The sequence below is a fragment of the Balaenoptera musculus genome, chromosome 5, assembly GCF_009873245.2.
Source record: "Balaenoptera musculus isolate JJ_BM4_2016_0621 chromosome 5, mBalMus1.pri.v3, whole genome shotgun sequence".
Classification (NCBI taxonomy): domain Eukaryota; kingdom Metazoa; phylum Chordata; class Mammalia; order Artiodactyla; family Balaenopteridae; genus Balaenoptera; species Balaenoptera musculus.
In genome coordinates, this window is record NC_045789.1 from 34,734,190 (window position 1) to 34,957,181 (window position 222,992).

At 41.6% G+C, this 222,992-nt stretch overlaps 1 protein-coding gene and 1 pseudogene across 12 annotated transcripts; one reads left to right on the top strand and one right to left on the bottom strand.

The window, feature by feature from the left end:
* The first annotated feature begins 89,659 nt into the window (after positions 1 to 89,659).
* Positions 89,660 to 210,881, top strand: TRIM2 (tripartite motif containing 2). 12 transcript variants are annotated; one of them, XM_036852433.1, is made up of 12 exons: positions 89,660 to 89,751; positions 153,628 to 153,812; positions 158,314 to 158,551; positions 169,240 to 169,391; positions 170,801 to 170,981; positions 171,788 to 172,511; positions 187,304 to 187,407; positions 187,650 to 187,817; positions 195,003 to 195,183; positions 196,230 to 196,300; positions 200,741 to 200,881; positions 206,459 to 210,881. In XM_036852433.1, exons 2-12 carry the CDS (start codon positions 153,679 to 153,681, stop codon positions 206,609 to 206,611), a joined length of 2,247 nt encoding a protein of 748 aa, XP_036708328.1. In that variant the 5' UTR covers positions 89,660 to 89,751; positions 153,628 to 153,678; the 3' UTR covers positions 206,612 to 210,881. The 12 variants fall into 12 exon arrangements, with proteins under 12 accessions (XP_036708328.1, XP_036708329.1, XP_036708333.1 ...); XM_036852434.1 differs by having other exon boundaries at positions 153,631 to 153,812; XM_036852432.1 differs by lacking the exon at positions 89,660 to 89,751 and adding an exon at positions 106,299 to 107,971.
* LOC118896190 lies at positions 150,915 to 151,013 on the bottom strand (annotated as a pseudogene).
* Positions 210,882 to 222,992: the final 12,111 nt, after the last annotated feature.

Here is a 222,992-nt window from a genome sequence, read left to right on the forward strand (position 1 = left end):
GCTGGAGAGCCCCCAAGACCCAGAGTCAAGTGCTCAGAAGCACGGCCCCCGGCCCACAGCCTGGCACCCTCTCAAGGCCCAGGACTCCATGCTGCCGGCCTCCGGGCCGTGGTCCCTGACTTGCCCCTGTTCCCCCTCCATCTCCCCTCAATGGACCCATCGCCCCCTCACCTCACCCCTGCTCTGCTGTGATTGGCAGATCCCACACTTCCAGCCCCTCCTCTCAGTGTTCCCACCATCTGTGTTGACTGAAACCAGACTGTGTCCCCCCGGGCCCTGCTTCCCTTGGAGCCCTCCCCCATTGCCATTTCCAAGTTATTTCTCTCTCTCTTTTTTTTTTCCGTTAAGAACGCCAGCTTACTTGAAGCTGTGTCATGCAGCTGCATCACGGCCTGCCTCTCCTCACCGCTGTCTTTGCGACCTGTGGCTGTGCACCCATCCCTTCACCTTCCTCTTCTTCATGAATAACTCTAACTCCGACTCGCTAATTGCCCCTCAACTTCTACCCCATCATCAGCCTCAGTGGCTTTTATACCCACCTGGAGGAGCCAAGCAGCGCCATAGCTGCTAAGTCCTATGTCAGTTTCCTGGGGCTGTTGGAACCACAGACAGGACAGCTTAAAAGGACACAAACTGATTCTCTCACAGTTCTAAAGGCCAGAAGTCCCAAATCAAGGTATGGACAGGGCCAGAGTCCCCCCGAGGGCCCTAGGAGGGACCCTTCCTTGCCCCTTCCCACCTCCAGTGGCTTCTGCTGTTCCTTGACTGTGGCTGTGCACCCATCCCTTCATATGGCCTCCTCCTGTGGGTCTGTCTCCTCTTCTTCCTGGTGTCAGGACACATCTTGGATTTAGGGCCCACTCGGATAATCCAGGATCCTTAACTTAATTACATCTGCAAAGACTTTCAAAATTCGGTCACGGCCACAGTTTCCAAGGCATGAACATGTCTTTTGGGGGTTACCATTCAACCCTTCCTGCGTCACGGGCACACCGTAGACCTGGTGTAAGGAGCGTCCCCCCACCTCCAAGACATCAGTCTCAAACATCCTCCTCCCCAGCCGCTGTCTCCCATCTTCCTGGCTCTCCTCTAGGCCCTAGGACACTTTTTCAGTGAGGACCCCACCTTCCCTACCTGTGTCTTATCCGTCTCCCTCCCTCATCAGTGTCCTCCTTACCTGTTCAGATGACAAGATCCATCATTCCAGCCTCTCCCTGGGAGACCTCTTCCACTCCCACGCTCCTCTGTTCCCTCAGCCATACTCCTGTGGCAAAAGCCCAACCCTGAGTGGTTCAAGCATTGACCTTCTACCTGCCTGCCCTTGAGCAGCTGACCTTGACAGAAAAAAAATCACACAATCAACCAGGCTGACTGGTTTCACTGTAAATTCAGGACCACACACCTCCCATGGGTACTACTTGGCTGCCCCACTGGTTTTCATTGAGTTTACTTTCCCCAGGTGGTGGTGACACACTTTTCCTCGCTCCTCACAGCTCCCATATGACCTCCTCCCCCACCCTTAATGTCAGCTCATGACCTGCCTCAGCCTTGCTGTCAGACAGGAGCTCAATTCTCTTCCCATCCCTACCTTGCAAATGTACCCACATCTACACCTGTCTCACACCTGTCAAAAGCCATCCCTTCACCTGAACTCACCCCAGAATGGAAGCTCATGGGAGTGGAAGCCCTGTGTGGGTCATTCAGTGCTCTATAACCTGCACACAGAACAGCACCTGATGCGTGTGAACACTGAATGATTGTTGAATGAAGGGGACTTCCTTCCTCTGTTCTCTTTCTTTCTCTTGTACCATCAATCTCCAATGATCTACTAGATCATTCCCACTAACATACAAATATGGGCTGGAATCACCCATTATTCAAGAAAAGTGGTCTTTCCCTGACTCCACAGGCCCTCAGCTTTCCTTGCCTTTCTCTGTTCTGCTTCAGAGCAAACTTCTCCACCAAGTTGTCTACAACACACTGTTACCTCTACTTTGTCACCTGCAATTAACTCTACAATCCGTTCCAGTCTGGATTCTGGCTCCATCACTCCCCTGAAACTCCTCTCATTAAGGTCATCAATGACTTCCGTGTTGTCAGTTCCAACTTCCATGTAATATAACCATCCTGGAAGGTGCAATATACACAGCTGCCCACTTCCTTTCCTTGAATCACTCTCCTCTCTTGTTTTCCCTGATCCAATAGCCTTCAGCATTTGCTCCTATCCCACCAGACACTTCTTATCGGTCTCCTTAATCGGGTCACCCTCTCCCTGATCTCTGCATATGCCCTCTCATTCTTCTCTATCAATTTCTTTTTCCTAGGTGTTTTCATCCATGGCTTGGAACCTCATCTGTTTACTGATGACTTCCAAATTTATTCCTTCATTTGAATACCTCTAACGTCCAGACTCTTACACTCATCCAGGTACCAGCTTGGTACCTCCTTCAGATACTTCAGGGGCAACTCAAACTTGACATTTCCTAAATGGTACCCTCGATTGCCACCCCCTCCACCCGCCCTATTTCCTCCATCAGGCTCCAGAAAATGGTACCACCATCATGCTTGTGTAGGTCAAGCCCAAAAGCTAACACCATCTTTGTGGGAATGTTTCTGGAGATAAAGCCTTAGAACAGGAGTCAAAGGCTTTATGCCACTTCCTAAATGTGTAGAGATCTTTGACATGTATTCCAACAAACGAGGCTTTGAAACTCCTGACTTTATCATCTCTGGGGTGAGTTATGGCGATTGTTTTTTAAGTAGGTAGTTTCCTTTACTTGGAACTCTTCCCATCTCTGAAGCATTGGTTGAATTCACCAGGGTTCTTAGATGTGAGCAATGGACACCAACACTGGCTGATTCAAGTAGAAAAAAAAATGTACTGAAAGGACCGTGGGTAGCTCACGGAGAGCCACGTGGAGGAATGAAACCCATGGGAACATGGACAGCCCAAAGCAGAACTCAGCCAGAATCATGCCCTAGAAACTGGCTGTGAAGATTCTGCCCACACCACACTCTGGACATGGTCACAGCTCTGCCGCCATCATGGTCACTGCCTGAAAAATGGTCTCCTCATCCCTGACTCTTTGCTTCACTAACTCAAGTTTCAAGGCCCCAGGCAGATGGATCTGCCTGGCTGAGCCTGGGTTGGTGCCTGTGCCCTGGCTTCCCAGTTGCTGGGTTTCCCATGTGGGTCATTTCAACGGCCTCCCCCAAAGTTCATCTCCAAGGTGACGGATGCCACCGGCCATGGCAGCTAGTTACAGACCCTGTCTGAGACTTTGGAAAAGGAACGTGGCTTGGAGGGTGGAGGGTGTGTCACATAAGGCTTAGTTTATATCATTCTGGAGTTCTGGCCACCAGTGTGTCCTTCTGTCTGTCTATCCTGCTAGCGAGTTCTGCCTTTGGGGTGTCGCTGGCCATCTTCATCTTCATGCTGGGCCTCTCCTACAATGTAATAATAATGAACATGCTGCCGATATTTTGTCCCTTTTTTTAGCAGAGAGTCTGAGAGCAGTTTGCAAACATGAATTAGTGATAAGACAGCAGTACCCAGCTGTGAATAAATCAGCAGGAACTTTCTCAGCTGGGTTCTTCCTCATGTTCTCCCTCCGCCCATCGAGAAGGTGGGGGGGAGACCAGACTCCCCTTTCTTTCAAGCATTAACTTACCACCCTACCGCCACCCTGGCACCTACAATGGAAACTTGCCGCTTCCATTTCTAACTAGATATATAATCTACTTTCATTTTGGCGACGAGTCTGTATTTTTTTTTTTTTCCATGAGGTTGGGTGATGAGCCTTGCCCTGGTTTCTGAGGTCTCATGTTCACCAGCAGTAAGCCAGGCCTCCTTTTATCCTCTTTTTTTTTTGTTTTTCAAAGAAGAGGAAACCAAGGCAGGTACTTGGCAAATGTGGCCAAAAGGCTGAAGCTGTTTTTCTGCAGGCTGCCACCCCATCAACGTGGTGCACGTTAAAAATAACCCATCACCAGCCCCCACCAGCCCTGCCCCTCCACCACCCACCCCATCAGTGTCTTTGGCAGCAAAGCCAAGGACACTGCATTTTTAGTAATTTGCCAATGACAGTTGCACACTCTAATTTGAAAACCACGCCAGGACTAGCAGTGGGAAACAAGGCAGGGACAGGATTAGAAGTCTCAGGCCTCAGTCCATACACCTTCGGGGTAACTGATGATAAAACAATGGGCAGCAAAGGAACCTTCATTGAGGGCATTTCCCATTTATTTCACAGTATCTGGTAGTCATCCTTAATGGGCAAAATCCATGCCAGAAAATATTCAGATAGTTCTCAGTTTCAACACTGTTTTTTCTGTCTTCTAAAATAAGGGAGCCAAATAGATGGAGATGGAGGGTCTTCTATTCCAATTTCCTACAATTTATCAAGTGGTTGGATTTAGCCATGACTGCTTCCTAGACACTGTTCAAACAAGTTTTCAAACTCACACAAAAAAGACACAAAAAATAATTTAACAGATACCCACATGCCAAACATTAGTACTGAACACATTTTAACATTTTGCAATATTTCCTTCATACATTTTTGGAGAGAAAGAAATTTTTATAAATACAACTGGAGTCCTCACTGCCATCCCATTTATCTCCTTCCCTTCCTTCCTCCCCAGAAGTAATGACCCTGAAACTGGTATGTGTCCCTCACCCACGGTTTAATAACTTCAATATATATATTGTTGCTTAGTGTGTTTATTTATATACCATACTATATGGTATTTTGGTTCCTTTTTAGGTACAAAAAGCCTCTTGCACCTTCTTTTGTTTGTTTCACATTAAGTATTTCCAAATATATCTATATTAATACATCTATTTGGATCATCTTATCTGATACGTGGTATTTCAGTGTATGAATATTGCCACAATTTACTTAGCCACCCCCAAGGATTGACGTTTTCTGTTTTCCATTCCCACTGTTTGGATAACAAATTGCTCTCCCCTGTGGTGGTGACTTTTACATCCCCACCGGTGCTGGCTGAGGCTTCTGACCTTCCCACAACCCTGCCAATATTTGGTTTTAGCATCTTTAACATTTTGTCAATTTGATAGGTATGAAATGCTAGGCCCTTGTTATGTAAATTTGTATTTCTTTGATTACCAATGAGGTAGAGCTTTTTCCCCCATTATTTAATGGCCATACATACTTCCTCTTCCACAAATTGTTAATTCCATACTCTTTGCTCATTTTTCCATTGGATTGTTCGTCTTTTTCTTATTGAGTTGTAGGATTCTTTATTTTTCTGGGCATTCTCCCAATCTGTGACTTGGAACTTGGAACCTCTCTGTCAGAGAAAAAATGTTAGCCTCTGCCCTGGCCCTAGGACTTTACTGGTCCAGGAACAATTTTTTTTTTTTTTTTTTTTTAGGAACAATTTTTATAGTAATTTTTGACTTGTAATCCCCTCAACCTGCAGATAGTATGAATTTGGACCTCACATCCACACTGGACACAAGCTTGGGATTTTGATTTCTCATAAGAGACAAAAAAAATTCTGCCCATATCTCTGGAGAAAACCATAATCCAAAAAGATACATGCACGCCAATGTTCACTGCAACACTATTTATTATACAATACCCAGGAGATGCAAGCAACCTAAATGTCCATCAACAGAGGAACGGATAAAGAAGATGTGGTGTATATATACAATGGAATGTTACTCAGCCATAAAAAGGAATGAAATGATGCTATTTGCAGCAACATGTGTGGACCTAGAGAATACCATACTAAGTAAAGTCAGACAGAGAAAGACAAATATCATATGCTATCACTCACATGTGGAATCTAATTTTTAAAAATGATACAAGTGAACTTATTTACAAAACAGAAACAGACTTACAGACATAGAAAACAAACTTATGGTTACCAAAGGGGAAATGTGTCGGGGTGGGAGGGAGCAATAAATTAGGAGCTTGGGATGAACATACACACACTACTATATATAAGATAGATAACCAACAAGGATCTACTGTATATAGCACAGGGAACTCTACTCAGTATTCTCTGATAACCTATATGAGAAAAGAATCTGAAAAAGAATGAATACATGTATATGTATAATTGAATCACATTGCTGTCCATTGGAAACTAACACAACATTGTAAATCAACTCTACTCTAATAAAATTAAGATTAAAAAAAAATCTGCCCAGGCCGGAGACATGCTTCCTTGCCATTACTTGGGCTGCTGGGTCGTTTTCTAATCTCTTTACAGATAGGGGCTGCCCTCCATGGTCCCTGTTTAACACTGGGTCTCAGTTATCTTGCACACGCCCAGACATGGCTGCTGTCCCCGTTTGGGCATTAGGCCCTGCAACCCTGAGGGTTTGACATCCCCTGGCCCTTTGGCCCACTCTCCTATTTCTAGCTCACTCACCACTCCAGCTCCGGCTCCAAGTTCCCTTTTTGTTTCTAGCGCCTGTTATAGTTGATATGTTATAGTTTAACCAGCATTCCCATGAGTTTTAGTTTAGGGTGGTGGCAGTGGTGTACTGGAGTTGGTCTGTATCAGTTCATAAGAACCGATTATTAAATGTTTAGGAATTTTATGAGCCAGTTGCTAAACACAGCCATTATTAAAAATTAAATTATGGAAACTCACAATTAAATACATTATAATAAAAACACAGGTAATAAAACTCAACACTTGTCATTTGCAAGTTATTGGACATTTTACTGTTCTCTATGCTCTTGAGGTCATTTACATCTACTGTATCTGTGTGGTCAGATTTCTGTGTGATGGTTTCTACTCAGCAATTCTTCCCAACTCTGCATTCAGTGACGTCACGTTGGTAACTTGAAACTGACTGCGGTGGGAGTACCTACATCATGGAAGCCTGCTAATACCACAGATCAGGGCTTGATTTATCATTTGTTGATCATCTAGATCAAGGGTTGACAGACTTGTTCTCTAAAGGGCCAGAGAGTAAGTATTTTCAGCTTTGTGGTTCACACGGTTTCTGTTGTAACTACTCAACTCTGCCCCTGCAGTGCAAAAGCAGCTACAGATACTATGGAGACAAATGGGTGTGGCTATTTTTCAATAAAACTTTATTTACAAAACGGGCTTCGAGCCAGATTTGGCCCATTGGCCATAGTCTGTTAATCCCTGGTCTAGAATTAAGAAGGTGATGAGAAAATATTAATAATGCAGATTGAACTTAAGAGTATGTCATATCTAGTGCTGAGGCTGAAAAAGGTTTCAACTTAATGAATATAATCTGTTTAAGCATGAGAAATAGTTTAACTGTGAGTCACGTACCAGATTTTATAACAATAAATCTATTAGGAAATGAGTTAGCAGATTAAAATGCAACTCCATTTGTCAAATCATGATTGGACTGCAAACAGAGATTCACTACAGATATAAGTGGTCTGCAAAACTCAACAAACGCATTCTGTGAGAGTCAAGTGGTGATATGAAATCTACTGTAAAGAGTATATTTAATTATTATTTGTAAACTGTATGTTATACACATCCTTTAAATCAAGAAAATGTGTGATAAGCTTATATACACATACAGCATTTCGGAAGAGCTGGTTGTGAAACATTTACCAGCACGTCACTGGGGAGAGGTCATCTCAGCCCAGGCTGCCGTGTTGTCAAAACTGCTCTCCAGATTCTATTGACTTAAAATTCCACATCAGTCTAACTCCTACAGCTAAAATGCAAGTCTTTAGACGTGAAATAGCTGGATGTTTTAAATATTGTACTTTATTTGGAAAATATCTCAAATCTAGTTTCTTTCCTTTGTGATGCACACTGTAAGGACTTCATGAGCTGTGCTCTCCTGAGCCAGACGTGGGAATGAAACGCTCACCTCCCATGCTTCATCAGCACGCGGACGGCAAAAGAGAGAGTTCTCAGGGGTGACATTGTACAGGTGGACTTAGTAATACAAGATGCAACTGAAGGATATTTTGTACTTTGAGACATATTGGTTTTTGGTTTTTTTAAATAAATTTATCTATTTATTTATTTTTGGCTGCATTGGGTCTTCATTGCTGCGCTCGGGCTTTCTCTAGTTGCCTCGAGCAGGGGCTGCTCTTCGTTGCAGTGCGTGGGCTTCTCATTGCGCTGGCTTCTCTTGTTGTGGAGCATGGGCTCTAGGGCGCGCAGGCTTCAGTAGTTGTGGTTTGCAGGCTCTAGAGCGCAGGCTCAGTAGTTGTGGTACACGGGCTTAGTTGCTCCGCGGCACGTGGGATCTTCCCGGACAAGGTATTGAAACCGTGTTCCCTGCATTTGCAGGTGGATTCTTAACCACTGTGCCACCAGGAAAGTTCCCATATTGGGTTTTATAAAGCATCCCTCTGGACAAATTTCCTTTTCTAATTTGTAATCTAAAATTCCACAATATGCTCATCTTATGATAATTACAAAGGAAACTTTTCTCTCTTTCCCCCTGGTTTTCCAAGTTCAATTTGGAAGCACTGGCCAGAGAAAGGGGGAGAGCAGGGAGTTTTCCTCCCTGACTTTGGGTTTTTCCAAGTTTGCAGTGGTTAAAGTATCAGAAATTATAACCTGATATGGGACACTCATATCTCACATTTTGCTAGAGAAGAAATAGCACAAATTTGAAGTGGCCCAGTGCCTCACCACGCCCAAAGCACTGATTTCGCGTCAAGTTTAACGGTGAAGTCATTGAAAAAGCATACATTTTGACCCAAGATTCACTATATTTCCTTATGGCAAAATATCAAGTGAATCTGGCATTTCTTTATGAAGATATAAGGGAAGTCTTGAGCCCTAGGCCATGCATTCCTTGAGCACTGGGATTATGTTCCTGGGCCAGTCAGCATCCAAGAAATGCTTTTAGGGTACAGGAAGGAATGAACAAGAGACAAGACCAGAGAACTGGGTCTGGAAACTTCCATATCAGGATCCTTAGTTTGAACTCCCACTCCTGAGGAAGGGACTCATAGCTGCTATCTGATGGTGAATAAGACAAATATGCATTTCTGTTAGCACGTTACATAGAAGAGTCGTGTTCATCATCGTGCCATGACGTGGACTTGGGTAAGTTCAAGGTCTAACATGAATACACAGGCTCCTGCCTCCGCAGGTGCTGGGCTCTCTGGGCGTCAAGGTCTGACAGGGAACTTGAATTCCTCTCTTCCCCAGTCTTGTAGGCTCAGGCAGAATTCCAGAAGCAGAAACTTGATCACTGAACAAACATTTGTTGAGCACTTGCTGTGCGCGGTAGGTGCAGTGAAAGCTAAGCCCTTGGGGATCCAAGGATAAAATACAGGGTTGGGAGAATAAACATGGTTACAACCCAGAACTGACAGGGTCATGGGGCAGGCAGAGGACACTTGCTCCACAGGGAACACTGGCTCCACAGGGGACATTGGCTCCACAGAGGGCACTAGCTCCACAGGGGACATTGGCTCCACAGGGGATGGGGACATACTCTTGGCACAGAACCAGGAGCACCTTTGCAGAGGAGGCGACAAGGTCACCGAGAGTTGGGAGAAAAGGTTCAGATTTGCTAGGATTTTAAACTTAAAAGACTCTCCTTCCCTCTGCCTTCACGTGGGCTTACAGCCTTTGGTGAGTGTTGGTGTCAGAGGGTGTGATGGTTCACTTTGTGTCAACTCGGCGAGGCTGTGGGACCAACGGCGCCCAGTTGTGTGGTCAAACTCCACTTCGGATGCTGCTGTGAAGATATTTTCTAGATGTGATAAACATTGAAATCAGTCGACCTGGGGAAAAGCAGATTATCTTCCACAACGTGGGTGGGCCTCGTCTAATCAGTCGAAGGCCTTAAGAAAAAAAACAAAAACAAAAACTGAGGTCTCCTGAAGAGAGACCAGGTGGCAGCAAAGAAACTCTGCCTGAGTTTCCAGCCCTCGGACTCACGACTGCATCCTCAACTCCCATCTGAGTGTCCAGCCTGCTGGCCTGCTCTGCAAATTTCAGACTTGCCAGCATCCACAGTGGGATGGCCAATTTCTTAAAATAAATCTCTTTCTGTATATACACGTCCTGTTGGTTCTATTTCTCAGGAGAACCCCAACTAATACAAAGGGCTTTATACTTAACCCAGAGGGTTGGTAGGCTTGGGGTCCTGGCCACATGCCTTCAAAAAGGATCACAGAATACACAGCCACAACAGAGGAAGTCAGCCCAGCTCTGCTTCTCTTTGTCTTTGCACCTGTTGGCCATCAGCTCTGGGGTGTAAGCAGATCCCAGGATGTTCTGGCAGCTGGTACAGCATCTGGTCCTCACGCCTGGGCTCTCCCCAGCCCATGGCCCTCACCCCCAAATTTGCTCCTTCATCCAATCCCAAACTGCCACGCGGAGCTCCTGTCAGCCCTTCCCCTAATGTTTGCATTGGCATATGGTGTTCCCTCATCACTCCAGGGTCCCTTGGTAGGTAGATCCACAGAGTAGACTGTGGTTTACCTGTGTAGGTTTGCATTTTGAGTCTCATGAAAAATGTAAGACATTAGGTGTTGGTGCCTCTCCCAGTTACCAAGGGCATTGGGCCAACCACTATCGAGGAGGCTCTTGTCACAGTACATTTTAATTAACCGCGGTTCCCCCACAATCCATCCGACTAAAGGGAATAAATTGTGTCTTTGTCTTGATTAGTATCCTTAGTATCTCTTATGATGCTTCAAATATAATAGGTGCTCAATAAACGCTTGTAAAATATCAATAATAGATGAGGATGAGACCAAGTGCTTAATACGTGTCAGATCCTTTTCTATATACATGGGATATATGCTCATTTAATCCTCACAACAAAATCTTATATGGTGCGTGCTACTATTATTCCCACTTCACAGGTACATCGAGTGAGATAATTTTCCTAAAGTCACATAGAAGAGGCAGAGTTAAGACTCACACCCATACTCCAGAGGCCATGCTCCCAAACAATATGCTGCTTATGTAAACCCTGTAAAGTCTGAACGGACCTTGATGATGTTGGAGGTCATCTTTCTCCTGCCACGTCTCCCCACAACTTCCAGGATCAGAACTAGAAGAACTTGATCATCCTGAGTGGTATTATGGAAGGAGCTCCCAGGTGAGAGTTAGGGACACAGGTGTTGGCCTATGCCCACCCTGGGTGACTTTGAGACTCAGTTTCCTTATTTATAAAATCAACGACTGGGATGGGATGACCTCTGAGGTCCCTTGGTCTCCTAGACATCGTGGGATGGGAGGCTCTGTCAGCTCTTTGGGGCTCTTCTACCTGTCAAGTCCCTGAGTCAATGCGGCTTCTCCAACCTCAGTTCCCCCACAGTCCCTCTGGGGCGATTTCCACAGCCCTTCAGGAGCTATAAATCCCTTTGAGAAGCCAATGAAAGTTTAAGCTCATCCTCTAAGGAAAACAACGCACATTTTTATTTTTTTATTTTTTTATTTATTTTATTTAAGTATAGGTGATTTACAATGTTGTGTTAATTTCTGCTGTACAGCAAAGTGATTCAGTTATACATATGTATACTCTTTATCATATTCTTTTCCATTATGGTTTATCACAGGATATTGACTATAGTTCCCTGTGCTATACAGTAGGACCTTGTTGTTTATCCATCCTATATACAATAGTCTGCATCTGCTAACCCCAAACTCCCAATCCATCCCTCCCAACCCCCTCCCCCTTGGCAACCACAAGTCTGATCTCTATGTCTGTGAGTCTGTTTCCGCTTTGTAGACAGGTTCATTTGTGTCATAGTTTAGATTCTACGTGTAAGTGATATCATATGGTATTTGTCTTTCTCTGTCTGACTTCATTTAGTATGATAATCTCTAGGTCTATCCATGTTGCTGTGAATGGCATTGTCTCGTTCTTTTTATGGCTGAGTGGTATTTCCATTGTTTATATGTATACCACACCTTCTTTACCCATTAATCTGTCAATGGACATGTCCATGTCTTGGCTATTATGAATAGACAATGCACATTTTTATAACCACACCTCTCACATATGACTTCAAGGCATTCCAGACCATGAAATCGTCCATCCTTAAGGCCCCAGGATAAAACCTCCTGCACTAGAAAACGAGCGGGAAGTCACAGAAGTTGAAAACATCACTGATGGAGGATGTGACCTGAGGGAAGGGCGAGCTCTGGCTGAACGGGCTTCGGGTCTGCAGGTGGTCGTAGCAGGGGTGACTGGGCTCATCTAGAGAGGAAATCAAGAAGCACAGGGAAAGGAAGGCTGCAGAGGGCTCTCCTATGTGCCATCTAGTCCTTTTCCTAGAGACCATCCTGGAAGGGAATGAGCCCTTTATCAAGTCTGCACATAATCAACAAGGACCTACTGGATAGCACGTGGAACTCTACTCAATACTCTGTAATAACCTATATGGGAAAAGAATCTGAAAAAGAATGGATTATATACATATACATCCATTTATCCCTTGAGGGAAAATGACTGCTGACAGCAAGCACTCTCACCTCCTCCCCAGAGCACCTGGCCTTCTTCAGATGTGTTCCAGCTTGTGTGCTGCAAGTGTAGCTGCTGTCTTTCTATAGAGAAGCTCTTGCTTTTTAAGAGGAAACTCACTTAATTCAATACCTTAAGGTCCCTTAGGCCAAGAGATAGCCGTATAGATAAAACTCCAAGGAGCTCAAAGCTTTTAACATAATTGCTTCTAAAAATACCTTTTAGAGAGGCATGCTGAAGTTCAAGGTAATACTTTAACACAGACCCTAAGAAAAAGCTGTAGCTGAATCCTTCTCAGACACTGTAATCTTCCGATTGTCCGTCTCTTGTTCTGGGTCATTATCCTGGATTCTGTAATGCATCGCTATAGCTTATGCAAAGGAGCTTATTTTGCTAACCGAGACTTCTTGCCCTTTGCTCCCAATAACTCAGCCTGTCAGCTCTTCCGAACCGTTTACTTGTCTTTTGTCCTTGGGGGGACAAATAACGCATCTTTCTGGAGCAGCAAAACCTGCCTCTTTATAGATTCAAGCACTCTTGTTTGCTATAGAAAAGAACATGCACAGGAGACCTCAGGAGCTAATGTCAATATTAGGAGCTTAAAGACCTGTAAGTAAACAAGGGGCTGGGTTTCCATTTGTTTGCTTTGAGTTGATTACTCTGAAATATTCCTCTCTTTGTGTTTGCTGAGGAATGGTTACTGTTTTCTTAAAAACGGACCATGAAATTTGCTCTAAGTTTTTAAAAGCATAATTATTTGAGGAAAGCTCTTCATGTGGCTGGGATGTGTTTTCAGTAGTAAACCAGAACAAAGCCAGGGACAACACGGGGCCTGATTCAGGGGAGGCTGAGTGTCTGACCACTATCTTACCAAACAGAGCACTTATATTTTGTCCCACCAAATGCATGATTCATGTTTAAATCTATTGGTTTTGGATTCAGCAATGTCTGAGTGCATCTCATTCTGGGAAAACACAAGTCAGGCAAAACTGGCTGTTGAATAAATAGGTATTACTAGGATGGAATTTATTACACTAAGCAAACAATATCATTAAAAAAAGAACAGGTCTTTTCTAGTTTATTTTTATAACTCAGAATTCAGCCTGTCTGTGACAAGCTGTGGCCTAGTTCTAGGCTGTTTGTGGAGATTACAGGAGGCAGCATTAAATACTGAGTTTCTTTTGCTTTTTAAAAATTTTCCCTTTTGTTCTTGGTCCTCTGGGTGGGTTGTGTCTGTTTTGTTCTTAGCTGCTCTGCTTCACCCCGTCAAGCGTCCTTTGAGTAGCCTGGGGAACGAGTGCCCCCTTCTGGACAATCCACTAATTGCAAATTCAGGAAGCAGTGGCCTGGTTATCAAACAGGCCCTGCATCTGAATTTTCTTGGTAGAGAACACAAAAGAAATTTAATAAGTCCTGTGCATTTAAAGGGTCTGCTTTTATCTTAGAAGATAAAATATTTTGCTTTGTAATTTTCAAAGTGATTTGGAGAGACAAGAAGACACCTTATTTTAATAGTTTTTCTTTAAAAGGTATGGCCTCAACAGGCACGTGAAAAGATGCTCAACATCACTAATTATTAGAGAAATGCAAATCAAAACTGCAATGAGGTATCACCTCACACCGGTCAGAATGGCCATCATTAAAAGTCTACAAATAATAAATGCTGGAGAGGGTGTGGAGAAGAGAGAACCCTCCTACACTGTTGGTGAGAATGTAAATTGGTGCAACAACTATGGGGAACAGTATGGAGGTTCCTAAAAAAACTAAAAATAGAGTTACCATAGGATCCTGCAATCCCACTCCAGGGTATATATCCGGGAAAGACAACAACTCCAATTGGAAAAGATACATGCACCCCAATATTCATAGCAGCACTATTTACAATAGCCAAGACGTGGAAGACGTGCAACTTAAGTGTCCATCAACAGGTGAATGGATAAAGACGTGGTACATATATACAATGAAATATTACTCAGCCATAAAAAAGAATGAAATAATGCCATTTGCAACAACATGTATGGACCTAGAGAATATCATGCTAAGTGAAGTAAGACAGAGAAAGACATCATATATCACTTATATATGGAATCTAAAAAAAAAAAATGATACAAATGAACTTATTTACAAAACAGAAACAGACTCACAGACATAGAAAACAAACTTATGGTTACCAAAGGGGAAAGGGGGATAAAGTAGGAATTTGGGATTAACTGATACACACCACTATATATAAAATAGATAAACAACAAGGACCTACTGTATAGCACAGGGAACTGTATTTGTAATAACCTATAATGGAAAAGAATCTGAAAAAGTATATATATGTATTACTGAATCGCTTTGCTATACACTAGAAACTAATACAACATTGTAAATCGATTATACTTCAATAAATAAAAATTTACATTTAAATTTAAAAAATAAAACAAAATTTAAAAAAAACCTGATGTCCAAGCCACACCCTAGAATAATTACATCAGCACGTCCGGGGAGGTATCCAGGCATTTGTAATCACTTGGAGTCCCCAGTGATTGCAATGTGCAGCCAACTTTTATTCATTCACTTAATAAATATTCATTTTATTTTTTAAAAAAGTTTATTATTATACATCAATATGGATCACTGATTTAAAATTAAGTTGCTTGGGAAAATGGATACTGTATAATTTTCAAAGCTGGCTTTCACTGTTTTGATTCAGATACTGTCTTAAAAGTTGAGGTATTTCACTTAAATGAATTTCATTCTCACAAAGTATAATAAACCTATGGCATTAGGTTTCTGGGATTTAGACTAAGTCAGGACCCAATGTCCCTTTTTTTAAAAAATTTATTTATTTAATTAATTTATTTTTGGCTGCGTTTTGTCTTCATTGCTGCGTGTGTGCTTTCTCTAGTTGTGGCAAGTGGGGGCTACTCTTCCTTGTGGTGTGTGGGCTTCTCATTTCTGTGGCTTCTCTTGTTGCAGAGCATGGGCTCTATGTGCGCGAGCTTCAATAGTTGTGGCACGTGGGCTCAGTAGTTGTGGCTCACGGACTCTAGAGCGCAGGCTCAGTAGTTGTGGTGCACAGGCTTAGTTGCTCCGCGGCATGTGGGATCTTCCTGGACCAGGACTCAAACCCACGTACCCTGTATTGGCAGGCGGATTCTTAACTACTGCGCCACCAGGGAAGCCCCCAATGTCCCCTTTTTTAAAATGCCAAAATTTCTATAATCTCCTATGCATAATAAAAGATTAACAAACTTGGAAAATAAATAAATAAATAAATAAATGGTATGGCTTCACTTTATAGCCAAAATTTTATTTTAAAAACCAAATCAATTATTTTCTTCCTCTATATAAATTTTTTTAAGCATATGATTTAAAACTCCTTCCCTTTTAAAGATTAGAAACAGAATGAATAATAAGGGTGTGTAGGATGTTTGTTTTCAGTAAAGATAGTTGGATTTTTTTTTTTAATCAGTCATCAATTTTATACACATCAGTGTATACATGTCAATCCCAATCACCCAATTCAGCACACCACCATCCACACCCCACTGGTTTTCCCCCCTTGGTGTCCATATGTTTGTTCTCTACATCTGTGTCTCAACTTCTGCCCTGCAAACCGGTTCATCTGTACCATTTTTCTAGGTTCCACATACATGCATTAATATACGATATTTGTTTTTCTTTTTCTGACTTACTTCACTCTGTATGACAGTCTCTAGATCCATCCACGTCTCAAAAAATGACTCAATTTTGTTCCTTTTTATGGCTGAGTAATATTCCATTGTATATATGTACCACACTTCTTTATCCATTCGTCTGTCAATGGGCATTTAGGTTGCTTCCATGACCTGGCTATTGTAAATAGTGCTGCAATGAACATTGCGGTGCATGTGTCTTTTTGAATTACGGTTTTCTCTTGGTATATGCCCGGTAGTGGTATTGCTGGATCATATGGTAATTTTATTTTTAGTTTTTTAAGGAACCTCCATATTGTTCTCCATAGTGGCTGCATCAATTTACATTCCCATCAACAGTGCAAGAGGGTTCCCTTTTCTCCACACCCTCTCCAGCATTTGTTGTTTGTAGATTTTCTGATGATGCCCATTCTGACTGGTGTGAGGTGATACCTCATTGTAGTTTTGATTTGCATTTCTCTAATAATTAATGATGTTGAGCATCTTTTCATGTGCTTCTTGGCTGTCTGTATGTCTTCCTTGGAGAAATGTTTATTTAGGTCTTCTGCCCATTTTTGGATTGGGTTGTTTGTTTCTTTAATATTGAGCTGAATGAGCTGTTTATATATTTTGGAGATTAATCCTTTGTCTGTTGATTCGTTTGCAAATATTTTCTCCCATTCTGAGGGTTGTCTTTTCGTCTTGTTTATGGTTTCCTTTGCTGTGCAAAAGCTTTGAAGTTTCATTAGGTCCCATTTATTTATTTTTGGTTTTATTGCCATTACTCTAGGAGGTGGATCAAAAAAGATCTTGCTGTGATTTATGTCAAAGAGTGTTCTTCCTATGTTTTCCTCTAAGAGTTTTATAGTGTCTGGTCTTACATTTAGGTCTCGAATCCATTTTGAGTTTATTTTTGTGTATGGTGTTAGGGAGTATTCTAATTTCATTCTTTTACATGTAGCTGTCCAGTTTTCCCAGCACCACTTATTGAAGAGACTGTCTTTTCTCCATTGTATATCTTTGCCTCCTTTGACATAGATTAGTTGACCATAGGTGCTTGGGTTTATCTCTGGGTTTTCTATCTTGTTCCATTGATCTATGTTTCTGTTTTTGTGCCAGTACCATATTGTCTTGATTACTGTAGCTTTGTAGTATAGTCTGAAGTCAGGGAGTCTGATTACTCCAGCTCTGTTTTTTTCCCTCAAGACTGCTTTGGCTATTCGGGGTCTTTTGTGTCTCCATACAAATTTTAAGATGATTTGTTCTAGTTCTGTAAAAAATGCCATTGGTAATTGGATAGAGATTGCATTGAATCTGTAGATTGCTTTGGGTAGTATAGTCATTTTCACAATATTGATTTTTCCAATCCAAGAACATGGTATATCTCTCCATCTGTTGGTATCATGTTTAATTTCTTTCATCAGTGTCTTATAGTTTTCTGCATACAGGTTTTATGTCTCCCTAGATAGGTTTATTCCTAGGTATTTTATTCTTTTTGTTGCAATGGTAAATGGGAGTGTTTCCATCATTTCTCTTTCAGATTTTTCATCATTAGTGTATAGGAATGCAAGAGATTTCTGTGCATTAATTTTGTATCCTGCAACTTTACCAGATTCATTGATTAGCTTTAGTAGTTTTCTGGTGGCATTTTTAGGATTCTTTATGTATAGTATCATGTCATCTGCAAACAGTGACAGTTTTACTTCTTCTTTTCCAATTTGTATTCCTTTTATTTCTTTTTCTTCTCTGATTGCCATGGCTAAGACTTCGAAAACTATGTTGAATAATAGTGGTGAGAGTGGACATCCGTGTCTCGTTCCTGATCTTAGAGGAAATGCTTTCAGTTTTTCACCACTGAGAATGATGTTTGCTGTGGGTTTGTCGTATATGGCCTTTATTATGTTGAGGTAGGTTCCCTCTATGCCCCCTTTCTGGAGAGTTTTTATCATAAATGGGTGTTGAATTTTGTCAAAAGCTTTTTCAGCATCTATTGAGGTGATCATATGGTTTTTCTCCTTCCATTTGTTAATATGGTGTATCAGATTGATTGATTTGCATATATGGAAGAATCCTTGCGTTCCTGGGATAAATCCCACTTGATCGTGGTGTATGATCCTTTTAATGTGTTGTTGGTTTCTGTTTGCTAGTATTTTGTTGAGGATTTCTGCATCTATATTCATCAGTGATATTGGTCTGTAATTTTCTTTTTTTGTAGTATCTTTGTCTGGTTTTGGTATCAGGGTGATGGTGGCCTCATAGAATGAGTTTGGGAGTGTTCCTTCCTCTGCAATTTTTGGAAGAGTTTGAGAAGGATGGGTGTTAGCTCTTCTCTAAAGGTTTGATAGAATTCACTTGTGAAGCCATCTGGTCCTGGATTTTTGTTTGTTGGAAGATTTTTAATCACAGTTTCAATTTCATTACTTGTGATTGATCTGTTCATATTTTCTGTTTCTTCCTGGTTCAGTCTTGGAAGGTTATACCTTTCTAAGAATTTGTCCATTTCTTCCAGGTTGTCCATTTTATTGGCATAGAGTGGCTTGTAGTAGTCTCTTAGGATGCTTTGTATTTCTGTGGTGTCTGTTGTAACTTCTCCTTTTTCATTTCTAATTTTACTGATTTGAGTCCTCTCCCTCTTTTTCTTGATGAGTCTGGCTAATGGCTTATCAATTTTGTTTATCTTCTCAAAGAACCAGCTTTTAGTTTTATTGATCTTTGCTATTGTTTTCTTTGTTTCTATTTCATTTATTTCCACTCTGATCTTTATGATTTCTTTCCTTCTGCCAACTTTGGGTTTTGTTTTTTCTTCTTTCTCTAGTTCCTTCAGGTGTAAGGTTAGATTGTTTACTTGAGATTTTTCTTGTTTCTTTAGGTAGGCTTGTACAGCTATAAACTTCCCTCTTAGAACTGCTTTTCCTGCATCCCATAAGTTTTGGATCATCATGTTTTCATTGTCATTTGTCTCTAGGTATTTTTTGATTTCCTCTTTGATTTCTTCAGTGATCGCTTGGTTATTTAGTAACATATTGTTTAGCCTCCACGTGTTTGTGCTTTTTTTTCCCTGTAATTCATTTCTTTTTTTTTTAATTTCTTTTTTTTTAATTAATTAATTTATTTATTTATTGGCTGTGTTGGGTCTTCGTTTCTGTGCGAGGGCTTTCTCTACTTGCGGCGAGCGGGGGCCACTCTTCATCGCGGTGTGTGGGCCTCTCACTATCGCGACCTCTCTTGTTGCGGAGCACAGGCTCCAGACGTGCAGGCTCAGTAGTTCTGGCTCATGGGCCTAGTTGCTCCGCGGCATGTGGGATCTTCCCAGACCAGGGCTCGAACCCGTGTCCCCTGCATTGGCAGGCAGATTCTCAACCACTGTGCCACCAGGGAAGCCCCTGTAATTCATTTCTAATCTCATAGCGTTGTGGTCAGAAAAGATGCTTGATATGATTTCAATTTTCTTAAATTTACTGAGGCTTGATTTGTCACCCAAGATGTGATCTATCCTGAAGAATGTTCCGTGCGCACTTGAGAAGAACGTGTAATCTGCTGTTTTTGGATGGAATGTCCTCTAAATATCAATTAAATCTATCTGGTCTATTGCATCATTTAAAGCTTCTGTTTCCTTATTTATTTTCATTTTGGATGATCTGTCCATTGGTGTAAGTGAGGTGTTAAAGTACCCCACTATTATTGTGTTACTGTCGATTTCCTCTTTTATAGCTGTTAGCAGTTGCCTTATGTATTGAGATGCTCCTATGTTGGGTGCATATATATTTATAATTGTTATATCTTCTTCTTGGATTGATCCCTTGATCATTATGTAGTGTCCTTCCTTGTCTCTTGTAACATTCTTTATTTTAAAGTCTATTTTATCTGATATGAGTATAGCTACTACAGCTTTCTTTTGATTTCCATTTGCATGGAATATCTTTTTCCATCCTCTCACTTTCAGTCTGTATGTGTCCCTAGGTCTGAAGTGGGTCTCTTGTAGACAGCATATATATGGGTCTTGTTTTTGTATCCATTCAGCAAGCCTGTGTCTTTTTGGTTGGAGCATTTAATCCATTCACGTTTAAGGTAATTATCGACATGTATGTTCCTATGACCATTTTCTTAATTGTTTTGGGTTTGTTTTGTAGGTCCTTTACTTCTCTTGTCTTTCCCACTTAGAGAAGTTCCTTTAGCATTTGTTGTAGAGCTGGTTTGGTGGTGCTGAATTCTCTTAGCTTTTGTTTGTCTGGAAAGCTTTTGATTTCTCCATCAAATCTAAATGAGATCCTTGCCCAGTAGAGTAATCTTGGTTGTAGGTTCTTCCCTTTCATCACTTTAAGTATATCATGCCACTCCCTTCTGGCTTGTAGAGTTTCTGCTGAGAAATCAGCTGTTAATCTTATGGGAGTTCCCTTGTATGTTATTCGTCATTTTTCCCTTGCTGCTTTCAATAATTTTTCTTTGTCTTTAATTTTTGTCAGTTTGATTACTATGTGTCTCGGCGTGTTTCTCCTTGGGTTTATCCTGTATGGGACTCTCTGCGCTTCCTGGACTTGGGTGGCTATTTCCTTTCCCATGTTAGGGAGGTTTTCAACTATAATCTCTTCAAATATTTTCTCTGGTCCTTTCTCTCTCTTTTCTCCTTCTGGGACCCCTATAATGCGAATGTTGTTGCATTTAATGTTGTCCCAGAGGTCTCTTTGGCTGTCTTCATTTCTTTTCATTCTTTTTTCTTTATTCTGTTCTGCAGCAGTGAATTCCACCATTCTGTCTTCCAGGTCACTTATCTGTTCTTCTGCCTCAGTTATTCTGCTATTGATTCCTTCTAGTGTAGTTTTCATTTCAGTTATTGCATTGTTCATCTCTGTTTGTTTGTTCTTTAATTCTTCTAGGTATTTTTTAAACATTTCTTGCATCTTCTCGATCTTTGCCTCCATTCTTTTTCCGAGGTCCTGGATCATCTTCACTATCATTATTCTGAATTCTTTTTCTGGAAAGTTGCCTATTTCCACTTCATTTACTTGTTTTCCTGGGGTTTTATCTTGTTCCTTCATCTGGTATATAGCCCTCTGCCTTTTCATCTTGTCTATCTTTCTGTGAATGTGCTTTTTGTTCCACAGCCTGCAGGATTGTAGTTTTTCTTGCTTCTGTTAGCTGGATATTTAAAACCATGATACGAGGATAAATTACTTTTTGTAAATCTCAAATCGAATTATTACCTTGTGTATCAGTAACTTATCACAAAGTGCTTAGGACAGCTTTACTCACCTAAAGTGCTATTTGCCAAAAATGAAGAGTACCTTTTACAATCTCTCCATAATGGATATCAAAGAGTAAATACTCTGGGCTTCCCTGGTGGCACAGTGGTTGAGAATCCACCTGCCAATGCAGGGGACACGGGTTCGAGCCCTGGTCTGGGAGGATCCCACATGCTGCGGAGCAACTAGGCCCGTGAGCCACAATTGCTGAGCCTGCGTGTCTGGAACCTGTGCTCCGCAGCGGGAGAGGCCGAGATGGTGAGAGGCCCGTGCACCGCGATGAAGGGTGGCCCCCGCTTGCCACAACTGGAGAAAGCCCTCGCACAGAAACGAAGACCCAACACAGCCAAAAATAAATAAATTAATTAATTTTTTTAAAAAAAGAGTAAATACTCTGTATTTCACTTTTTTTCACTCAGCAGAGCAGGGGAGAACAGAGCATGGGGATGGCCTTGCTCTTCCCTTAAGCTGTGAGAATATTCAGTTTGTGAGTTGTCAGCAAATTTTAGGTGTACCACTCACTAACTTAAGACCTTGTTCAGGTTACTTAACTCTTGTAAACCCTCAGTTTCACCATAGGAAAAATGGAGATAATAGTGGTGATAATAGAATTAAATTAGATAATCCATTATCTAATTAGTAATTGTGCAAGACATGTTAGCTGCCACGACCAACACCACTACCACCACCATCAAAATCACTCTCTGTCTTCCTCTGCTCCCCTCTCTTTGCACTTTTTTATTGTAAAATCAAGCATTTAGAAACCACCCCCCCAAAACAAACACAGAGCTTTAGTGAGTCATCGTAAGGTGAATACTCATGTGACCAAAAGTGCTGGCCTCCCAGGCACCTTCTCCATGGCACAGTTCCAACCTCAATTCTTTCCCTTCCCTGGAAAGTAACCACGATGCTGACTTTTGTTGTAATCACTTCCTTGTTTCTTCATGGTTTTATCAACCAAATGTGCATGCCTACCTAGACACACTATAGTTTAGTCTGTGCGCCTCCCCCCTTATTTTTACATTTTATATCTTTTGATATAAACTTTTGAGTTTACTTTAACCTACAGGCTCTGCTCTGTTCCTTCTGTTACTGACCAGGGTTCTTGGCCTCCTTAATCAATAGAAATCAATCAGATGCCAGACAAAAAATTCAGGGAAGGCTCTACTGGGGCCCCTGCTGCAGTAGTGGGGAGCGAGAACAAACAACAGGTTTCCTTGTTCACTTGCTCCCTAAGGGGGGGTGAGCTGGTTCCTTTATGGGGTGAGGGTAGGGGTGTGTCCAGGGGTCAGGCCAGAGGGGTGGCTTAGGTAGTTTGCCCACCCCTTTGGTGGTGGTGTGTGTAGCGGACATATGCAACACCCTGCTATTGCTCCTTCTGCTTCAGAAGTGGCAGCTGGGTTTTTTGGTCTTTTTTGTATCTTGTTGTCCATAATTCGCCCCAACTGCCCATGTATGCACTTATTTTTAGTCCCTTATAGTTTCTTTGTATTTTGTTGCTCAAGGAGATGTTTGTCCAGGTGCAAGCACTGCAGCAAAGGGTCCCAGGTCCCAGGTCCCAGGTCCCAGCTTGTCTCACTTTATTTCCTTTTCAATTGATCTGTTCAACCTAGGGTATTTGACCTACAGAGCACCTCAGAGTCTGTATTTCCCCGACTGCGGATTTGTGGGTACAATCCAGCATCTCCCCCGTCCTCTGTATATCCTGCACATTCGTAGCTGGATCCGGAGGCTGGATCACACTCACGTTCAGTCCCTTCTGCAGGACTCCAGGTGGTGGTGTCTTCTTTCATCACGAGACAGGTTATCACTGGTAGTCTCTATTTTTGTGAGGTTACCCACTGTTGCTACTCAACATCTATCTCCATTAATTCACTGAGGTCTGCAAAATTGTGATATTCTTATTTAATCATTTTTTTTATTCATTAGTTGGACATTTTTGTAAAGGGTGGCTTCCCTTCATATTGTGCTTGCTTTCTCAGTGGCACCATTCACATAGAAATAGCTTAATTTTCTTTGCTTTAATTACCAGTTTCTGAGAAAATGAATTCGTTCCTATGATGGTTTTAAAACATGGCTGCGAACTCTCTGGCACTTCTGAGCTTAAGAGGTGGGATCTGTGCCCCCTCCCATTGAATCTGGGAGGGCATGTGACTGCCTCAAACAATAGAGTATGTAGAAATGACTTACGAACCCTGAAATGAAAAATATTTCATGATTTCAGTTGGTAGCCTTTATTATACTTTTTGATTCTCAAATTGTCCCTTATTTGGTCAATGGTGCCCCTTCAAGTTGCTTTCTGAGTCCTTCTGACATGACTTTAGTGGTCTTTGCTAGTTGACTTCTATTTTGTGTGACAAGATAGTCCAGGCTAATACTGTACCGGGATTCAAACATTTCTCCAGGAAGCCTTGGTTTCTTTTAGTGGAAAATGGTATTTCAAGCCACTGTCTGAGTATTGGAAATGTTCACTGCAACTGGATTGGGTGATTGTTTCTAGGCCTCTTTCAATAGATAGGTAGATACATAGATATCAATACATAGGTTGATAGATAGAGATAAAATATCTCATGAATTTCTACTGATATTTCCAGTTCAATTCAGGACTTCAGTTTTTTTATAATCTCTTTTCTGTTATAGTTGTATCTCCTTGAAAACAACAATCCTGGTTCTCAAGGGATGATAGAATTAGTATATCCATAATACTCATTTGCTTTAGTCCACATTACATATACAACAGTCTCAGAATAACATTACTACCATCACCAATAAAATTATTGAGAATAGTCTAAAATTTTTGCATGTGCTCTTTCTATTCTCCTATATTATTTTTTATACTTGTTCTATATTCACATTGTCTGCACTTTCAGCCATGACACACTATATCCTCTCCTTTTTAACCCTCACTTAGTTTTAGTTCTATATGTCTAATGTTCCCCCCTCAGTCCATATATCAATGTATCTCTAATCATTCTGGCTTTTCGAGAGTCTTTCTCTAATCGATTCCTCAGGAAAAACTCATGGAAACAATATTCTCTGATGTTGATAACACTTTGTACCTTTTACCCGAAAGCCAGTTTTGCAGGATATAAAATCTTTGCTCACATTTTCTTTTCCTGAGTATCTTAAATATATTATTCTGTTTTCTTCTGATGAAAATCTGATTTTCTTTCTCTTATAAGTCTCTCATTAGCTTTGCATGGACAACAAAAGGATATTTTCTTTTCTTTCTTCCTTTTTTTCTTTTTAACTCCAGTAATTTTACTAAAATAGATCTTGGCATCGATTGTTCTGTCAATACTCAAGATGTGTGTTATCTCTCAATACATAGTTTCAAATCTTTTTCATTTCAGGAAAGTTTTCTTGAATTATAGTTTTCAGTGTTTGTTCTTTTCTCTTGCTTTGATATTTTTCTTTAGAAACTCCTACTATCTATGTGTTTGATCTTTGTTTCCACTATTTGTCACTTTCTCTTGAATCCTTTTAATATCTTTCATTTCTTTTTGATTTTTAAAAATGTCTTCCTTTTCACCTTCTGTGTCTCTTAAAACATTATCTATTGTTTTTATTTAACCTGTTGTTTCTTGTAGTTTAGTCCTCATTTCTGAAATGATTTTTTTCTTTTAATTCTAATTCTTTCTGAATTCTATCACCTCATTTCTGAGTTTTGAATTCTAGTTTATATTGTTCTTTTATGTCTTTTACAATTTTCTTCCCTTAAATAAGTGCTTTATGAAATAAAATTCTCATACCATACAATTCACTTATTTAAAGTGTACAGTTCATTGGGTTTTAGTTGTATTCGTGTCATCGAACCCAAGTTCGTGTGCCTGATGCACAGTGAGGCCAAACAAACTGAAACATCGGAGTTTGGAGCAGAGAAAGGTTTACTGCAGGGCCATGCAAAGAAAACGGGTGCTTTGTGCTCAAAATACCCAAACTCCCCGATGGTTTCTGGGGAAGAGTTTTTAAGGCAAATTTTGGGGTGAGGGCTGCAGAGTGTGTGATTTTCTTCTAATTGGTCAGAAGTAAATTGGTGGTGAGGTAACAGGGCGGTGCTCCAGGAATCTTGTGCTCAGCCTGAAGTTACCATCCTCCACCTGAGTGGGGGCCTTAATTCCTACAGAAGAATGCAAAGATATTGTTATGTATATTCCTTGAGGAGGAATTAGGGCTCTGCTTTACTGCTGCCCTATTGTTTGACTGCTTTTCCTTTGTTTCTGCATTCCCTCCCTTTCCTAAGCAGTAACTCTTCGAATCTGCCCTTTGGAACTCAGGGAAGGTCTAAGAGGTCGAAGACTTTTTCCTACAAACAAGATATGAGGGACACATAAAGGATTTTGTGCTCAGGAGGGCCCCACAGTGTCCTGCTCAGTTTCAATCACCCTTTTCTTTGTTACTCCTCAATCTTCAGCGGAACATGTTTTGGACAAAGAGGGAATAATGTTTTGCATAGAGAGGTTAATTATAGACTCGGCAGAGGAACTCAGTTTTAGGGGAACTCTGTTTCATTCACAGAAAAGTGCAACCATCACAGTTTTAGAACATTTCATTGCTCCAAAAAGAAACTCTATACTCCCCATTTCCCCCCAACTCCTGAGGCAACCACTACACTACTTTCTGTTTTTATTGATCTGCATATTTTGGGCATTTTATAGAAATGAAATTCAATATATGGTCTTTTGTGCCAGGCTTTTTCACTTAGCATATGTTCATCCATGTTGTAGCATGGATCAACACTTCATTCCTCTTTATGGCCAAATAATATTCCATTGTATGGATATACCACAATTTGTCCATCCATTCATCAATTGATTGTCATTTAGGTTGTTTCCACTTTGGGGCTATTATCAACAATGCTGCTGTGAATATTCATGCACAAGTTTTTGTGTGGACATATTTTTTCAATTCTCTTGGTTAAATACCTAGAAATAGAAATGCTGGGTCGTATGGTAACTCTGTGTAACTTTTTGAGGAGCTGCCAACTATGTTCCAAAGTGGCTGCACCACCACCAGCAGTGTATGAAGTTTCCAAGTTCTCCACATCCTTGGCAACACTTGCTATTGTCTGTCTTTTTTTTTTTTTAATTATTTATTTATATATTTATTTTTGGCTGTGTTGGGTCTTCGTTTCTGTGCAAGGGTTTTCTCTAGTTGCGGCAAGCAGGGGCCACTCTTCATCACGGTGCGCGGGCCTCTCACTGTCGCAGCCTCTCTTGTGGAGCACAGGCTCAGAAGTGCAGGCTCAGTAGTTGTGGCTCACGGGCCTAGTTGCTCCATGGCATGTGGGATCTTCCCAGACCAGGGCTCGAACCCGTGTCCCCTGCATTGGCAGGCAGATTCTCAACCACTGCGCCACCAGAGAAGCCCGTCTGTCTTTTTGATTATAGCCATCCCAGTGGGTGTGAAGTGATTTTTTATTGTGGTTTTGATTTACATTTCACTGATGGCTAATGATGTGGAGCATATTTTGATACACTTATTGGCCATTTCTATGTTTTCTTTGAAGGAATGTCTATTCAGTTGTATCATTTTCTTAATGTTTTTTAGCTCATTTTGAAAGAGAAAGTTATAACTGTGATCTTTCCTGTGAACTTTTTTTTCTGGTATACTTTCAATATCTGTATATTGTTATTTGGCTCTTTTTTTCCCCCTTAAGAACTTTATATGGAATTTGACTTTTTATATTGTTTGTTTATAGGAAAAATTAATTTTTCTCAACTTTTAGAAGGAGGTAGGGTAACTTTTCTATCTTCACAGAACTCCCTCTTGGTTTTTGATTGTGTGTGTGTGTGTGTGTGTGTGTGTGTGTGTGTGTGTGTGTGTGACTTGTGTTCTGAGATTTCCTGGCTCTGTTTCCCTTCATTACCTTTATCTGGACTTTCTCTCACCTGTCTTTCTTGTCCATGTCCTGCTCTATTTTGATTGCATAGTTTCTCCTCCACGTGGAGTTCTGTACCTGAAGGGGGCTCTGGCTGGATTGTTTTGGGGGTTCATAGGGATTAGACTGAGCTTACCATGGACCTCTTGGATTCACCCACTCTTGGACTGGATGGACCCCTTCTGGTTTCATCTGCCCCTATCAAACTGCATCATGCTTTCCAGTGAACACTTGATGATACTTTGGGATTCTCCTGTTCAATGGTCTGTCAGTGTCTCATCTACTTGTAGTTTGGGGTTCGTGGGGATGGTTTAAATTCCAGCTTCATTGTAAAGATTGTTCATGGGGTTTTGGTTTTGCTACTTTGTTGCTTTTTATGAGGAAATTTGATGTGATTAAAAAAACTATTCTTTCACCACTGCCATCTTTCTAGAATCTCTCTCAGACCATTTCACTGCCAATGAAATTTAATTTGCCTTTCAATTTGCTATTTGCTTTGAACTTGATTCATCTGTATAGTGCAGATTCAGGTCAAGGTTGATCATCATAATGGGGATTGATAGTTACTTCAAATGGTGTACGTTCTTCATCACTATGGTTAATTAGAGCTGAATGTTATGTGAGTTCTGAGTTTTTCAAATCACATTCAGCAATCAGCAGCCCTCAAGGCCAGTGATACAGCAAGTCTACCTTAGGCTTCTGACCAAGAGCTGAGCTGCAACAGCTCAAGTTGTGGCTCATCTTTCCTGGTGCCTTTGCATGTCTACTGTGCATCTTGCAGATTACATCTTACTGAGAACTTACTATGGGCATGCTTTTTGAAAATTTCAGAGTGCCCCCTCTAATCCCATGTACTAAATGTCTAGGATTCCATGGACTCTGGACTCTGTACAAACTCACAGTCCCTGGAGCAAGAATAACCTCAGTCTAGACTAATCTACTCAGATTGCATTGTACTTGTTATCACTCCCTTAACAGGTACTTATCAGGTGCCAGCTATGTACCAGGCACGCCATGCTGGATTCTATGAATGTAAAGATAAATGGGTCCTGCTCTCTCCCCTCTAGCGACAGGAAAGAATGATACACAAATATTAATTGTGGTGTAGGGAAATAATTGCTAGACTAGAAATGTGGATTACCTGATATGCTCTGGGGGAGGTGCAAAGAAAGAAACCACTGTCAATAGGAATTCCTTTATCAGCAAATAAAACTGTATGTTTTCTGTGATCTAACATATAAAATGTATGTATTTGGCAAAGGTGGGAATGGAATGCACAACTACAAAAGTATTTTTTGCGTTAGTAGAAGAATAATGGGTGGGGTTTTGTTAAAATGCTTTTATTGTTACTGTTCAATAATGATATATGTACACACACACACACACATGCACAATATGATCCCTTGCTATTTTCTTGATGCACTTTCACATGAGTCATAAGCAAAGTTCTTGGCACAGAGGGTAGACACCATGAGGGTTTTTATTCGCTTTCCCTCCTCGTGTGTACTAGTGGGATTTCAAAGTGTCACCAGCATTATGATTTTCAAAAGAGAAAAGTAGAAAAAACTGACTAGGAAAGTGATTGTGACAGAAAACCCTGACAGAATCGTTTTGAAGCAGAAACTAAAGCAGGGAAACGCCAAGCAGGTGTTTCCAGAATCATAATGAGACTTCCAGCAAGCATGGCAGGAGCATCTTTGCGGATTGAGAGACGCCCAGGGAACGGCCCATGGTGGGGGCGGGGCAGCAGCGGGGTATTCACAGGCCCTTCTTGGGGGGGGGGGTGCGGCGAGAATGACAGATGTAACTGCCCCAGAAGTTCACCGAGGACAAGGTGTGCCACACGTGGTAGAGCATGGGATTTTAACACGGGTGGAAGTAAAGTTGTGATTTCAAGACAATGGGGAGCTTCCTGGTAGCGCAGTGGCTAAGAATCCGCCTGCCAATGCAGAGGACACGGGTTCGAGCCCTGGTCTGGGAAGATCCCACATGCCACGGAGCAACTAAGCCCGTGCGCCACAGCTACTGAGCCTGCGCTCTAGAGCCCACGAGCCACAACTACTGAGCCCACATGCTGCAACTACTGAAGCCCGCGCGCCCAGAGCCTGTGCTCCACAAACAAGAGAAGCCACCACGATGAGAAGCCTGCGCACCGCAACGAAGAGTAGCCCCCGCTCGCCACAACTAGAGAAAGCCCGTGCACAGCAACGAAGACCCAACACAGCCAAAAATAAATAAATAAGATAAATAAATGTATTTAAAAAAGAAAAAGAAAATGGGCCATTTGCACTCTTCATGCAGACAGAATAAGAGAGTGTGAGCTATGTAAGAAAGGGAGAGACATTCACTTAATCTTGGACTTAATCTTGTACGACTGTCAGCCAGGGCGCCAGCAGATACATCTGCTTCTGGTCGTTGTAGCATTACCAAAAGTGCCCTAGAGCCCGGCTCCTAACTTCCAGCACCTGCTCCCCTATCCAGCCCGTGTTGGGACACACAGTCTGAGCGGTGCCAGGAGCTGCAGGTAATTCCCTCCCTACCCAGCTGGACTGTATCCAAAAACCATAAATGAAAGTCTGGAAGCTTCCTGAGTCTGAGACTCTCCAAACCCTGCTCTCCTGGCTTACGTCCCCGGCCCCTCCCTAAACTCCGAGGATGAGGAATCACAGATGACTCACAGGATTCTCCAGCGACTGCCAGACAGAGCGTGGTGTCTACTCGGCTTCAAACCTGCCAGATGACAGACACAACATTTCTGTGTGTCTGAAAAACTGAATTTTCCTCAGTCAGATTCTATTTAATATGTCTTGGGGGAGTTCTCTATTTTTTGTAAAAATGGTTTCAACAGGAGAAAGCAGGAAGGGAAGGTTTCAAAGGGGGTGGTTTCCTCCCATTACTTTATTGAAATTTTTAAAAGGTATTCCCCTTCCCCCCATGGATTCAGCAGCAGACGCATGGCAGGTGCTTAACATCAAAGATCCTTCAGTCTGAGTTGTTGGGAAGGAGCATCTCAGGAGTGAGGGTGGAAGAATGCTGGGGTAAGGGGTGGGGTTGAGGATGAGAGCGAGCCTTGAACCCACAGCATTAGGGACGGCCAGAGCCTCCTGAGGGCGGACGCTGCTCCCCAGGTACCGGCTCCAGCCCTGGACTCCACAGACCAGCAGCATCACCTCTAGAACAGCCCACGACCCAGTTCCAGCCGAGAATCACTGACTGCAAACATCATGGGATCAAGTGTTCCCAGGAAACTACAAAAGCTGGTGTGGGTTGCAAGGGAGAAAGTGCCAAACAATCTCATCAGCATCAGAATCTTTCTCATCACCCTCAGAACTGCTTTTCGGGTTTTATTTTATTTCCTGCTCTGGTCATGTGCAGCCTTTATCTGAACAAGGATGCCCGCCCCAGGCCCGTGGGTTCTGGTTGGTCGGTGGCTGGCAGCTTATCTAAAATGACAGAAGGCTTCTGTGACTCAGAGAGCTAAGTGCCTCTTTTGTTCTTTTCAACAAAAGGCTTTGGTAGCAGAAATGTTCATTTCTCTCCGATTTTCTACAGACTGTGATATATATGCTCCTCTTCCAAGTTCTAAGGATTACCATATTTGGATTGTTGCCTTGACAATGAAATGTTAAATGTGCCACAAAACATCTTAGGTGAACTGTGTGAAAGTATGTTACACTTAAAATCTGATAAATGAAAGTCTGAATGTACAGAATGGAAAGAACTATGGTCCAATCATCTTTAGTGCTGAATCTTTCTCTTCTCCCTGAAAGGATTTATCAAAAGCCCTTTTATAGGTTTTTACAAGGTTCCTTTGTACTTTGGTGATAAGAAAGAGCTCTAACATTAGGTAGGGCTCTGATCTTAGGCCACCTGAGCTCAAGTCTGGCTTTGCCATGTATACCCACTGGGATCTGGGGTGAGCTAAGGAATTGCTTTGTGCCAAACTTCCTCATTTGTGCCCTGAGCATAGGGTTGCCTGGATGATTCCATGAGACAAAGCATGGGGGGAAAGTTAGCCCTGTGCCAGGTGCAGGGAAGCACTCAGGAAAAGTTAGCTGTCATTGTCACGCTCAACAATTGATTTCCCCCCACTCTTTGGGAGTATATCTGTAACACAGAAACACATCTATAACACTTGAGTACTCTGGCCTCTTTTGAGTCAATTTCTGAATTTTACAATCCAGTGAATGCAGATTTAGGCAATATGAATGGGGATCTTTCTCATGCCCGATGAATTAAAGGAAGAAACTAGATGCTATAAAACACAATCTGAAAGGTGGCCTCTGTCTTCACCCTGAGGGTTGTTTCCTACCACGTGCTGGTAGAACATAGGAAATTCTTTGCTTCCAGCACCTGCAGGGAAAGTGATTTCGTGCCCAGTATCTTCCCCAGAGATGCCCATTCTGCCAGGAGCTCAGTCTATGCACTGTGCATTCGTAGGCCAGGGACTGCTGAGCCTTGATGTACGTTGTTTCTAAAATCGCAGACACAGGCAATAAGGCTTCACCAGGAGGCATGAGCGAGACCCACAGCTAACTATCTCCTCCTGTGCCTGCCCCCTCGGGACTGACCAGGCTTGCAGGGTAGGAGGGGGTTGGGGGGACTGATGTTGGGTGGAGGGCAGGCAGGGAACACTTGGAGGAGGGCACAATTAAAAGCCCAGGCTCTGGACGATTTGGGTGTGACCATAAAGTCACAGGACCTAAATAGAAGTTGGTGAAGAGTTTTGGTAAGCGCTTGGTAATCACATTTTAAAAATTGTGATAAAATAGACATAACATAAAATTTACCATTTTAGCCATTTTTAAGTGCAGATCCACGGCACTAAGTGCATTCACATTGTTGCGCAACCATCACCATCCCCCATCTCCAGAAAGGCACATTTCTGTTGAGGTTGTTGAAGACAGGGAATTGAGGATGAAATTTTATTAAACAAAATGTCATAAATCCATGTAATGAGTGTCCGTACAATCAGGAGAAACTGAGGTTTAACAGGAATTTGGAGGAAGGTCCTGCTTAGTAGGAAGCAAGCCGCTCAGTCAAGTTCCAAGAACTCGTGGGACTGATTTTTGTCCTCTGTAGCAGGCACCCCTTACCAGTTAGTTCCTGCGGACTTTATTCCCAGTTAGGGCTGTGGTTACTTTGGGCAGAATGGAGGGAAAATGAGTTTGCCTTTGCTTCTGGCCCTTTGCCACATCCCTGGTCTCCCACCCCCTTCCCTCTTGTTTCTCACTCTAGGATGTGGTCCCCTCAGCCTTTCATTAGGTGTCATGTGGGGGCTTGACTCCTGCTCCAGGGTGAATCCCAGCAGCTTTTGGTACCCACGGTCCTGCATCTTCTCATAGCGCACTCCCGGTCACCCCCCGGGCTGCAGCCCTGGCTCTTCCCTGGGTGTTACAGGCCAAGCCCCATCTGTTTCCCTCTCCATAAAGTGACAACAGGTCCCGCCTCCCAGAGTGCGGCTGGCTGCAATACAGGACCTGCATCCAGCGCCTGGAGTAGGTGTTCCAAACATGCCCACTCCCCTTGTTGACCCATCAGCTGTGGTGCAGCATGCTGCCGTTCACATTTTTTCTTTCTCTTTCTTTTCTTCTATTAAAAAATTACTGACTCAATACATTGGGCCAATGCTATGCACTCTGAGTTACAACAGTGAGAAAAGGCAACGTTTTCATGGAAAGAATGGGACAAGTACACAAAGAGCGGTGCACACAGTAGGTGTGCAGTCGCACAGTAGGTGTGTATTCTCAGTTCTGGAGGACAAAGGGAAGGGAGGTGAAGGGCTCTGAGCCTCCCCAGAGGGAGCTGTTTCCTTCAGTCTGAGAAGGGTGGTCTCTGGCGAAGGGTGCGTAGGATTTTGATGGATGGGGTGGGAGAGCTAAGTGTGATCTTCAGAACCCACGGCTTTCCCACCTCTGCAAGGTGTTTGTTTGCTCCTCCCCTCCTGTGTGTCCAGCCCTGAGAGAGGACTAGTGGAGGAGGATGGTTCACTTATAGACAAGAGAATGTTTTCATGATAGAGTGCAGCAGGGAAAGGTGATAATGACTGGCTGTTATTTGGATGAAACGCTGGAACGATCTGAACTGAGGTGGACAGGCTGAGCTGGAGACAAATATGGAGAACTGGTTAAAACAGGGACTTCGGCTTCAGACCTGGAGTTGGGCCCCAGCTCCGTCACACACGTGCTGTGTGGTCTCTTACTTAGCCACTCTGAACCTCAGTCTCCTCATCTGTAAAATGAAGTTGCAACTTTATAAGATTATCTGAGGATCACATGAGGTGAAGCATATCACAGTGTCTGACATACGGTCAGCAGTGATAAATGTCAACTACTTCCATCTGAGAGCCATAAGATAGAAAAAATAAACTTATGTTTGCTCAATAAAAGAAGTTTTCTTCATATCAAATCACTAATGAAAGTTTTAAAATAAAGGTGGTAAATCAGACCCTGAGGATCTGTCTTTGATCACAAGTACCATACATTTTTCATGCTACTGATGTTCTTCAGAATTACTGTTCTCATTTTGAGGATCCAGTCTTCTCAAGTGGATCAGACAGAGTAGCAACAATGCCTCTGTTCCTCTGTGCCTCAAGTTTTTCTCCTTGGCCTTTTCTAGGCTTTTGCTTCAAGAACTGGCACATACATTCTATGTTGCATCGCAGTAGAAAAGTCTTACAAAGATCAGGGAATTACTGAGTGTCAGGACATTGGGCAGCAGTCAATCTGGTGTCTGCATGTTAGAATTCTGAAAGTTTGAAAAACAGTTGCCACACTTTTGTGAAAGATTTATGAAAAATCTAGGCAAAATAGAACTTTTAGACAATGTCTAAATGACACTGTAGTTTTAATACGAGCATCCTTAAACTAAATGTCACATTTTAAAATTGTAAATGACAGAAAACTGAAATCAGTTTGCCTTATAAGACAAAGGGAGTTTATTGATACAGTGGTAACTGGAAATCTAGAGGTGCTGACTTCAGGTGAGGTTTGATCCAGCAGCTCAACAGATGCCACCTAGGGCCAGGTTTCTCTCCTCCCCACTCTGCCTTCTATGGTGTTGGTTTTATCCTCAGCCTCCATGAGGTGGCCACAAAGGCAGCTCCAAGGTCTCCCTTAATGGAAAAATGGTTACAGCAGCTCCAAAAGTCACATTCTCATACCATACTATCCAGAGTAAAAAGGATAATCTGTTCTCCCAGAATTGCTAAAAGAAAAAGAAGGTTTATTTTTCCCCAAAGTCTCAGCAAATATCTTCCTGTGGCTCACTGGCTCTGATTGGGTTAGTGCCAATCCAGGTGAGTTGCGGGCACAAGCGGGTGTGCCACTGGTTTAAGATTATGGGGCCCACTCCTGGAACTTAGTTTCAATCTGACTCAAGCCAAACTTTCTCTGGAAATTCGAGCATCTGTTGCCAGGCTGGGATGTTAAATGCTGGGTAGCAAATAGCCAATGTGCACTATATTGCATTTTTAAGAGGGAGCACCAGATTTGTGCTTACAGATTTGTATACTAAGAGCAAAGGCAAGGGAAATACCTATTTCTCACCTGACTTTCCCTGTTGATAGATCACAATAACCAGGAAGGATTTTAGCACTTGGCAGTTTTGTACCTTGGTTCTGTCCTGGAAGGGGGAGGTAGGGGGCAGTGGCGGGTGTGACATTTACAAATAAGTAACCAAAGACCAAGGTCAAATGAATGGAGGGCCTAATTAGTTTCCTAAACAAAGAAATATGTCTGGTGCCTTCCTGGCCCTGTTCTCCTCTGAGGGTGCTGTTGGCTCCAGCCCAGCGGGCTCTGCATTCTTTGGTTTCTGTTCATGTTACTGAGATCACCTGATCTTAAATGACACTGTCCTCTGACTAATGCTAATATACATATATTTTGAAAGTTTAGATGAATCATGTGTACCTTAAAGAGAAAACGGAATTTAAGCCTTGGAGTGAAATAGGGTGCTTAGTCTGCTGTGACCAAAGAGGACTGGAAATGACAGGAAATCGGGAAGGGGCCGGGGGTGAGGGGAGGCCCAGCAAGAGCAGCCCAAAGACTCAGCCTCAGCTGCTGTACTTCTCCCCTCTCAGCCCATGTGGTGACACTCTGAGTGCACCCTGGGCTTCCAGCCCAGAAAACAGAAGCCAGGATAAGTGGTTTCTATAACGTAATGGGGCTAAATGAATGGTTTCTAACTCCAACTTTCAATTACAGTTTAGAAAATGTTTTAGTAATAGAATTGAAGGTAACAAGAGATCAGCTGGAAGAAAGATGTGGAATCAGATTTTCCAGTGTTCCAAATAGCTCTGGGGGAGGGGCTATTTATTTAGTCAACAAATATTTTTGTTATCCAGCAAATATTTATCCAAGGCCCACTCTGGGCAGGTCCTGGGTTACAGTGGTGAACATGACCCTGTCCACATGGGGTTTATGGTCTAGCCCAGAGGAGATAAACAATAACCAAGTGACTGTGCAATTCCACTGAGGGTAAGGGCTAGGCATGAAACATACAGGCACATTTATACACAGTTAAGAAAGTCTTAGATGAATTTTGTGGATTAAATGGGTAGAGAAACTCCCAGTATAGAACACCTTAAAATGCTGGATAAAATATAAAAACCTTAGTCTTTTTTGTCCATTCTGTTCAGTTATTATTTACATATAATGAAATTCACTGATTTTAATTGTACCATTCAGTGAATATCGACAAATGTATAGAGTCACGTAACCAGCACCACAACCACGATACAGTACATTTCCATCACCCCACAAAGTCCCCTGTGCCCCCTTATTGTCAGTCCTTTCCCCTCCCCCTCACCCCTGGCAACCACTGATCTATTTCCAATTACTATAGTTTTGCCTATTCTAGAACTTCATATAAATTAAGTCATACAGCATGTAGTTTCTGTGTTTGTTGGAGGAGGTCATCAAGAGGACATGACCAATAGTTGACCCAAGAGCTGGGCAACTGGAGGCTCCTTACCTCCTCCCCTGTCCTTGGAATGTGAGCTTTGCCTGCCTTCCTTGTGCTAGAAGCCACCCAAGGACGCAGCCTGGAGATGGTGATGTGGTGCTGAGGCCATTGGGACAGTATACAGGACTAAACTAAGTTAAGGCCTCTAACATAAATTTTTAAGATTCTGGCAGGCAGGTGTGAAGATTGACTCATCTTGCAGCTGCCCCAGACAAGCCTTGTAAATAAGTTCCCTTGGTTATTAAACCTGCCACCTACCAATATGAAGTGGTCTGCCTCTTTCTTCTGTCTCTTCCTGCCCTCTGTGTATGGGAGCCAGTTTCAGGTTTCAGAATAAAGTAGACCAACAGTATTCGAATTCTTCCACTGAGCGCCATGCTTTGGCGATTTCTCCATGCTGTTGTGCATGGCAGGAGTCTGCTCCTTTCCTGTTGATGAGTGGTGTTCCACTGAATGGATATACCACAATCTGTTTTATTAATTCACCAGTTGATGGATATTTGAGTTCTTTCTGGTTTTTTGCTATAATGAATAAGTGGATATAAATATTTACCTATAAGTCTTTGGGTACACATATATTTTCACTTCTCTTGGGTAAATACCTAGGAATGGAATGGCTGGCTCATATGGTATGGTAAGCAGAATTCTGAGAAAGACTCCCAATGACCCTCACCCTTGCCTAATTCCCTCCACTTTGAGTGTCAGTGGGACATGTGAATATGATGAGCTATGGCCCCCATGATTATGTTACCTTACATGGCAAAGGGAGATTAGCTGGGTGGGCATAATCTAATCATGTGAGCCTTTTAAAAACTTTTAGACAAAAAAGAAAGTCAGAGAGATGTGAAGCACAGGGGAGATTCAATGTATCCTCACTGACTTGAAGACAGAGGGGACCCCTAAGAAGGAATATGGACAGTCTTAAGAGAGAAGACCTCACCTGACAGCCAGCAAGGAAATGGGGACTTCAGTTCTGCAACCACAAGGAACTGCATTCTGCCAACACCCTCACTGAGCTTGGAAGTGGATTTCATCCTAGAGCTTCCAGAAGAGGACTCAGTCTGGCTAACACCCTGACTTCAGTCTTGTGACACCATGAGCAGACAACCCAGCCACACTGTCCCAGACTTCTGACCTTCACAGCTATGAGACAAAAACCAAATGTAGTTTTAAGCCACTAAATCTGTGGTTTTGTTATAGCAATAGAAAACGAATACATATATGTATGTTTAACTTCATAAGAAACTGCTAAATTGATTCCCAAAGTGGTTATACCATTTTAAATGCCCATCAGCAACGTCTGAGGTTTGCAGTAGCTCCATGTTCTTGGCAATACTTGATATCGTCAGTCTTTCTCATCTTTTAGCCATTCTTGCGTAGTGGTATTTCATTGTGGTATTTCATAATTTGCATTTCCCTGATGTTCTTATTTGTTATCTATATGTCTTCATCAGTGAAATGTCTGTCCAAATCTTTTGCCTATTTAAAAAAATTGAATCATTTGTCTTACTCTTTCAAAGCACTGCGGAGCTGGTGGTAAAGTAAAGGGAAGGCAGAACTATTGAAAAGCTTGATTGTAGGGGGGAAAGCAGGCTTTTGCTGAGAGGGATGAAGGAGAGGGGGCACCGGCCAACCCCAGAGTCTCAGTTTGAATGAGCCACATCCAGGAGGCAGGAGATAAAAAGCAGTGGGCTTGAGCAGGGTGGGAGGCCAGAACCCCTGAAAAACAGCACAATGGTTATACCAGAGCACAACCTGCCTGCATAAGGAAATATTACCTACCTCAGTCCTGGCACTGGGAAGAAAACTCTGCCTAAAGTACTTCCAATTTTAGGCTTCCACTCGCAAGTGTTTGAGCCTGAAATTTACATCTCCTACATGGACCTGAAAACTTTAAACATAAAATTTATTTTAAAGTGGTCCCATGTTGGTAGTGTTCCCACCTCCCCAGCCCATCTACCTGGGCATTTCACTTTAACACAGGACTCAAAGAGGTCCAACTGATAGAGTTCAAAGGTATGTGAATTCACAATAAATAAAAATCACTAAATAAATAAGGAATTGAGAGTCTTGTGCGCCAATAAACTGTAAAGGCTATGAATACTGGATGATTGGGCATAGAATATTAAATAATTGTGTTTAATATTTTTAAAGAGATAAGATAATGGAATAAGAGCATAACAAAGAACAAAACATTCAAAGTTGACAGATATCCTAGAAAAAAGTGAAAATTACATGACAGCTATTCATCATTAGCAACAGTGAAGCCAGGGGACAGTGGAATATCTTCAAAGTGCTGATTGAAAATAACCATGAACCTAAAATGATATGTCAAGTGAAACCATATTTCAAGAACAAAATCAAAAGAAAGACATTATCAAACCAAAACTGGGAGATTTCAGTAACAAAAAACCTCACTATGAATGTTCTTAGGGATGTACTTTAAGGAAAAGGAGAGTAATCCCAGAGGAAGTTCTGAGATGCAAAAAGGAATGATGGGAAATATAGGTAAAAACTGTGGACAACTGTAAACAACATTGCATATATGAAACAATAATTTCTAATTGAAGTTTCAAAAATATTCAGTGTAGAATTAAAATCCTGGGAAGAATAGCCTAAAAATTGGGATTCATGTATTTGCTATAATGAACACAGTGCCAGGCCCTGTGCTGAGGCCTTATATTACTTAATCCTCCCAACCACCTTATGAGGAAGGTGTTATTCTTAGCCAAGTTTTTCAAATGAGAAAGCACACATAGCCAGGAAGTGTCAGCTGGGACTTAAGCCAAGGCTATTTGATTCTGAGCCTCCTCTTTCAAGCAGCCTACCGCACTGCTCTCACTGGTAATATTTGTTGTGGAAATCATAGGCAAGTGTAGAGAAATATAGGCAAGTGATATAGGCAAGTGTAAAGCCAAGAATTCCCCTGCATCATCATTGTCATATGTACGGGTACACACACAAATAACTTTGAAAAAATTGAGATCATAACTATCTACTGTTTTGAATCTCAGTTAATATTACCTATGAATACGATATTTTAAATATAACCGTCTTCCTCTTAATTATTTTTTGGAGCGATATTTTTAAATGGTTCATTGCTTAGTATTTTTTAACTTCTTTACCCCTATTCTTCTGTCTTCTACAGTATTCACTGTTAAATTTTGTTAGACGTGAAGATAATCTTCTTGATACTTTTATTTTCTCAAACTTGAAATGTAATAAGAGAGAGAGGTGGATGACTATTCTACTGCTGGCTATACTTTTTTGTTTTAGAGATCTTCATTTGCAAATAAACATCACATCACATGATTCCAAAATTATGTGCTTCAAAGAAGATTCAGGATACAGCATGTGGATTTTCAAAACATGTAAATTAGATGGCTCTTCTTGATGAAAGTCTTTGCTTTATGACAAAAATTTCCTGTATGTTTTCTTTCACAGAAACTGTTTTCTTAAAATATAGAAATATCACTTCCTTTATGAAAATTAGGTGCATGTGGAACTTAACAGAAATGCATTTATGACTTTTAAAGAGATGAGTTTGTGTATACACACACACACACACACACATACATACAAATATATGTATTTCAGTCTCAACCCAGAGGTTAATTAAAATCATCATATTATTATAATGTGTATAGTAAAATCTCCTCAATTCAAATATGCCATTGATTTTAAACTTTCAATAACTCAGATACGAAACATAAAATTTAGAGTAAGGACAAACCAATATGGGGTATGTGTGTACTTGTCTGCAATCCTATTGTGCCTTGCACAAAGCACATTAACTTGTTTCATTTTACTTTTGAATACCGACTTGTTTGACGAGTATAAAATGCCCATACCCAGAAGTAACAAGATGGCATACAAACATTGAGCCTTTTTAACATATATGGATAGCCTCATCCATCCTTCTCCTTTTCCCCACCCAAACCATCACATGAGTGTAATTTTGTAGCCGTGTGTTTTCCGTGGCCTGATAGTGCACAGTCAAATACTATTCACACGAGGTCTCCCCTCGGCTTCACACATCTCTGTGGGCCTCTCCTCACTTCTACCGGGAACTAGCTAGTGCTCCGTCTGTGCAAAATAACTTTTATATAGTATCTTAAGCAGAATAGAGAAAAGTAAATATGCTGAAGAGAATGACGGAATTTGTTCTAAAACCAAGTGTAAATTCGTTTAGTGGAGGGGGAAGGGGTGGGGAGATATGCGGTCCCCCGGGCCTGCGATGTCCACTATCCCCACCACCCACAAGCAGGCTCCCGCGGCTCCGCCTCCATTCCCAAATATCACTCACTGCCCTCCTGTTTCTGCCCTCCCACCCTCGAGAATCTCTCTGAATCTGTGATTTAAAGCAGGCATCCATTGCCATCCTTCCTGGACCGCCTAATTCTAGGTCGCAGTTGTCGGGGCAACAGCGTGTCCGAAGGGAGGACTGGCTCTCCGGAGTTTCCACGGAAACCACTCCCCGCAGAAGCAGGTGCGGCGGGCGCAGCGGGTGGCGCTGGGAGGAACCCTCGGGGCGGGGCGGGGCCCCTAGCGCCCTGTACGGGTTATATATGTACTATATTTTATCAAGCACTACCTTTGGTGGGATATTTCACATGCAAAACAGAACCACTAATTCCTTCCGGCTTGATAAAAACCCAGTGGCTCTCGAGGCGCTGCCCGCGCTTTGGAGATGGTCCAGGTCGAGGAGGAGCTGCGAAGGAGCCCCCCCCCCCCGCAAACAGTAAGGTTCTGCTGGCCAGTGTCCTCTGGAGAGGCTGCAGCATTCGTGTGCGCGACAAAACGTGAGCGAAACCCAGTTTGATGAGCTTCTTGCGCTTTGCATAGTGCCAGGATATTCCACCAGTGCCCAGAAAATCAAGTATTAAGAGGTTTGAGGTTTGCTGCGTTCCTTTAAGTCCCTTTTACATTTGAGACGCAGGTTGGGTTAACTGGGAAGGCACTCGCCTCTTGCTTTGTTTCACAAGTATCGTTGGGAGGAGTATCAGTTTTATGCTCAGAGCGACTAGGAAAGAACTGAGGTTTCTGGAGAATTCCTAGGTCAAGGCTGGAGTTTGAACCTTTTCCCGGTCCGTGCCTGCGCAGTCATTCCAGCTGCGGCATCGCTAGGGATGAGGCAGGGTGACTGCGGTCGAACATGAGCTCCTTGGTCCCCAGCCTGTCATCTTTGTGTCTCTTTTTGGGGGGAGGGGCTGTCTGACACAGTTATTAAACCTGGCAGCTGCGCTGGCGGCACCGAGGCGCATTTTGAGTGAGCTTGCAGAAAATGAGGGGCTTTCAGCGGGGCGCCAGCTTGTCACTTCTCGCTGCCTGAAAGGCGGCTCTGAGAGCGCTTTCTCTGGCTTCTGTTAGTAGCCGCGGGGAGTGCGCGCACTTCACGAAAACACTTGGAAACGTGAGTATCTGTGGCTCCGCACTGCTTGCAGGCGGCTCGGCTCCTAGGGCTTCCAGCCTAGTGGCGGGGACGCAAAGGCAGCGGGAGCAGAGGCCGGCCCGCGGGGGATCGGGCTGCGGGAGGGCCTGGCGACGCGCCTCGCCACGCCTTGTCTGTAGGTGGTGCGCGCTGGCGCGACAAGGAGGCGACAACCGGGGTGGCTGCGAGAGGAGGCTGAAGCGCCCGGTTTCTAGCGCACGCCTTGGGATCTGGTCCTGTGCTTTGGGGACGGATGCACAAAGAAAAGACCTCGGGCCTAGGCAGCCGGGGTAGACAGTCCTGTAGCCCCCAGTACCTCGGGTCCTTTTTGAGAAAGGGGAGAAGCTGCATTTTACGGTTGGCTCGAAACAATGAGATTAGGCCTCCCGCCCGGGAGGACCCTTGTGCAATGGCAGTGACCACCGCGGCCAGGCCTGCGGGGACCCAGGAGTGGAGGCACCTCCGAGAGCATCGCGCGCCACAGGGTCGCGTCTCCCGACGGCGGCCCGTCCGGATTCTTTTGCGATTTAAGAGACTCTTGGGCCTCAGGTCCCAAACCCCGAGCTCGCTCCTTCCCTTCGCCTCCTCTCACACTGTGTTCTAACAGGGCAGATATTTTATGAACACCATGCGTAAATAATTCCCTTTTCTCCCCGAAGTATGAGTGTGAAGGGGTGTGCTTTTTCTTACTATTGGTTGCTAGAGGGAATCTTGAAGTTCAGCTTCGGTTTTATATGTATTTCTGGACAAGATTTCCAACATTCCAGAGCTGGCATCATGCCAGGGTGGCTCGGTGGTTTGTATATTTCTTAAAGAACCTTGGCTTTCCCCTAGGGGTTCCAAGGAGCGTTTAACAGCGTCAGTTGGCTCCGGAATATCATGTTCAATATTTCGTGTGCGTTTCCATGTCGATCTGGTTCAGGCCCGAATGTGTGATACCGAGACATAGTATCGAAAGCCTCACTTCTGCCATCTCTGAGGCTGGATTTCTTGCTGTGCTGTCTGATATCCAGCGTCAGGTAAGGTTCACCTTGCCCAGGGGGCCGGCCAGAGCCAGGACTCCTCCGATGTTGTGTGTGTGGGCAGTCAGCTGTGGGGTGGGGGAGCCTTTCCAGGCCTCAGTTTCCTGATCTATAAAATGAGCACAACAAAATAATAGAGAGATGCTGGTCTTCCAATTCCGTCTCCCGCTAAGCAGCTTTTCTGTTATAACCTGATAGTTGAGGATTATGTTAATGAAAACAAAAAGGAAAGAAAGGAGAAGCCTACAAAATGGAAAAAAAAAAAATTAAATAACCCTAAGAAAAGCAGTTATCAAATTAGCTTGGAAATTCCCTAAAAACAGACTAGCCTGTTGGGAGGAAATTAATGTATAAGTAAAGAAGTAAAACTGTCATGGACATGAATATGGTCTATTTATTTATTTATTTATTTATTTTTGGCCACGCCATGCCTTGAGGGATCTCAGTTCCCTGACCAGGGACTGAACCCCAGCCATAGCAGTGAAAGCCCGGAATCCTAACCAGTAGGCCACCAGGAAGCTCCCCATATGGCCTCTTTAATTTTACATTATCAGGTTGTGGCCCTTGAGGAAGTTTGATGTCCCTCTAACAGGGAAACGAGGGTTGATATTCAGTGCTTTATTTGCCCCCAAACTTGGTTTTCCATCCTGGAGTGTGGTGTCTCAGGTTTTTGCAAATGAGTTCCTTGTTAACAAAAACCAGATGATAATTAAGTTTAAAAAAAAAAAAAAGGCATTGTGAAAAGAAATTAATGTGGTTCTGGGGTGTTAAGTATGATATGATAGAACCAGGAATAAATGCCCCTACTGAATTCTACTCTAGTAAAATAATGGTTAGGGTATTATTTCTAATTTTGTCCATTGAACTTTAAAAAGATTGTGGAGACACTGGAGGAGGGGTTCAGAATGGAGCAACCAAAATAACAATGTAGCAGAAAGAGGAGAAGCTTTCAAAAAAAATTTTTTTTTTTAAATCCTGAGGCTGGGTGAAGTTCTGAAAAGAATGGAATAAGAGATAACCAGGTTTCGATAGACTAGAATGAACTTCTAAAATGGTGAAATAATAAAATGAGGCACTGAGGAGCTTCCAAAAGAGAATAATTTACCATCTGCCCTTCATGGTCTAGCCCCAGCCCTCCATAAACCTGGCTGCCTGTTCGCATCATGTAGGGACTTTAGAACTCTTCTAAGGCCCAGGTCCCTCCCTAGGCCCAGATTCTGCCTTCACTGGTCTCAACATGGGTGTGGAATTTTGTCAGAGCTTCCTAGGTGAAACATTAGGTAGGGAAACATTGGTCATGCCTAAGAGGGCAAAGTCCATGGCTGCGGGGGCCAACAGGGAGCATAAATGCCGGAGGAGGGCCAGGGGCTGCTGGGGCTTAAGGAGGGAAGGCAGCTATGTTCCACACGGGGATGTCAGCCAGCTTTGCCAGATCTTCCGCTTTATCAAGGATTTCTGGAAATCCAGTTATCTATTTATTGATATGAAATCTTCAGATCTTTAAAGGTTGCAACTAATTAAGAGTAAAACATTTAAAAGTAAACTGTGCTTGGCAAACAAAACACATCCCACAGGCCAGATTAGGCAACCTCAGCCACAGACTTGTGCCTTCTCTTCAGGGGAGGAGCAGGGGCTGGAATAGGGCCTATCCCAGGGCCTCTTCTAGTTTGAGTTCTGTTGTTTTGCTTTGTTTTGTTATTTGTTTTAGTAAATTTATTTTATCTATTTATTCTTTTTTATTCTTTTTTAAGTTGAAATATAGTTGATTTACAATGATGTGTTAGTTTCAGGTGTATAGCGAAGTGATTCAGTTATACATATATGTGTATATATGTATCTATTTCAGATTCTTTTCCCTTATAGGTTATTATAAGGTATTGAGTATAGTTCCCTGTGCTATACAGTAGGGCCTTGTTGGTTATCTATTTTATATATAGTAGTGTGTATATGTTAATCCCCAACTCCTAATTTATCCCTCCTCCCCTTCCCCCTTTGGTAACCATAAGTTTGTTTTCTGTCTGTGGATCTATTTCTGTTTTGTACATAAGTTCATTTGTATCATTTTTTTTAAGGTTCCACATATAAGTGATATCATGTGATATTTGTCTTTGTCTGACTTACTTCACTTAGCATGATAATCTCTATGTCTATCCATGTTGCTGCAAATGGCAATATTTCATTCTTTTTCGTGGCTGAGTAATATTCCATTGTATATATGTACCACATGTTCCTTATCCATTCATCTGTTGATGGACACTTAGGTTGCTTCCACATCTTGGCTATTGTAAATAGTGCTGTTATGAACATTGGGGTGCATGTATCTTTTCGAATTATAGTTTTCTCCAGGTATATGCCCAGGAGTGGGATTGCTGGATCATATGCAAGCTCTATTTTTAGTTTTTTAAGGAACTTCCACACTGTTCTCCATAATGGCTGCACCAATTTACTTTCCCACCGACAGTATAGGAGGGTCTTCTTTTTCTCCACACCCTCTCCAGCATTTATTATTTGTAGACTTTGATAGCTCTCTCTCAATTATTTGAATGAAGAAACATTCCCTGTTCCCTAAGCTTCCCCTGACTGTAAGTTAAAGGTGCTGGCCCTGGGGATTGGGATAGTGCCCACAGGCCCCCGAGGTAAGAAGTAACCAGCATGCCCCCTGCCCAACATCTACCACTCAGAGTTTCTGGCTCCCTCTGCTGATCGCGGAGATAAGGCGAGTGAGGATTGGAGGCTTGATCCGTTCTATGGGAGGCCTGGGAACTGTCCTGAAGCTGCCTTCTGCTATCACTTGGGTTGCAGGGAGGGAATGGGTACCATAAATTGTCCATGCATATAAGCAGTACTGATGTTGAAATGTGATTTCAAAAGTTCCCAGTTCACACATCTTTTAAATTTCCCTCAAGCCTTCCCTAAGCTGCACAAGCAACGGAAGAAGGTGTGTCTCCACGAGCAAAGAGGAGGCATTCAACACCACTTTCCACAGATAAGAACTTAGCCAGAAGTAGAAAAACCCAGAGGACCTTAAAATGCGACTTGGCTGGATTCTCCCTGCCTTTTCCCTCTGGTTTAGGGCTGCTGTTATTTTGTTCGGATGTGGGGTCAGGTGAAGTAACAGGAAGGCAGAACACCTGCCTCTCTCTGGCTGTTCCTCCCACTGTAACACTGAGACCAGGGTGGTACCTCCCTCCCCAGACACGAGGCAGCCTTGCGGGCTGACACACAGACCTGGGTGTGCACAGTGGCAGCGATTCAGCACAGAGGAGCTGACCACTTACCCCAGGGCAACGAGCAGATGCTAGCTTTATTCAAAACAGCTTTGTCAAGTAAGGCGGCACGGTACGTAAATGAAAATAGCACTCTTTAGCAGCTGCCATTTTTGCTTCCCATAGGCTCTGGGTAGGCAGGCAAAACCAGAGTAATTGAACAGATGCCTGGCTCCCCTCTACAGGCTATGAAAAACCTCCCAAAGCCACGGCCATGCTGTCTTCAGTCCTTTTGCCAGCCCCTCGGTTCTCCAGTCAAAAAAGCAGTACCCGTGATCAAGGATTTCACTATCAAGGAGAAAGGAAGGAGAGTTTTGAAGTTAGAATGTGGAAACAGCCCTGAGAAGGGGGAAGGAAATAGGATCCAGGTGTTTGGTTGGATTCTGGATGCCAAACCCCAGAAATTAAGTTTCTTGGAGGGGGCAGAAGCCACATCAGCCCTAATGTTGAGCTGCCAAGGCCTTAGGCTGCGGCAGGATGCTCTACTCTGGTATAATCTTCCTCTCTCCTAATGACTGCATGAAAAAAAGTGGTTGATTCTCCCATGGGAATCCTAGATGAACACATTCTACCCCATCAGCCTTTGCCACTGACCGGGGACCAGCTTCGGAGGACCTGGATGTAAGGTGGGGCGCTGTGAGGTCCCTTTGAGGCTCTGACTCACTTCACACCACCGTGCAGCCTCAGGACTGTGGCTCAGGAGTGGGCCGTATACAAGACTGCTCCCACTCGTGCTCCTTTTAGTCCTGGGACCAACCTTCAGAGTGTTCTTTGGAATCAGCTTCCCTTTATGTCTGTCCTTCTTCCGGCCATAGCCCAGGCTGACTGTTAAATATACCAATTGCCTGCCCTCCAATGCCTGGAACAGCAGGTTCCGTCCATTTCTGGCTTGATAATGACAGGTTGCCTGTGGGGCATGCTGGCCCGTGAGCTGTCTACCAGGGTTACGCATGCAGCTTCTAGTTTCTCTTGAGGTAGTTTACCCGGTTGCCTTTCCATTCTATAAACTTCCTGTTGGCTCTTTTTAGTAAATTACTCTTAACAGAAGATCTCTTTATGTGTGTCCAGGGACAGAGAGAAAAGGTAAAACTCCATTCCACTTTTTTGAATTTCTTCATGATGGTGGTAGAAAAATTGATTAAGGGGAAATTTGATACTGTTGGCTAAAATGCAACTATATATTCATGACTATTCAGTTCATCTCTGTCCTGCATGATCAAATATTCTTGTTATATGAGATTAATAAGCATATTAGAAAAGTTCAATTATGCAGTGATATGAACTATAAAGGGTTTAAAAAAACAATTCCATTGGAAAGTTTATTTTAAAGTAGATTATTCTCATCACCATATAGTGGTAAGCCAAAAAGTAAATTATCCTAATGTGTAGTTATATATAGTGGGTAACCAAAATGCAGAAAATTTTATTTTTTAAGTTTTATTGAAGTATAGTTGATTTACAATGTTGTGTTAATTTCTGCTGTACAGCAAAGTGATTCAGTTACACATATATATTCTTTTTCATACTCTTTTCCATTATGGTTTATCACAGGATATTGAATATAGTTCCCTGTGCTATACAATAGGATCTTGTTGTTTATCCATCCTACATATACTAGTTTGCATCTGCTCACCCCAAACTCCCAATCCTTCCCTCCCCCGCCCCCCACCTTGGCAACTGCAAGTCTGTTCTCTGTGTCTGTGAGTCTGTTTCTGTTTCATAGATAAGTTCATTTGTGTCCTATTTTAGATTCCACATGTAAGTGATATCATGTGGTATTTGTCTTTCTCTTTCTGACTTACTTAGGATGATAATCTCTAGGTCCCTCCATGTTGCCAAAATGCAGAAAATTTTAAATTAAATCTATGAAATAGTTACCCTGTTTCTCCCACTAAGTATGAAAAAAGAAGGAAGCATATGACCATTTTAAAAACTAGCTCTTGCCATCATGTTTAGAAGAAAGATTTACACACACAAAAACAGATAAAGAGTATAACAAAGAAAGTGTTAGGTGGAGTGCTAGACTGACTAATCAAATGTGGGAGCAAGTGACACAGACAGTCTGTTCTATGCCAAAGCCAGAAAGGGGGACATTGATGCTTGCGGGTATAATCAGGTGCTCTGTGGTGGCTCCAGGGCTTTGAGGAATGGTCTAGAACTGGAAAGGTAAGCAGAGAAGGTGGAGGTATTTTTCACCTAAAGGAAGACAGCTTAAGCAGTGACTCAAAAGTCATGGATTTGGGAACTTACCTTTTTTTTTTAAATTGAAGTATAGTTGCTGTACAATACTATATAAGTTACAGGTATACAATATAGTGATTCACAATTTTTAAGGGTTATACTCCACTTATAATTATTAAAAAATATTGGCTATATTCCCCATATTGTACAATATATCCTTGTAGCTTATTTTATACATGATAGTTTATGCCTCTTAATCCCCTACCTCTGTCTTGCCCCTCCCTTCTTCCCTCTCCCCACTGGTAACCGCTAGTTTGTTTTCTATTTCTGTGTGTTTCCTTTTTGTTATATTCACTAGTTTGTTGTATTTTTTAGATTCCACATATAAGTGATATCATACACTATTTCTCTTTCTCTATCTGACTTATTTCACTCAGCATGATGTCCTCCAAGTCCATCCATGTTGCTGCAAGTGGCAAAATGTCTTTCTTTTTTATGGTGGAGTAGTATTCCATTGTATATAAATACCACGTCTTCTTTATCCATTCCTCTGTTGATGGACACTTTGATTGCTTTCATGTCTTGACTATTGTAAATAGTGCTGCTATGAACATTGGGGTGAGTGTATCTTTTCGAGTTAGTGTTTTTGTTTTTTCTGGATATATACCCAGGAGTGGAATTCCTGGGTTATATATAATTCTGTTTTTAGTTTTTTGAGAAACCTCCATACTGTTTTCCACAGTGGCTGCACCAATCTACATTCCCACCAACAGTGTATGAAGGTTCCCTTTTCTCCACATCCTCACCAACATTTGTTGTGTGGGTTCCTTTTTTTTTTTTTTTTTTTAAGGAAAATAGTTTATAATCTTTGGAAGGAGGAGAGTTCTTTCTTTCTTTCTTTTGATGAAGATCATTCTGACAGGTGTGAGGTGATATCTCATTGTGGTTTTGATTTGCATTTCCCTGATGATTAGCGATGTTGAGCATCTTTTCATGTTGGCAGCTCACTTTTGATGGTTAACGGAGAGAAAGAAAACAGGCCTTCTCTCTGGAGGCAGATGATCGGTATTTGTATCCCAAAGGTGTGTGACCTTGACCAATTTGCATAACACACATAGATGAGTTTCCTCATCAATGAGTGGGGATGACCATTTCATTATTTTAAGGAATAAAAGGAATTGATGCAAAGGGTTCAGCATGGTTCATGGCACCCAGATGATTAACCTGTCATGAGTATTGTTAACAAGAAAGACATATGGTAAGACTCTACCCAACTTCAATATCCTCAAAGAATGAGGAATTTGAACTTGTTCTTAAGACAATATGGCACCATCGTAGAATCTTTAAGAAAAGGAAAATGTCTTGTACCACTTATAAAAAAGCTCACTAAATTTTTACAAATTCCTTTATGACCATTTGAATCTCTGCTTGGATTTTTTTTCTCTTCTTTTTTGTGTTTGTAATTCAAACTTTGATACTTGGACAGATTAACCAGAATTTAAATACACTCCTCTAAATCTGTGAGAAGACTGCCACTCAAGATGGTTTGTCAGGAAGCTGTGTGATCTGTGGTCAGTATTGTATTGGCCTCCAGCCTTCCTGGAGAACTAATAGTAGCTCTGAGTTTAATGATGTGATAAACTCTAACTGCCAGTTACTTCTTTGACAGATGAACCTTGTGAAAATTCACTACTCAAAAATTTTTATTAAATATATAGGATTGCCTCATTTCCACTAGCATATTATTCTTCTTGGACTTTTCCCCACAACCCTTTATTTTTAGCTCCTTTAAGTAAAAGTTACAACTTTACTATGCTTTTGGTTTGGCAATGAGCAATATGTTTCCATTGTTATATCTCTATTTTACAACTTTCCAGAATTGTTTGGTGTTATTTTTAGAATATGAGTCAGTTGCAGTCTTCACACTGTGGTTTTGAGAGTGTTTTTATAACCCTTCTGAGCGAAATGTTTCTCTGAAATTTTTCTCCCTACTCCTCCCCTCCCTCCTTTCCTTAATTCCTTTGAGTTTATCTTTATTAAACATAATCTTGAAGCGGAGTAAACTTGGTTATCTGACTCTCCCCCCTCACCAAGTTCCTAAGCATAAGCATTTCTGAGATAATCCAGCAAAAATCACTGATCTCATTAGTTTCCCCAATGGAAAACAAATCAGTCTTGTGAGGTAGTATCAGGATTTTTAGAAGATGATTATTTTCCAGGCTTCATTTTTAAAGGGGGGCGAGGAGGGCTGGGGGCCAGCTCTGTGCCTCACAAACAGTAAAGCCTTCCATTTTCTGTTCTTTCATTCACATTTATGTTTCCCTAGGAGGGAGAGAGAGACCAGGCACGGTCTTCTTGCCAATGTGAATTAACTCTTCATTGGCCAGATTCTTTGGACATCCACTTACTACCCATCCTCTAGTTTTCTGAGTAACAAAGATCTTGTTTTACTTGGAACTAACGTAGGTCCTTTGTTCAAAAAGCTCAACACAAAATTTTGAAATGAGAACTGTAATCCTTCCTTTATAAAGAAATGCTTTGCAAGCTAATGTTTATAACCAACCCTACTGCTTTTACAAGCACAGAGATGGATCAAAGATCCACCAACGCTCCGTGGATTCGCATGTGTGCTATATAGCAGACACTGTCCTTGTCACTGTGCAGCTGGGATCCCATTGAGTCCTAACAGGAATCCTGTGAGAAGGTACTGTTGTCCTCATTTTACAAGGTCCGAGAGGCTGGATCAGTTGTCCAAGGTCACCAGCTACTAAGAAGCAGGCCCAGGAGTCTGCCTCAAACCTGTCTGACTTTAAAGCCATAGCTCTTTCCAGTACACTCTACTCTACTCTCATACAGTATGAGACATAGCAGAATCCTTTGGAATAGTCTGTTCCCCAGTTTGGGTTTCATTAGAGTTCTCTAATGAGTGAATGGTTCACGCTCAAAGAATTCTCACAGACAAGACCAGTACTAGTTTTCTTTGAATCATCTAGTTCTCATAAACCAACCAGTACAAGGCAGGTCCAGCAAATTTCCTGGATGATTGACTATTGGCCAGTATTTCAAGATGGGAAACTGTGTCTAAGACCCACTCAGAAGTGTAGTAAGGGTAGCTGCATGGACCACCAGCAGGTGAATGCACTGTGTCCTCAGCAGCTGGCCTATTAGGGTGTGGAAAGTTGTAGCTTTTCACTAGAACCTTCCATCCACTGGAAAAAAACAGATAAGGCAAGACTGGAAAAGCCAAGTACTTAAGCAAATTTGATCAGGCTCTAATCATGAATAAGACTGATGAAGCCTCAAGCTCCTAAATGAAATTCATGTGTAAATTCTCTCTTGCCAACTTACTCTTAGGAGAAACTATTTGTTGTCATCATTATTGTCAAACTTCTAAGTTTCCAAAGGTAAGGACCGTCGTTTTAACTCTTTATTCTGGCGCTTAGCTTGTTGCTTGGCACACAGTATATGTTAAATAAACATTTGTTTGAATGAGTGTATTAGCCAGGGTTCTCCAGAGAAACACAACCAATAGGATATTGATTGATTGACTGATTAGAATTGGCTAATGTGATTTTGGAGGTTGGTAAGTCCAATCTGTAGGGAGGACAGCAGGCTGGAGATGCAGGGAGAGCCAATGTTCCAGGTAAAAGCCATCAGGCAGGAAGAGTCAATATTGCAGATGAAGTCCAAAGGCAGTCTGCTGGTTATTTTGCTCTTACTTGGGAGAAGGTCCGTCTTTTTGTTCTATTTAGTCCTTCAACTGATTAGATGAGGCCCACCCACATTATGGAGGGCAATCTGCTTTACTCTACCAATTAAAATGTTAATCTCATCCAAAAACACAGTTGCAGAAACACCAAGAATAATGTTTGACTAGATATCTGGGCACCCTGTGGCCCAACCGAGTTGACACATAAAATTAACCATCACAATGAGTGAGTGAGTAAATGAGAAGCAGCAGTTTCTGGACTGCAGCAGAGCAAGTGGGATGTCAGGGGCTGGTCTCTTATTGCAGGCTTCAGTTAAAATGACATCTTGCTAATAAAAAGGACTCTTCTTCCTCGTGGGGCAGCTCCAACAGACTACAGAGTTTGAAACCATGATGCCCAAGATTCTGGGAGAATCTTCCTTTGGCCACTTGTGCCCAAGTGATCAGTAAACACTGGATCAAGTGAATTAAAGGGGTTGACACATGTATCATGCTCTCTGGAACTGAGGGGTAAGATTTTTTTTGGCATCAGAATCCTAAAAACATGTAAGAACCTAGCTTTTCCAAGACGTAATGGAAAAATTAAACTTTATGTTACCCAAGTATACATAGCCATAGTCAAGACTACTTTCTTTAGTTGCTTTTTTTTTTTTTTTAATTTTATTTATTTATTTATTTATTTATGGCTGTGTTGGGTCTTCGTTTCTGTGCGAGGGCTTTCTCTAGTTGCGGCAAGTGGGGGCCACTCTTCATCGCGGTGCGCGGGCCTTCTCACTATCGCGGCCTCTCTTGTTGCGGACCACGGGCTCCAGATGCGCGGGCTCAGCAATTGTGGCTCACGGGCCTAGTCGCTCCGCGGCATGTGGGATCCTCCCAGACCAGGGCTCGAACCCGTGTCCCCTGCATTGGCAGGCAGATTCTCAACCACTGCGCCACCAGGGAAGCCCCTTTAGTTGCTTTTTAATGCAGTTAGGTGGTTACTGAAGATTTCTGAAATTTGTAGATTATTGATTCTCTAAAATCATAACTCATGTCATGTACTCTGGGATCAGTTTTCTAGATTTACATGTTAAAAATATGCTGCGACGTAAAGAAACTTAGGAAACATGTCCCTTCTTTGAGATTTAAGTAGTATTTATTTTTGTTATTCTCATACAAATTTATTTTTACTGTACCTTTTTAGACAAAAAGTGTTTTGGGGGGAAAAATGTGTTATTAAAGACATTAACATTTTGCTCACTCAGGGTTGACACCTGCATAAATTCCTGCTGTAGCCAGTTTTCTTTCACCTCACCTAGTTTACCTCTACAATTGTTCTCATAGTCTAATGTTGTTTTGACTTTTTATTTATATAAATACATGCACTTCATTTTAAAAATAAAATGGTATTGTTAAAAGCTTATACCTAAATACAGCAGGCTCTTATCTGTTACCCCATCCCCCAGTTCTCCTTCCTAAAAACAACCCCTTTGAACAGTCTTAACCATTTTTCATTAGCTGTTTCTAAAAATTATCCTCTTTCTGATATTTCTTTTTAATTATTTCTTTTCTTTATTCAAAAAGGTAGTATATCAACATAGTTCAAAATTCAAAAGAAAAAAGGGTAAAAATAATGAAAAGTCTCCTTTTAACCCTGGTCCCCAGACTCTCTAATTCCCTCTCTGGAGGCAACCAATATCACCCACCCCTCATATATTTTTCCTGAGATTTCCTTACATATACATACACTACTGTTTACTGATCAATTTTGGGTATTATCTGTTGACTCTCAGTCACAGGAGATGAGAATTTAGCTTTCTCTCTTATACTCTGTTTCCTCACTTCCTTCCCCACAACTCAGTTATAGTACAAGTCTTGATTAAATCATTATTTACATTATGACTATATAAATGTTGTCACTGCTGAGCAATGTAGTTTGTATACTGCATTTTATTTTACCCAGAGCTAATAAACACTTCATTTTTTCATTAGATTTTCTATGGGCCAATTGTTAATATTTTTTTCAACTGTCCTAGCAGATGTGTCACATGGCCTCGTTCTCCAGTTTGGACTGTTTTTTTGTTTTGTTTTTTTCTCTACTCCCAGTGAACTGTTGTTTGGAGACTTGCTTTTGTCTATTCTTCTGTGTTGGATTCTCTTTTCTTGGACCCCAGTGTCTTTTTCTTTCTTGATTTAATTCTGTTTTTCTGAAATACATCCTCCAGTAGCTTTTCAAAGAAAGGGTACATACAAGGTAAATTTTGAGTTCTTGTATATCTGAAAATGTCTTTATTCTACCCACACACTTCATAGTTTGGCTGGGTATAGAATCTCTAGATGAAAATAGTTTTTCCTAGAATTTTAAAGGCTCATGTACTCGCCTCTGGTCTCCATTATTGCTACTGGGAAGTCCTTTGCCATTCATTCCCTTTCTCCATCTCCTTCAGTGTTTTTTCTCCCTATATATTCTGCTATTTCACAGCTATTTGCCATGATTTGAGTGTTTTTTCATCAATTATTCTGATCACTTGGCCCTTTTTAATACAGAAACTCATGCTTTTCATTTCTGGGAAAATGTACTTTATTTTCACTTTACTGATTCCTTCCCTTTTATTTCCTCGTGTTTTCTCTTCTGGAACTCTGGTTAGCTGAACAACACACCGCTTGAACTGATCTAATTTTCTTATCTTTCATGCCATTGAGATCTTTTGTTTTCAAATTTTTAATTTCTAAGGTGTCATTCTTGTTTTTTAATTTTTAAAAAATATCTTGTCATTTCATGGATGCAGTATCTTCTTTTTTGGCTCCAAAGATATTAAACACAGTGGATTTTTAAAAACCTTTTTTCTACTCTCTGTATTGTTTCTATGGCCTCTGAGTTCCATTCTTTTTATTTGTCTGTTTCAGACTCATGTGTCTGGAGATCTTTGTCCACACACAGTTAAGAGTGAGGCTCTAAAACGTGTGATTGCAGTCTTTGTGTAATTGGTTGGTTTGGTAATTGGTGGACCTCCTTTGAAGAATGATCTGGCAGTGAGCCAAGTTTTTCTTCAGGAGACCCCAGAAGGCAGTGTTGGAAGGATTTTTCTTTAATGGGAACATTTAGTTTCTTCTAAGACTAAGAAGTCTCCTAAGAATACTTCTGCTTTGGATGGATAAAATTGATTTCCACCATTCTGGGAGCATGAAAGAGAACAGAATCTGGAATGCCTATCATTCGTTATACAGACTTCATTTTAATCTTTAGCTTTCAGTTGGATGTGCTTTGACCTCCCAGGAGTCTGTCTGGTGAACTCAGATTAAATTCTCCTCTTGAATAATTTTTGAACTTTTTACCTAAACACAAAACTGGGTGTGTGTGGTGAAATCAGCCATATAGTATATAATATCAAGAATTTGGACTCTGCAGCCAGAATGTTTGGGTTCATATCTTGGTTGTGACCTCGGTCAAGTTCCCTAAGCCCTGTAGTTCATGACTCCATGCTAAAGGTGAACATCGCAATGCCCAGGGAAGAAAAGAGCACATTTCTTTTTCAGGTTAAAGAGACTTTATTTTTCTTTAATCTGAACTATTGATTTTGTATTTTTAAAATGATTTCTCTTGTACAACCAAACCAATGTAAGCACAAAGGAATACAACTGCACACATGATCTTTCTGCAAAGATGGTATGGAGTTTCCCACTGAAGTAATTCATTGTTCACAGAACTTGGCAAAAAGAAAAGAAAAAGGTCTCTAAACAAATAGCCCATTGAGAAATATACCATGACAGGAGGATGATGCAATGGCAAATTGCAACATAGAAAGAAGTCCTGAATGAAAATTTTGTGTTACGAAAGGATCAAAAGCAGTCCAACAAAATGGCAAGGAAACAAAATTTATTTTGAAATCTTATTCAGTTTTCATGTTTGGAATCTTTAACAAGTTACTTGTTTCCAGTTCACCACCACACGCCATACCTAGAGTTAGCATGGGCTAGTCCTCAGCTCCTGAATTCCCTTTGCCTCTGGGAAAAGTATGACTATGGGATGCAGAGAACCTGACAACTCCCACAGTAAGAATGGGAGTAGAGCAACTGCCCCAAGAAAAGTGCAGGAGAGGAGAGATGCAGACAGACTTTGGTCAAAGCCTCACTAAGAACACAATTCAGGAAGAAGGAGACAGTCCTGAGGTTCTGTCCCCCAAGGGCCTATGCTTGTTGTTGAAAGTGTCCCTAAATCCCTCCACCTAGAATTTCTCTTCTTCAGATTCTCTGGTTCAAAACCATAGAAAATGACAAAATACGAAGGGTTTGAATAATATAAAATATAAAAACATGTACTTTCCAAGGCTCATTTGCCAATTTCCTTGTCACTTACTTAATTCTTGATTTATCTATGGTGATTTAAAGAAAATAATAAAACAGGGGAAATATAACCAGCTACTTATATGTAAAGAGAACATTTTTTTCTTTTTTGGCCACACCATGGGGTAAGTGGGATCTAAGTTCCCTGACCAGGAATCAAACCCGCTCCCCCTACATTGGAAGCGCAGAGTCTTAACCACTGGGCTGCCAGGGAAGTCCCAAGAAAACATTTTAAATAGGAGAAATTTGCAAAGGTATATGTACAAGAATTTTTTTTTGCATTTGTCTATAATATTGATTTATCCACATAGGGGATTTGTTAAATAAATTATGTTACATCCATAAAACAGCATACTATGCAGCTACACACCAAAAAATAGGCTTATAGACCCAAACATTTCCATAAGGGAAGTTATCCATGATATGTTATTGGTAGGAAGGTAAAAGAAATGATAAATTACTGTGAATTATTTTGTTTTAATAAGCACTGTTTTACTAATATGTTTGCCTAGAAAACCATCTAACATGATGCTGAATTGTTAAGTAATCATTTCTGTGTGGTAGGATAATAGATGATAGTTGAACTTTTGCAAAGAGCATTTATTGCTTTTGAAACTAGAAAAAAAATGTATATAGCTATAAAGTGACCAAAGGCAGACAATGGGAAGCATGGAGTTAGAAAAAGACCTTAATATACACATAGTGGATAATCAGGATTGATTGAGATTAAAACTATAGAGACCTTCTTTGAAATAACTCAAAATGTTAATTTTCCATTTTCTCAAATGAAACCAGTTTAACAGGCTTAGAGATATAAAAATACTGTTTCTTAAATTAGAAAGCATAGTGATATACAGTGGTTGATTTAATTGCGTTGTTAAAAGATCTTTAAAATACATTCCCAAAGTGTTGACTTTTCCAGCTCTAATCTAGCACTTACTCAAATTTCTTTAAAAGATTTTCATTTGATATAAATTCTGTGGTACTGGAGGCACCTTGTTCTCTTCAAGAAGTCACTCCACGTTGAAGAGTGGAGAGGTTGTTACTCATGACATAGAGCCAATATTTCAAGCAGATTCTTGGAAGAAGTGTATCATTGTGACTGGCATGCCTCAGAAAATGTAGACTCACACACCATGCTTTAATATAGATTTAATGTTTCTTGTTTGCTTTTTAAAATTATCCCTACACTTGTTATCTGGAAGGCAGTTGTCTTAGTTATCGGACTAGTCAAAGAAAAACTGTGTAATGTGCTGTGCTATTGTGATCTACCTTGGTATATGAATTTGGATTTAATTTCCCTTGACTATTTGAGGCAGCATTTTTTATCTGTCATTTTTCTGGTGTAATTCAAAATTTATAAATGTATACAAATGTATATGTAATTATAGGGCATTTTACTAGAAAAGATAGTCCTAAGCCATAGTATTTGTAGAGATGTTAATATTAATGAAGGCTCCCTGTGATCCTTGGCCATAACAATGACAAAAGCTCCAACCTTGTGAAATATTTCTCCAGCCGTCCAGATAGTCTGGAATGGATTTGAATATATTTGCATTTTTGATTTCTGAATGTCTACATGTGGCATCTGTCCATGCCTGAAAGTCCTGAATGTGGTACACGTGAACCATGTACATTTCCCCCTACAGTCCAGTGCTTTGCACGAGTGAGGCACGTGTCCCTTCACAATGGCATCCATGCAGTCAGGCACATTCTAGCTTCATCTGCATCTACAAAACAGATATGCGCTTGTGTGACTGTCCATGGAAGCATTAATGGCACCTGCAGCTGGGATGTGGATGGTACATTTCAATCCACCACATAGCAAAATACTTGCTGAAGTGAATGGCCTGATTGTTGGCCATAACAGTGTTTGCCTTTTAATTAAAGAAGGGGGTTGGGGAGGAGGAGCAGGGGGAGGAGGGGGACGGAAAGGAGGAGGAGGAGAAAGAGGAGACAAAACAAAATAAGGGATAATCAAGACTAGTGATAAAGTAACTTTCATTCCCAGTAAAACAAGCAATTAATCTACATTAATACATTAGTCACCATTCCTATTACCGTCATTTAGGAGAAATGAAAATACAATTTTAAAATCCATCAATAGGATTGAGCACTAGGAATGGCATGTTTAACACGACCCAAGCCCTGTGAGGTTAAGCCTGGTGGTAGAAGGGCAGAGTGGGCATGGGGGGAGTTAGTTGTAAAGCATCTGCTGTATAGGTGGTTGTTTTTTCTTAACCTGGCAACCCTGCCACAATAACCCCCAAACACAAGTTGGTCAGCACCAAGCACCAATGTGCTTTTTGAATGCTAAGCACATTCATCCACATGCTCAATTGTAGGCAAGCTCTGGAGCTTTCCTTCTTTTTGGGAAATTTGAGGGGGATCAGAGTGGGCCTGGGAAACGTATTCCGAGGCCCCACATATGATATACAGATTGAGCCCTACACAGGGGAGCCCAGCCAGGGGTAAAACCAGCCAAGCCCTTCACCCTTGTTCCTGGCCGTGCCAGCCCTGAGAAAAGGGCACTTTTTTCTAATGGCACAAAGGGCTACTGCTAGGCTGCTCTAACCAGATCATGATGTTGGTTATTGCATTGGCTCTGTATCAATAGCCTAAGCAGGTACTAGGCTAAGCCTGTTATTATCTTAATACTCATAACCAGCTCACGAAGTGGGTCCTACCATTAGCTGCTTTTTATAAATGAGGAAACAGAGGCTTAGGAAAGGTAAGTGGCTTGTCCAAGACGGCCTGGTTAGTAAGGGGTGTGGCCAGCCTTAGAATGGAGACTGCTGACTACTGATGAGCGTACCCAGCTTCCAGGAAGAGTCAGGGTTTTCCATGCCCAGGCAACCAAATATAAACCACCGGAGATATTTATCCCGTACATATTTGATATTTGATCATGTCTTATGTAGCTCTGTACCCCTCACAGTTCCTACCTCAATGCTTTTCGCATAGCAGGGTTTCAGTAAATATGCGTTAAATTAATTAATGGAAAAAAGATGATACAACCTGGTTCAGGGGCTGGAGATTGTGGATTCCACTTGTAAAATTTTTTTCTTTTGAAAGGTTTCAAAATTACACAGAAAGTAGAAAAAATGGGATAATGAACCTCCATGAATCCAAACCCAGTGTCAACAGTTATCAACATTTTGCCAGCCGTGTCCCCTCCCTGCCAACTTTTTGTTGTTTTGTTTTTTGCTGTTATATTTAAAGCGAATCCCAGGCAGGTCATTTCAACTATAAATACTCAATATGAATAACAGACTAAGACAAAAAAAAACCCCAACAACATAACTACCATGCAATTGTCATACATACCTAATAACATTAACAGTAACATTTTAATATCATGTAATACCTCAGTCATATTCATATTGGTTGTCACAAAAACATTTTTTCATACTTTGTGGAATCAGAATGGAAATTATCTGCACATTGCATTTGGTTGTCTCTTGTATTTTTTCTCTTATAGTCCCTCCCATGCCTCTGTTTTTAGTGACTGACTTTTTCTTTTTCCCTTCCTCCCTCCTTTCCTCCCTTCCTCCCTCCTTCCCTCCTTCCCTCCCTCCCTTTCCCTTTCTTTTCTTTTCTTTCTAGAAACCAGGGCATTTGTCCATTACAGTGATTTTTAGCTGACTCAGGAAACACTTCCTAGAGGGCGTTGATGGTGCCCAGTTTTCAGGAGTTCTTCACTCCCAGTATCCTCTGTGTCTATGTTGATGGGATTCTGGGTTAGATCATAATCCTTCCTTCAGCGCACAAATGTGTATTGAAGGCCTGCTGTGTGCCTGCCCTGTATCCACTGTGGGAGATATAGCAACATCCCAGTGGGGCTACAGCTGGATGGGGACAGAAGTTAGAGCACTGATGTCTCCATCTTTAGGTTCAAAGTCCTAAAAAAGAAATGCAGGTGACACATTCTCATAGTGGCCTCAGGAGGGACAACCCCAGAAGTGCCAGGTCACAGGTAGGAGCGGCCCGCCACACCTCTTCTCTCTGCCTTCTGGCCTGGAGCCCCGCTCCCCTCTAAGCTGGCCCACCCTTGGCCATCACAGCATGTGCAAGGGCAAGGGCGCCCACCTGACAGCCACAGCAGGAAGTACTTTAACGACGGCTTCCTTCTCAGGGGAAACGCTTGCACTGACCATGGTTTTCTCCTCTCCCATCCGGTGATTCTGAATCAATGCAACTGCAGTTTGAAGATGTGGCAGCAATTATGCAGACAGTGGTCTTCCCTGAAAGTGCAGTCAATGACCCCCCCACCCCATCCCTATTCTTTCCAGCTGGCAGGAGTCTCCAGGCTTCAGCCTGAGACCCAAGTTCAATGGAGAGAAACAGCACATAAGTGTCTCCTAGGCCAGTGGGGTTATCGTTAGGTGTGGGGCTTCCCTGGCTCATCAGCAGGATCCCCAAGGGTGTCCAAAGGAGGGGTCCTTGTCAACCCACTTATCAGGCCTCCTGCCCTCCCCACAGAGTGGCAGCCAACCCGCCCCCGATGATTCCTCGGTAACTCTTTCTTGGGAGCAGAGAGACTATTTTAGTAATACACTCATCTAGGCCTATTAATAAATTTCATTAATTAAAAAAATCCTATCTTTCCTTATAAAAAGGAAGGAAATGACTGGTGCCTAAAGAATGAGCTCAGTGAAGATGCGGAGAGCTGTGCTGTACATCAGCGATGGGTTGTCAGCAAGCCTGGTTCTTGCCGTAGAGACAGATATGGTGGAAATAAACCCTCAAGGATGAATAAATCATTACCTCCTAAGTCACCTTATCCAATGCATTCAAGATATTGATTGCTGCTACATCTGAACAAAACTTAGACAACTGTTCAATGGCTGGTTACATCCAGGAGGCTTAAACGATCACTGTTCCCGCCTCTTTGTCAAGTGCCCGTGCAATTTTTTCCAGTGTATTGAGTCCATCAGGCAGTTATTGGAAATGGTGTGCACGATGGGGTGATCTCCACTCCTGACTACCCCGTAGGTGAGAATTGCTAACACTGAAGTTACCACGGCCTCGCTGTGACTGGGACGCTCAGAACTCCTGGAAGTAACATGGGGAACAATGGGAGAAGGGGGTGTGGGCAGATCTAGAAAGACACATTGGGGCGGGGGTGCTGCTGCATTCAGGGGCCTAGAATTGAGCTTCACAGCAGAATGGCGGATTTGTGAATCAGTAAAGAGGTGGAAGTGGCGGTGAGCTGGGTATGCAAATAATCTGATTTCTTTTTAATTTGGATTCTTCTTTCTTTTTCTTTTTTTTTTTTTTTAAGAAATACTCCATTAAAAATGGTTATCTGAGATACAACAAATAAATATATGATTCTAATTGGATCCTGAACTTTTTCTTATGGTTAATAACTTTTAATGAGACTGTCCTTTTTTTTTAAAGTTTTTATTGAAATATAGTTGATTTACAATGTTGTGTTAGTTTCAAGTGTACAGCAAAGTGATTCAGTTATATATAAATATGTGTGTGTGTATATATACACACACACACACACACACACACACACATAAATATTCTTTTACAAGATATTGAGTAGAGTTCCCTGTGCTATACAGTAGGTCCTTGTTGGTTATCTGTTTCATATATAGTAGTGTGTATATTCTAATCCCAAACTCTGAATTTATCCCTCCCCCCCTTTTGGTAACCATGTTTGTTTTCTATGTCTCTGTTCTATTTCTGTTTTGTATATAAATTCAGTTGTATCATTTTTTTAGATTCCATATATAAGCAATGTCATAGGATATTTGTGTTTATCTGTCTGATGTCACTTAGAATGGTAATCTCTAGGTCCATCCATGTTGCTGCAAATGGCACTGTTTCGTTGTTTTTTATGGCTGAGTAATATTCCATTATATATATATATACCACATCTTCTTTATCCATTCATCTGTCAATGGACACTTAGATTGTTTCCATGTCCTGGCTATTGTAAATGGTGTTGCTATGAACATTGGGGTGCACATACCTTTTCAAATTATAGCTTTCTCCAGATATATGCCCAGGAATGGGATTGCTGGATCATATGGTAACTCTATTTTTAGTTTTTCAGGGAACCTCCTTACTGTTCTTCATAGTGGCTGCACCAATTTACATTCCCACCAATAGTGTAGAAGGGTTACTTTTTCTCCACACCCTCTCCAGCATTTATTATTCATAGACTTTTTGATGATGGCCATTCTGATCAGTGTGAGGTGATACCTCATTATAGTTTTGATTTGCATTTCTCTACTAATTAGTGATGTTGAGCATTTTTTCATGTGACTTTTGGCCATCCGTATGTCTTCTTTGGAGAAATGTCTACTTAGATCTTCTGCCCAATTTTTGATTGGTTTGTTTGTTTTTGATATTGAGCTGTGTGAACTGCTTGTATATTTTGGAAATTATTCCCTTGTCGGTTGCATTGTTTGCAAATATTTTCTCCCATTCCGTAGGTTGTCTTTTCGTTTTGTTTATGGTTTCCTTTGCTGTGCAAGAGCTTTTAAGTTTAATTAGGTCCCATTTGTTTATTATTTTTTTTATTTCCATTACTCTAGGAGGTGGATCCAAAAATATATTGCTATGATTTACGTCAAAGAGTGTTCTGCCTATATCTTCCTCTAGGCGTTTTATAGTATCTGGTCTTAAATTTAGGTCTTTAATCTGTTTTGAGTTTATTTTTGTATATGGTGTTAGAGAATGTTCAAATTTCATTCTTTTACATGTAGCTGTCCAGGAAAAGACATTATTGGGGCAACTGGCAAAATTGGAATATGAACTATAGATTCTGTAATAGTACTGTATCAATGCTAAAGTTCCTGAATTTGGTGACTGTGGTTATGTGGGAGCTCCTGTCCTTGTTCACAGTGAAGTACTTAAGAGTAAAGGAGCATGATGTACGCAGGTCCTTCTCAAGTGGTTAAAAATTGTGTGTGCATGAAGGGAAAGTGAAACAGAGAGGTTAAGAATGATAAAGCAAACGTGGCAAAATATTAACAAATTGGCAAATCTGGATAAAGAGTATACCAGAATTCTCTGTAATATGCATGCAACTTTTCTGTAAGTTTAAAATTATTTCCCAGTAAGAAAATGTTTAGGTGCTATCTATTGCATTAGTTAAGACAATTCAGCTGTGACAGAAAACCCACAATAGCTTAATAAAGAGGAAAATGTATTTCTCTCTCAGGTAAAAGGGATCCAGAGGTGAGTAGCCCAGTTCATAAAGTTGTCAGGGTCTAGGACTCCAGTGCTCATGTTTTTTTGGGTACCCTCTGTAACTGGCTTCCACCTCATGGACTAAGAGGGCTGCTTAAGTACCAGCCATTTCCCTCAATCTAGTCAGCAGGAAGGAAGGGTTTGAAGAAAAAGGTGAGGGAGAACAAAAGGGCCCAGGTCAGCTGTCCTAAAACAAGGTCTCCTGGAAGTTGTCACTCAGTGTTTCCACGTACATCTCACTGGTCCAAACGTAGTCTCTGGCCACAGCTCGTTGGAAGAGAACCTCTGAAATGAATCCTTTATAGGTATTCCTGGGTCCATTTAAAAATCAGGGCTTCTAGCAACCCCATTCTTGGGTATATATCCAGAGAAAAACATGGTTTGAAAGGATACATGAACCCCAATGTTCATAGCAGCACTATTTACAATAGCCAAGTCATGGAAGCAACCTAAATGCCCATTGACAGATGAATGGATAAAGAAAATGTGGTGTATATATATACAATGGGGTATTACTCAGCCATAAAAAAGAATGAAATAATGCCATTTGCAGCAACATGGATGGACCTGGAGATTATCATACTAAGTGAAGTAAGTCAGACAGAGAAAGTCAAATTTCATATGATAACACATATGTGGAATCTTTTTTAAAAAATGATACAAATGAACTTATTTACAAAACATAAAAAGACTCAGAAAACGAACTTATGGTTACCAGAGGGGAAGGGTCGGGGTGAGAGATAGATTGGGAATTTGGGATTGACATGTACACACTACTGTATTTAACATAAAATGCCTTTCCATGAAAAACAATTTTTTTTTACATCAGGGCTTCTGGTATATGGAACAAAGGAGGATGGACAGTGAGCAAACAATTAGCAGCCTCCACCACATGAGGTCACCGGACACAGACCGCTTCTGCCCAGCAGCCCCCATGAACTTGTGGCCCAAGGGCCCGGCTGGGCCATCAGGCCGGCCCCCTTGAATACAGTTCACGTAATGCAGTGGGTGACGCTTGCAGGCTGTTGGTGCCATAATACTCTGCCATTTCAAACAGCGCTCCACCACCACCCCAACCCCACTCAGCCAAACTGGATTTGTAGGAGACTCACTTGCCAGTGACCAATTACTCTACTTGTTGAAGATTATTCCCTCAGAAAGTTTTGGTCTAAGAGGACAGACTATTAAACAAACAAAAAAAAAACAAACTGAAGAGGATATCTTGAGTCGGAATAAAGACTCTAGTGCCTTCTGGCTGCCTCCCATACTTATGGGCAGACGAGTAATATTCTTCTGGGGCTTCCCTGGTGGCGCAGGGGGTAAGACTCTGTGCTCCCAATGCGGGGGGCCCAGGTTCGATCTCTGGTCAGGGAACTAGATCCTGCATGCATGCCACAACTAAGAGTTTGCATGCCACAACTAAGGAGCAGGTGAGCCGCATCTAAGGAGCCCGTCTGCTGCAACTAAGACCCGGAGCAACCAAATAAATAAATAAAAAAATAAAAGAGTAATATTCTTCTTGCTGCTTACAGAGACACAAGAGTAATATTTATTTTGCAGTTGATAGAGGGTAAAAAGGCCTATTTTGTGGAAAAGTTTGCTATGCTAATAAGCAGTTTTTATAGTTCCTTGAGATACTGGCTTTGAGGCAAGGGGAATGAAAAATGATTTCTGGTCAAACCAATTTGAGGATCATGTATACTATAATCTTCTGTTTGAGGATCATGTATACTGTAATGTTCACAATACATAATAATACACTAAAAGCTCTGAGAAGTTCTGCAGTAAGGAAGGCTGTTTAATTCACAGTCCCCAGCCTTCTTGTTGCCAACTTTTAATTTTTCCTTCTCTCTCTTACTTGCTTCTCTCCCATGGAGCCCACCTTGGAAAATGGTATATCAAGGATGCTTTTGCGTCATGAAGCTCTTATTAAACTGCCTTCAGCTTCATATTGATATAGCAACTCTGGATTCTGATGGTACATATTGTGCAAAAAATGGGGCATAAGTCACTATTAAACATAATGACAGGTTTTTTTCAGATGGCTGAATTTGGAAGCAAATGGTAGCTGCAGTCCCGGGGAAAGGTGGATTGGCACCTAAGTGGTTTGTAAGGAATGTATAGAAGATCAACACCTTGTTTGTGGCAGCATGCCTGCCGGGGCCCAGAATGGAGATGGCCGTGGCTCTGCGTGTGCTTAGGGTGCCTCCTCAGGGGGAAGACAGCCTTATCTGTGAGACTTTCATCACCCGATCTATAATGGTTAACCGGACAAGGAATGAAGACCTGGAGTTCTCTTCCAAACTGTGTCCAGTGTTCAGAATACATACTAAATGAAGTTTTATTTAAGCTGGCGAGGAGATGAGGACGGATAGTTTCACTTTGCATTTGAAAGCTGCAGTGAATAAATGGATTTGCTTTATCTTCAGAGAGCTGATAACACTGTACCCTTGCCTCTGGGAAGGGAACTAAACAAGAGGAATTGGTCTTCAATAAATGAACAGCCCCATTAACTCAATGTGTTTTGGGTACATTTTAAATAATGTTGCTTTACAGGAATAAATAGTAAGGTTTTCTTTTGCAAATTTCATGGCACATTTCCCATGCCATCTCATTAATTTTGACCACACCCCTAGGATTGGGTGTTGTTATTCTTATCAGAAAAAAGAGGCTTTAGACAGCCTCAGGTGTTGCAGCTAATTGGGACATGGCTGGAAGCAGATACAGGGCTCCTGGTCCCAAGTCTTAGCTGTGTGAGCACAAAGCCTTTGAAAGGCAAGTTGGGGGGGGGGGGTTGCAATCTTGCCCAGAAATTAAAAAAAAAAAAAATTCCTTGGGAAAAATACTAACTAACCACTCTTGCTAGCTCCTAGGCATCCTACAGAGCACTGCATTCATTCATTCATTCAGTACATATGTATGAAGTACCCACTGTGCCAGGCATTGTCCTGAGCACCAGGGGTGCCCCGCCCTCAGAGATGTGCCTGTCATTTGTCCCAAGTGTCACATAGAGCCCTCTGGGGGTGTAGAAAGTGACAAGGGCTGAGGAAGAGGACCACAGGAGAGTGAACATTTATAATTGTAATAATAATGAGAACAAGAGCTAACTCTCACATAAAGAGCCTTGCACCATTCTAAGTACTTACTTATGTATTCTTATCATGATGCCAAAACTCGGCCTCTGTGCACCAGATGCCAAATTGAGTCTCGGAGACAGAGTTTTGGGTGAAGTAGAAAAGAACAGCTTTATTGCTTTGCCAGGCAAAGGGGGTCACAGCAGGCTAATGCCCTCAAAAACTATGTGTCCCAACCCGGGAAGATTTGGTGAGGAGTTTCATAGCAATGGTTCAAGGGTGGGGTTGCTGATAAGGATCAGGGTGTGTGCAGGGCCTGCAATCCTTTAATCTGGTCTCAGGTGATCTCCTGATGAGCTTCTGTGGTTATCAAACTGTGACCTTCTCTGGAATGAAGAATGCTTCATCAGCTAGTTAACGTCTTCCATTTGTTGGGGGTTTTAGTTCTGTAAAGAGCTCAAAGATAGTGTTATGTATATCCCTTGAAGGGGAACCAGGACCCTGCCCCAGGGCTGCACTATTGTTTCTTGACTGCTCCTCCCTTGTCTCTGCATCCCCTCCCTTCCCTGATTAGCAACTGTTTGAATCTGCCCTTTGGAACTCAGGGAAGGTCATGGAGGCTGGAGTCTATTGCCTACAAACAAGAAACAGGTGACACAGAAAGGTTTCCATGCCCAGGAGTCCCACAGGGTCCTGCTCGGTTTCAATCACAACTCTTTGAAGTGGATACCATGATTAAATCCATTTTACAGATGAGGAAATAGAGGCCCACAGTGGTGCAGTGACCTGCCCAGATCTCACAGAAGAGGTGGAATCCCATCCAGGCAGTTCGCATTAACCACTCAGCGGTACTGCCTCTCTAGAAAGCCCTTAGGAGGCAGGCTAGGGAAAGGAAGCAGTTCTGAAGGCCCCATGAGCTCTGATCACAAGTGTCAGGCCAGGGGAGTGGTTCTAGCACACAAGGCAAGGACCATGTGATGGCCAAGGGCTGAGTCAGGTTGGGATAGCCGTTGAACAGAATGAAGATTCACTGCCTTCCCAGCCCCCAGCAGATACACCAGAAAGACTTACACCAAACAAACACCTTCCGGACTGTGAGAGGCTGTGCAGACTGTGGTCCTGCACCCCACCACCTCCCGGTCTGAAGGCAGCTCTGGCTTTCAGCCTTCCCTCCTCCATCAAGGATAAGGGTACGGGGCCAGAATGCAGAAGACAGGGATGTGGCAGTAATGAGTCCTGGCACCCTTCCCCTCTTGTTTGGACTCAATCCCAGCATTCCTGTAGACCAGGGCTGCAGGTAGCACGCACAGGGCATCCTGCTTACTTGGCGCCATCAGATGCTTGTTGGCTGCCCTGCCCCTTTCGTGGCCCAGCTCGTGACTCCCTTCCTGTCCCCAGATGACACTTGGCACCCTGTGCTGGGGAGGGTGCTGGACAGGAGTCAGAAGACGTGCGTTTCCACCCTCCAGACAGTTGTCTGGCAGTGGAGTACTTTGCTTTTAGAAATGGGCGTGCTCTAGAAAATGGTGAGGCTGAGTCCTAATGAACAGGTTTGCTTCATCCGGGCCTCTGACTCCTTCTGGTATTTGAGGGGAAAGCTAGGGAAGGGCTGAGAAGGCTCCCTACCCACTTTAGTCCATTGAGGACTCACAGCAGCCCATTCTACAGGTGACAAAATTGAGGCCCTTGGACAGATAATACGTGATAGGAGGTGAGGAAGAAATCCTTTGGTTCAGAATCAGAAGTGAAGCCAGAGCGGTGGGGGCGCTGGGGTGGTGAGCCTCCTGAGGCCGCAGCCTGAACCACTGTACTTGCAGACACTGAGTATTTTTTGAGATCATAGAACTTGGGAATAGTAAAGAGACTGGAGTCCAAGTCAGGCTTCTTGATGTAGCTGCCCTTCTCCAAGGGCCTTAGAGAAAAGATGTCAGAGGTGGTGTCATGACTGAGCCCAGGCCTGGAGCCCGAGTGCGTGGGTTTGAGCCCCCACCTGCTACTTCTCAGCCATGTGACTTTGGGTAACGTGTGCCTGTGACTCAGTTTTCTCATCTGTAAGTAGGGCATGCTCCATAGGGCTGTTATTAGGATTGAGTGAGCTACTAAATGAAAATAAAAGCAGTGAGCACAGCGCCTGCCATGTAGTAGACGCCCACCCAGTGTTGGCGTTATGGAACAAGAGTTCATTTTCAGAATAATGCCATTTGCGGCAACATGGATGGACCTAGAGATGATCATACTAAGTGAATTAAGTCAGACAAAGACAAATATATGATATCACTTATATGTGGAATCTAAAATATGACTCAAATGAACTTATCCACGAAACAGAAACAGACTCACAGACATAGAGAACAGACTTGTGGTTGCCAAAGGGGAGGAGAAGTGGGAGAGGGATAGAGTGGGAGTTCAGTTATATATATATAACCGAATCACTTTGCTGTACACCAGAAACTAACACAACATTGTAAATCAACTATACTTCAGTAAAATTTTAAAAAGAGTTCATTTTCAGTATTTGGAGTGCATACAATATAGAATTGTTCATTTTATGATTTTGTGGATTTCTTCCCAAAACCATCAGGTGTTTCAGAATAATTTAATTCTTGAGTTAAGTTAGTAAAACTGTTACTGTCTTCCAGCCCCATTGGCCTCTTTGTGTTCCTCATTCTCAAAAAGTGCTTCCCTACCTGAGGGCTGCTCCTTCCTCTGCCTAGGGTGCTCTCCCCACTTCCTCAAGATGCACTTCCTGTCCCTTGGACCCTCTATCACATCACCCTGGATAGTCCTTTAGAGCCATTGTCCCAGCCTGTGCTCCATTATTGTCTGATTTCCCCAGAGAGCATGTTCACTGCTGTATCTCCAACACCCAGCATAGGACCTGGAACACCATAAAGATTTGATGAATGAATGAATGAATGAATGGGCGTCTGGCCCCAAAGCCTGAGCCCACCACACGATGCTGCCTCAGATGCCACTTGCTCTGGGGCCTTTCCTGCCTGTGCTGGTGCACAGCCACCTCTGTCGCTGCAGACGCCGCCTTCGTGTCTGTGCCGTCCCTGCGAGACGATGCATGGGCTGCTTCTCACCCCTCAGACTCGTCTTTATGATTTCACAATTGCAGTGTTTCCCATTCCCATGACGAAGCCCTGTGGCCTTAGCGGGATGATGAATGTTCCTGCATTGTGTGAAGGAAAAGAAAAAGACATCTGCTAGGTAGCGGAGGGCTGTATTGAGAAGGTGACAAAGCTTGGAACAGGGATATGGACCACGCCTCCAGCCGCAGCTCTGCACACAGGTGCTGAGAACCTGAGCTACACCCAAGGGGTAAGACAGGATGGTCCAGAGTGCTATAGAGGAAGGGAGAGGATGATGTGAGATCAGGGCCAGATCAGTACATCCGAATCTGTAGGAAGCTCATCCAGGAGAGAGGATGTGGAATGCAGGGGCCTGGCCTGTGGGTGAGAAAGAGCCTAGGGCGCCCCATGAAGGAATAAGCAAGGTCAGAGATTTGCAATGAGAGAAACGCCCAAGCAGAAGTTAGCAGCCCTTGCAGGTGTGGGTCGAACGACAAGGAGCTTTCAGAGCTGTGTTCTATATAATTCCAGCTCCACAACACAGGTCAGTCTTATCTTGGGCAAGTTTCTTAACTGTTCTAAACTTCACATTCTTCATCTGTAAAGTGAGGATGACAATTGCCAACCTCACAGAGATTCAGTGGGAGCATCAGGGTAAAGCATGTATACTCAATAGTGTAAAAGCCAGGCTGCATGGTGATGAGCTTCCAGAACGGACTGGGTGAACCAAGGGCCTTTTACCTTGGGCAGGGCACTTGCTTGGGCTGCCATAACGAAATACCATAGCCTGGGTTGCTTAAGCAACAGAAATTTATTTTCTCATACTTCTAGAAGCTAGACATCTGAGATCAGGGTGCCAGCATGGCTGGGTTCTGGAGAGGGCTCTCTTTCTGGCTTGCAGATGGCCACCTGCTCACTGTGTGCTCACACGACCTTTCCTCAGTGTGTGTACGTGGAGAGAGAGAGCAGAGCTTTTTGTTGTCTCTCCTTGTGAGAACACTAATCCTGTCAGATCAGGGCCCCACCCTTATGACCTCTTTTAACCTTAATTACTTCCTTGAGGGTCCATTTCTAAATACAGCCATATGGGGATTAGGGCTTCAGCATATGAATTTGGGCAGGGGCACAAATATTCAGTCCATAAACGGGAGGATAAGGAGTAGCTTGAGGGACAGGAAGTCCTCTGGGCACTTTGAAGAGGGCCTGTTCTCCCCAGCTGTAGCCTGGGGGGGCTTTGGATCCCAGGTGCAAGGAGGGATGGGTTCAGCATTGCTCACCTGTGATTGGCCTCACAGTGATATTCCCGTGTGCATGGCAAAGATCGGCCCTCTGGAATTCAGGACGTTACCATCAGTACTGCTGCTTTTTTCCTGTCCTCAGGAAGTGGCATGGGGTCTCTCAGATACGAGAACCCTCACCAGAAGTACAGGCCCACCCTTCACACCTGGCGACGCCACCCAGAGCACCCATCTGCCCCATCATCTTCTCTGTGGTGAGGATGCCATGCCTAGTTTGGGGAGTCAAATACAGTCCACTTTCAAATACCACTTTCTAGGACAAATTCCCTAGCAGGGCGTTCTGATGTTCCCTCAGCAGCATTGTTCCATAACGATTCATCCTTTTTTACACATACATTCTTCCCATGTATTTTTTGAATGGATTACAAAATGAATGGGTGAATGGATGAATGAATGAATGAATGAGTCTCTTTCATTTTGACTGTAGTTTCCTGATAGCAGAGTTCCACAAAAGCTTTCTGGCTGAAAGAGCACCTAATATGGTTAGTTTCTTAAGTGACAGACTCATCATACAGTATATACATTTGGAAATCTCAGGAATATTTTCATTTTTACCGTGTTGGCCTTTTTACCTCAAGTGAGTTCCAGCCTCACTTACATAAAGTGAAAAAGAGTGTCGATCTTCAAGACTTTACCTCCGTGTGCTCACAGCCTGTGCGTTCTCCGGATGACTCCGTGGGTCTTGAGCCCTAGAGCGACTGCCCTTGAGTCAGTTTCCAAGGGACGCGTTCCTTTCACCTTTGCTCTGATGTTTACATGTGTGATCTGAGCAGCTGTGCCTTTGTGTTGGAACAGAGCCTTCCTGAAGAGTTGGTTAGCCAGTGGCCTTGGTGGTGCTTCTACTTTGTCCCTAGCACTGCAGGCAGTAGGGGCGGCCATGGGTTGAGTTACGCCCATCAAGGAGGATGCACCTCCACTCTCAGGAGCTCAGAAAGGAGTCGGGGAGGCTGTACATAGACAGGAAATCACCTGAGGAGGATTGATTTCTGAGGGCCTGTTAACCCAACTGGGGCTCATCTCTCACTGAGGAGGAGTTTGATGAGAAAGGTTGAGTTCGATTAGCAGCTGGTTAGGGGAAGGGAACTGAGGAAGGGGGGCTTGTGCAGACAACCTTGTTATTAAAACTGGGTATCCCTTAGCCCACCGTGGGAAGGGGGCTGAGGAAATTGCTAGACCAGTGGTTCTCAACCAGGGCTGATTCGCCACTGCCCCACCCCGCCCACCCCCCTGCCACTGGACATTTGGCGATGTCTGGAGACATTTTGGGCTGTCACCACGGAGGAGGGAGAAGAGGTGCTCTGGCTTCTGGTGGGTAGAGGCCAGAGATGCTGCTAAACATCCTTCAGTGCACAGGACAGGCCCACAACACAGAATTCTCCAGCCCAGATAGCAAGAGAGCCGAGGCTGAGAGCCCCCGTGATAGGCTGGCGGAGAGGCTGGAGTCCGGTCAGAGTGGTGGGAACTGGGCCACTTCGCCTCCCTGGGTCACCGTCTCCTCATCTATGACGTAAAGGCCTCTTAGGTTACATTTGGCTCTAACATTCTGTGATGCAGTGAAGCTGACTCAACCTGGAGATTAAAGACGGGATGTGAATACCTTCAGAATTTCATGCTTTTAAAGAAGCAGAAGAAATGTGGAGGGTTTTTAAGAGACTTACTAGGAAATAGTGCTTAAACGTCAGGCGAATCTTTAAAAATTTGAACCATTTCATCCTCATAAAATCCGTAAAAGGAACTGCAAGAGCCTCATTCTCATGCTTTGTCACTAAGGAAGGAATTCTTGTTGGGACTCAAGGGACAGCCTGGAACAGAATCTTCTAGAGTTACACAGAATCTAAGATGCTAGCCGGCTGCACCTGAGGGCAGCTTTTCAAGTATTGTGCCAGCTGCCAAGTCCCTGAAAGGGAGGCACAGCTCTCTCAAGCCTGGGCCTTTCTTCCCTGTGCTCTGAATGAATTAGAGCCGCTCCCTGTCTGCCACCCATCTCTCTTGTTATCAAAAGGAGCCTGCTCTTCTAGACCTTAAGAAACGACCAGAAGGGAAAGAATGAGAAAATAAGCTTTGCCTGCATGGGGAAGCTGGTCTATGGAAAACACAAACTGTTGGAGTTGCCCCAATAGATTGATGATACTACATTTATTGGTACTTTCCAGAAAAAGAAATCAATTCTAATAAATTCCCTTGCCACAAAATAGTAAAGGCTGTTTTTGTACTGCAAAATTTTTTTCCCAGTATTAAAAATTCAAATCATGCTTGTAAAACACACTGTTTACAAAGAGAAAATTCTATATAACTCTAATTAAGGATCTATTACCATATCACAAATATGATAAATTCTAATTTCAGAAAGTTTGAGCAATATTTTCATGGAAATATCAGAATTTATTTGTAGGTATTTACAGTCACCAATCATATACATGTAATTAGAATGCTAACACAGAATGCTTTCTGTATCGGTGAAATCAAAGGCTCCAAAGGTCAAGAAAAAATTAGTAGATGCCACCTACGGTCAGGAGCAAAAGCAAGATAAGTTCTCCGTGAAGGACTTCCCAAGGCGGGGACCAGTACCTGTTTTGTGGCCCTGAGCCCATCACCCGCTTTGAGGCTTTCTTTGGATCCTTGGAAAGGTTGTCATTGTGTGCGTTTCCCTGTCCCACCCCCGCCCATGGCTGAAGGAGAGCGTGCTTCCTGCTCACCTTAAACCACGTGACAACGTGACAACAGGAAATTCAAGAGGATTGTTCAGAGTTTGACACTCATCCCAAAGGCTGTAAGAGTGCAAGGACTAGTATGAGACAGAGGGAGAGGAAGAAGGTGACATTGAGAGTCACTGCTGCCCCCAAGTGGTGGGGACAAGTCCCCCTCTCCTGAGGGTCCAGTGGGAGCCATTTCAAGAGGCCCTTGCCCAAGAGGGCTGCGTGGAGGAATGCCTGGGCCTTGACAAAGGGAGAGTCTGTGTGAGGTCGACCCTGAATGAGGAGGCACTGACCCTCAGTGGCAGCCACATCATGGGAATTCCGACTGGGGTTCACAACCCAGCAAGCTCCAAGGCCCCCAAAAGCCTTCCAGGAGACAAGTGCCAGCTTTAGACATCTGCCAAGTCCCAAGGGTACCAGTGTCCTATTATATCTGTACCCAAAGACTGTGACCATCTTTCCCCAATTCTCCCTCCTTAGGGTAACTCTAGAAGGTCAGAAACCTCACAGCATTGGGAGAAGTAAGTAAAATCTAGCAGAAAGAAAAAGATCCAATTTTTCCTCATATCTCCACTCAGGTTTCCAGGATGAAAGCATAAAGGAACCAGGGAAGGAGAAGCCCTAAATAAACCAAGGGGTCGAAGTTGTCATTGCTACACTGGAAGAGGTAAAATTCCCTTTGTTAAGAGGTCTAACTTACATACAATAAACTGCACCCATTTTGGGTGCACAATTCAGTGAGTTTTGACAACTGTGTGTCAACTGAAAAAAAAAAAAAAGCACAACCTAAAAGCTGAGAATTATGTTTTATTTGGCAGACTAGCTGAGGACTTAAGCCTCAGAAACAGCCTCTCGGAGAGCTCTGAGGGACTGTTCCAAATAGATAAGGAGGAGCCGGGATGCACAGGAGTTTTTGCAACAAAGACCAGGTAGTCGGAACATCAAAAGATTACCGTTAATTAAAGAAAAACAGACGTCTCGAGTTAATGAACTTAGTGCTTTTCTGTGTATGGGAAGATGCAAGAGTCTGGACTTAATTGAAGCCGTTCCTTTGATAGGTGCCTTAGCTATCTAGGGCCAGTATCGTGTTTTTCTCCATCCTGAGTCCCCTCAGGCTGCCGTGGCTGATGGCTTGATGGCTACAGCATCCTTTGTTTACTGGTGACGTTCTTTGTCCACCTGTCTATACCTGCATACCCACCACACCGTCAAGACACACAGTATTTCCACCATCCCCAAAAGTTCCCTGTGCCCCTTGACAGCCATTCCCTATCCTCCTCCAGCCCCAGCTAACCGCTGATCTTCTCCCTTCTGCCACTGCAGATTAATTTGCATTTTATAGAATTTCACACAAATGGAGTCATACCAGTATGTACTCTTTCTTGTCTGGCTTCATTCACTCAGTGTAATATATTTGAGATTTATCCATGTTGTGTGTATCAGCGGTTTGTTCCTCTTTATTGCTGAGTGGTGCTCTATTGAATGGATAGACTATAGTTTATTTTCCATTCACTTATGGATGGACATTTGGGTTTTTTCCAGATATGGGCTAATATTAATAAAACTATGAACATTCTTTTACAAGTCTTCATTGTACATGATTTCATTTTTTCTGGGTAATTACCTAGGAGTGGAAATTGTTGGGTTGTTTGATAAATGTGTGTTTACCTGTAGAACCAATTGTCAAAATGTTTTCCCTTACTGGTTGTTCCATTTTCTACTTCTCCAAACAACGTACGAGAATTCCAGTTGCTCCACATCTTTGACAACTTTTGGTCATGTCAGACTTTTTTTTTTTTCATTAATTTATTTATTTATTTATTTATTTATTTATTTTTGGCTGCATTGGGTCTTCGTTGCTGCATGTAGGCTTTCTTTAGTTGCGTCGAGCGGGGGCTATTCTTCGTTGTGGTGCATGGGCTTCTCATTGTGGTGGCTTCTCTTGTTGCAGAGCACGGGCTCTAGGCACACGGGTTTCAGTAGTTGTGGCACGTGGGCTCAGTAGTTGTGGCTCACGGGCTCTAGAGCGCTAGTTCAGTAGTTGTGGCGCACGGGCTTAGTTGTTCCGTGGCATGTGGGAGCTTCCCAGACCAGGGCTCTAACCTGTGTCCCCTGCACTGGCAGGCAGATTCTTAACCACCGCACCATGAGGGAAGCCCAGATTTTTAAATTTTAGCTATTCTAGTGGTTTTGTAGTGCTATCTCATTGTAGTTTTAATTTTCATCTTCTGGATGACTAATGATGTTGAGCATCTTATTATGTGCTTATTGGCCATTCATAGACTTTCGGTTGTCAATGCCTGTTCAAATGTTTTGTCCTATTTTTTATTGTTATTAGTTTTCTGATTATTGGGTTGTATGAGTCTTCATATGGTCTGGACACAAGTTCTTTGTCAGATATAGTTGCTAATATTTTCTTTCAGTCTGTAATTTGCCTTTTCATTTCCTTAATGGTGTCTTTTGGAGACCAGAATTTTTTTTTTTTTTTTGGCCCTGCTGCGTGGCTTGTGGGATCTTAGTTCCCCAACCAGGGATTGCACCTGTACCACTACAGTGAAAGCGCCTAGTCCTAACCACTGGACCACCAGGGAATTCCCCAGGAGACCAGATGTTTTTAAATTTTGATAAAGTTCTATTTATCAAATTTTCCTTGCTATTGTTTGTGCTTTTTGCATTATAAGGCATTCAAATTACTGATATGAGATTTTCCTGGTATTGAAAGTGCTCAGCAGACCTTTACTTATTTATTTTCTATATTTGTATTTTAAATTTTTTTGTAAAATCCATATCTATATATATTTTAAAGTTTCACATATACAACATTACATTTCTAACAACACTTCATGAAGTTGTGAGACTGAAGGAAACGATGCTTAGTGCTCTTAGAACTGTGTGCCACATGATAGGGCCTCTATAAATACAGACTCTTGTCAGAGCTTTCAATTACCTGCATGTGACTGAAAAAGCTACTGGGGACCTGCCAGCAATTCCATCCAAAGGCCGAGAAAGACCAGCTCCCTTGGGGACCACCTCCGTGTCATGCGCCATCCCAGAGAAGGAGAAATCACTATAAATTGGACAGCTACCATCAAGTGGATGTGTAGAACACAATAATGAGGAACATGGGTACCTTTAAGCTTAAAAATGTTTAAATCAGAATGCATAGTTGTACAACTGATTCAGTGTACCACAGGGTTCAGTGGAACTCAAGTAAGCTGTGCTTGGGGAAATGTACTCAGGCAGAATTCTAGGGAGATGTTAGCTAAGCTTCCTGTTTTTTGTAGGAATATATATATATATATTCCCCTTCCTTTCAATAATTTCAGAGACTGGGGGTCAAACAATCTGCAGTGTTTTTTGTTTGTTCATTTGTTTGTTTACAAATGTCCTTAAAGTCATCATGCTGCAAGTCAAGTCAGTTTTCTTCCAGTTTGTTCTCAGAGGAAATGAGTAAGAACACATAAGCATCTCTTCTTCATACTAAGTAATTGCATGCTCAGATCCTAAAATGTCCCTTCTGGATTTATTTTCCAATTCTTTTATTATGTTAGTTACTTCCTGCTACAAGCCCCTCAACTATCTCCGAATTCCCTGCTGGATGCTAAGCCCAGATTTAAGTGGTCAGTCATCTAGTGAAGCCCTGAGGACAATGGGGTCGTTCCTAGCACCCACTGCTCCAAGCATCGTGGTGATTGTGTAACCACAGTGCCACGCGGCCAACTCATTTCACTTCTATTCCACCATAACCAGCACTGTATCCATACGCTAAAAAGTGTTGAGGCTCTAAATTCACAATCAGAGTCTCAATCTCTAAACATTTTAGAGGAAAAAAAATGTCAAGATATTTTTTAAATTTAAACGTCAAGGTCTGCAAGTAAAACGCATGAACTTAATGAAAGTTCAACAAATTTTGCCCATCCACAGTCAGCCAATCCACAATAGCCCCTGAACAACTAGGTGCCAGGGCCTCTGGGCCTTTGTACCTGTTATTTACACTGCCAAGGATGGTCTTTCCCCAGGCAGCCCCATGGCAGTCTCCCTGGGCCCATTCAGGTCTTCCCTCAGAGAGCATCTTCCCAGCAAGGCCTTTCCTGGTCATCCTCACCACAGCTCTCTCGTTCAGCCCAGCCCACTCCAACCCACCCTTGGAAATTCCCAATCGTCCTTTTAGGCTATTTTATATTTCCTCACGGCATTTAACAGACATGGTCTATATTTTTAGTTGTCAATTCGTGTGTTGTCTGTCTCCCCTAGTAGAAAGTAATTTGTGTATGTTATGTTCACTGCTTTATTCCCCAGCTCTTAGAAGAGTTCCTGGCACAAAGAGCTCCTCAATAAGTGATTTTTGGATGAATAAATCTATGAATGCAAGTAGAATTCTTTGTGATGAGAAAGAGCACTTGAACATTTATTTTTATCTCTTTATTTTATGGAAAACGTATATAATGTTTACTATGTGCTAAACACTGTTCTAAATTATTCACAAATATATCTCATCTAATCCTCATGACAATCGTGTGAAGTAGGACTATTACTGTCCCCAGTTTGTGGATGAAGAAACAGAGGCACCTGCAGCCTGTTCCAGAGTCTGTGCTCTCAAACACTACCATGCTGCTTCCCCTAATTAACTGAAATATATTTGGCAGAAACCCAAAACTGCACAGATTTGGGCTGGGGCCAACCATAGGATGCTCTCTGGTGATTGAGCACGGATGTTGGAGATGAGGCAGTGGATCACATCCAAGTGTAGAAGAGTTGAAGTCAGCAACTTGGAAGAGGCAAAAGAAATAAGGAGGCCTATGCAAGTGAGAGCAGGGGTGGGGCGACCCAGGTAGACATGGGGAGAGGAGTGGGCCTCGGGAGAGGCTGACGAGAAGCAGCTAAATTAGGCTTCAGCAGCTGCCTTACTAGGACCCTTCTCTCCAGCGTGGAATTCAGGAGCCAATGGCAGCATTGGGCCAATGGTTGATGCAATGAGGGCCGTGGAAAGAAGTGTGGACATGGGCCTGAGCATGTGAAAATAATTTGGAGGTGAGGCAGGGAGAGAGAAGGAGGAGAGAAAGAGGAAAACACAGATTCTGAGAAATTATCCTTCATGTTCTCTCATCTCTCCCCCAATCTTGGAATATCAAATTAATTCACTGATTAAAGCACTCCTTTAAGAAGTGAGAAGATAAACAAATTGTGCTATGTTCATATAGTAGAACACCATTCAGCAATAAAAAATTATGAACTACTGATACACCCAACAACCTGGATGAATCTCAAAAAAAGGTGGAATAAAAGAAGTTTCTGTGGTCTGCATGTTCATGTCCCCTCCAAATTCATATGTTGAAATCTTAATGCCCAGTGTGATGATAGTATTAGGGGTTGAGGCCTTTGGGAGGTGATTAGGGCATGAGGGTGGAGCCGTCATGAGTGGGATTGTGCTTGTATAAAAGAAGCCCCACAAACCTTCCTACTCCCTTCCACCACATAAGGATACAAACAGACATTTGCATCCAGGAAGAGGGCCCTCACCATGCTGGCACCCTGATCGTGGACTTCTAGCCTCCAGAACTGTGAGAAATAAATGTCTGTTGTTTACAAGCTACTCAGTCCGTGGTATTTTGTTCTAGCATCCTGAATGGACTATATTCTGTATGATTCCATTTTAAAATAAAATACTAGATAAGCAAATTAATCGATAGTAGCAGAAAGCAGATCCATGGTTGCCTGGGGCTGGGGCTGGGGTACAGGAAGGGACAGGAGAGAGGGATTATAAAGGGCTACAAGGAAGCTTTTGGAGGGGATGGATATATTCCTATCGTGATTGCGGTAATGATTTCGTAGGTGCACATTTATGTCAAAACTTATCAAAAATAGTCACAAAAAATTGGGGATGATCAGATCCATAAATCTGTTCTTTGGGGTTGTTTTCCCAAGGCTTTTAAGTTGAAAACTTTCACCTTTTCCTAAGATTTGATAAATAATTTCTTTTCTTCTTAGTTTTTTTTTTTTAAGTTGGGGATGAGGGGTGGTGGTAGAAACACCTTTGCTCAGCAGATTTTCCCTGTATAGGGTTAAGTACACTTGCCCCTCTCTTCCTTTCTGATATGAGGAACCCTCCCTGGCCCTGGAGGTTTCACAGGGCTCATAGTGGATTGAATTGTGGCCCACAAAAGATATTCCACTTGGAACCTCAAAAGTGACCTTATTTGGAATAAGGGTCTTTGTAACTGTAATTAAGGTAAGGATCTCAAAATGAGATCACCCTGGATTAGGGCCCACCCTACGTCCAATGACGAGTGGTCTTAAAGCAACATCAAAGGAGAAGACACAGACACGCTGAGGGGAAGGCCATGTGAAGACAGAGGCAGAGATTGGAGTGATGCAGCTGTAAGCCAAGAGCTGCTGGCACCCACCACAAGGTACAAGAGAGGCATGGAACAGAGTCTCACCAGAGCTCCAGAAGGAACCAACCCTGCCAACACCTTGATTTTGGACTTCTGGCCTCCAGAACTGTAAAACAATAAATTTCTGTTGTTTTACACTTACAGTAATATGTTATGTCAGCCCTAGCAAACTAATGCAGGGCCCCTAGGTATTTTTATTCCTTACTATCCTTAGCTGGTTATAACTCCATATCTTCTTTCTTGTTTTTTTTGGCTGGTGCCACATGGCTTGCGGGATCTTAATTCCCCAACCAGGGATTGAACCCGGGGCCATGGCATGGAGTCCTAACCACTGGATCGCCAGGGAACTCCCCTTATATCTTATTTCTGCTGTTTGTTTTTCCTTCTTGGAACTAGTCCTGTTAGAATTTATTTTCTTGGTATTTGGCTACTTCTACCTAGATGGCTATTCATTAACTTCTCTAACCTTCAGTTTCCTTGTCTGTAAAATGAGTGTGAGTACCTGCTGCCTAGGGTTGGTTGGGAGGATTAAACGAGTTAATACATGTATATGCTCTTATAACAGCACCTGGCATATAGCAGATGCTGTATACATATTTTTACCTCTATTATTAAGTTCTCCTCCCACTTCTGAAGGGGTGGCTCAACTTGTAGCTTCCTCAAAATTGGTGGTACATTTTCTTCCATCATATGGGTTATTGGTGAAAACACTGCATTATTTGGAAGGACCTTTTCTTATGGGTCCTGGGCTTAATTCTGAGCTAGGTTTTCAGCAACCCCCCTCATGATCTTTACAAACTAATTGAAAGCCTTCGTGGTGTCAAAGCTTGTCATGCTTTAGCTCAATGGGCTGGGTGAGCAGATGGGCCCAAGGTCATTGCTTGGTCCACCATATAAGTCAATTTACCTCTCTTTTCCATGGCTACAGCCTAACTTTAAGCATTACTTTGCAAATGTGGGCCATTGCTCATTTAGGGACAGAACAAAAGACTATAGGAGGCTTGTAAAAATCCACCAGCATGGTTGGAAAAATAAAAGTGCGTTCATGTTGATGTGTGGTTAGCAGAGTCCTCTTCATGGCCCATCTTCATATGAACCTGACTTTAAGCATTACCATTGCTGTCTTCCTCAGAGAAGTACAAAGATGTCAAATAGAATAATAATATTGGAACATCCACATAATTAGTTATAAATGCCTCATCTGCAAAGAACAAGTGTGTTTGAGGATGATGAAAATTTAGTGGAATGTGTTTAGAACTATTCATCTCTTTAACAGGTTGTGGGCAGACCAAGAATGAATGATTTTTATCCATAATTGACAATGCATTAAGGAGCCGCTAAGCAGAACAAAATCAAAAGCTTTGTCAAGTTAAGAAAATATTGTAACTCTCATTCCTTCTATCTAAAAAGTTCTTCAACGCCACTGATGATTAAATTTCAGCTTCTCCTCTTTATTAAGCCATGTTGCCTATTGATCACTTATATTTCCCTAAAAAGAAAGTAAAGGATTTAGCCTTAGAAGTTTATAATTTCCAGAATCTTCTGAGAAGACTTAAGGCGTCTGACCATTCATCCATATTTTACCCAAAGGACCTCTATTTTGACTACTCAATTCTATTAACCGTATGCTCTGCTAATATGAGAATCTAGTATTATGTGTGCATCACTTTCAAAAATATATCAGTAGACCATTTAATAGTTTTCCTTCAGTATAGTGCGTTGTATGTTGGCAACTCAGGGGCTTGATAACAAGAGCACTGTGGGATGTTGAACTAAGTCAGCTAATTGAGGCTTCAGCTCTTAGGAGGGTTGGGTGAAGCTCTGCTTATGGGTAATTGAAGCTTCAGGTTGCCAAGAACTGGGTGACTAAGAGGTAGCTGTTTCGGATCAAGGGCAAAATTTTAATTGGATGATGAGTGTTCTCAAAGGGGGTATAGCAATTTTCTGAATTGCATAATCTAATGGTTTGAAATCTAGAAAGTAATGATGTCATCTCCCCATCTTTTAAAAGAACATATATGTCCCTCTGTAATTATTTTGTGTATTATGTTTAATAACAGCAATAGGCCAATGCCAAAGGATACAGGGGTCAGGAAAGAACAGGCCTCAGGGGTGTGTGGGACAGCATGCTCAGAAAGTTTCAGTCCTACGTGGTTGTGTTTTCTTGATGAAAGTCCTGGCAAAGTCTCCTTTCTATGTTTTCAGAGCCTCCTCCTTCTCCTTTTTCTCAGTTCATTTCCTGTTCCAGCTTTCCAAGAGGCTTACCTGTGTTAAAAACAACTGAGTCCAAAGATAATCCTTCCCAAATTATAACTTGTGAATCTCTCTCTTCTTTATTGGTGTTTAACAAACTACATGAAGAAAGAAATCATAAACTCTCGGAGAACATCAAATATATGCTGTAGGTCATTACACTCGGAGCTTATAATAGAGAGTCAAATTATGTCTGCTAATTCTATGGACAGGTAGAGAATTTGAGATCTACTCAGTAAAAGATTAATCTGGGATTGGTTTCTTAATTTTGTGTCTGTGGCATAGAAGTTAACAGACTTGAATCTGAGCCCTGGTTTTGCTGCTATTTTGCTGTATAACTCTGGGCATGTCACTTAATTTTGCAGGGAATTGGATTTCCCATCAGAAAAACTAGGGTATCTGGTCAGATTACTTAGAAAATTCCTCTGTGTCAAAGTTCTGTGGTTGTTTTCTGAAAATGAAACTTTCTGAGTAAGCCTATGACAATGTTATTTTTTCCCCTGGTTTTGTGTCTTTATCCCATTAGAAAGAGAGCCACACTGCTTTTTTTGACACCTAAAATGCTTCTTAGTAAATTTAAGTCTATGTATTTTTCTTCCTGTATTGGGAATGGATTCCATTTCTCACACATCTCTGCTCAAGGAGAAGCTGGTGGAAGAGAAAGAACCTGCCCCATTGACTATGGGCTGGGTGACTTTGGGAAGGTAATTAAACTCTCTGATTCTCAGTTTCTTCCTCGATAAAAATGGGAGCAGTAATTCTAACCACCTCCACTCCCAGTGGTTTCGAGTAGTAAATGAGATCAAACATGAGATGACCTAGCAGGTAGCAGCCATTTATCAAACATTAATTCTCTCACCTTGCCTGCCATGTTCCTTTCCCTGTTGGATGGTCCTGTTCTTTCTCACCTTTGATAGAGAGGGTGCAAGTGGGTCTCCTGGCACCCACTGCCCCACAGTATCTGATGCGGAACAGATGTGGAACAATACACAAATAATGAATGAATGAATAAATTGAATTGAATAAATCTTCTTTTAAAAAATTTTCATACATATCATTAATTACCTTAAATGTGAATGGATTAAATGCTCCAACCAAAAGACACAGGCTCGCTGAATGGATACAAAAACAAGACCCACATATATGCTGTCTACAGGAGACCCACTTGAGACCTAGGGACACATACAGACTGAAAGTGAGAGGATGGAAAAAGATATTCCATGCAAATGAAATCAAAAGAAAGCTGGAGTAGCAGTACTTATATCAGATAAAATAGACTTTAAGATAAAGAATGTTACAAGAGACAGGGAAGGACACTACACAATGATCAAGGGATCAATCCAAGAAGAAGATATAACAATTATAAATATATATGCACCCAACATAGGAGCACCTCAATACATAAGGCAACTGCTAACAGCTATAAAATAGGAAATCGACAGTAACACAGTAATAGTGGGGAACTTTAACACCTCACTTACACCAATGGACAGATCATCCCGACAGAAAATTAACAAGGAAACAGAAGCTTTAAATGACACAATAGACCAGATAGATTTAATTGATATTTAGAGGACATTCCATCCAAAAACAACAGATTACACTTTCTTCTCAAGTGCACATGGAACATTCTCCAGGATAGATCACATCTTGGGTGACAAATCAAGCCTCAGTAAATTTAAGAAAATTGAAATCATATCAAGCATCTTTTCTGACCACAATGCTATGAGATTAGAAATCAATTACAGGGAAAAAAACATAAAAAACACAAACACATGGAGGCTAAACAATACGTTACTAAATAACTAAGAGATCACTGAAGAAATCAAAGAGGAAATCAAAAAATACCTAGAGACAAATGACAATGAAAACACGATGATCCAAAACCTATGGGATGCAGCAAAGCAGTTCTAAGAGGGAAGTTTATAGCTATACAAGCCTACCTCAAGAAACAAGAAAAATCTCAAATAGTGTAACCTTACACCTAAAGGAACTAGAGAAAGAAGAACAAACAAAACCCAAAGTTAGTAGAAGGAAAGAAATCATAAGGATCAGAGCAGAAATAAATGAAATAGAAACAAAGAAAACAATAGCAAAGATCAATAAAACTAAAAGCTGGTTCTCTGAGAAGATAAACAAAATTGATAAACCAGACTCGTCAAGAAAAAGAGGGAGAGGACTCAAATCAATAAAATTAGAAATGAAAAAGGAGAAGTTACAACAGACACCACAGAAATACAAAGCATCCTGAGACTACTACAAGCAACTCTATGCCAATAAAATGGACAACCTGGAAGAAATGGACAAATTCTTAGAAAGGTATAACTTTCCAAGACTGAACCAGGAAGAAACAGAAAATACGAACACACCAATCACAAGTAATGAAATTGAAACTGTGATTAAAAATCTTCCAACAAATAAAAGTCCAGGACCAGATGGCTTCACAGATGAATTCTATCAAACATTTAGAGAAGAGCTAACACCCATTCTTCTCAAATGCTTCCAAAAAATTGCAGAGGAAGGAACTCTCCCAAACCCATTCTTTGAGGCCACCATCACCCTGATACCAAAACCAGACAGAGATACTACAAAAAAAGAAAATTACAGACCAATATCACTGATGAATATAGATGCAAAACTCCTCAACAAAATACTAGCAAACAAAATCCAACAACACATTAAAAGGATCATACAACATGATCAAGTGGGATTTATCCCAGGGACGCAAGGATTCTTCAATATACACAAATCAATCAGTGTGATACACCATATTAACAAATGGAAGGAGAAAAACCATATGATCACCTCAATAGATGCTGAAAAAGCTTTTGACAAAATTCAACACCCATTTATGATAAAAACTCTCCAGAAAGTGGGCATAGAGGGAACCTACCTCAACATAATAAAGGCCATATACGACAAACCCACAGCAAACATCATTCTCAGTGGTGAAAAACTGAAAGCATTTCCTCTAAGATCAGGAACAAGTCAAGGATGTCCACTCTCACCACTATTATTCAACATAGTTTTGGAAGTCCTAGCCATGGCAATCAGAGAAGAAAAAGAAATAAAAGGAATACAAATTGGAAAAGAAGAAGTAAAACTGTCACTGTTTGCAGATGACATGATACTATACATAGAGAATCCTAAAGATGCCACCAGAAAACTACTAGAGCTAATCAATGAATTTGGTAAAGTTGTAGGATACAAAATTAATGCACAGAAATCTCTTGCATTCTTATACACTAATGACTAAAAATCTGAAAAAAAAATTAAGGAAACACTCCCATTTACCATTACAACAAAAAGAATAAAATACCTAGGAATAAACCTACCCAGGGAGACAAAAGACCTGTATGCAGAAAACTGTAAGACACTGATGAAAGAAATTAAAGATGATACAAACAGATGGAGAGATATACCATGTTCTTGGATTGCAAGAATCAATATTGTGAAAATGACTATACTACCCAAAGCAATCTACAGATTCAATGCAATCCCTATCAAATTACTAATGGCATTTTTTACAGAACTAGAACAAAAAATCTTAAAATTTGTATGGAGACACAAAAGACCCCGAATAGCCAAAGCAGTCTTGAGGGAAAAAAACAGAGCTGGAGTAATCAGACTCCCTGACTTCAGACTATATTACAAAGCTACAGTAATCAAGACAGTATGGTACTGGCACAAAAACAGAAATAGAGATCAATGGAACACGATAGAAAGCCCAGAGATAAACCCACACACCTATGGTCAACTAATCTATAACAAAGGAGGCAAGGATATACAATGGAGAAAAGACAGCCTCTTCAATAAGTGGTGCTGGGAAAACTGGACAGCTACATGTAAAAGGTTGAAATTAGAACACTCCCTAATATCATACACAAAAATAAACTCAAAATGGATTAGCGACCTAAATGTAAGACCAGACACTATAAAACTCTTAGAGGAAAACATAGGAAGAACACCCTTTGACATAAATTACAGCAAGATCTTTTTTGTTCTACCTCCTAGAGTAATGGAAGTAAAAAAAAAAATAAACAAATGGGACCTAATGAAACTTAAAAGCCTTTGCAAAGCAAAGGAAACTACAAACAAGACGAAAAGACAACCCTCAGAAAGGGAGAAAATATTTGCAAACGAATCAATGGACAAAGGATTAATCTCCAAAATATATAAACAGCTCATGCAGCTCAATATTAAAGAAACAAACAACCCAATCCAAAAATGGGCAGAAGACCTAAATAGACATTTCTCCGAAGAAGACATACAGATGGCCACGAAGCACATGAAAAGCTGCTCAACATCACTAATTATTAGAGAAATGCAAATCAAACTACAATGAGGTATCATCTCACACCAGTTAGTATGGGCATCATCAGAATATCTACAAACAACAAATGTTGGAGCGGGTGTGGAGAAAAGGGAACCCTCTTGCACTGTCGGTGGGAATGTAAATTGATACAGCCACTATGGAGAACAGTACGGAGGTTTCTTAAAAAACTAAAAATAGAATTACCATATGACCCAGCAATACCACTACTGGGCATATACCCAGAGAAAACCATAATTCAAAAAGACACATGCACCCCAATGTTCATTGCAGCACTATTTACAATAGCCAGGTCATGGAAGCAACCTAAATGCCCATTGACAGATGAATGGATAAAGAAGATGTGGCACATATATACAATGCAATATTACTCAGCCATAAAAAGGAATGAAATTGGGTCATTTGTAGAGACGTGGATGGATCTAGAGACTGTCATACAGAGTGAAGTAAGTCAGAAAGAGAAAAACAAGTATCGTATATTAACGCATATATGTGGAACCTAGAAAAATGGTACAGGTGAACCAGTTTGCAGGGCAGAAATAGAGACACAGATGTAGAGAACAAGCGTATGGACACCAAGGGGGGAAAGTGGCAAGGGTGGGTGATGGTGTGATGAATTGGGAGATTGGGATTGACATGTATACACTAATATGTATAAAATGGATAACTAATAAGAACCTGCTGTATAAAAAAATAAATGAAATTCTAAAATTAAAAAAAAAATTTTCAGTATACTCATGGGATGACCTTTCAAGGAAGGCTCCTGTTGAATCCAGACGATAGTGAAGCTATAAAAAGTAAGATAAAACATAAAATTAACCATTTTAAAGTGAACAATTCGATGGCATATAGTACATCCGCAGTTATGCTACCACCACCTCTGTCTAGTTCTAAAATAAACTCTGCATCCATTAAGCAGTTTCTCCCCCTTCCCTGCTCCCTCTAGTCCCTGGCAACCACCAATCTGCGTTCTGTCTCTATGGACTTACCTGTTCTGGATATTTCACATAAATGGAATCGTACAATATGTGACCCTTTGTGTCTGGCTTCCTTCATTTACTATAATGTTTTTGAGGGTCATCCATATTGTAGTATATATCAGTACTTCATTCCTTTTTATGGCTGAACACTATTCCATTGTATGTATATACCACAATTTGTCCATTAATCTGTTGATGGGCTTTTAGAATATTTCTACCTTTTGGCTCTCTGTGAATAATGTTGCTATGAACACGAGTATACATGTATTTGTTTGAGTACCTGTTTTCAGTTCTTTTGGCTACACACCCAGGAGTGGAATTGCTGGGTCACATGGTAGTTCTATGTTTGACTTTTTGAAGGACTGTTTTCCACAGTAGCTGTGCCATTTTACATTCCCACTAGCAATGTACTGTACAAAGATTCCAGTTTCTCCTTATCCTCCTCAACACTTCTTTTTTTTAATAGCCATCCTAATAGTTGTGAAGTGCTACTTCATTGTTTTGATTTGAATTTCCCTAATGACTAATGATGTTGAGCATCTTTTCATGTGCTTGTTGGCCATTTGTATATCATTTTTGGAGAAATTTCTCTACAAGAACTTTGCCCATTTTTAAATTGGGTTATTTGTCTCTTTGTTGTTGAATTGTAAGTGTTCATTGTATATTCTGCATACTAGACCCATATGAGATATATGATTTGCACATACTTCTCCTGTTCTGTAGGTTGTCTTTTCACTTTCTTGACAATGGACTTTGATACACAAAAGCTTTTGATTTTGATGAAGTCCAATTTATCTGTTTTTTTCTTTTGTTCATGCTTTTGGTGTCCTGAAGCTTTATTTATGACAGGGACTTAATGCTTTCAAGGAAAACTAGACCTTTTCCAGAAGGTAACCTTTACTTTAAAATCCAGAGCCTTGCAAATACAGATGTAACAGCTCCTTTGGAATCAATGGAAGAATAGAAGGGCCAGCAGCCACCTCAAGCACTGTTTAGAGAAGCTACTAGAGGAATCTCACTTCAATACAAATTAAACATCAGTGGCAGAATCATAAATATTTTAAAATTACCATAGATCAGAAAGGACAGTGTCTTTGAATTATTATTTTTAAAATCAAAGTCAGAAGGCTTGATACAAAATTTGTGGAAATGATTATACTGGGTTGGCTAAAACGTTCATTCAGGTTTTTCCATAGCATCTTATGGAAAAACCAAAACGAACTTTTTGGCCAACCCAGTATTTCGACATTTTTCTGTTTCTATGCTAGTTAATTTTGATAGCTACTGTGCTTCCCTTTATAAATAAGGAGACTCTTCCAACTTGCAATGACTGTATTTTTCTCAAAGTTTGTTTGCCTATAATTTACCTGATACCACAAATCAGCCAAATGGATCTTAACTTTATTTTTACCTCAGTGTATTATTTAGAAATATATACAGGGAAAAAAAAGCCACAGTTTATTTTCTGGTTCTTGGTTATTGTCATAGGGTATTGAAAGGTTAAGCTGATCTAGTAGCTTTGCAAGCAGAATTTAGTTAAGCTCAGAAGAGAGACAACAGCCAGTGTATTTGCCTTCTCCCAAATACATGGAACTAACTTCTGATTCATGTGCGTAAGTATGATCAGATTAAGTGAGCATTTTTTTTAAAAATGTGAGGCATTTATATTTGGGGAATAAAATAAGCCCACTTCTCTGGGTTCTGAAGACAAACGTATCAAATCAAGCATTTTCTCTGTAGATGTAGTGAGTACGTCTCATCGGATATTATATTCAACAAAATAAGTGGGTCATGAAAGCATTGTCCTTGGACTTTGTTCCTTTCCTTTGTTCTTTGATTGAAAAATTCCATTCTACCCCAACGAATACTACATTTTTTATCCCCAGGAGACCAGAGATGGCTAGTGCAACACAAATATCTGTGAGTTCTAAAAATATGTATTATTATGTGCGAGGCACACAAACTCCTCCTTGAAAATGCTCTGCAAGCGGTGATTAAACTTTTCAACTTGGACCCCTTTCATGCTGCTGGGCTGGGCCTTCCAGTGTTCGCTCTCTGTCTCCCCTTCTTCAAAATGAAACACAATATCTTAAGCTAACAGAACCCAAAGAGGCTGATCATTGGCTCCCATTGTCCCCTGAGGCTTCAGCCCCGCCCCCTTGGCTTGTGCTGACAAGCTGTTTATATTTTTGTAAGGGCCACCCTTTAACTGGGCAGCCTGATGACTATAATGGACTCGATTGTCTGTGGGCTGCAGAGAGCTGAGTCCCCACATCTGAGGAGGCTGGGGCCCGTCTCTGATGCACTGGAGTGGCTGATATGGAACACCGGTAAGGGCGCTTCTAAGTGTGTGGTGATGCTTTTTCTGGGCTGGCTGGTTGATCCTGAGCACTGTTTTGGAGAAACAAGTTGTGATTGAATTGCTAGCTTTTTCCTGGTTTTAATTTTCTGCTTGCTAAAGACGGAAGGAAGAGATTGGTTCTCTGGATTTGCAGGCGAAGCTCATAGGGATCCCTGTCAACACTGCCAAGAAAGGAGCAGGGAAGGAAAAAATTGGGGAGAGATGCAAGCAAGTGGGTTTGACACCAAAGCAACACGGAAGAGGCAAAGCGTAGGGCTACTTCGGTGATGCTGTGAGACTCAAAGCCTGTTTTATTTTCTAACTTAGCTGTTCACAGACGGGAGTTTAGCTTTGCCACTGTGGGGTTTCTGTAAGCCAGCTGTTAGCCCGTGTAACTCAGCCAAACCGCTTTGAAAGGGTCTAAGATCTGCTGGTGTTTTCAAAGGGCAAACCGTAGTAGTCTTGTTTGCCATAAATAGTTCTATTCAGAAATTTGGGAACGGTTTAGAGCTGCAGGCTGTAAAGTTTTATTGCCCCATAAAAGTGCTCAGAGGGTACTAAGGCCGGCTGCAGTGGGGCTCAGGAATAACGGAAAGCCCCGGGCGATTAGAGCATTTGTCCTTGACTAGCCAAGAGAGAAGCCCGTGGAGCCAGAGGACATCACGTGAGAGGTGGGGCTGAGCCCTGAAATGGGTTTCGCCAGCGCTCCTGGGCATGTCAGTGAGCGAGGGCAGAGGGCTGTTCATCGGTGCCTGATTTCATGACCCTGGATGCCCCCTGTGGCGGAGTAGACACCTCTCCCAGGGCAGAGGGCCACACGAGGCGAGGGAGGAGGTGTGCTGTTGCTGGGCGATCAGCAGGGGCGAGCGGATGGACCGTCATTTTCTTTCTTATTCTCTCTGCCCACCAGCTGGCTGTTTTAAGACCCACACTGCGTCCTGCAATGGAGGCAACTCTTGTGCCAAACGCTTATCGAAGAGGTGCTAGGGGCTCCTCACATCCCAAGGCCGGCAGGGTTAGGAACCAGGATGGCTTCACGTTCTTTCCTTTTCTCTCCTGCCGCTCTCTTCCTCTTCCTCCCTTCCTCGCTCAGACATTTACGGATCCCTAGTTACTATGTGCAAGTCCCTGGGGACATAGAGCTCAGAAGCATGGTGTCGGCCCTAGAAGAATTCACAGTCTGTTGGAGAACCACCAGGGCAGAGTTATGATAGAAATATGTATGAGGCGCAGTGGGAGGGTGGGAGGGAGCACCCTTAGCCAGATTGGGGATATCAGTGAAGGCTTCGTGGAGAGAGGGAGGATTCCAGAAGGGAGTCTTGAAGACGGAGGAGGAGTGGGTCAAATGGACATGGAGGGAAGGGTGACTAGTGCTAGAAGTCTCTGATGTGGTCGGTCAGTGGTGGGTCTTGTGAACATCTGTGTACCAGGGCTGGAAACCACTGAGCCAAAGGGTCCAGAGGCAGGAGGCAGTATTCAGGGAACAACTAAACTGCTCGTTTAGTGTGGTTGAAACCTAGCATGTGAGTGAACGAGTGATTCTGGCTGAGATGAAACTGACAGAAAATGAAGCCAAAGAAAATTTTTCCATAAGGATGAAGCAAAGTGGCAAGATCTTGACACCTGTTTTATCAGGGTAGTAGATGTTTAGGGATCCGTCATCTACTTTTTTTTCAATATAAGTTTATTTATTTATTTGTTTATTTATTAATTTATTTATCTTTGGCTGCACTGGGTCTTTGTTGCTGCGCGCAGGCTTTCTCTAGTTACGGCGAGCGGGGACTACTCTTCGTTGCAGTGCACGGGCTTCTCACTGCGGTGGCTTCTCTTGTTGCAGAGCACAGGCTCTAGGTGCGTGGGCTTCGGTAGTTGTGGCATACGGGCTCCAGAGTGCAGGCTCAGTAGTTGTGGCACACAGGCTTTGTTGTTCCGCGGCATGTGGGATCTTCCCGGACCAGGGCTTGAACCCGTGTCTCCTTCATTGGCAGGTGGATTCTTAACCACTGTGCCACCAGGGAAGTCCTCCATCATCTACTTTTGTGTTTGTTTAAATTTTTCATAATAAGTTTTGTAAAAAGTAGGATGCACCAAGACCAGAACATAGCTCAAACAGAGCTGAACTTGAATCCCAGGTCTTCTGGCTTCTAGTGACTACTGGAGACTTTGTCGAGTTACTGAACCCCTCCAGTTCTCATTTGCCTCACCTGAAAATGGGAGTGATAATGTCCAACTCACTGGGCTGTTATGAGGATTGAGATGACAGAACATGTAGACATCCCTCCATAGCGTTTGGCATGGAATCATTCCTTTTCCCTCTCAGATGAACCGTCTCATCCATTCTGATTGAGGTTTCTAGATGATGCTGTAGAGGGTTCCAAGCAGGGAACCTTGAAATGTTCTGGAAGCTACACAAGCAAGAACCTGCAAAGCAAGGTATTGAGCTGTAAGCAAATCTGGGGCTAGACAAGTGGCCTGAAAAACATCCATACCACAGACTGACACGTGTGAGTTTACAAAGGTTAGCCCTGCAGATGGCTAAGGGACAGAGAGCCCGGTGACCTTGGCTCTCCCAAGGCCTCCCTACCTAGAGCAATGGAACCCCAATTTGATTTACATTTATAATCCCTTGCATTTCACGTATTCTCTGTCTACTTAAATTGTCAAGTGAGACACACTCACACCACCACTCATATGCAATTAATGATAATTAATAAGCATGCAATTTGGTCATCCTGGATGTTAAAAGGACCCATCAAGAAAGATGGAAAGCAGATCAGAACCATAGACAGGGATTTCATCCCCTAGGGAGCCCCTGGGAGCCATTTAGATAAGCATCATCTCACCTCAAGCCAAACCTGCTGGGAACACGATCCCTTATCACACCTGCAGTCCTGTTCAGCCTTTCAAGGAGAGCATTTCCTGGTATGTAGGTCTTTAACTACCAGGTGTGTTTGCCCACTCTTGGCCCTTGCTTTCTAGTACCATACCTGATGAGTCAACACTGAGGGAACGGCACACTTGATGTTTTGCAGCTGTTGTGCAAAATAGAACTTCAGTGAAATTCCTCAACCGGTTGACTGTATAGAAACCGCAAGGAGCCAAAGGGCCAACCTCTGACTTTACAAACACCAGATATGCTTCTTGACACCGGTCTCTGGAACTAACTTGGCAAATGCTGTCCATCCTTAATGGTTGTGTAGGAGGAAGGTATTTAAGTCTATAGCATCCTCAAAGCCTCGGTACAGACCTGGTCAGGGCAGGCCGTGTCCAATGTGTGTTCTTCAGTGTGTTAGGGAGCTAAGCCTATCTTCACTGAGATCCCACCAGGGACCCTCCAAGGACAGAGTTCTCATTGGGTGCATTTTCCCCCCTCCGACTTCTCCCACTCTGCCCACAAGGGTAAAACAGAGTTCACGCTGAACTTTGAAGCTGTAACCTGGCCTCAGAACTATGTACCATAAAGAGCACTCACATGTTTTCCAAGGTAGTTTCAAGTCCATATAGTTTCCTAGTTGCAACACTGGGTGATTTCACTTTAACTGCAGGAGCTTTAAGCAGAATCTTTCTGAGGAGCCTCTTAGTGCAAAAGCCCTGTGAAATCTGCAAGGCCAACTCCTTCCATGGTCCTCAAGCACTCGGCGGGCACCTGGACCATCACTGCATTTCCAGGACTGCCCAGGAGAGCCGAGTCTCTTTGCTATGTCACTGACACACAGGTTCTTGCACTGGGAACCAAGCGACAAAAACCAGGACTCTTAGGATACAGGATTCCTGACCTGTGCTCCTCACTGGATGATTCTATTATCTTAAGAGCATTTTTAACAAGAAAACAGCAGCCATTGGTGATTTCTCAGAAATGTAGCCCATTTCAGTATACCCTCAGGGAGGCTAGCTATTGTGTCTTCTGGATACTCTCTGTGATCTGGGCACACTGGGGGCGCAGCATAAATATTAATTAATGCCAGTCTATTAGGTAAAGAAAATGGAAAGACCCCTATAGCAGTGACCCTGCAAGCCCCAGAGGCCTTCCTGGAACTGTGACAAGGAAAGGCAGTGACACGGCCTGAGAAAAGCAGCTTTCTTCCCACCACACTCAGCTCAGGCACTGAAGCAGGGGTGGTATTGTCTGCGCTGTCGCTGGCGGGTGGGAGGGGTCCCTGGCAGCCGCCCAGCGTCCCCCATCGCTGTCCGGGGTATTCAGGGAACACGGGCCTCCTTGCCGACCGGGGCTCCCCAGCTGCCGTCTGCACACAGACCTGGGGCGCATTACGAGGGGCAGGGTCCTTGGCGGAGGGGAGCTGCTGCTAGGGAGGGGACCTGGGCTCAGGGAGGAATCGGGTCGGGTGGAAGGAGGGCTTGGCGACCGCTGCTCCTTGTCCTTTCCGGGAATTGGAGTCACTGGGTCAGAGAAACGTCTCAATACCTTCCGGGTTTCCAAGGCTGGTTGTAAACCTGCTCCTTTAGGGTGGAAACACGTCCTTGTATCCACACCCCTGTGAGGGCTTTAGGATCCGGGTGGGGAAGGGAGTCCCATCGGAGCAGCTCCCAGTTCTTTCTGTGGAAGCTGATACTGCAGATCTCCTCCCCCAAGTGGTTGTAAATCTCCCTTCTCCTCCATTTTTGTTCTTTAGTCTCTGAAAAGCCTGAGAAGGGGATGGGGGCGGCAGGCAGGGAGAAGAAAAGAGGCGGAGTGGGGCGGGGCTGGAGAGGAGGAAAAGCTTCCAGCTCCTTCCTCTCGCCAAGGCTTGTTTGTTACTGCGGTGGGAGTTTTTGTTTGGGGGCCTTTCGTTTTTCCTTTGAATCAAAGCAATCCGTACTGGTGCAGCCCGTGGAACTACTCTTTCCAGCTCGTAGCCCCCAGGCCGAGGCTTGTGTCTCTAATTCCTTCTATTAACGCCAAGGGAACTTAGGTTTTGTTCTGATCTCCTCCAGTTCCCAGGCACGTACTTTCCCAGCCCTGGACTGGGAAGCTTTGTGCGTGTGGTAGATCACAGAGCCATCAGGCTCCAGCACTTAAAATGGAGGGACTAACACTGATTAAGCACCAACTGTATGCCAGGGACTGTTCTAAGTTTTTTGTGTATATGAACCAGTTACCCCTCCAAGGTAGGTATTATCATTCTCTATTTTCAGGTGAGGAAACTGAGCCTCGGAGAGTTAAGAAAATTGTCCAAGGTTGCACAGCTGGTCAGGCGCAGGCTGGCATTCTGGCTCCGGAAGCTGCATTTTTAACCAATATGCGATACCCCCAGGGATGCATTATATTCTTTCGTATGTATACAGAAGAGTGTATGTATTCAGGCCCCTATTTCTGGTTATTTAACTTCTTTCAAAATGTTTTCCTATTATTGATAATATAATGATGAATGTTTCTGTAATAATAGCTAATAATTCTTAACATTTATTGAACTGCTAACGGTGACAGGCACTGTTTCAAGTTCTTTATGCATCGTAACTAACTTAATCTTTGTGACTACTATTAGTACTGTTTAACCAATGAGAAAAATGAGGCCAGAGCAGTTGGTTAAATATTTTGTCCCAGGTTGCACAATTAGGAGGTGGCAGAGGTTATCTCAAAGCTGTTGGTCTTATGATGCTGTCTAGACATCGGTCTGTGACCACACCTCTGATACTGCTTCAGGAAAGATTCTGCAGCTGGAATTAATAGGGCAGAGGATAGAAATATTTTTAAGGATCTGGACATATATCACAAAATTATTTTCCAGGAACACTGGATACTTATGCTAATTTGTATTCCCATGAGTGCTATGCAGTTGATTAAGGAGTCTAAAAAGTTGGGTGAGCCCCTGGGCGACGTGTCCATAAACCTTTTGGATTTTGTCAGTTAATCCGGGCATTTACTATCATTAATGATATTATTTTTATGAAAATAAAATATATGTCTGCCTCAAAACTACATTTCGGTGGGAGCATCTGAGGTGCTGGTAATGTTCTGTTTCTTGATCTGGATGGTGTTTACCCTGTTATCACAAGGATGAATTATCCTTGTGATAATTCATCAAGCTATTGCCTTAGAACTTATGCACTTTTCTGTTTGTAATTTATACTTAATAAAAGTTTATTTACACACTACTATGTGTAAAATAGGTAAACAACAGGGACCTATTGTATAGCACAGGGAACTATATTCAATCTCTTTTAATAACCTATAATGGAAGAGAATCTGAAAAAGAATATATATATGTATAACTGTATCACTTTGCTGTACACCTGAAACTAACACAACTTTGTAAATCAACTGTGCTGCAATTCTAAAAATTTAGAAATTAAAATGTATTAAAAAAAAAACTATCAGGGACTTCCCTGGTGGTCCAATGGTTAAGAATCCGCCTGCCAATGCAAGGGACACAGGTTTGATCCCTGGTCAGGGAACTAAGATCACACATGCCACGGGGCAACTAAGCCTGTGCTCTAGAGCCCGTGAGCCACAACTACTGAAGCCTACGCACCACAACTACGGAGCCCGTGCGCTCTAGAGCCCGTGCACCACAACTAGAGAGAAGCCTGAGCACCGCAACGAAAGATTCTGCATGCCACAATTAAGACCCCTCGCAGCCAAATAAATTAATTAATTAAAAAAAACTATTAAATATAACCTTTTGGAAGTTAGGGATAGAATACATTGGAATCCATTGTAAAGAATAAGAAAATGACTCAGTCATCACCATGTTTTCTCCACATGTTGGATAAAAGGAGATTTTACAAGAAACAGTTTCTTGATTCCCTTTTTTCTCATCTCTAATATGAAAATTGAATAGACATTAAACCACAATATTCCTAAGAAATACAGTTCTAAAAAAGTCCTTTGCCTGTTTTGTCCAAGAAAGGTTTTTTTCTTTGAAACTTCAAAAGTATGACACAAATTTAAAATAGTCAGAGTTATGATGAATGAGTTTTTGGCAAGGACTTGAGAGCAATGATTATGACCCCAGAGAGAGTTGTTCTCTTTCTGTCTTCGCTTTCTAATGTGTTCTTCCTTAATATTTGGTTTTGAGGTACTGGGTTCTGTGATATGGCCTGATGCCTCTATTCAGTAATGTCCCTAAAGACTCAGGTACATCTTTCCATGGCTAATGGATCAGCCCAAGAAGATCAATATATCATCATTTCAAGAAAACATTATACGAAAGTATGCTCTTACTCTAATGGAAGCCAGTTGCAACTTCCTTATCAATTTCCCAATTGTTTTAAAATATTATTTTAGTGCTTATTTCCCTCTGCTGACTTTATATTTGATCTAAAATTAATTATTTAGCCCCATTCAATTTCTTAGTCCCTGGACTCCAGTTGTAATTTTTATCAGTTTTTATTCCTCTGCCACAGAGGACTGAAGTGGCTGCAGGATGAGGACCTTTCATGACAAGACAAAAGGAGCCATGTTTCCCAATTCTTCCTTTAGTTTCTACCCCCACCCCCTGCCAAAGTCGCAACATGAGATTCTGCAAGTTCTTTGATTAAGTTATTAATATTCCTTTATTTAGACTGACTTTCTTCCATTTCTACCAAATATCTCACCACTGTGTTAGTCTGCTCAGGGTGACATCACAAAACACCGTAGACTGGGTAGCTTAAACAACAGAAATGTATTTTCTCACAGTTCTGGTGGCTGGAAGTTCAAGATCAAGGTGCCCACATGGGTGGGTTCTGATGTGAGCCCTCTTCCTGGTTAGCAGATAGCAGCCTTCTCACTGTGTCCTCACATGGTCTTTTCACTCTGCATGTGGAGACAGAGAAATCTCTGGTGTCCCTTCCTCTTCTTATAAGGACACTAATCCTATTGGATTAGGGCCACACCTTACGACCTCATTTAACCTTAATTATTTCCCTAAAGACCCTGTCTCCAAATATCCCTGAAATAAATGGGGTAAGTGCTTCAACATATGAATTTGAGGGAGGGCACAACTCAGTCCATAACATTACCAGAGTCACTACAATTAAAATTAAGCTTTGTTGGGACTTCCCTGGCAGTCCAGTGGTTAAGACTTTGTGCTTCCAATGCAGGGGTGTGGGTTGGATCCCTGGTTGGGGAACTAAACCCCACGTGCTGCACAGCCTAAAAAGAAAAATTAAGCTTTGTTTTCCCTTTCAGAGTAGGTCTTTTTTTTCCCCCTAGTGTTTCTGTTAAATGACATTTAATTTTTTAATATGTAAAACATTTTTGGATTTCTGCTAACTGTACTATGGGATTCCAGACATAAAGAAGACATAGACCCTACTCAAGTAGATGCCTCCAGGAGTTTATATAAAGTAATGAAGGAGATGATTGCATGCACAAAGCACCAGAATACCTGGAAGGCTGGAGATTCTTTAAAAGACACTGTGCTATGCTATGGGATTCAGAGGAAAAGATTATCCTCCTCCAAGGGCCACCATTTGAGCATCATAATCAGGGACAGGCAGGCTGTGGACTGGGGAAGATGTAGACAAGGCCACGCCAGGCTCAGCAGGAGTGGGCACCAGGAAGCAGGAAAGTGCAGTGCAGTTGGAACTGAGGGAGTCAGGAGGGAGCACTGTGGAGGCTAATCTTAGGGCATAAGAGCAGGTTGGTCACGCTCTGAAATCAGCACTTAAAAAGAGTCACTGTGACTAAATGGCCCTTGACAATCTGGATACTTTGTCTCAGTAATTCTGATGCCATCAATTTTTTCTCCAGCGTTGCAACAGACCAGTTTCTTTGCGCACCAGATGAAGTATGTAGCTGGCTGTGCTGTGTGTGGGAGAGGGAGGGGGAGAGAGAGGAAAATGAAGGAATGAGACTGTATCTTTAAAAAATAAGATCACACTTACCACGGCAGGATGCTCACACAAAGAAAGCCATGAGAGCACCAAGACTGGCTGAGTGAACAGAAGAGTCTTTCCAAGTTCCCCCAACCAAAATATTTCACTTACAACACTTGATGTAAACATATGAACTGGCAACGTAAAGGAAATATTCATGGAAGGGAGCATATTTAAAATGTTCCACATCACTAGTGATCAAATAAATACAAAATTTAAAAACAATGAGTTACTATTTTCTCCTTATCAGATTAGCAAATATTTTAAAATGATACTGCTGGTGAGGGTGTGTGTCTCATGGCACACATTGCTAATGGGAATGTAAACTGTTACAACCTTTCTAGAAAGTAATTGTGCAATGTTTTACTCTCTTGAGAGCCCCAGAAATATTAATACACCTTGATGGGATAATGCCACTTACAGGAATCTATGCTGAGAATACAGAGGTGTGTTCAAAGGTGTGTGTTTAACAATTTCACTGAAGTTTAATTTATAATAATTGGAAATTTAGAAACAATCTAAATGTGAACTCTTGGAAAATTGGCTGCATAAATGATGTATCAATTAATGGAATATTCTTCAGCTGTTTAAAAATGTGTTTTCAAATAATTTTACTGATATAAATTTGCATATTATAAATATGTTTTAAAAAAGCATTTTCCAAAATTATGTATGTAATAAAAATATGCATGAGGAAAAAATAGAGATAATAAATTTTAATGATATTTATTCATATTGCAAATATTTATTAAGCATATTGTATGTCTGGCAATGTATTCTTCTGTAGGTAGTGGGTCTATAGATGACTTCTATTTTATTCTTTATACTTTGCTGGGTTTTCCAAATTTTCTAGAGCATTTAATTGCTTTTTGTCCAAAATACGCATTTTAATAAAACCTTTCTACCTTTTGGGGCCCAAGTCCACCCTTCCATAAAGTATTTCGTGGTTACACTAATAGGAAATAATCTCTAGCTTTTCTATGACTCTTTCATACTGATCTTAACATGTATGGTCTTGAATTGGAGCCACTGTATGTATGATGTTCATCCCAACTGGTTTGGGAGCTACTGGAGAACAGGGATTATGATTTAGAGGTCCTGAGTATCTAAGCAAAAGCCTAGCTCTCCTTCCCCACCTTCCATAAAACCTTTCCTGCTACTTGAAAAAGTGGGTGATTTCTTCTTCCCTTGAATCCTCAAAACAGCTTTTATGCCTCTTTTATTGGAGGTCCATTCTGCTTTGGATGATAGTTAATTGTGCTTGTCTTGACCCTCTATTCGTCACTCAACTCCTGATTATAGGAAATGAATCTTGTTCCTCTCTGTGCCCAGAGTGGTGCCTTGTATAAGGTGTGTGCTTAATAGACAGTTGGACCTATGACTGAATGTGTATCATGTTAGAGAGTGTTCTAATTTCATTCTTTTACATGTAGCTGTCCAGTTTTCCCAGTACGCACTTAATGAAGAGACTGTCTTTTCTCCATTGTATATTCTTGCCCTCTTTGTCATAGATTAATTGACCACAGATGTGTGGATTTATTTCTGGGCTTTCTATCCACTCCATTGATCTATAAGTCTGTTTTTGTGTCAATACCATACTGTTTTGATTACTGTAGCTTTATAGTATAGTCTGAAGTCAGGAGGCCTGATTCCTCCAGCTCTGATTTTCTTTCACAAGATTGCTTTTGCTATTCGGGGTCTTTTGTGTCTCCATACAAATTTTGAAATTTTTTGTTTTAGTTCTGTGAAAAATGCCATTGGTAATTTGATAAGGATTGCATTGAATCTGTAGATTGCCTTGGGTAGTATAGTCATCTGACAATATTGATTCTTCCGACCCAAGAACGTGATGTATCTTTCCATCTCTTTTTGTCACCTTCAGTTTCTTTCATCAGCATCTTAAATTTTCATAGTACAGATCTTTTGCCTCTTTAGGTAGGTTTATTCCTAGCTATTTTATTCTTTTTGATGCAATGGTAAATGGGATGGTTTCCTTAATTTCTCTTTCTGATCTTTCATTGTTGGTGTATAGAAATGCGACAGATTTCTGTGTATGGACCTATGACTGAATGAACATGAGCTCTTTCCAGCTATTTCCAACAGGTGCCCTGCAGTTAGCACCTGCTCAGAAGAGTTGAAGACTGCTGTACAGGCCCAGGAGCAGAAGGTGAGATCAGAGATGCCTACAAAGACTAAGTAGCCCCAAAGCACTGAGCAATGGTAGTCATGAAGCCCAACCCCCCAGAAGAATCTGCCAGGAAATAACTTCACCTTAGACCTGCGATGCCCCCAATACTACCCTTTAGCTCCTCTCTGGGTCCTGAGAACTTTATCTGTAAAGCTTTACCTTCTTTCCCCATTTCACAAACTCATAGAGATGAATTCCCCAAAGAATTCCGCTCCTCCAGTCATAAATTGAACATCATAGATTTGCCCTGCTGCCCATTTCAGGCCCTAATCCCCCAAAGGTGGTCATTAAGAGAAAAGTTTAAAATCAAGGACTGCATAAATATAATTTTAGAATAAAAAAACACAAGGAAATAAGGCACAAGTTTCGGTTCCATGGAACATGCATTTATTGTGCTCCAAATTTTTGCAAAGCCTTGTCCTGGGCACTGAAAATGATCCAAAGATTAAATAGGACATTGATCTCATTCATTAGATCCTGTGTGAATATACGGCACTGTAACAGGAAAGGGGGGAGTGGAGGGGAGGGGTGGGGGGGTCGCTGCACAGGGCTGCAGGGGTCTGCACTGGAACTGGATAGAGGTGGCAAATAAATGGAAGTGCTGCTGGAAGTTATGCTCATAATTGTGGCCATTGATACTTTGGGTCTGTGCCCAGGAAATGTAAGATGTGGGTGTAAAAGAGTTCTGAGCACAATTTGCAATGTTTGTATGGGGGCTGGGTCCCCCGACACCACCAAGCAATTCTCTGCAACACCAGCAGGGTGTCCTACAATTCAGCTCAATTCTGACACTGCTACCTCGAGAGAGCATCAGACTCCACAGGTTAAAGGTTTGGTCTCACAAGACTACACCCGCACACACACTCCCACCCCCTTCCACCCCCTCTGAGGCCAGTCACAAGTCCAGGTTGTCACCTATGCTTCTGATCCACCGGCTACAGGCAAGAGGTTTCAACGACCCCCTCCTTGGGCTCGATTAATTGGCTAGAGCAGCTCACAGAACTCAGAGAAACATTTTTCTTGCTAGATCACCAGTTTATTATGAAAGGCTATAACTCAGGAACAGACAGATGGAAGAGATGCACAGGGCAAGGTGTGGGGAAAGTGTGAGGAGTTTCCATGCTCTCTCCAGGCATACCACTCTCCCCAGATCTCCATGTGTTCCCCAACCTGGCTCTCAGAACTGTGTCCTTTTGAGTTCTTATGGAGGCTTTATTACATAGGCATGACTGATTAAATCATTAGCCATTGGCGATTGATTCAACCTCCAGTCCCTCCCCCTCCCCAGAGGTCAGGGTGTGGACTGAACATTGCAACCCTCAAATGACAATGTTGGTTCTCCTGGCAACCAGCCCCCATCCTTAGGTGTGGTCTAAAAGTCACCTCATTAACGTAAAAAAAGACATTCTTATGGGTCTCATCACTTAGGAAATTCCAAGAATTTTAGGAGCTCTGTGCCAGAAATGGAACGAAGACCAAATAGGTATTTCTTATTATAAATCACAGTATCATGGGGTGGGATTCAGATAGAATAGGAAAGGCTTTAGGAAAAAAAACAAAAAACAAAGTTCTAAGGCGATATTGGATAGAATGTGTGATATGAGACAGGTTGTTATAGAAAAAAAAAAAGGTAGAAAAAGATGGTATTTAACAGAACCCAGCGCATCTGTCAATGCTCTTAGCTAGTGTTAACACTAGTTACTTTGAGCATAAATGGAATTCGTTAAAGAATATTAAAACACCATCAAGGGACTTCCCTGGTGGCGCAGTGGTTAAGAATCCGCCTGCCAATGCAGGGGACACGGGTTCGAGCCCTGGTCCGGGAAGATCCCACATGCCACGGAGCCACTAAGCCCGTGTGCCACAACTACTGAGCCCGCGTGCCACAACTACTGAAGCCTGCGCGCCTAGAGCCCATGTTCCGCAACAAGAGAAGCCACTGCAATGAGAAGCCCGCACACCGCAATGAAGAGCAGCCTCCACTCACCGCAACTAGAGAAAGCCCGCGTGCAGCAACGAAGACACAACGCAGCCAAAAAAAAATAAAAAAAAAAATTAAAAAAAAACACCATCAAGAAAGTGAAAGAACAACTTACAGAATTTAAGAAAATATTCTCAAGTCATATTCCAATAAGGGACTTGTTTCCAGAATATAAAAATTAAAAAATAAAAAATAAATTTAAAAAGACAATTAAAGGAACTTCCCTGGTGGTGCAGTGGTTAAGAATCTGCCTGCCAATGCAGGGGACATGGGTTCGAGCCCTGGTCCGGGAAGATCCCACATGCTGTGGAGCAACTAAGCCCGTGAGCCACAGCTACTGAGCCCACGTGCCACAACTACCGAAGCCCGCACGCCTAGAGCCTGTGCTCTGCAACAAGAGAAGCCACCGCAATGAGAAGCACGTGCACCACAACAGAGAGTAGCCCCCCACTCGCCGCAACTAGAGAAAGCCCGCGTGCAGCAACGAAGACCCAATGCAGCCAAAAATAAATAAATAACAATACAAAAATGGGCAAAGAATGATGATTGCACAACAATGTGAATGAATGTACTTAATATCACTGAACTGTACACTTCGAAATGGCTAAAGTGGTAAATTTTATGGATTTTTAACCACAATTAAAAAAATTTTTTTAACGGGTAAAGGATTTTAATAGACATTTTTTCAAAGAAGATACACAAATGGTCAAAAAGCACATGAAAAGATATTCAACATTATTAGCCTTTGGGAAATGCCAATAAAAACCACAATGAGATACCACTTTATACCCATTGGGAAATTGGAACCCTAATATAATATTGCTAGTGGTAATGTAAAATGATGTAACTGCTTTGGAAAACAGTCTGGCAGTTCCTCACATTTTTAAACATAGAACTACCACATGACCCAGTAATTCTCCTCCTAGATATATACCCGAGAGAAATGAAAATATATTTCAGACAAAAACTTGTACACAAATGTTCATAGCAGCATTATTCATACTAGCCAAAAAGTGAAAACAATCCACTGATGAACAGGTAAACAAAATGTAGTATATCCAGACAATGAAATATTATTTGGCAATACAAGGAATGCTGTACTGATATGTGCTACAACATGGATAAATCTTAAAAAAATTTTGCTCAGTGAAAGAAGCCAGGCACAAAAGGCCACGTGGTGTATGATTCCATTTATATGAAATGTCCAGAACAGGCAAATCCACAGAGACACAAAGTAGATTAGTGGTTGCTGGGGGCTGGGAGGAGGGGGAAATGGGGAGTGACCAGCTGGTGTGTGTGAAGTTTCTCTTCAGGTTGATGAGAATGTTCTGGAATTAGATAGTGGTGATGGTTGCACTACCTTGTGAACATACTAAAAGCCACTGCATTGTACACTTTGGTTTTTTTTGAAGATTCTTTTTTTTTTATTGAAGTATGATTTATAATGTGTTAATTTCAGGTGTACAACAAAGAGATTCAGTTATACATATATATATCTTTTTTTTAAAGATTCGTTTCTCTTATAGGTTATTACAAGATATTGCGTATAGTTGCCTTTGCTATACAGTGCGTCCTTGTTGGTTATCTATTTTATATATATGGGTTGTCCACTTTAAATGGATGAATTTTATACTATGTGAATTATATCTCAATAAAAGCAGTTGTGGGCTTGGGTTTTTGTTTTGTTTTGTTTTTTGGTTTTTTTAAAAGAATATTACATGACTCAGAGAATCTTCAAGAAATACAGAGACTTGCATTTCTTGAAGGCTTGGAGGCTACCCCACTGAGAACAATGCCTGAATGGTATCACAGGATGGTTCCAGGATGAGCCCCAGTACCGCTTCTCCGGGCACAGGCATCTAGGACCTTCGCCCCTGCTGCCTCTGGGCCTCCATACCCTTCCACCAGACTCCATCACCTCACAGAAAGCAGCTTCCTTAGAGTCTGATTTCCCATATTGCTTTCATCCGGACCGAAGCCTAGCATCTATCCGCCTGACTGCCAGAGCCTAGGCCGCAGTTTCGAGCCCTAACTGCCAAGGAGGCTGAGAAAGGAGGTTGGTTGTAGGAGACGAGTCAAACAAATGTCCACCACCTCCCACTTCCCTCAGGGAGTTTGCTGGACAATGACTTTATTTTATTGTTTTATTTTAATTTTTATTTTTTTTGGCCATGCCAAGAGGCATGCAGGATCTTAGTTCCCCGACCAGAGATTGAACCCACGCCCCCTGCGTTGGAAGCGCGGAGTCTTAACCACTGGACCGCCAGGGAAGTCCCTGGACAGCGATTTTAAAGTCACAAAATATTGGAGCTAAACAAGCCCTTTGAAGTTCATGTGTTCTGACAGTTCTCCAATGACTACCACACTGCCAAAGGCAATGGCAATTTCTAGCTCTGTCTTGCCTGACTTTGTAAGCATCTGGCAATGTTAATCATTCCTCTCTTAAACATTTCTCTTCATGGTTTGTGGGTCACCCCTCTTGTACCTTTCTAATCCTTTTTCTCTCACTTTCCACCCAGAGCTGCTCTCTTTGTCCACTTAAAACTGGTGTTTCTCCACATCTCCAAACTCAATCCTGCTCTTTTTTTAGTCTTTATTGAATTTGTTACAATATTGCTTCTGTTCTCTGTTTTGGTTTTTTGGCCAGGAGGCATGTGGAATCTTAGCTCCCCGATCAGGGATCAAACCTGCACCCCCTGCATCAGAAGGTGAAGTCTTAACCACTGGACCCCTGGGAAAGTCCCTTCAATCCTGCTGTGAATTCGCACTGTGAATATTAGGGGTTAAATTGTGTCCCCCTAAAATCCGCGTGTTGAAATCCTAACAGCCAGTACCTCAGAATGTGACTTTATATGCAAATAGGGTAATTTCCAAACAGGAAATAGAGATAAGGGTAGATGTAATTAGTTAAAATGAGATCATACTGGAGTGGGGAGGCCTCTAATCCAGTTATCACTGGTGTTCTTATAGAAAGGGGACATTTGGACCCAGACGCTCACACAGGGAGAAAGCCATGTGATTGAAGTACTGCTGCCATGAGCCAAAAAACTACTAGAAGCCAGGAGAGAGTCCTGGCACAGATCCTTCCCTGGTGCCCTCGGGGGAGCATGGCCCCACTGACACACTGATCTTGGACATCTAGCCTCTAGAACTGTGAGACAATAAATTTCTGTTGGAGCCACCCAGTTTGTGGTACTTTGTTATGGCAGTCCTAGCAAATGTGAATTTCTTTTACCCCCGTATCTTCTATTATAGGTGGGCAACTGCTTAATGTATGTTTTTAGCCCGTAACACCCCCAAATACCTTATAGATCTATGTGGCAGTGTTGTCTGCTAGGACATTTGCATTTGGATAGCCCACAGAAACTAGAAACTCTTTTTTTTTTTTTAAGTTTCATTTTTTTAAAAAATTTTATTTATTTATGGCAGTGTTGGGTCTTCGTTTCTGTGCGAGGGCTTTCTCTAGTTGCGGCAAGTGGGGGCTACTCTTCATCGCGGTGCGCGGGCCTCTCACTATCGCCGCCTCTCTTGTTGCGGAGCACAGGCTCCAGACGCGCAGGCTCAGCAGTTGTGGCTCACGGGCCTAGATGCTCTGCGGCATGTGGGATCTTCCCAGACCAGGGCTCGAACCCGTGTTCCTTGCATTGGCAGGCAGATTCTCAACCACTGCGCCACCAGGGAAGCCCCATAGAAACTAGAAACTCTTAAACCACACTCGTCATTCCTCAGATGCCACTTGTTCCCCCTTCTTCATTTGTCTCTTGCTGAATCTACCCCATTGCCCACTGTCAGAAACCTGAGTGACAGCCTACAACTCTGCTCCCCCCCTTGTGACGGGCCATCAAATACTAAAGGTTACACCTCTCACACATCTTTGGAGTCTTTTCTGTCCACCCCAGACCCACCTCCACTCCCTTCCAGATGCCTTCCACAGCGATCTTTCTGAAACACAAATCTAATCAACTCACTTATCTGCTTTAAAATTCTTCAGAGGGGCCTCATAGCTTCCAAACAAAGGTCAAATCCTGGACTTTAGCTGATAAGATCTTTATGGTTTGACTGCTTGCCACCCTGGATAACCCCATCTCTCACCTTTGCACCTCTCGCCTGCTTTCTGCTGACATACAGACGTTCAGATCTCCTCCTACCTGTCTTCATTCTACCTAATGCCCGCTCAGTCTTCAAAACTCAAACGCAGCCTCTTCTGGGAAGCCTTCCTTGATTTCCAGCATGATTCAAAACCTGCTTCTGGGTGCCAGTAACCCTCTGAGCGTAGACTATTACAGCAATTTCACAACGCACTGCAACTGCTGGTTTCCACCCCCTTTCTCTCCCCCCGCCCCCCGCCCCGCTACTAGTAAGGCACTTGAGAGTAGAGACTTCAGGCTTTTTCCAACTTTCTTTTCTCAGCCTAGTGCCTGGTACACGCAAATGTTTCCAGGCGGAAGGAAGGGGAGGGGAGGGAGGGGAGAGACTCCCTACCCTAACCTGCTTTACAGAGTAAAATATAAGACCTTGAGACGCAGTAATTTCTCCTCATTTTCGGTGCCGATTCTGTCCTCGTTGACATTGTCAGAATTTACTGAAAGTAAACGCAGAGATTTTTTTCCTCTCTCACTTTCAGGAGTTGTGATTGCTCTGAGTAATGAGCCATTCTGTCCTAGAGACTGACCCTTTGCAGCCAGGGCAAACAAGTCATTCCCCCGAAGGGACAGACTTTGCAGCGTGTTTACAGGGCTGGGGGGAGGACGCGTGTTCGGGAGTAGCCCTGAGAACCGCGCCCACCCTTCTTCTGCCCGGGGACTGCGATTGGTCCTCCCCCGCGGCGGGCCGCGGGAGCCCGCAGTCAGCGCGCGCGGAAAGCAGTCGGGAATCGGGCGCCGCGTTGCGTGTGCTCTGCCTGCTGCGTGTGCGGGGATTAGCGGCCGCGCCGGGGGCCGGAAACGCCGCGGGCGCCGGGCAGTGCGTAATCCAGGATTTGCCGCGGTCGCGCGGTTGATGGAAAACAGATGTCTCAGCCCCGGGCCTGAGCACAGGATGGAAGTGACCGATCCGAGCGCCTCTTGGAAGCGAGGACACCGAGTTGAGGCTCTTCGGGATCCAGCCGGGAGGCGGCTCTCCCTCGGCTCGTGGGTTTTCGCGGCTTCAGCATAGAGCCCGAGAGCGCCGGGCGGTGCCGCGGCTTCACCCGCCGCGGGCCGTGCGCGCCTCTTCTGTCGCCGAGCGGGTCGCCGTCGCTCAGTAAGTCGGTTGTTGCTGGGCCGCGGCCCGGGCTGTGCGTGCGCGGCTGCGCCGGTGGGCCCGACCCGGCCCCATGGAGCCTCCCCTCTGGGCAAGGTCTGCGTGGACCGAAGTGTGCGGAGCCGGCGGAGGCTCCGCTTCCGGGTCCTAGGCGGTGGGGCGGGGGTGTGCATGGGGGGGGAGCCAGGGACCGGCCGCCAGCCCCGCGCCTGCCTCGCTCTTCTGGGGCGGGGACTCTCCGCCAGTCCCGAAAGGTGTGCGCCGAGCTTCGGAAGAAACGCTTTTCTCGTCATTTTGCAACTGAGGGGAAAAGAAAAGAAAAGATATTCTGCAACCTTAAAGCAGTAGATGTAATAATTGTTGAAAAGATGGGTTTCCTTCTCTCTTTACATTTCGGTCGTTTCCCTACAACTACTGAAACCGATTTCCTTCCTAATTAGCCTCTACTCAGATCCTCTGCCCAAGTTCATGCTACAGTTTTGGCTTCTTAGAGGAGAGCGATGTTGATTTCTTGAGGGTTTTCAGGGCTTTTTTTGGATTGATACATTATGAAAAGACATGCCCCATGTTGCAAACCGCATGCTGCGGACAAATTAGGTAAGAGGCTGGGAGTGGAGAGGAACGTTTGTCGCGTGAAGTGCCTGTCGGATCCCAAGCTTTCTATGAACTCTAAATTCGTTCCCACCTGTAATCCAACCCCACAGGCAACTGGGTCTTCACCCCTCCCCTCCCCCCAGAATTCAGCAACCTTAATTTATGAATAGAGACAGCTTTAGATTCAACCGCTTTTGAAATGGTTGATTTTAAAGCACCTAGAGTTCCAGACATCCAAAGAGTGGCTGAGCCCCTAGGGTGGTAGGGTATGCTCACCAATGCCTTTTTTCCCCCGCGAGACAGTTTTTAGCCTATTTTCTTCTAAAAATGGAGAGTAACTTTTCCATCAGTCATTTTAGAATACAGTTATGGGCTTGTTGCGCGGCTCCTTGTATTTCCGAGTCCTTACCGGGGGGTGGAAGAGGTAATGTGCTTGCTTCACTACCACCCTGCTCTCTTGACCTCCTGTCTCAGTTTGCCACGTGATTACAACCCTGCAGACCTAGTACCTGCCTTTCGGTGGAAAGAAACAAAAGAGCAGGAATGACTCAGAATCCTTGGGATACCACAACCTTAACCAAAGATGCAAGGGATTTGATTGAATTCTTTATGACGCACATTACTTTGTTCCTTCCTATTCAAACCTAAGTATATCTAGCAATTAAGGATCAATTATAAAAAAACAAGCAAAAACTCGACCTCTCTCCACCCTCAGGATAAACACAGATTTGGTTGAGTCGGGCATGGCCACCTACACTAATGAAATGTCTTCATGGTGAGATAATTCATATTCTGACTGGGTACAAGAGGATAGCACCAGATCACCGCCATATTTGCACATTCTTTTTCCTGGACCCTCCCTTTTTTCCCTACCGTTTTCTATACTGTCTTATTTAGGTACATACCATGCCACTCTTTTGGATCATGGAATCTAGGATATAATTACCTTTTAGAGTCAACTTGTTTAGATGACAGTGTCCCCTTATCAGTATTCTCAGAACATTTTTCCAAATCCTGCCTTTATTTCCCTGGACAACTCTTTGTCTATTAAATCCTCCATTGGAAATTCCGTTGTATCTTTCAAAAGCAAATATGGCACCTACATCTTGAATTCTTTTTCTTGCATCATCATGTTAATGTTGACTTGCATGGTTTCCTGATTGTCTGGTCAGCTTATTTCTGCTTCATATTGAAACACAAATGGAAAGAACTTTGCAGGCTTCCCTGGTGGCGCAGTGGTTAATAATCCACCTGCCAATGCAGGGAACACGGCTTCCAGCCCTGGTCCGGGAAGATCCCACATGCCGTGGAGCAGCTAAGCCCGTTCGCCACAACTACTGAGCCTGTGCTCTAGAGCCAGTGAGCCACAACTACTGAAGCCCACGTGCCTAGAGCCCATGCTCTGCAACAAGAGAAGCCACCACAATAAGAAGCCTGCACACCGCAAAGAAGAGTAGCCCACGCTCGCCACAACTAGAGGAAGCCCGCGCGCAGCAACAAAGACACAGTGCAGCCAAAATTAATTAATTAATTAATTAATTTAAAAAAAGAAAAAGAAAGAAAGAACTTCGCATATAAGACACTGAATATAAGTGGGTTAAGGAGTCTCCTTGAGAATTAAGAGCACACACTCTGACCTTTTCTTTGGTCTGTCCTAAGGTTGAATTCTGTCATTGGAGTTTCTGTCCTCTGCTTACTCTAGAAAGAGGCTGGATATTTACCTTGGCGCTCAGGCGTGATCTGTTTATTTGGCCTTTTCTGAGCAGCAGTAACTCACCACCTCTCCAGCCACTGCTTGGTGAGAATTTGGCCTGCTCAACAGAGATAACCCAATCTGGTAATACAGCAATGCTGAAAAAACCTTTCAAAGTGCCATACTGAAATTCTAAAATCTGGGAAGATAACATGTTCTTCTTCTCTCATTACTCCACTAAAAATGACACTGCTTGGTTTACACCAAAATCCATCTTGGATTATAAATTCCCAAAAGACAATCTTAGCTTGATTTATACAGGCTCTAAAGGTTTATGCTGGCAGGTGCTGGCAGTACGCTTCTGCTGCTGCTGCTAATGATGCAGATAGGAACGGGGACGGTTTTCCTTTGGGGTTTCGTAAGAAAAATATAATACTTTCCCGAATATCTGTTTGAGAGGCTTCTCTGAGACTGTTATCTTAAAAACCTTGAGTCAAGGCTGAGGCACTGGCATGCTCCGTCTCCAGCATTATTTCTTATGCTCTTAGATATCAGACCTCAAGACTGACCTGCCAGTCGGCAGGTCCGAAAAAGTCACTGCAAGTTATCTGAGAGTTTAGTTTATTTTCTCTGGAAGAGAATGGTAGGTCTTTGATATGGCTAGGATTTGTTCTTAGAAGAATTGGTAAATGCAACCTTTGAGATAAGTAGCTAGAGGGGAAATGAAGAGGAATAAACCTAGTGAGAAAAGCCAACTGTTTACCAGCCACTCAGCTTTTAAGAGTTTAGTGGAGGGCTTCCCTGGTGGTGCAGCGGTTAAGAATCCACCTGCCGGGGGCTTCCCTGGTGGCGCAGTGGTTGAGAGTCTGCCTGCTAATGCAGGGGACATGGGTTCGAGCCCTGGTCTGGGAAGATCCCACATGCCGCGGAGCAACTAGGCCCGTGAGCCACAATTACTGAGCCTGCGCATCTGGAGCCTGTGCTCCGCAACAAGAGAGGCCACGATAGTGAGAGGCCTGCGCACCGCGATGAAGAGTGGCCCCCGCTTGCCGCAACTAGAGAAAGCCCTCACACAGAAATGAAGACCCAGCACAGCCAAAAATAAATAAATTAAAAAAAAAAAAAAAAAAAAAAAACAGTGCCAGGATTTAAATTACAAAAAAAAAAAAAAAGAATCCACCTGCCAATGCAGGGGACATGGGTTCGAGCCTTGGTCTGGGAAGATCCCCTGTGTCGTGGAGCAACTAAGCCTGTGCGCCACAACTACTGAGCCTGCGCTCTAGAGCCCGAGAACCACAACTACTGAGCCCAGTGCTACAACTACTGAAGCCTGCGTGCCTAGAGCCCATGCTCTGCAACAAGAGAAGCCACCGCAATGAGAAGCATGTGCACCGCAACGAAGAGTAGCTCCTGCTCGCCGAAACTAGAGAAAGCCCGTGCACAGCAACGAAGACACAGTGCAGCCAAAAATAAATAAAAGAAATAAACTGATAAAAAAGAAAGAGTTTAGTGGAAATTCAACCTCAGAATTTGAGCTCTTGTTGGCAAATATTTTGCCTTAATGAATACTGATTCCTTCCTATGTAAAACTATTATTTTTGCATATCCTGCCTTTGAATCTCATCTTAATCCTTGAACAGAAATATCCTCTCCCTAGAATTTACAATACCTTCTTCTTTTTCATGACATACTAGATGTCTAGATTAAATTTATTTAGGCAGAAGGGCTGGCCAGGAAGCTTAGGATGTGTCCTTGAGTCAGACAAAAACACTGTATCGGTCAGCATCTTTATTAATTTATGACAGTTTAGAAGGTCCCAAATAGAAGTTGTGAAACTGGTTCTCTTCCAACCCGACTGCAGTAAAATGAATCAACATGCAGACTTCTGGAACCAGAGCAGTTTGTACAAATATGCTGGAGGCAATTGGAGTTCTGGGAGTTGATTAGCTTTCTAAATCACGGTCTCCTTATTAGAAATGTTTTTCAGGTTTCAGAATGTCTGCTGTTTGAGGGATGTCTTTTTTAGTTTAAATATAGTAATTGATTTAAACCAAAGTATGGGGAGAGGCATAAAGTCTGGCTGACCTGCTTCTTTCCTATTAGGATCAGAACTAGCATTTTAGGACTCTCATTGCTGACCTTCAGGGATGCCGATTGTGAGGATCAGGAAGCAAACAACATGGAAAGGTTCTCAGATTAAGACTCCTGAAAAGAGAGATCTGACGGAAGACCAAAAATGTGAAAGATTAGACCCAGTTTTGTTTTAGAGTGTTCTGTCCAATCAGGTAGAAGAAAGGAAAGCTGTGTTTCCAGCCCAGTCTGCCATCAAGACGATTTATTGAACAAATATTATGTTTCAAACCCCCTGCTTTATGATCTGAAAAGTACAATAATGTAAAAGGCAGAGCATAAGCCTTGAAGGGATTTTCAAGCCTTGGTGGTACCTTTAGACATTAGCGAGCATCTTTCTCCCACCTGTTCTCTGATTTCCTCACCTAGGAAACCAGGTCTAGGGCTGTGGTAGGAGCCCCCTCTGTAGTTCAGCTCAGATTCCTGAGGGAATCATGATGGCCCCTTGACCTGAGAGTTGATTCCTTTGGCAGCAGAAGGTGTGTTCTTGGCTCTTAAACATGACCCAGACAAAGTGACACTTTCTACCTATCCCGAAGACTCCTATTCGGTGCAAAACTCTATTCCTATAATATTCCTTCCCCAGCCACCAAGCAGTTCGACAGTGACCAGGCTAGCATCAAAATGACCCATAATGGGGGCATAGCTATCCTTGAGATTTGCCTTAATTAAGAGGACGAGATCAAGTCTCTTTAATCATGAAAATAACCTCTCAGATTAAACAGACAGAACTGTCTCTTTTGCTGACCACATGCAATTTATTTAAATTAGTGTTGCACATTCGACAATGGTGTCAAAGCTATATTATAAAACCACCTAAAAGAATGAATTTTCTGGGCCTTTGCTTAGGGATAAAAAAGGCATTAGCCACATTGCAGGGGATTTGCATCTTGTTAGCTTGTCTGGATATCCTCACTGTTGGACACAATGGGAGGGTGCACAGCTGTCTTTGTAGCTGGGCAGGCTGCCTTAGTTATAATTCTGCTGGGAGTGAAGATAGTGAACTGGAGGCGCAGGATGGGGAAGGGAAAGGGCAGGAACCTGCAGGCCTCAAAAGAAGGGAAGCTTGGGGTCAGTTCTGACCCCTCCCCTTTTTGTGTAGTTCAAGGTTAACAGCACGCTTTGCTTTAGTTTTAATTGAAGTATAGTTGATTTACAATGTTGTGTTAATTTCTGCTGTATAGCAAAGTGATTCAGTTATACATATATATACATTCTTTTTTTAATATTCTTTTCCATTATGGTTTATCATAGAATATTAAATATAGTTCTCTGTGCTATACAGTACGACCTTGTTGTTTATCCATTCTATATATAAAAGCTTACATCTGCTAACCCCAAACTCCCACTCCATCCCTCCTCCAACCCCCTCCCCTTTGGCAACTACCAGTCTGTTCTCTATGTCCAGATTCCGTTTCTGTTTCATAGATAGGTTCATTTGTGTCATATTTTAGATTCCACATATAAGTGGTATCATATGAAATTTGTCTTTCTGACTTACTTCACTTAGTACGGTAATCTCTAGTTGCATCTATGTTGCTGCACATGGCATTATTTCGTTCTTTTTTATGGCTGTGCAGTATTCCATTGTTTATGTGTACAACATCTTCTTTATCCATTTATCTATTGATGGGCATTTAGGTTGTTTCCATGTCTTGGCTATTGTGAATAGTGCTACCATGAACATGGGGGTGCATGTGTCTTTTTTTAAAAATAAATTTATTTTATTTATTTTATTTTTGGCTGGGTTGGGTCTTCATTACTGCACATGGGGCTCCTCTAGTGTGGCAAGCGGGGGCTACTCTTTGTTGCAGTGCACGGGCTTCTCGTTGCGGTGGCTTCTATTGTTGCAGAGCATGGGCTCTAGGTGCGTGGGCTTCAGTAGTTGTGGCACGTGGGCTTAGTTGCTCCGTGGCATGTGGGATCTTCCCAGCCCAGGGTTCGAACCTGTGTCCCCTGCACTGGCAGGTGGATTCTTAACCACTGTGCCACCAGGGAAGCCCTACGTGTATCTTTTTGAATTATAGTTTTGTCTGGATATATGCCCAGGAGTGGGATTGCTGGATCATATGGTAATTCTATTTTTCATTTTCTGAGGAACCTCCACACTGTTTTCCGTAGTGGCTGCACCAACTTACGTTCCCACCAACAGTGTAGGAGGGTTCCTTTTCTCCACACCTTCTCCAGCATTTGTTATTTGTAGACTTTTTAAAATTTATTTTTTAATTAAAAAAAACTTTTTGGCCATGCTACGTGGCTTATGGGATCTTAGTTCCCTGACCAGGGATCCAGCCTGGGCCCTTGGCAGTGAAAGCGTGGAGTCTTAACAACTGGACCACCAGGGAATTCCTTGTAGACTTTTTTAAAAATTTAATTTATTTTTTTTGTACAGCAGGTTCTTGTTAGTCATCCATTTTATACACATCAGTGTATACATGTCAATCCCAATCTCCCAATTCATCCCACCACCACCCCCCGCTGCTTTCCCCGCTTGGTGTCCATATGTTTATTCTCTACATCTGTGTCTCTATTTCTGCCTTGCAAACTGGTTCATCTGTACCATTTTTCTAGATTCCACATATATGCGTTAGTATATGATATTTGTTTTTCTCATTCTGACTTACTTCACTCTGTATGACAGTCTCCAGGTCCATCCACATCTCTACAAATGACCCAATTTCATTCCTTTTTATGGCTGATTAATATTCCATTGTATGTATGTACCACATCTTCTTTATCCATTCGTCTGTTGATGGGCATTTAGGTTGCTTCCATGACCTGGCTATTGTAAATAGTGCTGCAGTGAACATTGGGGTGCATGTGTCTTTTTCAATTATGGTTTTCTCTGGGTATATGCCCAGTAGTGGGATTGCTGGGTTATAGGGTAATTCTATTTTTAGATTTTTAAGGAATCTCCGTACTGTTCTCCATAGTGGCTGTATCAATTTACATTCCCACCGACAGTGCAAGAGGGTTCCCTTTTCTCCACACCCTCTCCAGCATTTGTTGTTTGTAGACTTTTTTTAATTTTTAAAAATTTTTTGGCCATGCCGTGCGGCTTATGGGATCTTAGTTCCCCAACCAGGGATCAAACCTGGCCCCTTGGCAGTGAAAGCATGGAGTCCTAACCACTGGACTGCCAGGGAATTCCCTGTAGACTTTTTTTTTTTTAAACATCTTTATTGAAGTATAATTGCCTTACAATGGTGTGTTAGCTTCTGCTTTATACCAAAGTGAATCAGTTATACATATACAATATGTTCCCATTTCTCTTCCCTCTTGCATCTCCCTCCCTCCCACCCTCCCCACCCTGTAGACTTTTTAATGATGGCCTTTCTGACCAGTGTGAGGTGGTACCTCATTGTAGTTTTGATTTGCATTTTTCTAATAATTAATGATGTTGAGCATCTTTTCATGTGGCACAGCTTGCTGTAGCAGCAGCGCAGGCTGTATCTCAGTGCACAGTCATCTCCTCGGTATTGGTGAGTGAATCATCTCCTTGCAGATTTGGGGCAGCTGGCTTTCCGGTATTGTTCAGCATATGTCCAGGGCTCCCTCTGCTTACCTCCTGCACTGGTTTTTTTTTTTTTTTTTTATTGGCGTATAGTTCATTTATAATATTTTGTCAGTTTCAGGTGTACAGCAAAGTGATTCAGTTATACATACATATATATCCATTCTTTTTCAGATTCTTTTTCCTTATAGGTTATTACAGAATACTGAGGAGAGTTCCCTGTGCTGTACAGTAAGTCCTTGTTGTTTGTCTATTTTATATATAGCAGTGTGTGTATGTTAATCCCAAACTCCTAATTTATCCCAGCCCCCATTTTTTCCCTTTGGTAATCATAAGTGTGTTTTCTAAGTCTGTGAGTCTGTTTCTGCTTTGTAAATAAATTCATTTGTATCATTTTTTTTTCAGATTCCACAAATAAGTGATATCATATGATACTTGTCTTTCTGTCTGACTTACTTCACTTAGTATGCTAATCTCTAAGTCCATCCATGTTGCCTCAAATGGCATTATTTCATTCTTTTCTATGGCTGAGTAATATTCCATTTTATATATGCACCACATCTTCTTTATCCATTCCTATGTCGATGGACATTTAGGTTGCTTCCATGTCTTGGCTATTGTGAATAGTGCTGAAATGAACATTGGAGTGCATGTATCTTTTCATATTATAGTTTTATCTGGATATATGCCCAGGAGTGGGATTGCTGGATCATATGGTAGCTCTATTTTTCGTTTTTTAAGGAAACTCCATACTATTCTCCATAGTATTTGTACTAATTTACATTCCCACCAGCATTGTAGGAGGGTTCCCTTTTCTCCACACCCTCTCCAGCATTTATTGTTTGTAGACTTTTTGATGACGGCCATTCTGACTGGTGTGAGGTGATACCTCATTGTAGTTTTGACTTGCATTTCACTAATAATTAGTGATGTTGAGCAGCTTTTCATGTGCTTTTTGGCCATCTGTATGTCTTCTTTGGAGAAATGTCTATTTAGATCTTCCTGCATTGGATTCTGCTTATGAAAGGCAAAATAATTGCCAGATTAGTCAAGGAAGGAGATTGTAAAAGTGAACCTCTTATGAAACGTGAGCACATATCCTGGATACCCTTCTTCTTTTAGTGTGACCAATCAGAAGTCACCCAAGGGAAGACGATAAAAAGGTACTCGAAAGGGCTGAATGTTTGCATCTTGATAGCTGCAGAACAGAAATGGCAAAAATTAGGTGCCTTTCTCTTCTAAATCTTAGTCAATAATGAGGACATTGATCAGAGCCAAACTTAACAAAGAGCTACAGAACGTGGTCTCCAGATACCTGGTACCATGAAAAAGAAGTCTTGTTTTACAAAGCTATTTCCATTTTAGGGAAGCAACGCGCCCGTAAATCTGTTGTGCTACCTACTCTACAACAAAAGAGGCTTAGATGACAAATGCTGTCTTTTGCCCCAGGTCACCTGGAAGTCACACAGTCATGTTGTACAAGGAAGTAATGTGATGGGGTGCCATTTGCTTACAGGAAGAATGAGCAGAGGCTAACTGGGGTCTTCCTGCTGCTTTTGTCTGCTTTCAGCCATCAAGTAGCAATTACCTTTCGACTGTCTTTCATCCCCTCCCTCCCCAAACATCTCAATCCAGAAACCTGAAGTACAGAGTAATTGATGCCTGAAGGCTCAAAAACCCACTTGAAGCTGCAAGCCACCCACCAAAACAACATGGAAAGATCTAGGAGCCTGAAACGGGAAGAGGCGGGAGTGTGAGGGGGTGTCTGTGCAAAGTGTTCCTTTTTCCTGTGACATTTATTCTAATGTCTCTGCTTCAGCTACAGACCCCACAGAAGAAGGTATGTTTTATTCATTTTTAACACAATGTCATTAAAAGAAAAAAAACAATAGGATCTCTCTGGGATTTCCTCTATAAGGCTTTTACTTGAGGAAATTCTTAAACAAAGCTTCTCAATTTTTAATAAGCATCTATCACAGATCAAATTCATACTACTTTCTAAAAAAGCCTTTACATGTCAAGAATAATTAAGAATTTGCTTTGAATAGTTAAAAGCAGTTTCTGTAATGGGAGGGAGCAGATTTGTTGAGTTATAAAATTCTGAATTCCATCTGCATGGGAGCTGGTTTTCAATTTGTAATGCAGGGCAAGATATTCTTAGCATGTTCAGGGCTTATTCCACACAGGATGCGCCATGCTAGAACTAAATCTAAATAGAACTGAATAGATTTCTTTTCTTAGATATTTTTCCCAAACCATTTCCTCTTCATCAAGTCCCTTGGGTAAAGGCATTCACCAAAGTGCTGCCAGGTCTCTCTACGAGTACTTTAGTCTTCAATCTGCATTATTCAGCTGTTGAGCTGGAATCTGTCCATGGGTGGTCCGTGGGGACAGGAGGTCACCAGCAGACCAGAGGGAGGGAGTCACTCCTAGTGGAGACACTCAGACCTCCTGCTTGTCTCCTAGATGTATCTTCCAGGCCGTAGAGACCCAAGGCTCAGCTTTCTGAATTCTACACATAAAAATTGCTGCAACACTTACATTCTTAACATGCAGGCTGTATTTGGCGTCCACAACTTAAGACCGATCACTTAATTCACTCAAAATCATTGGCCAGGCTTTAAAGTTTTTGGAACAAGTACCAAAGTGAAGTAAAAGAAAAAAAGTTAATTTAACCCCTTTAAAAAAAGCAACATTTAAATTGAGAAAAACAACAAGTCTAAATTCATATGGCTGGGGAAAGTTTGGTGGTTTGGGGATGTGAATACTTACCAAACACATCAACTCCATATACCACTAAAGCTTGTCTTCTTTGGAAATTGGAGAGAGTTTGGCTCTTCTTTGATTCAATATGCTCATGGGATGAACCATACTGAGATTCTAAATTGACAGAGGTTGACTTGCTTTTTGTATTTCAGGCATATTTAGCAGTTCTTGTTTAGCTTTCAGTCATAAAACCAGTAGAATTAAATCACCAAATAAAAACAGAACAAAACATTAAACCTGTTGACTTCGGCATAATATTACCTGCAGATTTATTGCACCAGAGCTGATGGTGTCAGGGACTGTCAGTTATGTCTTCCGAGAGCCTGGGGTGCTGCATGCCTTCAGGTAGATTGAGGTGACTGCACGCTATCTATCTTTTATTTATGAAGATAACCCTGCTGACCCACTGGATGTGCTTTGCGGTTTTCTCCATCCTTCTTCCCACTCTATTAGTCATGAAATTTATTGGCCCAGGTGGCACGGATCTAGAAGAACCAGCTCACTTGACTCAGACCCATAATTTCTTCAACAAGGCAGCTAACTAGGTCAGCTAACTTGCCACTGAGATGATAATAATGATTGAGTCTCACATTTGAGCAAATCTTTACCTTTTAAAAATCACTTTCACATAAATCGTTCCATCTTATCTTTACAACGACTCTGAGAAGTAACATTTTAGAGGTGAGGAAAGTAAGGCTCTGGGAAGTCCAGTGACTTTTCCAGGAAAGGAAGAGTTAGAAATCACAGCTAGGATGTCCTTCTCGCTAACCCAAATGATGCTCAGTAATATTTGATTGGATGTTATGTGATAAAATAATACAAGAATTGTGGGAAGATCTGGACGAAAGGATGTTTTACTGAGAAAACAAATTGGAAACCACTTTTCCAAAGGTGTCTGGAAAAGTGGTTTCCAATGGGGACTTAAAACTTAACTCAAGACCCGAGACTATTACACAAGAAACCATTAAGGAACTATGTGAACGAGACACGATCAGGTGTCAGTTTATAGGATACAGACGATTAGTACATTGACAGTTCAGAGAAGGGAGAGAAAACAATAGTGACAGTGTAATGGAGGAAGAGGGACTGAAGTTAGAGCTTAAAGAATGTGCGAGGTTTAGATGGGAGAAAGAAGTGGGTAGGGTATAATAGGCTGTTGGGGACATCCCAAGCAAAGGCGGAGAGCCATTTCCAGATGTAGATTAGAGGGAGACACATCTGATTGGAGGAGGGACTGACCAGAAGGTCTAAGTAGGGAAGTCGTGGGATTAAGGTTGAATGGGGAAGATGGGGCCAGATCAAAGACCTTTAGGGCCAAATGGAGAAACATGGACTGGTGTTTTGGTCCATAACATGTGCGGGCAGAGTTGGCTCATTTTGAGGGCTGGGAGGAAGTTGTTCTATGCCTCTCTCCTAGCTTCCTGTGGCCTCAGGCATTCCTTGGCTTGTAGATGGTCTTTTCCCTGTTTCTTCATGTCGTCTTCCTTCTCTGTGTCCAAATTTCCTTTTTTTTTATAAGGACACCAGTCATATTGCATTAGGGTTCACCCTAATGACCTCATTTTCACTTGATCACCTCTGTGAAGACCTATTTCCAACTAAGGTCTTTCTGAGGCACTGGGGGACTTCAACACATCTTTTTTTTTTCCGGGGTGGGGGGGACACAATTCAGCCCATGCATGACAGGAGGTTTTAAAGAGTCCTGAGCTGCAGAGTAAGGGGGGAAAGGTTGTTTCAGTAAAGATAGACAAACAACAGAATACAGAGTACACTGGAGGGAAGGGAGGGAGCTGTAGGCTGGGAGCAGAGGATGGAGAAAAAAATAGGTGAAATCTACAGACATTTCAAAGGAGTAGTTGAAAAGATTTCAGGAATAGAAATGATAATCAGTCTAGAACATGGCAGTTCACAAGAGCATTTCCGCTGTGCTACCTGCTTTGATCTTGATGACTGTCTGGAATCCCAGGGTTTCTGGCCTGGGAGAAAGACCGACGGTGAAGTCATCCACACCAGTGAGGGCAGCTGGCAAAGGCAGCTGCACGTGCTGAATTTGAGGCGGTGACAGAGTGGAGATGGCCACTGGGTCACTGGGAACCCGAGCCAGCTGTCCTCTCTGTAGACATAGATTTGGGAGTCAGATGCACTCAAGCTGTCCTCTAATCCACAAGAGTGGGCGAGATCTCTGAGGGAGAGGATACTGAAGGAGAAGGCAGTGGGCTTGGAATTTTGGCAAATTCCCAGAGTCAGAGGATTGCTAGGAAGTCAAAGCAGCAGCGTTTAAAGAGGTAGAGGAGGGATAGCGAAGTTCTGAATTAAAAGAGAGTTTCTAGTAGCAGTTTCAGGAGCTATAGAGGGTGGGAAGGGAATAGGAGGAGAACTGGGGGGCGGAAGCAATGGGGGTGGTGACCTGGGGGAAGACTTGGGTTTTAGCTCAAATGAAGACCACGGGGAGAGCACAGGGTGGCAGGATTCAGAAAGGGGGGCGGTTATTCTGAAGTCATGTTTTTTTAAAGATACAGTTAACAAATTGTAAAATTCACCCTTTCTGGTGTTCAGTTCTGTGAGTTTTGACAGTGCACACAGTTGTGTAACCACCACCACTACCAACATGGAGAGCAGTTGCAGCTCCCCCAATATTCCTGCGTGCTGAGGGGCTTTTGGAGAGGAAACTAGCGTGTATTTGAAGTCAGAAGGGAGGGACGTTATGTTATAGGAGAAAATGGTGGCGCTAAAGAGGAAGGAAGGGTTAACTGAGGGAGTGAGACCCTGGAGGCCACTCAGAACAGGTTAATTCTAGTGAAAAGGAACATCTCCCCTCTTCCTATGAGGCAGCAGGGAGAGTGCATACATTCAGGGTCTATGATATACTTTGGCGGTGGATTCCTAAAGTCCTGCCAGCAAAATCATTTCCTGCTGAGCAAGATGTTGACTGCCGTATTCCATAACTTCCTCCTTGGAGGTATTGTTTCCTATTGCAATTACTGTCTGTAGGAATTTGGTTTGCTTTGGGCTGTGTGCCCACATTCTGCTGCCACCGAATACTGTAGCAATGTTAGAACTAACAACTTCAATATTCTCCGAAGTGCATCTGCATCTTTTCCTGAACCATACAGTGTAAACACTTGGCAGCAAAAAAGGCTTCCATCCCCATAAATGTGTGTGACAGCCAGTGAACGACTCACTGCCGAAGGGCTAGCTTCCACAGACAGGTCCTCAGGGTGAAATTTGGCAAAAGAGATTCACTTCTCATCATGTTATACTTTTGGCTTAAATCACCCTGCAGTGAAGTTCCCTCCTGGGGTCTATGATGTCGCTGACATCTCTCCTCACCTTTGAGGTCCCACCGCTGTCACCCAGTTCAGGCGAGGGAGGTAGGAGGAGTTGAACAGCCGTTCTCAAACTGTGGGTTTCACGAGCAGGTTGTGAATCAAGTTGTGGGTTGCCAGCAGCCTATTTAAAAAATGAAATAGAATAGAAGGCAGCAGGGAGCTAAGTGTGGTCTCAGGCAACTTTGGTTTTAGTGAAATACACATTTCTGGACTGGACGGCAATGTAAAACGTGTTTCTATCGTGGATCGCATTCACAAATGTGTGAGAAATTGAAGTGTGGTGTATGGGTCCTTTACTAATAGTGTGGCCCTTGGCAGGTCATTTAATGTCCTCGTGGCTTAGTTGGAGCCATAGTCTGTAAAATGAGGGTAATAACAATATCTATTTCATATGGTTCTCGAAAGGATTACAGAGAAAATACATGGAAAGCATTATGGTTAATAGTCCATGGTTAATAGTACCTGGTTAATAGTCCATGCTTATTATGATGATTTCTTTTCCTGCCCAGATCTATAGCCCAAACCTTTGTTTCCTACCCAGACCTTTCTTCTGAGACTAGAACTGTGAACCCAACAGTCTAAACTTGAACTCAACTCATCAGCACCTTCTCTCTCCGATCCACCCCCTCCCACCGACCCATCCCCCCTCCCAAGCACACAGACCCCTGTGCTCTGGAGTCCACTTTTCTATGAGAGCTGCCATCACTCCCCTCTCACTTAGGCTGTCTGAACATCATCTTACTAATTCTTCTAGGAAGAGAATTCTGAGCGTGGTCACCATCAAGACTCGCTGGATTAGTGAGATTCTGCCAGCAGTCTTTCCCCACTCACCACACCTCAGCGCGCATGTGTCTGTCCCCTCCAGCCTTTCATGTATGTAAGTCTTCAATGGCTCTCACGGGTTCCAAGTTAAAGTTCACACCCTTCAGCCTACAAAGCGAGGTCCACCATGGCCTGGCCTCTGACTGCCTCTCCACCCTCATCTCTCCCACCCCAGCCTTGTGCCTCACTCTCTGATCATTCCAACTTGCTTGGTGGCCCACACATGCATGCCTTGAGGTTTCCTCTGCCTGGAATGCTTGCTCCATCTTTCTGTTGTATAGCTCTTACTTGTCTTTTCAGGGCTCAAGGTTGATTTTCGAGTGAGAAAGACTTAGGTTTGAATCCCCTAATCAATAGTTAATAGCTGTGTGATTCTTTTCTTTTTTTTAAGTACTAAAAAGAATTTTTATTTTTATTTTAGTCCTGGTTGCTTTATGGTTTTTTTAAAATTTCTATTTTATATTGGAGTATAATTGAGTTACAATGTTGTGTTAGTTTCAGGTGTACAGCAAAGTGATTCAGTTATACATACACATATATCTATTCCTTTTCAGATTCTTTTCCCATATAGGCCATTACAGAGCGTTGAGTAGAGTTCCCTGTGCTATACAGTAGGTCCTTGTTGATTATCTGTTTTACATATAGTAGTGTGTATGTGTTAATCCCAATAGCTGTGTGATTCTGAGAAGCAAATTTCTGAGGCACTTGAAGTCAGTTTGTGCATCTGTAAAATGGGAATAGCAATGTCTACCTCATAGAGTTGTGAGGATTAAATCAACAGTGTAAAGAACAGTGCCTGGCACATACTAAGTACTTAATGAATAAATGGCTGTGATTGTAGTTTATTTAATATAATTATTTTTAATAAATAATAAAAGATTCAGTTCACATCCTTCTGGACCAGAGCCTCTTGCAGACCGGAATGTGTCAGGTTGTCCAAGATCAGTGTTTTTGTACCAGCTGTTCCTTCTGACCAGTTACCCTTCCCACTGTTCTTCCCTTGACCAACCCCTACCTAACCCTTAAGATTCAACCCAAGGGTCACCTTCCAGGGCACCCTGTGCTCAGCTCCATCAGAGTTCTTGCCTCCTGAACTGTGATGCTTTTTTTCTCCCTGGATTCTAAGTCCTGAGGGCTCTGTGCCTTGTTCACCGCCGTATCCCAGTCTCCCTCAGTGCGTGCAGATGCCCGAAAATATATTACATGATCAATAAATGTATCCTCGATGAATGAATGGATGGATGAGCAAACTGCTGTAATTACTTCCTGACTGGTGTTCCTGCCTTCTCTCTTTCAGGAAATTCATTCTGTTAATTGCAACCAGATTAGTTCTCTTAGAGTTCTGTCATTCCCTTGTGCTTCTCAAACTGCTCTGGTCACTGCACTCTGGCAGTTAACACTGGCAGTTAGGACTACCCACAAGATGGCTTCTATTTAGTGTTCCAGACTTTTCTATTTTTCTCTACCTTAACCATGGAAAACCAGGCTGTTTTCCCTCCCTGTGGAGGGGGCCCCACAAACCCTGTGAAGCCCTCTTCAATGCTACTATATGACAATTCCAGAACCTTTCTGATCCATTTTTTAATAAACAAAAGTAACTTTCCTCCATCCCCCTCTGCACCCTCTGCAATCTGCTACGGTCTTCTCTCCTGGAGAAGATTGTTCTCTATCCAGCAACTTACGTACATATTTGGTTTTGACGGCAAGTGTTTTGAGTCCTAGAATTGTGTCTTAAACTTCTATGTGAACTTTCCAGCGTCTGGAACATCGTGTTACTTGTCGTTTCTCGTAAGTAAGGAAACAAACAGAACTGAAAATCAACCAGATCTGGCTCTCCTTTCTGCTTGCTGCTTTAACTTTGGGGGGTTGGGGTAGGAGAGATTAGAGTTTAACCCTTGCCCTTTGATTCTTAAATATAATTCATTTAACTGTACATTGGCACCATGTTATAACCACATTGTACCAGGTATCAATAAGCATGTTTGATGAATTAATGACTAATTAGTGGTTTGGTTTCTTTTAGAATTAATATACCTTCAAGTCCAGTGTTTATGGTTCTTAGTGACTTAGGAGTGTACCTACTAATAAAACAAAGAGTCAAATGAAATGTGAAGATGTAAATACACATACACATTGGTGGGTGGTAGTTGTATATGCATATATATATGTATATACTCTACATTATCAAGCAAAAAACTGGAGGATCAGAACAGTCTATGAATGGGCTTACAAACATTGAAACCTAATTTTATTTCTTTTTTCAAAGACGAGAAGGTCCATTGGTAGTTTGTTCTCCAACTCAATCCCTCTGTGGTCTGCAGCTTCCCTGGTCGTGCAAAGCTTGAGGTGTGTGATGGGCCATCTGCCATGGTGGTGCGGGGGGCCGTGGAATGACCTTCAGAGCTGGTCCTGGGTCCAGACAGTCTAAAGCTCAGTTTCTTTACACATGAAACTGAACTTCCTTCCTCTAAGCAAAAGGGCCAGGCAGTTGGACCTTCTGACCTTTATTTGTGCTTCTGCCCCTCTTTCCATCTAACCCCTGAGTAACTGTGAGCCTTAAGGTGGTGGTGGCTGTAGCTTTTGTGTGTCTGAGTCCAAACAGTACTCAGGAACAAGTTGACAAACCAAATTAACACCACAGTTTTTAGGGAAAGTTTGCCAGTTCTCAGTTGTGTATGTGTTTTGACGGCTCCTAACTTCCAAAATTATTAAGGCATGCTATGTGGCATAACACATTTCACAATTTACACCCAAGCAGATTTCCTGGAGGTAAAGGTAATGAGTTCGCTGTTGTGAAATATCACATCTGCCCTTACTGACAGGAGAGACATGTGGAGTATATTGGTGATAACCAAAACATGACTTCTGTGCGCTTTTGATGTTAGTCCTAGGAAACCACAAAATCAGGACAATAAAAGGTCATTTATCTGGGCATCTGAACACCAGAAGTATCCAAACAGTGGCATTATTTTTAAAGAATTTTTTCATCCAGTTTTTAAAATCATGCAGTGTGATAATTGAAGAACATCTGCGCTGAGGAACAATGTGAGTGGGGATGCTGTGATCCACCAGCTTCAAAGGACTAGTGGGTGGTGTTGCAACAACACAATCCACTGAATGCAGGGTAAACTGGACCATGGTGGACCGCTCCACTAACATCAAGGCGGTCTTACTGTCAATGCCAAGTTGGGTGGTTCTTGGTCATTTACATGTTTTGGTAGGTCCAGACTATGCTAAATGTTAAATTTCAGTCATTCATATAACACATGGTATTTGTTCAAGCACCATTTAAAAATTTTATTGAAGTATAGTTGACTTACAATATTGTGTTAACTTCTGCTGTACAGCAAAGTGATTCAGTTATACATATATATACATTCTTGTTCATATTCTTTTCCATTATGGTTTATCACAGTATTTTGAATATGGTTAGTTCCCTGAGCTATGTACTAGGACCTTGTCGTTTATCCATCCTGTATATAATAGTTTGTATCTGCTAATCCCGAATTCCCAATCTTTCCCTCTCCCACCCCACCCCTTCACAACCACAAGTCTGTTCTCTATATCTGTGACTCTGTTTCTGTTTCATAGATATGCTATTTGTGTTGTATTTTAGATTTCACATATAAGTGATATCGTATAGTATTTGTCTTTCTCTTTCTGACGTACTTCACTTAGTATGATAATCTCTAGGTTCATCCATGTTGCTGCAGACGGCATTATTTCATTCTTTTTAATGGCTGAGTAATATTACATTATGTATATATACCATATCTTCTTTATCCATTTATCTGTCAATGGACATTTAGGTTGTTTCCGTGTCTTGGCTATTGTAAATAGTGCTGCAATGAACGTAGGGGTGCATGTATATTTTCGAATTATAGTTTTGTCTAGATACATGCCTAGGAGTGGGATTGTAAAGCCCCATTTTCAATCACTGCTCTTTTAGAGTTAAGATAACTAAGCTCCAGAAATATTATTAATCCAAAATAGATTAGGTAGGTCCCTAGACATTTTGAATAAATCCTCTTCTCCTATTTCTAATAAGATGGTTCTTTGGTCTCCATTTTATTCAAACCAATGATTCCTATCTTACAAATTTGTCTTGAGAATAAAATGGGGTATTTAACATAGAACCTGGTACATAGTAGGCGCTAAATAAATGTGAGTTCCCTTGCCATTCACATACCATGAACCAAAATGTGTGTAAGGGAAAAGTAATATTCATAGAATAAGTGACCGTTATTTACTGAGCACTTACTTACATCTAGACCCTGCTATATCCAGGGATAAAAAGACAGGTAAGGCCCAGGCCCGGAGCTCACTCTCTAGTAGGAGAGGCAGACGTTTAAACCAATAATTGCTGCAGAGAGTGATAAGTACTGCAATAGTAGTATATACAAGGAGGGATGAATACCTTGCCTGAGTGAAAGGGCTACTGGGACAGTTTTCAGAATAGAGGTGATGTATCAACTGAATCTCTAGCAAGAGAAGAAAAGGATTGGATTCCAGGCAGAGGGAAAGCATGTATAAAAGCACAAAGGTTTAAAAGACACAGGGAGAGGAATAACTCAGGACTCTCTGGATGCCTAGAATGAATGCAGTTAAAATCCTTCATAGAAAACTTGTTGGAGGGCAAGCCTGGAGCCAATAAGTGCAGCAATTCCAGCCCCAATTACATGCATTGCAGCGGCTGGGCTTAAGTGTCCCACGGTTGGTCGTGGGATCTTAGTGTGTCCAGTGACCTGGAGTGGTTTCAGTGCTCTAGTCACCTCAGGGGGGACCAGGATATGAGGTCACAGAGGCCAAAGAGGTCCAGACCCTCTTGTACAAAAACCTAAAGGCTCCTGTAATGGACTGAATGTTTGATTGCCCCAAAGTTCAGATGTTGAAGCTGTGACCTTCCAATATGATGGTATTCATTTGTAGATTGGGCCTTTGGGAGGTAATTAGGGTAGATGAGGTCATGAAGGTGGGGTCCTCATAGTGGGATTAGTGCTCAATCTCCCAGTTAGAAAATAACTGTGGCTTTTTTTTTTTTTTAATATTTATTTTGGCTGCACCAGGTCTTAGTTGTGGGATCTTTTAGTTGTGGTGTGCGGACTCCTTACTTGCAATATGCATGTGGGATCGAGTTCCCCGACCAGGGATCGAACCCAAGCCCCCTGCATTGGGAGTGCGGAGTCTTACCCAGCGGACCACCAGGGAAGTCTCAGAAAGTAACTCTGGCTTTGATTGAATTGTTCTGGAGATTTTTATCGTATAGGCAGCTCTCTTTTTCTTTTGCCTTTCTGTTTTCTTATTCTCTTTCTAGTCCCTTGTGATCTAGAGAAAAAGTTATCTACTTATTTGTAATCGTCAAAGAATCACCATCATACTGCTTTGACTTCCCCTTCTGTGCAGAAGTGCTGCCTGGTAAAGCAGTAACATCATTGTTGAGTGAAAGTGGAGGGCAGGAAGGGATAAATGCATGTCACGAGTCAGTGGCCTGCTCCTGGTCCTCTCTCCTTTTCCCTTCTCTCCACTTTCCTCTTTTCTCTTCAACAAATAACATGACTGTTAATCAGGTAATATCTCCCTTGTTCATCTTTGGCTTAATCAGAAGCAGAATTTTAGAGAAGCATAAGATGCCCATGCATGAGAGCATCTGAACTTCCTGCAGTGACAGATAGGATCACTAAAAAAAGCTGACTATCACATCCATAATTCCTTATTTGACTTAAATGTAAAAGATTATTACTGCCAAACTGTGCATAAGGATTGAGAGGCTATTTTTGGAAAAGTTTCCCTTTAATAAGATGGCAGATACTTAAGGCCAAGCAATAAAAATAACGAGACACATCTTATTTGGTAGTGTTTTCTTTCCAATATGGTTTTAGGCTCCCTATTTGAAGGAAAAGGTTTTACATTGTAGTTTGAACTACTCTTTCAAAACGACGTATTTACATAAGCAGTATTTTTCTCTTACTTAAAAAAAAAAGAATATCAAATAACTTTTAATAGGCTACCTTCACCCACTGTGAAAGGACTTAGTCTGGGAGTAAAAGGTATCCTTTTCTCTGTTGCTTCTAGGACTCTACATATTGTGAGGGCTCACTAATTCAGAATACATGAAAAAGCAAGGGTGAGTTACAGAATATCGAAAAACCTGTTTATTTTTCTGACTTCCAAGATTTACACTTATCCAGCACCCATGTAAGTGTGTTATAAAGCATACCTTTACCGGATGAAAACAGTTTCAGTAAGTGGTACGAACACCTTTTCCTGGAATGTAACTCTTAAGCAGGTCACACTGTCATGATCGTCTTGCTTACACCATTTTCCTAGCAGATCCCTTCTACAAATAAAGCTCAAAGTTATCTTTAGTGGAGGTTCAATCATAACAAGTATTCCTGGAGGTGTTTTACAGGAGCACCTGGCCAGTGAGACTTTGTTCTCCTAGGCGCGCTGGTCCAGCCCCGGGAACATGCAGGCAGGCCGACTCTTGGTGGGTCTGCCTCGTGCGCTATTAGAAGCCACGTGCCAGGACTGCACGTGCACTTGCGGCATCCTTGGGGTAGGACCCTGTCCCCATGGGGTTTACAGGTTGGTGGGGAAGACAGCTCTAACCAAGCGTGCAAAAAGATATGTCATTACAAGCGGTCACAGTTGTCATACAGGATTCCAACAGGGTAAAGTGCTAAAAAGCAAAGGGGCGGACACCCACTTACAATGAGAGGGTCAGGGGAGGCCTCAGGGAGGAGGCATCATTTGGGCAGAGAGTCAGCCTTGCACCTGGGGTGGGGGGCTGGGAGCAGTGGGACGGTAGGCACAGAGAGTCCTCCCTCGTGAAGACACAGTCATTTTGCCACTTCGTAACGAGAGGCAGCCTCTTTCTCTGGACTTGAGATCTCAGTGGACTTGAGGTAATGGGTTGACTGGTCTTTTTTTTTTTTTTTTTGGCTACACCACGCGGCTTACAGAATCTTAGTTCCCCGACCAGGGATCGAACCCTGGCAGTGGAAGCACGGAGTCCTAATGACTGGACGGCCAGGGAATTCCCGGTTGACTGGTTCTTGAAAAGCCAGAAATAGTGGAGGGAAGAGCAGGAGCCTGAGGGCACAGGAAGGCTGGAGAAAGGTCCCGGAATGTTGCTAGGAGAGCCCTGACTGTTAGAATAAAAAGAAAAATAGAAATAAAACCTGTTTTTATCATGAATCAGCTTTATGGGCAAGTCTAAATTAAGACTGGGTTCTTCTATTTCCATTTCAGGGGACAAACAAACATGTGTTAATAGCTTTTTAAAAATAGAATGGAAATTCTACCAGGGCCCATCAGGGAACAGAAAAGAGAAGGGCCAGAACACACTGGCCATCTGATGTCAACAGCACGCTCTTTTGAGTAAACCTGTGTGCTTTTATCACTTTACCCTACTCTCAAATTTGACTAGCTGAAAAGGCTTCATATGCAGTCTATACAACAGCTAATGATTTAACTTCCACTCTTTCGTATTTATTTTAGTGTCAGATTTTTATTGTCAAGGTCATTCTGAAGATATGCAGCTTTTTAACTGTGCAAAGTTGGTAAATATCCTCTATTATGTCTTGTATCTTTTCTTTTTTTTTTTTTCCTTTCTATTCCCAGGAGCCTGCCTTCTCTATGAATCCCGCTCTAACAGGATGTCATGGTTTATTTTTTCCCTGCCCTTTGCTGAGTGGATGGCCGGCATTTTAACCTTTTAGTACTCTCATCCTTTGTGGCAGGTTCCTGTTTCTCTGCTATCTTGGGAACTCCTGCTGTTTGACTGCAAGGTTTGCATATTCATAAACTCTGAACCTTTAACTCTTCAAGCAGACCAGCTGTAGTATGAGAGCTGTTTGTTATTCCTCAATACAGTTTTCTGTTTTCACTTGGCAAGACGTACACCTGTGCTTGTATTTCCGGTTGTTTCTGTTGGGGAACAGTCTCCAGAGAACTAATGGAATCATAATGAAACCCAGGCAGCCTGCAAAGACAGCTCCCCAGGTCTGCCTGTGTACAGAGGGCAGGGGCCAAATGGAGAGAGGAGTGCACTCAGGGTCAGGCTTTGCCACTAGCTAGTTGTACGGCATCAGGGGAGTTACGTCACCTCACCAGGCCTGTTTCATTGTCTATACACTGGTGATCTGGACTAGATATGGCCACAGAGGCCACAAGACCTTTAGGTATTCTGAAGAGATGCGTCAGGCCCAGCAAAGTGAGAGGCAAGCAAGTTGGCAGGGCCCCCAGGATCAGGACCAGGTCTTTATAGAGAAAGTATTTTGCGGCTCTAAAACCATGGGACTGTATCATCTCTCTGTCCTTTCCAACTTTAAATACTACTGAGTCTTTGAAAGGATGAGAGTCTTGTGCCTTCCTGCTTCCAGTCACCGGGTGGGGAGGCTCTGCTGGGGCAAGGTGGGATGTGGATCAGGATTCAGGCCGGGAGCTGGGGTGGTGAACTGGGCCCCCAGTGGGACTAGAAAGTGATGGAGTTTATGCCCTTGATCCATATGACAAGGTCTGAGACTGAAGATCCATGTGACAGAGGGGTGGCTTGTATCCCTTTAGAGAGTGCCAGTGCCACGCCATGTGGTAGGGAAAAGATAAAAGAAAATGCCAGGTCCTTTGACCTCGGACTTGTGCTTCTGGATGGGCAGGGAGGGAGGATTGGGTGCTCCCTCCCTGCCGAGGTAAATCCTGGCCAAGGTTCCTTCCTAGATCCCAGCTCCTCTCTTTTTCCTTTCTAAAGAAGCCTTGCTTTCTTTCCACATTAGGTAGCAGTTAAAACAGAGAGGCAGTTCAGCAGGGAGCCAGCAGGTTATTGATGACTTGAACTATATATACGTCTGTGACTGAGCTGTGCTTCTCCTGGGGAGAGTCCCCGCCAAGCTAGAGGACATTATTGTGACGTCCGACCTTGAGGGCCACTCAACAGTTCAGTCAGGCAGGATTAGCAGGTTCTTCATCCAATAATGAGAGCAGGACATGGATAACACAGTTTTGTTTTGTTTAAATTTATTTTGTATTGAAGTATAGTTGATTTACAATGTTGTGTTAGTTTCAGGTGTACAGCAAAGTGATTCAGTTATACATACATATATATCTATTTATTTTTCAGATTCTTTTCCCTTACAGGTTATTACAAAATATCGAGTATAGTTCCCTGTGCTATACAGTAGGTCCTTGTTGGTTCTATTTTATATACATAGTAGTGTGTATAGTTTTTAAAAGATGTACAAGAACAGATTTGTTTCTTGGAATGGCTTTATGAGGAAGTCTTTGCATTTCCTCTGGGTCAAGGGAAACAAGTTTAATTATTAATTGCAGTGTATCTAGAATATGGCCTTTTTATAGCATTAGAGAAAGAATGTCTGGCCTGAGAGGAATTTGATATGAACTAGAGAATGAAAACCTTCCTAGATTGCAGTGGAAAGTAAAGCACAAAGTCCTATTTCCATCTGCAGACACTGAGGAAGTTTGGGAGGAGGCAAGGAAAGGCGGGAATTAGAAATTATGTGGCATTACTTGGGGTCCCTAACTGTTGTATAAACAATCATCTGCAATTTGATTTCCATGGGGGGTGGGACTTGGCCTGTTTTCTTGCAGGTCTCTCCTGCCCACCCTCAATTTCCCCAGCCTTCTTCACTCACCATGCATTCTGTTTTCTCTCACCCCCTTTGTATAAAACTTAGGGGTGTTGGGACCCTCTGTGACGTTTCCTACAGCTGGGTGTCTCTGTACACAGCCCTGAGAAGTGAAGTACACACATTGCTAATTCTTGCCCCTGTGGAAGCAGCTTGCCTTTGTCTAGAAAACACAGGGCGATTGTACATCTAAGGAACGGATTTTCATTTCTATTTCTTATCTTGGACACATGTAAATTGTAGGTATTGTTTTTCTTTTATGAGATTTTTGCTGTCCTTGGGTTGGTCTGTACCCTTGTTAAAGTTAGTCAGGCTTGAAGAAGACACTGAATTAGGGTATTATGGACCCACCAACTGGATTTCCCTTTGAGGCAAAATCCATGAAAGGAAGTGCCAGCCCTTTCATTAGGCTTGATCAAGGGTAGGCAAACTATAGCCTGTGGGCCAAATCCAGCCCACTGCCTGTTTTTGTGTAGCCTGTGAGTTAAGATTGGTTTTTACATTTTTAAGTGCGTGGGGAAAAAGTCAAAAGAAAAATAATTTTCTGTGCATATGAAATTTATATAAAATTTCACAATCAGTGTTTATAAATGGACTTTTATTGGTGCACAGCTACACTTCTTTTTTTTTTTTTTTTTTTTTTAAATTTATTTGTTTATTTATTTTTTGGCTGTGTTGGGTCTTCGTTTCTGTGCGAGGGCTTTCTCTAGTTGTGGCAAGCGGGGGCCACTCTTCATCGCGGTGCGCGGGCCTCTCACTATCGCGGCCTCTCTTGTTGCAGAGCACAGGCTCCAGACGCGCAGGCTCAGTAGTTGTGGCGCACGGGCCTAGTTGCTCCGCGGCATGTGGGATCTTCCCAGACCAGGGCCCGAACCCGTGTCCCCTGCATTGGCAGGCAGATTCTCAACCACTGCGCCACCAGGGAAGCCCAACACAGCTACACTTCTTAACATATTGTCTATGGCTGCTTTCACTCTATGACAATAGGGTTGAGTAGTTCTAACAGGTAGTGTGTTAACAGGCCCACAAAGTCTAAAATGTTTACCAATAAAGCTTGCTGACCCCCAGGCTTGAGTAATTAAAACCACCACCATAGTTGATGTCTTTTGAGTCTTACTGTGTGCCAGGCACTGTGCTCAGTGTCTTTCAGGCGTTAGCTTATTTTATCATCATAACAACCCTTTTATTGCCATTTTACAGAGGAGGAAAAGGAGGGTCAGAGAGGTTGTGTAATTTCCCCCAAATCACACTTGTGGTCAGCGTCAGGGCTGGATTTGCACGCACATCTTTCTGATTCCAGAGTCCGGAATATCCACCAGAGAACGCTGTCCCAGTCAGCTGGAGCGACACCTGTGAGTGTCCTCACTGGGTCTGAGGTGGAGGCCACAGATAAAAATTGTTTGAGATCAAATTTATTTTTATTTTTATTAGTTTAATTTATGTTTAATTGAGACTTTATGTTTGTCTCTCATGAGAGTGCACAAGTCCCTTAAGGATGGTGACTGAATGTGGACCCCCGCGCAGTGCCCAGCACATAGTAGAGGGAAATTAAAAGCTGGTTGAATGAAGGAAGTGGGTGGGGAGGAGGGAGAGGGCAGGAGAAGAGGGGAAGAAGAGAGACAGGAAGAGGAAAGACATTATCAAGGAAGAGTCGGGATGCCTCCGGCACTGGCCCTCAGGCCATGGATGGCTCCGCCTGGCACCAAGGTGGCTCACCTGGTACCAGATCTCACAGGACGCCCTGGGCTGGGCAGGCCTGACGTGACTGGTGTGCACACCCGTCTGCCACGGCCTAACTACTCACATTCTCCTGCCCCTGATCCCCTCGCCTCTGGTGGCACCGTGGCTTCCTGGCATCCAGCCCAGACACGTTGCCAACTGCTGAGGGAGAGAAGAGGGCTGGGCCCGTCGGTATTTAGAGCAAGTCCATTCAGAGGAGGACATGAAAGCGAGGCCTCCCATTCTTACATTTAGAGAGGATGACTTTCATCAAAGGGAAAAACTTTGGAAAGGTGCCAAAAGGAATCCTTTCTCTTCTTATCTTTCCAAGAAGGCTGCTGACTCTAAAAGTGAGAAACTGGCTGATGAGGACTCATTTCCACTGGCTGCTGACCAGCAGAAAGTACCAGGGCTGTTTGTCACCAGAACGAGGGGCAGGGGAGCTGGAGCAGAGACCTCTTCCTTCCTGGGGCTGACCTGCGATGGGGAGTTAGTGTGAGAACTCAGCCAGAGCAACAAAGTAGCCCCGCAGCCTCTTCTTCAACTGTGTCAAAGCCAGTTGGGAGACAGCAGTGCTAAGTGGCCGAGGCCAAGGGAGGCCTGTCCTTCCAAGATGAGAAAAGTGGATAGATACATTGTTTCTGATTTTGCATGATTCTGCCCACTCTCATTTCTTGATTTATTTTAGTTGGAATAAGAAAAGAATTTAATGGGGAGTAGTATATTATTAGTCTATTCATTCATTCAAATAAATGTTTTTTGAATCCCTACATGAGCCAGCCTCTAGGAATACAAAAGGGGCTCATTAGTCATTCCTAAAGGAACTCAAATCTAATAGAGGTGATACTGCTAGTACCACTGCTCTACTAATACATGAACTGACTGCTGCGTGTCAGGCTCTGGGGTAGGTTCTCTTCATAGACTAAACCATTTAATTTTCACAATAACCCAATGAACTAGGTTATTATCCCCATTATACAGAGGAGGAAATTGAGGCACAGAGAGGTTAACTTACTTGCTCGAAGTCATATTTGGCAGAGCCAGGACTCAAACCCACCCTGGCCCTAGGCCCATACTCTCCACCACTGCCCTGGTCATAGTTACTTGAGACTCGCTGTGCATTGAGCAAGGTGCTAAGACACTTACACGCTATACCATTTAATCATCACGACAGCCTTATGAGGTGATAGTTCACAAATGAGCTTACAGAGGCAAGGAGCAGCCTGATTGCAGAGCCAGTACAGATGTGTCTCCAGAGCCTGTGCCTTAATTACAGCTTCATGCTGCCATTCGCAGTATGATTCTAATATACGTGACCAGTGTGGCGTATGCCGCATTCGCTGCTTAGGAAAATAATCTCTCCTGATTACAGGTATGGGGGAGGCAGCCTCCTGCGGGTGATGCCAAGTTCCACCATCCTCAGATTATTCCCCCTGCCAAGGTGCCCAGCTTCCTCCTGTAGTACCACCCTTCGCGTTAGAGCACAGAGCTCTAGAAGTCCTCAGGCAACTCAGGCCTGTTAACGGGAGAAAGTCTCCCCTTGACTGCGTGGCACCTTGGTCACGTTAGCTCAGATGCGGAACCCTGCCGGGAGAAAGGCAGGAGGGCCGCAGCCCTGTGGGAAAGGGCCGCAGTTGGCGCAACCACATTTCGCGAGGGGGCAGGCCTGGGCGATCCCTGGAACTCTGTCGCCGCAGTAGAAGGCCTGACTCCCCACCGCACACCCACCCCACCCCACCGGCACCGCTGCCATCGCCACCACTTGCATCAGTTATTTTATAGAGTCGTCCTGTCTCCCGGTGAGAAATAAGGTTAGGAAAGGAAACCTCCGGGGCGGGGACGCGGTGGAGGGGGAGGTAGGAGATTTAAAATACAAGCTGAGTCGCGGACGCCTTTATGCAGAGGGCCTCATGGGGAGGAGCCTGTTGCCATAGAAACCACCACGGGGTGGTGTGGCGACCGGTGAATGTTCTCCGGGCTCCGCCTGGCCTGGGAAGCCCGGGCTGTGGGAGACTGGCCCGTATCTGTGATTATTCCTTTAGAATAGAGTTCTAGAAGCGGAATTACGTAGTCAACAGACATGAACTTTTGTAAGGTTCTGTCTGAACTACATGTTGGTTAAAAAATAATCCCCTTTATGGAACAGAGAGGAAGGAACATGGGGAAGAGGAAGTCAGCGTCCAGTAAGGCATCATCAGCGGCGCACCCACATCACCCATCACCGGCTCCCGGCTCCCGGCTCCCGGCTCCCGGCTCCCGGCGCCTGCGGGTCGGGGCTCTGCCGGCCCCGCCCAGCTCAGGTCTGGGCTCTGCCTCTGCGGCCTCGGCCTTGGCAGGGCAGTCACCGAGGGAAATTTGCTACCTGGGATCCCTGACTCTAAATCTCAACCTGGTAGTCAGAGCCCCTGCAGTGATTAGTTAAACAAAGTAAACCGCTGAGGCAAGCAGGAACTCGGCACTGACTTGAATTTAATTGTCCAAATGAAAAGTGTAATCACGAAACTGATGAAGAGAAAAACAACACTGGTTCCTGATGTGCTCATCAGTGTGGACATCGGTGTAACTAGGGATCCAGAGTTAGGACTGGGAGGTTATCTTCCAGGTATACTCAGGACAGTCAGCTTAAAATTAGACAGGCCCAAAGAAGGCAAAACAGAAGAGCACTTAGTTTGCTTGCTTTTACTTGTTATTTTTGTCATAGTCAGACCAAGACAAAGAATAAAGAAGAGGAAGCATGCTGCTGGGGTGTCTGATGTATGTCGAATGGCAGAGCCTTGTGTTTTGCTTGAGTCTTCTGTGCATAGGACATCTTGAAGCTGAGAAGGGCCTTCGGGGGGCTAATAAGAAGGAACTCAGACCAGGAGAGGCCAGCAGCACAGCTGTGGGTTCAAGCTGCCAATCAGACTCACAAGACACAAAGAGGCTTTAATTTAATAATATGGTTAGTAAGCACTGGTAAAGGAGGCAAAGCAGGAGATACAGCACCTTCATCTTATCGGGAGGCCCAGAAGCTTCTCTGCCCCTCACCCACTTGGGGTGTGTGCCAGGGATGAGAGCCAAGGTGTGTAGCACTCACCTTGACACACACACGTCGTAGTCCCTTTTTCCCACCAACCTTTTATGCCATCCTAGTTATGCAGCCACCTCACAGCTCCACTAATGCACACCAGAAACAAGGCAGATATAACATTCTCCATTTATCTCAACTCTATTTTTGAGAGAACAGTGCTGTGGGAAAGCCAGGTCATTCTCAGGTGGGCCTGTGTCAGCCCAGGCCTCATGTTAGCCTTTTACCCACAGTAGGCATTATGGGTTGAATTACGTCCCTCAAAAAGATATGTTAAAGTCCCAAACCCCAGTACCTATGAATGTGACCTTTTTTGGAAATAGGGTCTTTGCAGATATAATCAAGATGAGGTCGCACTCTATAAGGGTGGGCTGTAATCCAATATGACAGGCGTCCTTATAAGAAGAAAAAACAGAGATACAGGGACGGGAGCTCCATGTGAAGACATAGATATGTACAGGGAGAAGATAGCCGTGTAACAGCAAAAGTAGATTGGAGTGATGTGCCTGCAAGCCAAGGAGTGCCTGGGGGCATCAGATACTGAAAGAGACAGGAAGGATCCTCACCTAGAGTCTTTGGAGGGAAGTTAACCCTGCTGATACCTTGATTTTTATACTTCTAGCCTCCAGAAGTGTGAGAAAATAAATTTCTGTTGTTATAAGTCATGCCAGTCTGTGGTATTTTGTTACAGCAGCCCTAGGAAACAAATACAGTAGGTAAAAATAGAAAATTCAATTGCCCTAAATAAATTTTAAATCCCCTGGCTTCAGTAAATGACATTCTAGGTTTTTTAAAATAATACATAGCCAAGATTGCCAAATCACAGATCCTGATTTTTATGAGATCTTAGGGAAAAGGTGAGTTTCTTAAAGACTGGAGGTGGGCAAATATACTTTTTATTTACAAAGATCAAACCCACAAATTGTAGGCTAAGGAACTCTATCAAATGTAATTTTTTAGGGGAGTGTTAATGGGATGGTTTACAAGCACGTAGAAAAAGAAAGCATCCTAGGTTCCATATGAATAAATTATACCAGACCAATTTGGAATTCCTTTTTTGATAGAGTTATTAGAATTTTAATTATCTGTTCAATATGATTCAACATGACAAAAGTGCCAAGAAAGGTAAAATGAACTTACAGGTCATAATAAAAGGATACAGCCTAGATCAAGGAAAACGATGGGTCTCCCTCTCTTCTGTGCTGGGCAAACCCTGCCTGGATTATGTCATCAGTATTAAGCAGCACCCCCTAGAAATGCACAGGCATCTTGAGGGGATGCTAAGATACTGGGCAGGGAATCAGGGTGCTTGATCTGGGTCACCTTTACTGCAAACACTCCGCCTGTCTGGGAAGGCCTGTCCTGACACCTGAGACCCAGTCAACTTGCCTGTGACTTGGAGGCAGAAAACTCTGCCCCCAGGAGTGATTGTGAGAGGTTCTGCTCATGTCTTATTTATTTTTGTGTCATCAGTGCCTAGTATACCACCTGGCACATAATTATTTGTGAAATATATAGCATTAAATGGTAATCCCCACCCCTACCGCCAGATTGCATGGTAATCCCAAGACCAGTCCTGGTGTGAGTTCCTGGGCTGTAACTGGGTGAGCTGGTTCTATTTTTATCCGCAGAACCCCACTAGGTTAAGGCCAACTTGGACCATCTCTCTTCTTAAGGACATTTTTAAAGGGAAGATCCATTCTGCTTCATCACCATTATTTTCAAACAGTCCTGTTTGGTCTAGGACCTCCCCATGGCCACTAAAGAATGGCCCCTAACCCCCAATGTTGGGGGAGGGTCTCTGTAACCTCTACCAATAGAGAGGAAGGAGCCTCTTGGGGTCCAAGCCAAACCACTCACTCAAACTGGTTGCAAAGAGTCTGGACTGGCTGGAAGAGCCTGGTTCTGAGGGGTCCCACGTGGGGTGCTGACCTGTGAAATCCATCCTAACAATATCTATTCTCCACTCACTCAAGCCTGAACTGAAGGCAGGAAATAATTTTTCCTTACCATCTTCTTTCAGAAGACCATTTGGCAACAATTTTCATAAAAGCTTTTGCAAGCAAAGATTAAAAAAAAAGAAAAAAACTAAACTAAATGATGATTGCATTGGGCAGACTATACAGGCTCCTGATTTCAGGCTGCCTCCTCCTAGTTGACTGTATTTCTCTCTCACTGAAACACATCACTTCTCTAATCAGCTGGCTTTGTTCCACTGCGGAATTGCCTGATAACTGTCTCAGCTTTTGCCCATCCTTGAGGGGCATTGTGCACACTGAAAGCGGAACTATGCCAGTCACAAAGCCTGAACTCTAATTCACCTCTACTGCTTAATGGCTACTCCACTCTGGGCTGGTCCTGTAAACTTTCTGAACTTCAGTTTCCACTAAAATAATAATAAGTCTGCTCTTGTTACCAAGTCCAAGCTTGTTCTGCTGGCCGCATGACAGGCCAGTAAATCGAGACGAGTTGTTGAGGCAAGGAATAGTGACTTTGTTTGGAAAGACAGCAGACCAAGAAGATGGTGGACTAGTGTGCCAAAGAACCATCTTCCCCGAGTTAGAATTCAGGCTTCTTTTATACTAAAAGGGGACGGGGTGTGCTTGGTTGCAGCAAACCTCTTGATGCCAGAATCCTTTGTTCTTGCAGCTGTCCACGGAGGTCCAGTCACAATGTTCCTAGAAACCTCCAACAAGATATTATGCTCTGTTCTGCAACTTTTTATCTCTATATGAATGGAAAAGTGTTATACCTTTAGAGTTCAGAGCCTTGAGAATGGGCTATCCGGCATACTTCAGACAATAGGCAACATTCTTAACTTGTAGCAAAAGCAATAGAATACAAAGGTTAAAGTAAAAGAAAAAAGAGCTAATGTGGAGTCAGATTTGTTCTTCCCTGTTACACTCGGTCTCTGGGTTTGCTTTGCTTTATATTATGAAGGTGCTTTCTAAATTCTAAACCAGCAATCAGATATGAAGAATTGCCTTTCCCTAATGGTCTCTGATCCAACTATTTTCTAATTCTGAGATGAGCGTTTACCTTTACACCATGTTATGTCACTCAGCCATTTGTATCAATAGAAGGACTTCCATCATTCTGCATCTACTTATTGGGCACCTATTATGTGACAGGCATAGGGGCTGGGGAATTAGAGGTAAAAGATGGAGCTGTCAGTAATTTTCAGCAAAGAATGCTATGGAGCACATGGGGTTGATACCCAATCCAGACGGGGGTGGGAGGGTCTGGGATTGGAGGAGTCGCAGAGAATCCTCCCTAGAGTGCGGGTGTCTTTGCTGAGTTCTGGAGGATTTGAAGGAGTTAACCAGGTGAAGGAGTCAGGAGAGGATGAGCCTTCCTCTCAGACCAAGTGGCATGTGAACCTAGAGAATAGTGTTTCTCAAAGGGGGTGCTATCAGCAATTTGAGGGGACAAAGGTACTCGTATGAGACCCTCCCATGCATTGGAGGATGGCAAGCATCCCTGCCCTCAGACACGAAACGTCACAGTACCTCCCCACCCCCCCACCCCCAAACACACAATCAGTATGACAGTCAAAAATGCTTCTTCCCGTTTACAAATGCATACCTCACCACTCCATCAGGGAGACTGGTGCCGTTCCCTGGTTGAGAACCACTGCTAAAAAATGAACAGTCACATGACTTAGGAGCAAGAGTATGATTGGGGAAGAAAACAATGAGGAAAGCAGAGACCAGATCGTAAGTGGCCTTATATGCCATCCTAAGGAGTTTACTTTCTAGGGAAATGTCCTTGATTAGGGATAGATAGATGGTATATTAAAGGGCTTTGGATTGAACCTGGCGCATAATACATGGTCAATAAATTTCAGATTTCTGTATCTCTCAGGATCCTGCCAAACCCACTTCAGTTAGCACCTGTCCTGTTCTTATGCATATGCACTGTCTGTACACTTCCCGAGTGTACATCGCAGTCAAACTGGCTGATGACGGTTAGCTCTCTACCGTCCATTCAACTGAAGGGAAACACTGGGGAGGGGAAAGACAGCTCCAAGAAGTCAGTAAGGTGTGCAGCAGACTCAATCCCAAGGATCTTGGGCTCTTCTCTGCTCTTATGGCCCCGCACTCTGGCTGCATAAGGTCTCAATACAAGCAGACTACAACTCAGAAAGCAACTGAGCCGTTCTATACCAACAGCCACGGCCACCAGTCAAGGTACCTACCATTCGCAGTTGCAATTGCCTGATTACTAATCCATCTCCCACACTAGACTTTGACCTTCCTGAGGGCTGAGAAACCAGTCTATTCTTCTCTGTATCCTCAGTGCCTACTCAGTGCCTGGTACATGCTGGACGTTCAGTAAGTGTTCATTGGAATGAATGAATGAGAGAGTAAGTTAACCTTCTCTGACTACAAGCCCAGCAACAAGACCAAGGATCTCTCCCACTTCTCTACCATCTTGTGAGAACAGAGACTCAGTCCAGTTGCACGCCCCAGAGTTTGGGTTGAGTGGAAGAAGAGAAGAAGAGAGGTCAGGGGAGAGGAACGTCATAGGGGAGGACCTGCTTTTGAAGAATTTGGCTACTGGATTCATCGTGGTCAGTAAATTTCATCAGAAACACACATGAGAAGAAGAGGGGACTCCCGTCTTAGCAAGTCAGGTACCATTGTGATGGCCTGTCTTAGGAAGAGGACATTGTAACATGCAGTGGGGTTTGCCTGCCTGTAGTTTCCAAAGTTGGTTCTAATTAAATTGTAAATTTCTAGAACAGAACATATGTCCACACAAACACAATAGTGGCATTATTAATAATATCCAAAAAGTGGAAACAACCCAAATGTCCATCAACTGACAGATGGATAAACTAAATGTGCTATATCCGTACAATGGAATATTTCTCAATCATATAAAGGAATGAAGTACTGACACATGCTACAATGTGGATGAACCTTGAAAATGTTATACTAAGTGGAATAAGCCAGATGCCTAGGACCACATATTATATGATCCCATTCACGTTACAGGCCAGAATAGGGAAATCTATAGAGATAGAAAGTAGATTAGTGGTTGTTTAGGACTGTGGGGTATGGGAAGGTAGGGATCGATAGCTAAAGGGTACAGCTTTTTTTTTTTTTGAAGTATAGTTGATTAACAATGTTGTGTTAATTTCTGGTGTACAGCAAAGTGATTCAATTTCAGTTTTTTTCCATTATATTTATTACAAGATAATGAATATAGTTCCTGTACTTTACCTATTTTATATATGGTAGTTTGTATCTGCTAATCTCAAACTCCTAATTTATCCCTCCCCCTGCCTTTTCCCTTTGATAACCATAAGTTTGTTTTCTATGTTTGTGAGTCTCTTTCTGTTTTGTAAATAAGTTCATTTGTATCATTTTTTTAGATTCCACATATAAGTGATACCATATAATATTTGTCTTTCTCACTTCACTTAATATGATAATCTCTAGGTCCATCCATGTTGCTGCAAATGGCATTATTTAATTCTTTTTTTATGGCTGAGTAATATTCCATTATATATATATGTACCACATCTTCTTTATCCATTCCTCTGTCGATGGACATTTAGGTTGCTTCCATGTCTTGGCTATTGTGAATAGTGCTGAAATGAACATTGGGGTGCATGTATCTTTTCGAATTAGAGTTTTCTCCAGATATATGCCCAGGAGAGGGATTGCTGGATCATATGGTAGCTCTATTTTTAGTTTTTTAAGGCACCTCCATACTGTTCTCCACAGTGGCTTACACCAATTTACATTCCCACCAGCAGTGTTCCTTTTTCTCTGCTCCCTCTCCAGCATTTATCATTTATGACTTTTTAATGATGGAAATTGTACACTTTAAGTGGATGAATTGTACAGCATGTGACTTATATCTTAATAAAGCTGTTAAAAACAAAACAAAACTTCTAAAGCAGGGTGTTAACCTGGGCTTTTGAGAACTATGTACCACCCGGAATAGCATGCCAGAATTGGCACGTCTGCATTTTCCTGAGTCTGTCAAGTTCACTGAATTCTCTGTGACCCCCCTCCCCTCTGCAGAGCTGAGTGCCCCTTCACAGGGCTAACTGCAATGCCTGACTACATGGAAAGAATGTGATGAATATTAATGTCATCAAATATGCAAATTCAGTCTTAATTATTTAAAGAAAATGATTAGTGTCTACTTTTAAGCTAGTAACTAACCAAGGAATAGAATGCAATAGGTTTCCCTACCTCCATTGCTGTAGAAAAGGGAATGATTATGACTTCCATTCTGATATGTAAGATTTTTTAATTCTAAAGTATGATTTGTAATATTCTTTCTGGTCATTTTTATGTTATTCAAAGCTTTTCAAAATCAGTTGAATGACTTTATAGGGGTTATGTCAATATGTCAAGTTTGACAAGGTTCTCAACCTTTAAACTGAAAACTTTTGCGTCATCAGAAAAACAAAAGGTTCTGTTCACCCCCTGAATGAAGTAAATGTTGATTTATATGATTTTTCTGTAAATGACTAGAACCACAAAAAGCAGAGAAATGTCATTTGCATTATCTGACTTTGAGGAACTGTATTTTATAGACCCTTTTCTGGGTAAATATCAAGAAGGGAAAAGGTAGTAGAGGCTTGTTGAACTGGGCTGTTTTGCATTTTTAAAAATTTGCATTGGTGTTTCAAGCTACTTAAAAAGTCTAAGGAAATAGCTCTTTTTTTTTTTTTTTTTTTCTTACTAAAGAAAGTAAACACTCCTCTAAATTTGAAATTTTCGAACTGAGGTCCCATGTGCCGTTTTCTTTCTGGGATCTGGGATCCCACTGCATCCCCTTTTGCTTACTTAACAGCACACCGTCTTTACGATTTGTAACCCGGCGCCTGTCCCGGCTGCGTGGCGCGAGAGATGTGCACGGGCAGCCCTCCCCCTGGTAACCGTGCAACCACATTCTGGTGATGGACCCCAGCGGCCCAGCACCAGAACGTGGAAACAGCTGACTGCTGACTCAGAGGGGAAAGCAAGCCACCCACGAATCTCATTGCAGCTAGCTGCTGCATCCCTATCCCATAATCCCTTGCTTGGTCTGCTGCAGTCTTTTCAACAGGCGCTGAGTGAGAAAAAGATGTCCTGTAAGATAAAGATTGATTGGTTTGAATACCGAAAGGGGTCTCCCACTTGTTAATGACCCAGAAACATTGCTGCCGACTTTCCTGAGCCTTCTCTTATTTCCTCCGTTTTTCTCTTCCTCTCTTCTGTTCATGAGCTGGCACATCACTCCATAGAGCAGAAGATATGCTGGGCTTCTGATGATGGCTGCACTGCATGGTAGGGAATTTTAACCAGTCTCTTTGCATGGTGTTTCCAAACTTGAGATGTTAGCAGAAATGTGCACTGATCTTGTGGATTGTCGCGGGGCTGCAGCGCCAGGCCGGGGAGAATTGAATTCTTTGCCTCGTTAATTAGTCTGTCTGCAGAAATGGGTAGGTCCTAAATGTTCGAATTGCTTAGTCTTATGCCAGGTGAATAACTAATTTCTTCTGCTGTCTCTGTTCTGCCTCCCCAAGACCCCCACCCCTTCTCTCTCATGGTGATGCTGTATGCTCTGTAACTATAAGATAGAGGGAGACCCACTCTGCTTAAACAAAAGCGTCAAATTAACAAGAATAGGGAGAAAGTCATGCAGGATTTTTCTTATCACGTTTCTAATGTGATCTGACTAGACCTTTATTTTTACTAGTCTTTATTTTAATGTGTATGTCGGCCTATATTTTAAATATAAGATTTGTTTTCCCTGTGCATCTCTCTGCTGGGTACAAAGATGGGGATGAAGTGTTTAATTTGCAGGATTCCTTCCTTGGTACCCCAGGGTGGAGGAGACTGTGCGATTCGACCCTTCCCCCACTGTGTCCTCTGTTAGAGAACCCTGGGGTTGAGTGCCACAGTTCCCAGTTACCATTGGAAACCCATTCATTCATAATGCATGCCTCGACCCTCTGAATTCTGAATGCCGTTGATAATTGGAAAATATGCAGGAGATCATTTGGGGTCTTTTCTGACATTTTTTTCCCTGCCTTTGAAATAGGCTCAAATCTGGGTGGAGTTCAATGGTAGCATTACACAGAAGGGAGAAAAAAAAGAAAAAAAAAACCTGGGTTGGACCTTAGGTTTGCTTCCTGAAACAGTGGGTCTCATTTTGTATCATCTTTGCAGAAACAATGATGCCCCACCCTGTCATTATTCCTTATTTGGTGGGGGAGGGGGGCGGGATAGGAGAGCAAGTAGGAAGACTATTTATTTTAAACTAAAAATTAAATGTTAATTAGTAGATTTCTGAACATCAAGGTAAAATGATATTTCTGTCTTAAACGATGGTTTCAGTGTCACAGCTTTAAGGAACAGATCTCAATTCAGAATGAGGCATTTTAAAAATGGTTAGTTCGGTTCTTTGGCTTAGATCATTTTACAGTAGTTTTATTCCTTGTGAATAAATTGTTAGAGGTTTTTCGTTCTTGGTTTTTATTTTAATTAGAATATGTAAGGAGAGCCATTTGTTTGCCCAGTTGCTTGAATCAGTCTCTTAAGTATTAGGATTCACTCCTGCCTACTGTGAACCTATTTTCTGGTGTCTTTCAGTATTTTCGGGCAGATGCTTTAGCAGCATCTTTCCCAAGCCACTGTAGTGTTAAATAATGCACGCCCCTCCCAAGCAAGCACACAATGAGAAGTTTCCTGTGTGCTGTGGTACAAGAAAGCAGCTTTCTGTTGCAGAGATGAGAATAGTGGCCTTTCCTAAACCTCTAAGTATTTCTTTCCAATTTTCTCCTAGAAAGACACAAGGGATTGGCATCGGAAAGGTTAAAACACAGCTGAAGTAAAAATGTTCTCTGATAGAATGTGCTGTTTCAAGAAATAGGAATGTAGCGTATATATAACCCACACATTTTTAAAATGGAGAATAAAATATATACATATTTTCACCATAGTTAATATTATAATCCTGAGATGACTTAATTTTTTTATTTATATGATAACAAAAGCTGAGTGGATTTTGTTGCTTGCGAAATAAAGTAAAAATTACTCATTCTTTGTCTTACTCAGAAATAAAAATGTCCTTCACTTGGATACCATTAGACATTAATTTCTCCAAACTCATGACTTTCTTTTATCTATCCTTATTAAGTAGGAAAAAAATCCTAAATATGTGGCAATTTTTAAGAATTTAACTAAGCTTAATTTTTTACTCCCGTGTGCTTTTTTTCATTATCTCTCAGATAAAACTAAGACTTTAACCAAACATTTGTGTGTATTATTGAGATGTATAGAAGAGAAGTACTTTCAGACTTTAAAAAAATTGCTACCACATTATTTACAATCAGTTTTTTTTCTTTTAAAAAAAGTGACTGAATTACTTCTAATTTTGGCAAAATTCTCATTTGCACACACCTGTAATTGCTTTTTTAAAAAAAATCTCTGATGCCACCTGTACCCCTTTATTACTTATGTAAGAATTTTAGTGTAGATTTTATAGAATATGCTCTATAATGAGCTTGGCTATTAGGGTTCTTCGAATATTATTATTATGCAGATTGTTTGAATTTAACTGATCAGGTTTCCTTCTAGAATTTGAAGATTTAGATTAGACCAAATACTGAAGAAAAAGAAGCCCAGTATAATTATTCAAATAGCATCATTGGAGGAGACATTAATTCCTGCTTTTTGCATGCTAGTCTGTCTACCTTTTCCTACTTTGCCCTCTTCTGCCTTCATATTCTCAATAGCTTCCACTTAACAGCACTCTGTTAAGTGCTTTTTATTATTATTCTTGAAAACTTAATAGTTTAAGTAAACATTTATTTTAATAAACAACAGATTTAAATAATATGCTTCCATCCACCCGGGCAAAGAGGGGGTTGCTATTTTGTAGGACTGTGTCTTTCGAAGTTCTGATGTAGAATGCATTCCTCTTCCCCCTTCTTACCAGCCTCACCCAACTCCCAGAGCTTAGGCCCCTGGCTGCCCTCTGCCTTTCCCAGAATATTCAGCCTCTTTGTGTAGTCCCCAAGGAAAGCAAGGGAAGAGACTTGGCAAGGTGATGAATGTGGGGAGAGGAGACCCCACTCACCCTGACTGTCCCAGGGCACTGTAAAGTGAAGGTCAGTTAGCCTGACCACTTAACACTTCATCACACAGGGCCAGCCTTCTGGAACTTAGAAAACCCAAAGTAAATCTTTTTTTTTTTTTAATTTTATTTTTATCTCGGGCTACGCTGGGTCTTCATTGCTGGGCGTGGCTTTCTCTAGTTGCAGAGAGCGGGGGCCACTCTTTGTTGCAGTGCGCGGGCTTCTCCTTGTGGTGGCTTCTCTTGTTGCGGAGCACGGGCTGTGGGCGCACGGGCTTCAGTAGTTGTGGCTCACGGGCTCTAGAGCGCAGGCTCAGTAGTTGTGGCGCACGGGCTTAGTTGCTCCACGGCATGTGGGATCTTCCCGGACCAGGGCTCGAACCCGTGTCCCCTGCATTGGCAGGCGGATTCTTAACCACTGTGCCACCAGGGAAGCCCTGAAAACCCAAAGCAAATCTTAAGAACTGACTACAAAAGGTGAGGACTTTTATGAAGAAGGTAATGACAAACAGTTATCTTTACTAAGGAAAGAGGTAGGGGAAACAGGCATAAATATTATAAAGACAAGTTGGGGGCATGGCTTAAAAATCAACTTCCATATGGTGAATCCCAGCAATCTAGGGAAGCTGTCATACATCTGACCCTGGAGAGAAGGAGAGCCCTTGGAGAGCTTGGGCACATCATTTCCTGGAGACAGGAGTTAAAGTGGACGGCCTCCTCAGGTCCCCCTCCTCACCCCCACACACACTCACACGCCTACTGTCAAGAAAGATATTGTATCTGGCTTTTCTAATTTACAAAATGGCCCATTTGGGATAGAGGCTTGATTTAACTGGAAATAGGTCACCCTGTTTTAATTTCACTGAAGATTGTCCTCTTTTCTTTCCTCTGGTTGAGTCCTCAGTAACAATGCAAATTCCATTGAAGATGAATAATAGTATGCTCATAAAGCTGAAAAATTCAAAATACTTTGTTTTTAAAATTGTGTTTTAATCTGTGCCTTGAGCTCTAGGTATGACCTGCTCTGGCAGGGAAAAGGTAGCATACTGGGAGTTATAGATAATCCTAGTGGTTGAAGATCTACTTTCTATAAATGTAAAAGAAGATTTTTAACTTCTTGGGAAGCTGATTTTAGCATGGCCGCGCCACTGTCGTTGACCCAACCACAATAAAAAAGGTAAATATATTAACAAATAAATTCAGCTAAGTGGCAACAAAGAGAAGCCATAATCCAGGAATGCCATAAAATTAAACAATAGAGATGGAATCTAGTGCCTTTAAGGTGATTTATAATCAAATATGCTGCTTCTTGCCCGCAAATCACATGTTAAAATTTGATTTTCCTAAGGATTCTTGACCTGTTTCCCAACCATGTTTCCTAGCCCAGCCAGACGAGCTTTCACCAACTCCCTCCCCTTCTCCAGAAGATGCTTTCAGTCTGTCTTTTCTCTTCCATCCTCTTTTCCTCCTCTTCCTCACTCTAGTGTCAGAAATAAAGGGTTTGGAAAGTTTTCTGATCTCAGTGGTATAATTTGGAATGGGAAATACAGTTTTAACTTTGGAATTGTGGACGCGGGCATTTTTCTTTCATTTCATCTCCTCCTATCAAATTCTTCTTTTCCATTTGGTTGTAATTTCCACCAAGTTGTAGGTTTGAGAAAGTGAGCCGGGCAAAATACCAGAGATGACGTGAGGAAAGAAATGCTGGGACAGGGTTTTTCTATGCCCAAGGATTTTGTTTTGTGATGGTTGCATTGTTTTTACCCACACAAGCTGTGTTTAGTTGGCAAATCCCCACTAATGAAGAACTTATGTGTCAACCTCCTTAGATTTTTTTATTTCCATGCATATGTGCCTTCAATAGTTCTCAATTTCTTTTCCTGCATTTGTGAGTGTGTTGAAATACGTCACTAAATATTTACCCTCTGGATCATGGCTTATGTTGCTAAGCATTAGGCTATCACTTAGGAAGGCAGGTAATGTCTGACGTCAAGTGAAAATGTTCACATGAGATCAGCAAGTGCTACTCTTTTCTGCTACTGGGACTGGGTCTGTTCCCATGTTATACCTCATTTGTTCAGTCCATTTGAAAAAAAAAAAATGTCTACTATGTCTACTACTACCAGGCATAGTTCTAGGTGCTGGGACTTCTGCAGAGCAGTCAGATAAAAATCCCTGCCCTCATGAATTTTACATCCTAGTGGGCGGGGTGGGGGAGACAATATGCAAAATAAATACGTTGCACACAGCATTGGAGAGAGACCAGTGCTATGGAGAAAAACAGAGCAGTGATGGGGGTGGTAGCAAGTGCTAGGAGATAGGGGCAAGTTTCAGTTTGAAACAGAATGGTCAGAGTGAGAAGGTGATGTTAAGCAAAGAGCTGGAGAGGGGAGTGAACCCCTCTGTAAGCAGTATTGTTGGTTTTCTGCCGACAAGGAACCTCAGCTGTTCTCCCCACACAAGAGCTCTCATAGCTGGTTCATGTCAGTATTACACTAATGTTGGCTATTTGTGTAGTTTTAAAATGGCTCTTCCTGCCTTCGCTTCTGTATCATTTCCTTTCTATTGGCCTTTTGTCAATGTGTCTGGTACTAGTTCCTGCATCCAAAAGCATTTTGGCTTCTTCAGAGACAAAGTCCAGCCAGGTGTGTTTTCATGTGTTTCTCTCTAGAAATTAGTTTTGCGGATCTCCAGCAGAAGAGCAGTTCTATATTCTGATCTCTATTATCATACATTTATTTCTGCTGGTTATGTGAGTAAGAAGGATCTTTGACAGTTCAGAAACCAAGATGGGGAAAGGAGAACAGCCGAGAGTCTAGATAAGTATTTACAGCTTTGCTAATCAAAGGAGACCAGAAACTGTGGTGTGCCCAAACACTCTGATGAAAGGCTGTCGGATATTTCGTGTACATTCCTTGCGGCATATTCCGTTGGATAGAAGGCTTCCCACAGTGCTTCTGAGCATGCCCCGTGCCTCCATTTTCCCTTCAGGAGTAGTCAAATTCGTTTCTACTGTGGGTGTCCAGTTATATTCAGGGAACCATCCTTATCCTGGCAAAGTCTTGGTTTGGGGCTCTTTGAGGGGTGGAAACCTTTCGTGTTGATTCTGGGAGTCCTAAAATCCAGATGTCTTCAACAGGTCACTTGTGACAGGTTGTAATATTGTCATAATTTTAAATTACTGCTAATGAGTAAACTTAATTTACCATATAAATTAACAATACTGACAAAGACTTAACTCTCACCCACTACAATAATTATCATGAAATTAGAGTGAAAATTAGAATGAAATGTCTTTTATTTCCACTTTGGAGAATAAAAATGTCAGCTCAGGAAATTTCATTTAGTCAACATATATCATTTGATTAAAACAAATGTTTTTTCCTTGCCAAAAAATCCAAAATTTAAGGTTAAAAAAAAAAGAGTAAAATCCAATATGATGTTTTCTCCCTGCTTGTTTCAGTACTCCACATGACTGATTATTTTGAAGGGTAAAATGAACATTTTCAAAAGCTATTCAAAATAAAATTCTTTTTAACTGATTTTAACTGAAAAGTTTAATATGATTTTTTTTTTTTAAATATGGAACACTTCACAAATTGATGTGTCATCCTTGCTCAGGGACCAAACCAATCTTCTGTATCATTCCAATATTAGTGCTGTGGAAGTGAGCACTCTACAATTTTTATGTCACACACACACACACACACACACACACACACACACATGCCAGGAAAGTGTTAAACTTGCTTAAGATTAGGTAACCTCAACTTATCAGATAAGGCAGAAATCTTGAAATCCGAGCTTTCTGATTCACTGATTTTACTGGATGACCTTGGGCAAGTCATTTAAACCCTCAGCTTTGGTTTCCTTATCTTAAAGCCAGACAAATCCATTCCTTCCCTATGCTGATGTCTTAGGGATGCAGTTAAAGAAAAGCAGACAATGTGCCAACATTTTGAGGTCCTGAGAGAAGAAGATTTAATCCAATCAATGGGTATCATTCTCTACTCTGGTTCTTTAGGAAGACAGTCTATGAAAGTCTAGCAGATAATTCTGGCTAATTAGGTATGTCACACCTACGCTGTTTAACTAATACATCGAGTTCTGATTGAACGTGACACTCTTGTACAGCAGGTGCTTTTACAAGCTTGATCTGTTTATTAATCATGCTCTTTAGAGAACTTACCTAGAAGGCACAGAGTTGGAAAATGGGTGTGTCATGTTTGTAACTATACTCCAATATGTGTAAATAGCAGAATTTTCTGGAGAAAAGTTGACATGCTTTTTTAGAAGTTGGTGATTTGGTAGGGGAGAAAGAAGACCATCATTTTTATTTGGAAAAGAGTGTTTCCTTTAGAAAATGTGGAATTGTTGATTCTGTAAACACAGGTCCCAGGCCAAGTTAAAATGTTATATGTAAACCAAGCTTCCATTGCACAGCTTTCTGAAAACCCAAGGTCAAGGGTTGTGGTTGTTTAAGGGGTGAAAAGGTCATGGGTTTTGCATTCTGGCAAACTTTCTAACTGAGCCTCGGTTTTTAAAAATCTATAGAATGGGAATAATACTACTTCCTGCCTAGGGTCATATTGAACCTTAACTACTTTTTTTTGGAAAGAGCATTTCCATTGGGAATTAAGAGGCTGTGGACACCTTACCAAATATTTAGAAAATTAGGTAGTGAGTTCTAGCTCAGCTTTGGTTCACCCCTCTGGGATACAAGCCAGAAATTCTTTAAGGTGATAAATGGGGCTATGTTTTATGTTGTAATTTTTCCCTCCCTTATTCTTTCACAAGCCCTCTGCTTTCTCTGTTACCCTCTTCCAATTCTCATTTTCTGGCCTGACCTTTCACATTTTGAAACCTCCTCTGAATTAATTCACTCACCAGGCCCTCAGTTGCCCACACGTGAATACCAACAGACATTTCTTAAAATAATAGAGACTACCTCTAGCTTTTGTCCCCATTCCATGGCAAACACATTTTAGTTCTGAAGAAAATACTCTGAACCCCATACAAAGTTTTTAATGAAAAATTGTAATTATTTCATTCCTGGATATTAATAGTATGTAGGGAAGGAAACACTTTTCTTCTATACACTTAAGTTCGGTAACTGAAGCCTGTGAATTAAACTGGCAAAGACAGATATCAGGAGAAAAAGGTATACACATTTTATTGATATATCATTTTTCCAAAATAAAATATATATTTTATTAAACTTCATTGATTTACTATTTTAAATTTTACATGCATAGGGACTTCACAGAAAAGAAGAGGCCATTAGACCCAAGACCACAGTTTATGGAGAATCGACTAGACAAAGGAAAAGGGAGTTTGGACTCCAAGGGGCAGTAAATTGTGGGAAGGGGACCAGGATATGTATGGTAGATAAGGGTCGTTTAGTAAGATTTGTTATGCAGACTCCTCTCTGGTGATTAAGAGTCTTCTTCTCTTCCTGGTATGGGAGAGTGGGGCACCTTTACAAATGGGAAATATGTGCCCTGCTTTTAGGCAGATGGCAGAGGGAGAGGGCTCTTCCTCATCTGCTGCTTCTCAATCGCCTTCAGCTCAAAATAATCCTTATATCAAAGTGGCTTATTTGGGGGTGGCATATTTTGACCGCCTTCAAGTATAATAGTTGGGAAAACACATTCTATCCTAATAAGACTATTCTATTTAATATAGACTATAATAAGACTATATATATATATATTCAGATATAGTCATGGCTGAAGGCATGAACAGGCAGGGCTATGTAAGTATTTATCCTTTCAGCTGCCCCCACTTTGAAACCCAGCAAGCTACCTCTTCTTTGTTTCTTGCAGTAATTTAATTTTTAATACAATTTTTAAAGGTTACTTTCCATTTAGTTATTTCAAAATTTTGGCTCTATTCCCCGTGTTGTACAACACATCCTTGAGCCTGTCTCACCCCCAATAGTTTGTACCTCCCCCTCCTCCACCTCTATATCGCCCTTCTGCCCCCACTGGTAACCACTAGTTTGTTCTCTATATCTGTGAGTCTCCCAGCAAGCTACCTCTTTGTACAACATACCTTCTTCTAATTTGTTTTCTTTGCATGCTGAACCTGTGATTACTTTATTGATCTACAAATAGGCCCCTCACTGTACACCCTCTATAGCGATGAGGGTTGGTTATGGTCATGTCAAGGTCACAACACGGAATTCTACCCGTATTCATAACACAATGCCTCTAGCAAATAAACCAATGATTGATTTGCATTTGCAGATTATTATATGTTTTTCCGTTTTGGTTTTTCTGTCTGACAGCAGCAGCGTGCAGGGTCAAAGACAGCCGGCCCCCCATGTCAGTGGTCTAGGATGGCAAGTGAAGCCACCAACATCCCAAGTCCTGTGGTGCGCCAGATTGACAAGCAGTTTCTGATTTGCAGTATATGCCTGGAAAGGTACAAGAATCCCAAGGTTCTCCCCTGTCTGCACACTTTCTGCGAGAGGTAAGCCTCCTCTGTGCTCAGAGAAGGGGGTTTCACAGACTGACCTCCTACAACCTGCCGAAGGGTTCTTTCCAGAATTCTACAGTTACCTATGGGAGACAATAAATCTTTTGTGCTTCTGATAGACATCTAGAAACACAATCATGAGTTGCCAAGAATGTACTTTATTTCAAAGAAGAACTATTGTAAGCGGGAGAAAGCAATCCAATAGCTACTGATTTATTTCCACAGGAGATGGAGCATTAAATATTATAAGATTCAAAATTTTTTTAAATTTTCCCATTGTTTTTTGTGAAACAGTTTTTGCCAACCATAGATCCCTCATGGTGGATCTTTGGTGAGGGCCAGTTAAAAAGCTATCATTTTCAGGACTTCCCTGGCTGTCCATTGGTTAAGACTTCATCTTCCAATGCAGGGGGTGCCGGTTCTATCCCTGGTTGGGGAGCTAAGATCCCACATGCCTCGTGGCCAAAAAACCAAACATAAAACAGAAGCAGTATTGTAAAAAATTCAATAAAGACTTTAAAAAATGGTCCACATCAAAAAAATCTTAAAAAAAAAAATCTATCATTTTCTCCCATATAACAAATCAGGTAAAATACCTACATATATGAGGAGTTAGTTGAAAGGAGGGAGCTTTCTTCCACAGGTATTTCAGAAGACACATACTAATGGCATATTTGAACATTATGATGTTTCAGATAAAGAAAAAAAGCTATATATATTAAATAATTATAAATCACCTGAATATACAATTTGCTACATATGAAAACACACTTCTTTTTTTTTTTGTAAACTAAAATTATTTTTTATTATTATTTTTTTTTATTTATTTATTTTTGAAAACACGCTTCTTTTTAAAAAATTTCTTGAATAGTTTTTTACATTGAATTAATCAGTTTTCAAAACATATTTTTACCCTCTCATTCAACTTACCCCATCAGCAATTAAGCATAAAAAAATGTTGTTGGTAATTAGTTTATCTGTGGTCCAATTTTAGTATTTCCCTAGTAAGTTTACATATTTTTCTTAAAGATAAATATGTTAATTGTTTTATAGCAGTTTATTAAGTACATTTTCTTTTATTAATTAATACACATAGTTAAAACTTTTTACCTCCTATCATAGAACAGGAAATTGGTATTTCCAATGACTTCAAATCAATGGTAATTACATTTACCATCCAGTTTAAGGTACATTTGTTATCTCATTGAACGTGCTTTGAGTTGATTTACCTTGGAAGGTCTCAACTGCAACAGAATAACTACATCTTTGGTGGTGATGGATGGATGGAGGAGGTGGATTTGTTACTGGTGGTTGTGGTGTTTTGTTTGTTTTACTTTCTTTGTTTTGGGTTGTTGTGGGGTTGTGTGTGTGTGTGCGTGTGTGTACAGTTTTTTGTTTGTTTTAAGTGGTGGTATATAAGGCACTGATACTTCGTACTTTATTCATAATTTTATACCTTGGCTTAAGTACTTTAAAATTCATATTCCAAAATGGCGAAATGGAGAGTGATTTTTTTTTCCCCCTCACTCAATGAATGTAGCTAAAGAATGACCACCAACTTTAACTGTCCATGGGTTCCTGGGCTCACATGGTAAGGGCATTACTTGAGAGGGAGCAGTCGACATAGCTGGGCACTCTTTATACACGCTGCTGAGAGCCACTCAGCTTGAGCTTGGCAGGGCGGCCCCATTCCCCAGTGTTCAGTGTCTCGTCAGGCTGTGTTTGGCTCCCGTTTCCTTGCTCTTGCAGGTGAGAAGCAGCACTTCTGGGCTGCCCGGGGTTGGCCTCCTGCCCTCTCAATTAGGTCTAGCCCACGCCACTTCCACTCCCCATCCAGTAGCTACTGCTGCAGATTTTCAGGATCCCACCATGGCAAGTCCCTAGAGAATGCTATGTGTTGAAATTGTTTTAGCATCGTGTGCATTGAACTGATTTCCTTTTGAAGGTGCTGGCAACTTTCCCTAAGATGGAAAATTTTGTTTATGTAGAGACAAAACTTCACGGCTTGTCATGGAGAGAGACCCAGGACCCCTTATCTCCATCTCCTGCTGGGCACAAACACCGGCTGCTCAGTGGACAGCCGCTCTCTTACTCTCGTTTGTTCTAAAATGCCATCAGTGGGGCTTGGAGGACACAGACACAGTCCCTGGCCTTATGAAGCTTCCAGCCAAGTGCAGGAGCCAGTTATTAAACACCTACTCACTCAGATTAATGTGAGATTAAACCAGTGACAAGGGCCATATACCAGAAGTACACAGGCAACCACGTAATAGGGGAATTTGCTCTAATCGGGGAAGGCTACCCTGCAGAAGTGATGAATAGGCAGAAATCCCAAGGATGAGGAAAAATTAATTTAGCAAAGGGGAGTGAGCAGAAGAAAAGAATTTCAGGTATGTGCAAAGGTGTAGCGTGAGAGGGACTGTAACACTTTGGAAGAACTTAGATAGGCCCAAATGTGCAGCAAATGAGGGGAAAAGACAGAAAATAAATAGGTCCAGATCATATAGGTGGGTAATCCATATGACCACATATGGATTCTTGTCTTCATTGTAAGAACAGTGGAAGCCGTGGAAGGGTTTCATCTTAGATGTGAGGGGGAGGAGATTTAAATGGCCGGCTTTGCATTTGGGAAAGGTCACTCTGGTTGCAGTATGGAGAAGGGTGAGGGGGCTACAAGGTGGATGGCATTATACCAGGGGTAGGGCGACTGCAGACATCTAAGCAAGGGTGTCTTCATACAGATGAAGAGACCTGGGGAGGCTGGAACGATATTGAGGAATTTCCAGGCTTTGGTGATGGGTTGCATGTGGACAGTGAAGACCAGTACGGGAATTACTGTTTTTAGAATGACTCATGGTTCTGGTTTGCTTAGATGAAGGGATGGAGGTGCAGTTCACTGATGGGTGGAGGACACAGCGTGCGGGAAGATCATGGGTTTGGTTTTGAACATGTTGAGTTTTAAGGACCTGTGAGACCTCTAAGAGGAGATGTCAAGAGAGCAGTTGGTGTACGGTTATGGGGCTCAGAGAAGGCATCCGTGGGAAGAAACATAAATATGAGAGTGTTATGCTTATCGTGCATTATAATATAATATAATACCCCAGGGAAAGAAGAGGGTTTACGATAAACCTTGATTAACTCCAAACTATATTGACTCAGTAGAAAAGAGAGCAGGCAGAAGGAGAACCAGGTGAGTGTGGTATCGGAAACCAAGGAAAGATAAAGTTTCATAAAAAGGAGGGGTGGGGAGGCAGTGCTCAAGCTTGATGAATGACAGAATCGAAAAACGCGTATTAGATTTAGATGTCGCTAGTGACCTTAGCAAAAGCTGTTTCATCTCTGGTATTGATTCAGTGCTATCTACTGTGTGACATAGGGAAGGTCAGTTAACCTCCTTGATGTCAGTTTCCCCATCTGCAAAATAAGAGAAATGGGGCGAAATCAGGTTTTCAAATTTGTTGGAGAAACTGGGAAACACTGTAGTGATGTCGAGCTTAGATTCCGGTGCCAAAATGCCTGGGTTTGAACAACCACTCTGCCTCTGACGGCCTAAGTCCCTTGGGCAAGTAAATTACCCTCTCTCTGCCTGTCTTTCCTCATACATTTAAAAGTGATCACAGGATTATTGGAAGTAAAGTTGACCCCCGAACAACACGGGTTTGAACTGCATGGGTTTACTTATATGCGGATTCTTTTCAGTAGTCAGTATTACAGGATGACAAGATCTGCGGTTGGTTGAATCTGCAGGTGTAGGACCCCAGATGTGGAGGAACTGGGTAATTGGAGGGCTGGCTCTGAGTTATACGTGGATTTTCAGATTTTCCACTGCACCAAGGGTCGGCGCCCCTAACTCACGCGTTGTTCAGGGTCAACTGTATTAGCCATACATTTCGCTAATTAAATGAATTAAGTTGATGGCTCTTAAGAAGAAATGGTATTGGTGGGACTCTGGGTGTCCCATCCCTGTTTCAAACAAAACATTTCCACTTCGATGTGTTTTTAACATCTGAAATCTGCTTATGATTTTGTATGTAAAAAGAGTTTCAGCGCTAACAGAAAAAATGTGACATGTTTCTTCCAGTTTGTGTAAAAGTCCACAAATTCGTGAACGCCGTACTAGGTATTCTAGGCCAGTGCTTCTCAATCTTAAATGTGCATACACATCGCCTGGGAATCTGATTCATCAGGCCTGGAGTGGGTCCTACGAGTCTGCGTTTCTTCCACGCTCCCCGTTGAGGCCAGTGATGCTCACCTGTGGACCACACTTTGCCTGTGTGGCAAAGCTCGAGGAAACAGTACCAAACTCAATGAGATTATCTGATCAGTTGACCGGTCCAATGTGAGGTGACCTACTGACTTCAGAACTAATCTTTTCCTAGTGAAGGAGACCACAACGGAAGTTATGCAAAGTAGCCCTGTAGTCACCGAGAACCTGTCTGGTACCCCCTGCAGGAGCCCCACTGTGCTGACCGCCCCGCTTCTGTTTCTGTGACAGGTGCCTGCAGAACTACATTCCCGCCCACAGTCTAACCCTCTCCTGCCCCGTGTGCCGCCAGACCTCCATCCTGCCCGAGAAGGGGGTGGCCGCGCTCCAGAACAACTTCTTCATCACAAACCTGATGGACGTGCTGCAGCGAACTCCAGGCAGCAATGCTGAGGAGTCCTCCATCCTGGAGACAGTCACCGCTGTGGCTGCGGGGAAGCCTCTCTCTTGCCCAAACCACGATGGGAATGTAAGTGAGCGGATTGCAGGCACTGCCTGGCCGAGGGGCTGCTTGATTTGGGGAGGCTTTGGTCAATCAGAGGGTATATACACTGAAACAGAACTCCACCTGGAAAATGAGTGATTGAAAACACTTTTTACCTGTCCTCAGACTATTTTGCCTGCTTCCTTTCTCTGACCCAATTTATTTAAATAATAAGATCAATCTTCATTGTGCCGACTTAGCACAAATTGTTGGTTTCCCTAGGAGAGCAAACTCACAACTGTTTGCAAGCTGGGCATACTTTGACCCACAAACATCTGTGTAATAAATTATGGAGAAAGATTTAATAGTAGATAAGTTCTGCAAGTTGAGAATGATTATTAAAATGTTATTTACAGTGTTTTATTTTTCTTGCGAGGGAAATTTTTCTCATGCTCCATTAGACCCTATTCCTTAATCATAAATACTCTGAAGTTATGTGAATCCCTGATCAGAGATTATAGCCTGTAGATTCCAAACATACTTCCTGCTGCCAGCAAACACAGTAACCATTATAAACTCGGGAGGACCGGTGTGTACCAGCAAACGATGGATTCACAGCAGCTGTGTAGCCTGAAGAGGCAGCACTGCATAGCAGCTCACTGCCAGCTTTGGAGTCAGACTGCCTGATTCAAATCCTGTTCTTCAAACTCATTTCCTGTGTCAGCTTTGGGAAATTTACTAAACTCTCTGTCTCACTCCCTCATCTGCAGAAGGAAAGTAATAACTGTCTCCCATACAGGATTATTTGGAGAATTAAATATTTTAGTCATAGAAAGCATACTGTAAGCTCTCTATAAATATTAGCTATTAAAATTATTTCTAATTAATGGCTTATTTCATTTTTTTCTTTATGTAGTGACCACTTCAAAAGTGTTTGAAACTGCTATAATCAAACCACTGAAGCAACATGAGGTTCTTAGGGCAAAGCAATAATTATTAGCCGTAACTAATAACTGTTGATCTACCTCTCAAAGACCCACTGTGCTGCAGCCTCACTGGCCTCCTAGAACTTGCCACGTGGTTTCCCACCTTGGGCCCTGGCTGCTCTCTGTTCCTCATGCCTGGAATGCTCTTCGTTCCCTCTTTATGTGTCTAGCTCATTCTCACCCTCCGTGTCTCAGCTCAAATTTCTCCTACACCAGGCAGTCCTCTCTAGCGCACGCTCTAGGGCAGACCGCCTCTGACACCCGGTTTCCCGCCATCATACCACTGTCTTGATTTCCTTCATGACATTTGCCGTGTTCTGCCTGCCTCCAGCTGTGTATCTGCTGGCTTTCCTTGTAGAAAGTGAGCTCCAAGAGGGAGGGACCATGTTCATCATTATGCCCCTAGCACTCAGCACAGCATCTTACACATGGAAGTGTACATATAAACAGAGACCAACCAAATGAGGAAAAGCAAAGGCTATTTACTCAGCACTTGCTGTAACAAGGAGTCAGACCATCACTTATGTTTTGTCAGAGACTCAAAGTCAGGCAGAGGAGCGGGAAAGCTCTGTAGTGGAAAAAAGGGGAGGCTTCAGCTGTGCCCTGATTGGGAGTGGTTGGCATGGGGAAGCTGGGGGCCAACTAATTAGAAGGGGGACATCCTACGTGACTGCTTAGAGGTACAGATTTGGCTTTCTCTCGTTGGTCCTAAGTTGGAAGCAGGGACAAAAATTATAGAAGCTGTTAATTATCAAGTCCTAACCATTTGGGGTCAATTGGTACAGAAGTTATTGTTTAGCTTTTTGGATTGTTACCAGAGATAGCAGTCTGACTTATAGCAGGCTGGCTTCCTGGTTTGTTTCATTGTGGATAAGGAGGTTGGTTTCTTGGGCAGGTTGTGGGTCAGAGTTTTATTTTTGTATGGTCCGTGTGCATTTTTATATTCAGTCTCTCAGAAGTCAGTAGTACATATTTTTAAACAAATGGCCAGACACCATGCTAGGCTTCTCACACACCACTCTGTGTAAATTGGTAATGGTTACCTTCATTTTATAGATAAAGAAACTGAGACTTGAACAGTTTAAGTCACACAGCTAGTTGACACATCATAAAAGCTAGACCAGGAGGAAATAGCATCCTGAGTGTTTTGGTAGCCAAAACAAGAGAGACATCGTGGATTACATATCCTTAATTATTTAATCGAAAGCACACCAGGCTATTGATAACTGTAGATTTTTTGCGCACTGTACTCCAAGGGAGAGTTACCATGTAAGTTTTGTAAAAGGAATTTGAAAGGGTGCCCTCTTATGACTGCTTCTCACACTAGCTCTTAGTGAATGCTAAGGCTGTCTCCTCCTGGGGCTCACATTCTAAATACTAGTCTGGGAAGGCATTTCCATCAGGTACCTGAGTCCCCTTCAAGCGTAGTCCAGGCATGGAGCTCTCTGGAGATATGACTTGATAGGGGAGTAAAATTTTAGAAACTTTAGGAGATCTACTATAGACACTGGTCCAAATTTGGGGTGTAAAGGACAATCATGTGGAATGAGAAATAATGGCAACTGAAAAGATTACATCAATAAGTAAAGGCATGAGTGTCGTGGAATTCAGGAATGAGCTTGCAGTTCAGCACAGCTAGAGCATGGAGATGCCCCAGTGGTGGTGGGAACATAGGTGGGCTGGAGAATACAGGATGAGTCTGGAAAGATAGAGGGGAGAAATTGTGATGAGCTAAGAATGTCATCGAGGAAAGGTTTGATCTAAGTTCCATAAGCAGTGGAGAAGCATTAAAACCTTTTAAACAGGCGGTGGGTATGTTAATGGCATTGTGGAGGAATAGCGTAGCAGAGACTGGAGGCTGCACCACCAACTGAGTTTAGTATTGAGTCGTCCAAATGAGGGATGATAAGGGGTAGAACAAGAAAAGCATCAATGGACTTGGAGAAGGAAGGATGAATTTCAGAGAAAAGAGTATTCTTTCACTTGAGAATCTGCCTCCCACTAATAAAAAGGCATATACTAAAATCTGTTCAACTAAGCTATTAAGATTGTGAGAATTTGAGCAATTCAAATTGATCATATAATAGGTCATTTTTAAAAAATCACTGTATTTTTCCGTTGTGTAGACCAAGTTCCTGCACCACAATGCAATAAAATTACACTAGTAACATATGTTATAGAAGAAACCCCAAATCTTTTTTAAAAGTTTATAATTATTTAATCAAAGAAAAAATAGCAAAATTAGACTATTTACAAAATATTGAAAGTATAAGCTTTATCTATTAAATGTATAAGATAAAGTCATTATCTATACTCAGGAAATTTTATATGTTAAGTATTTTATTTAAAAAGAGTTCATTTCAAGAAGTTAGGAAAAGAACATTAAAATAAATATATGGCATATGAAAAAAAGAAAATAGTAAAGATAACCTTGGAGAGTTTGAAAATAATGAAACAATTGTGTTGATGAATAAATACAAGAGCTGAATTTTTTTTAATTAATGAAATAATCTGACATCTGGTAAAGCACCAAAGGGTAAATATAAATAAATCAAATTGGGACTAATAAAGAGATATCAATATAGATAAAAAGAAGATTTTAAAATTAGTAGATCAGTTTTCTGTGCTAAAGGCTAATATAGTGAAAGTTTGAATGAAGTGGATGATTATCTAGGAAACTACAAATGATCAAGAAAACCCAAATAGACCTATAATCTTGAAAAAAACTGGTGAAAGTTCATTTAAAACTGAATGCCTTCAAACCTGTATAAAACAGATATGGTTCATAATATCTATACTTCTGGATCATAAGAAAAGATAGGAAGCTCCCAAATTCACCTATGATATACTCATTAACTCTGACACCAAAATCTAGTGAAGACAGAACAAGAAGAAAACTATGAATCAGTCAGTTTATGAAAGTAGCTGTAAAATTCTTATTTAAAATACCTGAGCAGGGACTTCCTTGGTGGTCCAGGGGTGGGACTTCGCTCTCCTAATGTAGGGGACCCAGGTTCGATCCCTGATCGGGGAACTAGATCCCGCGTGAATACCGAAACTAAGAGTCCGCTAAGAGTCCGCATTCTGCAAAGAAGATCCCGCGTGCTGCAAGGAAGACACGGCGCAGCCAAAATACATAAATATTTTTTTAAAAAAATAAATAAATAAAATAAAATACCCCAGCAAACTTTTACCGTGTAAGAGCACTTACTTACTAATTAAGAAAAATATTGAATATCACAAAAGAAAATGAGCCTAGAACTTGAAAAATTCACAGGAGATCTATAAACAGTTAATAATCATAGGAGAAAATAAATGTTAAGCTTCACAAAGAATTCCTAAAGATATATTTCCTGAGCATGCCTGAGCAATAGAGACCCTTGGATGCCATAGGCTGCTAAGGAGAAACACTCACAGGGATGCTAATTCCAGCAAAGGTAAAGAAGCCTTTAGGTTGAAACGTTCCCTGTTTCTCTACCAAACATATCACATCAAATCACATTAAAAATTAACTCTAAAGAGTTGGATCCTCCTGGAGGTGAATGAAGCTATTTAAAGTGTGTTTTGAGCACTTTTTCTATGCTGGGTCATTATGAGTCTTTGGAATCATAAAACGTATAAACTAGCAAGAGGCCTTGGAAAATTTACTGCGTGTCTTGAATCATTCAATTGTTCCACCATAGATTGTAGGAGTTCTCTGCTGATGCTCTGAAACAGGGGTCCTCACTGCATATTCAAGTCAAATGCATGCAATATTACAGATAAATGGCTGTGGTTAATTGCCATGGGCAAATCTTTAAAAACAATTCAAACAATTCGATAAAATCAGGTAATTAACAATGAAGCAGGATGTTGCCCTCATAAACTGCCTGGTGCTGATTAGCACATGTGGATGAAAGCCTGTCATTTACTTTAAGTGCTGTGACACTATCTGTCTTCTAATTAAACTGCCATGGCTGCATTGTTCAAATACAAAGAAAAATAGGAATAATCGTCAGTGATTTAAGAGGTGCTTTGCACTTAAAGCAGACATTTGAGCTCATGCCTCGAAGTCCCAGAACACAAATGATCCTTAAGCCCTGTTGTTGCTGGCTTAGGTGCCTTCCTAACAAGCATGTTAAGAGGTGCAAAGGAGAGATCCTCATTAAGAATGCCCTGCCACTAATCAGCCCCCACTTCCAGAAGCCTGGTGGGGGGGTTGGCGGTGGTGGCTGCAAGGCCCTGACCATCCTTTTCAGCACGTTATTATGCATATAGTCCTGCCATCTCCTCTTCTAATGAACACAGATGGTGACTACCTGTCAACAACAACAAGCTCATCCTGGGCTCTGGCCCACCCACCCTTGGGAGCACCAGTGTCCTCTCACCCAAGATGGATGAGTTCAACTGAGTTGCTCACCTCCCACAATGAAGTCTCAGCTTGAGTCAAAGCTGTCAGAACCTGAGCACAAGCATTAGAGAATGACTAGTTGTAGACGCTTCAAAATGATTTCAGGGCCTTTACTTCCCAGGAAACATGCAAGATACAGAACCAGGGACAACTACCCAGGTCTGTTGCTATCTCTTCAAAGATGCAATCAATTTCTTAAACTGGAGGTTAAAATCACTTAACATAAAATTCAACATTTTAACCACTTTAAAGTGTACAATTCAATGGCTTTTAGTATATTTAAAAGGTTGTCCAAACATCACCACTATCTAATTCCAGAAGTTTTTCATTACCCCCCAAAGAAACTCCATACCTATTAAGCAGCCATTCCTCATCCCCTCCCCGACACCCCAACCCCTGGCACCCATCAGCCTGCTTTCTGTCTCTAAGGATTTGTCCATTGTGGACATTTGATATAAATGGAATTCTACGATATGTGGCCTTTTGAGTCTGGCTTCTATCACTTAGCATAATGTTTTCAAGGTTCATCTATATTACAGCGTATATCAGAACTTCATTCCTCTTGTATGGCTAAATATTATACCATAATTTGTTTATCCATTCATGAGTTGATGGATATTTGGGTTGTTTCCACCTTTTGGCTATTATGAATAATGCTGCTATGAACATTCATGTACGGTTTTTGTGTGGACATACGTTTTCAGTTCTCTTGGGTAGATACCTAGGAGTGGAATTGCTGGGTCATATGGTAATATTTAACCTTTGAGGAACCACCAACTGTTTTCATAGAATTACACCATTTTACATTCCCACCAGCAAAGTATGAGAGTTCTGATTTTTTCACATTCTCACCAATACTTGTTATCTGATTTTTTGAGTCTAGCCCTCCTAGCTGGTGTGAAGTGGTGTCTCACTGCAGTTTTGATTTGCATTTTCCTAGTGACTAATGATGTTAGAGTATTTTCCTGTGAAAATTGGCCATTTTTGTTTACCCTTTTTAAAGAAATGTCTATTTAATTCCTTTGACAATTTTTGAATTGGGTTCTTGAGTTGCAGGAGTTCTTTGTATGTTCTGGATACTACATCCTTATCAGATATATAACTAGGAAATATTTTTCCCATTCTTTTTACTTTCCTGGTGCTGCCCTTTGATACACAAGTTTTTAATTTGATGAAGTCCAATTTATCTATTTTTTCTTTTTTTGCTTGTGTTTTTGGTATCATATCTAGGAATCTATTGCCAAGTCCAAGGTCATGAAAATTTAACCCTATTTTTTTTTCTAGGATTTTTATAGTTTTAGCTCTTACATTTAGGTTGTTAATCTATTTTGAGTTAATTTTTGTATATGGAGCAAGGTAAGGTTTCAACTTCATTCTTTTACACATAGATATCCAGTGGTCTTGACATCCCTTGTTGAAAAGCCTCTTTTCCCCCATTGAGTGGTCCTGGCACCCTTTTCAAGAATCAGTTGACCATAAATGTATGGTTTTATTTCTGGACTCTCAATTCTATTCCATTGATCTATATGCCTATCCTTATGCTAGTAACACACAATTTTTATTACTCTAGCTTGGTAGTAAGTTTTGAAATAGGGAAGTGTGAGGTTTCCAGTTTTGTTCTTCTTTTGAAGATTGTTTTGGCTATTCAGGGTACCAGTGTAATTTTATATAAATTTTAAGAACAGCTTGTTCACTTCTGTGAAAAAAGAAGTTGGGGTTTTGATAGATATTTCATTGAATCTATAGATCAATTTGGGAATATTGCCCCCTTAACAATATTAAGTCTTCCAATTCATGAGCATGGGATATCTTTCCATTTATTTCCATTATTTAGGTATTCTTTAATTTCTTTCAACAATATTTTGTAGCTTTCAGTGTACAAGTCTTGTACCTTCTCTGTTAAATTTATTCTTTAAGTATTTTATATTCTTTTGGATGCTATTATAAATGGAATTTTCTTAATTTCATTTTTGGATTGTTCATTGCTAGTGTATAGAAATACAACTGATTTTTGTTTGTTGATGTTGTATCCTAAAACTTTGCTGAATTCATTTGTTAGTTCTAATAGTGTGTGTGTGTGTGCATGTGCACATGTGTACATTCTTTGGGATTTTCCATATATAAGTCATCTCTGAATAGAGAAATTCTTACTTCTTGTTTTCCAGTTTGGATGCATTTTATTTTTCTTGCTTATACGCTCTGGCTAAAACTTCCAGTACATTGTTGAATAGAAGTGGCAAAAGTGGACATCCTTGTCATGTTCCTGATCTTAGGAGGGAGTCACTATTAAGTAAGCTGTGGGGTTTTTGCAGATGCCGTTTTTCAAGTTGAGGAATTTTCCTTCTATTTCTAATTTGATGTGTTTTTTGTTTTGTTTTGTTTTTTATCATGAAAGGGTGTTGGGTATTGTCAAATCCTTTTTCTGTATTTACTGATCTGATCATGTGGGATTCTTCCCCTTCATCTTATTAGCGTGGTGTATTACATATATTGATTATTGTATGTGGACCACCCTTGCATTCCTGGAATAAATCCCATTTGGTCATGGTGTTTAATCTTTTTAATATGCAGCTGGGTTCAGTTTACTAGTATTTTGTTAAGGATTTTTGCACCTACATTCATAGGGATTATTAGTCTTTAATTTTCTTTTCTTGTGTGATGTCTTTGACTTTGGTGTCAGTATATTACTGGACTAATGAATTAGGAAATGTTCCCTTCTCTTCTATTTTTTGAAGAGTTTGGGAATTGGTGTTAATTCTTCTTTAAATGTTTGGTAGAATTCACCAGTGAAGCCATCTCGCCCTGGACTTTTCTTTGTTGGAGGTTTTTTGAATATTGATTCATCTCTTTACTTATTGTAGGTCTATTCATATGTTCTATTTCTTCTCTAAGTTAGTTTTGGTAGTTTGTGTGTTTCTAGGAATTTATCCATTTTATCTAGGTTATTTGATTTGTTGACATACAACAGTCCATAGTATTCTATTTGTCAATTTTGTTGATTCTTACAAAGAGCCAACTTGTGGCTTCATTGATTCTCTCTATTGTTTTTCTGTTCTCCATTTTATTGATCTCCACACTAATCTTTATTTCCTTTCTTCCGTTTGCTTTGGGTTTAATTTGTTCTTCTTTTTCTAGTTCTCTAAGGTGGAAGCCTAGGTTATTGATTTGAGATCTTCTTTTTAATGTAGACATTTACAGCTATAAATTTTGCTCTGAGAACTGTCATAAGTTTTGATATGTTGTGTTTTTATTCATCTCAAAATATTTTGTACTTTCCCTTGTAATTTCTTGTTTGACTCATTGTTTGTGTTATTTAATTTCCACATATTTGTTAATTTTCCACATTTCTTTCTGTTATTGATTTCTAATTTCATTCTACTGTAGCCAGAGAAGATACTTTATATGACTTCAGTCTTTTTAAATTTATTGAGACTTTTGTGACCTAATGTATGGTTTCTTCTGGAAGATGTTCCATGTGTACTTGACAAAAATGTGTCTTCTGTTATTGAACAGAGTGTTCCACATGTGTGTGTTAGGCCTAGTTGGTTTATAATGTTGTTCAAGTTCTCTATTTCTTTACTGATCTTCTGTCTAATAGTTGTATCATTATTGAAAGTGGAATATTGAAATCTCCAACTATTATTATTGAACTCTCCATTTCTCCCTTCAATTCTGTCAGTTTTTGCTTCATATATATTAGGACTCTGTTGTTGGTTACATATTTATTAATAATTGTTATATCTTCTTGATGGATTTACCATTTTATTATTATATAATGTCCTTTTTTTAATTGAAGTATAGTTGATAATGTCCTTTTCTGTCTGTTATAACAACTTTTGTCTTAAAGCCTGTTTTGTCTAATATTAGAATAGCTACTCCAGCTCTCTTTTGGTTACTCTTTGCACGGAATATCTTTTTCCATCTTTTTACTTTCAACCTAATGTGAGTCTCTTATAAACAGCATAGAGTTCACACATTCAGCAATGTTATTATAGACGTACTATGTGCAGGGAGTTACCTAGGCTCTGGGTGAGAGCGTTTCAGTGCTCAGTAACTTAAAATCTTATAAATATTTCATAAAAGGGGTATGAATAAAATTGCTTTAGTGGGTGCATTCACTTTATGAAAATCCATCAATCTGTGTTAGGATTTATGCCATTTTCTGTATGTGTGTTATACTTCAAGAAAAAGATTCCCCCCCCCCCCCCCCGCCCCAAGTGCTTTGGGAATTCAATATTGGAGAAGTTATTTCCAGCTGAGAGAATAAGGGGAATGCCTTCACAAGGAAACTAACCTTCAGGCTTTATGTTATATTGATACCGAGAGTTCACCACAGTCAGGGTAAGGTGGTTTTATTTTCAGGTAAGCAAATGATATCATCAGCGCCATCATCACTGCTACTACTTATTAAGAACTTACTACGTGCCAGTGCCAGGCATCATCTGAGTTCTTTGTGCCTATTAATCTACCAAATCCTCATAGCAGCCCTATGAAGTAGGTTAGTACGTTACACGATGGTGAGGTCACGTAAGTGGTGGAGCCAGGATGCAAACTGTTGCATCCAGCTCATCTCTTATCCAAACAGTAGCCGTTCTCAAGGTGCAATCCAGGAACTCTCATGGGTCTCCAGACCCTTTCAGGGGATCCACAAGGTCAAAACTATATTTATGATAATACTAAAACATTATTTACCTTTTTTACTCTCAACCTCTCATGAGTATTCAGTGGCATTTTCCAGAGACTCTACTATGTGTGCTAGCAAAACAGATTGAATACAGAAGCAGATATGAGAATCCAGCTGTCTTCTATGAAGCCAGACACTGAAGAGATTTACAAATATGAAAAGCAATGCCATTCTCCTCACAAAATTTTTTGTTTTGCAAAATATACTTTTCATAAATTATATTATTAATGTTAACATTTATTTTTGCTTTTGATAAATTAATCAATATTTTGAATGTTTCTCAGTTTCCATTTTTAACATAATAAATAGCTATAGATATAACTCATATAAACACAAAGCATTCGGAATCCTCAATCATGTATAAAGAGTGGAAAGGGGTCCTGAGACCAAAAAGTTTGAGCACCAAAGGCCTATACTGTTCTGCCTTAGGGGAGTGGCCAAGAAAAGCTGGTTTTGTGGCCATAGCAACAGCTTTGGAGTCCGATCCACCTCTGTTCGAGACCTGGAACATAAAAGTTTGTCTTTCCTTTTCTCCTGTGAACCTGGATATAATACTGCCCACATCCTGGGGAGGCTGTGAGAATTCACTGAGAGAGTGCAAGTGAAGGTCTAGTGCATGGTCAGCACTCAGTCACTGGCACCAAACCTGGAATTGCTCTTGTGTCACCCGCAGGTGATGGACTTTTACTGCCAGTCCTGCGAGACCGCCATGTGTCGGGAGTGCACGGAGGGGGAGCACGCGGAACACCCCACAGTCCCCCTCAAGGACGTGGTGGAGCAGCACAAGGCCTCACTCCAGGTCCAGCTGGACGCTGTCAACAAAAGGTGTGCATACCTCTGCCTGGCTCCTGACTGGCCGCCTGTGGCCTCAGGGTCTCGTGTCCCAGTGGGATAGAAGATTCATGACACTTAAATAAATTGTCCTTTGATCATAGGCCTGTAGTCATAAACTAGTGAGTGATGAGGGTCATCCCCTGCCCCTTGGTAAAATTCCAACCCCCTTTTGTTATGAGTGGTGGTTTTCCTTTTAGTACCTTAGTATGATTAAATGAACAAAATATACTCGAGGAAAATACACTCTCAGGAGATCTCTGAAATTTGTGCCTGAAACCAGGCTGTCTGAAGAGCCTTTCTTAGCTACTGTTCTTGATACACTTACAAGCCACTGTGCCGACTGTGACTGGCTCATCTCTGTTTGAGCCCAGCAGAATGGTCCTGAGCAGCAAGTGCTCAATTTTCCTTCTCCTTCCCTGCTTCCAGGCTCTTTATTTGGCATGGAAATGAAGGAACAGAGTAGCTGTGTGATGCATGAGAAAGATCAAAGAGAGGAAATAAACAGCAAAATGAAAATAAATCTCTTTAACAAAAGTTGAAGTGAGAAAAGTGTGGCTATTCTATACTAATTAAAAGAACTTGGAAACTTGCAAGAAATTCCCAGGAAACTCTGAGTTTGGATAAGTTTTTCATGTGATTGGGTAAAAAGATACAGCTATATATTTAGACCAGTGGTCCTCAACCAAGGGCGATGATACCCCCCAAGGGACATTTGGCAATGCCTGGAGACAATTTGGTGTCACAACTGTGTGGGGGGGAGGGGTAGAGGAAAGGATGCTGTTAAACATCCTACAATTCACAGGACAGCCACCTGCAACAAAGAATTATCTGGCCCAAAATATCAATATGTCAAGTTAGAGAACGCCTGATTTATTTATTTTTTCTTTTTCTTCTAATTTTTTTAATTGAAGTATAGTTGATTTACAATGTTGTGTTAATTGCTGCTGTACAGCAAAGTGATTCAGTTATACATATATATATATATATACATTCTTTTTAAAAAAATTCCTTTCCATTGTGGTTTATCACAGGATATTGAATATAGTTCTCTGTGCTCTACAGTAGGACCTTGTTGTTTATCCATTGTAGAGAACAGCTGATTTAGAGTGTGAGAAAAAGCCATGGGGTTCTGAGAGCTTCGAGGCTTTGTACCATCAATTTTTAAAATTAAATGATTGAGGTAGATTGAAATAGATGTGGACCCTCAAAATCTCTTCTCTCAAAGGCAGTAACTATGTCATGTCTTACTCACTCTGTTCTTCAGTTATTACTTTTTAAAGATGATGAAAGGCACAGAAGATATTTCTTGACAAAATATAGTGTTTGGATAGATTTTTTTTTTTTTTACTATTTCCGTGTGGATCTTATTATAATAACGACCTCTGATAACTGTCTTCCAGGCTCCCAGAAATAGATTCTGCTCTTCAGTTCATCTCAGAAATCATCCATCAGTTAACCGACCAAAAGGCCAGCATTGTGGATGACATCCATTCTACCTTTGATGAACTCCAGAAGACTTTAAATGTGCGCAAGAGCGTGCTGCTTATGGAGCTGGAAGTCAACTATGGTCTCAAACACAAAGTAAGACTCCACCCTTTCCTACAGACATCCTGTGAGAGGTGCACTATCCGGGGCCTCCCTGGCGCTAGCTTACTGTGTTCTACCAGCGGTAAAGGGGACTCAAATGGGTTAAGTGTCACTGTTATTCAGTAAACAGTAGTTTTCATTTAGTGGCTTATCCAGCTATTTCTTCCTTCTGTTTTCAGCAAAACTATGATTCTGTGGCCTTAAGTACCACTTGATAACTTGACACAAGGCAAAGTTGAATATCAAGTAATGCTTTCAGGATTTAGGGTTAAATTGGATTGTTTTCCTTCCTTAATTATAATGTCTAATAGTCTCTTAATTGCTCTCTCACCCACACCAACCTGTTAGTCAACTTCAGAGAGAACCCTGACTGCAGCCTTTGTTTAACTCTGCATGTCCCATCACAAAACCAGGGATGAAAGCTTCCGATATTCAGGTGTGGAGTTTTCATTTGTCTGGTTTCTGTTCCTTTAGGTGGTGACAGGGAAACTTTGGACATTAGACAAAGATACTGAATACTGAATAAAATTTCAGATCTCAGGCATAGCAATCTGGCTGCCAAGCTGTCGGTGACGTTTCTGCTTGCGCCTATCCAAGACACATGACCCCATAAATATGTGTGTGGGAGAGACAGGCGAGGAGGAAGGGAAAGAGTAGGAGCTGGTAAGACGATTTAGGATTCAGCGTGAGACCGGGGTTCCCTGGGTTAAACTGAACACCCCCTGCCGGGGGCCAAGCGCGCGGGCAGGTGCGGGCGCGGGCGCCCTGGGAAGAGCTCACCCGGCTTGGTTTCCCCGCAGGTCCTCCAGTCGCAGCTGGATACTCTGCTTGAGGGGCAGGAGAGTATCAAGAGCTGCAGCAGCTTCACGGCGCAGGCCCTCAACCATGGCACGGAGACGGAGGTGCTGCTTGTGAAGAAGCAGATGAGCGAGAAGCTGAACGAACTGGCGGACCAGGATTTCCCGCTGCACCCGCGAGAAAACGACCAGCTGGACTTCCTCGTGGAGACCGAGGGGCTCAAGAAGTCCATCCACAACCTCGGAACGATTTTAACCACCAACGCCGTCGCCTCCGAGACGGTGGCCACGGGCGAGGGGCTGCGGCAGACCATCATCGGGCAGCCCATGTCCGTTACCATAACAACCAAGGACAAAGATGGCGAGCTGTGCAAAACGGGCAACGCCTACATCACGGCGGAGCTGAGCACTCCCGACGGCAGCGTGGCGGACGGGGAGATCCTGGACAACAAGAACGGCACGTACGAGTTCCTGTACACAGTACAGAAGGAGGGCGACTTCACCCTGTCCCTGCGGCTCTACGACCAGCACATCCGCGGCAGCCCGTTTAAGCTGAAGGTGATCCGGTCGGCGGACGTGTCCCCCACCACCGAGGGCGTGAAGAGGCGCGTGAAGTCCCCGGGGAGCGGCCATGTGAAACAGAAGGCGGTGAAGAGACCCGCCAGCATGTACAGCACCGGGAAACGAAAAGAGAATCCCATCGAAGACGATCTGATCTTCCGAGTGGGTAAGGGGGAGGCGGCGCTGCACCTGAATTCTGAGCTTTGCTTTGGTTAAGGGGTGACTGGGGAAGTGTTGCAAATTGCAGCTTTGCAGGTCACAACTAAGGCTGACGGTGCTGGGAGATAGGCGTGTATTTTATTAGGTGAGCTCATGCAGTCTCCTTCTCAGGAGATTTTATGATGTATTTTCCCCTCCTCCTCCCTCATCCCTCCTTCTTTCCTTCTCCCTCCCCCCCACCCCGCCTCTCTCCCGTTCTTACCCCCTCTTCCTCCTCCTCCTTAACACACAAGTGCTGCATATTCATTATGGAAAATTAGAAACTGAAAATAAGCAAAAGAGAATTAGAAAAATCACAGCACTCATAATCTGGACTTATTTTTTTTTGGTAGCAGTTTTTTTTTTTTACTTTTTATTTTATATTGGAGTATAGGTGATTAACAATGTTGTGTTAGTTTCAAGTGTACAGCAAAGTGATTCAGTTATACATATACATGTATCTATTGTTTTTCAGATTCTTTTCCCATTTAGGTTGTTACCTAATACTAAGTAGAGTTCCCTGTGCTATTTTAAATATAGCACTGTGTACATAATCTGGACATTTTAAAGGAAATGTTGGCAACCTTCCCCTCCCCCCCCCCGTGGGAATGTCTAGAGTACTCCTGCCTAACCCCAAGGCAGAGAGATACTCCTACCACATAAGTTCACGCATCTCTCTGGAATCTTCCAGCGTGGGCTATAACTGTGGGCAGAGGGTCTGATGCCTCCCTGTCACTGCGTCCTCATTGTAAGGGCTGGGGGTGAGGGACATGGGGCATTGCAAGTTGTCATGTCCAGTCGCCTGTAGCTGGAGAGCAGCCCCGAAGAGGAAGGGGTGGGTGGAAACCTGGAGAATGGAATGGGGTTGGGGCGGAAGCAAGAAGGCTTAGGATGAGCCGCGAGATTTGGGAATGCAAATAGCCCTTCCCTTGTCAGATTTATTGCGTCAGATTTTTTGAAGCTGTTTATTTTCTCAATAGAAAGCAAACTAAATGTAAACAACCAACAATTTGATAATTCTTTTTTTAAATTTATTTATTTTTTGGCTGTTCCACACGGCATGTGCGATCTTAGTTCCCTGACAGGGATCGAACCCATGCCCCCTGCAGTGGAAGCATGGAGTCTTAACCCCTGGACTGCCAGGGAAGTCCCCACAATTTGATAATTCTTAAGAAAAAAGTCTGCATGTTAGCTACCATATCCAAAAGTGGCTCCAGCCTGCTTCTCTTTCTGCTTCTTCAGTTCTACAATGCAGTATCTCTAAAAGGGTGCTGCGAGGTATGTTCACTGACACATGTAGAAAAACAATTCTGTGGTTCAGAGAGACTGGGGAAAGCTTAGCTTAAGTGAAGGAATCAGATTTTTTTTTTTTTTTTTTACTGTAGTGCCTTTAGAATCTGTTGATGTGCACAGTTTTTTGTTTGTTCGTTTGTTTTACTGCCACACTGGCAGTCTCAAAGGCAGTGGAGGGATAACAGGCAGCACTTCCAAACTTGTCTGACCATAGAATTTTTTCCATGGAACGTCTTGGGAAAATAAGGCTCCTTGGAGCATTCTTGGGCAAAAGCTACTCCATTATATTCATTTCTCTTTATTATTTAGTATTCTATACTATTTATTATTCTTTAGGGTGAATCTTCGTAAAGACCATGATATGGCAAGTAAACTCTCCGTTCAGGGTGTGGAGACCCTCGTGCATTCACTGGCCATTTATGCAGTGTGGGTACAGAAGCCATTGAGACACCTGCCAAGGTAGAGTGGGTGGGCTGCGCCAGGCGCACGATTGGAGCCTCCCAGGCCTGCCACTCCGGTTCTACCACTTATTTCAACCTTGACCAGGTCTCTCAGCTTCCCTGGCCTTCAGTTTCCATGTCCATAAAAGGAAAAGATAAAAATATCAGCTTCTCAGGACTCAGTTCCAAGCTTAATGCCTGGCATGTAGGAGGAGCTAAATAAAGAGAACGATTGTTTTTGCACATGCTATTAAGGCTGTTAGGTGTTCCCTGCTGCCTTTTCTTCTAAAACAATTGACCTTGCTGCTCCCCATTGATCTGCACTAAGAACAAATTCAGTCTCGCATTTAGAATCTCCCCTCCCCCAGCCAAGTGACCCCAGTCCACTTCCCAGGCAGTGTGCAGAGTGGAAAAAGGCCCAGATCTGGGTCTGATTCTGATTCTCCTTGCCAACTGACAACTGGCTTGCCCCTTCTTAACCTGGTTTCTTCCTCCGTAAAATAAAGGGAATGAAATATTACCTAATTCTTAAGGTTGCTGTGGGGGAGAAATGAGAAGGAATTCGTATAATACGGCTGGTACTTGCCTATGTACAGTAACTGCTCAGTTAATGGTGGCAATCATTTTACTATTGTTATTATTATCAATCATCACCCTTCCACCTGTGATTCTCACCTGAGAAAAGAGATATATCTCTTAGGGTGTTTTTCCCCCAACTATATTTATTCTGAATGCCTAGCTCCCACCCTAGAGGGACGGGGATACACTCTTCTCCCCTCCTGCCCATTGAGAAATGCAGCCATAGTGATTCACTGGCACTGGTGGGAAGGTGTTTAAATGTTGAAGCATTTGTAAAATGCTTAGAACGGTACCTGGCATACGGCACTAGGTCCAGGTTTATTAATGCCGGAGCTGCCATAACAAAATAGCACAGACTGGCGACTTAAACAACGGAAATTTATTTTCTCACAGTTCTGGAGGCTGGAAGTCCAAGCTCAAGGTGGCGGCAAGGTTGGTTTCTTGGGAGGCCTCTCTTCTTGGCTTGCAGATGGCTGCCTTCTGGCTGCTTTGCCCTCCCATGGTTGCCCCTCTGTGCACGCACACCCCTGGTGTTTCTTCCTCTTCTTAGAAAGACACCAGTCATGTTGGATTAGGGCCTCACCCTAATGGCCTTATTTTAAGTTAATCACCTTTAAAGATCTTAACTCCAAATACAGTTACATTCTGAGATACTGGAGGTTGGGACTGGACTTCAACATGAATTTTGTGGAGATACAGTTCAGCTTATAACAGATGCTAAACACCTCAGGTATGTAAGAGCAGCAAGGGAGATGGGTCTTACTTATCCATTCCTCTTTAACTTTATGAATCTAATCCAGAGTCTAGTCAAAAGATACCACCATTATGCAGTAATATAGCTCATAAAACATTGCTGGGTGATGGGAATACAGAGATGAAAGAAATGAGATCTTTTCCCTCTAGGAACTTAACAGAGGTTTGGGGTGACAGATGTGTGATCTACTAATAGCATGGATTAGGAGAAGGAATTTAAACCAGATGTGAAGGACCAGTACAACTTATCCAAGTTGAAATGGCATCCTGGGCAAGGGACCAGTGTGGAGGACAAAGGCAAGGGGAAGAGGAGTGAACGTGATTAATGTTTTAGGGGGGACACATCCATGAGAAGATGCAGGGGGAACAAAGGTCAGAGGGGTGGAAAGTGGTGGGGGCACTGGGGAGAGGAGCTGGACAGGTGAGTGTTGGAGTCCACAGCTCCTTGAACACCCTCTATGCTTTCACACCTGGGCACTTCCATCCGTGAATTCTTTCCCCAGTTTTATCCTTCCCTCAAGTCCCACCTTCTCTTTTCGAATCCACTGTGGTGGATTATTATTTCTGCTGAGGTCTTATTTCCTGATGATATTACGCATTACCTGAAGTCAAAGATGACATCTTTAATCATTTATAATCCTCAAACCACAAGAACACTTTGCCTAAGTACTTTGCCTATTTGAATCGAATCAAGTCATGACTTACTGCATGATTTAACTTGCTGCTCACCACTGTCAGATTCCAGTTTTGAAGCCCAGGGACACACAGACCAGGCAACAAAGCACTAAGCTCAAGGGCAATCATCACATGTATTCCCATGCACAGAGCTGTGCTAGGCAATATTAGACAAACAGTACTGGCCTTCTAAGAACCTGTCTTTTCAAAATCTATACTGTTGGCTACATATGGGGAGAGTTTATGTAAATAATTAGAAGAGTTCAGCTTTCTGTTACAGTTATAGCTTTGTTTTAGGACTCTATGTTTGTCTGTACTGTACAGTCAGGTTGTTAGGTGGTTGTTCCATGATACTGGAACATTCATGATTAGAACAGTTCCCCCTCTGCATGTATTGAAGTCAGAATTCATTCAAATCCAACTACACACATAAGCTGGCAACTGGGGTTCTGCTGTTCCCTCAACTGGTCCCACATACTGAGCTTCTTGAGGCACTGATTTCATGTTGTAAGCTACATAGTTTTCATAAAACATGTATTAGGATTCATTTAACCACCCTAAATAACGTGTGTTAATTTTGTGTATTTGTGAAAGGGAGCCATCACTTTCTGGGCGATATAAAGGATTTTCAGGGGTAATTTTGACTCACATTTTCACCTTCCTCCCCGATTATCCAGCCCCGTAGTTAGATGGGCCCCTGCTGTTTGAGCTCCTACTATGTGCCTCATACGTGGCTGGGTCCTGGTATAATGGGAGGGGTGAGATTCTGACCCTGACCTAGAGGAGGCCATAGTCTGGAAGGGGACAAGTGTGTGACAAATGTGGTACCTTCAGTATGCGTGCCTTCAGAGCTGGGGTGGGGTGGGGGAGGAGGCTGGCAAGCAGCAGGGAGTTAAGGAAGGATCTAGAGATGACATCTAAACCTAAGCTGGCTTTGAAAGAGAAAGAGTCAGTCAGATGAAAGGAGGAAAAGGGAGATTCAGATGAAGGGAAAGAAGATGAGAAACTAAGTAGTTTCGAGGAACTGTAAATGATTCCATTACCTGGAGTGTTAAGCGAAGTAAGATAGCAGAGAAGAGGTTCTGTTTCCTTGAAAAGGAGCTGAGACTTTGTTCTGTACACCTATGTTTCCCATAAAGCACTTGAATTCCTTGGGGTGCTTGGTAAAAATGAGAATTCCTGAATTCCATACTGCATTTACAGAATCAGAATCTCTGGGGGAGGGACCAGGAATCTGCATTCTACCAGCTCCACGATGCTTCTGCACACTGAGGTTTGAGAACCATGTGGGTGATGGGGAGGCACTGAACAGTGTAATGCAATGTAGCGACTTGCTGAGACATTGATTTTTAGAGAGGCTGGGGACATTATAGGGGATCTACTGACAATGTCCCCCGGGAAGCAGGGAGCTGCTTCCTGTTGCAGTAGTCCATGTGAGCTGTTACAAGTGCCAGAATTAAGAGTGATGCGGTGGAGTAGAGAGGACGTGGCAGATTTATAACACGCTTAGGAGGGAGAGCGCAGGACTTGAGGACCAAATTGAACTTCCAGCTGTTTGACTTGAGTGATGTAGGGGGGATGTAGTGAATGGTTAAAGCTGTGGCCTCGGAGGCTACACAGCCTTGGGTTCCAACCCCAACACTGCCACTTTCCTACCCATACAGTTGGGGAAGTTACTTCACCTCCAGTTGCCCCTCTCCAGCCCTCCACCTCTGGTAACCCCAAGTCTGATCTCTTTTCTGAGTTTGGTTTTTTGTTTTTTGGTTTTTTTTAGACTCCACATATAAGTGAGATCGTACAGTATTTGTCATTTTCTGTCTGACTTATTTCACTTAGCATAATACATTCAAGGTCCACCCATGTTGTTGCAAATGGTAGGATTTTTCTCCCTTTTATGGCTGAATAATGTTCATACATGCACACACACACACACACACACACACACACGGCCCACAACTTCCTTATCCATTCATCCATCGATGGACACTTAGGTTGTTTCCATGTCTTGGCTGTTGTAAATAGTGCTGCTGTGAACATGGGGGTGCATGTATCTTTCGAGTTAGGGTTTTTGTTTCCTATGCAAAAATACCCAGAAGTGGAATAGCTGGATCATATGGTAGCTCTATTTTTAATTTTCAAAGGTCCCTTATACTGTTTTCCATAGCGGCTGTACCAATTTACCATCCCACCAACAGTGCACAAGGACCAACAGTCCACATCCATGCCAGCATTTTTTATCTCTTGTCTTTTTCTTTTTCTTTTTTTTCTTCTTGTCTTTTTCTTGATGGCCCTTCTCACAGGCATGAGGTGGTATCTTGTTGTGGTTTTAATTTGCATTTCCCTAATTACTAGTGACGTTGAGCATCTTTTCACGTGGCCTTTGGTGAATCTTCTTTGGAAAAATGACTATTCTGGTCCTTTTCCCATTTTTTAATTGGGTTATTTAGTTTTCTGCTACTGAATTGTATGAATTCTTTATGTATTTTAGATATTAACCCCTTATCAGATATATGGTGTGCAAATATTTTTTCCCATCCTGTAGGTTGTCTTTTCACATTATTTTTATAAATTTATTTTATTTTATTTTTGGGTGCATTGGGTCTTCATTGCTGCACGTGGGCTTTCTCTAGTTGCGGTGAGCCGGGTCTACTCTTGTTGTGGTGTGCAGGCTTCTCACTGCAGTGGCTTCTCTTGTTTGGAGCACGGGATATAAGCACGTGGGCTTCAGTAGCTGCGGGTCATGGGCTCTAGAACACGGGCTCAGTAGTTGTGGCACACGGGCTTAGTTGCTCCACGGCATGTGGGATCTTCCCGGACCAGGGATTGAACCCATGTCCCCTGCATTGGCAGGCGGATTCTTAACCACTGCACCACCAGGGAAGTCCTTTTCACATTATTGATGGTTTCTTTTGCTCATTGACAGAAGTGTTTTAGTTTGGTGTAGTCCCACTTGTTTATTTTTGCTTTCCTTGCTTGTGGTTTAGGTGTCATATCCAAAAAATCGTTACCAGAGCTCAAGTCAAGGAACTCTATTCCTGTTTAATTCTAGGAAGAAATTAAACCTGGTTTCAGGTCTTATATTTAATCCATTTCAAGTTAATTTTTGTCAGTAGTGTAAGACAGGGGTCCAGTTTCGTTCTTTTATGTGAATATTCAATTATCCTAGTACCAAGTTTTTTCTCGCTTGAGTATTCTTGGCTCCCTTGTGAAAATATTAGTTGACTGTATATATTTGGGTAATTTTCTTGGCTCTTGATTCTGTTCCATGGGTCTGTTTGTTTTTATGCCAGTACCATACTGTTTTGATTACTATAGGCTTATATTATAGCTTGAAATCAGGGAGTGTGATGCCTCCCTGCTTTGTTCTTTCTCAGAATTTCTTTGGCTCTTCAGGGTCTTTTGTGGTTCCATATAAATTTTAGGAATGTTATTTCTACTTCTGTAAAAATTGCCATTGGAATCTTGATAGGAATTTCATTGAATCTATAGATGGCTTTTGGTAGTATTAACATTTTAACAATATTAATTCTTCCAGTCCATGAACACAGAATACCTTTCCACTTATTTGTGTCTTTTTCAATTTCTTTCATCAATATCTTGTAGTTTTCAGAGTAGAGATCTTTCACAAACTCCTTGGTTAAATTTATTCTTAAGTATTTTATTGTTTTTGATGCTATTATCAGGGAGATCAACATCTTTGTTTCTTTTTCAGAAAATTCATTGTTAGCGTATAGAAACGCTACTGAACTTTGTATGTTAATTTTGTATCTGCATCTTTACTGAATTCATTGAAATCAGCCATGGTGGTAGCATTTACACAATAGAAACGGGCCAATGCTACAAATCAGAACTCCTCCCCCAGCCCTACAGCCCCTGCCCCTCAAGAGCCAAATTACCAGGACAACATATAATCATCCTTAGCTTTGAAGGAATGGAGGCTCAGGAGAGCTCAGGAAGGAACCCAAGCCACCTGTGACTCTGATGCCCCTGCCTTTTCAATTGCACGACGATTCCTCTTCATCTAAAATGTCCTTTAACTACTGTGGTTTTCCAAAGTTGAGATATATGACATCTCCCACACCTGAAAACATAATGCATGCCCACTGTGAATGAGTTATTGTCTTACTCTAATACTGAATTGCAAAACAGTCCTGAAGGAGTGTAAGGAAGTGGCTTAGGGCATCTGTTGATTCCTTGAAACACAGGGATTATTTTTCCCTGCACTGTCAGAGTTTGCTGACTAGAAGTCATGAGCAGGTTTTGTCAGCTACTAAAAAAAAATCATTGAACAAAGGGGAAGCCTGAAGAGGTGGGAAGGAGTGAAAGAATTACAGATGAATTGTTTCAAATTATGCAATTCATCCACCATACCTTAATGAATCCTTGGGATGTGTTGAATGAACCGTTCATTTGTACTCTAGATCAGTGTGCTCTCTTGTCATATCAAATGGATGTGTAAAATCACTTAGCATGAGTTCAGAGGCTTTACAGGAAGGTATATTTTTTGCCCCTCTTCCCTGCCTCATCTCTGCAAACCATCACCTTCCCTCCTTAAAAGGAAAGGAGAGCATGCTAATTTGGCATCTGAGGTCATTATAGGAACCCTGTCCCCACCCCTTGAGAATCTCATCCTTGGAAACTCCTCTTGCATTTCAAATGTAAAAAGATGCCACTGTTATTTACCGAGTGTCATGCACTGCGCTGTGTTGTAGGATGCAACAGAGAACAGGACAGATGTTGCCTCATACCCCAGGGAGCTCATAGTTTAGTGAGGGAGGCAGTGAACCAGTTAAAATGGAGTTTTCTGAAAGATTTAATGGAGAAAGCATGATCCATGTGAACCCAAAGGGTAATTATCCTCACCTCAGAAACCTGATATCCTAATGTCCAATTAGAAGCAATGGGTGTATTTAAAAAATATATAAAGGGTCGGGAGAATCAGGTTTTATTCTTTGCTCTGTCTCTTTCCTACCTTTGTGATATGCCTAGCTTCAATTTCTCATCTATAAAATGGAATGATAATATTTGTCCTGCTAACTCTTGGGGTTGTTATAGTGAGCGCACAAGAGAATGTATATGAAAGTGCTGTAAATATTACTGAACACTTCCTTTTCCCATGATGTAATGTGGGTTGTAATTTACTCAGTCATTAATAATTCATTTAGGGACCCATTCATTCAGCAAACATACATTAAACACGTACTTGGTTAAAGATCAGCAAACATACATTAAACACGTACTTGGTTAAAGATCCTGTGTTAGACCCTATGTTTGGCTCAATTTCATCCTCTTGCATTATCCCATTCTAAGTATCTAGTTTCATTTAGCATTAATTTTCTTACTAAGTTGGAGTGGGGGTGAGAGAAATTTACAGTTATTGATCCCCTATTTCAATCCAGGGACCTTACTTCTGTCATCTTCCTGGAGGCAAGGGCAGGAGCACAGATGAGAAGCTGTTGGTTTGAAAATTCATTCTGTGCTTCATAGGCTAGTTTAAAATCTGGGATGTCTGGGGAAAACAAGTATAATTATCTTATGGAATTGTTGTCAAATTGTTTATAATTACTTTTAAAACTCACATTACTCATTTTACTAGCCAAAATCTAACCATCAAGTGAAATCTTTTACATCAGAATAGACAGGAAAAGATTTTATAACTACTGTATGTTTTATGTTACATTTATATTTGTTATGAAAGAACTAGTTTTCATTATTTAGAATACTTTGTGGAGGGTGGGGAAATTTTCTATAGACTAAATAGTATTTACTAAATATTTTAAAGAGGGACTCATGACCCCAAATTATTTCTAACTTCTGGAATTTCTGTTTATTTTATTTTGGTCGCAAGACACTTTTATTTTGGTCCCAAGACACTTTACAAACACTTGGACTTTGGGCATTTCAGCATAATGATACTATGCTGTAGTTCTGCATCATTACTTAACATTAAGATCTTTCTAGTTTAACTGCTAGTAAAAATAGTCAGCATTAATTGTCCCTCAAGAGTATGCTGGTAGATTTCCTTTAATCCTTAGGAGTAACACTATGTTCCTGCTGTACTTAAAAAAACACAAATAAAGTTTTTTGTAAAAAAAAAGAAAAATGATGATCAATAGCTCTGACAGGACAAAAGATGCTCATAAGAATCAAATGTTGGGAATAAACCTACCTAAGGAGACAAAAGACCTGTATGCAGAAAATTATAAGACACTGATGAAAGAAATTAAAGACGATACAAATAGATGGAGAGATATACCATGTTCTTGGATTGGAAGAATCAACATTGTGAAAATGACTGTACTACCCAAAGCAATCTACAGATTCAATGCAATCCCTATCAAACTACCACTGGCATTTTTCACAGAACTAGAACAAAAAATTTCACAATTTGTATGGAAACACAAAAGACCCCGAATAGCCAAAGCAATCTTGAGAACGAAAAATGGAGCTGGGGGAATCAGGCTCCCTGACTTCAGACTATACTACAAAGCTTCAGTAATCAAGACAGTTTGGTACTGGCACAAAAACAGAAATATAGATCAATGGAACAGGATAGAAAGCCCAGAGATAAACACACACACATATGGTCACCTTATCTTTGATAAAGGAGGCAAGCATATACAGTGGAGAAAAGACAGCCTCTTCAATAAGTGGTGCTGGGAAAATTGGACAGCTACATGTAAAAGTATGAAATTAGAACACTCCCTGACACCATGCACAAAAATAAACTCCAAATGGATTAAAGACCTAAGTGTAAGGCCAGACACTATCAAACTCTTAGAGGAAAACATAGGCAGAACACTCTATGACATACATCACAGCAAGATTCTTTTTGACCCAGCTCCCAGAGAAATGGAAATAAGAACACAAATAAACAAATGGGACCTAATGAAACTTAAAAGCTTTTGCACAGCAAAGGAAACCATAAACAAGACCAAAAGACAACCATCAGAATGGGAGAAAATATTTGCAAATGAAGCAACTGACAAAGGATTAATCTCCAAGATTTACAAGCAGCTCATGCAGCTCAATAACAAAAAAACGAACAACCCAATCCAAAAATGGGCAGAAGACCTAAATAGACATTTCTCCAAAGAAGATATACAGATGGCCTACAGACACATGAAAGAATGCTCAACATCATTAATCATTAGAGAAATGCAAATCAAAACTACAATGAGATATCATCTCACACCGGTCAGAATGGCCATCATCAAAAAATCTAGAAACAATAAATGCTGGAGAGGGTGTGGAGGAAAGGGAACACTCTTGCACTGTTGGTGGGAATGTAAATTGATACAGCCACTATGGAGAACAGTATGGAGGTTCCTTAAAAAACTACAAATAGAACTACCATACGACCCAGCAATCCCACTACTGGGTATATACCCTGAGAAAACCATAGGTCAAAAAGTGTCATGTACCACAATGTTCATTGCAGCTCTATTTACAATAGCCAGGACCTGGAAGCAACCTAAATGTCCATCGACAGATGAATGGATAAAGAAGATGTGGCACATATATACAATGGAATATTACTCAGCCATAAAAAGAAATGAAATGGAGGTATTTGTAATGAGGTGGATGGAGTTAGAGTCTGTCATACAGAGTGAAGTAAGTCAGAAAGAGAAAAACAAATACAGTATGCTAACACATATATACGGAATCTAAGGAAAAAAAAAAAAAGGCCATGAAGAACCTAGTGGCAAGACGGGAATAAAGACACAGACCTACTTGAGAATGGACTTGAGGATATGGGGAGGGGGTGGGGTGAGATGGGACAGGGTAAGAGAGTGTCATGGACATATATACACTACCAAATGTAAAATAGATAGCTAGTGGGAAGCAGCCGCATAGCACAGGGAGATCAGCTCGGTGCTTTGTGACCACCTAGAGGGGTGGGATGGGGAGGGTGGGAGGGAGGGAGATGCAAGACGGAAGAGTAATGGGAACCTATTGTATATGTATAACTGATTCACTTTGTTATAAAGCAGAAGCTAACACACTATTGTAAGGCAATTATACTTCAATAAAGATGTTTAAAGAAAAAAAAAAAAAAAAAAAAAAAAAAAAGAATCAAATGTTGTTACGAAAATGCCAACCCCAGCTATTTGGAAACCGAGCCCTGTGGCTTAAAGAGAAAGATTTTTTAAAACAAGTATAAAATTTAAATGGCAATGCCTGTTGCATCTAGCTCTTTCAAAAGTATGTAAGCAATCTGGGACTAACAGATGTGCCTCCAACCCTGTGATTTTTTTATTTACCTGTGGGGCAGCAGACTCAAGCTCTAGTTGACTTGAGACCAAGAATAACAGGGGGGCCAACACGTCGGCCTGGAGCTTGGAGGGGGTTGGAGAACCTCCCGCCAGCAGTGTGGTCCTCTGCAATGCAGGTGTGTTGCTCTCATGGCAGGTACTGAGCATCCTCACATTCATTTCACACTGGGCAGAATCTTCCTTCTCCTTGGTCCAAGTGGTACTGATACAGAGTCCAACTAAATGTCTTCCCAAGTTTTAAAATTATACCCCCAAGTACAATTCTTTCCCATTTATACTGACACTCAAAAATGTGTGTTTATTTCTGCAGAGAAAAAAAAAGTGCTAGTATTTTTTGCTCATATATTTTCCTTCCTTCAGCATCACCTCTATTTTTTCCAAAGGACAATTAAATCTCTTTGACTAAGGCACCCCTGAACTTCTACTAAAGCACGTGTCTCCATTTTTCCTTTCATTTCAAAACTCAACTGCTGCTGCCTGCAGAGCCTTCTCTGAATAGAATAGGCTTTGTCCTTAGCAGGATGGACCAAAGTTTAAATAGAAGAGGGCAGCAGGCAGGTTTAAGGACAGCAAACCAATGCTCATGTACTCTGTGCAGATGCTTCTTACTCCCCTCCCCGTTTTCAGTATTTCTTTCCCCTGCCTGTATGTCCTCTGAGCCATGGGTGCACTTCCAATTTTACAAAAGCAGGATCTAGAACAGCCTGGGTTTTTCTTTACGGTCAATTCTTCTCCAGTCTCACTGGTAGGACTCTTTTTTATTATGTTTCTTTATTTGGTCCTCAGTTCTTCATCCCGCTAATAATTTCCATGCTTCTATTTATCAACCTGTTTTTTTTTTCTTTTTTTTTGGCTGTGTTGGGTCTTTGTTGCTGCGCGCAGGTTTTTTCAAGTTGCGGCGAGCGGGGGCTACTCTTCATTGCGGTACGTGGGCTTCTCACTGTGGTGGCTTCTCTTGTTGCTGAGCACAGGCTCTAGGCGTGCGCGCTTCAGTAGTTGTGGCTTGCGGGCTCTAGAGCACAGGCTCAGCATCTGTGGCACACGGGCTTAGTTACTCCGCGGCATGTGGGATCTTCCCGGACCAGGGCTCAAACCCATGTCCCCTGCATTGGCAGGTGGGTTCTTAACCACTGCGCCACCAGGGAAGCCCTTTATCAACGTTTTTGATGAATTAAGTTTTTATTCTTGAGAGACCTGGCCTTGCCCCCACTACCTTTTAAAAAGTATTTATAAACTGAGCATTTTAGAAGAATTGTTTCTTTTCCTGGTCCTTCGGTTTTGCTGTACCTGTTAACCAGGTGTTACTCAGACATCAGAAGGAATGACCAAAAGCTAATACAAAGTGGGCACATACCTCCTTCAGGGGCCAACCACCCCTTTCCCTGCCACCCACCAACAGATGCCAACACACCATTTTTAGAGTGTTAGCTGATCCCATGGACTTGAATACTATAGGGATTCTGTGCAGATCAGGTATAAAGATCATCTCTGCTGAAACATCTGAAATAAAGTAGAATCGTTTGTCCTGCAACCTAGAAGACATTCTTTTGAGGATCTGGATCTCAGAGTTTTGTTTCATGTTAGGAAGAGATAGAGAGGCGGAGAGTCATCTTGTTAGGGTCCAGGATCTCAATAAAGCAACTACCCTGTAGGTCTGGTGAGAACAAGGTGATAAGATGGTCCACCCAGCAGTTCTGTTGTTGATTTTGTTCTGAGTTTAATTACATCGCAGTTTTACTTCCTAAATGCAAAAACCAGTTTCAGAAGAGCCTACCTGTTCCTAAGCAGTCTAAGCATGAGCTTGACATTGGTCATCGGCAGCATATCTTTTCTACTCTTTCCTGAGGCCCTGCATTGACCTCTAAAAACAAATATCAAGTTGCTATTTTGAATATGAATGAAATGATAAAACTGAGGCATAGCGCTGCCTCCAACTATGAAAGTTTAAACCTCCTTCCTGGTCATTTCTGAGCAAAGTTCCTTCTGTTAATATTTGCATGGTCTTATTAAAATAAGTTATAAACACTTCATTTGAAACAAAAACAAACATCTGTTAACTGTAGTCACCTTAGCTTTATTTTTTCTCCTGCTTCATCTCTTCCATAAGAAACTCTAGAAGGATGAGAGTATGACTTGGATTAATTAATTTTCTTTTGCCTTTCTTATTTATTTAATCTAGAAAACATGGTCAGGATATCTTTTACAAGAAAGATACACAGCTTATGAGATACCGAGTCTTTGAAAATAAATCACTCCAGTGTATGAAAATCAGTCCGCTAGTTTTATAACATCTCTGACCTTATGATTTGTTAAAAGTGCTGGAAGTCAAGTGTCCAGGTGTCTAAGAGCTGCTGAGTGAGAGGGTGGGATTTTGGCACAGCTCTCAAATAAGGCCCGCTCCCAGAAAGTGTCCTCAATTGTAACATTAGTTTTTATAATTGTGTCTTTGTGAAATCTAAATATATTTTAATCATGTTAATATGCAACTATAGTTTAATAAGAGAAGATTGGTATTTTCACCCCAAAAGGTGATTTTGCAAAGACTTTACAGAATTGGTCTGGAAGAGAAGTTTAGTAGAATATGGATTAAGTCAGGGGAGGGGTTCCTCTTTTTTTTTTAAGTGTAATTTAAAAAAACATTACATTCTCAGGCTACCTATAGAAGACTGAATGTTCTCTTGCCGAAACTGAGAAATCTAACTCTCTATTGTTTAATTTTCTGTGGTTTTATCGTTTATTTTTAGGAACCAAAGGAAGAAATAAAGGGGAATTTACAAATCTTCAAGGGGTAGCAGCATCTACAAATGGGAAGATATTAATTGCAGACAGTAACAACCAGTGCGTGCAGGTATGGCCCCTAATTGTATACCTTTAACCACTTACACTGATAAATAGATAGACCTGCATAGTTTCCTACTTAAGACTTAAGATGCAAGGAAAGAAAGGGAAGCTTATGATGTGTGTATAGACTTTTCTTCAAATAGAGTTTGCATGTTCTGACCTGTAGTACTTATGACAGATGTTCTTGCCTGTCTTTCCCACTCATTTCTATGCTAGTTCACATTCCAATGAATGTAATTTGTTTTCCAGATATTTTCCAATGATGGACAGTTCAAAAGTCGTTTTGGCATACGAGGACGCTCTCCCGGGCAGCTGCAGCGGCCCACGGGAGTAGCTTTGCATCCCAGTGGGGACATAATCATTGCAGATTATGATAATAAGTGGGTTAGCATCTTCTCATCAGATGGGAAGTTTAAGGTAAGATTAACTACAACTGGCCAGTTGAGAGAAGGGACAGGAAATACAAGATGAAATTGTCTTTTTCTTTGGATCTCAGATCCAATAAAATATTCAGTTTTTCATATGTAAAGACATCTTGACTTCATTACATCTAAGTTTAATGAAGTGAGAGTCACAATGACATTGTCATAAATCTACTCATGTATAACCTAAATGTGGCTTCATTTTATAAAGCAATTAGTTTGCTCAGTTGCTTTCTTTTATACATTTTTAAAAATATTCTTTTCCATTATAATTTATCCCAGGGGATTAGATATAGTTCCCTGTGCTATACAGTAAGACCTTGTTGTTTATCCATTCTAAATGTAACAGTTTGCATCTACTAACTCCAAGCTCCCAGTACATCCCTCTCCCTCCCCCGCTCCTTCTTGGCAACCGCAAGTCTGTTCTCTATGTCTGTGAGTCTGTTTCTGTTTCATAGATAGGTTCATTTGTGCCATATTTCAGATTCCATATATAAGTGATATATGGTATTTGTCTTTCTCTTTCTGAATTACTTCACTTAGTATGATAATCTCTAGTTACGTCCATGTTGCTGCAGATGGCATTATTTTGTTCTTTTTAATGGCTGAGTGGTATTTTATTGTATATATGTACCACATCTTCTTTATCCATTCATCTGTCAATGGACATTTAGTTTGTTTCCATGTCTTGGCTATTGTGAGTAGTGCTGGTATGAACATAGGGGTGCATGTGTCTTTTTGAATTATAGTTTTGTCTGGGTATATGCCCAGGAGTGGGATTGCAGGATCATATGGTAGTTCTATTTTTAGTTTTCTGAGGAACCTCCATACTGTTTTCCATAGTGGCTGCACCAATTTACATTCCCACCAACAGTGTAGGAGGGTTCCTTTTTCTCCACACCCTCTCCAGCATTTGTTCTTTGTAGACTTTTTAATGATGGCCGTTCTGACCAGTGTGAGGTGGTACCTCATTGCAGTTTTGATTTGCATTTCTCTAATAATTAGTGATGTTGAGCGTCTTTTCATGTGCCTACTGGCCATGTGTATGTCTTCTTTGGAGAAATGTCTATTAAGTTCTTCTGTGCATTTTTTTATTGGGTTGTTTGGTTTTTTGTTGTTGAGTTGTATGAGTTGTTTGTATATTTTGGAGATTAAGCCCTTGTCAGTCACATCATTTGCAAATATTGATATTTTCTCCCATTCTGTAGGTTGTCTTTTTGGTTTTTTTGTGGGTTTTTTATTTTTTTTTATAGTTTCCTTTGCTGTGCAAACAGCTTGTAAGTTTGATTAGGTCCCATTTGTTTATTTCTGTTTTTATTTCTATTGCCTTGGGAGACTGACCTAAGAAAACATTGGCACGATTTATGTCAGAGAATGTTTTGCCTGTGCTCTCTTCTAGGAGTTTTATGGTGTCATGTCTTACATTTAAGTCTTTAAGCCATTTTGAGTTTATTTTTGTGTATGGTGTGAGGGTGTGTTCCAACTTCATTGACTTACATGTGACTGTCCAACTTTCCCAGCACCACTTGCTGAAGAGACTTTTTCCCATTTTATACTCTTGCCTCCTTTGTTGAAGATTAATTGACTGTAGGTGTGTGGGTTTATTTCTGGGCTCTCTATTCTGTTCCATTGATCCATATGTCTGTTTTTGTACCAGTACCACACTGTCTTGATTACTGTAGCTTTGTAGTATTGTCTGAAGTCTGGGAGAGTTATGCATCCTGCTTTGTTTTTTTCCACAGGATTGCTTTGGCAATTCTGGGTCTTTTATGGTTCCATATAAAGTTTTGGACTATTTGTTTTAGTTCTGTGGAAAATGTCATGGATAATGTTTTTTTTTTTTTTTTTTTTTTAATACCGTCAGGTTTACCTCAATTCAATGAAAAACAACAACCTTTAGAAAAGGTTATTAAGAGGCAATTTATATTTCCCAAATTAGCCTACAAGTTGTCATTTATGAAGTTCCTTCTACTTTCTCAGTTCCTATCTATCAGTACTTTCTGTGATAGATGATATGGGAGAAACAGAATTAATAAGACATTGTCCCTACCTTTTAAAACTGTAGAAGCCTTTTGAGGAAAAAATACAAATACACAAGAGATAACAGAAAACAATTCATGTCAGCCTTTAAGCAATCATAAATTGTTTGGTACAATCTAGAACCATAGTGTTATAGTATATGATATAGGAATTGGAGGGAAAAGAAAACGGGGGCCAGCTTCATGGAAAAAATGTGAGTGAGCTACACTTGGAGGGATCCCATCATTTGCTGCACTTGCTATTACTCCCAGCATCATCCTCTGTTTCTTCATCCAGTCAGTCACTGAAGAGTAGAGAGCCCTTTGATGACAACAGAAATCTCTCTTCTAAGGTGTCATCAAAGAATATTGTCATCCAGCCCATTTTCTACATTTGTTCACAAGAAGGTTATGAAACACTTTGTCACAGGTATTTTGAAGGCCATGTTCACTATGCCTTCCACATTCCCCCGTCCAGGCTTCTCTTTCTGTTGACAACATCAGCTTTAACTCAGATCAAACCGTTGGAATCCCAGCTCTACGGTTTATTAACTGTTTGGCCTTTGGCAAATTATATGACTTCCTTGAGCCTCGATAGCCTCATATTTCAAATTTGGATTTAAAAAATCTGTCTTATAGGATTTGGGTAAGGGTTACGTGAGATTTTATTTCTGGATTGTATATGTGCCTTGTATGAAATAGGCATCGAAGAAGAGTTCTTTTCCAGTGCCTCTAATGACCCTGCCCAAAACATGACGTCTGTTTGATCAGCTGTGATTTTGGCTTCATGACCTCATACCACCTCCTGGTAGTCACTCCTTCTTTGTCCAAACTTACAGAGATGATGCTCTTCATAATCGATTCTGGAATCCAGAAGATACACGAAGTTCACTCATTAGTCTCTTATTGGAGGAATTTATATTTTCCTTTTTAAAGTCATTGGATCACCACAGTCACCTCATCATTTTTATTAAAAGAAGTTACTTATGTAATTATTCACCCTCAGGTTGGAGCCTCTGTTTTGCATGGGGCAGCATGTTTTCAATCTAGGAGAATAAAAGCTGTCATCTCTAATTCTACCGTATTGCACAAGAATCTTCAATTGTCATTGATTTGTTTTGTCCCACTAGAGATTTGATGACTCTGTATGATGGCCATATACACAGAAAGTTCTCTTGCCTTTCTGCATTTCTAACTTCCTCCCCTTCTTTTCTGTTTTCATAATTGTATTTGTGGTAAGACATACCCAAATATGACAGGTTTAACATCAATAGAATGAACACTCTTAAGCGACCTCTTGAAAATACCCTTTTAGTTTGGAGACAACTCATTTGTTCTGGTTTCATACCCTAACAAAACTATGACCTGTCTTTTCAAATTTAGAAACTAACACTAAAATAGTTATTGAAACAGTTTTATATCTACTTTATTGAAATATTTTGTATCTAATACATTAAATTGAAACAAAGGTTTTATATTTAAGAGAGAAGGGTTTCCTAAATTAAGCATTTTTCATTCAGTGGTTCAGTGTTCTAAATGTAATAGGCTTTCTTCTTGGAAGAACTGGATTCTGATAGTTGGAATACTGTTGGTAACAATTGGAATAAACACGAAAGAACACTCATGCCCCCTAGAGGATTGGGGGAATGGATATGGTGTAGTTTCATCATATTCCCTTTTTTTAATAGATACTGATCAAAACCCAAAGGGTAAAAGGATAGCAAGTGAAAACACTTTTGTAGTTTAATGGGATTTCCTCCAAGTCTGATGACTATGACCATAAACAGAGAGAGACTTATTTTCTTCTTCAGTGGAATTCAGTAAAATTAAACAGGTGCTCAGAAAGACAAACTTTTAACACAAATGTGGATTCTCTGTATTTATTCCTAGTAGTTCTAGGGATATAATTTCTTATCTGCTTTTCTTTCTTTTACTCACCAACTTCTTAGCCCTGATTTTCATTCCTCTCTGCCTCGAATTTTTTCCTTTCCATCTTCCCTCCATCTAGGAAACTTTTGTGACCCCAGAACAGATACAGAGACCCCTGGCCACCACATATTCTAAAATATCTCATCTCTTCCCTCTTCAATTTAAGGACCTATTTGTTGAGTTAAATACTTTCATTTAACTTTTCCAAAGCCAGGGTCTAAAATATCCTTGCTTATTGTTCTGTTTAAGATGGCGGACACATTGTCAGGACACATTGTCTTATTCCACTTGGTAGAATCTAGTGCAGCTAAAGGGGGAGTGATGAAAGGAAATGTAGGGAAAAGAGGTTTTGGTTCAACATTTAAGTTTCTTCTTTTAGACGTGCACTAGTTCTCATTATATAATAGAATGGCACTGGCCCCTTATTTTCTGTTTTTATGCTACATAGTTATCATCCACTTGGTATTACATGGCTGAGTCATTCTAAGTAACAAACACTGTTCATAATATTAGGTAGTGATAATATTCTTGTTAATACTCAAGAGTTTCCTCTCTTCCTTTTGATCTCTACTGACATATCTACCATCTGACATGAAAGAAAGTATATAATATTTTTTGCAAGCTATTATGTTATAGTCTCTGATCTTTGGGCTAGATCGCAAAATCAGAATTAAATTAACCAACAGATTCCCTTGCAAGAATGCCAGTGTTTCCCTCCTAAGTAAATGTACCTCTTTATTCTAAAGAGATCAAATCTGAATCTCAGTCATTTATAAACTTACAAGATCCTACAAAGTCTGAACCTCCACTGTGAAAAGGTCCCCATCCCTCTCCCCATACTCTCTCTGCACGTATCTTCATGTGTTTGGGGGAAAGAAGATAATCCTGCCAGTCAAGTATAATGTCAGCTGGATAGGGTGGGAGAGAAGGAGATCGTGCTTGACAGTCTCCTTTATCCTTCAGAATCTGCACGACCCAGGAGGTAAATAGCATAGCTGCCAGTCTATAGATGAGGAAACTGAGGTTCAAACTGGTGAAAGAAAGGATGAATCTTGCTCTGAAATTTTGATCCTGGTCGACTGGACTAACTGTGGTGTCATAAAAGTAATTAGGAAATCAGGAGGTGCTAGTTTGGAGTTTCTTTTTTATCTTTTTTTTGGTTTTTTGGTTTGACATTGGTTGAGTTTGAGGTGATAACCTGTAAAATAGGCCATGACTAAAGATATGGATTTGAGAATCTTACACATGGAAGTGAAAGTTGATGCCATAGCATAAATGAGATTTTAGAAGTGTGTAGAGTTGCACTGTCCAATATGGTAGCCACAAGCCACATGTGGATACTGAGTTCTTGAAAGGGGGCTGGTCTGAATTGAGATGTGCCATGAGTGTAAAATACACACTGGATTTCAAAGACTTAGTCCCCCCAAAAGAATGTAAAATAGCTCATTAATAATTTTTATATTGACTACATATTGAAATGGTACCTTTTGGTTATATTGGGTTAAATAAATATATAACTAAAATGAATTTTCCCTGTTTCTTTTTCTTTTTTTGATGTGGCTACTAGCAAACTTTAAGTTACATATGTAGCTTATATTACATTCCTATCAGACAGCATTAACAGAGAGAGGGAAAATAAGGGGACTAAAACAGAACCTTTGAGAATGTAATTTTTTTAGGGTTTAAATTTTTAAGTTAAAAAGTAACAATGCAAATAGATTTTTCAAATAGGCCTACAGAGAAGTATAAAATAAGAGTTTTTCCTATCATCACTAATATCACTTTGGGAGATATAAACACTATTTGGTTTCTTACTTTCTCTTCCAGGAATATGTATACATACAAACACATCTTTAATACAGATGGGCTCAGACTACTTCTGTACCTTGCTTTGTTCAGTAACATATCTGAAGGTCCTTCATAAAAGCACAGAGAGATCTGCTTCGCCCTGACCTTTTCCATCCTGGTGCCGGGGAGGACTGCGGTTCTTGCCGTCCCTGCCACCTCCCAGTCCCTCTTGCCCACCGCTCCCTCGCCTTGGGTGCTCCTTCTCCTTCCTTGACCTGTCTCATCAGGTCGTTGTTTCACATGGCTTCTGAGATAGCCTACTGAATTCTCCCAAATCTACCAAATTGAACATTTGACACCAGTCACTTTAAAAACGTCACGGTAGACAGTGCAACTGAGATGTTGTTGAGGGTAGGCGCTGTGTCTAACTCATCTTTGTCTACCAGGTGCCATGTAGTGGGTGCTCTATCAGTGTTTGTAGAATTAGTGAATAAATGGGTGAATGAGTAAAGTACTACTTTATAAATACTCTAGAAAATGGAGGTAGAAAAGTAAAGGTATAAGACATGTATCTTGCAACAAACAGACATTTATATACATACTATAGTCTAGTCAGAAAAATGAGTAAGATTTTAAATGCATATGGTATATGTTTAATAGAAATCTAATGCTTTTCTGTCATTTTAAAATACTGTGAAAACTGGAACCAATCATCATTATTACCCTGTAACAATGCTAGACTTTGGAAGTTAATATATTGAACAAATATTTGTTGAGTACCTGTTAGGCACCAAGAAGTGTGCTAGGCTCTGAGTACACAGTGCTGGATAAAACAGACATGATTCCCACCCGTGCGGAACTTAATTGTAGTAAAGTTCAATGGCAGATGCCTCGCAATTTCGATATTAATTACGCCATATAATAATGACAGTGACTCCTTCCCTTTAATGACTGCTTAACATGTGCTATGCTCTACACTAAACACTTTACCTACTTTATTTTACTTAATACATATTCCAGAAATATCAATGGAAGTGACTGAAGTCATTTTTTGACATTTTTAATATATAAGGAATCTGAATCTTAAGGAAATTAAATCCATTTGTGCTATATCAGGTGTGTCTGAAGCAAGTGACAGGTGTGGGACGTCTTCCTACTCCTCACCCGGTGATCTCTTGCTATACCACACTGCCTCTTTACAAGGGAACTGTGGCCCTAGTTAAGGAGATTCTAGAACATTTTTGGTAGTGATTCCTTAAAAAAATGATTTCCTATAAATATCGGTAACAGATAATGGATGTGACAAAGACAGTTTTCCAAGACAGACACTCATTGTGGCACTGTGCACCTCTGTTTGAACAGTCAAGTAAATGTTTGCTGACACCAGTGTCTGTCTTCATGTTCTGTAGTGCTTTCAACTTCATTTCTGCACTTGTTTCTAACAGACAAAAATCGGATCAGGAAAGTTGATGGGGCCCAAAGGAGTTTCTGTGGACCGCAATGGGCACATCATCGTGGTGGATAACAAGGCGTGCTGCGTGTTTATCTTCCAGCCAAACGGGAAAATAGTCACCAGGTTTGGTAGCCGAGGAAATGGGGACAGGCAGTTTGCAGGTACACTCGATGGTAATATGTAAACCCCCTTTTTTATGCCTCTTCTGCTCACATTTGCATGATGTTGGAGCATGTTGAAGACGCCTCATCCCCAGAGTTTTTGCTGGCTTTGGGAAAGATACTGGGGATGGAAACTAAGCGAAAGCATGGTTAGATGCTGCTCAATGACTCCGCCCACAGTAAGTTCAACTGCAGCCCATGTGTGGCTTTTATTGGTGGCAGTTTACAACCCAGAAGTCTAACTTTCGAATATTAACATTAAATAAAATATAAGCTTTAATCAAATATTTTTTAAATAAAAATGTTTGAGGAACCATGGAGAACCTCCTGGTTCCACCTAGCTTTATTTAAAGAGCTTCTGAATGAGAGTACTTTTCACCTGTCTAGGTGATTATAAGAGAGCAGGAGTTTAGAATATTTGCTAAGCACAGGAAGGGCGGTCTCTTTTCCTTCTTTTTCTGGTGTGCCACTTTGCAATCACTTCCTTTTTTACATCTGCAAGAAGAGACTGAAAACAGTTGATTAATTTTCTTTTGGAAAGGATGCTTTTGGCAATTCACGTTAATTTGCATAACCTTTCTTTTATGCTTTGTCTCCAGTTCTGCCAGGTTCTGAATGTCACCCAAAATTATAAAGTGTGGGTTTCTGCTCTACTTGAAAAAAATGTTACATATTGGTGCTAAGAGTTACCATGTCTCTCCTCAGTGAGAGCTGAGGGTCCTATGTGACTATCAGGGAAGCTGGCAGATGTGACTTTCAGATGGTGGTGCGGAGAATGAATCCTGTTGCTTATTGTTCATTCCACTTCATGAGGGCTGCTGGAACTCTTAGCTTGATCTGGAAGAAGGCAGAGTAGACAGTCACAGGTGTAGAATGCTATCGAATTCATGTTATCTGGAGCCAGAGGTCAGGCTGAATGACCTTTCAAGGACTGAGTTTACGATTCTTTGTTCTTTCTTAAATAACTAAGTTAATATATGAAGTTTCGTAACTACTGTGTTGTTGTAATCATTTTAGTTGTTATGGTCATCACATATTTTTTCCTATCTTTATTTCAGGTCCCCATTTCGCAGCTGTAAATAGCAATAATGAGATTATTGTTACAGATTTCCATAATCATTCTGTCAAGGTACCATAAACACATCAATTGTTGTTAACTTTTAACTGCTTTTATTGAGGACTCAGTCTGGGAGAAAACATAACACTCATATATACACACAGAACCTAGGGGAGGTAGCCGAAAAGAGTAGATTTTTGTTTCTCCTTAAAGATGCGGGTTTTAATTTGGACATACAGACTTTGGCGAGTCAGAAAAGTGAACAAAATGTGGTGGCAATAAGTTTCTTAATTTGAAACTGGTGTAAATGGAGATAACTTGAAAATGAAATTCAAAAAAGCAATTGCTTGAACTTAGAGAGGCAGAACTTTCTGAAGCTTAACGTTTCGTGGCTATTCAGTAAATTAAAATGGATCACTTTTTTCAATTTTCTGCATTATAAGACCTTTCAAACAAAATTAGATATCAGGACTCTGCTACAGCAACAGATGTGGGGAGGGAAATAGCCCTGGCATGCATTCATGTAGTGTATTTCATACATCTTAGAATCCTTTCACACGCTTGGTGTTCCTGAGAAAACAACTCTCACCCCCTCTCCCAAATAGAGTAGTACATCTTTCTTACTCGGTAAAGGAGAGAAGAGAGATTTGACCTTTATTATGAGCAAACCAGGAAATACTAAAGTGATTGAAAACCAATGTCTCACTGAAAAGAGAAAATGTTCAATAACATTCTAGACCAAGCTTCTCAAAGTGTGATGTGTGTTCCATTGAAGGGGAGGCCAGGTGGTCCTGAGCAGTGCACTGGAAGACATTTTTCTTTTAAGAGTTGTGTATATATTTTTAGAGTTACCTTCTGTTTACATCAAGTCATACTGGTTTGCACTTATAGAAGTGATATAAAGCTTTCCTTGTAAGGAAATTCATTTAAATTTTTTAAAGTGAGGCATTTCAAATGTGAGGGAGGATAAGAAAACAGCAGAGGTGGTAGGCCAATGACTAAAGTTTGCACTTAGAGACAACCATTGAGCAACCAAACTCTAAAAACAATTTGCCATTGTTGACAGCTAGAATAGCTAGATGGGGATAGGATTTTAACGCCGTAAGGTACTCTCTCTTCACTGCTTCGTTTCCCCAGCTCTTCCTGGAAGAAGGTACTTTTAACCTGAGTAAATGGAAAGGCCTTGAGCTTTTGAGATGGGTGTCAAGTCCCTGTGCAAAGAGGAGAGCACAGTGGGCCATGGTGACGGGGCAGGATGAGGGGAAATGGTGCCCGCTGCTGCTTACTTGTAAGGCTGCTTCCTGCTGTGTAGTCTCTCCAGAGTTGCTACCATAGTGGTGGGGCTCCATCCCCATCTCCCCCACCTGCCTCAATGCCCAGCCTTGGTAAAAGGAAGAGGACAGTGGGAAAATCTTTGGAGGAGGAGAGAAACAGAGAGCAAAGACGCAGCAGGGCCTGGGCTTGTGAGGGTCCTCCCAGGGGGCTGTAACAGTCCTGTGTGATGAGCATAACTATAAAAGGATAACTTGACTATTATTACGCTTCCTGCCCTTCACTCTCTTTATAGAGGAATCCTTCATTTAACTGTAGCGCATTCTACGAGAAGAAAATGCATATAGATCTTAACAGTGTCAAAGGCCAGCAAAGCCTGGCATAGGTGCTGCCCACCCCCACTAGAAGACAGTGACGTTAATCAGGTTGCTCTTTCCTACTAAGCACACCTGTGGCCTCCGAGCCTTCCCCGTCCCCACGCCCCAGGCAGCTCTCTGAACCAACTAGTGTTGGTAAGTGGGAGGGCTCCTGTTTACCAGCCCTGACGGGTGCTGGAGGAGGAAATAAAACATATGTGAGTGACCAGACTGCAAGGCAGGAGCAATGAATGACTTTTAAAAAATAGGTACATATAAAGTTCTATAGATATCCAGAAGAAAATACATGTCCATTGCTAAGATCGTCAGGGAAGACTTCCAAGTGGAGGTGGTATTGAGGTGAGCAGAATTTTGAAATCAGAAAAGGATTATCGTCTGACTTATAAAAACTTGCTATAAAAATTTGTTATCAAAAAGCAAAGCTATAAAAAAGATTTCAGCTCATACTTCTGCCTCTTAATATGTTTTCATCTGAATAATTTATAAATAATGGAATGACATTTTTAGATGGGAAAAATAGAAAATATGTGACATCATTATTAAGATTATGAAAACACTTTAAGTTTTCAGTAGTGTGGAGGTAATTTAATTACTTAAACTCAATTTTCCTCTTATTTAGAGGGAAAAAAAAACAGTCATTTTGTTTTTTCTCTTTTCTTTGACAGTTGTTGCCATATAGCTTTTATGGAATAGTTGGGCTTTTGTTTCCTATATAACACAGGGCAGTTAACAAGAGTTCTAGTATTCAAGTCACTTCTCTGTTGGTAAATGTAAAAACCAGACCTATAGGTCAGGGCTAATGAGTGGGCTAGTTAGTTCTTTAGCTACCTTCACTTTATACCTTTTTCTCATTGCAAAACAGTTAAGACTAAATTTGGCCTTCTCCATTATTTCAAAATGGAGCAGAAGCACGTCAGCTGTTTGAATTACGCCAAGGAAAACATACTAACTCAGAAAGATAAACACAAACAAAAAAATTATTTGTACAACTTCTTTTTTCATATTTATTTTGTATTGGAGTACAGTTGATTTACAACGTTGTGTTTTCAGGTATACAACAAACTGATTTGGTTATACATGTATGTATATATATATCTATTCTTTTTCAGATTCTTTTCCCACTTAGGTTATTACAGAATATTTAGTAGAGTTCCCTGTGCTATAGAGTAGGTCCTTGTCGATTGTCTATTTTGTTTACAGTAGTGTGTATATATTAATTCCAAACTCCTAATTTATCCCTCCCCCGTACAACTTAATAAGGGAAAGATCAGAGAATAATGAGTCGTGTCCTCGCCGGCATATAAACACTCCTTTTGGTCTTTAAAACTAGAATGTTTATGTGAAGGAGATAAAAAGAGTCAGGAAAGATTTTAAATGATATCTTAGGAAAAGCTGGCTCCTGTCTCTGTCCTTTCCAAAGAATCAAAGAGGTAGCTTACTTACTTGGCAAGTATGTAATTAATTCAGGAAGTGGTCATGACTTTTTTTTACCTTAAAGAAAGTTTAGGCTTTAGAGATGGAAGTGTCTCACTTTCCCATCATAAGAAACTAAAAGAGGGACTTCCCTGGTGGTCCAGTGGTTAAGACTCCACGCTTCTGCTGCAGGGCATGTGGGTTCGATCCCTGGTCAGGAAACTAAGATCCCGCATGCTGTGTGGTGCGGTGGAAAAAACCCCAAAAACCAAAAACCAAAAGACAAAAAAAAACAAAAAGAAATAGCATCATTTTAATCTTTTATAACCACAGAGATGGCAATAGGAGAATCTCTAAAAGGTCCTGAGATCATCTTCAGATTAGATCTGTGCTCAGATATAGTGACCTCTCTCAGGTCCATATTTTAGGAACCTTATCCTCATGGGCGCCTTGTATGTAACACTTTCTGATTCGTTAATGAGTACTTCTACACGTGTTGCATGATAATGGAAGCTTAAGATAATTCCTGACGTTTCAAAGTATCACCAGAATCATCGAGATAAAATCAGACTTACTATAGTCTTATCATTAAACACATATTAAAATTTTAATTCTCTCAAGATTAGTAATCTGAGTAATCTGCAGTTGATACATATACAGTAACACTCTATTAATAAGAATATTTAATTAACTACAACAGCCCAGTGCTTGACCATATCAGATGTTAGAGAATTTGAGAGTTCTTAAGAGTTCTGTTTAGCCCCAACTTCTGTCAGCCTCCCTCTCTCATGGGCTCTATTCATCAAAGCCTTTGGGTCGTATAAACTCTCTATTCTAACTAAAATATATTCTGAGAAAATCTATTTTAAAAAGCCCTTTACTTATTCCTCACCTGCTGCCATCACACACACATACACGCACACACGCACTCACTCACTCGATGAATTTTCCTTATTATAAATGCGTGGTCCAGCCTACCACCCTTTCTTGTTATGTTGACTTAGTAGAATGGTAGTAAATTCTGAGTATCTGGCTTAACAAAAAGCTCTTACTTTCTGATTCCACTTTGAGTGATCATCCATCCTGTTAGAAGTACAATGCCTGTTCTTGAAATTAGCTGTTAATTTAAACGCAGAAAGAATAATGTTGGAAATTACAGCTCTACTTACTCGTATTAGCTTATGTTTGTATATATTTTATAATTTATAACAGAAGTCTTTTCACATAGCAATATAACCAGATATAAGCTAGAAAAAGAAGTGGTTAACAAATGCTAAATCAGATTTAGACAGTAAATTGGGGAACCACAAGTGAATGGAGGTCTAGCTTGTAGACTTCCCCCTCTTTTTTAAGAATGTCTTAAATAACCTGCTCAGATATCTTTAAAAGCCATAATGTTTGCTTAACTATTTTAATTTAAAATAAAATAATCTTAAAATATTTCATACAGGTGTTTAATCAGGAAGGAGAATTCATGTTGAAGTTTGGCTCAAATGGAGAAGGAAATGGGCAGTTTAATGCTCCAACGGGTGTAGCAGTGGATTCAAATGGAAACATCATTGTAGCAGACTGGGGAAACAGCAGGATCCAGGTAGATTAAAATACGGATTTATTTGTTTAGAGTGATTGGTGTTTGTTGAAAGTGGAGAATCATCTGTACCCCAGACTGGAATGTTTTCCATTTGTTCATTGGTTAGGTAATTAGACTGTAAATAATCAAACTAAAGAAGGTGGAGTAGAAAAAAGTCAACATATTACCGGAGTGAAACCCTCTAAATCAGGGATTCTTAGCGTGTATCCCACACACCCCAAAAGCGTCTGTAGCTAGAATTTAAGCGATCCACTGAACAAAAATATTACATCATTATTTTTACTAACTTCTAACTGAAAATTATAATTTCCTTTAATTATGAATATAGGCAATAATCACAGTACTTATAGTAATACCTATAACTTTGTCACCAAGAGAAATTACAGAAATTTTCGTATTACAATTGTAGACATCTCAAATTATCATTTATACTGATCACTACTTAAAAATTACAGTCATCATTAGACCTATCGTTGTTCCTTGTTATTTAATGTGTTAATTTAAAAAGCACACATATTACTATATCACAGTTCTGTAGCACTTTGATAACTCTATTTTAATATAATTGTTTTCCTTTATAATCCCATGTATTTTGTCTTATGCATTTAAAAACATTATTTTGCTAAATAACCCATGAGTCAAAGAGGAGGTCTCAAGGAAAATTTAAAAATATATTGGACTGAATGAAAATGCAAATATTGCATATCAGAGTTTGTGGAATGCAGCTAAAACATTGCCAAGAGGGAATTCTTTTCCCCCAGCTCTATTGAGATGTAATTGACATAGAACATTGTATAAGTTTAAGGTATACAGCATGTTGATTTGATACACTTATATATTTCAAAATCACATCACATAATTACCATTTCTTTTTTTGTGGTAAGAACACTTAGATGTACTCTCTTAGCAACTTTCCAGTACATAACACAGTATTATCACTGTAATCAGCACCCTGCGCATTAGATCCCCAGGACGTATTCATCTTCTAACTGGAAGTTTGTGCACTTTGACCAATTTCTCCCCTATCCCTACCCTCTGGTAACCACCATTCTACCTGCAAGGGAAACTAATAACACTAAATGCTTACATTAGAAAAGAGAATATGTCTCTAATCAAGAACCCAAGCTCCCACCTCAAGAAGCTAGAAGAAGAAGAGCAAAAACTGAAAGCAAGCTGAAGGAAGGAAATAGTGAAGGTAGTATCAGAAATCATTTACATTCAAGAGGAAATCAATGAAACAGTTATTCTTTGAAAAGATCAGTAAAGCTAACAAACCTCTAGCAAGACCGACAAAGAAAAAAAGACAGAAAATGCTAGTATCACTACAGACCCTGCAGACATCAAAAAAATAGTAAGGAATTCTGTGAACACCTCTACACACATCAATTGGGCAACTTAGATGAAATGGACCAATTTCTCAAAAAGTACAAACTCCTCAACTCACCCACTATAAAGTAAATAATTTGAATAGCTCTACAGCTATTAAGGAAATTTAGTTCATAATTTAAAAACTCCCCCAAAGGAAATCTCCAGACTCAGAAAGTTTCACTGGAGAATTCTACCAAATATTTAAAGAAGAGTTAGCACCAGTTCAGTTTCTTCTAGAAAATAGAAGACAGGGGAACACTTTACAATTCACTTTCCAACTCAGCTTCTGATACCATGATACCAAAATCAGACTAAGACAGTACAAAAAAGAAACGTACAGACCATATTCCTCATGAATATAGATGAGGAATATTTTAACATTCCTTAAAATGTTAGGAAATAGAATTCAACAATATGTGAAAATCTTTCCACGGCCAAGTGGGGTTTTTTCCAAGAACGCAAGGCTGATTCAGTATTTAAAAATCAATGTAATAAAGGAAGAATTTTTTAAAAAATCAATGTAATCCACCCCGTTAAAAGGCCAAGGAATAAAAATAATATGATCATATCAATTTATGCAGAAAAACCCATTTGATAAGATTCAATACCTATTCGTGATTTAAAAATCTCAGAAAACTAGGAATATACAGGAACTTTCTCAATTTGATAAAGAATGTCTATGAAAACCTACTGCTAACACCATACTTAATGGTGAAAGAATGAAAACTTTTCCTCTAAGATCAGGAGCAAGGCAAGGATGTTTGCTCTCACCATTCTTAATCAACATTAGTGCTGGAAGTTCCAACCAATACAATAAGGAAAGAAAGGGAAATAATAAGATTACAAATTAGAAAGAAAGAAAGAAACTCTCCCTATTTGGAGAGAACATGACTGTTTACATAAAAAAATATCAAGGAATCTACAAAACAGTTCTTAGAACTAATAAGAGAGTTCAGCAGGGTCATAGGATACAAGATCAGCATACAAAACTCAATTGTATTTCTATATAGTAGCAACGAACACATGGAAACCAAAATTTTAAATACAATACCACTTAAAATTGCTGAAAACCTGGAAATATCTAGATATAATAACAAAGCATGTCTAGTGTGTGTATCTGAAAGCTCACATGCTAATGAAAAAAAGAAAAGAAGATCTCAATAAGTGGAGAGACATACTGTGTTCATGGATTGCAAGACTCAAGAAAAAAGTCTGCTCTCCCCAAATTGACATACAGGTTTAACGCAAAATCCCAGCAGGAATTCTTGTAGATATAGACAAGATTATTTTAAAATGTATGTGGAAAAGTAAAGGGACTAGAATAGCTAAAACAATTTTGAAAAAGGAGAGAAGAATCCCTCTACCTGAGTTCATGACTTGTTATATAGCTATTCTATAGCTGCAGTAATCAAGACTGGGTGGTATTAATGGAGGGATAGGCACATAGGTCAAGGGAACAGCATAGAGAATCCAGAAATAGACCCACATGTGTGCAGCCAACTGACTTTTTGACAAAGGTACAAAAGCAATTTAATGGAGGAATGGTAACCTTTTCAACAAAAGGTGCTAGAACAATTAAGATCTCCATAAAGGAAAGAAAATGAACCTCATCTTATGTAAAAGTTAACTCAAAAAAGATTATAGATTTAAATGAAAAGTGTAAAACTATAAAACTTTTAGAAGATTCTAAGAGAAAATCTTTGGGACATATGGCTTGCTAAAGAATATTTAGACATAATACTGAGAGTATGATCCATAAAAAAACAAAATCAATAAACTGGACTTTATCAAAATTAAAAACTTTTGTTCAATGAAAGACTCTGTTAAGAGGATAAAAAGATAAGCAACAAACTGGTAGAAAATATTTATAAACCACACTATCTGACAGAGGACTTATTCCTGGAATATATAATGATTTTCAGAATTCGACATAAAAGAACCAAACAGTCCAATTAGAAAATGGGGAAAAGACATGAAGAGAAGTTTCACTGAAGAGGTTATAAACATGAAAAGATGTTCTATATCACTAGACATTAGGGAAGTTCAGATTAAGACCATGATGACATATTACTACACACTTATTAGAATAGCTAAAATTAAAAATATTGATAATACCAAATGCTGGTGAGCATGCAGAAAAACTAGATTTCTCATACATTGCTAGTGTGAATGTAAAATGACAGTCAGCCTTGAAAATAGTTTGCCAGGTTCTTAAAAAATTAAGCATACACTTACCACATAACTCAGTAATTGCACTCCTGGGTATTTATCCCAGAGAAATGAGAACTTATGTCCACAGAAAAACCTCTACATTGTTGTTCATAGAAACTTTATTTGTTATAGCCAAAACCTGAAAATAACCAAGATGTCTTTCAGTAGGTTAATGGCTAAACAAACTGGTATATCCACACTATGGAATAATACTCAGCAGTAAAAAGGAACAGAGTGATGATACCCTCAACAACTTAGATGCATGTCAAGGGCATCATGTTGAGTGAAAAAAAGCCACTTTGAAAAGATCACATGCTGTATGATTCCATTTAGGTAACATTCTAAAAATGACAAAATTATAGAGAAGGAAAACAGATAGTGGTTGGCAAGAGTTAGAGATGGTGGGAGAAGGGGAGTGGGTGTGACTATAAAGAGGCAGCATGAGGCAGATCTTTGTGATGATGGAATAGTTCTGTATGTTGGTTGCAGTGGCTACATTAATCTATACTTGTGATAAAATGTACAACTATACACACACATTCCAATGTCAGTTTGCTGGGTTTAATATTGTACTACAGGTATAGAAGATGTAACCATTGGGAGGAACTGGATGAAGGGTACGCAGAATCTCTCTGTACTATATCTTTGCAACTTTCTTATGAATCTATAACTATTTCAAAATAAAAAGTGAACCAAAAAAGAGAGTAACAATAATTAATTCAAATATGTTTCCATGCTTTAGGAATAATGGTATCTTGAATGGCATTTGGCATTTTGATTGGATATAAATAATAATAAAACTGGTTACATTCTGGAAAAAACCCATTAAAACACTATTTTGAGATGGGCTCTATAGTCTTTGTCAGACTACCAGAGGGGACCGTGACACAAAATTTTGATTTTCCTCTAAATTAAGAGCAAAGCTTTTCAGTCCTCACTGAAGAAACACTTTTCTTTTCTCCCATGTCTCTTGTGTAGTCACCTGCATGTATCTAAACATGCATTTACAGACGGGGCAATTCATCCTCGCCTGTGTGGGTCTGTGCAGTGCACCTGGGACCACAGGGTGCTCTGGGTAAATCTAGGAGCATTCTGATGTTACTGTGAGGACAGCAGCTGAGCAGTTGAATCTGATATAGGTATCCACTTCTCAGGAAAAGGGTTGAGACTTTAAATGTAATACTGTATGCTTTAATTTCTCTAGTATACTTATCTTGCTTAATTATCCCAGTGGACCTCCTACATTTTAAAGAGGCGTCTATATCTGATGGGAAGCCGGAAGCAGACAGGGAACGAAGTTCACAGAGCAGTTCTGTATAGGACCACAGATGCTAAGCTGTTTATATTGTGGCCCTCATCACACCTGCCTTTTGAAACACCCTACGGGCCACCCAGAATGGTTGAAAGAAACCAGCCTGGGCCTGGGAAGGAGGAGTGTTCCTCTTATTTCCTCATAGCAGAAGCTTACAGACCAAAAAAGACCACTTTCTATCTAAATGTACATGTTGAACCATTGACTTCGTATAACTTACTCTTTTCTGAAAAGGAAAAAAGTAATTTCTATTTTCTCGTTGCACATTGTGACTCAGGACATTCTTCTGTGGTCTAGTTGCTGATTTTTCTCTCTTACGATTGGGAATAAAAGAAGGATGTGAGGCTGGAAAGGGAAAAAGTGAAAGCTTAGAGTGAGAAATAAGGATCATTTATTCTTCAGGCAGCACCCAGGGCCATTCCCCTCACATGTGACCACTGTAAGAGTATAAGTGAGATCCTATGGCCAATGGCACATTCCTTGTCAGTGACTGTGGGGCATAGAGAGTGAGGGGAGGGAGAGCAAGGTAAGTGGAGGGAGGGGTTTTCTGTGATAGTGACCTGAACAAACCTGGGGGGTTGCACACGTGTTTCTATATTAAAAACATTAACATCAAGGGTTGTCTAACCCCTATTTCATCGTACTACTGTAACTTTTCCTATTACACTCTGACTTTATATTTACAGGTTTTTGATGGAAGTGGATCATTTTTGTCCTACATTAACACATCTGCTGACCCACTCTATGGCCCCCAAGGCCTGGCCCTAACTTCAGATGGCCACGTGGTGGTTGCAGACTCTGGAAACCACTGTTTCAAGGTGTATCGGTACTTACAGTAACAGTGGGCAACTGGACACCCCCTTACAAAGATCTTACACTATAAACTGGAATGGATTTCTCGACGCAAGACCAGATTATACTAGACTGTTCATGCTAGAAGGAATCATCGGTGAACTTTCCAAGGTTATTTCTGAATGTAACGATTTCCTTAAAAACTGCATCTCTGATTTCCATAATCCACATTTAGGGTTGAAAAAAAAAGAAATCTCTTCTACTGAATCTATAAAAACTTCAGAGTTTTACACCTGTGAACTATGGCTTATAGGACAGGGATTTATGTAGTTAAACTAATTTTGCAAATCAAATAAGCATTAAAAAGCAACTAGAATATGTAAAGGTATTTGTTAATCCTGTGAGTGGTAGCTTTTGTGCAGAGCTTCCAAAAACAAAACAAAAACAAAATCTGTTATAGTTATATACTTTATTTAACCTCGGTCACAAGACCCAGGGGATCTTCTAACCTCACTTTTACAGTAGGTATTACCCTTGTGACATTTTTTTGGTTATCAGTAGCTACATATAAATTACTTTGGGAAAAACGGAAACTGTCTTGCAAAATCCTCCCAGCTGGGATTAGCAAGCGTCTTGAGTTTAGCACTTAAAAAAATCAATGCAAATTTCCCATCCTTTCTGAGTTAGAGCGAAGACCTTCTTCATGTGTTCTTTTCATCTCTGTCCTGCTCACCTTGTATCAAAAAACAAAGTTCATTTTCAGGAAATCCTGAAATTCCTAATACTTTGAAAAGCATATTACACCGGCCCCATTAACTCCAGATTAATGCACTGGAATGTAATCAAGAAAAAGTCAGTCACATTTTCTGTGCCACGTTCTCACATGTGTCTCTCCTCTTCCACTTCACGAATGCGAAAGCTTTACCTCCTGCAAAATGTCAGCACATGTAGTAGGACACCAGTATCCTAGGACAGAGAGCCATAAGCAGCCCTTTGGAGGACTGATGGTGTCAACCAAAGGCATGTGATTGATCAATGGTTTCCTTTTAGAAACAAGTGTTACCAAAGTTGTGTTATCTCAAAAGCATTACAGGTAAGGGCATGTTATGGTTATTTATCATTGTCTAATGACTAGTAGAGGCATTAAAGGACTATATATATACATGATTAGGGTAGGGTAGAATGTATCATATATAGATATATATAGCTGAATCTTCGGTGTATTGAAATAGGCAGCACTCTGAAAGACAGAAGCATCTTCAGCACATTCCTTACTGCACAGTTTAAAGCCGTCCTAGTAGAGCAAGCCCTAAAGCAGATTTAATTTTTGCCATTTTCCAGGAATGCTTGTTATCGGCTGACTTTTAAGTCAGAAAATGGCCTTCTGTGCTTTCAAAAACAAAACAAAAAACAGGTCAAAAGAAAAAAAGCTTGAACTTGAGTTACATTTAACTTTAAGTATAAATGCATTTTGAAAAATGTTGAGAATAATTTAGTCAATCTAATACTGTAAAATAAGATGTGGTCTATTTCCACTGTTTAATTTTCTACTCAGTTCTACCAAACAGGATGTCACGTTTGGCATTTTCAATAATGACTTTGGGACCTTTTTCACTGAAAGCACCTTAGAACTGTACTATAACATTTCCCACATGTATAACTATATGAATGTGATGTTTCTTGCTTATTAATTTATAATTCAGCCATTCTCTTATACAGGACTTCTTTAAATTTAGAAGGGAAATCTTCCAATTATCTATCAAATTTATTATGCCCAAATCAACCTCTGAAAAAAATTTTTTTCAGGAAGATTTACATTTAGGTTTAGTATTTTTTTAGTTAGGTAGAATTTTCAAAATAATTGAGACTGTCCGTGATAAAGTTATATAAATCAATAACATTTTTAGAATGTTAAACTAAGACACTGTTTCCTAACGTCAGTGAAATAAGTCTTTGAATTTAAACATTCATATTTAATGAGCGCTTACTGGGTGCCAGAGGCTATTCTAGGCACTGGGGATAAAGTAATGGATAAAACAGACAAAAATCCCTGCCCCCTTGGAGCTTACACTCTAGTGAGGGAATTTCATTTTACCGTTTATTAACATTCTGCATAAAAGATAAGCTAGACCCTTGATAACTCCTGGAATGTTTAAAAGGAAACTTTTTAAATTGGTTAAATGAATTTCAGTTTATTTTCACAAGTAAAAATGGCTTCCTATGTAGATTCTGTCATAGGCCGTTGATCTTAAGACTAGTTTACTTAAAGAGGTTTTTTTGCACATTTAAATTATACTTGTGAATTTAGAAATTAACCAGCCATCATACCATATGAGACTGGATATCTCAATAGTAGATTGAATACAAAGCTAATTTTTTTACATGTCAATATTGGAATGAAACTGGAATGAAAGAAGAGATACTTTGATTCAGACCTGTTCCACTGTCTGTTACTAAAACACATGCTATGGGCACTCCAGGAAACACTATATTTTCCCCAAAATATGTGTAATCATATATGTTAAAGTATAGATAATATTTCAAATTTGGATACATATGTGCATTTACTGTATTAGTAAGCATATTTTAGGGGGAAAAGTGCTGCTGCTAAGATACGAATAGACAAGATTTAAATGAAACTTTGTCACATTCTTTGAAAAATGGTTTCTAGTAAACTGAGAAGGATAGTAAAATAAGTGACTTTTTTTCTGGGCTACCATTATTGTTTGATTTCTCTTTGTCAAGTGTACAGAACCTGTCATACATTCACGATAAGTAGCACTGAAAAATTACCCATTCAGATTTCCCCTGGGCACTTATGGCAAAATGTTGCCAGTTAGAATGTAAAGGTAGGTGACCATGCATTCCCTCCCCGCTTATAGATATTAGTAACTGTATCTCTGACACAGACCTCCCCTGCTGGACACAGGGAGGTGGGTGGAGAGTCACTTCACCACCTAGAAACACATGAATAAAAAGCCTTTTTGACTGTTAGCCATTTTTTAAAAAATGGTTCTTAGTATCTTGATCAAACTTTAATCTCTAGTAACTAAAGTCCCCAAGTTTCCTTCTTTTAATTTACTCTTTGACTAGATTTGAAACAAATAAATACTAACAGGTCCATGCAACTAGAACACACTTGATTCTACTACTAAATATACAGGGTATGTCCTAATGGAGTTAACTGGAAAAGCAGTACGCTAGCAAGTGTCTATGGATCCTTAACACTGAAGGGTTCACATAAATGCTTTGGTAATACCTATTGAGTTAATTGGAGAAAATAGCAAATAAGCATCAGGTAATCTGCAGATTACTTCAGATGGGAAAAATCTTTATGTACATTTGGACTCTATCTTATCCTCCCTATTCACCAGCTTCTGAAAAAGGAGGAATATTTTTAGTATAATTTAAAAATAAGACATTTCCAGGTAGGATAAAATTGAAGTTATTTGCTGCAAACATTGTCTAATTTTGCTTAAAATCAAAAGTCGTAATACTGTTGCATTCTGTAAATGTTGCAGGGTTTTAAACTTTACAATTATTTTAATATTTTTGATAACTAGGAATCTAGCATTGCCATAAAGGAAACGAAGTGCCCATCAAAAATTTGGTATAAATAAATAATTTTTTTGTTTTGTTTTAAATGACCGTAAGCTACAGATCATGATGTTAATCTTAAACTTTCTGAAGATGAATTGTGTGGCAGTGATTGTGTGGTCTGTTTGTGGAGAATGTATGAAAGCTATTAATATTCTAAAACAGGTGAATAAATTGGCTATGTTGTTCCAATGAATGTACAGCACTTCCAGTAACTTTTGAAAGCAACACAGCCTTAAACTCAATGTTTTTGCTTTATGACATGGGAATGTTCTGTCATGAACAGAGTGTATTCTTAGAATTCTTTATATCATTCTTAATTCTATAGCCTTTCAATCCTATGTATGAGTATGAGGGGTTTTCACTTGCTTTTTTTTTCTTTTTAAATTTTGTACATTCCACCTTTATAGGTCTGTTTCATATGTTTTGTGCATAGAACACTAAGTCTTGCGCTCTCTGACATTGATACTGATATATTCTCATCATTTGTTCTTTTATGAATCAAAATGCTGACTGCCTATTTGAAGAAAAGAATGAACGCTGTGCATCAAAGTGTTTGTATGTTCATAGCTACCTACGTACCGCAGTATTTTGGATGCTTTAGTCTACAATAAATCTTTAAATTAATTCTGTCTTGAAACATAGGAGAAACAAGATTCATGTGTATATCTTTACCATGCACAAAATCTCAAATCATCATAATAAAGTTTGTTTTCTCCATTTCCAGGGTGAATGTTTATTTATTTAAACATTTAAGCTATTTATTGTTCTCTTTCTTAGTGAAGGAATAAATGAAGGTATGTTCTAGAACATGTGGAAGATATCAATACCTCAACCAAACTGTTTATACTAGGGAGAAAAAGTTTAGTTAATGTGATTGTTTTCGTAATTTCTCTTTCTGATAATTTGTTGTTGATATACAGAAATGCAACAGATTTCTATATATTAATTTTGTTCTCTGCAAATTTACTGAATTAATTTATTAGTTCTAATATTAATTAGTTCTAATAGATTTTGGTGGCATCTTGAGGATTTTCTATGTATAGTATCATGTCATCTGCAAACAGTGACAGTTTTTTTTTTTTTTTAATTTATTTATTTTTGGCTGTGTTGGGTCTTCATTTCTGTGCGAGGGCTTTCTCCAGTTGCGGCAAGCGGGGGCCACTCTTCATCGCGGTGCGCGGGCCTCTCACTATCGCGGCCTCTCCTGTTGCGGAGCACAGGCTCCAGACGCGCAGGCTCAGTAGTTGTGGCTCACAGGCCCAGTTGCTCCTTGGCATGTGGGATCCTCCCAGACCAGGGCTCGAACCCGTGTCCCCTGCACTGGCAGGCAGATTCTCAACCACTGCGCCACCAGGGAAGCCCAACAGTGACAGTTTTAATTACTTCTTTCCAATTTGGATTCCTTTTATTCCTTTTTCTCCTCTGATTACTGTGGCTAGGGCTTCCAATACTATGTTGAATAAAAGTGATCAGCGTGGGCATCCTTGTCTTGTTCCTGAGCTTAGAAGAAATGCCTTCAGCTTTTCATCGTGGAGTATGTTGAATATACTGTTAGCTGTGGGCTTACTATATATAGTCTTTAATATGTTGAGGTATATCCCCCTATACCCACTTTGTTGAGAGTTTTTATCATAAATGGACGCTGAATTTTGTCATTGAAACATCCTTGAATCCCTGGGATAAATCCCACTTGATCATGGTATATGATCCATTTAATGTACTGTTCAATTCAGTTTGAATTGAATATTTTGTTGAGGTTTTTTGCATCTATGTTCATCAGTGATACTGGCCGGTAATTTTCTTTTTTTGTGATATCTTTGTCTGCTTTTGGTATCAGGGTGCTGCTGGCCTTGTAAAATGAGTTCAGAAGTGTTCCTCCCTCTGCAATTTTTTGGAATAGTTTAAGAAGGATAGGTGTTAACTCTTCTCTAAATGTCTGGTGGAATTCTCCTGTGAACCCATCTGGTTCTGGTCTTGTAATACTATAAACTTCCCTCTTAGAACTGCTTTTGTTGCATCCCATAGATTTTGGATTGTTGTGTTTTCATTTTCATTTGTCTCTAGGTATTTTTTAATTTCTTCTTTGATTTTTTCAGTGATCCATTCATTTAGTAGCATATTGTTTAGCCTCCACCTGTTTGTGCTTTTGCAGTTTTTTTCTTGTAGTTTCTAGTCTCATAGCATTGTGGTCAGAAAAGATGCTTGATATGATTTCAATATTCTTCAATTTACAGAGGCTTGTTTTGTGGCCTAGCATGTCATCGGTCCTGGAGAATATTCCATGTGTATTTGAAAAGGAGATGTATTCTGTTGCTTTTGGATAGAATGTTCTATGTTTATTAAGTCCATCTGGTCTAATGTGTTATTTAAGGCCAGTATTTCCATATTTATTTTCTGTCTGGCCATTGATGTAAGTGGGATATTAAAAGTCCCCTACTCTTATTTACTGTCAGTTTCTCCCTAATGTCTGTATGCTTTATGTATTTAGGTGGTCCTATGTTGGGTGCATATATATTTACAATTGTTATATCTTCTTCTTGGATTGATCTCTTGATCATTATGTAATCCTTCTTTGTCTGTTGTAACAGTCTTTGTTTTAAAGTCTATTTTATCTGATACTAGTAATGCAACTCTGGCTTGCTTTTGATCTACATTTGCATGGAATACCTTTTTCCATGCCCTCACTTTCAATCTGTGTGTGTCTTTAGATCTGAAGTGAGTCTCTTGTGCGCAGCATATATACAGGTCTTGTTTTTGTATCCATTCAACCACTCTATGTCTTTTTTTTTTTTTTAATTTATTTATTTTGGTTGCACCGGGTCTTAGTTGTGGCTTGCAGCCTCCTTAGTTGTGGCACATGTGCTCCTTAGTTGCGGCTCACGGGCTCCTTAGTTGTGGCATACGAACTCTTAGTTGCGGCATGCATGTGGGATCTAGTTCCCTGACCAGGGATTGAACCCGCGTCCCCTGCATTGGAAGGTAGATTCTTACCACTGTGCCACCAGGGAAGTCCCCACTCTAGGTCTTTTGATTAGAGCATTTAGTCCATTTACACTTAAAGTAATTGTTGACATGTATGTAAATCCTTATTGCCATTTTTTTAATTGGTTTGGGGATGTTTTTGTAGTTCTTTTCTGTTCCTTTCTTCTTCTTTTGTTCTCTTACCTTAAGATTTGATGACTATACTTAGAGTTTGGATTTCTTTCTCTTTTGTGTGTGTATGTATAATAGATTTTTGGTTTGTGGTTACCATGAGGTTTATATATAGCAATCTATAAATAGATAGAGAGATGATTATCTTAAGTTGCTGCTCTCTTAATTTCAAACACATTTTAACAACTCTACACTTTTACTCTCCTCCCCTCATGATTACTGTTTTTGACATCATATTTTACATCTATTTGTTTCGTGTATCCCTTAACTGCGTAATGTGGATATAGATGATTTTACTGCTTTTGTCTTTTAACCCTACTAGCTTTGTACATGGTTGATTTACTACCTTTACTGTATGTTTGTCTTTACCAATGAGCTTTTTCCTTTCATAATCTTCATATTTCTAGTTGTGGCCTTTTTTGCTTAGAGAAGTCTCTTTAACATTTCTTATAAAGCTCGTTTGGTGGTGCTGAACTCTTTTAGCTTTTGCTTGTGGGTAAAAATTTTGATTTCTCCATCAAATCTGAATTGAGAGCCTTGGCAGTTATTCTTGGTAGTAGGTTTTTCCATTTCATCACTTTAAATATATTGTGCCACTCCCTTGTGGCCTGCAGAGTTTCTGCTGAAAAGTCAGCTGATAGCCTTATGGGAGTTCCCTTGTATGTAGCTTGTTGCTTTTAATATTCTCTCTTTATCTTTTCATTTTAATTACAAAGTGTCTTAGTGTGATCCTCTTTGGGTTGATCCTATTTGGGACTTTCTGTGCTTCCTGGACTTGGATGTCTGTTTCTTGTCCCAAGTTAGGGCATTTTTCAGCTATTATGTCTTCAAATATGTTCTCTGCCCCTTCCTCTCTTCTTCTGGGACCCCTATAATGTGAATGTTAGTACCCTTGATGTTGTCCCAGAAGTCTCTTAAACCATCCTCATTTCTTTCCATTCTTTTTTTCTATTCATCTTTAGTGATATCCACTACTCTGTCTTCCATCTCACTGATCCATTCTTCTGTATCATTTGGTCTATTGTTAATTCCTTCTAATGCATTTTAAAATTTCAGTTATTGTATTCTTCATCTCTGTTTGGTTGTTCTGTATATTTTCTAACTCTTTGTTAAAAACTTCTAACTTCTCATTCTGTGCATCCATTCTTCCCTCCAGTTCTTTGATCATTAGCTATCATTAGCTTGAACTCTTTCTAGGGTAGATTGCCTATCTCCAGGGTTTTATCTTGTTCCTTCATTTGGAACATGGTCTTCTGTTGCCTCATTTTGCCTCACTTCCTTTTTTATTTCTATCTATCTGGTAGGTTGGTTACGCTTCCACACCTTGGAGAAGTGGCCTTTTCTAGAAGTCCTATGCATCCCAGCAGTGCACTCCCCTCTGGTCACCAGAGCTATAAGCTCTAGGGGTGCCCCCTACATGGGCTGCGTGGGTCCTTCTGTTGTGGTGGGCTGACTATTGTGGGTGGTCTGGTAGGTGTAGCTGGCCCTGGGCCAGTTGGTTGCCAGGCCCTGCCTTGTGTGGAGGCTGCCAGCCACTGGTTGATGGGGCTGGGTCATGAGGTGGCTGGCTTTGCAACCCTGGGGGGCCCTGGGGATAGCACTGGCTCACTGTTGGACAGAGTCGTGGCCCAGGAGACTCTGGGGCTGGTGCCTGACCACTGGTGGGTGAGCCAGGTCCTGGGGTCTGGCTGTAGGACCCAGGGGTCCTGGAGCTGGTGTTGGACCACTGGTGGGTGGGACCAGTTCTTGACACAACTGGCTGTGGGGTCTGGGGTATTCCAAAGCTTGTGTTGGCCTGCTGGTGGGCAGGGCTGGGTCCTGTCATGGCAGGCTGCAGGGCTGTAGTTGTCCCAGGGCTGGTGTCCTTCCTCTGGTGGGTGTTGCTGGTCTGAAGGCTAGAGGAGGCTTACTGGTGGGTGGGTCCAGAGTCCAGTAGATTCTGAGGCTGGTGTCTGCCTACTGGTGGGCAGGCTTGGTCCTAGGGTTCTCTGGCTGCAGGGCCCTGGGGATCCCAGGTCTAATGCCTGTGTACTGGTGTGTGATGCTGGGTCCTGGGCCTTCTGGTGGGCAAGGCCATGTCCAGCGATGGCTCAGAGATTCTTTTTTTTTTTTTTTTTTTAAGATACTCAGTATTTACTACTGCCTTTGGGAAATACATTGACTTTTTTTTTTAATGCTATTTAATTAATTTATTTATTTATTTTTGGCTTTGTTGCTGTGCACTGGCTTTCTCTAGTTGCAGCTAGCGGGGGCTACTCTTTGTTGTGGAGCACAGGCTTCTCATTGCGGTGGCTTCTCTTGTTGTGGAGCATGGGCTCTAGGCATGCGGGCTTCAGTAGTTGTGCCACGTGGGCTCAGTAGTTGTGGCACACGGCTCAGTATTTGTGGCACACGGGCTCTAGAGCACAGGCTCAGTAGTTGTGGCACACGGGCTTAGTTGCTTCGTGGCATGTGGGATCTTCCCAGACCAGGGCTCGAACCCGTGTCCCCTGCATTGGCCGGCGGATTCTTAACCACTGTGCCACCAGGGAAGTCCTGCTCAGGGATTCTTAAAGTTGCCTATCTGCTGGTGGGTGGGGCTGTGTCCCTGCCAGTTAGTTGCTTGGCCTTCGTCGTCGTCCCAGTACTGGTGCCTCCAGGCTGGTGGGTGGTGGCGGGGCTGGGTGTTGAGACTAATAAGCTAGAGGGAGGATTCCAGAATGGCGCTTGCCAGCACCATTGTGTTTGTGGTAGAACAGTCTCCCCAGAATGGCTGCCCCCGCTGTCTGTGTCTGCAGGGTGAACTCCAGCTGCCTCCTGCCTCTCCAGGAGGCTCTCCAAGATCAGCAGGTGGGTCTGACCCAGGCTCCTTTCAAATTACTGCTTCTCCCATGGGTCCTGGAGTGTGTGAGATTTTGTGTGCCCCCTTTGAGAGTGGAGTTTCTATTTCCCTCAGTCCTCTGGGTCCCTCAGAAGTAAACCCTGCTGGCCTTCAAGGCCAAATACTCTGGGGGTTTTTGCAGGACCCCTAGGCTGGTAAGCCCAACCTGGGGCTTGAACCTCTCACTCCTTTGGGAGAACCTCTGCAACTGTACCTATTCTTTCGTGTGTAGGTCACCCACCCAGGGGTAAGGGTCTTGACTGTATCACAACTCTGGCCCTTCTACCTGTCTCACAGTTCCTTCTTTATATCTTTTGTTGTAGAAGAGCTCTTCTAGTAGGTTTCAGTCTTTTCATCGATAGTGGTTACTACTTACAGAGTTATGATTTTGGTGTGCCCTTGAGAAGAGGTGAACTCAGGATCTTTCTACTCCTCGTTGGGAACTCCCTCCCATCCCCCCACCCCACAGGTCTTGAGGATAAGTAAGCTCTCAGTCTTGAATGGTGTATGGACTTGATGATTATTTGTTTGTTTTCTTGTAAAGGACTCTTGTCCTTCTTAGTTGATTGTAAACAAGTCATTGGCTTACACATAGGCATACAACATTTTTCCTGATGTATTTATAACACTTTTGGGTTTTTCATTAAGTCTGTGATCTATATTTTGTGTGATGAAATGAACACTAAAAGTTATCATAATTAGAATAGCCTTTGTTAAAAGTGGAGGGACACTACAGAAATTTCTTTGTTTTGGTTTTGGGAGGATTAAAATTCCATAACAGATTGAAAGTCTGAAAGAGGTGAAAGTCTTGGAAGGAGAGTTGAAACAAAAATGAGAAAAAGACCAAACATGACACTGCTAACTAGTTAATGCGAACATTAGTATTATTGACACCTAATTCCATTCCTCACTTATTTTTTTCTTTTAACCAAGCAGGCACCATTGCCATCGTGGGCTCTTTGGAGGTTTTTAGAGTCAGATTGAGAGTGAGGCAGTTGTGCCAGGTTTTAGCATATCTCAGATTGCTTTTTAGGAACTCGGTTCATGTAAAGCTGAAGGCGCCCCTTTCCAGAGCAGACAAAGGGTTTAATTAAAGCTGCAGTTTGTTATTGCCTACGTTAAGAGGCAGGAAGGGCAGGTGACATTCTATCCTCAGCCCCACCTTGCTGCCTCTTTCTTTGCTGCCATAGTCTTTGAACAAATGTCTGAGCACCTGTGGTATATACCAGGCTTTGGGCTATGTGTAAAGGCTGTTAGGATGAATAATAAAGCCTGTAACCTCTAAGAGCTTACAGTATGGTTGATGAACCGGACCAGGTGATTACACCATGAGCTGCTTTTATATACCTTCATTTGCAAATATTTACTGAATCTAACGTCCTGCTCTAGCTACTAGGGAATAGCAGTAAACACCCGCCTTCCCCGCAAAAAGTCCCTGTTCTCATGGAGCTTTATTCTACTGGGATGAGGCTTAAATGAATATATACAGGGCTGGCTACGTAATTTGTGATAAAAAGAATGAAAAAGGCTTTTTCCTTCCTTCTGTGGTCTCTCTTTCAACCTGTGGTGGTGTTTATTTGCTACTTAATGTCACACTCCCTTGGGCGTAGGGATGTTTGCCCAGTGAGTGCAGACCCTCACATATACCTGAGGCCCCGCACCATGACTCAGACTCGCCCCATGCCTGTGCCCAGCCCCCTGCCAGGAGTGGAGAGTGGCAGGGGTTGCTGAGTGGGACCAGGGATGCTGGCAGCTGTTAACTCACCCTGGGAGAAGGCAAAGAGGTGGTGTTAGGGGGGATCGCCAAGGCTTGCTAAAAGAGGGCAAGAGAGCATGAGTCGTCCAGGAAAGAACAGATAGTTCAATATCGCGAGGCCAGACAATGCTCAAGAAGAAATGATGAGAGATGAGGCAGGGTTACAAAAAAGAGTTACTGTGCCTGTTCTCAAGGAGTTTACATCCCAGATGGAAAGATTAAAAAAGCATCAGTACCTATAATACAGAGCAATTTAAGAGAAGAGCCATAAAAGAAGTGTCAATAAAGCATGATGGAAAATCCAAGTTATCACATAATTGATGGGGACAGTCTGCTTTATGCATATTGTCCCAGCATGATTGTAAAGAGCAGTCTTTCTTTCTCAGGAGCGTCCCAGTTTGGATGAGAAATTATATTCTCACGCTACACCAGTGTTTCTCAGCCTTTTCCCCCATTATCATCCCCCTAAGGAGCTTTTTTTTTTTTTTTTTTTTTTTTTATTTTTGGATGTGTTGGGTCTTCGTTTCTGTTCGAGGGCTTTCTCTAGTTGCGGCGAGCAGGGGCCGCTCTTCATCGCGGTGCGCAGGCCTCTCACTATCGCGGTCTCTCTTGTTGCGGAGCACAGGCTCCAGACGCTCAGGCTCAGTAGTTGTGGCTCACGGGCCCAGTTGCTCTGCGGCATGTGGGATCTTCCCAGACCAGGGGTCGAACCCATGTCCCCTGCATTGGCAGGCGGGTTCTCAACCACTGCACCACCAGGGAAGCCCCTAAGGAGCTTTTTTTAGACACCTTTTCCCTAATTGCCCCTTGCCCCCACCCCATGATGCTTTAATGCCAGAGGTATACTTTATATCTGTTTATGTGCTACAGCCCTTTGGAGGCCCATAAACCATTGTACCACAAACCATCCAAGATTTTTTCATCCCCCAGGAACCAGTTTTGATATTGCCCCCACTGAGACTCATGCTCTGCACAAATGACATAGTAGTATTGTCATTTCTAACTCAGGAGATGTGGTGTGACTGAGAGGTCAATAATGTTTACTATTTCTTCCTTGAAATTGTCTCCTCTTGGTTTTTCATTCTCCTACTTCTTTTTCTACCCTGTAGACTTTTCTCTGTCTCTTTCAAATGATGTTACTTTCTTTTCCTACTTCCTTAATAAAGAAGGTTCTCCTATAGGTCCTGCTTTTCAGAATTTCAAGGAAGGGCCATGAGAAGATTGTCTTCAGTTTGGGGTGCATTCCTGAGAATTCAAGGGGAAACACAGGCAGTAGAACATGTCTCTTCTCCTTGGTGGTGGTCATTCTGAGTTTGCTATTCCAAGACTGGGGTGCACACCAGAAATCTCAGAGAATGGTAATAATGGCTCAGTGACATTTGGGATACAGTTGCAACCGCACTGACCAACCCTCTCTATGTGCGCTTAGCACTCATCATTCCCAAGAGAAGATCCAGTTGGGTCAATTTATCACTGACCAGCGCCACTTTGGACACCTCAGAGGCAAGTGGCCTGCCTTATGTTCATCCTACACATGTAACCTTTGGCTTGAGCACCTAGCCCTGGTCTAGACAGGCATGGCCCAGCTGGCAGAGAGTTCATTGGATGGATGTGGCAAGAACCACAGCTCTAAGCAGAAAGAATGCTGGGGGTTTAGAAACTCAGAAAGCAGCCAAGGGCCTGGGAGGCACCTGGAGCTTCAGAACATCCTCTCCAGTGAAGTTCTGTCATCAGGTCTTGTCTCTCCTGTGTTCTCTTGAGATTTCCACAAATTTCCATTCTCTTGGGCAAAAAAAGATGGGTTTGTAAAGAGTTTTAAATGCCCAAACTGAGAAGGGCACACGTCTTTAGTGGCTTTTCCTCCCTCCTGTCTCATCTTCGCTGCTTCCTCACTCCCACATAAACTATAGGCATTCATCAGAGATATTGCAATAAAGTATGATATTGCAATAAAATCACACGAAGTTTTTGGTTTGTCAGTGCCTATAAAAGTTATGTTTAGGGCTTCCCTGGTGGCGCAGTGGTTGAGAGTCTGCCTGCCAATGCAGGGGACACGGGTTCGAGCCCTGGTCTGGGAAGATCCCACATGCCGCAGAGCAACTGGGCCTGTGAGCCACAATTACTGAGCCTGCGCGTCTGGAGCCTGTGCTCCGCAACAAGAGAGGCCGCGATAGTGAGAGGCCCGCGCACCGCGATGAAGAATGGCCCCCGCTTTCCACAGCTAGAGAAAGCCCTCGCGCAGAAACGAAGACCCAACACAGCCAAAAATAAAATAAATAAATAAATAAATAAATAAGTAAATAAAAAGATCTTTAAAAAAAAAAAGTTATGTTTACACTATACTGTAGCCTATTAAGTGTACGATAGAATTATGTCTAAAAAAATGTACATACCTTAATTTAAAAGTACTTTATTGTTAAAAAATGCTAACCGTCATCTGAGCCTTCAGCAAGTTGTAATCTTGTTGCTGGCAGAGGGTCTTGCCTTCATGTTGGTGGCTGCTGACTGATCAGGGTGGTGGTCACTGAAGGCTGGGGCTGCTGTGGCCATTTCTTAAAATAAGACAGCGAAGTCTGCCACATCGATTGACTCTTTCTTTCATGGACGATTTCTCTGCAGCATGTGGTGCTGTTTGATAGCATTTTACCCACATAGAACTTCTCTCAAAACTGGAGTCAGTCCTCTCACACCCTGCTGCTGCTTTATCAACTGAGTTTATGTAATATTCCAAATCCTTTGTTGTCCTTTGAACAGGCTTCACAGCATCTTCACCAGGAGAAGATTCCATCTCAAGAAACCACCTTCTTTGCTCATCCAGAAGAAGCAACTCCTCATTTGTTCAAATTTTATCATGAGATTGCAGCAATTTGATCACATCTTCAGGGTCCACATCAAACTCTAGTTCTCTTGCTATTTCCACCACATCTGTAGTTACTTCCTCCATTGAAGTCTTGAACCCCTCAAAGTCATACAAGAGAGTTGGAATCAACCTCTCTCAAACTCCTGTTAATGTTGATATTTTGACCTCTTCCCATAAACCACAAATGCTCTTAGTGGCATCTAGAATGACAAATCCTTTCCAGAAGGTTTTCAATTGACTTTGCCCAGATACATCAGAGAAATCACTACCTATGGCAACTAGAGCCTTACAAAATGTATTTCTTAATAAAACTTGAAAGTAGAAATTACTCCGTGCTCCATGGGCTGCAGAATGGATGTTGTGTTAGCAGGCATAAAAATATTAATCTCATTTTACATCTCCATCAGAGTTCTTGGGTGACCAGGTGCATTGTCAATGAGCAGTAATATCTTGAAAAGAATCTATTTTCTGAGCAGTAGGTCTCAACAGTGGCTTTAAAATATTTAGTAAACCATGTTGCAAACAGATGTGCTGTTATCCAGGCTTTGTTGTTCCATTTATACAGCAGAGTCAGAGTAGATTGAGCATAATTTTAAAGGGCCCTAGGATTTTCAGAATGTTAAATGAGCATTGGCTTTGACTTAAAGTCACCAGCTGCATTAGCCCCAATAAGAGAGTCAGCCTGTCCTTTGAAGTTTTGAAGCCAGGCATTGACTTCTCCTCTCTAGCTATGAAAGTCCTAGATGGCATCTTCCAATAGAAGGCTGTTTTGTCTACATTAAATATCTATTTGTTTAGTGAAGCCACCTTCATTAATTATCTTAGTTAGATCTTCTGGATAACTTGCTGAAACTTCTACATCAGCACATGCTGCTTCGCCTTGCACTTTTATGGAAACAACTTCTTCCTGAAACCTCATGAACCAACCTCTGCTAGCTTCAAACTTTTCTTCTGCAGCTTCCTCACCTCTCTCAACCTTCATGGAATTGAAGAGAGTGAGGGCCTTGCTCTGGATTAGGCTTTGGCTTCAGGGAATGTTGTGGGTGCTTTGATCTTCTATCCAGACTACTCAGACTTCCTCCATATCAGCAATAAGGTTGTTTCACTTTCTTATCATTCATGTGTTCACTGGAATAGCAATTTTAATTGCCTTTAAGAACTTTCCTTTGCATTTACAACTTGGCTGTTCAGTGAAAGAGCTTAGCTTTCACCCTGTCTCTGCTCTCGACATGCCTTCCTCACTAAGCTTAATCATTTCTAGCTTTTGATTTAAAGTGAGAGATGTGTGACTCTTCCTTTCACTTGAACACTTAGAAGCCATTGTAGGGTTATTAACTGGCCTAGCTTCAACATTGTTTTGTCTGAGGGAATACGGAGCCCCAAGGGGAGGTACAGAGACAGGGAAATGGCCAGATGGTCGGTGAGGCAGTCAGAACACACACAACATGTATCAATTCAGTTCTCTGTCTTATATGGGCATGGTTCATGGTGCCCCCAAACAATTTCAATAGTAACACCAAAGATTACTGAACACAGATCACCATAACAGATATAATAATGATGAAAAAGTTTGAAATATTGTAAGAATTACCAGAATGTGACACAGAGACACAAAATGAGCAAATGCTGTTGGAAAAGTGGCACTGATAGACTTGCTCGACACAAACCTTCAGTTCGTACAAAACGCCGTAGCTGCTAAGTGCGGTAAAGTGAAGCGTGATAAAACGAAGTATGCCTGTATCAGCACATCTTTGCCTCAGGCTTTGTTATTCCACGAACTCACACTAAGGCAGAAGATACCGGGTTCCCGGGTTCCTGGTCTAGAAGGAAGGTACTGGGTTACAGATGGGCATGTCCCTTTCGCCCTGCAGACTCCTTGGATATGGGGAGTGATGAGGCTGGAGCGGGGCCAACATAGCCCCAGAGCAAGGTCTAGGGCAAGGGCCAGTTGCCCAGTTGGAAGGGCAGCACTGACTGGAATATAAACTGCTGACGGGTGTGGCCTGTCTGCTTCATCCTCACATATTCGGCCAACAGCAGATATTCAAATTTTTAAAAATGAAATTAATGTGTGCTTAAGGTTTTTGTAAAACATGAATTTGTTCAATAAACAAATGCCATTCAGGCACTATGACAAATGCTAAATTGTGGATTCATGATCCAAATGTTATGATGCTACAAATATTTATTTGCTTTCAT

Excerpts from the sequence above, each read along its gene's own strand:
- TRIM2 (XM_036852430.1), top strand. Across the intron at positions 187,818-195,002 it reads CATCAGATGGGAAGTTTAAG|ACAAAAATCGGATCAGGAAA; the intron begins GTAAGATTAACT and ends TGTTTCTAACAG. Across the intron at positions 200,882-206,458 it reads GGGGAAACAGCAGGATCCAG|GTTTTTGATGGAAGTGGATC; the intron begins GTAGATTAAAAT and ends TTATATTTACAG.